Below are 275,915 nucleotides of genomic sequence, written 5' to 3' on the forward strand. Positions count from 1 at the left end.
AGTTGACTTGCATGCACCTGTAAAAAAGAGGTGCTTCAACTACCTTTGGCCACCATGAGAGGAAAAAAAGAGAAGAGGAAAAGATGTGTTTTTTTTCCTGGTGCAAGTCAAATTTCTTCTCTTTTTTTTTCTGCCCATCTTTAGATTCAATGGACCTTGTGGATTATATCTCGTTCTATGGATATTTAAATGGAAAGAAAACCTCCTTGCGTAGCTCCATGTTCAAGGTTCAACGAATGCTTCTTTAACAAAGAAAACGCTTCTTATTCATTTCATTTCTTTCTTTTTTTTTTAACATGGATAATTGGATCTCTTTGTATATATTTTAACTAATTTTATAAGTTTTGAAATTAATAATTATATAAACTTTAAGTAGTAATGAGAGAACTCAAATTTATAATCATTAAAAAGAAAATTTAAAACCTAATCAGTTTAAATACTCATATATTCTTCTTACTCGTTTCGTAAACATTGTTTTAATATTTTTTTAAATATTATTTTTAATAATTGTAATATGCTGATAATCAGAGTATTTCAGAATATTTATCACACGTACGCCTTCCTTGAATAATGAGTGCCAAAGCGATCGATTTCAAAATATTTCAAAGCTTCGAACAATCCAGTTAATTCGATTCCCTTATCTCAATTATTTGCACTTCGACACGTGCCGGGTAAATGCAGGTTTCGCGTGCTTCAGCTGGGATCATCCTTGTGCAATTTCATCATGATTGATACAAAAACTGCCATGTTGTGCATGTGCCCCAGTTCATGGAGTTCAGTTTTAGTTTACCTTTGAGTGAGAGTTAATTTATTTTTACCGTCTTGGGGTTTAATTTAACCCACTCCATGTATATTTCGAGAATCCAGATTGGAAGAGAAACCGAGTGAATTGTGATCCCAGATTTTGAAAATAATAGCTTTTGTTATTTTGGTTGGAACAAAAAGGCTTGCCATTTAAATGAAATGAAAATCATTTCGAGTGTTTATTGTTTAGAGTTGCCTATGCTGTGCCTTCTTAGAGTTCTTTTGTTTTTTTTTGATAATTATAATCCATTTGAATCAATAAGAATAATCTAGCTTGTTAACATATACAAATATAATTAAAAAAAATAAAAGTGGCTCGTGTGTGTTTCTCACGCACAAGCAAGTGAGAGGTTCTCAAACTTTTTAGATGGCACGTGTGGTATTTCATGGCAGTCAGATACCGACTTCCACAATAATCTTGAAAGCATTACTTTGTCTTTTTTTTGTGGTCATACACGTGTTAAACGAGTTCGGAGATCTGTTTTTCCTTTCCTCCCTCTTTCCTCTATTATTGCCTTGAATTTGACACTAGTCCTTTCAAAAATTAAATTTGTCATTAGAGTCTATATATGTATAGATTTTACTCCTTATTATTTTAATTGTTATTTGTTTTACTTTTAATGTTTTTTTAAGTTGATTTTTAAAAAAATTTATTTCCTCAACATTTTATTTTATTTTATTTTTGTATTTAGTTTGATCCTCGTTCTTTTTACTACTAATTTTTTATTATTTTCTTTATTTTTCTTAATTTCATCCATCAACATTTTATTTCATTTAATTCTTGTATCTAAGTTAACCCTCATTCTTTTGATTTATATTTTTTTTTGTTTATTATTTTCTTGATTTATTTTATTTTTCAATCTAGTCGCTTATTATTTTTTTTCATTTAGTTTTTATACCATATTCAATCTTATTGTTTTAATTGGTATTTTTTTTTAGTTTCAGATGATTATGAATTTTGCTTTGTGACTTTTTTGTATTTGCTTTTTATGAGATAATCTTTGTTTCAATACCAAGTCACAACTTTTGAATATCAGCGTAACCTATCTTTGGTCTTTTTTTCATGTCTCTTTTAAAAATAACTTTTTTTTTTATTTTATCTTTTAGTATTAGGTTATTGGGTCTTAAGCTCTGTGATCTTCTTTTCTTTCATTTATATGGGGTTATCTCGATCTCATATCTTAAGTCATGGATTAGTAGAGTTAACACAAATTGACTTAGTTTTTTTTTTACTTTTTTAAAATTAATTTTTTTGTTTTGTCTTTTATCATTTAGTTTATTTAAGAGTTGACTTTCATTGTTTTATTCAATTTCTTTTATGTAGGGTTATTTATGTCTTGTGACCAGGCCGAGAATTTGGTATGCTGACTCTAGTTAGATTTTTTTGTCTTTTTAAAAATTATTTTATTTTTTTTCCAACTCGTCCTTTAATGTTTGCTTTGACGATAATTGAACTTCAAATTTTTTTCTCTCTTTATGAGATTATGTCGTTCTCATTCAATTTTTTTATTATTATCAAATAAGATAGTTGATATATTTTAAGAATATTTAAATCGTATTTTTTATAATATTAAAAAATATTCATTTTTTGATTAGTTGTTGTTTTTATTAGTTTTTTTATTATTGACTTTTTTTAATTATAATATTAAATTAACCAATATTATTTCACTCCTTTAAAAACACTATCTTTATTTGATCATCTTTTCATGTTTTTTTTTTTTTGACCCGGTCCACAGTGTGGCATATACCACGAATCTAGTGTGCTGTGAAATTGAAAACTACAGGGCCGTTTTTATGCTATTTCATGAATATTCTACAGGTTTTACTGTCTGGCGAAGAAAGAAGTTGAAAGACGTTAATGTGGGCAAATTCATTGGAAATGGAAAAAAAGTCAAATCAAATGCCTTTTTTTCCGCATCCTGCCCTTTCGAGAAGGGAAGGGACGAAAAACTATTTATGGTTTTGTTTGTGTTTCTTTTTAAATAAAATTATTTAAAAATAATTAAAATAATATTTTTATTTTTTTAATATCAACACATTAAAATATCTGAAAATATATATAAAAAATAATTTAAAATTAAAAAATAAAATAAAAATTATTTTTTTAAAAAAATATTTTTAAAATACAAAAATAAACAGGTTGTATATTAGAACCGATGATATCTACTATATGTTGTGCTAATGCAATGAATTTTTAGAAGTTTGTTTTTTATTGAACTATATAAAAAAAAATAGCTATTACCACACAAGATAATTAAAAAAAATTTAGAGAAAAAAATTCTAAATGATTTTTTAACTCATGTAATTTTTTGTTTTGATAACAAAATGGTTTTTTATTAGAAGCATAATTCATTCAATAAAAAGAAATATTAACCAGAAAAAATATGTGAAAAATATAATAATTTGAATTAAAAAGAAAAAAAGTAAATTTCTAATAAAAAAACCTAATTTTCTCACCCTGTGCATTTTTTTATTTATATTTTTTTTTTTTTAGAAGCATTGCTTCCAGAGTAAAATCTTGTTACAATCCTGATAGCAAATTTTAAATTAAAAATTTATGAATCAATTATTTTTACACATTTATATTAAAAAACTCAAGAACAATGAATTTGAGAAAATCATATAAAAAATTACAATAAAAATAGATATTTTACTTTTATTCAGTATTAATAAGAAAATTACTTTTAACAATAATTAAAATAATAATGATATTAATAACAATAATATAATAGTAATAATGAAACCAATAATAATACTGGTAATACTGGTAATAATAATAATAATTGTAGTAATATTAGGAGTTTTTTTTTATGATAGTAATATTGATAATGATAATAATATTAATAATTGTGATAATAATAGTAATAATACTACTAATATTAATGACAATAGTAATAATAGTAGTAGTAATAATAATAATAATAGTGATATTAATAATAATAGTAGTAATAATATTAACATTGATAGCAGTAATAGTTTATTATAATAGTCGTAGTGGTTATGACATCAATAATTGTGATGATGGTAATAATAATATTAATATTAATTAGAATAATAATAATATTGATAATGATAATAATATTAATAATTGTGATAATAATAGTAATAATACTACTAATATTAATGACAATAGTAATAATAGCTAGTAATAATAGTAGTAGCAGTAATAATAATAATAGTGATATTAATAATAATAGTAGTAATAATATTAACATTGATAGCAGTAATAGTTTATTATAATGGTCGTAGTAGTCATGACATCAATAATTGTGATGATGATAATAATAATATTAATATTAATTAGAATAATAATAATATTGATAATGATAATAATATTAATAATTATGATAATAATAGTAATAATACTACTAATATTAATGACAATAATAATAATAGCTAGTAATAATAGTAGTAGTAATAATAATAATAATAATAGTGATAGTAGTAATAATATTAACATTGATAGCAGTAATAGTTTATTATAATGGTCGTAATAGTCATGACATCAATAATTGTGATGATGATAATAATAATATTAATAATAATTAAAATAATAATAATAATATTAGTGATAATATTTTAATTTTTTTTTTGAAATAATCCGATCAGCAGCACCAACCAATGAAATAGTTATAATTATAATGTGGAAGTAAGTGTATGGGTTTGAAAATAAAATGTCAAGACAAAGACCTCTCATAGTCATGCCTGTAAACCTACGTGATCAAATGTAAGAGGATGTTTGGGAGAGTGGTGGCTTCTGTAGCTCCTCCAAACACAGTGATTATGTTGTTTGGTAAGAAGTTTACATTTAGTTAAATTTATGGACCCCACGTAAAAATAGTGGTGTGATCACAGGTTAAGAAAAAATAAAAATTATCAGCTTTTCACTTGAAAAGCTGATAATTTTATATATCCAAACATTACAATTAAGATAGCTTAATACCATTGCATTTATTGGACAAAACTGTCCTCCCAAACAAATCAATTTTGATCTGTACCAGTTTCTCAAAGTTTTTGTTGGTTTCTTCACTATTAACCTCCTCATCTGCGAGCCTTCACCCTTCATTATTTCAGTTTCCTTCTTTACAGATTGAGAAACCCAGTTAATAGCTGATGTTGTATCACGTTTTCAAAGTCAAGGGAACCATGGGCCTTCTCAAATGAATCATGTTCGTGATGGCATCACGGATAGTTTAATGGGATGACTGGAGGACAACAATAATGTAACATTTGTTTTTTTTATGTATTCAAAGAATTTCCTAACAAATTTTACTCACAACTTCACAAAAATCACACATGTCCTTCTAAGTAATTTTACCAATAGAAACACTTACAAAAGTAACTTAACCAAACACATATCAAAATGCTTTTTAAACAATTTTAATTGTAATCACAATAATAACCAAATATATATTTACTTAACAAAATCATACAAAAAAGTGATTTTAAAAAAAATATTTTTTACCAACCACGGTTACAAAAGCTACCACTCTTCCAAACACACTCTAAATAGAGGCAGGGATCCCTGAGTTACACAATCAAGTGGGTTAGTCTGAAAATGATGGATTGGTTGATGCATGAATTTATTTTTTATTTTACACGTTTCATATTTAAATAATTTAAAATTATAAAAAAAAACTAATTTAAAGTAAAAGTATTTCAAAAATCTTCATAAATGCTCTTTAAATGAAAAAAAAACTCTGTTAACTTTATACAGTTAAAAAGGAGTTTTTTTTTTTAATAGAACAAGTAGGGGAAATTACAAGCTAGTAAAGTTGAAATTGTTTTTTAGAAATCAACAAAATTCGAGTAGCGTAACCAAAAAAAATAATTGGTTATGTTGCACTGGTGATTTTTTTTTTAATATAGATGTTCAGATTAATTTATGTGTATCTCAATTAATCTCATATAGTCTAAAGTTAACAGTTATTTAAGTTTTCAATGATGTTAAGATTTATGAAACTCGAACTGGTAATTTTTAGATAATTAACTTAGAATCTAAATTAGTTAAACTATCCTCTTATATCACTTAGATGAAATTTAAGTGGCTGTGTTATTAAAAAGTAACGCAATCCTTAAAAATATAATAAAAAAAAATAAAAAGTTGTGCTACTCTTATATTCTTTTCATTAATTTGGGCACAAATGAGGTGCTCAAAAGAATATAAAGGCTGCGCCATCTTTTTAATTTATTTTTTAAAGATTGTGTTGTTTTTAATAATGCAACCCTTTATCTATTTATTTTAAATTTATAACATCTTCACGAGCACGATTACCATTTCTCTTCTCTTTTTTCTTTTTCAAAAATACTCGCAGTACAGATTCTATCTGTATTCGTTCCCATTCCGATAGATCAAAGTTCATTCGGGCACGAGTTTCGTTTCTTGAAAATTACGAGCAAAACTGGACGAGGCTGGAAAGACTTCGATAATTGTTCATGCATTTCTTAGGATTTGAAGCATTAATTTATTTTAAAAAAAATCCTCACCCTCACTCTCTCCGGCCAGTATTTATTTTATACGCCCATTGGATAAATTTTTTTATAATAAATAAATAAATATACAAACTTTTTATTTTTTTAAATCTAATTATAAATCAAAAGGTCCATGTAGACATTTAATTAAATACATTAAAAACTATCTATGCTAATAAATGTAAAAAAACAAAGGGCTAACGTATCTATTCAACTCGCATCGCTGCATGTTGAATATTTTTTTTCAATACAAAAAAATTAATATGTAATTGTTATTAACAAGTTTTTTTATATCGAGTAATAAATATAACCATGAATCAAAAAATTGATGCTCACATATAATAAAACATAGTAGAGATCATATGCGTTAATAAAAACATATAAGATCTCAAGAAGCTAATTTTTAACGTAACAAAAGAATAAAAAAAATTGTAACCATTACGGTGAAATACCATTTTCTTGGTCTTTGCATGATAATTTTCTTTTAAAAAAAAGTGTAGAGAAAAAAATTAAAAAATTACAAAAGAATAAAGATAAGAATAAAAATAATGATATAAATAAATTAAGTGTAGAGTAATAAATATTTCTATATTCGATACATTTCTCCTTTTTTATATTTATTAATTTAAGTATTGAAGAGTCTCTCGTTCTGACATAAAATTTATCTTTAGAAAAGCTTATAAAATTACCTCATTAATATTTTGGCCTAATTTCAAACCCAACCACTTTACTAAACCATGATCGCAACTTTAAAAACTCAATCTATTCTAAAACCAGATAAATAGCTCACGTCATGTTGCAGGACAAATTAACTTTTTTTTTAATATAAAAAAGAATATTAATGTGATATCAACATTTTAAAACGAGTATGAAAAACCTAAGATTTTGATAACTAAAAGCGATCGCACATGTTATCGGGATAGTAATCTGAAAAGTAAAATATAAAAACATGAATCAAGCATAAAAGGGTCAAGGAAAAAAATCAGAAATTATAGGAATAATGATCAAAATCTAAAACATAAAAACATAATAAAAAAAATCAAACATGCAGAATTTTTCAACATGTATCTTTACATAAAAAAATCCCAGATGTGAATGGAAAAACTTATGCATGCTTCTAACTAAAAAAATGAATGGAAAAACTTATGCACGCTTCTAACTAAAAAAATCAATAATCATTATGTAGAAAAATGAAAAAAAAAACATCAACAATAAACAGAAAAGAAACTGAAAAAACTAAGAGATAAATGTAGATCAAAATATTTAATATCGCAACACGGATAATTTACCCGGTTGTTTTTAATGAATTGATTAATCAAAATAAATTTGTAATAGAAACTGACACACACATAAAATTTATTGAATACAGTAAAAGTAAAAAAAAAAATATACTATGCAATGCTGCACTTGTTAAAAATCTTATGAAAAAATCAAAAATTTTTAAAATTAATCTATATATATAATTTTTTTTAAATCACAGATGAATTATACTAGTCTTTTTAAAAATTAAACACACCCAATATCATTAAAAAATAATTATAGTATAAAAAAGGCTAAATAAGCAGGAAGAAAAACACAAATGGGGTATTAATTAAAACATAAAAAAATATTATTTTAAAAACTACATAGAAAATAAGGCATCATTTAAAAAAAAAAGAATTAGCAAAATTAAATCAGACGTTGTTGGGCCTGGCAAGTAAGGCCTAGTGCTTGGTTTATCAAGCAACGGGCCCTGCACAGATCTGTTGGGTCAAGCTCAAGGGCGCGAGCCTTTATTTTATTTTAAAATTTAATGGGGTGAACAACATGTCACCTATCCTGGTTATAAAAAAAATTGTGTCGCCTGCATCAGCAGGTAACACATCATTTGGAAATCCCTAAAATCCGACTATTATGGTTGCCGGAAAAACAGGGTCTCAGTTTTTTTTACAAACAAGTATATTTTCAATGAATTTTTGACATGAAATACTTAGAAAACACCGTAGAAACCTTGTTAAATAAACGCATGGCCTTACAAAATGCAAAAAACCCATAATCTTTCCAAGATCATGTGTTTTTTTTTACACTTCAAGGGTAAAAAAAATGTCTCATCCCAACTTCCTTTACCCTATGAAATAATTTGACACAAAAATTGATCGTTTTGGTGGTTGTAGTCACCACCAACGATCACTTTTTCTCTCTACGCTAGAATCTGACAACTTCCTCATTCTCCTTCCACTGAAAAAGAATTGTAAAATAAGGAAAATAAAGTTCAGTACCAAAATTAATTTTTTTAAAATTTTAAAAAGACTAGTTACTTAATAGCTAAAATCTATGGCGGAACTAAAATGAGTTTTTATAACAAATTTTAAATTCATCACCTATTTTATCCGTCTTTTCACTTTAATCATCTGTTTTTCAATTTAACCATCCATCTTGAAAAAGTATGTGATTGGATGATAATCTAAATTGAAAAAAAAGCTAAATCATGCAAAATAAAAATTAAAGTAACAAGGTAAGAATTAATTTTTTTTCTCCAATCCATAATGTTATGTTAGGAGGTGAACATCAACCCAAACTGATCTCTATTAATATATTTTATAATTTTTATGATTTCATCTAGCGTGGGAGTGGAAATTAACTTTGGTTCAAAGTACAAAGTTGTGCTTCTTGTTAAAAATTGTATTTTTATTTAAAAATATAACTTTTTTGAGATAAAGAATTCGGGTTGAGTATAACCTGGCATAATTAACTGAGATCGAGGCAATAGAGAGATATTGTGTGGTGTGGTAGTATTTATTTTTTAATATTTTTAGTAAGTTATGATGTTGAAAATAATATAACTTGTTGAAATTTTGTTTATTTTTAAAATTACACTATTGTGAATAATATAACTATAAAAAACTTAAGTGGTTATGCTGTTGAAAACAATGTAATTTATTAAACTTTTTTAGTAAATTATGTTGTTTTGAAAAATATAACCTTTATATTTTATTTTATTTTGTAAATAAAACTAGATTTAGCTATCTTTAACAACGCAGCATAGCAGCTTCGTTATTTCCTCGGATATTGTTTTTTGGCTATGCTAATTTGATAGAGACTAAAGATTTAACTTGTGTTTTATTAGAGGTTAAAATTGTTTTTTTAAAAAATATGGATAGATAGACTATTTTAATGTGTTTTTTTATATAAAAAAATTTAAAATATAAATTAAAAAACTTTATGGACTTGTAATTAAATAGATCAATAATTATAACAAAAAAAAGTATTAATAATAACTAAAAAAACTAAAAAACTAAAAAAATAAATATAAATTAAGATATTTAATCTTATAATAATAGATATTTACCTATTCATGTCTACTAAGTTTGTTTAATAAAATTATTAAAAAATAATAAAAATATAAATCCTTATAAAATTAAATAAATAAAATAAAGAGAAAAAATATTATGCAATGCTGAATATAAAAGGAATATAATTTTAAAATAAATATTTTTTTATAAAATAAAAAATATATAAAAAAGTAAAACATTTAAAAAAAATTATTTTTTTAAAAAGACAAAACCACGTTCTCTGTAGTATTTAGCCAACCGTTTTATTGTTTCTGATACGTGATAGTTTTTTTTATTTTTAAAATAGCTCTATAAAGACAAGTTGTCAAGTTGAGAAAGTACATTCTTGTTCTCAACGCTCGAGATCCTCCTTGTTTATATGTTTTTCCAGCACCTTTTGTAACCTACGACCCTCCCTTCTAGCCTATAGAGTTGGATTACTTATAGCATCATAATTTTTTTTTTATCATATATCTTTATGAATTACTGTGGATTTAAAAATATGATAATAATTATTTTTAAAAATATTTTTATTTAAAAATATATAATAATAATATTTTTTAATTGTTTTTAAATTTATATTTAATATCAACATATTAAAACAAATTCAAACATTAAAAAAATTTAATTTAAAAAAAAATAATTTAAATTTTAATAAAATTCAAGTTGAAACTCAATACTAAACACCTTTAAGTGTTTAAGCAAAACAATAACTTTTAATGATTTTTTATATATAATATATAAAAATAAATTTTATAATTACGGAGAGTACTAGTGATATTTTATAAATTTCTTTTTAAGTTTACTTTTTAAAAAATAAATATAAATAGAAAAAATATATATTAGGTGAATATATTCTTTATTACTTTTTTATGAGTTAGTGTTTTTATTATCTCAATTCTTTATATTTATTTATTTCTTTAAAGTAACAAAGCTTGCAGCTAATTACAACTAATAGGGAGTCTCTAATCACACTATGAGCATTATAATTCTTTTTTTATTTGTATTTATTTTTTTAAAATTATTTTATAATTAGATAAACTTAGAGTTTTTTTGGGTATTTTAAAGTATTTTTATTTGAAAATATATTAAAATAATATATATTTTAAATTTATTTTTTAATTAGAGTACATCAAAATAATTTTTTTTTAAATAATTAAATTTTAAACGATTAATGTTTTGCCGCGCTGCTAAACTCACCATTAATCCACTAATAAATATATCATCTGAAGAGATCATTGGTTGTCCGAAACAATAAAAGAAAAATGTGTGGTGGTGCAGGCTTGCAAGGTCATCCTAATTACAGTAAATTGCTAATTAATTAAAAAGACATCCAAAACCAAATCTATCACCTTATCAAATACAATCTTCTCATATTCCATCCTCAATTTAACACCCAAAAAGCAGAGACACTGACTCCTGCCATCCCCTCTCCTGTCATTGTTGCTCCGTATGACATGCTTCAGTGGGCACAGCATCTCCCTCCCTCCCTCTCTCTCTCTCTCTCTCTCTACGCCTGAAGAAGAAGAAGAAGAAGAAGAAGAAGAAGAAGAGTGGAGGTAAATAAAACCCACGAGAAGAAGAGAATCTATGCCGAGACCCAACGGTGAGTTTTCTTTTGTTCCATTGCTTAACTAACCGGACCCACACGCCCAGACTCGACTCCACCTCACCTCTCCCCACTCTCTTCATCAATAAATAATTCATAAAGCTGTCGAAGTAAACAACACCTTGTCCTATTTTTTATTACAACCTTAAAATCATAAAGATATTCAGACCTTATCTTCCTCAATCACATATACACGCACAGGTCTCTGTTGGCTAGCCGGCGATGCCGACGCCGGTAGGCGTAGCGAGGCAATGCTTGACAGATGAGGCGGCGCGTGCTTTAGACGAAGCCGTTGCGGTGGCGCGTCGAAGAAGCCACTCCCAGACGACCTCTCTGCACGCTGTCTCTGCTCTACTAGCTCTCCCGGCCTCAACTCTCAAGAACGCCTGCTCACGTACCACCACGAGCGCGTACTCCTCGCGCCGCCAGTTTCACGTCCTCGACCTCTGCGTTGGCGTCTCTCTAGACCGGTTACCATCTTCGAGGACGCTCGAGGAGGACCCGCCAATATCGAACTCCCTGATGGCAGCGATTAAACGGTCACAGGCGAATCAACGCAGACACCCTGATAATTTTCATATGCACCAAATACACTGTAACCAGCAAGCGGCGTCGGTTTTGAAAGTTGAAATGAAACATTTCATTTTATCGATTTTGGATGATCCGATTGTGAGTCGCGTATTTGGGGAAGCCGGGTTTAGGAGTTGTGATATAAAGATGGCAATAGTTCACCCGCCGGTTATTCAAAGTTCGAAATTCTCACGGGCTGGATGCGCCCCCGTATTTCTATGTAATTTACCAGGCTCGAATAGTACAGTTCCGGGGCGACCACCCGGGTTTAGTTTTCCCTTTAGTAGTGGGCTTGATGATGATGTCGGCGATGATGATGTTTGTAGGAGAATTGGGGAGGCTTTAGTGAGGAGAGAAGGGAAGGGAAGAAACTTATTACTTGTTGGGGTTTATGCAAGTAATGCTTTAAAGGGTTTTGTTGATAGTGTAAATAAAGATAACAAAGGAGGCGTTTTGCCTAGTGAGATTAGTGGGGTGAGTGTAATTAGCGTTGAAGATGAGGTTATTCATTTTGTTAGTGAAGGAGGGGGAGACAAAGAGAAGATGAGGTTGAAGTTTGACGAGTTGGGTCAGGAATTGGAGCGGTGTTCGGGTCCGGGGATTGTTGTGAATATTGGAGATCTCAAGGTTTTGGTTGGTGAAAATGTGTGTAGGGATGCCTTGAGTTATTTAGTTTCGAAATTGACGGGTTTATTGGAGGGTTTTAGGGAGAAAATCTGGTTGGTGGGAGCTGCAGATAGTTATGACACATATTTGAAGTCTGTAGGGCGGTTTTCCGGTGTGGAAAAGGATTGGGATCTTAGGATTCTGCCTATTACTTCTTATAAGAGTCCCGTTGGAGGTTTTGGCACGAAATCGAGGTGAGTTGTTTTATCCTGTGATAACTCTTCTTTTTTGTTGCGTCAAAAGCTGAAAATAATGTTATGCTTTCGTTGGATATTTTTTAAAATTTGGATGGAAGAATTTCTATGCAGGGTGGAGTCTAAGTTTGATGTATGCATTTCTGATGGTAGCATACTGTAGGAAGAAGATAGGTGAAGGATATGGCGGAAAAAGATTGGCCTGAATTTGATATTTTTATTTTTATTTTATTTGTTAATGATTGTTTCCATGAGCCAGAGTTTGCTGCTGTTTTAGACTTATTTACTCGTGTTTTAATTTGTTGTCTTGATTACATTAGTATATGCATTTTCTAAGCTTTTTCTTTACATAATTTTTTTTGGCTACTAGGTGGTTCTATTCCTTTGTGCTTGTTGTTAATTATATTGCTTGTGTGCCAAGTATTACCATGTTCAAATGGCACTTATTCTTGCTACCGAAGCATTATTCTTGTTCCATGAAGTCAAATTTAGTGTAGATCTTTTTACTTGTGGTTATATTTTTCATTTTTATCTTTTTGTTGAAAATGAGATATGACACCATGTTAATGGCTAGTGATATTCAAAAATCAATTATGCAAATATTTATGCTGTGCATACAGTTTAGCTTCTGACCATCTTTTACCCATTCAATCTCACAGTTACCTGCTCATGACACTTACAGCTTGTTGGGGTCTTTTGTTCCGTTTGGTGGGTTCTTTTCTACCCCGTCTGATTTCAAAATTCCATCAAACAGCATAAACCAATCAATCACTCGTTGTCATCTTTGCAATGCAAAGTATGAGCAAGATGTTGCTGCTATTCTGAAGATGGGACCAACAATATCAGTTGCTGAACAGTGCTCAGAGAACTTACCTTCTTCGCTACAAATGGCTGAACTTGACACGAGAAAGGCAGTGGACATGGTCAAGGTGTGTTACTCCGTGATTGCAAATCTTTGACTTAGCTCACCATGCACACACAGCACACTATTTATTTTCTGTTTTTCTTTGGTATTAGTGGCAATATTTATGGAAGCATGTGCTTCATCTTCAGTGCAGACCAAAGATGACGGTACTTCATTGAATGCTAAAATTTTGGGTCTGCAAAATAGATGGGATGATATTTGTCAACGTCTCCATCATGCTCAGCCATTCTCCAAATTTGATGTTTCCCAAGCCACATCCCAGGCCGCCATTGCTGAGGGTTTTCAGTACCTAACAGATAGGAAAGAGAGCAGAAGCAATAGTAGCAGCAGAGATTCATCACTAAATGAGAATCAATGTGCATATCTAAATCTTGGCGGTTGTTTGGACAAGCAAAAGATCTTTCCAGGGAAATACTGTGCGGTTTCTGAAGTTGAGAATGTTAATCACCAATCTAAGCTACTTGAAGAAGTTCCAAGATGTCAGCAAGAAGAGAAAGAGAGCCCTTGGTTTACCCCTAACCCCATGGCCATTGTGAGTCTGCCCACTGACAGGAGATCATCTTTTTCTGTCACTTCTGTAACCACAGATTTGGGGTTGGGAACACTTTATGCATCAAGCACTCGAGAGCTGATTACTACAAAATTAGGTGACCCTAGGGAGCATCAGGAGCACTTCTCAGGTTCCAGTTCTGTGGAGTATGATGACAATACTTCACTTCAAATTGCACAATCTTCTTCCTGCTCCGGCCCTTCTTCAGGAGGGCAATTCAATTTAAGAAATTTCAAATCAGTGATGAGAGCTCTTTCTGAACAAGTTGGCTGGCAAGATAGAGCCACGCTTGCTATTAGCGAAGCTGTATTCCGCTGCAAAGCTGGACATGGAAGACACCATGGTTCAAATTCCAAAGGAGATATATCGTTTGCTTTCCTTGGACCTGACAGTATTGGAAAGAAAAAAATCGCATCAGCACTTGCTGTGGTAATGTTTGGCAGTATCCAAAGCTTCATCTCCGTGGATTTGGGCTCCCATGGTAAGGTTAACTCATCAAACCCAATGCTTGAAAGCCAAGAATTACATGATGATGAATTAGGGAGGTCGACAACTTTTGTTGATTATATTGCCTCAAAGTTGAGCAAGAAACCCCATTCGTTAATCTTTCTTGAAAATGTTGACAAGGCTGATCCTTTGGTCCAAAATAGCTTGTCCCGCGCTTTGAGGACTGGTAAATTTCCAGATTCACGTGGAAGAGAAGTTAGCACCAACAGTACAATTTTTGTGGCAACCTCAACAATCACAGTGGGTAATACGAACTTACTCCCAGAGAAAGAAACCATTAGGTTTTCTGAGGAAATGATACTCGAAGCTAAAAGTTGGCAAATGCAAATATTAGTGGAACATGTTATAGAGGCTGCCACTAAAAGCAGTCAAATGAAGGTTAGGATTTCAAGAGAAGTAACCTCTGCAGTCTCATCTGGAAATAAAAGAAAACTAGATGTAACCAGTGACTCTATGGAGCAGGAAAGCACTTGCGAGTCTAGCAAACGGGCCCATAAGGCATTGCGATCCTATCTGGATTTGAATCTTCCTGTAGAAGATACAGGAGAGTGTGCCAACTGCAGTGACAATGAAAGTGACTCTATTTCTGAAAGCTCACAAGCTTGGTTGGAATATTTTTCTGATCAAGTGGATGAAAAGGTGGTATTCAAGCCGTTTGATTTTGATTCTCTTGCTGAGAAGACAATGAAGGAAATCAGCAAACAATGTCAGAGGGTATTCGGATCCGAGGTATTGCTGGAGATTGATCATGAAGTCATGGTGCAAATACTTGCAGCTTCTTGGTTGTCTGAGAAGAAGAGAGCAATGGAGGATTGGATTGAAGAGGTTGTTGGGAGAGGGTTCAGTGAAGCCAAGCAGAAATCCCAAGCTGGTGCCCAGTGTATTGTAAAGCTAGTTACTTGTAAAGGCCTTGTGGTGAAAGAGCAAGCTCCTGGAATATGCCTGCCTTCAAGAATAAATCCGTGAACTGATTTTTTACTGAGTAGTGTTTCTTGTAATTTATATGTATAGTAGCGTATAGCTCTAGTATCTGGAAAGCCCTTTTGGTCAATTGATCCCAGAATCCTTTTTGTGCAGCTATCATTGTGTAACTTTTTATAAAAACTTCCTTTTTTATATATATATATATTTTGTGGAAGAAAAGGGGATGCTTTTTATGAAAAATTATTTTTTAAATTTTTTTATGTTTGTTTATCATTAAAAAAATTGATTAATAAAAAATATTTTTCAGTCAAAAAAAATTTGGTTTGGTTTCTAGAAAGTGTTTTCCTGGAAAATTTAAGGGGGAAACACTTTCTGGAAGTTGTGAAAAATTTAGAAATGTTATATTATTTGCTGATTATATCAAATTTGGTCCTCAAACTTTTAATTGTTATATATATTTTGTTTTGAATATTTATTTTTCAATTTTATCTTTTAAAATTTAATTTTTATATTAACTTTGATTCTTCTTTTTATAATTGTTATTTGTTTTTTTTTTATCATTTTTTTATTAAAATTTTTTATCTATCAAATTTGATCTTTATTCTTTTGATTAGTACTTATTTTATTTAAAATAATTTATGAAATGTTAATTATTATTATTTTAATTTTTTAATTTTTAATTTTTAATTTTTAATTTTTTTAATTTTTTAGATTTGATTTTTATTATTTTGATTATTATTTATTTTATTTGAGATAATTTATGAAATTATATTTTTTTTCAATTTCATTCTTATTCAATTTTTTAATTTATAAGATTTGTTTCTTATTATTTTAATAAACTTGAAAAAAAATAAAACATTAATAAATTATTTTCCAGCTTATTTTCTATGACATAACTAAATAATAGAAAGTGTTTTACAATTTATTTTTCATTATACTACTAAATATCAGAAAATAATTTATTTTTCGCCCTTCACCTGACAAAGCAGTTTAACTATCAACCATGCCATACTTGAAATACAATTAGAAATGACAGAAGTATCTCCGAAAAACAAGTGTATGTCGAGAATTTCTGAACAACACAAGAGCAAGTTGATGGATTTTCCTGCATGTATCATGTAAGTATTTCAATTTGTCTCGTGCGCCAGGTAGTGACTCCATCATCAAGTAGAGAGGTTCAGGTGTGCAGCACCATTCCATGTGCTAATGATAGCTACAGTGATAACAGTGGTAGAGGTGGTTGATTTTGCTTCAGGTTTGCCCGGCAATAGGGCAAAGGCAAATATGGATGAAAAGATTCAAGACTTTGAACCATTCCATCTGTTAGGCCCAACCAAACTATCCATCTCCTTCAACACACACACACAAACATTGTATTTGCAGCTATGGTGAATGAACAGAAAAGGCTTGGCATCATTTATAAATTATCAGAAAAACTTTCCTCCCTTCCTCCTGGAGGATTGAAAGCTCGGAAGATTTATCCCCATTTGAAGATCGCAGGCTTGCAGCAGGGAGAGTTCAGACTCTCTCACCATCATGTAGAGTTGGCCTGTCTAGAACAAAGACAGGCAGGCCCAAACTAATTGAAAGTACTATATATGAAAGCTCCTGTTTGCCTTTTTTTCTCTACTAGATAGTTGAAAGCAATACAGCCTATAGCTCACTGTATCAACGTCCTATTTCTTTCAACATCCAAAACCCTATCGGTGTTAGGATAGTCCAGAGCGCACTGCCACCTTAATGGGGGCAGCATGACAAGCTCCCTTTGTCTGCATGTTTTTTTTTTGTTTCCACTCCTGAATTTTGTGCTATGTGATGGTCCTAAACTCAGTTTTGGGTTCTCAATGATCACTTCTTCTGTATTTCGTGAATATTTATTTATGCAGCAGTGCCCATTACCTTCAGCTATTAAAGTTGATTTATGCATCGTGACGTGTATTTTCCACTTTGAAATGCCCATTGCAGACAAAAAATAAACAATACAAAGAAGAAGAAGAAGAAGAAGAAGAAGAAGGCGAGGCACCTGGAATCACACTGTAAATTGATTGACAGGTTGAAAATGAAACGAGGTGGGATGAGCCATGGCCATTATTATGACGTGTACACTGATTTAAATATATTTTTTTATTAAATAAAATAAATAATGCTAATGACATGTATTTGTTCAATATACTATGAGAGATAATTTTTATATAATATTAGTTTATAGCTAATATTGCTCCTCCTTGTCATCTAGTTTTGAAATATGCAGTCGCTAATGAGCTCATAGTGTGTGTATGATAATAAAGTGTGTTTTTTAAAATTATATTTTTTTTTATATTTTATATTAACACATTAAATTATTATAAAAAATTAAAAAAACCATGAATTTAATATTTTTTTGGATAAAAAATAATTTAAAAAACACTTTAAAAACAAAAACAAACACTTTTCTAAGTCTTGTTTGTTTTTGCGTTTCAAAAACGTTTTTGAAAAACATTTGAAATTTTTTTATTTTAAATTAATAGTTTTTTGGTATTTTTAAATCATTTTGATGCGCTAATATCAAAAATAATTTTTAAAAAATAAAAAAATATTTCTTTAATATTTCTTTAAATGAAATTTTTTAAAAAAAATAACCACAACAACACTCTCAAATATAGCCTAACTTAATTAAACCATATTTTATATATATATATATATATATATATATATATATATATATATATTAAAATGATGTTATGGATCATTAAGTCAATGTGTCAACGTGCCTAGCTAGCTAGGCACAATTTAATAACTATAATTGTATATTTAGACTACATACACATAAATCTCACATGGTATGATGATACTTAATTTGAAAATTTTAAATTATGAATTCTAAATTAGACTACATTTATTCTTTAAAAAAACATTGATTTGAATTATTAATTTTACCAAACGTACTTCGAAGTCGTTTTAATAAATTATTGTAATGAAAAGTATCAAATCCTTGATTTTGTTCAGACAGAAGACTATCTATTGATGTTGCAACCACCAATGGAGAGGAGGGTATGGCAAGAAAATTCTAGCATGAGCATTCTCCGTCGTCATCCTGCCTGTGCTTGTGGCCCAGTGGACTGTGGGTTTTGGTAGAAGCTAGCTTCTTTGAGTTTTCCGTCCACGGGACCCCAGGAGAAAAAGTCCGAGGCGGCTGGCTAAAAAAGTGACCAAGGAGCAGTGAGGCAGAATAGCCATTTAAAATCTGCAGCGTGGCAAAGCCAAACTGATGTACTGTTCTGACTTTTCAGCTGCATGCCAGGGACCATACTGATTGGTGAACTAAGCAGTGATGTCATATTTAAATCAAAGCTCGCCTTTTTGGAAGTCCGTTCGACCCATCAATTCTCTGTTTCTTCATCCTCTTTTCTCGTGTTTATTTTTTTATTTTAAAAATATTTTAAAAAAAATTAAATTAAATTTTATTTTTTATTTTAAATTAATTTTTTTATTTTAAATTATTTTAATATATTGATATTAAAAATAATTTTTTAAAAATAAAAAATATATATTTTTAATATATTTTTTAATAAAAATTACTTTAAAAAATAATAAATCTCATAACGCCACTTTCTACACACATCGTACATCACATATTTCAAATATATAATGCTTTTATTATCATAATGAAAAACAAAATTATATATTGATGAAATATAATTCAACTAATACAAATGTTATTCAAACCTCTTATACACACACACACGTGTAAAACGATTTAATATTTATTGCCCGTATGTTTGGTATTAAAAAAAATAATTTTGTTTTAAATTGATATTTTTTAATATTTTCATATCATTTTGATGTACTGATATAAATAATAATTTAAAAATAATAAAAATATTATTTTAATATATTTATAAATAAAATATTCTTTAAAAAATAACTACTACCACATTTTTAAACACCTTCTTATTATATAACTATACAATTTTGCGTAACTTTTAATTTTAGTCTTTTTTTATACCTTTTAAACTTTAACTTGCTATTTTAACTTAGTCGTATATATTTGTCATAGTTGTTTAATTATGTTTTTTTATGTATAATAGTATTAATTTATATTTTTTTATGTTTTTTTTATTTTGATATGCTGATAATAAAAATAACCTTTTAAAAAATATTTTAATATATTTAAAAAAAAACTTTAAAAATATTTTTATTACACTACAGACATGTTTTGGCTACAAATACTACGCTATATTCATCGCTTAAAGCTAGCCATGCACGCTTTAAAAGCTAAAAGGAGCAACAATTAACAAAATAAATTAAGCACTGGTAATTTGAAATGTATACATGTAGAATTAGGCACCGACTGGGAGGAAGTTTCAAACGTGTTTCTTGTTAAAATTTGAAATTTATTTTGCTTTACATTAATTTTTTTTATTTTTTTAAATTATTTTGATGTGATGATATTAAAAAATAAATAAATAATATTTTTTTAATATTTTTATATAAAAAAAACTTTAAAAAACTTCAAAACATACATTATTATTGCTGTTCAAAGACCAAAAAAAGAGTCTCCCTGCTAGTCATTGCAGCCATGCTCCTATTCAATTGACCATCGTGTATAGCCGGATAGGGTGATGAATAAATACATGTTCTGACTAATACACTTAACATAAAAGCAACTTTTCCATTCCACAAGTGAAAACGACATGATCAGAGCTCTTTCTGGCCCCCTCGGGGTCCTGATCACCATATCTTTCATGCAATCTTCGATGTCGTTTCTGTTCTTGTGGGGTCGTTTTTTGAAGCACGCCATGGATTTTTCATCAACCTTGACATATTCAATTAATCATAGTCAAATTTGGGATTTCATGTCCACGCCTTTTTCTTTGTGGTTGTACATCTTGTTTTTAATTATTTTTAAATTATTTTGGTATATTAATATAAAAAATAAAAAATATTATTTTAAAAAATCCACTCAGCCGTTTCCTTACTTGAACATTCAAAGATGCCGTCGAATCGTACATGGATGAGGACGGGGCATTAAGAGAAAGGGAGGGCATCCTAGTTACTAGCTAGCATAGCATAGCATATATAGGAGGAGGCTACTATCTACGAGGAAATTCACAGGAAAAAAGGTGGCATTGAAGTAGAGACATTATCCAATTGTAAGGAAATATCCCGTCGGTTTTTGTCATGCGGCTAATGACCAGTCCCTTCTTTTTTGGGTTGAAATATAACAATCCATTTCTAACCAAATTTTTTTAATTAAAACTAAAGATGATAATGATATTTATGCTTTAATACCTCATTTATTTGTTGGAAAATAACTTTTTTAAAAAAATAAATTCTAAAAAAGTAAATTATTTTCTGATATTTGGTAATGTAGTGAAAAATAAGTTGGAAAACACTTCCAGTATTTGGTTATGTCATGGAAAATGAGCTGGAAAATAACTTATTAATGTTTTATTTTTCTCAAGTTTATTAAAATAATGAGGAACAAATCTTACAAATTAAAAAGTTGAATGAGAATGAAATTGAAAAAAAAAAAATTTCATAAATTATCTCAAATAAAATAAATAATAATTAAAATAATAGAGATCAAATCTAAAAGATAAAAAAATTAAAATAATAATAATTAACACTCCATAAATTATTTCAAAAAAAAATAAGTAACAATCAAAAGAATAAGAACCAAATTTTATAGATAAAAAATTTCAATAAAAAAATGATAAGAGAAAAGCAAATAACAATTATAAAAATAAAGACAAAAGTTAATATAAAAATTAAATTTTAAGAGATGAAATTGAAAAATAAATATTTAAAACAAAATATATATAGCAATCAAAAGTTTGATGATCAAATTTGATATAATCAGCAAATAATATGACATTTATATATTTTCACAACTTTTAGAAAGTGTTTTTCGCCCAAATTTTTCAGGAAAACACTTTCCTGGAAACCAAGCCAAATTTTCTTTTGACTGGAAAGTGTTTTCCGTTGACCAACTTTTCCAGTATCAAACAAACACATGAAAGTTTAGAAAGTGATTTTCTGAAAAGTGAATTCCGGGAAACAACACATAGCCTAAGAAACAGTTTATTATTTATTTCAATAGTATAGTTATTATATTATCCCTGATCATCCCTGATCACTTTTTTTTTTACTTTTGCTTCAACAGTAGGAAAATCTTTTCACACTATGTGAATTTTTTTTGGGAATTGAATAGGGTTATTTTAGTAATTTTACTTCTAAATGCACAGTAAAATAATAAATGCAACCATGAAATAAAATAATTCAAAGCTTTGTTGTAATTTCCTCATGGTTTGATTGTGATTGTTGATTGGTTTTGGAGTATTTTTGGTTTTGTGCAATTGAAAAAATCAAAAAAGTTGTTGGCGTGTTCAAAACACTTGCCAGCGTGTCAGTCGCGATGCGGACTTTTGGCAGTGCGTGCAGCTAATTTCGGTGGTTGTGCTGGCGTTTCCGCTGCATCATTGGATTCGTCTTGACATCCTTTATCTATCTGGATGGCACGTGTATAGTGATTCGGCGCGGTTTAGCTGAAAATGACTTTTCTTTTCTTGTTTCTTTCTTTTCCTTCTCTTTCTTCCCAGATCTGTATGAATGCCATACAAAAAATCAAATCAGCCCTTCAATTGAATTTTTCTTTCGATTCAATCCCTTTTCTCTTATTTGTATTTTTTTATTAACGTTGGTTGTTTCTAAATGGATTTTATTTTTGATTTCATCCAAAATCCTTTGATTTCATCCAAAATCCTTTGATTTTTGAGATTTGTTTTCAAATTTGGTGTTCATTCTTTGAATTGTTATTTATTTTGTTTTGAATTATTTTCTTGATTGATTTGATTTTTTACAATTTCATCCCCTAAAAATTATTGTGTCAAATTTAGTCATCTTTCTTTTAGTTGCTATTTTTAAATCATTTTCTTAATGGATTAGTTTTTTACAATTTCATTTCTAAATATTTAATTTCATTTGATTTTTATGTCGGATTTAGTCTTGATTCTTTTAATTGTAATTTTTTTTTGTTTCAATTTCATCCCTCAATGTCAAATTTAGTCCTGATCATTTTCTCAATTTTTTAGGGATAATTTTGGTTTTTTTTTCGAATCATAACCAATGACTTTGGACTTAATTTTTTTTATCTCGGTCATTTTTTTTACATAAAAAATTATTGTTCCACCTGCGAAAATGCACAGGCAACATGTAGCTACATAACTAAATATGGTATTTTTACATATCAATATTGTTTATTTTTGTATTTAAAATTGTATTGATATATATTATAAAATTACATTTAGTTTAAAAAATCATTAATTTAATATATTTTTTTTATAATTTTAATGCGCTAATATAAAAAAAATCTAAAAAAAATAATATATCTTTTTTTAAAAAAAACTTTTGAAAAACTTGTAATCACTATTCATTACATCACACCAGACATGTTATTAGTATAAAGTTGATAGTGAATTAATGGTACTTGTCATCTGTGTGTAATTTGTTGAGCTCGTTTAAAGATTTTAATTTTTTTTCTCTATATCTATGTGGTTAATATTGTTGTAATGATGCTGGTGAATCTCTTATCTTAACAGTGTTTGTGGATTCTTTGACTTGTTAATAAGATTAAGAGGAAAAGTTTGACAAATTTTGATTGCACAGTTGAATTATGTTCGGGGGTGATTGTTAATATGATAATAGTTACTTTTAAAATAACTTTATGTATTGAAATATATGTTAATAATATTTTTTTATTTTTAAAAATTATTTTTAATATCAGCACATCAAAATAATTCAAAATATATAAATTATATTAAATTTTAATAAAATAAATTTAAATTTTTAAAAAATATAATTTACACCACGTTTCCAAATAAATTCGAAGAAAGCAGTGTTCCATGTGTCTCAAACCAAGAGAAGCTAATTGCATGCTTTCAGATCGTAAAGATCATGTTGATGAATTTCTCAAATCACACGGGTATATGTGCATTGTTGGAATATATACTATATTTTAGCAAGAGTTTATAATAAAAATAAATATATGTGTGCTGATTAAGTAAAAGTAGCGATTGTTCACGGCCAAACATGAAAAAAATACTAAAATCGATCACATAATTATTTTGGGTTTGATATTGCAATGTTTGGAATAATAAATAAAAATAATTATTTTCACTTTAAATTTTAATAAAAATTATTTTTTTAACTAATTTAAAACAATAATATCTCCACTCATCAACATCAAAATTATGTTGAGAAAAGATTTGTAATTACTGCTAAAAAGATAATCCATTTTTAAGAAGATAATATATTAAATTATTCATCTAAATATTTAAAATAATAAAATGACTAATTAAACCAGTGTTATGTCAAATAAAATTTCTGAACCAATACAAAGTTAAAATCTAATATAGTTAAAAATAAGAGATGATAATTCATCATAAATGCATATTTTTTTGTTGTTATCTAGTCTTCACTTCTTTATTATTAAATATAATTTATCTCAGAACATGACCAATTTTTAATTCTCTATATTATATACATGTTTTAATTACAGTATTAAGTTTTCAAAATGATATTTTAATTTTCTTTCTCAATGTTAAAAAACTCACTTATTTAGTAAAACACTCTTTTATATTTTTTCAATAAAAATCACACTTTGCTTAATTAATTTTATTTAATTTATAAAAAAATAATTAACTCTGATTCATTCACTTTTTTAATTTTTACAAATTACTTAATTATATAAAATAAGTTATTATTTATTTTGAGCAATTTATTTTTTCACATTGATTTAATGAAATGAAACAAACAAGCTTTTAATATAATTACATTATTAAGAAATATTTTAAAAATATAAATATTGACACATAATTTCGTGCATGTGATAAAACTTATTTATAAATTTATAAAATAAAAAAATTAAATTATCAAATGTTTAAAGGGATATTTATAAAAATAAAATTCATCTTGTTTAGGCCTTCTATGCCACTCCTCTGAAAGATGAAAAATTATCTAAAAGCCCAATTATTTCCGTCTCTCTGCCACACGTCACCTCAAAGTTACATTTTGAAACAGACGACAGAGCTTTCTAGAAAACATTGAAGCGCTTTTTACATGTACCATAGGAGAGCGATTGGATTTTTTTAAAATTTTTATTTTTTTTAAAAAAACTTTAAATAAATATTTTTTATTTTAATATAATGATATTAATATTAATAATAAAATATTATTAAAAACACACTTTAAAAAATTATTTGCATCACATTCTAAAAAAACCACCGTACGTACGTCGATACCTTCAAGAATTCATTCCTCAGTGGCGCATTTGCCTTACACTTAAAAAAACAATATCCGGCTCAAATTAACAGCTCGTTCACTCTATAGAGAAAACAGCTGATCATCGCAGCTTTATGCACTCGCTTTCACCAATACAATTATCTTGTTTTATAACCTTACATCACAGGTAGTGAGTTTAGTATAATTAAGCAACGAATAGGATTAAAAATCATGTCGACGGTGTAGGTACGTCCACGTCATCCAAAAGAGGCCAAAAACGCGTAAAGCGTGACGATCCGGAATCTCGATACGGTCACCTTTGGGTGAGGGCAGTTTCTATCGGGTTCTCAACACGTGGCAACCTAACATTCGATACGGTTAGATATTAAGAACCTCGTGGCCCCTACCCTCCACTCACAAATAAAATTTCATTTGCATCTGCATCTGCATCTGCATCTGCATTTGCATGTGCATTTGCATCTGCATCTGCATTTCATTTTCCTTAGAGGGAAACATAAAAAATAAATGAAAAAAAGTAGAAGTAAAAAAGTATAGGAGGAGCCATAGAAGAAGCAGAGGGTGGTTTCAAAGACTCAGACCTTTTGACCTTAACAAAAGCCCCATTAAAAGAGAGAAGCCAAAAGGTCTCTCTTTCCTTCTTTATTGAGGTTTTTGGCTTTGTGAAGTTTAATAAAAGGGGGAGAGGTTAATTAACTTGAAAAAAAAACAACCCAGAACAAAGCAGCTCAGGGTTTAGTTCAGTTCTTACTTTCAAGCTCTCATATTCTTACATTTGAAGCTAAGGTATGTATTTTATCATGTTTGTTATGATTTGATTATGGGTTTTGTTTGCCTTGGTGGGTTTTTGACAATACTAGGTTTGTTAGAAAATGTAGGTAAAGAGTGGGATTAGAGTTGTGGGGGTGTTTAGTTTGATATTTATTGAAATTATGCTAGAAACAATTTTTGAATTGTTTTCTATTATTAGAAACCAGGAAGGAGGGTGTGTTAGATGGTGCTGTTGTTTTTGTTTGGATTTTAACTAATTTCTCTCTGTTTTTTTTTTCCGCTTCTTGAAATTTATCTTTTATGATTGTTACTGTTTTTATTTGATGGCTCAAAAATTTCAGAAATGTTTTTTAATGGATGTTTTGTTTATAATTTGGTGGAATTTATTCCTTACCGAAATTTTCTGTCACTTGTTGTCTGTCTCCCTCTCCTTGTGTGTAATGAAAAACAACCTAAAAACCTGTGCTTGTAAATGTTTTTGAAGGCTTTATTTGTTTACAATTCTGTAGAAAAGAGAGACTTTGTGGAGGCTCTAAAGAGAGAGACTTTTCGATGTGCAGTGGTTCAAAGAGGAAACCAACACATACTGGTTTCAACATGGAGAATGAATTTCAAAAGCAAGATGGGGTTTGCTATGATTTCTCTCTTTTGCTCGAGTTGTCTGCCTCGAATGATTTGACCGGGTTTAAGAGAGCAATTGAAGTGGAGGGACATGATATTGATGAGCCAGGTTTGTGGTATGGAAGGAGAATTGGCTCGAAAAAGATGGGGTTTGAGGAGAGGACACCCCTCATGATTGCTGCCTTGTACGGAAGCAAAGATGTGTTGAATTATATCTTGGAAACAGGTCATGTAGATGTCAACAGAGGTTATGGTTCTGATGGGGCCACAGCGCTTCACTGTGCTGCTGCCGGTGGCTCTTCTTCTGCACATGAGGTTGCCAGGCTCTTGCTTGATGCCTCTGCTGATCCTAATTCCGTTGATGCCAATGGAAATCACCCTGGTGACTTGATTGCCCCTGTTGTTGAGTCTGGTTCTAATTCAACGAGAAAGACCCTGGAGATCATGTTAAAGGGTGGCAGTAGTGGTGAAGAATCATGTGTTTTGGCTTATCAAATTGTAAACGAGATGGATGGGCTGGAACAGCAAGAAATTTCAACGCCAAGGGTTTCAAAAGATGGGCACGAGAAGAAAGAGTATCCTATTGATCTGACACTTCCTGATATTAAGAATGGGATATATGGGACTGACGAGTTTAGAATGTATACATTTAAGGTCAAGCCTTGCTCAAGGGCTTACTCTCATGACTGGACAGAGTGCCCATTTGTGCACCCTGGAGAGAATGCTAGGCGTCGTGACCCCAGGAAATACCACTATAGCTGTGTTCCATGTCCTGAGTTTCGAAAGGGGTCTTGCAGGCAGGGTGATGCCTGTGAATATGCACATGGTATATTTGAGTGCTGGCTTCATCCTGCCCAGTATAGAACTCGTCTCTGTAAAGATGAGACAGGTTGCGCTAGGAGGGTGTGTTTCTTTGCTCACAAGCCTGAAGAGCTTCGCCCCCTGTATGCCTCTACAGGTTCGGCAGTGCCTTCTCCTAGATCCTACTCAGCAAATTGTTCAAATTTAGACATGAGTTCTATAAGCCCACTTTCCCTTGGTTCTCCATCTGTCTTGATACCATCCACATCAAGCCCGCCAACTCCCTCCGGGTCCTCTTCACCTATCGGTGGGTGGACAAACCATTCTAATGTGGTGCCCCCTGCATTGCAGCTTCCTGGCAGCAGGTTGAAATCTGCATTGTGTGCTCGAGATATGGATTTAGACATGGAATTGCTTGGGCTTGAAAGTCACCGTCGAAGGCAGCAGTTTATGGATGAGATTTCTGGTCTTTCATCTCCCTCCAGCTGGAACAATGGTCTGTCCACTGCCTCAGCTTTTGCTGCCTCTGGTGATCGAACTGGGGAGTTGAATAGGCTTGGAGGAGTGAGGCCAACTAACCTTGAAGATGTTTTTGGATCCCTTGATCCTTCAATTTTGCCTCAGATGCAGGGACTCTCACTGGATGCTGCAGTAGCTCAATTGCAGCCTCCAACAGGGATGCAGATGCGCCAGAACATCAACCAGCAGCTTCGGTCCAGCTATCCCACCAGCTTCTCATCATCTCCTGCGAGAAGATCACCATCTTTTGGAGTTGATCATTCTGGAGGGGCAGCAGCAGCAGTTTTGAGTGCAAGATCTGCTGCCTTTGCAAAGCGTAGCCAGAGCTTTGTGGAACGAAGTGCTGTGAATCGTCATACTGGGTTTTCTTCACCATCTTCAGCAAACGTAATGCCTTCTAACCTTTCTGACTGGGGCTCCCCTGATGGAAAATTAGATTGGGGTATCCAGGGAGAAGAGCTCAATAAGCTTCGGAAGTCCGCTTCTTTTGGTTTTCGAAGCAATGGCAGCAGTTTTGCTACAGCTGGTGCCTCAGTGCCAGCAACTGTTGATGAGCCGGATGTTTCATGGGTACAGTCCCTGGTGAAGGATACTCCTGCAAAATCTGGGCCATTGGGTTTTGAGGAGCAGCAGCAATGTCATCTTAACATTGGAGGTTCAGAGACACTCCCAGCTTGGGTGGAGCAGCTGTACATGGAGCAGAAGCCATTGGTGGCTTAGAAGCAATTATCAGCCCCAATTTGGCCCATAATTCATCATTTAACTACTTATTTATTTTGCCATTTTTTGAATTTTTATTAGTTTTGATCACATCTAGGAGTAAGAAACTTGAGAAAGGACAAAAGGAAAAAAATAGAAATTAAAACCGAGGAAGAGAACAAAGATATCCGGGCATGACTAAATGTTTCTGCTCATGGATTTCTTGTATTCGTAAGAAACAATAGATTCTTTTTCACTCGCATATAGAAGTGGGAAGCATCATCTTGTGCTGGTGGGGAGTAGAGGCGGTGGCCTCGGGATTTCGTTTTACCCGTGGCCTGATTTCATTTTAGCTCTCGGTGGGCTGTATACATCATATGTACTAAAAACTGTTACAGTAATTACTTAATAAAACATGTATCAGAATTCAATGGATCCTTTATCTTTCTGCTTGTTGGATCCGCCTGCATCTCATATGTTAATGAGCTCTTCTTATCCTTGATGTGCCATGAATCAACCTCACTGTTCAGTAGACGAGAAGCCTTATTCTCCCAAGTTGTATTGGAGGTCTCTATCTATGGCCCTATTGCAGGAGAAGAAACTAGATGCTGGTAGCCAACGACTCTACATCAAACTAGAGGTTGAAAAGAACGAAAACGGACGTTAAAATCCAGGACTGTATCCACGGATGATGCTAGCTCCCAGTAGTGATGCCATTTCTTTCTTCATTCTTTCATCTTTTGTCAATGTTGTCCCACCTATCACTCTTTTTTGAGTACTGCATTTCACTTTCGGCATGGAAAAGATGGGATTCATTGATTCCATAATTCTCAAGTTGGGGAGATTGTTGAGCACTGATGAAAAGGCAGTCTAGTTATCATTACTCGCTTTGTATCTTCAAAACACTTTTTAAAGTAGTGGTGCACTAGAAGAGAAAAAAAAGAAGAGAGGATGCTTTGGTGCTCCAAGCCTACCTCTTCATTTCATATCCTGCTCGCGCAAGAAGCCAAAATCCTACTGCTGCACACTGAAACCTACATCTCCCTCTAGTGACGCTGCCTAAATTGCTCGCCTCGTGAGAATAATTTACTTGCTCAACTTATTTTATTGGGATTTGATATATTTTAATTCGAGAGACAAAACATTCTTCCTTGTTTGCTGCTGGGGTAAAGCATGACTTCACCATGCATTGTTTCTCAAGAGAAAAAAAATAAAAATAAATTGCTTGGAATGGACCGAGTCAAGTGGATTTAGCATTGATTGCAATTAAGATATTGCTCGGCTATAAACTAATAAAACAGGTGAAGACAGAGAGATAAGCTTCGGGGGGTGACAACGTGCATGCAAAGTCTTAAAACACACATCATTAGCTTGTAATCCAAGTCATCGTTTTGGATTCTTTTGAGCAAGGAAAAAAGAAAAGCCAAATCTCGGAATCTTATAATTAGGCAGTAGAAAGCATCAAATTAAATCGGGTAGCAACTGGGCATGCTGTGCCTCTACAACAGTACAACCTACCTAGGACCGGTGGTATTCGCACTCTGTCCAAAATTTGATTTATCCCTCAATTATCATCAAATTGTTATTTGGATCAGGTTGTAGATTTTATTTTGTTTCGTTTGAAATGGTTAAAACATTCTGTATTAATTTAAAAAACAGAATAAAATAGAATAAATTTTATTTTATTTTAAATCTTGATCCGTTCCAAATTTTTCGGCTAAATTTTGCTCGGAACGTTCCGGTTTCATTCCACATGTTCTGTTCCGCTCTTGAAAAGTCATTAAATCAAATTGAACCTTGTTCAATTTCATTAATTAAATCACTCAATTATAAAAAGTTTTTTTTCATTACTATTTTCAATAACAATGATATTAATAATAATATTGAAAATTATTATTACTATTTTCATTAACAATGATATTAATTTTTTTAAATTAGATTTATCACTAATATATATATAATTTATATTCATGTTGTTTTTTTCATATGTATACTTTGTAGGAATTTGAGCAAAACAAGGGATGCTTTAGATTACATTAGCCTTGATAACATTGACCTAACTTTATATTTAAAATATTTGTGTTAAAACATTTTACTTTCATAATATTTTAATATTTTGTTTAAGTTGAATTACTTTAAGTTAAAGATCTATTTAATCTTGACTATTTAGAAATATTTTAAATTTTGAAATTATATTTGTTTGTATTGCATAATTTATAATTAATTTATCTTGAATTTGAATTATGTTTGTTGAATATATATATATATATATATATATATATATATATATATATATATAAACAGTACAACCCCGAAACGGCATGCCGAAATATTCCGAAACTAAAACATTCCATTTCAATTGAAAAAACAAAATACCTACCAAAACGGAATTAATAACCTTGATTTGGATTCTATAAAAAAAAAATCTTGACTGGACCCTACATTAAACTGTGCCCACTTTACTCCCATGGTCTAAAATTAATCTATAACAAAAAAAAAAAGAAAAAGGGATTGAAATCTTCAACCAAATCAATACATGAATATTTTAAGGTGAGATTTACAAAAATAAATAAATAAATAAATTAAATATGAATTTTCATTTATAGTTTATATTTGATAGGTGTTTCGTCCTATATTGCGGGTTAGGTTAAAATTAAATGAGAATGAAATAGCCTAATAAAAATAAAAGAAATATAAAGTTTAATTAACAACAAAGCAAAGCAAATGTTCAAGGATAAATTAAAAAAATTAATTTTTTTTAAAAAAACAAATTGACTTGACTCAGCATGCCAAACCTGCAAAATGATCGTGAGACGGAGATAACCCTACACAAAAGAAATTGAATAAAATAATAGAGGTCAACTCTTAAGCAAACTAAATGATGAAACTAAAAAAATCAATTTAAAAAACAAACATAAAAAAAAAACATGATTTAACCCAGGTTAACTTAACTTACCTGATACTCGAGATTTGAGATCGAGATAACCCCATAAAAAAAATAGAAAAAAATCATGAAGCTCGAGGCCTAGTAACCCAATGTCGAATGATAAATTTAAAAAAAAATTAAAAAAAAAGATCTAAAAAGACCAAAGTTAAATTGAGTTAATCCTCAAAACGCGTGACTCGGGTTATGAGACCGGGATCATTCTATAGAAGGCAAACATAAAAAAATCACGAAGTAAAATTCATAATCATGAAAAAAAATAGTAATCAAAACAAAGATCAAATTTGGTATAAAAACTAAATGAAATAAAAATAACAAGGGATTACATTGAAAAAAAAAAATAAATCAAGAAAAGAATAAAAAGCATGAAAATAACAATAAAAATAATAAGAATCAAATTCGATATAAAAATTAAATGAAATAAAATGTTTAAGGATGAAATTGAAAAACAAAATAAATCAAGAAAATAAAAAAACAATAAAAAATAAAGATTAAATTTAATATAAAAATAAAATACTCAAGGATAAAATAAAAAAAATCTTTAAAAATCATAAAATATATAAATAGCAATAAAAATAATTATGAGCAAAATTAATACAAATACAATCTAGAGGACACACTTACTTTTTACAAGGATTATGATGAAATTCAATGCAAGCAGAAACAAAAAAGAAAGGAAAAGAAAACAAATTTACTGAGCCCAATCTCTTCACACACGCATTGATCATTGTGAAGAGAACGACGTGACACTTCAAACATTATTGTTCATAGTGGTGTTTGATTGAAGGGAGGTGTGGAACACGCCAATCATTTTTATTTTTTTTAATTATATTTATAATCGTTAATAGACTAAATTACCTTTATTCAAATTAATTATAACTAAAAAAAACTTGATGAAAAGTTGCCCTTAAATGTTAGTTTTAATTTTTTCGCTTTAAATAATAATATAGTTATTTCACTGTGCAACCTAATGATAAAAGATCGAAAAGCCCTTGAACTTAATTTTATGTTTTATTTTTTATTTTTTAAGAATATTTAAATTATTTTACTATACATCTAAAATATAAAAAAACTAATTTGTTCATGTTTAATTTTATAATGGCATATAGATCCTATGAAAAGAAAAATTGTTTTGCTTCCATTAACTAGTTAAATGACGCTGTTTGATAATTGACAAAACACTCATTTCATTGCTATAATTTACAATAACATATGTCTTGATGATGCACAGTTAAATATTGAGCTCTATTAGTATTTTTTTTTTAATTAAACACTAGTATTATATTTTAAAATTATTTTAATTATAATAATTGAAGAAATGACTTAATAGATGGAAATATATATATATATATATATATAAAGATCATGATCTGTACCATCCAAGTAATTGATGATTAAAGCCCATGTACCTACTTAAGTGTTAATTGAGTCAATGTAAGCTTTTTACTAGTGATTTTGTTGACCGAGTTAAGTAGATTTTACATAAGCAACTATATATGAACTTTGACCTCGTTGACCCTGTTTGTTATTTTTTTTCTTTTTAATTTTTATTACAGAAAGCATTTATTGAAATTACCAAAAAAAAACTGAGATTTTGTCGGGAGTATTTAACAAATTAATTTAGTATCGAGATCCAATTAACACTTGCTTGGAATACGAGGACAATATTTATCATTAACCCATAAAAGTTCTCTCTTTCGAAGGACTAACATCGTTCTAAAGTTCTTTAAAAAATGAAGAACAAATATTAATAATTTGTTTTCGAAAAAAATCAATTATTTTTTGAAACTATAATTTCATACCAATTAAAACTAAAAAATGAGTATTTTATAATGTTTAAACTGAAATTTGTGACAAAAACAACATGCTATGGTTTAAATGTTTTTCCTAAAGAGTATCAAACGTGAGGGGTAATTGAGTAACGTTTGATACTTGAGGGATCTAAATAAGAAAATGCTTAGTCCGGTGACCTAATATTCAAAATTGGATGATAGTTGGGGACAATTTGTCCGTTGTCCTTAATTTGCAGGAACATGATGCTTTATGCTTCGGCTGGCTGCCTACACATGAGCTCAAAGGGCATTTTGATATTTTAGTTTAGACTGTTTTTTAATGTAATTTTTATTTAAAAATATATTAAAATAATACTTTTTATTTTTTAATCTTATTTTTAACACAAAAAAATAATTAAAAACACTAAAAAAGTTTGATTTTAAACGTAAAAAAATTCAAATTTTAAAACATAAAAAATTGTGTTCAAACAAAGACCAAAGTGTTTAACAAGACAGCAGACAAAAAGAAAAAAAGACAACTCTTTTCCTGTAACAAATTATTTACTAGTATCAAAGTAGTCCAACATCTTTGGGGAGTTTGAATTTAAATTCTGCTGCTGAGAGACTCGAAAGGTAGAGATTAGATTCTGAGTTTCTTGTGATAATATAATTTACAAAAAGTATAATCTTACTAGTTGATTTTTTTTTCATGGCAAGAGTCAAGCAAGTTGATCTACAAGCTCCTGTAACAACTGATCCAAGATTTGCAACCCAAAATCTGCACTGATTTCTTCAAAATCTTCTTCGAATTTACACATATTTTTGTATGCATTCAAATTTGTCTCGACCACTTGAGTTTCTGTCAGCTTGCAAACTTCATCCCACATGTTTAAGTAGTCATGATTATGGCAAACTTTCTTCCTTGACCCTGGACAAGGTTCTTCAGTTTTATTGGAATTTCGGTTGTCGAAGATCAAGTTACCATCACTACGTTGTGACAAGTGTTTGTGATTTTGATTCTCAAGTTGGGGGGATAATTTCCTCCTCGAATTAGACTCCCCTGACTTTGTATCTTCCTCTGTTACTTAAACAAAAAGAAGCAACATTTTTAGAACACAATACACACAACTCTTGATATGAAAAGAAGAAAGGAAAATGAAACCAACTACTAATAGTGCCTAAAGGTGTTAAAATTTGAGCTGAACTGAGGAGAATGACACCTGATTTAGTAACGTCTGGATCAACGATGAATTGATCAAAATCAAGAACAGAAACAGGGCTGGAATCCTGTGAGCTGAACTCTGCTTCCTCATTTTTGAATGCACGTCCTTTTGTTTTCTTGTTTCTCCTCCTTAATTCTGCTCCAATGCCAGAGACTTCCTTATGATACAACCATTTATTTTCTAAGGAAACTATTTCACTGCCCTTTAGACTCATGTGAGCGGGTGAATCCTCAATTTTGCCACCATTGCCAACTTCTTGAGCAGGCTTATGATCTTCTAATAGTCTGTTACTCAACTCTGACTCCTTTAAAACTTTCAAAACCATCTTGTTGATTTTCTCTTCACTTTCTCTCTTCTCTGATTCCACTGCTTTCTCTCTTCTGTTTTCCTTCCTTTTAAATTTTTCTCTTCTTTTCTCCTTCAATTCTCCAGAACCCACATCACATTTCCTCTCTTTAGATCTAACTTTCTTGCTTTCACTTCCAATATTCTCAAAGCTAAGAACAAAGTATTCCTTATTTTCTACCTCAAGAAAAGTTGGCATCTCCCGAAACGACAATGTACTCTTAACCCTTCTATGCTGCCCTTGCATTTGATCGCTTTCACCTCTAAACTCCACAGAATTCATCGACCGACTTCTTGATATCGAGTTAGCACTGACTCTCATATCAACTGAACTAGTTTCTGGGAAAGACTCCAATCCCATTAGCCTTGCCACAACACCAGGAGTAGCAGCAGTGGTCTCAAGTTTCTCATTTGACTTGATGAGTTCTTGGTGTCTACCATCACAAAGTATTGAACTTGTTTCAGTGATTTGGTCAGATGGGTGTGTAGGGAGGCTGCGAGAGCATAGAATTCGACGTAGAAGACCTGTAAGGCAACTAGCAGTGGCACTTTTTGAAGTGCACATATTTGGATCAAAAGAAGAAGTGGAGGAAGATGAGATAGAAGGAGACGGTAACAGTTTCATCTTCCCCCCAAAAAAGGTAGTACTTAAAATTTTGAAGTAGTGTTTAAGAGTGAGAATTGGTTATGGGGTTTGTGGGATTTCAACTTTTCCAAAAGGAAAACTGGAGTTTAACAAAGAAAAAGGGAGGAGATGAAAAGAAAAGGAGAGGTTTGAATATATTTCTTTTTTAGATAGAGAAAAGAAAGAAACATGGAAACGAAGAGAAGGAAAGCAGGGACAGGGACAGGGACAGGGACAGGGACAGGAGGCGGGCTTTAGATTTGAACGTGAACAATTTGGGGTCTTTTGTAATTCTAAAACGGTTAAATAAAATTTGAAAAAATAACATAAATTAAAAAGATATTTAAAAAACAACCAAATTTAAACACTATCACAGTGGTAATAGCAATTAAAAACTACCGCTATTGTATATAACCTATCGATATTGAGAATAACAATTATTTTAAAAGTTATTTTTTATTTAAATTAATTAATAATTATAAAAATCAATCTAATTTCCTTTTTTATGAAGATTCAAAAGTGATAAATAAAATTCAAGATCTAATGACTAAAAAATAATAGGTCATTATGAACATATTGTTTGAACTTTATTTTTAATATATTTAATATAATTAAAAAAATCTTGATGAGATAATTATAAATATATTTTAAAAGACCATCAAATATATTCGTAATTTATTAAAAGGTTTTTTCATTTTAATTACTACCTTGTTTAGTGATTATACAATGTTTAATTAAAATCATCCTGTTAATATTTTTTTAATAATATTAAAAATGTCAAAAATATATCCATGGTATGTCCCTATTACCAATTTTTTCTTTGATTTCTTTTTTTTATCGTGTTATTTTATTTTTTTAGTCATTAAATCTTAAATTTTATATTTGAAGCATTAAATTTTCATGGAATTTTGAATTATTCTTTCCAAAAAAAAAATGTCATTTTTCAAAAAAATATGCAATAGTTGATGGATGGAGAATTGATTCAGAAACAGTCAGAAATTATGTTTCCACGCGCATTGACAAGTCAATTTGCTCATTTTGTTGGCTTTCGCTGCTGTTGCAGGTACTTGGTCTGAATCAGTACAGGGTAATAATACATACTACTACCACTTCGCATCTGATTGGTAATAATAACCAACTGACAGGTTTCAGTACGTGTTTTGTAAAACTACATATGTGTTTTTACAAAAAAAAAAAAAATGTTTTTAATATAAAATAAACTATATTTCTTGCCGTGCTATATACCTCATGTCAGCCTAATTTTATTTTAACAAAAAAATTAAAAGTCATGGGAGACTTTATAACATTGGAATTAAATCCTGTCAGGAAGGTAAACCTTAAATCTTTCTATCAACTCTCTCTGGTCTGGCTTCGAAGTGTTTGATCGCTTCTTTTTTTTCTTCCTGTAGCTGATAACATATGTTAGTATTTTAATGCATATAAATTAGATAGTTAAAACAACCACAACAAAAACTAGTGTTTTTGGTATTGCGATAATTTTTATAGTTGTAATTTGAAAAAAATTATTTTATAAAAATTACTTTTAGTTGAGATTAATTTGGTATTTATATATGTTTAGTTAAAACTATATTTAAATTTAAGGTTGAACAAAAAATAATTTATTGTATTTAGTTAAAAAATTATTTTTTAAATCGAGGTTATAAAATAATATATATATATATATATATTGATGGTTTTTAATTTAAATATTGTAGATTTAACTATTGCTATTGCATCATGAAATAAATAATACTTTATATAAAATATTTTTTATTGTTCAATTAAACTATCTACAATTCCATCGAGTATGATATACATCCAACAAGAACTACAGTTTTCTTGATTTTTTAAGCGCGCAACAACATCAGGTAAAACATAATTAATAATAAAATTAGGATTGCGATCAAATTCTACAAATGTTACGTCATCAATAAAACATAATTAAAAATAAAAAAATATTTTTTTTACTGAGTCAGACCCGGTTCAATATATTATATTTTAGATCAAACCTAGTCTGGCCAAAATAGTTAAAACATTCACTACTATTCACGTGAACAATGAAGCTCTCCACGTTAAAAGCAACATTATGCTGCTTTTAATGAAACGTAGAGATTGCTAGGATCCATGCATAATGAATTAAGTTTTCGGCCGTTACTAAACATATGCATATGAATTTTTATAGAGTTATATTTTTATCTAGTCACGAAGTAGATATAAGACTATAAACACATGCATATGAATTTTTTTAATTATCAAAATACACGACATTCTTAGAAATCTAGAGACACAGTAAAAATATTCAAAATAAAGATCAATCAAGAAAAAGAGGTATGGCTGTCATTCAAATTTAGCTTTTATTCAAACTATACTTTAATCCATAACAAAATTTAATGTATTGATACAAAGTGTTGTCAGATATAGATTTGAAATTAATATAAAATTCTAAAACACTCTTCCTGGTGAAATATTTTTTTTCATTTCTTTGAAAAATAATAACTGATAAAATTCTATAACTGTTAATCATTTCATGAGGAGGAAAATATAATTGATATGACATTTGAAAAATTATTTAGTTAGTTAATACACTAGCTTGCATTTTTTGTTATGGGTTAGATTCAGTTTTTTTTGAAATAAAAAAAATATCCTATTTGTAAAAAAATAATCAGTATTGTTATTATAATGATTCAAACTTGAAAGCTCATGAATTGACTATTTACTTAGTATGAGTTTTAAATTAAATTGTATGGGAATTGCTCCAACAGAATCCTATCGAGCATGTTCAAAGAAAAAAATCAACGAAAAAAAAAAGATAGATCAGGTTAACTCTGATCAACTCGTCAAATACATGACTTGAATTATAAACTTTATTAAATTGAATTATTTTTCTTTATTATATAATAAAAAAATTACAAAACATGATCTATCATCAATTCAATACTAAATGATAAAATTATATTAAAAAATTTCATATTAAATGATAGAATTAAAATGAAAAACCAAAAGATCTAAAAAGAGATAAAATTATTTAAAAAATAAAATTAAATAAAAATTTCATATTTAAAAGATAAAATTAAAATAATAATAAAAATATAAATATAAAAAAAACTTAAATGTCTGTTTTAATGAAGCCCAAACATATGGGCTTGGATACATCACCTGCCTATTTTTTTAATTTAAAAAAAAAAACATATACAGACAATGAGTTGTTTGTTAGGATGAAAAGATTCTATAGCTGCTAGCAAAAATCAAACCCCTCATCTAACTCAGCCTAAACACACGTGGTAATGTTATTTTTATGTTTTACAGATATTTTTTTAAAAAATTAATTTTTTAATTTTTATTTTTAGATTATTTTGACATGTTAATTTTAAAATAAAAAAATATATTTTTAATATATTTTTAAATAAAATATATTTTAAAAATAATAACATTTCCAAAATGAACCTATTACCACGGATATAAATTCAATTATAATTATAAGGGAGCTCACATTTCTTTCCTCTTTATTTCTGTCACATCACGTTTAGTTCCTTGTCACCTTCCAATGTCTCATTCTTCATCCTTATCTTAGCCACGTGTCAAAATCTTCAAGCTTCGGTCACTTCTCTCACTGCTTCACATGTCAAATACTCTCCCCACTCAATAAATTTCAATAAAATTTCTATAGATAAATTGGTGTAAAATATCATTAAAAAATGAAGTTTCTATAGATTCTGGGACTTTTAATTTTAAAAATAATAATAACCAAAAAAAAAATATTTTCTATAGCAACTTCTTTTCTTTCTAATCTTTTGTAAAATTATTTTTTTCCACGATATCAAACACATAACAAATATACTAAATAAAAAAGGAGTTTTACAAGTGTTTTCACTATAATTTTAAATACATTTCATCATCATGAACTATAACAATAAAATTATTAATTTATCTCTCAATCAAATAATAAATGGCCTTCCATGTAAGGATATTAGGGTTATTTTGTTTTACTTGAACATTAAAAATACTAAAATGCTATTAAAAACAAAAAAATTACGTGCCTTTGATCCAAGACTAGTGTTAATTTTTTATATTTTAGGTTATTGTTAAATTTCTAAAATATCTTTTAAGCTAAAACAATCAAAGCTTTTGAATAAGAGATATATATGTATTTTCACGTTGATTATTGTATTATTTATTTGTTTTATCAAGAGCATTGTTGTATTTTATCATAATAAAATAATATTAAAATTCAAAAAAAAATGACCCATGGGAGATATTTACACACTTTAGGCATCACAACACCTCTCGGTAGTTAAACCTGACCATCCATTGTGTAATTAAATGCATCGTCATGTCCTTTTTAACTAATAGGGTGTGTGTCATCAATGAGTGAGTGTTTTGTCATCGAAGGATATTTCTTAATTTTATCCTATTCTTTTATCTCTCCTACCAAAAAAAATATTGATTGGTCTTCTTTGTTTTTTGGTATTTATGATTATGTTATTCTTCTTTTGAATTTTTATTTTTTTCATTGACTTTTTTAATAAGAGTTATGTTCCTTTCAATTCAGTCATTTGATTCCATTTTGTAATATACTATACTTTTTAATTTGACTCTTATTTTTTTAATTCTTTTACTCGATCTTTTCATGTAAGTTTTTTTTTTTAATTTTACCCTTTAATCCAAGTTTATTTTATATTATTGTTTTCAATTTGATTCTTTATTTTTTTTTTGTCAAAGTTATTTTTATCTTCAATTTAACCTTCCATGCAAAACTTTGTGTCATTTTTTCTTTTAATTTTCTTTTCTCATCCTTTACCCCCTTTGTATAGGTGTTATTTTTTTTCGACTTAGTATTTTAATTTTTCACATGTTTTTTGTATTTGGTTCTTATTTTTGAAATTTTTTTATTTTTTTCTCCATCTTTTTTATAAAAGTTTTATTGGTTTTTAATTTTGTATTTTAAACCAAGTTTATGTTTGCGTTATATTTTTTAATTTTCCTTTTTTTTTAGTTTTTTTTTTCAATTTAACCCTCTTATCGAAAAAAATTAGCTGCTTTCTAATTTATTTTTTATTTTGATTTTCACCCTCATTATTTTAATTATCATTTTGTGCAATTATTTTTTTCTTGTTATATTCTTCAGTGTTTGTTGACTCAACCCAATTTTTTAATATATTTTTTTTTATCTAATTTCATGCCCTTATTGTTTTTCTTTAAAATATATCATGATTTTTTTATAAATTGTTTGGTTAATATCATTTTTTTATCGTTTCATTAAAATAATTCAGTGTTATAACTTAAATCACTAATTATTTTTATTTTTTTGAAAACATGTTTACTTCAACTAAATATTATCATTATTTAAAAAAAAAAATACATATTCGTAGCGGGGGCCGTGCCTAGTCCTTACTAGAATTGCACTCGAACCGAGTAAAAAAAATTACTTGGTTAATGCGCGTGATGAATGAAAAAGTGTCCGTATAAGCGCGTTCAGGTCTCTCTTGACTTGTGGTAGAGAAAAAAAGAGAGAGGCTTTGAGTTATATGGTATTATACCATTACTCTGTACGTGCGCCATGTCTGCGTAAGAGAGAGACGGATAAGATTGAATTATGAACGACATTGTCTGGTTGCTATGTCCAGGAAGCCAGGGAACGCACCCAGAGGGAATTCCTTTTGGGTCTTGCAGCCTTCATCAGTCAAAACTCGTTAAAGGAAACAGAGAGAGAGAGAGAGAGAGAGAGAGAGAGAGAGAGAGAGGGTCCTGCAAGCCTCCCTGCCGACCACCTCTGCCCCCTGTTTCCATCCACCTTTTGGTTTACAATTCAAAAGCAATCAATCGTCGCTGTACACTCACCTCACCTGTGTATACTATACTTTATCGATAACATGAGAAATCATTGAATTTGTGATTTGTAATGTAAGATTACTCGTAATTATTGATGTCGGTAGCTGGGCACCACCTCGAAAATTGCCTGCGACATCCGCACAATGTTATAGGGTGCCTGGCATGGCATGTCCCTGTTTTTTTTTCCCTGTTGTTGTTGCAAGGAAAAGGGAATGATGAGGGTGACAGGCTTATGAGATTATGTTACGCATCATGTGATTAAGATCTGATCAGAAGTTGTTAGAAATAAAATGACCTAATAACACAATAATCCTGCTAAACTCCACTGCTTTTACCATTACAGATCTCAAAAATAGCTCAGTCAGGCAAGCTGATAGGCATCCATGCATGCGTCCTTCACATGAGAAAAACCCATCTCCCATTCCCACCTTTAAAATTTGAAATTCATCAGCCAAATTGATGTGGGCACTTCCATGTTTCTTAGAGCTCAGGTAAGCAAAATTTTAAAACGTTAAACTGTAATAATGAAGATATTAATGAAGAAGGATAGAGTCCTTTTCCCACGAAAGTAGAAGAAGAAGAAGACAAAGACAGATACTTGATTTGAAATTATTTGGGCCTATTCATCTAGAAATTTCAAATCTCAGCCTCGAGATGTCTTGTGGCTACGGGAGACCTGGATTTTCATGAGCCCAACTTTCAAGTTTTTCAACGGGCCTCAGGCCTGCAAAACTGAGTAAAGCTTTTTACCTTTTTTTTTCTTTCAAATTTTGGGATATTTGAGAAAACCTGGCCCTGCAAAATAATATAATATTTATATATAAAAATATTAAAAAAATTTATTTATTTGGTTAAAACAGGAAAAATATTTATTTTAAGATAAATGCATCTATTTGAAATCATGTGATATTAATTAATTTGGTTAAAACAATAAATTTTTTAACTACATAGTAGTTTATTGTTGAATCAAAAATATATATTTTTTAAATCTCGATTACATGTCATATATTTGATTGGAACAAAGAAACGAACTTAAATGACTGTAAAGTTCAATAAATCATAAATTAAAAAAAGAAAACAATCATTTCGATTGATTTTTATATTTTTAACTAAATAACTAGATTTATCTTACTTTTAAAAATATCATTATTTATTTAATATTTTCCTCCAAAAATTACTAAGAATTAAAGTCTAAAATTTGAATTTAGTGGGTTAAAGTCAACGGACGTGTTAACAAAAAATTAAAAAAACTAAGAAAAAAATGTGGTAAATAATAATGCAAATAAAAATAAAGTACATATTAGCAGGCTACGTGGTTAGATATGCTTTTGTTAAAAAATTGTTTTGCTTTAAAATTTTTTTTTGTGTGTGTTTATGGATAGATTTAACGTGAGGATGTTAGAAAATAGTTTTAAAAAATAATAATAAAATATTATTATAATTATTTTCAAGTAAAAAATACTTCAAAAAATAACTACTGTCATATTATCAAACATTATTTTTATTAAAAAAAGTGAAAAATAAATGAAACAAGAATGCTTGCAAAATATCGACCTGGATTAAAGACAATGAAGCAAGAATTTTGGTGCACCATACTTTCAATAGAAATTTAATAGTACTTGAAATAAATAGGAATTTTTGATACTTGGATTCCTAGATGTCATTTTAAAATGCGATTGCTGAGAATATGATATTTGTATTTGTTTAATAAAATTAAATAATATATCTTTATTATATGTGATTTATGCATGGAATCCATAAAGAATTTAAACAATTCTACTAATATACTTTTACAACATAAAGTTTATAAGATCCAATCATCCATTAATAAATCTAACTTTATAAAAAATTTAAATTACTTGGTATGATAATAATCTACCAACAAATTACATAATATATATATATATATATATATATATATATATATATATATATGTCGAACTCAAAATGATGGCTCGTGATTTTTTATCCAAAGCACTCGGAGATGAAACATTAGAGAGAGAGAGAGAGAGAGAGAGAGAGAGAGAGAGAGCTGTCATAAATAACAGAAGAATATAAAAAATAAAAAATACGAAGATAAAAACTAAAAATAGTTTTTTCTTTTTTCCAAACTGAAAAAAAGATGGGACAAAGATCCACCATTGGATCAACTACAATGAGATCCAATGGCTGAAAAGGCACTTCCGCATCAGCGAACGTGCGTTTTCTAGTCGTTCCAAACTCTCTTCCTGGCTCTTGCTTACTTTTCAAACGCGCACACAGACTCTTCCCTCTGACAGCGTATTGCTATGGATCGAGCACAGATTTTGCTGGTAGGATTACCTCTATTTCTCTTATGCACTGACCTTATCCACCTCTTCACTCCCCCACCTCCTAAACCCCCTCCCCACCACCACCACCCCCCCCACCACCACCCCCACCCCCACCCCCATCACAAACAACCACCAGTGGGTGCCCATGAAACCCCAGGATCTCCAACGCAGGTGAAGTATCACGTTAACGTTTTTATCCTTAGTTAACTCTCAAAATAATTAAAATACTGATTAATTTTCCGAGGTGTGTGTCTCTATTGCAGAAGCCAGTTGTTGGAAATATTGGTCTTGGCAGCACTGTCAGAATTGACTTTTGCGCTTCCTGCTCTTACAGGTATCTTTGATTCCTTGATTCCCCCTCGTTGTCTAAAATTCTTACTGGTTTTTTTTAATGTTTACGTGATTACAAAATTCTATCTGTAATTTGATCAATTGATCAAGTAATATGACCAGCTGAATGGGTTTTTCCCTGTCACGTGAGAATCTGAAAAGAACCCTTGATTTTCATGGTTTTTGTTAGTGGTTATTGGTGATTCATGTCGAAATTTGGTGAACTCTGCATATGCTCTTGTAATCTCATTAGGTGTAATTTAGGTTTGGGTTTTGATGGGATTGATTTGGTTTGAGCTGCTATTGATGCTCGGATTACTATTCTATGTTGCTCTCTGCAGAGGGAATGCGGTAACAATGAAAAAGATGCTGGAAACGCAGTTTCCAGGAATTGATGTTGTACTTGTAAATTATCCCCCATCCCTGCCGAAGCGGGTGGCAGCCAAATTAGTACCGGTTTTTCAAATAGGAGTAATGGGAATTGTGTTGGGCGGTGAACAGATTTTTCCGATGCTGGGACTCATGACTCCACCTCCTTGGTATTATTCTCTACGTGCCAATAAATTTGGGACCATTGCATCCACTTGGCTTCTAGGCAATGCATTGCGGTCCTTCCTGCAATCCTCTGGGGCGTTTGAAGTTTATTGCAATGATGAATTGGTTAGTGGCCTATCACTTGAGCATGAATTGAATTTTTTGTTTGCTCAAATGCATTTATTTTTTGTCAGTGGAGTATCTGAAAGGATCTGCTAGTTCATTTTGAGGATCTGGTAATGTAAGAGAGATTGCATGCACTGGCTACTCTTCTCACTAATGGGATCGTGTGTGCTCTGCTAATCAATGTTTACAATTGAAACATGGGTTGGATGGTCTAGACTCTATACCATGTAACCAGATACATTTATACCATGTAACCAGATACATTTATAACCAAGTAGATCCCATTAATTTCCCAGAGCCACCGATGCCAGTTGGAGTCGGTATTTAAATTTACAGTTGTGCTGAGCATTTGAGAATCTTTGTTCAACTGTTTTATTTAGTTGCTTGATAAATTTGAACCTTGATTTCAATTTTGTTAAGAGAAATAGATTTAAGTTCCCCTTCTTAATCTTATTTTCTCTCTTGTGAATTGCAGGTTTTCTCCAAATTGAGGGAGGAGAGATTTCCAGGAGAGATTGAACTAAAAGATCTTGTTGGCAGAAGGCTGGCTAATTCTGGCATTTCTGATATGCTGCCCTAGTTCTCTGCCACCTATGTGGGGCGGCTGAATTTGAAACAAGTGGTTATGGTGGCTGTACGCCTGATGGTATACTGTTTGGAAGGCAGGCTATGATGCATGCAAATATGAACCTTATCTATCTTTCAAAGAATATAAACCATGTTAATGCCTTGAATTGCTATTGGCAGGCAAATCAGCTAACCCGGTTATGTTACTTTCAAAATGCATGAAACTAAAATTGAGAAGTTGAGGGTATTTTCCTTTTCTAGTAGAAAATTAAAAAACATGCTCATGGATTTTTTCATAAAAGTAAAAAACTTAAATGTATTAAGATTATAACTATTTTTTTATTAGAAAATAAAAAATTTATTTTATAATAGTTTGTGATGATTTAATTGTAAAATATCAACTTATTTTATTCAAATTAAAAATTATTGTAAAAAGTTATGTTGTTAATATTAAAAAGGTCTTTATAAAAGGTTTAAAATAAGAAAATCATGACAATAATTAAATATGAAAATAGAAAAAACTTAATTTTTTTCTTAGTGTTTGTATATATAAAGAATTTTATATTGTTGAAGATATATTTTTATTGAGAAAATAGTGGAAAAATTACATAGAAAAATGATAGAGAATATCGAAAAATATGTTTTTTAAATTTATAAAAATCGAAAAACCAAATTTTCAGTTTTCTAGATCTAGATGAAAAAAAATAAAAATACTGCATTTAAATTAAAAATTCCAGTTTTCTAGAAAAATAGAGAGCATTACTCGTGCTTACTCTGTTTTTCTCCAAACAGCAAGAACATGGTTTCAAGTAGAGCATGCTGTAGTAGGCTATTTGTAACAAGCTTGATTCTTTTTCCCTCCTCTCTTCGATATTCTGGAGCCAATTTATATCGCTTAAAGAAAAACTCATTAGCGTGATGCTGGTGGACAGGCCTCCACCAAAATTTGACAGACTTCTTCTAGACCTATCTACTTGTAGGGAGCAAGTTAATTTCAAATTCTTTAAAGCTGTGAAATGAATGTACAAAAAAACACTTCGACATATCCTTATAAAAGAACTATACAAATCCGATCCGGAGAGAGCAGCCCTCAAAGTTACTAGCAGATTCAGGGAGAAGGAATCAAGTATGAGGCTACTACGAGGATAAGAAAAAATCTGACGTGAACACATTTTATGCTGTGAGGCCTGACCATGGTATCCTTGAATTATTCAATCCCTCCCTTCCAAATGAATGGAGGTTTCTCAAGAACCTGAAAAACTGCAGTCTGATGGCATGCCTGCAACCTGGCATGCAATCTTCAGGATGTGAAAAAACAAAATTGATATAAAAATAATGCATAAAAACAAGCTCCAGAGATTAAAACCTGTGCCTCTCTTCAGCGCTATATTCTGCTTATATCACGGCCAAAGACAAATGTTGTAGCCCAGTTAATAGCCACATAGAACCTATTCCTCCAGCTTATAACACGTGTCAGATATGCAGAACGCCATATAAACCAACTCGCAAATCCTTTCAGAGCTAATCCTTTTGCCTCCTGCAGAAAACATCCCACATGTGAGTCAACCGACTCCATCTTATAATAGCTCAACCAAGGCGGCTTGAAAGTGAATGAATGCTCTCACTTTGCTCTGTCTAAGATCCACAAGCGCCTTGTAGCGACCGATAGTTGCCATGCTTCCCAGATGCCTGTAAACAAATGGATCCCCTAATTCTACTTCTTCACCACTGGTTCTGCGCCCTCCACCATCTTTACCAATTTTATTCAATAGATTTGCAAGATATTTTCCTTGACGCTCTGCCACCTGTTGAAGAAAACTCAACAGAGAAACATATCAAAGAAACAGAATCAGTTCTTCATAAATGAAGAAACACCAGCAAGGAGTCAGGAGAAGACTTGATAACACACACAATTGCACAAATGATAATGAAAAGAAAGCTGACACCTGGAAGCATACAAATACCTTAGTTACAGAGATCTAATTAATTTACTTCCTGCAATCATACAAGACCTATTTCTTGTCGAGAGGGGAGGCTTCAGAAATGAAGAGGGACAAAGATTTGAAAACTCAAATAATCTCATCGAGCTAAATTGACGGGAGTCTTTTAAAATTTTTCCTACTTATTCTGCGAATTTATTATAATACCCGCATTAGTAAATTTTAGCTTGAAATTCTTGACTTGGGTGCCTACACGAAATTAAAGGTAGCTTATGTTGTTCTTAGTTCTCACCTGAGCCAACGCGGGAAGAACTGGTTTGCCAGTACTTTCAAGAAACCCACTGCAGTCACCAATTGCAAACACATCTGGCACTGAAGGAACTCGCAGCCACTCATCAATACCAATCCTGTAAACGTATCAGAAGCATTAGACAAAAGCAAAACCCAGTTAAACATACTTGAAGAATAGAAGGGAAGGGAGACATGTTTGGAACCACATGGGATGTCCAAAAATAATATCAGTGCAGCTATGCAGCTTTTTGAAAGGAAGACCAAATCAGAAACATAGGGATAAAAATAGAAGGCAAAAGGAGAGCTATGGTTAGAACCACCATATAAATCATCGAACTGTCAACTTGAGGAGTCACAATCTTTCCCGTGCACTTCCAGAACAATGATACCAAAAAGTTGGCCTCTTTTACAAAGAGATTATACCAGCTATGCTTCTAAATTTATATCAACCAGAAACTTGTCATAGAGAACGAGTGAGTTACCGTCCACCAGGAGACTTGGAAAGTTCCAGAGATTTTACAAATGATGAGGGGCCAACACCTGTAGACCACACCAACAGACCATATGGAACCTCTGTGCCATCGGTTAGAATTAGCTTCTGCGGTTTAACATCCTTGACAATCCCACGGACAAGATGAACTCCTGACTGCGAAAAACAGGAAAAGAACAATTCCTAAATAATTGGAATGCCAACTGGTTCCAACAGTCAATTATAACACAGATAAAAGAGAAGTTCCAAATCCTTTATAAAAGCTGAAAATGATGCCTTTCATTAACATATAGCTAAGAAAGGTCAGCATCATGGGCAATCCTCTCACGTTAAGAGACTAAATGATGCAAATAAGATAGGGCAGCCTACATTTTTTATTTTGCAACAGTCAAAACATTTCTAACCTTTGTCAACTGCTTAGTAGCATAGCGACGGAGGCTATCATCAAAGGAAGACAAGATCTCATTTGCCTGAGAATAAGAAATAATTTGCTTAATCCCATCATAATCTTTGGCAACTCCGAGATGTAAATTAGCAAATGAAAATCCCAATAGCAATAATGAATTATTTTTAATGCACAGTTAAGCACTAATGACTTGAAAATGATAAAAATAAAATTCTACATTAACACAACTAACTGCTTAAAATTCATAACAAGCAGACCTCAATCAAAGTAACATGTATGTAATCTTTCACATGCGCGTATGTTTGACGAACATCTTTCAAGATAAAATCGCTGAGTTCACCACTGAATTCAACTCCCGTGGGACCACCTCCTACAACAACACAATGTAATAATCTGCTCTTCTCTTCTTCTGAAAGACCTGTCTCGGCACAAAAAAAAAATCATATTAAACAAACATACTTGACATATAAATTTATTTCCCAAAAAATGTTAAAACAAAAACAAAAAAGCAGTTGCATACCAGGCATATCAGACAGCATCAAGTTGAGTAGTAGCTTCCTGCGGATTTCCTGAGCATGGTGAACTTCTCTAAGAAATATTGCATGCTCTTTCACGCCACGAATTCCAAAGGTCGATGCTTCTGCTCCCAGTGCAATTACTAACTTATCATACGAAATTTTAAACCTCCATGGATCGACTGTGTCCAATCCATCCGTAACAGTCTCACAATGCACCTTCAATAAATACAAACCAAATTATGTACCATTTTAAATTCGAAAATCAAGTAACAAGGCACAATCAATTGAATTTACCAGTACTAAAAAGCATGCAAAGAAGTCACTTTGTATACCCTCTCCAAAAACAATTAGCTAAATAACTTTCTCTAAAAAGAAAAAGGTAACCCAAAAAGGTCCCCATTTTAGCAAACACAAAAAGTTCAAGTCACACCACATTACCATTTGTTTCTCTGTATCAAGGCTAGTACAATTCGCAAGAAAAAAGTAAGACCCAGGTGCTTTCGATATGGCAGGTTGGATCCGACCAATGGGTTCAGCCACGGACCTAAACTCCAAAGTCCCAACACACGTGGAAGCTAACAGAGGGGTGAAAACCATGTGGTTTCTCGGCGACACGCATACGACATCGTACAAATCAGTGTCAATTCCTTTCATTAGCCTACATCCCGCCCAACCCGAGCCCAGCACCACCACTCTGGGCTTCTCGTCCCCCTTGGTAGGCTCCAGGCCAGCAAACCTCGTCGGCGTGTCGGTGGTGAAGTGGGAGAGTGAAGTGAAGAGGAAATTTGGGTTTTGTAAGAGAGGTTTGGATTTGGAAGTAGAGAGTTGAATTAGATTTCTAAAGAGAGACATGGATTTGGATTGTTTAGTACTGTTTGATTGCTTTGCTTCAGAGAACAACTGAGTTTGTTTTGGTTCAGGTTTTCTGTGCCCAAAATTCAGGAGATCTGTGTGTCCGTCTGTTGTAGTTTGACTGGCTGCGCTGAAGAATGATGGAGGCATGCAAGTGCTCCGCCACAAACATGTGGATGTGGCTGGTTGGGTGCTTAATTTTATTACAAACTGTGAGAAATTAATTTCACTGAGCCTTTTATTACAGAGCCACTCACCTTTCAATTACAATTTCAATTATAAAATAAATTAAAAGGAGAATATGTTCCATTGTTTTTTTTTTTAACTGCAGAGCTACTCATATTTACACTATAAATTGCGGTGTCTCAAAATTATAAGATTTAAGTACTATTCCTTAATTTTATATTTTTTTCACAATATAATCCCTTACTTTTGCAATTTTTACATTTTGATCTATGTAATTTTTTATATTTACGTTTCAATCATAGTCACTTTCATTATGTTGAAACCACTGTTTGGGAACGCAATATAAACTACGTTTCATAAAAATTTATTTTTTTTGGTTAAAAATTAATTTTTTTATATGTTTTGAATCGTTTTGATATGTTGATCTCAAAAATAATTTTTTAAAATTAAAATATTATTTTAATATATTTTAACATGAAAAATATTTTAAAAAACAATTATAATTACACTACCAACAAACAACATGAAAAAGATACATGTAGAAAAATAAAAAAGGAGAGAAAAGTTTAAGTATGATCATAAAAGAATCATACTTGGTGGCATTAGGATCTTATTGGAATGAGAGTTCCTTTAATCATGGCAGAAAAAGTAGAGTGGATCTTATATTTATTGGATTTTGAGTTTTTTTTAATGAGTTAGAAGATGTTTTGAGATTTAAATGAATTATTTTGAGTTTCTATGATATTTTTAAGGTGTTTTAAAATTAAAAAAAATAAAAATTTGACTTTTTAGATTCAAATTACTTGAGTCCTGCCAAAATTTATTGTAGCGTGTGACACTTCATCTACCAGGTAATAATATGTTGTCTCGTCTATTTTAAAAAATTCTTCTAAGTTTAAAAAACACAAACATTGCTAAAATTAGAGTTCTTATGATTATATTAAAAATAATTATATATGAATATAATATATAGATTTTTTTAAAAACATTGCTAATAAATATTAAGTGAGAATAAATTCTATTTTTATTATTTTTTTATATTTTTTTCAAATTAATTATTCTTTTAATTTTTTATACAGTTGCATAAAAATAAGCAAAGCATTATTTTTTTTAATTGATTAATAAATTTTTATTTGAAAAATTGTGCTTGCTTTCATAAAAAAGAAAGAAATGAATGAATAACAAAGTGAGAGTTTTGACTAAAGAAACACATCTTTTCTATTGAATTTAAACCATTTAGATTTTTATGATTATTTATTGTTAACAAAAAAATAATTTTTCTTCAAGATAAAGAAAAATGCATGGATAAGGAAAAAAAATAGAATATATTTTTTTTGCTCCAGAAGTTTAATAGTTTAAATTTTTTAAAATATTTATTTTAATAACTACAAAATTAAATAAAAATAGGCTCGCGTCATTGAGCAGAAAAAACTACTTTATAGATAAAAATCATTAGATGTTCCTTTATTATGTGTATTTTATCAAATTAATTCATCTACAATAAATTTACTTAAATAAACCCCTACCCTTCCTATTTTTGGTCGAAAGAATCCTTTGTTAGTAGACTGATTTAAAAGTGTGTTTGGTAGTGTGGTTGTGGTTGCTTTTCAAATAACTTTTCGTGCCGAAATGCATATCAATGATGTTTTTTCATTTTTTAAAATTATTTTTGACATCAGCACATCAAAATGATCCAAAACATACAAAATATATTAAATTTTAATAAAAAAATTAAATTATTTAGGAATGCGGTTTACACAAATTAGCCTTATTAGTACAAGGTTCTTCTTAGCTCTTCTCATGAGTCATGACTGTTAGCTATAAATTAACCTTATAATTGAGAAAACAAAGATATTGTTTATGTTTAATGAAATAGATTAAATATATATATAAATTTATAAATTAAAGAAAAGTTAATGGTAATTACTATAAATACTAAAACGCAAATGATCAGTGATTACTGTTCATTTGAGCAATGACGTCAACCTGCTTTAAAATTTTTTTTAATTTATTTTCATTTTAATCCTTAATTTTTTTCAATTATAATTCCATCCTTTCAAATTATAGTATCATGGTTTTATAGGTTGAGATTTTCTGTTTTTTTGGATTTTTTCATGCACAAAAAAAAGGTTTAGAGATTTTTAGAGATTGAATTGAAGATCAATTTCATAAAATAAAATTTTATTGACAATCAATAATATAATTAAAATAATAAGGATAAAGTGAACAAACAAAATAAAACATATCTCATTTAAAGGCTTATATATATATACTGCAATATTTTTTGGTCAACAAAGGTCATTGAAACATTAGAGCTCTAGTTTTCGGACTCAAAAAACTTATTTTAAACTTGTTTTCATATGAAAAAACATCTTATAAGCCTTGAAAAACTCGTTTGCAATTCCAAAAACAACCACTAATCTCCCTAAAAAGCAAAAACAATTAATAACCTCCATCTATTTCTAGTAGTGTGAGAGGGAAAAACTACTTCCATTAAATTCCTTTAAAAAATTTCAACTTATTAACACCAAGATTATCCTTTTTGATGTTAGATTCTCAAAAATCAACAATTTTCATTCTCCTCAATGTTTTTTGATGACTTTATCTCTCCTATCACAACTTCTAGGTATTTAAATCTAAGAAAAATAAAGTTTTGAATTAAAATGTGAAATGCTAAAATTTCAGGGACCGAGTAAACAAATAAATTGAAAAGTATAGGGAGCAAATTGAATTTTTCCATACCAATTTTAAAAATGGGTATGTTTTATTTTATTTGTTAAATTTCGTTCTCTTTTTTCTAATTTTATTTTTAACTACCAATAAATTTTTATTTTATAAAATTGATTTTTAATCAACAATGAAAAAAATTCCAAAACACTTTGTGTATATAAAAAATACAAATCAAATGACATATCAACCTATAAAACCATTATATAATAACTTTGAATGATAATTTTGCAATTAAAAATGTTTTATGACCCAAAAAATGAAACAATTTCACTCTTTTTATAAAGAGTGAAACTGACCTCATGTCATTTGGTTTATTTAGTAACTAACTACCTGATCTGCACTACGTTACGGGTTAAAGCACAAGTTTTTTTTCTTTGCAAAAAAAAATGTATAAGCATCGTTAACGTGTCTTATATTAGCAAGAAAAATATTAATTTTCACTTTAAAATTTGATGCATATATTAAATATGGTTAAAAAATAAGCATAACAAGTTTGAATTATTTATTTCTTAGACAATATTCTATCATTATTTCAAAAAAAGAAAGTTTCAATTGAAAATATATCATGATAATTTTAATTTGATTGTATTAAAATCCATAAGAATAATACAATGCTCATTTTTTTATGCGGAGAACTCTTTGGTAATATCATTGGACCTGGCCTAGTAAATTAACCTTGAAACCTTTAAAGTTGACTCCTTGCCCAGTCATGTATCCAATTAAGTCATGTGGAAGTTTATCCGAGTGAGCTAGACTAAGGTAAATACCTAGTTTGATTTAAAAAAAAATCAAGATAAATTTTTTTTTAAAAAAATAAATGAAGAAGAAGATATTTTGTATTGATCCGTGTTAATATATCAAATCCATGATGATTCATAATCTAATTTAGTTTAATAAATTCTTTTATATATATATATATTTTTTATTTAACAATAGAACAAAAAAAAGGCTCTTGCAGGAAAGTGGCCAAATGAATTTTTTTTTTAAAGTGATCATGTTAGGCTGAAAATAAAAGCTTTCTAATATTATTAAAATACCATTATATTCTTATTAAAAAAAAAAGTAAAAATTGAAAAGTATTTTGTAAAACAATATCTAAATTTTTTTATTAATTAATTTATTAAAATAACATATGTAATATATTTTAATTTAATTAATTTTAAAGCAAAAGCAAAAGCAAAATATAAAAATAGGCTAGACATGGTTTGAGTGGCCTAGAACACCTAGCCCATTAAAAATAAGCCCTGACACACAAGTTTGCCAGTCTACGCCATATGCCCGAGATCTATTTTTTAAGAAAAAAAGAAGCAAATGTTGCATTATTTGTTGACATAATTCTCAGTCACGGGAGAAGTGATTGAACAAATAGGTTCAGTTTTTTAATCAAAAAACTCAATTTGTAACTTGTTTTTATCTAACAACATCTAAAAAAACACTTTTATAATCTTAATAGACTAATTTCTCAACTAAAAAAGCACCAAAATTAGTTTACAAATATAAAATTAAATTAAATAAAAAACTCTCTTAACTCTTATATACCTTTTCAATAACATTAAAGACCAAAATCACCTTAATGGCACACCCCTCGTCAAGAGAAACACTTTGACATTAAAATTTACTTTTTATTTTATTAATAAAATCTTGTTGATGAATTTTTTTTCCATCCTCTTGTTTTCCCGCTCATCTCTCTCAAACTCAAGAATTGATAGGTAAAGAAAATGAAGTTTTTGACCAAAATACGTAAATATTAAACTAGAAAAAAATATAAAAAATATTTAAGATATTTTTTTTTCAAAAAAGGGTTGCATATTTCTTTTATTATCAAATTTGATCCCCAAAAATATAATTTTTTTAATCAATAAAATTGAATTCTACCTTGCCAAATAAAATATTAATTTAAAGTCATATTTTTTTTTAACAACCTAATAACCTCATAGTAAGTTAATTAAAATAAATTATGCGATGAAAATTTTATTTAATTAGTTCAATTTTAAAAGATAAAATTAAAAAAAACTGAAAAACAAGATAAAATAAGCTTAAAGAATAAAAAAAGAAAAATCTCATCGCATTATTTTAGGGAGTCCATAGTAATTTTTCCATGGGATTTAAGTTTTTTTTTTTTATAAATTTAATTTAATTAAAATAGAGAAAGTATTTTCCCCCATATGAACTCAAGCCTTTCCTTGGTGCCGAGAGCTAGGCACCCTTTTGTTCCTAGCTAGCTTTCTTGCTTTATCATTTGTACAAAAAGAAAAAAATTAGCCACCCAAGCCATTAGTAATTGGTAAAATTTATTTATCTAAATTTGATATACGTGCGACTTCATTATCATACACAAGAGCAATGCTTATGCATGGAAATTGATACAACTAATAACCATCAAGGCATTCAAATTCAGTGACAATATTCTCAAATATTACCTATATATCCCTAGATCATCTATAATGGGAGAGAAGGTGGAGGTTGATCATGCGTCCTAGAGCCATCATAATCAAGGTTCCGAGCAAAGCAAATCGTAGAGAAGGTGAGCAGGCAAGAGACGATCGAGTCGAACCATTCTGTGTGTTTTCGGAACCATAATGGCAGTAATTTCTTGTTGAAAAAGAAGAGTGTTTAGGTTTGAGACTTGAGAGTTTGCTGACTAGGATGATAGCTGGATTAATTTGGAGGCCTCTCACGACAAGAGAATATGGACATTGACGGGTTATGTTTCAAAATATAATCACCAGTAAACTAGAGAGAGGAAACAAGGCAATATATTATAATTTAATTAATATTAGTGTTCTATCTTCTTCAAAAAAATCTCAAATTTAAACCTCTATTAAATACAACTAAAAACACGATTGCAGTGGGGCTGTGGGGTTCATGGGCAAGCAGCATTCTGGTTCCTTTCATGGCATTATGCAATGAATCAGCTTTTTTTTTTTTTCCAATTTGGAAATACAAAAACTTCTCAAAGAAAATGAGTTTTATTCATAATATTTTGATATCCAGCCATCAGCTCCATCACAAAGCAAAAAAAAGGGAAATTGTTTTTATTGATGATCTTGAGCTTTATCACCAAACTCGTCACCAGGGGGTGCAGGACGATGCTTAACGCTTGCCCCTGGCTCTTCATAATCATTGATTCCCACCTTTACTAGCCTTCTAGCCACAGCCAACTTATTTTCATTCCCACCTGCGAAACCACATATCAATCTTATGTATTCTCATTTCATCTTCAATGATTCAAAGGGCAATTGTTTTTATTGAATTACCTGAGAGTCGAATGGTGTTTGGAGAAATGCTCATCATCATCATTAGGGCAAAGAACACGTAAGCGAAGTGGCAAATTCCAAACCTCATGATCCCTGCTTCTGTCTGAAAGCTGAAACTATTGTTGACAAGATCTGTCGAAGACAAGAGAACACTATTTCTAGGAAAGTACTCGGTGCAAGAAGCCAAGAATCCCCTTCAATCCTACGTACGTTGTGTTGGCATGAGTTGTCCTCCGCGAGATTATAGGAGGAAAATCAGCAATATATTCATTAGCTAATTAAGCCCATAAATATATAGCCATAATTGGAAATTTACGTTATGGTTACAATATGTTATATATATCCTCTTATTCATGTAACTAATGTATTGAAGAAAAGAAAGATTTTTCTCCATTCTGTCATGGTATCAAAGCATACCGATCCTTCTGTCAAATTCTTAATCAACTTTGTCTCCCTCCATGGCTGATACTGAACCCCAAATTGAGGAATCTCTAACTTCCTCTATCCTAGCTGAATTGACTACAAGAATGACTGAAGTTTTGAGCCAGACTTTAGCCCCAACCCAGACTTCTGATGGTGCTACTGCACCAATTGACATCAAGTTGGATGGCACCAACTATGCACTTCGGTCCCAGGTGGTCGAGATGTATATCTCGGGCAAGGACAAACAGGGATATATAAATGGCGATCTATCTCAACCTTCTAAGACAGATTCTGCTTTTCGACGATGGCGTACTGACAACACAATTGTTAAAGGGTGGCTGATAAATTCTGTGCATCCCTCTCTTATCAGTAATTTCATCCGCTTCCCTACAACCAAATTGGTCTGGGATGCAATTGCTACTACATACTTTGATGGTAGTGACACCTCTCAGGTGTATGACCTCCAGCGACGTGTGACACGCCTTAAACAAGCCGGGGGTTCACTGGAAAAATTCTATAACGAAATCCAAGGTCTCTGGCGTGAAATCGAATTTCATCGTCCAAACTCGATGGAATGCCCAGCAGATATTCAACATTACAATTCTCTTATTTAAGAAGATCGAGTATATGCATTCTTGGATGGTCTTGATGACCTTTTAGACCATATCAGGTTTGATGTTCTGCAGATAAAGCCATTCCCAACAGTGGAGCAAGCTTATGCATATGTTAGGAGGGAAGCTCTTCGTCAAGCAGTGATGACTACATGCGTTGATGATCTACCCAGAGCAGGCCTGACGTCCAAGAGTCTCAAACACAGCTCACATTCTCTCTCTTTTCATGGTGGCAAATCTGGTTCCAACTCTAAATCCCGAGCCACCTCTGATGGCACTAAATGCTCTCATTGTGGGGGGTGGAGGGGGCAAAGCATACTCATGAGACCTGTTTCAAGCTTCATGGGTATCCCGATTGATGGCACGAACTCCAGGCTCGGAAGTGCCGTGATGGAAATGATGGTAACATAGGACAGGCTGCAGTGGCTACAGCAGAACCATATCTGTCCCTTATTCAAGCTGCTAAGACCAGTGGTGATAACACTGGACAAGCTGCAGTGGATGTAGCAGACCCACACTCAGGTAATGCTTTACTTGGTTCTAATTAGGAGGCTGACTGCAATGACTGGATACTTGATTCCGGAGCAACAAACCACATGACTTTTGATGTCACTGATTTCTCTCAACAGTCCCCTCTACGGCGAACTAGCATTGCAAATGCTAATGGAGACATTTCTTCGGTAATAGGGGCTGGAACAATAATGATATCACCAGCCCTATCATTGTCTCATACATTACTTATGCCTTCTTTATCTCACAAGCTATTGTTCGTGAGTCAGATTACTAAAGCCTTGAATTGTGTTGTGCTCATTTACCCTATGTTTTGTCTTATTTAGGGTATTTTCACCAAGGAGATCATTGAGCGTGTAACTGAGAGGGGGGGCTATATTATATGGAAGTGGCCAAGCATATCACATGCATCATTCAAGCGACCTCAAAGTGGAACAAATTTTGCTCTGGCACTATCGGTTAGGCCACCTGTCGTTTGGTTACTTGCAACATATGTTTCCTAATTTATTTTCGGGTTTGTCGAATTTGAATATTAAATGTGAGACATGCATTTTAGCTAAAAGTCATCGAGTTACTTATTTATTGAGTATGAATAAGAGTGATATTCCTTTTGCCTTGATTCATTCTGATGTAGGGGGTCCTTCCCCAAAATCTACTATGTCTGGTTTTCGCTGGTTTGTGATATTTGTTGATGATTGTACTCGGATGACTTGGATTTATCTATTGAAACATAAAAAGGAGGTTTTTCATGTATTTAAATCATTTCATACAATGATTCAGACTCAGTTCGCAGCTAAGCTCCAAACGCTTCGATCAGACAATGGTGGCGAGTATGTGAATCAACAGTTTCGTGATTATTTCCATCACTATGGACTAATTTATGAGACCTCATGCCCCTAGACTCCGTAAAAAAATGGTATTGCAGAGCGCAAGAATTGTCATATTCTTGAAATTGCTTGAGCTTTGTTACTTGGAGCTCACGTACCTAACCACTACTTGGGTGATGTTGTTGCCACGATTATCCATATCATTAATCGTATGCCTTTAAAAGTTCTTGGGTTCAAGACTCCACTAAAGGCCTTTTCAACCTATTTGTCATTACCCATAATATTGATGCTTCCGCCGCGCATCTTTTGTTGTGTTGCGTTTGTTCACCTCCACAAGAATCAACGCACGAAACTTGATCCTTGTGCCATTCGCTGTCTTTTTTCTGGGATACTTTACACATCAAAAAGGGTACCGATGTTACGACCCAGTTATTAGGCACACATATGTGACTATGGATGTCATGTTCCTTGAATCTGACACTTTCTACTCTCCTGCTGCATCCAATTCTTCTCTTCAAGGGGAGACACAAGTAGAAGAAATGAATTGGTTGACATTTGATTGGTTCAAAGACACTGATACGACACTGAATATGACTCAGCCTATTATCAACTAGGAATCTAATCCAGAGTTGACATCTCCGGAAGCTCAGCCTATTATCAATCAGGAATCAAATCCAGAGTTGACATCTTCGGAAGCTGAAGTAACAATATCGACATCTCTAGAAACAATAATAGTACCCCTCCACTCCCACTCTTCAGTATCCAATGACCCATCTTCTGAGAATATCATTGAGGTAAGCTCTCCTATCCCACCTCACATTCCTGATGATATGGATACCATTGTTGGCTATGAGTTACCTTTCAAGAAAAATCAAGGAAAACCACCAAATAGATATTCTCCAGAACTAGAGGATCAAAGATCAAGATATCTAATTGCCAATTATGTTTCGACAAAGAAACTGTCTGAACCTCTCAAGAACTTTGTAAATGAACTCTCCTCACATCATATGCCCATGAGTGTTGATGAAGCTTTGGATGACTTCAGGTGGATCCAAGCTATGAAGGAGAAAATGGAAGCTTTACTAAAAAATAAAACGTGGACTCTTGTTTCCCTACCAGAAGGTCAAAAAACTGTGGAGTGTAAATGGGTATTCTCCATCAAGTACAAAGCTGATGGGTCAGTTGAAAGGTACAAAGCAAGGCTAATGGCAAAGGGCTATACGCAAACCTATGACATAGACTATCAAGAAACATTCTCACATGTGGCCAAGTTGAGTACTGTTAGAGTTTTACTATCTCTTGCAGCAAATCTTGATTGGCCATTACACCAGTTTGATGTTAAAAATGCATTTTTACATGGAGATCTTGAAGAAGAAATCTACATGGATCTCCTTCTAGGATATATGGCAAACTTTGAAGCTAAGATCGTGTGCAAACTACAAAGAACTTTATACGGTCTGAAGCAGTCTCCTAGAGCATGGTTTAGGCGCTTGAACTCGGCAATGAGGAAATATGGCTTCCAACAAAGCAACTCGGATCATACTCTATTCTTAAAACATCACCGGGGTAAGGTAACAACTTTGATAGTTTATGTAGACGATATATCATTATAGGAGATGACTTAGAGGAAATAACAAGACTTCAAGAGCAATTGGCCACAGAATTTAAGATGAAAAATCTAGGAGGACTCAAATATTTTCTGGGAATTGAAGTTGCTAGGTCAAAACATGGCACATTCCTTTCCCAACAAAAATATATCCTGGATTTATTATCAGAAGTAGGATTACTGGATTGTAAGCCTGTAGATACCCCAATAATTCAAAATCACAAGCTAGGAGAATACCTAGATCAAGTGCCAACAGACAAAGGAAGGTATCAGAGAATAGTAGGAAAATTGATTTATCTCTCTCATACACGGCCTTACATCGTTTATGCAGTGAGTGTGGTAAGCCAATTTATGCATTGTCCAAATAAAGATCATATGAATGCAGTGATTCGGATTCTCAGATACCTGAAGTTCTCTCCTGGAAAAAAAACTTATGTATACAAGAAACAATCACTTACAAGTGGAAGGTTACATAGATGCTGACTGGGCAGGAAATATCTCTGATAGAAAATCGACTTAAAGCTATTTCACGTTGGTTGGAGGAAACCTAGTTATCTGGAGAAGTAAGAAACAAAAGGTGGTAGCATTATCAAGTGCTGAAGCTGAGTTTCGTGGAATGACTAAAGGCCTTTGTTAACTTCTCTGACTTCGAAGACTATTAACTGAAATTGGCCTTGCTTCTAAGGGAGAAATGAACCTATTTTGTGATAACAAAGCTGCAATTGATATTTCTCACAATCCAGTCCAGCATGATCAGACCAAACATGTGGAAGTATACTGACACTTCATCAAACAAAATCTTGAGGCCAAGATAATTTGATTTTCGTTTGTTAAATCCGAAGACCAGTTGGTAGACATACTTACAAAAGCTGTATGTAGCAGAAGTTTCTACAACTCACTTAGCAAGTTAGGCATCCGAGATATATATACACCAACTTGAGGGGAAGTGTTAGCATGAGTTGTTCTCCGTGAGATTATAGGAGGAAAATCAGCAATATATTTATTAGCTAATTAAGCCCATAAATGTATAGCCATAATTGGAAATTTTCGTTATGGTTACAATCTGTTATATATATCTTCTTATTCGTGTAAATAATGTACTGAAGAAAAGAAAGATTTTTCCCCTTCAATCCTACGTACGTTGTTCCAAGCTCATAAAGCTTTATGACGTGTTGGTTAAATACAAATTTCTAAGAACGAAATGGAGTCTGAGATGATACTGGATATAGACAGTACTTCTGGGCAGTGGTGAGAACAACGCAACTGTATATCTTTCACGATGGTTCGTGTCATTTTCTGGCTTCTGGAATGGTAACGTTAATAATAGAATTGCCACAAAAGTACAAATTAACGGGCAGTTCGCCTCCAGTGATGGTTACAGGTCCACAGATTCTACAGTCACTGCCTTAGTATATCCGTTTCCTGTGGGCATAGAACTCATCGAAAGAATTCCTGTCAGACAATGATACGTAACGTAAACGCCCTCTTTCCTGTTGTAGCATTTTTCTTGTGAGGTTTCACATGATAGATAGATCTAGGATGTGCTTATCTTTCATGACGTAAAATTCTCGTGTGGATAGTCTGTTTTAGTCAAACTTGAGAGTAGAATTGCTTTCGGTGTTCGGAAGGAGGCCTCAAGAATTTCCCTGGCCTTGAGACCATTAAAAAAGAACAAAAAATTACAAACATTAATTATTGAATTTGATGAAGCAATCAAGAGTTGTACTAATCGCGCAAAGACTGACAATCTGCCGACAGCTTAAAAAATGAGAGGGAAATTTCAGTTTTTTATTTTATTTTTGTTGTCTAGTAAATAATTTTTGGTAACCCAGCACGAACTCTGCTTCTCGAGGTTTTGACAATGCACAAATTGCTGTATTCAAGGGCTCGAGAAGACATGAACGGCTGCCCTGAGCTTGTTGCATTGTGACTGAGATTGGTAACGCCTGTAACATTACATACCCCACCTGCACGGCCTCTCCGACAGCAACTAGTCACCTTCATGCTTCTTTTGAATTAGGTTCCAGCATGCTGCTGCATTTCCAGGGCTGAAGGAGCTGACATTACCCTGGCAAAATGATCTTTGATAGCTACAGTTGAACTAGAAGCAGAATAAGGCTAGTTTGTTTTTCGATGGCTTTTGTGCTTGCAGTGAAACAAACACAGCAAGGTATTTAATAACAAATCAAACTGTATTTTATACTATAGAACTCACTAAAAAATTAAATTTGAAATGCAGCTTTTATACAATAATTTTTACATGCTTTTTTAATTGATTTTCATAAAAATTCCTAATCCTGTTTGTTTTTTAGTTTCAAAAGCTCTTTTGAAAAAAATTGAATTTTTTTTATTTTTTTCTTTATTTCAAATTATTTTTTTTTATGTTTTCAGATTATTTTGATACGCTGATATCAAAAATAATTTTTTTAAAATAAAAAAAATGTTATTTTAATTCTTTTTCAAGTAAAAAACACTTTAAAGAGCAACCGCAATCACAACCACACTCTCAAACACAACTACCAAATATTTTATACATGTTTTTTATTATACATAAACTTCAATCATAATTTTTATTAAACACGTATCTAAATCCAAATAACCACAACTAACCATATTTTTTTAAAACTTATTTTTTTCAAACCACAGACACAAAAGCTAACTCTAAATTAATGCTAGTTATGAACACGTCCATTTCTCTTGGAAAGAGTAGGACTGATGACCAAAGACAACCGTAAAAATGAAGAACGAGGGAGCAATTCTCAGATAAATCCGAAAGCATACACGTTAATGGTAACTATCTTACAAGAAAATTGTGTTATAAAAAAGACAACCTCTTAAGTTCTTTCATGTAACGAAAGGAACAAGTAAGCATGTATTAAACCACAATTTAGTTTTGGTTTCTGCACCAAGTACGTCATCAAGTGTATTCCTCGTGCATATCTGTGATTATCAAAGGTCGCATCAATTCCTACGTGCAAATGCTGCAGCAATCCCACCAGCAACCAGGCCAACAGCAGTAGCAGCAATTCCTATGCCTATCACACCATCTACAAACAAACCAAAAATAAAGGACAATAATTCAGAAGCTCCATCCATTCAGTTCACATGAATAATACAAGCAGTATCACCAACATTAACTGTTACCTTTCTTGATCCGGTCTTCAATTGCTTTCTTGAGGGATTGTGCCTGTCTCCATTCGGGCTCAATCTATAAAATGATCATGCCCTTGCGATTCAGTCACAAAGCATAAGAAACTAAGATAGAATAGCATACAACATATGACCTTAAATCACACATTTGGCTTCTCAATGACCATGCAGCTTCAGGGCAGAACATCATTTTAGATGAACCATATCTACAAAATGCACTATGACAAGGCAATACATTCATAATACTGGAATGAGGTTATGAATTATGAGGAAACAACATTACGTAGAAGGAAAAATCTTTCCACAATAATTCAAAAGAAACAAAGAATAAGAAATGTGGATACTAAACCTTCAAACAGTCTTCCACCAGCTCCCTACTTCTTGAATAGTCACCACTTCTATAATAACCCACAGCTAGAAGATAAAGCTTCTCTCTCAGTTTCAAAGGGCTGGTAGTGCTGCCCAGTGAAGCTGCAAAAGTGAGTATTAGTAACAAAGGGAAAACCATGGATGTGTGCGTGTTTAGAGAGAGAAAGAGAGATGGATTGTATTTTTGCTTACACTCAAGCATAGCTATGCCTCTATGTACATCTTCTGTCTGTCTTGAGTGAACAAGAGCCCACGACAAACGCATGATGCATTCATTCTTAAACTCATCAGAAGGACCTTTTTCAGCTTCACGAACCTCTTGCTCACATCCCTATGGATGCATCAGTGAAAAGAATAAGAAAAGAGAACAACAAACAATAATACAATCAAGAATAACATGTCATATGAATGTTACAAAAGTCCGGAGCAAAAAGAATACCATGCCCAAAGCCCTGATATATCATTAACTTTAGACACAAAAACTAAATAGCAGTTACAAAACAATCGCCTCCGGAATCCAAAGGCTAAAACCATGCAAGGAGTAGAAGCGGTTTCCATACATGACTGGCCATACATTGCTAGCAACACGCAGATGTTTGTGTTTGTAAATCTTTCTTATTTATCCCACATCAGTAGTTATCTTTTTTTTCCTCCTTTTTTCCTCATAAAGCCACGAAATGAAGAATGGATCAAGTTAAAACATTGAAAACTCCATGCATCTTTTAATCTTTTATAATTTTGAGATCATCTAGAAACTTGAGAGGTTGAAGGAAGAAAATCGACCTCGAAAAAAGGAAACCCAAAACAGTCACAGATAAAGTGTAAATAAGAAGAGAATCATTACTAGGTTTAAATGATTACTTTTCAAGACATTACAGTACTGCTACTTAATAAACCTCGACGGGTCAGCACTGGTAATAATCAACCAATCTATAGCTATTCTGCAACCATAGCTAAACTCTAATAAATCATGAAACTTAAAAATTCCCAAATCTAAGTAAGTAGCTGCTAAAAAGTGTTATTTTAAAAAAATATGAATTGCTACCCAAAAGATAAACCCAATATTGCGAAGATACTTATTGAGAGGAAAAGGAAAAGAAAAAAGAAAAAAGAGGAATGACATACAGCGACGATGTCGCGATCGCACCAGGGGATCTGGTCAGCGCCGGTGAAGAAGTTGGTGATGGACTCGAACACCTTCCCTAACTTTGCTTCCATTCTCTCTCTCTCTCTCTCTCTCTCTCTGCTACGCTTCTCCTAACTATGATAACGAGTTATAATACGAAAGTGAAAAGTGCAATGTGCTGTGCGCCTGTGCTGTGTCCTGAGGAAGAAAAGAGGGATATGCTTGGTTTTTAAAATATTTTTTAAAATTAAATTTTATTTATTTATTTAATTAATTTAAATTATTTTAAAAAAAATCATAAGTTTATGATATAAAAAAATATTTCATTATATTTTTAAATAAAAAATACTCTAAAAGCAACTACAATTATAATTTTATTTATAATATATAATATTAATTAAATAATAAAGAGGCAAATTATTTAATTTTTTACCACTTTAATGATTATAGATTTTTTTGTAATATATACAGAGAGAGAGAGATATTTAATTAGTTTAACTTTACGTACTCTATATTATTAAGTTATAAATTAATATATTGTTTGTCGTGTAAACAAATATATTGACATATTAACTTATTAATTGTGAGGTTGATTTATTGATCAAGCAGGCCACCTGACGTTGATATGCTAATATGTTATCTTTCCATATTATAGACCACGGTGATAATTATTAAAGAAATTGAGTTTTTTTAAAATAAATAAATAAAAGAGTAGCCATTTAGAAATTAAAAATCACAGAAACTATTCAAAAAGGATTTAACTCAGGATCGCTACCATATCTATGGATTGATGATGCTATGGATTTCCACATCTACTATTTTTTTTCTTTTATTGAGAGATAAGAAATTATTATAATCTATCATTAAATATATCCCGTATGAGATAAATAAAAAAATAGTAAAATATGGAGTTGAGAAATAAATACTCATTTTTAGATTTAGATTTTAAAAAAAATCCCAACTCAATTATTAAAGGTAGGTATTCAATTGTCGTCTTTTTTTTTTTAATTTATAGTTAACATATTAATAATAGATTCTTGGATTCCATAAGTAAATTAACTGTGATTTATTTCATAATTAATTTTACTTATCATTAAATTCAAAACCATTATAAATACAAAGTTGTATATATAAAATAATAGATCCCATATCAAAATAAAAAAATTTACCATGATATTTTTTGTGAATTGCTATCATTTTACTATTATATGTAGAAATAGATTCTTTATTTTTTAGGTTAAGATGGTTATTTAATACTATTAAATTATTTTTTTAATTAAACTAATGGTTAATTGCACACAAAAATGAAATCATTGGTTAGTGGAATAATTTATCAGGGAATTAGCTCAACCTATCCCTACATTTTCGACCAAGAGTCTTCAATCTATTCCTATAAGTCTAATTACTTTCAATATGTTCTTATTCTATCTTTTTAATAAATAATTTCATACAAACAGATGAAAATAGCCTCATTCAAGAAATTCAATCATCACCTAATTTATTAAAAATTAACCGATCTATCTTTTTAGTAGAAAATTTCATGCAAACCGATGAAAACACCCTCATTTAAGGAATTCAAACATCACCTAATTAAAAAAATAATAAATTTGAAAAAAATATATGAAATTTATTGTTTTATTATAATATTTTAAAATAAATTATGTTAGATTTGAGTTTGTCATGTAACGGTTTATATAACATAAGATAAATTAGAAAATGACCTCGTATTCAATCGATATTCAATAAAAAATTGAAAGTAATTAAACTTATAGGTTTATATCACAAAATATTATTCATTCAATAATTTTTTTATTATTTTTTAACATTTATTTTATTATAGATGAAGCTTCATAATTTATTATAGTTTACTTTCTAAGTAGCTATTTTAGTCTCATGACTTCATGTTGCGGGTAAAGCGGGTTAACCTTATTGACTCGAGTTTTTTTTTAATTAGTTTTTTTAAAAAAATATATGTATATACATACTTCAACATTAAATTGATTAAGAATCAAACTTCATGATTTGTTTTGTTTTACTTTCTATTAGGTTATCTTAGTCTCATGATTCGGATCATGAATTTTGCGAGTTCACCCAAGTTAACTTGAGTCGTTTTATTACGTCCTTTTGTTAGATTGTTTTTTTTTTTTTAATTTTATTCTTAAACAATGAGTTGATTGAGAGTGCTTCATAATTTATTTTAATTTGTTTTATATGAGATTATTTCAGTTTTATGATTTAAGTTGCAAATTTAACAAGATAACCACGGTTTATTCGAGTTGTTTTTTAAGTTTGATTTCAATGAGGTTATTTCAGCCTTATGACTCAAATTATGAGTTTGACGAGTTAATTTAGATTGACTTTGGTCATTTTTTTGTGTCTTTCTTTTTAATTTTATTTTCATACTTCAATATTGGATTGATTGATAATATAGTTTCATAACTTGTTTTGAATGACTTTTAAAGGAGTTATTCTAGTTTTATGACTCAAGTGGTGGAATTGACAAGTTAACTTCGGTTAATTTTGGGTAGCTTTTTTTTTGTTATTTTTTAATTTATTTTTTTCAATTTCATCATTTAATATTAGATTGATAGAATTGTGTTTCATAATTTATTTTGATTTGTTTTTTATAAAGTTAACATAGTGTAATTTCTCAGGTTATGAATTTGATAAGTTAATTTAATTTGATCCGATCGAGTTGATCCAATATATTACCATCTTAATATTAAAAAAATAATATCGCCTTGAATTTTTTTAAATCAAATTATATTCTTACTGGTTATCTAAGTTACATTTAAACTTAACAAAATCAATCGGATCACATCGAGTCAATCACCATTTAATTTAAATTTGTTTATATTAAAAAAAATTAATCACTCCCACAGCTGATCAAGTGTTAAACTAATTCCCTTAATCTTTGAAAACAATTTTTTTTTTCTCACATGAACGACAACATGAACTTAATTTGTTTTTTTTTTCTGAACAATTTAATTCACTTAGTTCCAAACGAAAGAAGAGAGAAGAAGAGAGATAGAAAAACTAGTTTACTAATAATAATTAGTAAGGATCCATTATCCAAAATGGAGCAAATTTTATCGATACAAGAATCAGATTAATTGATTATGTTTCCTTTTCTCTATGCGTATCTGCATCAGCACACTGGAATTGAAGTTAAAAATAAAAAACACCGCCGGCCAATGGAATCACGTTCAACATTTCGTTTTCACAAATTCTTGTCTTGCTGAAATGTGAAGGATACACATCTCACTCTTTGCTCAATTCTCTGAAAAAATCAATCGATCTACAAGCCTACAAGTAATTGATGAACAGATATTATACTACAAGAATATCTTATTCTGCCTGTTCTCAAAGAATGAAACCTATGGGACAAGGTAAAATAACAAAAGGAACTACCTCAGAGCTCAAGTTTCCAATAAATCAATTGCAGGGCATAGGTTTCTGGGTCTTCTGATCACTCTCTTTGCACTGCCTTTGACAACTAAAGAAGTTGAATGAACCACCCTTTACACCAGCAATCTCAAACACGCTGTGCAAGTATCAACAAATTACGCATCAACGACCATTCCATAACCCAACAAATGAATGTGTAGAACACTCCGATTCAGTGTTTCCTCATCTCACATCCACGTGTAATTCACTTGTAGATCACACATGAGAATGAAGACGTACTACTCCAAGGCTATCGAATGATTTCTTCCGTAACTTTGCAGGAAAAAAAATGATAAAGATGAATTCTCAAGGATTTCTGAGGACAAAACAACCTACTCAAAGTAAATTTGTTCGCTTTCTGTTTGGATGTAACCAGAAACTCCACGGTAACAAAACCATCTCACAGCAAGGCTGCCAAAGAACTGGAGATATGGATCATGCATCATAGGAAATAACATGAAGCATAAGAGATTTTTTCGTGGAGCAAATCTAGTGCATTTCTTGTCTCTGTAAGCAAACGGCTTCAGCGGGCAACTGGTTTTCCTCGTCATGCTTCATAAATTCTCCATTTCCACTGCAGAGTCGGGCAGATAATGCAGGGGATAAAGATGCATAGCTGCCTGATTTATTTGAACATCCATAGCCACATGAAATTAGTAAAATATACTAAAGAATATTACTCATAATTCAAGATTGATTACACTGATTTAGTGGAAATCAAAGAGAAAGAGTCTGAACAAAGCACCTCTAAAGGATGAACTTCTTTCGAAGTCTTTGGTTGTGTGTAGTAGGATGGTCCCTGAGAGAACAACAATGAAGCCACATATTTCTGATATAATGTTTCCCACACTCTGGCCATCCCAATCCTGTTGTAATGTATTTTTACCAATAGATAGTCAAATCAGGATCAGAAATGAAACACTTTACTGTTTGAAATAAGGGTATGGAGGAGGAAAATGGAATGGTTCTCAAACTAAACCTAGTGACAGCATCCTCATCCTGATGACTAGGCTTGCCATAGTGAGTGAGGCATAAAAAATCACATGTTAGAATGCAATCAAGACATTTTGTTTATCCTATCTTGCATCAACTTACAATCTATGCCTCAACAAGCTGAAGCTACAGTATTGTTCTTCCAGTGAAATCCAATTAAAATGACAAGAGCATCAAGCATAAAATGCACAACGTAATGAAATACATGCAATTACACAATGTATGCTTCTACAAGAGAGTAGCAGTACCTTGAACATGATTACACTGGCAAGAATCGTAAGTGACGTGAACATGACATAATAAATGGGGGATACAACTGCAGTATTGAATGTATCAAGCGCCTGAAACACCAAAGGTTGCAGTTTTTTAGCAAATAAGAATTATAGATACAAGATACATTTTAACCATCTTTAGGTTCTAAAGAACCAAAAAATATATGCAGCACATATGAACGTAAAATTAAAAAGAAAAGTTGCAGTTTTGGGAAAAAAAACAATTTGATAGTTTCTTTTTCTGGTTTCAGTAGCATCATTCCTTCCCAACCACCATACCTCTGAAAGAACTATACACAGAAGGTGCCTTAATAGCTATGGCCTAAGGCATTATCTAGTACTTCACCTAAGCAGTGTTTTCTAGGTCAATGGGATGTTGATAGCGACACCCTCTTGAGACAAAATTACTCAGTTTCCTACAAAACACTTGATCAATTTCGGAACTTTTTTATAACTTGATTACTTATTGCATTTAATATCAGGTCACCAAACATCATATTAAATGCATGGTTCGGCTTGACAACTCATTTTCTAGCAATCCTAAAACGCAAAATCTATTTTTGGAGTATTTGTCCCCCCCCATCTCATTTCTGTTTGTGAAATGTTAGTGAAACTATGACCACCAATCAGCTATATTTGACCTTATCATGTATCCTGGTTGCAAATAAAGGTAAAGGAGGTCGGATTAGCCCACAATCTTGTGCATTCCACTTGGAGATAAGGCTGAAATAGATTGGATTAGGATAACTTTGGAGAAAGACATAATAGAGTGAGAAAAAGGAGAGAAAAAATGGAATGTAACAAATGGGTTTGTAGTTCGATGGCACTCTCACAAGCAAGAGGAGTGAGACTCAGAGTTCAAGTCTCACCTTTGTCAATTCATCACCAATCACCAAAACAAGAGAAAATCATGATAGAACAGTGAAAGAATAGAATTGGTAGCATTTTTATAATAGACAGTATAGGGATTTGCATAAATTTTAATGGGCATGTTGATGGCAGAAATCTAAATTCCATTTTAACTTTTTAGAAGGAAAAGGTGTAAAAACGAAACTGCACTTGTGACAGAGAACTTTTCTCTAATTCACTAAATTATACGTGTAGAATTGGAAGAATGTCAAATATTCTAGACAGTAACTTGCTGCCAAGTAAAATGAAGTCAAAATGTGCACTGGGTCATGCCATATGTCCAACAGCAAGTCGAATTCATCGCACATGCCAGCTTAACCTTCTGGAGGGATTTAAGCACAATATCAGAAAAGCAAGCAATGCAGAACATGGAGAAAAGACACCAAAAAGTAAGCAATACAGAACATAGAAGATCAAGGAGAAAAGGAGAACAGCGCAAGAAAGAGGGAACATGATTTATGCAGACGCAAACTTTTGGAAATATAAGCACGATGGGATTATTCATATAAACAAAAAGCAATATTTCTACATTTCTAACCTTGTTTAGATAATTCATTTGCGTGATGACACATGTGGCCACAATAAACACAAAGAACCATGTCTCTGGGTAGAGCAATTGGTTGTTTCCTTCAAATGTTAATTTAAGTGCAGTTCCAAGGGCCTTAACACTCATCACCTGCACATGATGAAGACAAAACATATTATGAAAATAAAAAATGACAAAAGGAAGTGGGGTTTATTCATTTCTTCCATCCCAGTAGAAGAGGAGATATAGTAAAGCAATTGAATTGGCCCAAGCTCCATTACATAAACATGCAACATCACTAAGGGAAATACTTTCCACCTTATGTTGGCCAAGAAAAGCATAGATAACATTTTTATCAGTCACTTCTCTTGAGAGATCTGGTTAACAATTACCACAGGAAAGTTCACTGCACATAATTAAAATTTTAGTCATTGAAAAAGTGAATTTTCGCAACCATTGAAGGATTGTAGAACTTTTTAACTTCAAAATGCATGAAACTTCATCCCCATCAATACAGAATGGTTTTTTATTAAGTTATTTTATCTTTTAAAACTGATTGAATGAAAAAAAAATCGTATCCACATTCATAACTTTGGTCTTACAATTAAAAATCAAAGTAACATCGCTGGTTCAGATGATTTACCGAAAGTGAACCCATCAATGAACAGATGCCGGTGAACACTAACACATTCGAGTGCCCGCATTGTGGAGCAAAATGGAAGATCAGAATGAAAACCAACACAATCACTGAGGCCACGTAAAGCAAAAAAGCTGCAGCAGATGGTAAAATGGTATATAAAAAAGAACCATTTCAATAAAAGAAAGATGCGCATGTGAAGGTGCAAACTAACCTGGTTGAGTTGCCATACTACATATCTCGTGAACAGACGTTATAGGGTGCTCCTGTGGTGCATGGATTACGATTACAACAGAACCAGCAATGCACATCACACAACCCAAGATCCCTAGCTGGTGCAGCTTCTCATTCAAGATAAACTGAGCCAACACAGCGCTACACATCATGAAAAAAGAAATTAAAACACAAGAAATGTGGTTAAGAAGAGATTTAATATAAAAATTCCAAAAATTTAGCATGCAATACGAACTTAATAAGAGATATACCTGACAATGATACTCAATGCACCAAGAGGGGTAACGAGAACTGCTGGAGCAAATGCGTATGCAACAAAGTTTGCAACCTCTCCAATAATCACTATATGAGAAACCAGACAACAAGAGATATTCTACAAACAATCAGCGAATAATCAGATGGTCATTACTAATCATAATTCGCGTACTCTAACCAACTACCACTCCTCAATTTGACTAGAACAAGAAAACTTAATCAATTCCTTAAGTTACCAAACGAAAAAAGATATCAACTGAAAGCAAAAATCTTATTAACATTAAGCTGACTAATGTAAGAACCTTAATTCAAAGACAATATGAATCATTAAATTTCACAATTAAATCAAAAGAATCACAAGATACAACCAACTTATAAATAACAAAAGTAAAACATCCATTCATTTACATAGAATAGAGCAAATGGAAATTCCGACACAAGAAATATATCAAATTTTCCCAAAACCAAAAGAAGAATCATTGACATAGAAAAAGGACAACTTACTCGTGATCATTCCCAACCACCATAGTGGCTCTAAGAGATATGAGAACCCACCAGTACCTACAAAAATCCCACAATCCAAACCAGACCCATTTCACAAAACCAAAATCTCATTTCAAAAAACCGAAAAAAGAAAACGTTTTTTACCAGCTCTGACACCAGAAGCTGCTGCAGCTCTTCTAAGGCCTTTCTTTTTTATAATGAAACTGGCACCAATAAATAGACTTGACATCAAAGCCAGAATGAAGCCTTTTAGATTGTCTTCGGAGAAACCCATTTGAAGGCTGAATCTCTCTCTCTTCTTTGTTTTTTAAGCTGATGCTCGTTTTCTTCTCTTCATCCGCCAATCAATCATTGATTGCGTTGCCTTTCCTCGTATCGCTACCAGTTTTTGTTAATGGAATATGCTGCTCTGTTTTTTTTGTTTGCTACTAAACATGAAAAATGCTACGGTGTTGTTTTCTGTACAGATAATTTGTGTGTGAGTGACTGGACTTTGTCTAACGGACTCCGCATCTTACTTCGTTAGTTTTTGCCTTATCTCCACTCTTTCCTTTTTCGTTAAAATAAAAATAAAAAACAAATTTAGAAGTTGTCTTTATCTTTATTTATTTATTTATGTTTTTTTTTCCAATCTTTGCCGGTTCCTTAAATTTCTCTATACTATATTTGACAAGAAACCAAAAAAAAAAAGATATCTAATCAAGTTTGGATTCATGATTACATTTTAATTTATAATATTTTATAAATTACTAATTTAATTTATTTATTTATTAAAATTTAAAGTTAGATTTTTTTATAAATTTACATATATTTATGAGATGAGTTTATATTATTAAGTTTTATAAGTTAGTATTTAAAAATATATTTATAAATAGAAATAACACGACATCTCTAATATTAGATTTAAATTTAATTTTTTATATCACCATTAAATTCTAATTACATATCTTTTATTTTTAAAGAGACAAACCATTTAACCTTTATTATTACATCAAAGAAATCTAATGAAAAACTCACTAACAAAAAATTTTAAAATTGAAACATTCCTAAGTAATAATAAAAGCGAATGTTCAATCAACAAACTATTAAATATAAAAAATAAAAAAAATATAGAGAATAAGAGCCAGATCTCGACATGTGGACATGCCACATATGTAAGGGACTCGTTGTTTGTCAATCAAAACATGCCAGGTGTAAAGATTATATAAAATGAGATGGGTATCTCATGCCCTGTATTAATATTAAAATAAAAAAATAAATAAACATCGATGAAGCTTCGAGGAGAGAGAAAACAATAAAAACAAATAGCTAAAAACCTTGGAAAAAAATTCTTATAATATATTTGTTTTATTTTATTGTTTTTGTTTAGACTAATTAAAAGTCTATTGTAAGCTTTAATTATTTAAGAGGTATATTAAATATTTGTTGACGAGAAGTAAAACTAGAAAAAAAAAAGACAAGAAAATCATGTCCATGTCAAATCAATCCTTGTCAAAGCCGCTTAAATTATTTAAAAGTTTACTATAATACAATAATTGAATTATTCATCATTTACACCCTTATTTGTTTTTTCCAACCAAACCCTTCACTACTAAAATGATGAAATCATGTAATAAAAATTTACAATATTTTTTTAAAATTTAATATGCATTGAGAATGTAGAGTATTATTTTTTCTATAATGATAACTTGCTTTTTTCTTAATTATTTCAGCCAAATAAGCATTATTTACGGATTGGATAAGTGCAATATAAAATACATTTTGAGCTAATAATGAAATAATTTTAATTGTTAATATTTTAATGCACAGTCCTTAAAATTCGAATCAATAAGCATTATTTACGAATATCTGATTTCCCTGTTTAAATACAAATAAAACAACTTAAATCAATTAGCATAATTATTACCATATGATGAAATCAATATTTAAAAAAATAAAAAAATTATTTAAATTAATTTTTTTATGTTTTTAAATTAATTTTTAAAATTATTTTAATATGCTGTCAAAAATAATTATTTTTTAAAGAATATATTATTTTAATATATTTTCTAAAAAAAAACACTTTAAATCACTACCATTAAACACCCCCTCAATTACTAATAAGTTATATATATAAAGACGATAATCAAACAAGTGCACACAATAGGAGTGCCTTGAATTGATATAAATACCAATCCTGCAATTTGTGGTGGAAAACAAATTATCTTTGCATATAGGATGGGGGCGTCGGCTTGTCCTCAAGCCAGGAGTCTCATCTGCATGAAACAGCAGAGCATTTTCCCATGCATCGGTGCATGGAATTAAGAAAAATAACAGCAGTGACGTAAGAGATTATTAGCATGCAATGCATTTTGAAAAAGAATTAATCAATCACACGAGAAGAAAATGCGCATGGAAATGAAATGAAATGATAAATATATAGCAGTGAGACTTGCATAATCCTGATATCAGATTTTGAACCAGGCGGTTGAATAGATGCTTCGTTTCCTATTCTTGTGTTGCTTGAAACAAAGAACATGCCAACTCCACATAGAGTGATGATACTAACCAATCGACAGCAAAGACTTAACTGATCAAAAAAGCACACTTCTCTGAAGAGGAGAATTACAATTTGAATTCATTCCCTCTCACTAACTATATCCTCGAACATTGTAAGAAACAGCATATGGCATCAAAGCAAAGCACCACTGCCATGAAAATAGCATCTCTAAAAAGTTTAACGGGGGGGGGGGGGGGGGGGCAACTTTAAGCAGCACAAGCAAAGTGGGTGACAATACCCATGCAGCCAACACGTGTAAATCCATTAGCAAGAGACAATCATTAAGAGAGTTCAGAGTAGTCTCTTTCTGGTCTCCACTTCAGTATATCCTGGCCACTGCTGGTTCATTCTTGTCTTTCACTGTTGAATATGAAGTTGAATTTTCCAACACCAGTTACCCTTCATTGTAATAAAGGGGGACTTGAAGGAAGCATGTGTCAAAGATCTGAAAAGGATCGACAATCAGTACCATGAAAATTTCAAGGTGATAATCGACTTCATTAAATGACAGAATGGACCCAATTTGTCAGGAGAAACCTACACACGATATAGCACTGATATTCCACTCATTTGAGATGGTGTAAGAAAAGAAAGAGGGCAGGCCTCTCTCTATTTGAGTGTTATACAGGGCGGTGACATGGAGCTTCCATGACAAATGAAACTAAAAGGAGTTCATTAAAACGATAAGCAAATGGATCATTTTCCCAAAAGACTTCACTGGCATACCTGCAAGGTAGATGTTTTTCTGCTCAGAATTTCATCTAACTTCCTTTCATGCTGGGAGAAGCTCTCTTTCTCCTCTTGTTCTTGGGCTTCACAGCATCCTTCAATGTTTTCTCTCCATTTGTTTGCAGTGCAGTTCCAGATGTATCTGTAGCTAAAGTTGCTTGTTTAATATCTTCGGTCGGTTTCTCTGGATCAGTTTTGGGACTATTTTCCTCGCTTCCTTTTTGTTTCACATGCCGTGTTGATACTCCTGCATATTTCACACACGACACAAATCACTAATAAGCTATGTTGCATTGGCACAAAAAATACTTGAAAAAAGTCTATCAGGTTGCCCTTTCGAAGAAATATACACATTCAGAATGCATATATGGGTTCATTATCCATTAATTCACCAAAATGATGATTAAAGCACCTTGTATACAGACAGAAGGTCTGTGGCCACCATAAGATGTATTAAATCAATCTATGATAACTGCACCCTGTTTTATGGAATACTACTGCTACTCTACTCTCCCACAGCCAATGCCCAGGCATAATATATTATTAATTCACATAAAATGCTACCAGTCAGAATAAAGAAGGTTAACTTTCTTGCCATGGAACAACAGAATAGCAGGAGATCTGCAGCCTCTTTGTCAACTTACTCATGAAGCTCCAACTACCTATTCTGTACCTTTCGAAGAAAAAATAAGATTTGTTTCTCTGTGAAATTTATTTAAGAGTTGCCTCCCATAAAAAAAGAACAGTTTGAAGTCTGCGTTAATTCTCTTTGATGGGGGGAGTTTTGCTTCAGAGTTTATACAGTATTACTTATCGAGTGAACTAAGAACCTCGCAGGTGCAAAATGAGCGAAATCATTTACAAGCAGGAGAGAAGCAAAAGTAATTTCTTGTACTTTTAAGAAAAATGTACAAGTTGCTTACCACGTGAGGCTAGAGAGGCTTTCAGGGAATCAGGATCAACGACCTTCGAATAAGGATCCCTGAGGAGAGGAAAAAAGAAGATTTGCATCACTTTTTAAAAGTAATCACGCAAAAAGTAGGAAAAGAATCAAGTTGAAAATTTCTTAAACCAAATAGATTAGAGTTTCCAAAGCACAAGAACAAGAAGAAAGGCCTCTTATAATTCTATAGAATTTCTAATTACCGCAAATCCAGGTGAGTTAATAACTAATCAGCTTATGAGATATTTAATTAGATGCCAGTTCCACAGCTCTCACTCTCTCTTTGCATTAGTCATAATCATACAGACTTGAATCCATCACAAAGAGCAATAAACTAATATTAAAGTATATAGCAGAGAAAAGGTCTGGAAACTAATGTTATTAAATTGCTTTAGGGTCAAGAGATCATTCTCAGGTAATCAAATTCATGATTCAGAAAACATTCTTCTATGTTCAACAAACTAAGCTCATGATTATGATTTTAACGAAAGATGCAAAATCTTCTTTTGGAAGAGCAAGTTTGCACTTCAAAAAAACATTGGAGAGTGCTAGCACCATACCAGCTTGATGGACCCCCAAGAAAATTCATAGCATTGCCCTGTCCTCGACCTGTTCCACCTAGTTTAGATGGTTTGATATCACCATCATTGTCATTACCTCTACCGCTGCAGGTTTCATCAGGTACCAACTTTAATCTCTCCATATGATGCCTTGACAACTCACTACCTTCCACCAGCTCAATGGTTTTATTTTGCTCTGTTACATCAAGAGCAGCTACACTAACATTGCCAGCACCAGAAGTAGGGTGGCGCTTGATCTTGCGTAATGCTCTCTCTGTGTTGTATGCTTCAACCTAAATCAATTCGCACAATAAAATTAGTTTTGGAGCAAAAGACAATCCCATGGCCACATGTTTCTAGAAGCAGCAAACTGACAAAGGTAAAGGAAAAGAATAGATTGCATTAAAAGAGCATGCATATTTGGCATTGGAAAAGAAATGGCACCTCAACATTCAAAAAAATTTCTAGAGAAGAAACTCACTGCATTTTTTATCTTCTTTGTTATGGATTCAGCACTCAAAGAAGCAAGTTGCAAACAATGCATAATAGCACTCTGTGGCACACCCTCCCCTCCAGGTTTCTGAATTGCACAAATGTCACCATTCGCATTAACCGTTACAGTCATTCTCCCACCCATAACAGACTCCTCACTTTGGGTAGGATCAACAACCTACATAGCACAAGTTCAGATTAAAACAGCTGGGTGATGAGCTTTTCAAGCTCAACATCAATATGCATCGGGAGTGGACACAAAAAAAGAATTGTAGTATGAATCTGCCCACCATTTTGCCCTCACCACCGAAAAATGCAAAAGTTATTGCTATAGGGAGATGGTGGACCATCAAAGGAAGCGGCTCTCTTTCCTGTCACAATGCAATGGATAACAATCAGCTTAACAATATGAAAAATGCAATTGGCTAAAGTTGATAAAACATCAAAAAGTCTGACATGTAACTGCCACAACAATATCATCACAGCCTATAACATTTACTGGGAGAAGAAACAGGCAAGGTTTCTAACAAGGACCTCTGAATCTCCAGTTCAGAGTAACTGGTCCATTTTTTTTGTGGACAAGTTCAAGATGTAGATCATGGAAATATGGCTACTTCTGAAGTTATAAAGTTTTCCTCTGTCTGTGACTTTCCAGAGACCTTATTAAAGAGTGTTGTGTTAGGATCTTATTCTGAAGGTAAACAGTCTATGTAAAATACAATGCCTGGGCACAACTTCCACACAAACAATTGCTCTTAACACCAGTGATGAAAGCTTTCAACTACTTCTAATAAGCCGATGATATCGTTATTTCTATGAAGTAAATACACACAGCTGTAATGCACAATGATGGTGAAAACAGTTCTGGCAAGCACACCCTGTTTTACCCTTATTCTAAACAAGACACAATTCAATCTTCATTGCTACTTCCAAGTTCAAATTTTAGGAAACTTCATGGACATTAAGCAACTTTAAGAGAATAATTTTGGTCCAGCATGGCATCATGAACCACAGTTTCTAGGATTATCACTTTGTTAAGGCCTAATACCACATTACCTTGCATGGAACACAATGAGTTAAACAAGTTGAATTATTAGGTGTACAATTAGTCAAATGAACTTATATAAAGAGGCAAAAATTCTTTACAAACTCTATCCCATACATTATGATGAAACCATTCTCCACTCCCATACCACAGTTATCCAATTAATCTGATACATGAGTAATTTTCACCGCTACTGTCAGACTTATAGAATGCATATGAGATTGGAAAGCACTGATCATCTGAGTTGTGTATAACAGCAACCAGAATGATGGCTAGACAAAGAAGGATAGTCAACTTGAAAAGGTCTCAAGTGTGACATGATAAACAAAATAAGTTCAATACTTCTATTTTCTGATTGTTTGAGGTATCAATTGATATAAAGTAAGACTCCAATAAGGGTACATTTTACAAGCCAAGTTGGTTCTTAAAGGTAAAAACACAGAACTAAGAAAATGCTTCCTTGGTTGAAATCCAAGCTTCCATTACAAGTAAATAATTAAAAGCATTAATTAGCCAACCTCTGGTGGATGTACTATCACTTCTTGACCATCTTCACCTCCTAAAGTGCATTCTGGTCTTCTAAACGTTAAGAGAGAGGCTAAGGCAGCAATATTGGCAGCATCAACAAGATTTCTGTTCGCATAATAGATGAGTGAGTATTAGTCACATAATAACTATTTAGCATTAGTAAAAGAAGAAATAAAGAAAAAAAATATGCAGGAGATCTTAATGAGAGAAATTTCTACTTAAAATAATTAGCTTAAAGAACATACATAAAAGGCAGAAAACTAAACAACAAAATTAACATAGCTTACCCCCCATTGTCTAAGATATGAAGGTCAATACGAATGGCCCACACTAACTTCCCGGCAAGAACACAAAGCGATTCTGTATCCACAGCCCTGCTCTCCCTGAAAGATCACTTAAATATTTAATCAAAGTTGAACTATATTATAAATCTGTATTCTTTTGAAGGACTAGCATAAGTTTCATATGCAGTGCTGACACTTTCTAAGAAGGCCCTGACATGGTATCCCTCAAGGGAGAAAAAAAGTGTAAAAAAGAAAAACCAAATTTACTCCATCTAAAACAATTTGGCATCATTAATGTCATATTCACATATGATTGTGAACATTCATGTGAACACGCATATACACACATGTTTGTACAAATACAGTATTCTTAGGGAAACATTCCATGCTAAAACTGAACAGCAAAGAAAAACATCGAGCCAGTAAACATAAGAAATTATGCTAAAACAATACAAGTAAAGACACTAATCACCTTAGACCACGATCAACTATACGGCCCAACTCCACTGCAGATTCCCCAGGGCGGCCTGGTTCGAATGAAGGATCAGCCATCGGAGAGAACTCGGTAAAAATAGAAAGTGTCCCTTCATTCTGTCGGTCTTGATAGGGCTGAACTAATTGACCTGTCACAAAACCCATTACATGAGTCTGTCCTAGCTGCACCTCTGATGATCCATCTTCTCTGCAAATTTACCATGACCAAAATACCATTCAATCAACCCCAATCCCAATATACATTAACAATCAACCATAAACTCTCCAATCTTCAAAAACAAAACCAAACAATGGCAAGACACTAGCAATTATGACACAATAACAACTCATCAAAGGAACCCCGTTATTCTTTTCCTCTTGCAACTCCTATGCATCATTTAAACCAAAAGTACATCAACTTTTATATAGCAAAAAACAGGTATAACAATACGGTAAAATGTGTAAAACCAAAAAGGAGAGCTTGAAAGATCTGGAAAACAAAAGAAATACAAGAAAAGGTACTAAAAAACAACTCGCCTTCCAAACTTGATGGTAATGTTGCGATACTCAAGAGGATTACGACCATCAATTCTAAGGTTTGAAGCCAAGGCAGTCTCTATGAATTTCTTCTCGTTCAATGTTAATCTCCATGTATTCGCTAATCTTCCATCCATTGTATTCTATGATTTCTCAAATTCTACTCTCAAGTTAAACCCAAAAGGTGGAAAAAAAAGGGAAGAAAAAGATTTAGCTTCTCTCAAGCACTGGAACAAACAGTTTGCAGACAAGAAACTAACAAAGCTAAGGAAATGGGAGATCAAGAAATTATTATAGAGTTAAGAGAAATGGGTTTTGCAAATAAAGAACAAAAATTTGAAGCTAAAAAAAAAAATAAAGAGTAATTGCTACAGGTTACTTGGTGTTTGTTTTGTTACTTGAGAGAGCGAAGGGCTCCGTAGAGTTGGAGCTCGGAGTTTGCTGAATTTCGACCACCCTAAAACCCTAACGTTTTTTCGAGTCTGCTGTCCTCTCGAGTTACAAATAGGCGGGGCTGGGCTTATGGTCCATTGGGCCTTCTCTGTTTCGGTGCTCACACAAACTGACCCGATTATCAGCTCATACTGGTTCCATTCAATCGACGAATCACTTGTGATCATAAAAAAAAGTAAAAAAAAAAAAAGATAAAATTATTAGGCACATTAAATTAACTTCAAATGGTTGGATTAAAATGTAAGGATTTATTTTTTAGTTAAATTTTGGGGTTAATATTAAAATGATTTATTACTCCATTGGATTGATACGAGGATGTCGTTTTTAAGATTATTCCTTAAAATACTTAGTTTTAATTAATATCAAAAAGAATTAAAATATCTTGAGAGAGTACTCTAGCGCAATACTTATTGTAATCTTTCACTGGAACAATATGAGTGACTTTTTTTCCCTCCACCAAAAAAAAACTTAAAATAGGTTTATAAGAGGATTGACGTTTTTTAATGATATTCATTTATCATTATTAAATAAAACAAAGACAAATATATATTTTTCTCATCACAATCAAAATATCTTTATAATAATAATAATAATAAAAAAGGCATGGAGTCAAGGGATATTCTTTTATTTTTACAATAAATATTTGACTATTATAATTGAAGTGGGAGCACTTTGGTATTTATATAAATATAAAAAATGATGAATGATTAAAATGCATAGTAAAAATATAAAAATATCCATTAAAAATTAAGCTTAAAGCTAAAGGTTGTTTTCAACTTTTCACAGTGATTTTTTGTAATTACAAAACTAACTCATAAGCATTTCTGTATTTGGCTAGACAAAACAAAAAGGTAGGAGTTTGTGTATGACACCTAGGGGTGCGTGGAAGTCACTAACCCCCTGTCTCCCAACGTTCAAAATATCCTTCCACCATGTTATTGGAAGCATTGTCGTGTTTTATTCTTGTTGGTTCGATAAGTGTCTTTGTTAACAGTTCATGTTTGGCGCTAATGACCTTCTTCATCTTTTTCTCCTCTAAAAACAAATTATAGCTTGACATCTTAGTTGTTGGAATTTAAACTTTAATTCTTATTCTTTTAGTTTTTAGTTTTTGGCATCGATCATTTTATAAAGGCTTTATTTGTTTTCAATTTCATTATTTAATCTCAATTTACCAGATATTATATTCTCTAATATGGTCCTCGTTCTTACAATTTCTAATTTTTATCCTTGATTTTTTTGTAAAAATTTTTAGTAGTTTTTAATTTTACCATTCAATTTAAATTGACAGTATTATGTTTTTCAATTTAATTCTCGCAGTTTTGATTTCTATTTTTTTTCTTAATTTTTTTGTAAAAGTTATTATTTTTTTCAATTTCACCATTTAATTATAACATTATTTTTTTTCTTATGTCAATTTTGGTCATCATTCTTTTTAAATTGTCCTTTTACTAATTTGTTTTTATTTCACCCGCTAATAAAATATAAAATTAATTTTATATTTTAATTTTGATCTTTATTTTTTTTAATTTCTATTTTTAAAGTTATTTTTGTATAATTAAAATTATTTTCTTAATTTTATCTTTTAACATTTGATTAATAGAGAATTAAAATTTATGATTTTTTTCAGATAAAATATCTTATATTTAATGACCCGGGTCACTTTTTTTTTTTTTAAGAAAAGCAATTCTCTTTACTTTTATTTTTATATTGAGTTATTCAAATCTTATTATCTAGGTTACTAATTTGATACTTAGATTAACTTAACGAATTTTTTATATTATTTTTTTTATCTTATTTCACCCCATGACACATTATTATTTTTTTTTAAAAAAATAATAATTCAACTGCCAAAGTTGACTATAGGTGCTGATTCTGGCATCACCTTAAAAACAGTAAACGGGGAGGAAAAACATTACCTCAAATATCGTGTTTGGCTATGGCCTTAGAAATGAGGGTAGTTAAGGTATTTTAAAATCAGTGAAGGCTTTCATACAAAATAAAGGGTATTTTCTGTAATTGACTCAATAAAAAGGGATAGAATTGGGCATTACCAGCTCAAATTTTTAATTTAATATTGTCAAGATTTACGTGTTGTTTTATAGAACCACGTTCGCGTGTCTAATAATTAACTCGTCAAATCAAAGAAAATTGTGATCCAGACATTTCAAACACAAGAATCATGGCAAAATGTACAGAAAATTGTGTTTAACTTCACAAATCAAAAGGAATCCATTGTCATTAGATAGCTCTTCTTCATCTTCACCATCTCTCTCACAGCTTCATTAAATGCCTTCTTTTCACATGCTTCCCCATCAAAACCAAACAAATCAGACTTGCTGCCATTTCCAATCTGCCCATCATCATTCGGCCTAAGCACAGCTAGTGTGGCTCCTCTCATTATGTACCCATTTTCTGGCAACTCGAGCACGGGCACATACCACAACTTCATGCTCAAATCAGGCACTCGGGTCCTCTCCAAAGATGAATCTGTACTTGCCACCATTGATTTCATTGAATTTCTTATCTCGGCGACCTCATCTTTTCCCATACAAACCCTCCCTTGCCTGCATACATCACTTGCTATGATATTTTCAAGTGCGTGATGTTCTTCCAAAACCTGCTTCATCAAATAATGCCTTGCTGAAGCAGCAAGCAGGCAATAAATTGTCCGTACAATTTGTAACTTCATTTGACCATCAGTTAAGACTTCTCCGTTGTTTTCAGAAAAGTCGTCTGATGATAAAGGTTGCATTCTTTTCTGAAAAGATGTAGCACTAAGAATAACAAAATTCTTTATCTCGCTACCAAACCTGGCTTTCCATTTTATCAATGAATCATTTCCCTCCAATCCTGTCATGCCACCATCAGAAGGAAGCTCCATGTGCATAGTTTTAGCTTGTTGGAAGTGCTTCAAGACTTCTTTAGGTGAATAAAAAGAAACAGTTTTCCGGTCTGTATCTGACCTGTCAGCAATGAAACGATGAAAGAAATGGAGTGGTTTGGCTATCAACGTACTAATAAGAATCTTGAAAAGATTTCTTCTTAATGATCTGCTGTCTGCTTTTGGGTTGTGTTTGCGAGGAGGGATGGAAAGAAATACTGTGTCGGCTTCGAAGACAAGCGAAGCGAAGCGCTTGGAGACTGAGATGCATCGAGTGAGAGATTTAGCATCACCTACTTTGTTGAAGATAACGAGGAGAAGAGCATCAGGAAGGCGATCAAAGCAATCTTCCTCCATGGAACTCACGGGGTCGGTATTAGGGAACTTTTCCGAGGTGTTGAGGTGAGGAGAATGATAGGACATTTAAACAGATTGATTCGAGAAGTGGAAGTCCTTTTTTGACCAAAGGTTTGATGTTTCCGAGTAAGCCCCCAGCTTCTGACTTTTTAAAAGATAACGTTAAAAAACCAAGATGGTTTTGACTGGCCTTTCATTTTATAGCAGCTTACGCTACGAGAGTTGACCAAGAATAAGAATAACTGAATTGGGGTTTCAATTTGTTGTTTAGATCTAGAGCTTGATAAAAAAAATTCCCAATTCACAAATGGAACTTGGGCCACTGTCCAAAGGAGATATGACACATTTATTCCCGGCCACAGCCAGAGAAAAGAGGCAGAAATCATGTCATATGATTGCTTGGAACAGGAGTACCGTGTGTTCGTGTGCTAATTAGTGAAATAATATTTGGTTTCAAACATTATGTTATACGAAAACCTCTAAATTAAGAGAATTCTAAGCATGCTGTAACTGAATCTGATTCCAGTAAAATTCAGGTATTTACGGCTTAGATGGAGAAAGCCAATCAAAAAGTGGGCGTCACCTGTGAAATGCTATCCATTCCAAAAGCCAATGTTGGAAATCCGGGAACCAGAAAGTCTCTTGGAAACAAGATCTTACCAGAACTCTCATCAATCCAAATATCAGACGAAGATTTGGTCGATGAGGTATATCTGATGCCACGAGCATTGAGAGTTATACGAGGAGCACATACCAGAGCAAATACGAGTGGGACTGCGAAGAATGAAAACTGGCAGACCAGCCTCAATCAAGAAACTATAGACATGTGAGATAAGTTTTTGTCCAAGCAGCATCTTCAGCAATCAGCATCCATGAAACTTCAAGTAATGCTAGCATTACAAGGCCTAGCATTACATATGCTTTGGTATCCAGTGATAGCTCTTATAACCACAATACACGGAACAATTTAATTCCGACGAGTACTTATCTAATTCTTATCTGCATTAGAAATCACCTGTCTTGTTGATGACTTATCAGATAAGACATTGAATGTTAAATGTGCTACAAAAAAGAAAACTACACTGGATTTGAAGGTGTTTCAAATACATGATCTTGTAAAAGGCAAAGATTTACATAACGAGACCTCGGGAGCCTCAAAATAGTACGAGCACAGGAAGGAAAACATTATTTCAGTGTTTCTGGAAGCGAATGACAGAAAAAGACTAATTACACTGATGGTAATTCAATCAAACCCTGGAAGCGATCAGAGGGGTATTATTCTGCAGATAAGCACAAGCAGCTGCTACTCCACTTCCCAACTTTACTGGGTAACCCACATCCTTGAGTATCATCTCCACTCCAGCAAGGCAGCCCAGCAATTGCAGCTGAGAAAAGAAATTGCATGCAGAAAAAGAATGAGGCAGGGCTACAATTAAATATGACTGTTATGGTGAGTTATATTTTCCTAGTCATTAACTTGAAAGGAAATGACAAGGAGAGGAAATATTACAGAAAATGCTTATGTTTGACAGAAAATGAGGGTCTGATTAAGGAATCAGGACCCATTTGGCAGAGTTATGTCTGTCTTAGCACAAACAGGCTAGCATGACTGGTAATTAAGACTCAATTTCTCCATCACCTTGTCATAGTTATAAAAGCTTAAAGTTGCAGTAGTTGAACACTTTTGCTGGAAACTACAGCTAGTTAATCCATTATATTGTGATCAGAGTTTAAGAGTTATCCAAAGAAGCTTTGAAGTTTAGACAGTAGAAGGATTTTCAAATCCTCGGTTTGGGTCCTTAGACATTATGACTCAAGAATACGAGTCCTTAGACATTCCAAAGCAGTCTCTCTGCCCACAATTACCAGGTCAAAATGCTGATAGGTAACAAATTGTAATGACTTCTTACCATTAATTTTATTATTTTTCTCCTCGAAGCATGACTAACGAATACATTCACACAAGCAAATTGTTTCATGATTCTTTAATGCAATTTGAAGGATTGTTTTTAATTTAATATACACTCTTGTGGATTATTTGTGTGCTACTGTCAGCAGTGTCTTCATGTACTCAAGTATCCTTCTGAATGATGTTTAATGAATCACTACATGCACATGTTTAAGGATTTGAGAAATGAAGATTACCTCGTTCAGATTGCCGAGATGCCCTATTCTGAAAACCTTGCCAGCTACTTTGTTAAGGCCCAAACCTAAGCTTAAGTTGTATCTTTTCCATCCCCTCCTAACAATTTCTGCACTATCAATGTACGGGGGAACAACTACTGCAGTCACTGTGTCACTGAACCATTCCTCCTTTTGAGTACAGTTCTTCAAGCCCCATGCCTCCACAGCAAGCCTACATTTTAAAATTCAAGGAGTCATGAATTGTGCATCTGTCAGACAATTCAATGATTGAGATAACTTTCTGAAATAATTAGAAGGAAAACATAAAAGAAAAGGGAGTAACCTTGTTGCTTTTCCCAGACGAGCATGCCTTTCAAACACATTCTCAAGCCCTTCCTCAAAAAGGAGATCCAGTGCTGCTCTAAGTCCATACAACAATTGGATGGAAGGAGTGTATGGCCAAAATGTTCCAAGGTTGTAGAACTTCAAATAGTCCTTCCAGTCAAAGAAGACTCTAACCGACTTTGCAGTTTTAGATGCCTCGATAGCTTTAGGGCTTGCACACACAATACCCATCCCGGTAGGAAGAGAAAGAGCCTTTTGAGAGCCAGTTAAAGCCACATCTACTCCCCATTCATCCATACGGAAATCAAGGGCACAAATGGAGGACACTCCATCAACAAGGAAGAGAGCCGGATGGCTGTAGTCATCTGAGAATCATTGAAAAACACGAGATCCATCTTACGTGATCAAGATTAAAATTAAATGATGAAAGAACTGAATTATAATATCCAAAGTCACAGAATTAGAGAAAAGCTGAATGCTGAAGCAGCTCTATGTTGTTTGTCAAATAAAGCATATAAGCTAATCTAACAATCCAGAAAATTAGAAGCTTAGAACTGATCATTTCCAATAAATGGGTGAGGAACGCTATATTTTCCACGTAATTTGCACTGCATAAGTCCATAAGTCCCACTTCCACCCTAAAAAATCCACCACAAAGTACACTGCAGTATGCTTCACTCAAGCATTTTAAACTCAATTGATTTATAAATGCTACGAAAAGCTTCTATTAAGGCATTTATTAGGGATAGGTAAAAGAAGCAATACATCACTGGAGCAGATGTGCAAATAAGACTTAGAATCAACCCTCTGTAAGAGGTACTATTTTGCACAATGAATAACCTTCAGGGAACCAACATCAAGCTTGGAGATCAGCGAAAACCGCTATCGAGTTTCAACCCAAAACTCTCGAGTAGTTAGGGATCTTTCTCTATATATACGTGCCTCAGTCGGTCCCCAGGTAACTGACGCAGGCCTAGCTTTCATGTTCCAGAAGTTAGACAAACATAAAAGGTCAACGACTGTTATAGGATCATATGCTGAAGTCAATGCATATTTTAACTAGTTTATGCTGGAAAAGATCCTTGATTTTCTTTGGAGAAACATCTAAGCAAGTACTATAACCGATAAGGACTATTAGCATACATAGGGATTAATAAGAGGAGGCACTTTATTATTGCTTCTAAAGTTTGCCACTGACAAGCACTTAGCATATACACTTACCAAGTATTTTTCTAACTTTAGCCAAGTTGTTGGTAACTCCAGTTGCTGTCTCATTGTGAACAATGCAAACAGCCTTAATGGTGTGTGCAGTATCTTCCGCAAGTTTTGAGGCCAGGATGTCAAGGTTGGCACCTTGACCCCAGTCACTTTCTACAACATCAACGTTGAAACCAAGACGTTGTTGCTGATCAATCCAGAGCAAACTGAATTGGCCTATCAAGAAAGACACAGTTCGATCTCCAGGAGACAATGTGTTGGTAAGTGCACTCTCCCATGCACCAGTGCCTGAACCAAAATAGCAACGTCAACTAACACAAACTACTATTAACTGAAATATACAAAAATAAATGTCTCCAATAAGATGGCATAAGTTAGCAAACACTTCCAAAATTCTTACGACATAATGGCATTCAAGAAGTCTAAAGCATTTCACTGTATTTGGATTTGTGCTCCAGATGAATTCCAAACATTTTAGAATTTAAGACCTGGTCAGATGACTGCTGCAATAGTACCTGTGGTTGGGATGAGAAATGGAATTCCTGAGGTAGTCTTGAAAATCTTCTTCACATCCTCAAGAAGAGTTTTTGTCATGGCTGGAACTGCTGGTGAACGGTAATCCTCGTTGTTCCTATTCATTGCCCGAATGACTGGTTCCGGGATGTTAACCGGCCCTGGAACAAACAGATGATTCCTTCCTGGTCCATAAAAGTAGTCCATCTTCCCCCCTGCAGAATACCACAAACAAACTATATTCATCAAAACACCTTAGCTAGAAAATCACAGTGCAGAAATCAGTGTTCACAACCCTCTTCGGAACAATTCATGTAGGTTTATGTACTTTACTAAATTCTTAAATCAGGAAAACATTATACGTCCAACTACACTTCCTAGGAATTTTTGTGCCAGCACACAAAGTTAAGAAATCAAGCTGAATTTCATTTTACATAGTTTCATTTGGACAATTCATGCAGTGCTGTTGTATTCAAAATAGGCATAACCCAATACAAAATACCACATACAATTAGATTTTGGAATGAAAAAGAACCAAAAATTTAAATTGCAGTTGCGAGTGCTTTGGTATGAAAGAAAGAAAAATGTAGGAAGGCTGGAAGCTATATATAGCTTGTTGGAAGAATCTGTGTTAGTTTATTGAAAGCTGTAATTCTGCCATTCACTCTCAGGATTTACAACTCCTTTTCCTTTCCTTTATTTTTTGTTTTATCTTCCTTTCCTTTTCTTTTTTTAAAAAAACAACAAAACTCAAGCTTTTTCCAAGAATTATTGGACATCAATAGTCACCTCAGCCCTAGTCAACCTTGTTGTATAGGGTTCATTTGAAGGCATGTTAGGTCTTAATACAGGAACTGTCTTCTAGTTGCCAAAATCTCCACCATTCATCCTACGATTTAAACTTAAGACACCCGAGTAAAATCTTAAAGTTTAAACCACTCAGCTATCTCCTTGGGACATCATCGTGAATTTTTATCAGTTGCTTATTTTCTATCATTAATTAAAAACTGACACTACATAAAATCTAAAAGATAATATGGCCTTAATTATATGTTTTGTCTACCCTTAGTTTCTCTGCTTCAAATACAAAATTAAAAACTTCTTCAACTATAGTTCTATAAGGAGTGAATAATACATTTATAATAATGTATAGAAAGGATATCAACACCATGCCTTTTCTCCCTGGTAAAAAAGAAGCTTGTATATAGGAAAGTAAAGCATGCTGCGCACGTAATGATCAAGGAAACCAGAAACAGTTGATATCAATGTATTCATGCCATCACATCTTATAAGAAATTATGAAAACCATGCCAGTGTATTAATCCTGGTAAATCAACCCCTTTCAACTCCTTGAAGTAGAAGAACCAAAACAAGATTGAAAGCAGTAACAAGGTCGGTGTATTACAGTATTTGTGCGGTCGTGTCGGTGTCTAACAAACCATCAAAACAAGACCACACCTCTGATGAGGGCAGAAGATGAACTAAGATATATAGATAGATATACTACAAGTACACACACACACAAAAGAAAAGGAAAAAGATGAGAGTAACAGGAGAAAGAGTTGTCAGGTATAAATTACCTGTTGTGGTGAGTTTTGATCAAAAGTGTGTCTCTGCCTCTCCTTTTCTTTTTCCTGGTTCTTTGGCAGTGTTAGGGGATGAGTGCCTACAGGCTGTAGTGAAAAAGAAGCTAAAGAGGAGAATTCAGTTTAATAAGAGGGCGGGAGAGCCAATCAATGTCCCAAGTGGGGTCCTCCTTTCACTTGCGTGGCAGATAAGAGTGAACCTATTGGAATCCTGCGGCCAGGAATGACTGCCATGGCCAACATTTTTGGCCTGCATCTGATTTCCACTAACGACTGCTACCATGTTCTTGTTGAGGGTTTTTCTTTTTCTTTATTTGCATCTTTGTCCTTGTATTTTGCTATCTTTCAATTCTAGCTCTCAAGGTATTTGCTCAAGTGAAGTAAAAAGTTGGAATTAAACGTTCAGAAATAGGTGTAGTCTTTGTTGTGTTATTATGGCAAGGGCATGATGGAAACATGTTTCTTTAATTGGTGGGCACAAAACAAATTGTAAGACATCAGGGACCGAACAAAATTAATGGATTATCCATCTCTCTTCTTCTTCTTCTTTTCAAAAATAAAATAAGAGGAGAAGAAGAATACCTCCCTTGTTTTGGCACGACATGCATAGTTTTTGGAAGCAGGTAGTATGAGGTTGAGAAAGCAATGTGAGAGATAAAGTGATGAAGTGCTATCAACCACGCTTCACTTGTGGGAATCAAGGCCACACAGCACCTTTTAATCTTGTCTCTTTACTTCCTTCTCATAATTTTTTGTTTCTATCTCCTATTTTGCTTGATATTTTCATATGGGTATAAAAAATGTTTGAAATTGTAGATGTGATGGTTTTGTTATATATATATTATTTTTTAAAATTATTTTTAATATTTGTGGATCAAAATAATTTAAAAATACTAAACAAATATTAATATTAATTTGAAATTAAAAAAGTAAATTTAAATTTTTTTAAAATATTTTTAAAATGGAAAAACAAACAAAAGCATTGCTTACCTTTTTTTTATATAATTATTTCTTTAATTTTTTGACGTCTACCATGAGCGATGTAACATGTTGGGTATTATTTTGGCCTCTCGTCTTGTACAAATTTCAAACCACAAAAGGCAGGATTATGTTATTTGAAGTGCCAAAAAATAAAAAGACATGCCCAGAAATTTTATAGACTCTTCGTGATTATCAGTACTAACAACTACAATTGTCCTCCAAACATGAGGGCTCTTCTTTGACAAGCTACCGGGATTAATGTCAAATCGCAGCTTAAAAAAAAAACAAAAAACCGCCTGCTCTAGCAAGAATCATGTTATTAGCCTCCTACACTTCTCCCTTTTGATGGGAGATTCATGGAGCTTTGGGAAAAACATAGCATCCACACATTCAATTAAAAAGTCAATCGGCATAATATACGAGGCCATTGCACTGGACATACAACACGCATCCAAAAAATACAGGCCCGGGCTAGGGGATAATATACAGGGGCATGAGAAAACTCAAAACCTAAAGGCATCTGAAACCCTTTTGCACAAGTAGCATCAATGGCATGTAAGGACAGAGCGCTTCCTGTCACAATCCTCGTATACCTAAGCGTATATCTTTAGATGCACAATGTCAGCATTCCCGATTTCTAATTACAAAGCACTCCATCCTATTAAAATTAGCCAAGTTGATAGAAATGCATATACACAATAGCATCAATACACAGAACTTCACAAGCAAAACGTAAATGTGAGGTGAAAACAACAGCTTTCAGTTTGACAATTGATCCATAGCTAAACCAGATTCATTTTTCTGCATTACCAAAGTGAGGGCACATATACGTCCTTAGTAATTCATGCTGATTAAGAAATAGCTCACCACATCAAATAGCAGAAAGCAGATAAAACAATAAATCAGACCACTGTAACACCACCACCTTCAGTAACAATTAGAGTGGAGCTGAGTCAGTGTAGAAACAGGTAACTATAATACATGCCATGTCCAGAAGCTAAGCAGCTTATCATCGTGCACCAAGGACAGAACACAACTACTAATAACATATCGACAAGTTTTATTAGTGTCTCGACAGGAACAATAAGGTTCAGAATAATGAAAAACTGAAACTGTATTTGTAAAAGGGAATCAACATTATTCAAAACTGATAATGTACACTTCTCTCTAGGCATAATACATGTAATATGTTCCGCTCATTTATGTATATTTTAAATTGAATGAAATTCTAATATTTCTTTCACTAACTCCACTATATACGTAAAACCAATTACCCAACTCATTTCTTTGAACAAAAAAGTGCAACAAGACCACATCCATCCTTCTCATGTTAATTAATTTTGGCCATCCCCCAGGCACCTTTTGTACATTTATGCAAATTCCCCATCCAACGGATATTTCAGATCTGCCAGAAAGAAACTAAGTAGGAATTGGCACCTTATTACTCTGATGTTGAAAAGAATTCCACAGTATAGCTAATGACTGAAGCAGTGATGGACCGTGGGAAAGCCATGGGGCTTATGCCTTTAATCAGTTGCTCTCCTTCCCTCGAGCAAAATTTTGTAAAATTTATACCTTATGTAAAATTTTGTTTTGGAGTAAAACCAGTTTGCCGCACTCGGTAAGGTCTCTCAAAAAAAGGCTTATTATCAGGTGGTCCTGCCCCAAGAATCCCCAACGAGTTAGGGTTGGATAAGCGGGTGCCCGGTGGTCTTTGTAAGGGGGGTTGAATATCAGCTTCAGCTCTTCTGCGTCGTTTCCACGCTTCAAATTTCCCAGCATCATGACCTCTGTTTATTGGTTCTGACATTGCATAGGCACTTTCATTTTTATATCCAATTTGCCGCTCAAAATTCCTAGAAAGGGGAGGAAAATTGTTGGGATCGCTGTCTTTGTCAAGAGAAACATATGCAGCACCATTGGCATGAGAGGGTCCAGCACTGGCATCTTCCTCCTGCTCCTGTTTAAGTTTCGAATAAATCTGACGAAGTTTCTCGCCAGATAAATTTGAAAAAGTAGAAACATAATTCCATAATCGCATTGTCATCCCTGGGAAAACATTGATTTAAATGAAAAGAAGCGGCAGGGAACACCAAAAGTAAATAAAAAAGGGGAAACAACTTGAACATGTATAGGATGGAGAAACACATACTATCCTGTTTATATCGCTCTTCCTCGTATTCTAAGACAATCTGGTCTATTCTCCGTCCAATAAGCTGTAAATAGTTCCGAATTTTCAAAAGCACCTGCAAGAAAAGGTTGAACATAAACTTCTAGTATCCAAAAAATATCACTACACAATAGCCTATCAGAATAAAAGATGCTGTACCTTTTCCTTTGGAAGGTCAGCGCTGGTAGTCTGCAACTTGTTAAGACGTTTCAGGGTTTTAATTTCATCAAGCATGACTTCTTCACACCATTCCATCCATTTTACTTCCTTAAACTGCTCACATAATTCCTCATTGTCTGACATCTCACCCTCCTCTTTTACTAACTGTTCAACTCTCTGTGGTCTCTGAGGCCTATTCTTGCTCGTTTGTACACTAACAATTACAGACCCAGGCTTTGCTTTCTTGCCCCTGTCCCGCGAAACAGAGATGTTCAGAAGATTCTCTCTCCCCTTCATGGAGGCCTTCCGACCCCCTTTAGCATTTGCTTTCTTTCCACCAATAGCTGCAAGTTCCTGATTGAAAAGGTGCTAGTTATCATCACATAAAATCCACCTCACTTCAATGCAAATTATCAATACACCAAATTCACCACACGTCCAAATTAGATATGCGACAGAACTATAACGAACAATTAAAAAAAGGCAAGCATGCAAGTTCCTGATTGAAAAAAGAAGTGCTCATTACCAGTACATAAAACCCACCTCACTTCAATGCAAATTAGATATGCAACCGAACAGTAACGAACAATTAAAAACCACGCAAGCACTTACGGAATTACTGCCATCTGATACAAGAATATCATAGGCAACGGATGATGAAACTTTAAGTTTTAATCTCGCACAATTTTGACAGTCAAACTGGGAAGCTTGTTAAATTAATATACTTGTGTCTTCTGTGACAATTGTTTAAATGGTAACATGGAGTTTAACGATACACATAGCACACAACTAAAATGGGAAACAAAAATTTGCAGGGGAAGCTGAAAATATCAAGACTTAAGATTGCACAATTTTGGCTGTTAAACTAGGAAGCTAACTTAATTAATATACTCGTGTCTGTTGTGGCAATAGTTTAAATGGTAGCTGGAGTTTAACAATATAAACATAGCATACGTGCATAATGGAGACAAAGCTTTGCAAAGGTTACAGCAAGAGACTGGATGACAGCATAAAGAAAGCCCTGTTTTCCAGTTTTGGTATTTCCTGCTTTCCAAATGATAGCTTACCATCTCCAGAAGTGCATTAGCACGATCCTTCAAATTTGGAGCACGTGGTAAAAAGGTCTCATGATGCTGGAGTTCTGCTGGAGCAATCTTCTTCGAAAGGCCAAGCCTTTCATCTAACCGTATCTTCTCCCAATTGCCAAATCCATGGTAGTGTATTCCCAGAAGCAATCTTGCATCATCAACTAAGGAAAATACCATAATCAAACAGCTAAAGGAAACAAGTCAATTATTATCCTCTTAAGATAATAATACAAAAGATAGGAAATGCATACTCTGATTCCAGCCACAACCCTTGGACCAGTTTGAAGGCTTCAGGTACATCAACACTCGAAACTGTGCTATGGGATTTTCATAACGACTAATTCGCTTTGCTAGTAGCTGAAGTTCTTGCACACGGCTCAATAGATCATTTGCCTTCACAGGGACACCAAAAAAATCCAACAAAGGACCCTAAAGAAAATCCCATTTGCAATTGTTGAATCAGAAAAGGTAATTATGGTATTCGACCACAAACATATTTATGAGATGCAGCACCTACAAAAAGTAAGCATAGCAAGAATAACCAAACCTTTGGGTCCAGATTTCCAACTTCAACTGCTTCTCTACAACCATCAACCAAAGCATCAAAAAGCTCTATCTGTGCGTCAGGTGGAGCTGCTGCAACTGTTCCACCAACCTCCTCAGCTATCAAGTCTATTTGGTTCAAGTTCCCAAACTTAATCACCTAATTCAAAAAAAAAAAAAAGAGAAAATCCAAACTTTAGCCAAGCATGGCTAGTAGAAACAACTTCTAATTAAAATGAAAACAAAAAAAGGGAAGAAAAAAGGCTGTCTTATAAACTTCCACAATGCCAGAAGCACTCTAAGCTTGGCCAGTTCTCACATTTAACCAGTTTAATCAGCATGGCACTTCCACATATTGCACAAATTGGACAAGTTATCAAAGATCTTACAAGTAGTGAGAAAAGGGGAAGAAGTTAAGGGCTCATATTTCCTTCCAGGTACCAATATAAAAATTTCATTGAACTAATAATTGTTTATTAATAATTTTGTTCCCATTAAACTATCAATTAAAAACGAATTGTGGTGGAGTCTTATCAGGAATAAGAATATTTCCTGCTGTCATCAAGCAGCTGGAGTTGGATTCTCCAAAATTTGACGGAATTGAAAGAATCCACGTTTCTCAGATCCTATTTTCAGGTTAACGATATTGCTATTACATTAAATTAGATTACTCGCAGAAAAGTAAAAATTTGCAAAAGAGTGTATGACAATGGCAGAACAGATGCATAATAAAACTGATTTTGACTAGTTAAATTTGTCTTGCAGGTATAGAAAGAAAAATAGGAAAAAATAAACAATATCCAACCAACAAATTCACAGAATAGGAGCGAGGAGGAGGTTAAGAACCAATCCCCACATTAAGAAAAGATGAATGCACTGATTATATAATATGAATTAAATTAAAAAACTCGTGAAGTTAAGGAATCTGAAAACATGTGTTTTTTATCTCAACATTTCCAACAAGAGAAAAGATGTAGATATACAAAGTTCTAGACTGTCTAAAAAGGATTTGTTTTCACTTCTAACAATCTCGAAAATTGAAAGATAAATTTGAAGCATACCACACGAGAAAAGCGTAAAGCATCTCTCTTAGGCAGATTTCCATGAGACCATTCTCTCACTTGGGAGGATGCTCCCTCGATCATTGGTGCTAAGGGGGCAGAATAATCTGATTTTCGACGCTTCTGCACTCTCTCCTGTGGTTCTGGTTGCTCAGAACCTTTCTTTTTCCGTTTGTTACTTCTCCCAGGTTGATTATCCTCTGCATAACTCTTAGTATTTCTTGCAGCACGAGGAGCTAAAGCATCCTAAGGGAGAAAACAAATATCACACAAATAAAAATATGATAATTACAAAAGAAATGAAATGAACATCACTAGTCATTCAAAAAACATGTCAAGCTGTCATCTATAAAATCTTAAATCAAATTCAACAAAAGAGATGCATACCTCAGCTTCAGCTACAGCATCTGGTTTTATCCAACGACTCCAGAAACTCCCATCATTTTCAGCACAACAAAAATTTGCAACCTGGATATAATCCAAGAATAAAATAATCAGCAAACTTAATTGTGAAAGAATCAATAAGTATGACAACACATCCCCCCTATGCCAACCACAAGTGTGCGCCCTCCCCCCCTCCCAAAAAAAAAAAATAATAAGAAATAAGAAAAAAGTTTGTGCTTGATTTTACTCTCAGTTGGCAGGTAAAATGGGGTCAAGTTTTAGCATGGTGAGTGGGCAAAAAAAAATTAAGAGGGGAAATAGATTTGTCTTTTGTGCATTTTCTCTCTTCCTCAAACTTATAGCCATCATTTTCTTTTTCCCAAGCACCTGGTTATTAGACCCAATAATACACACTATTTACTTTAAGACAATTTAATTCAAAATTGATACGGTGTTGCAAACTTTAACACAATTTTATAAACTCATAAAATGGAGTAGTCATTTAAGATTTTAGACCTTCAAAACTACCCTGATGTAAATGTAGCAGCAGAACCTGGATATAATCAAAACAGAAAAGTACAGAAATAAGCAGTGGAATTCCAACATAGAAAATAATGAATTATTTACTTGCCTTAAAAGCACCTAACAATTCATTCCCTTGCTCTCCCCCAGCTTCCTTCTCCTCCACTTTCTCTGCTCTTTCAAGAATTTCATCAATATCCATACTTAAGAGTCTTTTCTTGCTTTCTTCATCGTTTCTGTCCTCTTTAAAGAGTTCCTCAGCCCCAAATCTTAAAATTGCTGAGAGCTCATTCTGCAATCAAGAAAGGTGAAAAAAAGTGTAAGTGCAATAGTTCTAAGGGACAATAGAACTGCTACTAACAGAATGTTAGAATGCCATGATAATCATACATACAAGAACTCAGCCTACAATTGAATACCCATATTTAGGATTAGAAACATAGAACAGTAGCAACAAAAAACATGAATTATGGTTTGATTATGTTCTTACTTTATCAAAATAACTCCCTTTTTTTGTTTCTTTCTTTTCCAATCTACCCTCTGCATTTAGTTTTTGGATCACCAAATGGTCGAGAACCTATAAAGAGCAAATTTGACAAAAAAAGATATGTTAACTAATAGGGTTAAATACTATTATACAACATAACAGAAAGTCGACATATTAGATGTGAGTATCATGTGTGGATACTATAATATGCAAATGAACATGACTGTTAGGATGAAAGTAATGAAGTGCACTGATAGAAATCGACTCCAAGAATCTACCATCTTCTTCTTAGCTCTCTCTAGGATATCTTCCTCAACGCTTTTGCTTGTCACAAATCTATAGATGTTAACAACTTCTTGCTGCCCAATTCTATGAGCTCTGCTCATTGCCTGATAAATCATCAAACAATTAAGCAACATCTGTTTCCTCTAAACTAAATAATTCAATTGATCGAAACGAAGATCCATGATGGTAGTAGAGAGACTAAAAAGACATGGAGTGAAACAAGTTTTCATTCTGCTTCTAACCTGTAGGTCATTTTGAGGATTCCAGTCTGAATCAAATATTATAACTGTGTCAGCAGTTGCAAGATTGATGCCTAAGCCGCCAGCCCGAGTTGAAAGAAGGAAGCAGAAATCATCACTACCAGGTGCATTGAAATGTTCCATTGCCTGCTGACGCAACTCAGCCTTTGTGCTACCATCAAGCCTTTGAAATTGGAACCCTCTGAGTGACATGTATTGAGCTATTATATCCAACATTCTGACCATCTGCAGCAGTTGACCAATGCCACAATTCATTTGTCATTTAATATGCTTGTATACCTTTTAAGGTAAAATAAGTCAATTCAAATAATATATCCAAGACCAAGTTTTTCAAATGGTCACAGCACCCTGCTAAAAAATCAGCAAGGTGTCAGTTGAGGCTAGTACTCAGTGTTTGATTCAATTGTGAGGTATAACGGAATTTTAGAAAGTGGAAATGAAAATGCATCAAGGAAGTTAAGCATCATCAGTTCCCAAGTAGACCGCCCTGGTACTTGGAAAATGCCTAATCAATTGGGTACATTCACTACACAAATGATGAGTTTCCATACCAATCCAAATTTGACTAAATAGGCAATAAATCATGAATAGCAAGAAAATGCACACTACAAACCATCGTTTACCCTCATTACAGTTAATCAGCTTATCCACATTTCACTACGAGGCTGACCCAGAATTGAAGAGATCATAATATCATTTATAGCTTCGAAGGGATACCTAAGTAAATTACAGTCAGCAAGCATATCGATGCAAGGAGAATAACAACAAAAAAGCTAATGAAACAAACCTGGGAGAAAATAAGGACACGATGTTTTGTCTCGTGCAATCTGACAAGTAGTTTGTCAAGAATAACCAGCTTTCCACTGCTTAAGATAATCCTCTCCAGTTTACTGCTATCATTGGTACTGATGTCCCCGCCATAACCATGATCCGCACTTTCAAATAGGAAGGGGTGGTTGCAGCATTTCTTCAACTCTACCACAATATTCAGAAGTGAAACCTGAAAACATAAAACAACTAATATTATCAGTTTTCAACACAGTAAAAAACAACATGCAGCTTCAGTCACTTCTAATCCATAAACGAAGTGCCTCTAATGTTTGACTCAAAATTCAGTGATGTCACCAATAGCTGTTAGAATTACTTTCCAAGCCTAAAGTTCTAATAATATTCATGATTTCATCGCAGACACTAACCTGATTGCCACGAACTCCTTTGTTCAGGTCATGGAAGTTACGTTCCAAAATCCATTTATAGTATCTAAACATATGCAAAAATCAAAAATTACAAAAGCTGTCAAGAAATAATCCAGAAGAACATCACTTTATCACAAATGGAAAACATCGCTCACTGTTTCTGGAGAGGAGACATTTCAACCCTCAGAATGCGCTCTATTTTGGGAGGCAAGGATTTCTCCACATCCTTGATAACTCTTCTGAGAATGTGAGGCCTCAATTCCATGTGAAGATTAGCGAGCTACAAAAAACCATAGAAACTTAAATTAACTAAGTGTAGAAAAATGTGTGTGTTTGTGTGTGCCAACTGTGAAGAAAAAGCAAATACAACAGTGTAATGTACCTCATTTTCATTAAACGAGCTAAGATTCTTATAATTGTGAACAAAATCATCCTTACTCCTGAACTTGTCAGGATCAAGAAAATGAAGCAGAGCCCTGTCACATTTTGAGAAAAAAAAAATCAATTAAACCAGGCAAACAAAGGAGGTCTGCAGCAACTGAGGGGGAAAACACTAGAGAGGAAAAATTAACCAAAAAAGGGAAAAAATCAACAATGTTCTTTGAACAAAACAGAGCAATGAAGACAGCTCTCATGTAATGCTGGCTTGCAAGCCATCATAAACAATCAGCAGAACCAACATGCCAATGACCTCCTAATGAATTCCATTTTCAAAATATGTGCAAATAATAGATTTGACCAACATAAAAATATCATGACTAGTATCAGCAGTTTCCCCAGACAAAGGGTGCTTATTTCACGCATGTTTAATTATGTGCCAAAACAAATAGTTAAATGAAAGAAAATACCAAAACAAGCGAAGAGAACATGTGATTGCACCAGCAGCTCTTATCTGAAGAGTTGGTAAGATAAGGACTGTATTTAAAAAACACAGTCTATGCTATAAACAGTTTCCTAAACTTTATAGGCCTTCATAGTTATCATATCTGGGGGGCAAATTTGGCACAGGATAATTCCTGAAGTTTGAATGCAAGAACAATAACAGTGAGTTAGAGGAAATGAATAAAAACCATAGCTCTTCCACGCTGTTCTGCAATGGAGTGCCAGTAATTAGCAATTTGTTCTTGGTGCTAAATTCCTGCAGGAAAAAGAGAATGAATTATCCAAATAACAACTAAATCAACCAATCACAGCATACATACAAAATACTGACACCAAAATTAATTGTAAAATGCCATTACCAAAAGAGTTGTGTACAACTGCGCTTCACTGTTCTTTAACCTATGAGCTTCATCAACCATTAAATAATTCCACTTAATCTTGGACAGAACAGCCTTGTCCTTCAGAACAACTTCATATGTGGTCAACAGAGCACTGAATTTTATAGGTTGGCCAACTCTCTTATCATTGTAAAATTCGTATTGCTGACAAACCTGAAACCAAGGCTCAAACATGAATAAACACAACAAAAAAAGCTATAATGAAACAAAAAAAAACGATAACCTACAATTGAAAGTAACACCTTGCAACATGAGTTAAAAGAACATAACAAATATTGACAGGGTGAAAACCAAAATCCTTTTCTATCTGAGCCTTTTTCCCTACCATCCCATTTGTTTAAAGACTCGGCTTATTTTAAGACAACAGGTTAGATTTTTAACCATGCCAGTGTAGCCAAAAAACCTTGTCTCAGAAGGCAACAAGGGAAAGGAATCCCAACTCCCTATCTCATCACAGTAAGAGTTTCACAGACAACTAAAACTAATCTACAATGGGTATTGGGTACTGGAGAATGCCACCACAATGCATGATTTTTCTAGGTCATGAAAGAAAATGTTTGATTAACCAGATCATGAAGCACAGCAGCCATCATTAATTACAGCGCTTTTATTCACAGACAACTTCAATAACCCCCCCTCTTTTCTGTCTTGCACTGAGGTAAGGCCTGCCTCCAAAGCTTCTTAAGGATAAGAAAAAGGTTACTGGCATGCATACACAGCTGTCACCAACTAAATCAGGGCTTTTGAGCTTTCCCACTCATTCCCCATATCAAGATTTTTTGGATGCCTGAGCTTTAATAACATGGAGTATGGACTGCTTGATAAGTAGCAATTTTTTTAAAAGAAGAAAGTATCTAGAGAAAAAAAAGTACAGTACAGAGCTGGAGAACAAGACATTCCTCTAAGAAAAAAGCATAGATAATCTAGATCAAAGTGATAAATATTCCAATCTCTTTTAGTATTCCCTAGAGAATTGACCCTAAAAGGACCTGCTGCTTGACATCGAAAAGAAGCCAAGAAATTAAACTAACTTTCAGGTTTTAAGACTTTGATGACTTCTGGAACTCTTTGGTCAAATTCTTCAAGTTTTTAATTTACCAGCACTGACAGCAATAAAACCAGTACTTTGTGCAATCTTTGCACCTTCCTGCAGTTATAATTGACAGCATCTCACATGATCGATAGTAATATAACTATAACTTAGACAAATATTATGATTTTAAGATCCAAGAATCTAATTTGAATTGCACAAAACAATTAAAGACCAGATGCCAGTATCAAGAAGGAATTAAATAAATAGATTAATCTCAAAGACATGAAAAAATGACTAACCTCTCGACTAGCACGAGTACCAACATATACAATAACATTCATATCAGGAAGCCACTTTCTAAATTCTTTAGCCCAGTTAGACAAAGTTGATAAGGGTACAACAACAAGAAATGGTCCGGAGATCTGCTGAGCATTCTGCAGAGTGAGAAAATTTGAAAGTTTCGTAACATGATCAGTTAACATGGTTTTAAAATATTTTTAAAAAAATTATTTAATGCAATTAGAAGGGATCCCAAGAATAAAACAATTAGAAAAGAAATACAGGAATAAAAAAATAATTAAACAAACTCCTTGGGTTGTTCAGGAAAAGAAAGGGTTTTACCTGCAAAAAACCAAGCATGGAAACTGACTGAACTGTTTTTCCGAGACCCATCTCATCAGCTAAAATGACATTTGTATCATTTCTCCAACTAAGAATGCAAGTGACTAATTAGGAAATGTACCAATGACATTAGGTTTCAAGTTAGTCAACAATTTTCCCTTCAAGCAAAAGATAACCATACCTGTTAACTAGAAAATTCAAACCCTCAAGCTGGTAATCACGAAGCTTTCCTCCTCTCAACCATTCAGGCTGTTCATCAAGTTTCCTTAAACTTGCTAAGAGAAAAGAAAATAAAAAACGCACATGCATTTAAATTTATTTGCACCATATCACACTAAACATCATGCAGAGAATTTCTGGCGCAGTAAAGACTATAGCTAGTTTTTTTCTTTTACAGAGAATTGCCCGCATAAGTTTTTTTTTATTTGAATGAAGAGTTATGCTAGCATAAATTGGAATTAGAAATTGAAAGAAAACAAAAGGATATTTGACTATTAGAACAAAAACAACTGCCTACAATTTGCTAGTAGGGCAGTAACATAAAGCAGCAAAGCGAAAACAATCCTCAGTTTTCAGAGCAGAACTTGATCTTTTTAAATTACAATGCCACTCATTTTGCAGGTCGTAATTATCCAACTTTTCAACTGACACACAGTCCCAAAAAACACTGGCTACACCAAGTCACAGACCTTTTCCTTTCTTGCGCTGTAGATCCACCATTTTCCCCTGTACAGCAATTGCAGCCTCACGTGCCTGCAAAAGAAATGGTAGCTACAAATGAGTGCTACTTCATTCATGTCAATTGCAAAATGCAAAGCCATAATTTTCTAAGAAAAATGTTGACCAAAAACACAAATTATTTGTGCCAGACCTTGTACTCGTCAATAGCATCTTGTGCAAAAGCAATATCTACATCCTTTTCCCTGCACCACACATCATTGACTATTAAGTATAAGAGCAACTCTCACAAACACCTATGCATGCATCACTACTTCATCAGTGGATATCTAGAGGCTAGGCTAATTTCACATGTATGTTGTTGAATCCCATAAGCCAGGAGATAAGACCACGTCTAGGATGTGATTATCAATAACAAAAGGTACATAAGAATTTCAGAAGTACCACCAAAAAATCACAAGACTGGTATAGTTTAGAATACCAGGTTGCTTCAGCATAAGATAGTCCTCGCCACTTGACAATATACTCCGGCACGACATTACCAGAGCTATCTTTAGTAATTCGATCAGCAATAATTCTCTCCACCTGCAAAAACATATGAGCAACTAGCAAGAATTGGAGAGTGACAAGAAGATTTGTGGAATAGTGTAAGAGAAAAAAAAAAGAAGAAGAACTGGTCAAAGACTTATAAAACAATGCTGCAAAACAAACCTGACTATTTTGCTTGATTAGATCCAAATCCATTTCCTTGCTCACGTCATTGACCTCAATCTGATAGATAAAAACCAAACATTTAAGGATAAATTAAACCATCCCAAATAACCAATTTGCCTAGCAGGTTTCTTTTGTATTGAAGTAAAATATGTAAAACCAGAAAAATAATTCTGATAAAAATATGGAAGGAACAGTTCCATGAATTAAAATGCAAGTACTGTTTTCCCAAAATTAAAAATTCAAGAATTTCTAGTTAAGAAACAGAAAATGCACCATCAGCAACGGCAAACCAATTCGAAAAACTTAGATCCAAAAATTAAAGGAAAGGGTAAATTCTTTCTGAATTTAAATGTATGAAAGACAAAATACAAAGGCACATAAATTACCATTCAGTATATTTTGGTTAGAATTCAGTATTTTTTTCATCCTGTAAGAACTAACCAGCTTATTCATAATGTAAGAAAAGTTAAAAAAGGATCAAATATTTCTTCCAGTTATAAGTGCCCCTCAAATATCATCACACCAGTGTTGGACTTGCTAAACCATCTTGACAAAATGATCACCTGATTTTCAGGAAACAAGGCAACTAAATGCCAACCGTATAACCTATTCAGTCTGGATCCTTATAAATAATGATCTAGAACAGCATGTGAAATTACTGAGCCACAGAAGCTATTTCATTGTTATAGAAAAAAAAAATCTGTGCATTTCTCATAATTACAGGTATCTCACATTCAGATCAGGCAACAGATGTAAATTATTATTGAGTGTTTTCATATCATATCAAAACATGCACATCCCAGCATCTCTCTTTCTCCTCTCTGATATTATTAAGAAAAGAAAACTTCAAAACCCTTTTAACTTGTAAAGCAAAAGGTATACCTCCTCACGTGTAAATGATCTCCTGTACCTCACATCTTCCATCACTTTTTTAGTGTAGTTCAGTACCTTCTTAAAACCACTTAGCTGGTGACACAACAGCAGACAATGTAAACAACAGATCCAGGGGGGGGGGGGGGGGGGAAGGAAAATTTTCAAAGCAGAATAAATTAAACTTAAACCAAAAAATGCATTTGATTATTAGAGCTTAAATTGCATGCATAAGAAACAGAAATAATAGCAATTATACATTTTGTAAGTCAGAAAATGATTTCCATTGGCAGTGCATATGTGACTGGCCTTTCCACTTTATCAAGAACTCCATTTCTTTCCAATCAGGCACAGAATCAAACAGGTAGCTTAACAGAACAGGCTCCGTTGATCTATTGTTCCTCATTGCATCTTCAGCCGTGCCCCTTGGCTGATGCCACAGTACCCTTTCAATGGAGTCACCATCTTCTTCTTCAACTTCATCCTATTTTGGAGAAGACAAACAAAAGAAAGAATAACAATAGCATACCAAAACTTGGTGATGTAATGAGAGAATCCATTAAAGCACTGAAGCCTGTGAAATATTTAATATTCAAATCCAAAGTGCAACCTCAATTGCCAAAACAATAAAAATAACATAAAGAAATATCCGAAGTAGAAACAAGTACATATAAAACTAGAGCTAGAAGATCAAGAGTTCTGGTTCAAATGATTCCCGATCATCATTCACCTTTCCCAAAAATAATTTTTGACAGGCCTATCTAGGGCCTGTTTGGGTGTGGTAGAGGTTGATTTTCAAAATGTTTTTCGCTTAGAATGCATCAAAATAATATTTTTTTTATTTTTTAAAATTCACTTTTGGCATCAGCACATCAAAACAATTTAAAAGCATCAATAAAAATAATTTGAAGCTAAAAAAAATTCATTTTTTTTCAAAAGCATGGTTGGACCGCAATGCTAAGCAGGGCCCTAGAATCCTCAAACTATAACACTAGGACCAATTTAACCTCATTGATAGGATTTTGGCCAAAACAATTAAATATAAAATATTTTGCTAAACATAGAAACATGGATTCTACAAGTATTTCCCAGTGCAAATGTCCCCTAGAGAGCATACATTATTTTAAGAGTTTGTCCAGCTTAAAAATCACAGAGACACAGCAAACCCAGCTTGCTGGCTAGGGCAGGAAAAAGAGAGGCCTAATAACAAACAAACACACGTGTAAAAACAAAGTTTTTTTGAGTTAAAAAAAATTACTTTCACTTTCTAGGGAGTTCCTGGAAAACTTGCAAGAACTCATGCAACTTCAATTAAGAACTTGATGAAAAGAAATATAAGAAGCAAACTTACAACATATATACATATGTATATATATGGATCAAAACAAGCAGAAAAACTCATATATGCAAGCCCTAATCTATAAGATGATATTTCTAACCAAAACAACTATATCATAAGATTTTTTCATCCACGTTAAAAAAAAAAAAAGCATTGTAACATCGTAAATTATAGTATGATAAACTGCACCTTTTGGGCATTCTTCTTTTTCCCTTCACCAATCTCTTCGCTTTCATCACTTTCAACATACGATACCTTACGAACTGACCTACTTGAAGTGCGAACCTCATTGTTTCTTCCACCAATGTTTGTTGACATAGTGGACCGAGCATTAGATTTGCGGAGATGATCACCTCTTTGAGTCATGTTCTTGAAATCTTTGTCGCTGTCAGAATCCTCTGCCGAATACTCATCCTCTTCAAATGATGTTTTCCCTCTCTTTTGTCGACCGGAAGCACGTAATGATGTGTGCTCTCTGGCAGATTTTGTATTACATCCACCTTTACCCTGTTGCCTACCCTTAGGTTTTTTTGTGTAATACGAATCATCATCATCTTCATCATCTGAGATAACCCAATCATCACTGTTAACTTCTTCATCTGAATCTTCACTCTCCCCATCTTTATCCTGGTTTTGGTGAAAAAGCACTTCATCAGGGTAAAAAGAATAGGTGTGCAATATTGGTATGAACTTTATTATCTGAATCCACACGCTCTTCTTGTCATGCCTTGCAGCATGCACAAAAATGTAAGTGTGCCACATTATAAAAATAAGGCAATAAACTAACAGAAGATTGTAAGGATAATACAAATCAAAGAACAATAAATTGGACTTAAGAACAGCAGACTGAAATTAAACATCATGAAAATTGCCCTCACAAGGCTAGTAATAAACCCACGTGCTGTACAAAATACAAAGGCAATGAACCATACTTCAAATAACAACTATGAAAGTGCAACGACAATAACCTTGCCCCCCATGTGACCACTCAAGGCGCCATAATCAGGGTCAAAATCTGCATCATCAGGATCATCTTCTGCTAGCAATATCACAAAAATTTCAGCTCCAACGTTAAACAGTAAAAGAAATTACCAACTACTAAATAATATCCAAGCATCTCATAACTTGTTTTAGTGAAAATGGTATTGAAACCTAACAGAAAATGCAACAATAACAAAGAAATTACCATCTTCGTCTTCTTCCTCATTATCACCATCACCATCATTATTGTCATCATCATAACCTTCACTATTGTGTAAACCTCTAGACCTCCTCCTGGACACATTATTCTTGATTGGTACAGGCTTTGATTGCAACCTAGAGCTCAAATCAACGGGTTGGCTAAACCCCCTATAACGCATCAAGTCACTTTGATCCTCCCCGTCCTGCTCATAGTATTCATCAGACAACATCTCATCTGCAGGGACATCAGAATGGCCTTTCCCACCCCTACCTACTTCTTTTTGTCCCTCTTCATCTTCCGATTCTAATCTACCATCCCTTCCATTTGATACATTATCTTCTGACCCTTCTGCATTTCTATCCTCTGACTTGGAATCCTGCCTGGAATCGGATGCCCCAGGAGTAGCCATGGGTTGACAGTCCTTCCAAAAACTGGAACCCCATTTTCCAGCCACATTTCTCCTTCCAGAAGGTTGCAATTCTGAATTACTCACACCAGCACAATTGTCAGCAGCCACATCACTCTGCAACCTACCTGCAGCATCTGGTTCGCTTTCATATTGCGCATCCATGTTCATATCCAGTTCTCTTTCACTAGAATTCACATCTACATCCTCATTGCCTAACATTCTACCTGTACCCTGACCTTGCACTTTTCCTTCTAGGACACTCTGTGAAACTGCTTCAGTTGTATAGTTCCTGCAAAAAGCCATCCTCTCACATGAAATTTCAAAGGTAATTATTTCCCGCCTTTCCCTATCTGCAATGCTTGCTGTGAATACAATGCTGCAGGTAACTTTTCTGTTCTCTTACAATCTCCCTCAAGGCCTGGAAACAATAGAAACCAATAATTAATTAAAATCAACATACAAATAATAAAAACTAAAATTGCGCTTCACAAAGGTGTTAGCAAAAAACACACTAGGAGAAAAAAAAAATTGTCTTCAAAAAGAAGAGTTTAACTTTTAACCCCATACTCTTCACTGTATTAACTAGTAAAAAACAAAACCCAAAATTGTAAAAGAAGAAATTTCTTTATGAAGTGAAGATTATCGGGTTCTTTTCAGATAGCAGATATCTGAGTAATCAAATCTTGATAACAAAACCTCGTTCATTCCACAATACATTCACTAACTAGGACTGAAGAAGATTCTGATCACAATTTAAACTGGCAACTGATGGTATTCAAAAACTATAACTAAAATCGGAAAAAAAAACACTTGACTTAAACCAAAACCAATGGAAAAAGACTAAAGACAATCAGAAACAAGTTCCTAAGAGTTCAGATGATACTAGAAATGAAAGAATTATCAGAGCAGGCTCAATACAATCAGAAACCGAAGCGAAGTAATCACTAAACCCACTAACAAACAAAACAAAAGATGAAAACAAGTCAAACAAAGCAAACTATAGATCCATGAGTGAAGCCGCAAAATCAAATGACTACACACTTAAACCTCCAATTTAGAAACCCTAAAACGATCAAGAAACCCTAAATTCGAAATCGGAAACGTTGAATTCACGTTAGTAAGCATCGAAAAGAGAAAATCGTGCCGAAAATTGCAGCCTGTTATTAAACAAGAAGCTAACCTCAGTAAATGAAGAACCAAACTGATTTATCTAGCTAATTAGGTCAAGATACTCTTAAGAAAAAAACAGGAGAGGGTGCGCAGTATAATATCGGGGCACCTTAGAAATCGCCGGCGACCAATGAGTTTGAAAAAAAAAACGGTGTCGTTAAGGATGTTTCGGTTTAAATGTTAACGGGTATGGATTTTTTAGTATAGGCGGCGGCTGTTGCTAAGATACGCGGAGGGTGAGGTTAAGAACGGTTCCCGATTGAAAGGAAGACGACGAATCGATTTTGGTATTGATCGTCGATTGGTGTCCGTGAGAAAAAGAAGAGAGAGACACCCACAATGTGTTCGTTTTTTTTTCTAGAGAGAGAAAGTTAAAGATTTGTTTCTTGTGTTTTTGTTTTTTTTTTTTGAGAGGGGGGAGAGCAGAAATAAAAAATAATAATAATTGATTTCGGTTTTGGAGCTGTTATTTATTTTGGAGAAAAAACGTGTTTATAGTTAAAAACAATAAATCTCTCTTAGTTTTGTGTATTTTGGAGCCAATGGCATGAGCCCACCTGGCGATTAATCGGACGGTAAGCGTGAGACGAGTTCCCAGGAGTGGTGTCCGCTGCTTTCAATTTCAAGGGTTGAAAAAATAAATGCAAAATGGGGGTTGAGCTGAGTGAAGGAACTTGATATTTAATATTATAGAAAATAATTTTTTATTAATAATATAAAGAATCCGTGATAAAAAGTGAGAACAAAATAAAAACTATAATACAGACGCTCCAGTACCTTAGCTATAACAATTCAATTCTCATAAAACTAAATACATTAACTTTACTATTTTATTTAACAAATTTCTAAAATACTAGATGAATTCATTGTAGCAATAAATACAATTTACTATGAATTACTAAATAAATTTATCTTTGTATCCCTCAATGAAAAGATTAGAAGGCTAAGATATAGTGATATTTTAATTTTTTTTATGTTGAGTCATTGATCATTAAAAAATTAAACATAGGTATTAACCGTATTATTTTTTTTTAGATTATTTTATAAGGTAAAAATATTATCCTACCTCTAAGGTCAACAAAATTTAAACCTGCTAACCAAAATGTTTTTTTAACTTTACTTAAATTTTAAAATAAGTAAAATACTTCTTTGCCTTAAGAAAATGCAAAATAGCTTCTTTGCATTTAGAGGAGTTTTGGTATTTTTTACATTGTTTTTTTGTTATTTTCAAGGTTATAGGAGGTATTTTACTAATTTAACATTTATTTTTAATATTAAATTCAAAAAAAGATGTTAGCGCGTATTTTTCACCGGTTGGTGGTGTCCGCACTCTTTCGACGACTCGTGTTACGCCACTATTTGTCCGAAAATGACCTTCTGTCATGTCACTAAAAGCATCGTCACGTGTTCTTCCTCCTAGTGTAGAGCATGCTAGCGATGAACCGACAGTTTGTCGTTAGTGGTCGTTTCTTCTTTTTTCTTCCTGCTTTTCTCTCTCTTATTAAAGTACATGTTTTTCCTCTTTTCCTTTTATTTTTCAATTTCAGTCCTTGTGTTTATTATTGTTCATTGACATCGTTCGCTCTTTTAGAAAAGTATTTTATTTTTTAGATTCAGTCATTAAATTACAATTTATCATACATTGTTTTCTCCAATTTGGTATTTATTTTTTTGATTTGTCAATTTCACCCCTGAATTTTTTTTGTTAAAGTTTTATTAGTATTCAATTTTATTATTCAAAACTACTTGAATACATAAGGGTCCTTTAAAAGTCTAGACTTAATCTCCCTTTTTTTTGCTTGATTTTCTTTGGACTTGATTTTTTGACTTGGATACCATATAAATTTTTTGCTTGATTTTCTATTTTTTTGTATGTAATTTGAAAATACTGAAGAATATTGTTGTGGTTTAGTAGGAATGTTAGGATATTTTTTTTTTTCATATGTTTCCAAGCCTAAACAAGAGATTTTATGGTTTGATTTTAAGATTAGGGATTAAGAATAACAAAACTTGTGGCACTTTTCAGTATCCTAATTTTTAATGCCAAAAAAAAAACTTGACCGAACCAGACCAGTTTGATCTGAACCAAGTTTTAGTTCAGTTCGAGTCATATTCTCAGGAAATATCATTTCCTAGCTTGATTGGATTTTTTTGCTTATAATGGACTGAACTAAACTATGAACACCCCCTACAACAATAATAAACAAGAAATAGAGATCTTGTTTATACCAATATCAATTCTTCAACCAGTCTATTAAAGCATTTTATGATATCACATTTTGCAAATGGCTACAACTCATGTTATTTCCATTTTAATATTGAAAAGAAAAAAAAACATTTCCCTCTTTTTATAAAAAAGCTAATGATATGACATTCTTTACAAACAAAATGTTAAGCATAAGTCTAAAAGGCAAGTGTTTTTTATTATGCAAGGCTTCATTGTTCATCCTCTTGCACATTGTTATGGATAGGTTGTGCAAAAAATTTTATTTTTTATTTTTTCAACATGGTCCTTGAACTTGTTTTTGTCGATTTAGTTCTAATTGAAGAATAATTGATTTTGATTAAATCATGGGGTTGGAAAAAAAAAGGATCGAAATGAAAAAGAAATCAAACATGGATGGCGTGCCATAAGTTTCACAAAAGTAGCATTTTGGTCCCTTGACTTTAAAAATCACGCAAATTATATAATTTCAGTACCTTAATATTTTTTTCAATTTAATTTTCGTACAAAAGTTTATTTTTTGTTATTTTTTAGTTCTTGGCTGAGAGAAGAGAGATAAAGGTCACTTGATTATAGCAACAGAGAGAGAAAAGTATTGTTAACATCGATTTAGACTACTAAAATAGATAATATTTATGTTAAAAGGTTTCATTTGATTAGGAAAGTTCATATTATGTGTTTTTTACCTTTGGGTTTTTGGGTAAAAAAAACTTAAGTCCCAATTCTTTAGCTACCACAGTGGCTGGAAATTGGGCAAATCAGAAGACGTGTCATCTATCTCAACATGCAACACATTGTTTGATTTTTTTTTCCAGTTAATTTAATACGTGTCTCTATTTCTATTATCGTTTTCTTAAATAAAAAATTACTTTAATAAACAAATTTAGCAAACACAGTTGGGTAAATGTCTCGTCTTTCAATATTAAATATCTTGATACATACATGTCTCTTGATTTTTCAAGTTTTATTTTTAGACATTGTTGATGACTTTTTATTTATTTATTCACACACATAGTTCTTGATTTATTTAATTATATATATGTTCAAAAAAATATTAGAATTTAAATTTTTTAAACTACAAAAATGCATTAAAAAACTTGTATATATAATTTTTTTTATAGAAAATAATAACACCTAGCCTGCCATAGAGTACGAGTCACATAATTAGTAAATACTGGACACTATCAAGTTACATTGCCCCAATTAAATTTCCTCTCAATTGTTGCAAGAATTAAAAGCATGCAAATAGCTTAAAGTGGAATCAAAGCGCCAAATACCCCTTGTAGGGTAAAATAAAAATGACAAGGTTGATTAAAATTAAAGAACCCATTTTATCAACGTCAAAAAAAAATTATTTAACCACTTTTACTTACACAAAATATATTGATTTCCTAATTTAAGGGACATTATTTTCATTAAAAATATAAACATGCTATTTGTGTACCATGCACGTAATACAATCATTTTAACTTTAATAACAACAAATGACGAAAGGGGGTATAACATAATATTTGGATATAATTTATTTATTTAAAGATTAAATCATAATTTTAAAGACTTGATTGAGAAAATAGGCTCAAATATAAGGACAACTTGACAACGGTTTTAATGTCAGTTTATATTATAAATATACTAGCAAGCAAGCTATAACAACAATAAAACATAAACCAATACCAGTTGATGGATGATTCAACATATAGAATGCTCCAATTTCAAGAAGATCTACATAAAAGTTGGCATTTATAAGAACATCTAGAAAGTACATCAACAGTTAAATAATTAACACAATTAAAAAAAACACAAACAAAAAAAATTGCACACCAAGTTACCAACAACAACCTATAGACTTGTCTTTTACTATATATATATATATATATATATATATATATATATATATATATATATATATATATATCATAGGAACAACAAAAAAATAGAGAGAGAGATTGATGTTGGGTGGTTGGAGAGAGATGAGAGACTTATAAGTGTTTTTTTTTTGTTTGATTTGGGTGAAAGAAAAGTTAATTGAAGTAGTATTTATACTCCATCAAAACTCTTAAAATCAATGCAAATTTGTGAGTTTGCATTATTTTTCCGAGTTTATTGGAATTGAGTTTGATATTATTAATTTTTGAGTTTTTAATTCAATTTTACACACTAAATACAAATAAACTTATAAAATCATATAATTTTACTAGTAAACTCATAATTTTGACAACCTTGACTGCAATAATTAATAATGTCAAGCATAGTCCTACGAAATGATCATATTCATGATCATTCAATCCAATTAAACCAGGTTATAATCACAAACACCTTACTTGATATTAAATGTAGTCGTGATGGTATAAATTATAAGAAACTAAACATACAACTCGTTGGATAAATATTTTTTAATATAAAAAATAAAATATATTGGTTTTCTTAATGTTGTTTTACATAAACAAATTATAAATGTAAATCATAAAGTTTATTCATTCATTTAATTTGATAAATTAAAAATTATTTATGCCAATAAATACAAGAAAATACTTGTTAATGATAATTAAATATTAAACTGAAAAATAGAGAGATAAATATGAGTTAAGATACTTAATATCGCAACACAAGTCATGTATCCGTTCGTGTTTGATAATTTTTTTAATTAAAATCAATTTTTTAGCTAGTCATACGATAATAAAAATAGATAAATACATAAAAGCGATTGAATAAAATCATTTAAAAAATATTATGCAAGGTTACACTTATTATAAAACAAATATTACTATTTTACATGAAAACCAATTAAAAACTATATTATATTTAACCAAATACTAAATTGAAAAGTTGATGAATAAATATGGATATAGTTGTATGATATCGAAACATAGGTCATAGATTTAAATTTATTCAATAACCTTATTTTTTGGAATCAATGTTTTATTTAAGAAAATGAAAATAAAAAAAACACGCATGGGAAAATGATTGAATAAAACTAAAACAAATAAGCACTGCTACACAAAAAATAATACCTCCTAATATAGGATGTTTTTTAAAATCTTATTCGTTAACCAATCAAGAATTAAATCATGTTTTATTAAAAAACATTAAAAGTTTTTGTTAAATTTTAAAAATATCTATAAAAACACCTTATACACCTTACTAAACCCATTAATGACCTTGAATAGCAAAAACAAAAGGCTCAATAACACAAAATTAACTTCAAAATAAATAGAAAAACTTCTAAGTTTAAATCTATCATCTCACGATAAGAAAAACAAATAACACTTAAATTTTTTTTTATTGAATTGAACTTGTTAATATTAAAATTGATATTTTTTTATGATTGTAACCATTGTCAACTTGGATTTTCTCAATCTTTAACAGAATTCCGCTCTTGAAAAAAATAAGTTTTTAGATCAATATTGGATTTTTTAAATATCAGGCACTGAAAATTAATCATTTAAAAAATACTTTTTGCTCCAATCCCAACCTATCCCAAAATTGCAACCTAGTTTTTATTATTTTCTCACCTTGATCTCCTTTCTTTTAATTTTTTCATCAGTTTACGAATCTGAAACAATTGACCTTTTTATCATCTAAATAAAAAAGTTGACAGTTAAATTAAAAAAAATAATCAACGTGCGAGTCTAATGTGAAATGCGAGAGGGGTTACACTGTACATGGTTAAAGTATTCTCCCCCCACACGTGTTTTCTATATCAAAAAGTGTGGCCTTTTCCTTTAGCTTTTTTCCTATAGCTGCATTATACAACCTCTCATAAATCTAGAGTAATTTTTTTTTTATCATAATTTTTTTTCAATCTTGTCTTTTATATTTTCTTTTCATTTGTATAAAAGGAATTATACAAAATAAATTACGTCTCCACATTTTTGCCCTCAGTTGTTATCATTTATGGATCCATCGACTCCTATATATTCATGTATTTAACAATAAAAAAATATTTAAATAAAAAATTGAAACTTAACCATATTCAAATAATAAAATATGAAAAGAAAACGAGGTACCGAAAAAAAACCCATACACCAAATAATAATATCCACCAGATATTTGACCCCTGTTTCATCAGGGGTTAAATATTTTTTTTCTTGACAGAAAAATTATATATAGACTTTTTCAATAATTTTTTGTATTTTAAAAAAATTCTAAGTGAAAAAAATATTTACATATAAATAATTAAATAAATTAAAAATTATAAATTGAGAACTATACGTGTTGTGTTAAAAAATAAAAAAATCCCATAAATAAAGATTAAAAATAAAAATTAAAAAAATCAAGAGACAAGTATATATCAAGATATTTAATAAATTAAGACGTGAAATTTATGCGATTGTATTTACTAAATTTGTTAATTAAAATAATTTTTTTATTCAATCAAATGATAAAAAAATAACACTAAATTAATTGAATAAAAGAAAAGAAAAAATAATAATATACAAGGCTGCATATATTAAAAATATTATTTGAAAATAATTTTTTTATTCTAATTTTTTTTTTATCTATACAAAAGATTAAAAAAATATAGATTAATAAGAAAAACCTCCTAAAAAATTAAATACATAATTAAAAAATAATTATTATTTCAAATAGGCTTTATATATAACGTAAAAGAGAGAAAAAATATTAATTTAAATATAAATATAAATAAAAATAATATTAATTTTAATTTTTAAATAAAAACAAAAAAAAGAAAATATTTTTTCCTACATTGTTGTCCATGGTAAAATTTATAAGATGAGCCTGGACCATAAACTCAATTAAATTTAATATTTTTTTCCTTTATATTTATAGCAAATTTAAAAGAAAGTAAATAATATTATTTAGAGTAAAATATGAAAGGGTAACAATGCGGCTGTACAATATTAATTTCATATATTTTTTTCTTAAATTTATAATAAAATTAAAAAAAAAATTGATCAATGTGGTCCATAATAAAATATAAAAAATAAATAATGTGTTTACTTTAGATGTTTTAATTTATTTAAAGTAAATTTTTACAATCAACTCAACTGATTTTAATATTTTTTTTCTTTTAAATTTATAATAAACCTAAAATAAGTGAATAATATAATTTGCAGTAAAACATAAACATAAGAGAGTAAACAGTATGATTGTATATTATTATTTTTATATATTTTTCTAAATTTATAATAAAAAAATAAACAATGAATCCACGAGTTATAAATAGTACAGCTCCACAATTTTCATCCCCCACTCACTTTTAATTATAAGTAATAAGTAGAAAAATAGAAAAACACTGTGGTGTACACGGTATAGATTATAGGTAATAGCTATACTGTTGTACAAATTTGTCTTTTAATAAAATAGAAACTCTTTTCACACCCTTTCGTTCTCTGAAATTCACCAAACACAAATCCTAATCCCAAGATCACTTAATCCCTCTCTCTCCCGATCAAAAATCAAATTGAATCCTTGGAACTCGAAAAAGAAAGCAAAAATGGTGTTGGCACAGTTAGGAGGAAGCATATCCCGAGCAATCCAGCAAATGAGCAATGCAACAATCATCGACGAAAAAGCATTAAACGATTGCTTAAACGAGATCACTCGCGCTCTTCTTCAATCTGATGTTCAATTCAAACTTGTTCGTGACATGCAAACTAATATCAATAAAATCGTTGGGTGGAAACCTGTTCTGGTTTGCGCTGATACGTTTAGAGCTGGTGCGTTTGATCAGTTAAAGCAGAATGCAACTAGAGCTAAAATTCCATTCTATGGAAGGTAGTGATTTTAAGCGGAGGAGAATAAATAATGGGTTTTCCATGAATCAATTATTTACTTGTTGTTGTTGATACAGTTATATGGAATCAGATCCAGTGAAAATTGCTGTGGAAGTTGTGGAAAGATTTAAGAAGGAAAATTGTGATCTTATAATTGTTGATACGAGTGGACAGCATAAACAGGAAGCTGCACTTTTTGAAGAAATCCGTCAAGTTTCTGAAGCAACGGTATGCTATTCTTTTATTATTGGTTTTGCATGCTTAGTTGTTTTTATTATTAATTGTTGATTGTTATTGCAGTAAAATCTGATTCTTTTTCGTTTTGTGTCTTCCAGAAACCCAAACTTGTTATATTTGTTACGGATAGCAGTGTCGGTCAAATTGCATTTGATCAAGCTCAAGCTTTTAAGCAAAGTGTTGCTGTTGGAGCTGTGATTGTTACCAAAATGGATGGTCATGCAAAGGGCGGTGGCACGCTTAGTGCGTGAGTATTCTAGAGGTTGCTCTACTGTACCAAAACTTCCTTTTTTTTAAGCATTTATATTGATTTGTGGTTTACATTCCATGTACAGTGTTGCAGCGACGAAAAATCCTGTCATTTTTTATTGGTACCGGAGAGCATATGAATGAGTTTGAAGTCTTTGATGTTAAACCTTTTGTTTGTCGCCTTCTAGGTATTCTCGCCTTTGTTTTGATGTTGTTCTGACCTCTGAAATTTATGTGGATGTTTTTGATTCTCATAGTGTTTGCATTGTTTTGATCTTCCAGCTAGGTATGGGTGACTGGTCTGGATTCATGGACAAAATTCAGGAGGTTGTTCCTATGGATCAACAGCCCGAGCTTCTGCAAAAGCTGTCTGTCAGATGGGAGCTTTACCTTAAGGATGATGTAAGAGCAATTCCAGAATCTACTAAAAATGGGTGCCATTGGCCAGGTTCTCTACTAACTATCCTGTTTTGTTGGATCTTCGTAAGAGAGTATAGGGAATTGCTTTTTATATCAGAACTCCCTTGTGACTGTGATAGTAAGTGTGCTAGTGTATGGACAGTTGAATAACTTTTGGTCACCGCACTTACTTAGAGAAAATCATCTTAGGAGAGTTTTTGTGATTTGCTGTTAATTCCTCACCCCAGTTTTTCTGTCTTCCTTTTTTAGCTTTTTCATGCTTCAGCATGCAGATAGTTGATAATTATTATGCAAGACTTTGTAGTCAGCTTATTAGTAGAGCAAAACTTTTTTTTCCTTTCATTTGAATTAGAAACTGAAGCTGTTGGCATTTGATACATAACAAAAGTATGAGCCGTTTTATTTGTTCATGTACATTGACACCTGCTGGTACTGTTACATATGGCTTTCAAGAGTATAGAAGTTGTACCCCAGCTAGATACGAGAATCTAACACAAGAAACCAGATTCAGCGACAATAGTGATTCTTATTAGTTTGCCTAGTTTAGATACAGGTCCAATTAATTTGTTCCCAGATTATTTTAGCATCTTGTTTAACAAGAATACCTCAACAAGTGAAATAGATGAAAAATGAGAGAAATTGCGAAGAGGACAATGATGCATACGAGAGTGAGAAGAAGATAATGAAAAAGTATGGTAGACAACGAGGAGATAAGTGGGAAAGTATGGTAGACAAGGAGAAGACAAGTGGGAAAGTATGGTAGACAAAGATAGCTCACAATACTTCCTAATTAACATTTTACAGTTTCGTGAATTCTTTATTTGGTGACCTGTTTAATTAAAAAAAGTGGGAAAGGTAGTAAACTGTTGCCCTGTCCTTGGTAATAAAACTTTGAGAGTATGATATTAGTCTTTCCATCTTGGCTGAATTTCTTTTATGTATATTCTCCCGTTACCATTCTTCTCCTTCCCTATTGAGTTGTGACTTTCAGTTTAATAGTGTTCAGGTCACCTTTTTGAGGTATTTTCAATGCTTCCTGGATTTAGTGCTGAATTAATGCCAAAAGGTCATGAAAAGGAAAGCCAGGTGAAGATTAAGCGATACATGACCAAGAAGGATTCAATGACCAATGACGGTGAGTAAGTGCTATTTGATATATTCACATTTCACATTTAGCTCATTGTTTTACATCTTGGATATGCATAACACATTTTCTTGAATGAATATATATTGGGTACTTTGGCTGATCACTATTTGTTGCTGATGTGTTGCAGAGTTGGATAGCTTGAATCCAAAGCTCATGAATGAATCACGAATGATGAGGATAGCACGGGGTGCTGGCCGTCCAATTAGAGATGTGATGGAAATGTTGGAAGAGTACACAAGCGACTTGCTAAGGTCTGGAGCAAAATGAAGGGGCTTAAGATTCCATAGAAGGGTGAGATGAGTTCCCTGTCTAGAAATATGAATGCACAGCACATGAACAAAGTCCACCCTCCACAGATGCTGAAGCAGCTTGGTGGCATGGGTGGCTTGCAAACCTTAATGAAACAGATGGGTTCGGCAAAAGACATGACGGGCATGTTTGGAGGCGGGGACAAGTAAATGCATGATTGCCAACTGCAAGTTGAAATGAATTCCCATGACTATAACCTTGGCCTGTCAGGAGGATGGCAAGGCAGAGTGTTACATATGCAAGCAATGCCTCTAGCAGTTTTGCAGGTACTTATTCTTGAAGGATAATGCATTTGACTTGGTTTTGTTTTTTCTCCTGCTGATATAGAGAGGCTGTTCTGTAGCAACTTCTTTTCCAGTTTAGTTTACCTGTTTTGTGTATTTATTCAAGGCGGCTACAAAAAAAAAAAAGTGAAAAATAGGTTGTCATGAAGCTGTGAAAAAATAGTTCTTACGTCATCAAGCTAAAAATTTTACATTGTTTGATCACCTTTCTAACAGATATGTGACCGAGAATTTTGCATTTGTCACTTCATCTCGAAATCTGCGTGGGATCTTTGCACGAATCTGCAGCTCATTAGGAGCGTGTTTGGCAGTGTGGTTGCGTTGCTTTTCAAATAGCTTTTCGTGCTGAAATGCATGCCAATGATGTTTTTTTATTTTTTAAAAATCATTTTTGACATCAGCATATCAAAAGGATCCAAAAAATACAAACCGCACTCAATTTTAGCAAAAAAAAAAAAAAATTTCAAATTTTAACAAAACACAGATACAAACACAGTACCAAACGTTCCCTAGATCTTAGTTAGTTTAATGACTAATGGGGTGACTAGTAATCTTTCATGGCCTATAAATAAGGGCCGAATGCTATCTTCCAATATATGTGAAACAGTGTCTAAAAGGCTGGAGAGTCGGTATTTAAAAAAAGAAAAAGATTTTTTTAAAAAATATTTTCTTTTCCAAGAAAAAAAACATTTTTAAAAGCAATTATTATTACAAAATCAAGATTGAATTTTTTTTGGTGGTCTTATGTTTTAGAAGAGACACCTTACTGCCTTATGTGAATATCCAAAAATGGCAGTTTAAAACACTATGCCTGCAAGTCATAATTCTTCAATGCTAGAGGTATTAGGTGTGGACGCTATCTACCTCCAGATTGCTTGAGACTTTTTCAGTGATTCTGCTAGCAGCCACCCAAAAATTGGTTAGATTGCGACCCTTTATTATTATTATTATTATTATTATTATTGTCAGGCAACGCTCAAAAAGTATAATTTGAGCTCGGAAAAGTTAAGCATCAATGTTTAAGATTTCTTACAAATGTTTCTAAGATGTTTATTTTCATGGAAATCCAATGACTTTCGGCCTCAATTAGTCAATGTACCATAACGATCGCATGAGCATCTAAACATTTAATGGCAGTGAAAACACCCTTTATGCAAGAACTGTTATTATTAAATAAAAAAAAATAAGATGCACTAATGTTTTACTGTTCATCAAGACTAATTATACTACGGATTACTAAAATGTAATGTTTTTGTTCTCCATGGAACAAAAACCAATGAACGGATTAATTACGGGGAAAAGTGGTTTTTTCACTGAGCTGCGTTTGGAATTATTAAAAGGGTTAAATTGATGTTTTTACTTTTTAACACATTAAAAAAATTTAATTATCTTTAAAAATAAAAAATTTTAAACTTGAGCCCAAAAATTCTTCAGTCTATTCACTTTTTTCAAAACAATAAAATTACTAAATTACCTTTAAAAATTACCAAACTTGCTTTCATGAGGTTTTTATATTTTCACTTCATTTTTTTTTATATTCAAGCAAATTGAGAGACAATTTGATGTTTTAAAAAATATAAATATTACTAAAAAAATAATTAACACATGCATTACACGCAATAACACGCGGGTTGTAACCCCTTACTTTTAATTGAGCGTGTGGTGTTGCTTGATTGCCAAACACCGACTTCCAGGATGACATTTGAATCTTCTTGGAAGCCCTCTATTCATGGGCGGCGCGTGTTGGGACAAACCTCTAATTTTGTGTTTATGACTTTTTCTTTCCCTTTTCTATTTTTTCTCCATTTTGATTCTCATACCCTCTACTATTTTCAAGTAGCTCTTCAAATTATTTTTTCTTCATATTAGATCAATGTTCTTTTTATTATTATTTATTTTATTTTAAATAATTTATAAAATTGAATTTTTTTTAATTTTATCCTCATTCAATTTTTTCATCTATCACATTTGGTCATTATTCTTTTAAATGCTATTTTTTATTTTTTTAATCTTAATCTTTTTCTTAATTTTTTTATTTTCAATTTTATCTCTTATTATTTGATTTCATCTAATTTTTATACTAAATTTGGTTCACATTATTTTGATTGCTATTTTTTTTATTTTCTTAATTTTTCAATTTTGTCCCTCATTGTTTCATTTCATTGATTTTTATATCATATTTGATCTCCATTATTTTAATTGCTATTTGTTTTGATTTTTAATTTTGGATGATTGAGAATTTTGTTTTTTGATTTTGTCAGGTTTACCTTTTATGGGGTAACCGGTCTCGTGAACAAGTCACGAGTTTTGAAAATTAGCTTGAATTAACTTTGGTTTTTTTTTCTAGATTTTTTTTTAATTTCATTCTTTGACATTAAGTTATTGGATCTTCAACTTTTTCATTTTAATTTTTTTTTCTATGTAGTTATCCTGATTTTATATCTTAGATCACAAGTTAGTCGAATTAACTCAGGTCAACTTAGGTTTTTTATGTTTTTTTTCTTTTCAGTTTGACTTTTTATTATTTAGTTTGCTTTGAGAGTTGACCTCCATTGTTTTATTCAGCTTTTTTTTGTGTAGGGTTATCATGACCTCACAAGCAGACCGCGAGTTTAGCATGCTAACCAGAATTAGATTTTTTTGTTCTTTTTTCAAATTGATTTTTTTTTCTAATTCATTGATTTGCCGGTAACTAAACTCCAAGTTTTTTTTTGGTAAATTTATCTTGTTTTCATTTAATTTTTGCTATGTTATCAAATAATGTTGTTGATACTTTTTAAGAATATTTTGAGAATATTAATAAACATTTATTTTTTTATTAGTCATTGTTTGTTCTATTTTTTTAGTATTATTTTTTTTATAATCATATTATTAAATTATCTAAATTATCTAAGTTTATTAAATGTATTTAAATTAATGATCCAGCCCAATTTTTTATTTTTTATTTTGCTTTTCTACAAACATTATAGTCACTTGGAGTGTAAAAAATCTGACCTTGTCTTGACCACGTGCAATCAGTTTTCAAAAAGTGTTGGCCCTTGTTTATGGCTCAAAGTGAGACACCTGAACATGCCGGCATAGTCTCGCGGATGACTAGAGGGCAAGTAGCAACAACATGGCACATTTTTGCTGTTAGAAATGATCAAATACACAAACATAGCACCTTGAGTACAAATTATGATGATATCAAGCGATGTTTCTATTTTTCTTAGGAAGATTACAGACATCATGCAAAATTTCTGACAAAACAGCAAACTTCGTAAATACACAAATACAGTATCTTGAGTACAAAACATGATAACAGGGGAGGTTTCTATTCTTCTCAGGAAACAAAATTTCCAAAATTTAGAGAACTGGTGAATCATAAAGACACGGGATGAGAAAAACCAGAGAAGGATAATTGTTAAGACAGTATAACACCATTACCACCGATGAATTCTCCTCTTGCATCCCAGGGACGATTTTCAAAAGACTTTCCAATGATGCTGCGCTTCTCGTTTATAGACCCATCCTCGCGGCGATATTCTGGAAAGTAATCCAAAAATCCTTTACTGCCTAGTTCATCAAGTCCATTGAAGAGGAAGTTTCTAACCAAGTCCTACGGATTAGATGTGAAGTGAGAATTACACCAGTACTTGGTGGCAAACAATGCATAAGAAGATTTGCTGAGAGTGATTATACCTTAGCAAGCCTTTCTCCAATCAACCTTTTAAGAATTCCATGGCCAGGATCCTGCTTCCAGAATTTGCATTAGCCAAACATGTTGGACCAGAAAAGAGAGAAGTTTGAAACGGTGCCAAGAATCTATCTGCTTAAATACTGTAATTATGGAGTTACAGTACTACATAAATGATATATCTATCTGAAGGTACCAGTATGCCTAGTCAGTTCTGAGAGTTTGAGAAAGAGCATGGGTTTGGACTTTGGATAGGGCCTTAATGCTAACAAGTCTAGGTACAAAGTTGATTCTTTCCAGGCGTTTTCTTTCCTAAAACTGGGTAACCAATTGGAGTTCATCCTGCCTTGAAGCTAAAATCCCTCTTCAAGATGTTAGTTGCTCGAACAACTTTTTGCGGCAGAAAGCATCTGTTTCTTTTTTTATTCATTCTATTCCAAATGAATTGCGAACTTAATTAAAATAATATAGAAACAAGCATTTTTCTGTCTTTCTTTTACTTCAAGGAACCAAATTTCTTATACAGTTAATCTAGAGATGGCAATTTGGCTCAATTACGACCCTTTTATTTTTTAGTATTCAAATGACCATTTCTAATCTATAAAGCTAAAATGCATGAGCTTAAAAAAGCTTATCACTGCCCAGCTGTTTGGCACTCAAATTACAGTCACAGATCTTACTTGAAACATTTTCAAATGAAGAAGAGTAGAAAACTGAAGACATGCCATGATTACTTCCAAGCATCTAAGCTTTTTTAAGTCCTACAGCCATTGAGAAGAGACTGGCAGATATGATGGGCCACATGAAGATGAGATCAAAAGGGGAAAAAGACATTAAATAATCACCTTTTCTTCTCTCCACGTTAGATACTTATGTTGCGCTTCACGATTGAATGTAACATGAGATGCATCTATCTCCTCTGCTGCTTGGTCAATCAGTTCAAGCCATGCCTAAAAGAGAGGAGGACAATGATAATTGAGCAGCTAAAATTGGAATTCTACATTTTATTTGACATATGAACTGCTAAATCCATGTGGATTCTCATCCCGTTTCCAGTTTATAATTTATATCTCATCATTAGCATATTAGCTTAAATGTAATTTAAAGCAGAAGCTAAAGCCGTTAAGCAACCTTGTAGTACTCTGTGAAAGCAGAATATAAAGCATCATAACTATCCTGACTTGGAGGAAACTTGGTCCATATCACGATCGGTGAGAAAAACTTCAAGGACTCGCTCGTGAGCTTTCCTCCCCAAGGAAAAAGCTGCATGAAATCTGTGTTCAGTCACCATACCATTAATTTTAGACTGGATCAAGAAACAAATAACAAATACCATTGTGTGTAATGTTCCACGAGAGGCCTTGAAGTTACCTTGCTATACTTGAGGCCTAAAGGAATTAATCTCTTATAGTACTTTTCCTTGTAGTCTCTTTGGTCGATGACATTGTGCAAGGGGTTGAGGTCCCTACAATGGGTTAAAAGTTCCAGAAACCTTAGCACGTCAGTAATTAATTCCAGCTTACAGGAATAAAATCTTAAGTTCGATGCCACAAGAAAAAGGACAAAAGATGGCTCCTGGTTGAAACAAACCAACAAAAGGCATGCATGCAAATCAAACCAGAAAGCAACAATTAATATTTTTTACGTTTCAAAAGCGTTTTTGAAAAAAATTAATTTTTTTAATTTTTTTCTTTGCTTTAAATTAATATTTTTTAGTGTTTTCAGATCATTTTGATGTGTTGATGTCAAAAATAATTCTTAAAAAATAAAAAAATTATTATTTTGATGTATTTTCAAGTGAAAAACACTTTAGAAAGCAACCGCTACCACACTCCCAAACATCCATTGACGAGCTTCATTTCTTTTTCTTATTCCACATCAGATTTGCGCATATAAATTTTCAAGAGAAATTCTAAGCAATAGAATGAAAAAAGGAAGCTGAACAGGAAAACAAAAATCCAAACAGAAGCTAAACAATTTTCCATATAAAGAATAAAACAGGGTTTAGAAAAGCACAGAGAAAGGAAGAGAAGGGAGCTTACAACACAATGATGTTTATGGTGGCAGTGGAGAAAAAGTTGGCACAAAATATGGGTACATCAAATTCAGGTCTGGCAAAAACAGCAAAATCTAAAATCTGCATAAATTTTCAGAGGTCAGTTATTACAGAGGGAGGGAAACAAAAACGTTCTACGCCTCCATCAAGCCAAAGAATTTTTGTAGTGCTAGATAACGTGCACATAACCGTGCTGGATACCTTTTGCACAGGAGGATAAGAATTTAACATGAATAGGATAAGAGCATATTGCACTCATGCTGCCATGAGCCTTGTGAAGAATAAATTAAGCTAAATGAATATGAGTAGCATTCCAAAAAATCTCAATAATTTTCTTAAGCTATAATAACAACACACATGCCAAGGATAATTAATGCCAAGTACAGGAGATACTTGTTATGCTGGAAGACAAATGAACATAAACAAAGTCCAAATAATGGCAGTCAGTAACTTAGCTGTAAAATGTATAATCGCAACGAAGAGCTCAAATTAACATGATGCACTCATGAGTTTTTCCCTCTAACACTTGAGGGTGCAAAAGTACATAAAAGCAACAAGCTTGCTAGAGAATGGTACCTGCATCGCTTCATTTTCAATGCTCAAACTACGTAGGAGTCGGATTTTGGGAGCTTGGAATGAAAGCATTTGAAGCTCTGTTGTTCCGTCCATCGCAGTCATGGAACTATATTTTTCCTAGACTCGAAAAAAGTTGTTCTTGTGATACATGTATGTAATCATGAAATAACATTTAAAATAATTGATTGTTTTTCAGCTGCCAAAGAGTTCGTTTCATAGAAGCACAAAGAATTTATTTTATTTTATTTTGTTGAAATTCAGTTTGCAATGAGCAATCAATAACAGAACAACCACATGTTTTTCCTTCTGCAGAAGCAAGAAGGCACAGTCATCTGAAACATAGTACTGAAATAACAAAGGGTTCTTGACTCTAGGGTAATCGAGTCTCTACTGGTGTCCTGATGCTGTATAAACCTTGATAGCAAATTGGAGAGCGAATGAGAAGCTATTTTCAACTTTGTAACCATCAAAGTCCATATTTGCACAACGGCCAACATCGAGTACAATAGCCAAAATATGCAAGCAAATCAAAACGGAATCTTTTGGCTTAGATATTAAGCATTCACTCTGCTATAAGTTGCTGAAGAAAGACGCTCCATCCCTTGCTCAAGTTTAACTCACGTTTTTGAAACAAAATTCGACGATGCATAAAATAAAAGAGGAATTAAGTTTAAAAGTTAAAAAAAAAGAAAAAGAAGAGTGTCTAAGCCCTTGGAAACCGAACAAACGAAACGACGAAAACGCACATCTGGCGTAAGAACGATAAGAAGATTATACATACAAAAAAGGATCAAATGGCCCAAAATATGACAAATCACAGAAACATTTCTATGGATCAGTCACCTCAATTCCCAAGTTACAGGCCAAAAAAGTTGCGAAAAGCTCCTATATAATTCAAAAGCCAAAACCCAGCTTCATTTTTCAACCCTCTGAAACCCAAAACTGAGGATTTTTAAAAAAAAAACCCGAGGAGAAGGGCTCAATTCAAAAGGCAACCCATTTCTGCTTCCAGGCAATGGAATCCATAAACACAGCATGCAAGAAAGTGAAGTAATACCTGGAGAGGAGAAGGGACCAAAAGGGCGTGTCGTTTGGTTTCGTCGAGAGCAAAATGAATGAACTTGTGGTAAGAAAAAGAACCTGCAGAGACTTTCAAGACACGATGAGGTTTACACTTCTTGCTTGCGAAATTAGTGGTGATGCTACTAGATATTAAGCTGCTGGTTAATAATTGAGGTTTTATTAGTGAAGAAGATAAGCGCGCAGTTAGCAAAGAAGAACAGAAGTCCATTGAAGTGAAGCTTTCACTGAAACTCTTCACACATGAGCTCACCATTTTCTTCGACAAAAGTGCTTCGTTTCTGTTGTTTACTGTATTCTAACATCACATTTATTTATTCTGCTGGTTGTCCTTGGCAAGTACTTTTTACTCCATTTATTTATTCTGCACCTTTTTTTAAGCATCGAAATCGATGTTTTTTTTTTCCTCCTAGACTCCATTTATTTATATAAAAGTAATTTTTTTTTAAAAAATAAATTCTAAAATTTTAAATTAATATAAGTTAAAAAATAATTTTTAATGTTTGGTTATGTTATAAAAAATAAGCTGAAAAATAGTTTATTAATATATTTTTTTAAAATTTATTAAAATAATGAGAAACAAATCTTACCAATTAAAAAGTTAAATAAGAATGAAATTAAAAAAATTTAATATTATAAATTATCTCAAATAAAATAAATAATAATTAAAATAATAGATATCAAATCTAACATATAAAAAAATTGATAAATAATTAAATTAAAATAATAATAATAATAATTTCATAAATTATTTTTTAAAGTATTTTTTATTTTAAAAATATTAAATTAATATTTTTATAATTTTAATATATTAAATCTAAAAAATATTATTTTAATTAAAAAAATACTTTCATCATGTTACCAAATAAAAAAAAATCAAAGCAACAACCAATAAAAAAAAAAAAAAAAACCCACGATTAATGCCAAACAGCGCAATTAATATACCCAAAGGAAAAATTCCAAGGTAGGACCTCATTTATTGCAAAATAAAAAATAAAAAATAAAAAATCACATGATCAATTAAAATATAAATAGAAAGGAAAAAAAAATGAGGAGAAACAATGTAAAAGGCATAGCGCGAGGACACTACATGTTTTGTCAACAAAAAAAAGAAAAGTATTTTTCTTAAATACTTTCCTTGTATAAAGTGAATTTTTTTCATTGACTGAAATTTAATTTTCTTGACTAACTTTTCTTATGTTTACCGAATATAGAAAAGTAAGGAAAATAATTTTAAAAAAAATAAATTCCTAGAAATAAATAGGCATTACTTGTTGTCATTTTTTTTTTACTCGAAATTGATAAATAGATATGATTTTAGCATGTATGTTTTATATATATATATATATATATATATATATATATATATATATATATTAAATTTAGATCATTGAATTTATTGATTGTTTATAATTTACTAGGCCTGGCGCTACACACAAGTTAGAGCAAAAAAAAATTAGAGCATTAAAAAAAATATATTAGTGACATGTCTTCTAAAAAAAATATAAATTTTAACTCTAAATTATATAATATTTTTATTTAATAACAAGAAGGAAAAACATTTAATCTATCTAGGATAACATAGATTGACCTTTGAAATTTACAAGGATAATATTGAAAAAAATAAAATGAAAAACTCAATACCAAATTAATTTAATATTAAAGAACAAAATCGATAAAAAAATGACATTTAATTAAAAAAATAAGTAAACTCATGATGCAAGTCGTGCACACCATTAGATTCAGTAAATTTTTATCCTAAATATTATTTTTTATTTAATAATATAATAATAAAACACATGATATTTTTTTAGTATGAAACAACATATTTTCTAAAAGTAAAAAAATAGAAGGTAATAGGAACCTGGAGCCGAAATAATAAAAATAGATTATTGATAGTAAATAGTGAAATTGTATTTTTTTAGGTTTCAGTTAAATAAAAAAAATAAACCATCAATAATAAAAGAAGAAATTGAATTTTTTTAAAAAAATAATAAAAAATAAGATATTAAACAAAAAAAATATAATATCCTATATATTAAATTAACCCATTAAACTCGTTACCAAATAATGAAATCAATCAGTTCAATGATTTGTTTTTCTTTAAAACAAAACATAAAATAGAAAAAAAGAGCCTAGATTGCTTGCCCGAGCATCAAAACAAAACAGCTCAGGCACGTGGACAATAGCTATACCATAGTTAATTAATTCAGACTAATTTGAAGTGTCAACGCGAGACATGGCGACTGAACTAGAATGGATGAGGTAAAAGTCTAGGATCGGTAAAAGTTGGTAGATGCGGTTGTTTTTTTTTATATAAATATTTTTTTTAGTTGAAGATTTTTTTTTATATTATTTTAGTTGATTATTAATATTATTTAAAGTTTATTATATAAATACTAGAAGAATATTTTATTTTTTTATTGTGAGATTTGAAACCTTTAATATATATACTTCCTGTTCACAAAAAAAAAGTTATTTATTCAATGTGGAATTTGAAGCCATTTAATATATATATATATTCTATATTTATAAGAAAAAAAAGTTATATTTTTTCAGTATGAAATAAAAAAACCTTTTTGATTTAAATACTTTAACTTAAAGATTCAACTTAAAAGTATAACATACTAAAATAATATATTTTCAATTGCAATAAAAATATTTTAAAATAATTTTTTAAACTTCATTATTTATAACATGTATAGCTTATATTCACATGGATTGTTTCTTAATTTTTTTCATATGAAATATTAAAACCTCAAATATTTTTTTTAATTTTTTTTTGGGTTGACCCGGGTCAACCCGAGACCCAGATCCTTGGCCGGTTCAATTCCCTATTCGGGTTTGATAACTATGAGCTATACTGGAGTTTGTATAACCTTGTTTGTTTTTGTATTTTAAAATTATTTTTAAAAAAATTAAATTTTTTTATTTGTTTTAAATTAATATTTTTTTATGTTTTCATATTATTTTGAAGCGTTGATGTTAAAAATAATTTTTTAAAAATAAAAAATATTATTTTGAAGTATTTCCGAGTTAAAAATACTTTAAAAAACAACCACAACATCACTCCCAATCACTCATCATCAAATTTCTTCATCTGTCTTTTTTCTTGCCTTGCCAGGGAGAATGGGGAGCAGTGTTTGAGGTGTATCCTTGAAATCTTCCTCGGCATGAATTGATTTTGACATCCACACTGCAGGCTTGTGTTTGGTGTGGTCTGCTTGCAAACTTTCTACGCAGTTAAATCTCTTGATGGACTGTTCATCTATTTTGTGAGGGAAGGCAGCTTTCCTTCGGAACATCTCAACACCGAAGGCTCTTTTCCTTTTCAGGATTAATGTGCTCGTACAGTCGCCGTGGATATTTCAGATTAGTGCCACTGTCAGTAACTCACTGATACTGTTCATGTACAGTATCAGGAGCCAAAAAGAGTATATCCTTTTCGCACTTGTAGAACACATCCCCTCAGCCTCAGGTGGAAAAGGCATTGATGGAAAAAGTTGCTCTGAAGTGCGTTGCTCACTGCTATTTATAGATATGTACCCTGAGAATGCAAGTTGGCATTTTAGACAAGAGCACAGGCTGAGGAAAAAGCCAGAAGAAAATAATCCAGAAGAGGAAGGGCTGTGGGAGAAGGATCAAATTGTAGCTAAGGATTCACAGTGCCCCTGACATTAGAAAATAATCCTTATTCTGTTTTTGTTTAATATTTGTCACTTATTCTTTTATATTGTTATTTTTATTTTGAAACCTTTTGTTAAATTGAGTTTTGTTTTCAATTTTCCCCTTTATTTTGGATTTATGAGGAATCCAGAGTTATAATTTTTTCTAATTAGGTTGCATCAAGTTTATGATAAATATCATGAGTTTAAAAAATTAACTCATATAATATTGATTTTTTATTGTTTATATTGATTTTTTTATTTTACCATTTGAATTTTATTTTTATGAGGTTATCTTAATCTTTTTATCTTAATCGTGAAACGATTTGTTTGTTTAACTAGTGTTCACTCTAGAATTTTTTTTGGGTTTGTTTTTCGTCATTTATTTATTTTTTGTGTATTTTGCTTCATAATTATTTTCACTTGTCTTTTATTTTTCTGATTATTGTTTTGATTGAGGTAAGTTAACCTGAGTTTATTAATTATTTTTTAAAAAAATTAATTAATTCATATTAAATTTATTAAAATTTAAAACTAATATATATATTTTTAATTTGATTTCTAATTTGTTATCTAACCTCGTGAATAGATTACAGGTTTTATAGATGCACCCAGGCTTACTTAGTCATATCCCCTCCTTTTTGACGATTTTCTTCCTACCATGCTTAATTATATTGGAATGTATCTTTCTTATTCTGTTTTTTTTTTTTTTTATCATGATTACCTTTTTTTTTTTGTCATTTTATTCTATTCCGTCGAGTCAATGATTTTTGTTACTATTTTTTTGAAGCACTTATAATATCTTTACATTCTTATTTAATGCTAAGATTTGTTTTTCCTAACTTGCAGAATAGCTATTATAGCATGTTTATAAATATTTTAAAGTATTTTTTATTCATAAATATATTAAAATAATATATTTTTTTATTTTTAAAAAATTATTTTTAACATCAGTATATCAAAATAATTTAAAAACATTAAAAAAATATTAATTTAAAATAAAAAATAAAAAAATTTCAAACTTTTTCAAAAATATTTTTAAAACGTAAAATTAAACAAGATAACAAAATTAAAAATAAAATTTATTTTAAAATATGAAAACAAACAGAATTATATTATTCTAGAACTAGACTATCTAGAACAAGAGGGCCTAGGATTCATGTATTTTTTGTTCTTCACCTTCTTCTCTCCCATATCTTAAGTTTTTTTGTTTTACATTTACGTACCTATTCATTGAAGGATCCCCACATAATCAAGAGTACTTATTTTGCAGGTATACAACTACCTTCTTCACCTTCGATCAATTTCTATCCAGCCTCAGAGTTTCACAACTTCATCGTGTTTCACCATGGCTTGGCTGAGCAACGGCAGCACCAAGATCAATATAAATACTATAATATTCCAACAAAGTTCCAGTAGCCAAAGGGAAAATTACATTCTTTGATTTAATATTAAAGTTCAAATAAATCTTACATTTTATAAAATGTATCAAAACGAAATAAAAATGAAAGGAGATTAAATCTGAAATAAAAACAAAATAACAAAACATTTAAATGAAAATGAAAATAAAAAATAAATTTAAAGTTTTCAAAAGAAATCAAGACGAGAAACATGCAATGATAAAAAACAAGAGAACTAAATTAGAAACTTGGCCACACCATTTCATTTGAAAGGATGCTCTAGGAATTCTAATGCCGTTATGGGTTGTCAATTTCGGACACTGTACAACTCTGCACGCGCCATTAGAAGTGTACAGAATCACCTGACAAACACACGCGTTAGATATTTTTTTAAAACATTTTTATACTTATTAAAATATCAAATTATTCATAACTTGACCTGGTCTGGTTATAACTAAAAATAGCACACTGTAGAAATCCTGATAAGGATGCACTGTCCTCGAAGCATGCAGCAATCAATAAACACCCATAATCCCACGGATAAAGGATGTTCCAAGAACTGATCATAAGAACCGACAAACAGGCATCGAGGAGAAGACGAACGTATAAGGAGATCAGAGCACCAAAAGATCAGACAAACAGGAACAGCAAACCAGAAGGAGAGCAGTTCGTCAGTACTGACACAGCATGAAGACCACACAAACCTACATATATATCCAATGAGATCCATTTAAATTAAACCAGCAAGATGGTCTCAAAGAAACCAGCATAAAAGAGCAAGGAAACAAAAGATAACGAATTAAAGAAAGCAACAAATTAAAAATGGACAAAAAGAAGCACCAGCAGGAACAATGACAGAGAAACAGAATGAACAGAAAAACCAATGAGCCAGACCTAAGAGGGAGGCATGAAAGAGAGTAAAAAGGAGAAGCAAATGAAGCTACCTACGCGACCCAAGCCAAAAAAAAACAGAGAGGATATGAAAGCATGGGAAGCCCTAGGACAACAGTAGCGTGATATAACAAAAAAACAATGAAACAGAACCTGAAATGATAAAACTTAAAAGGGCAAGTAAAGTCCATCTAAAATGAACAATAAAACTAACCAAACCAGAAGAGTGCTGAAAATCACCAACTTGTCAACTACCGCACAGCTTGTGAGCGAAAAAAAAACAAAGAGACCTGGAACTGTAATTCCCCAGTCAACAGTCTAGATCATGCAGACGTCCAATCAAACCCAATAATGAGCAGCTCTTCCAATGTTAAAGAGCGAAGGGCCCAGCCAAGTGGGCATTGCATTTAATGCATAATCATGATCCCGGGTCGTTTACTCTAAGGTAACAGACACGACCGAATAAAATAACCCCACCCACAACCATTTTCAGTTGTGTTTTTTTTTTTGTTTTATATTAACGTTGTTGTTGGTAAACATGCTTATAATTCTTAATTTTACAGGTTTTAAAGTTAATATTTATATAAATTTTTAGTAGTTTTAAGATTTATAATATTCAAATTAATAATTTTTGAAAAGTAAATTTAAAATTTAATTTACCTTTCTCAAAATTATTTTAAAGTTTATTTAGTTGATGGTTTGATGATTTTTTTAAAAGTTATGTATTTAAAGTATAAATTATATTTTATGAAAATAAAAAAATATATGTATTTTATATGAGTTCCATACAAAAATCAATCATATATCCAAACGAAACACCTCCACAAAGCCTGCCCTGCAACCTCAAGCCGCTGCCAAATCCCATCACAGCCAGTGCACAAGAAGCTGAACACACAACACCCAAAAAAACCCAGCCCTCCAAGGCTCAAAAGGAAGCGCCAACAACCCAAGGCGCGATGAGAGCAATGGAAAGCCGCACCAGTAAGAAAAGCAAAACCAGCCGAGAAAAAGATAAAGTCGCCACCATAACTGAACCACACTGCACGGTGAATGGTTTGGAATTATAATATCGACAATGATTTAAAGTATTTTTTATTTAAAAATATATTAAAATAATATTTTTTTAAAAAAAGTTATTTTTAATATTGATCAATTAAAATAATCTAAAAATAAAAAATAAAAAAAAACTTTAATAAAAAAATTTCAAAATTTAAGGGCTAGAATCATCCCACAACCTTGGAAAGATGAGGCAACTGGATGTATATTGTGCAATTCCACAGTTAACTGAGTTACGGCCCTATGGGAGCAGTTTTTGTCTTTGCGGAATAAATCGTGATTTTTCAAATTATGATTTTTTTTAATATAAAATTATGATTTTTTTATTTTTTTATTTTTTGAATTGTTTTGATATATTAATATTAAAAATAATTTTTTAAAAATAAAAAATATTACCTTAATATATTTTAAAAAAAAAAACAATTTATTTAAACACTCTAAAACACCCCTTATCTACAGTATCCACGTAGTATTTTTCCATACTGTTTAGAGTTTTTTTTGTTAATTGTTCACTGGACAGGATGTGCGTTTGATACAAAAAGAAAAGGAGAAGATGCGCCGTGGTGCCCAGAAAGCAATAAATGGTTCAACAACTGGATTAAAATTCATAAGTTGATATTGTTGAATAATTAACGACTGATCAATATCACCATGTTTTTTGTTCACCCAATATCAAGATTTGTCCCTCCTGTAAAATGAAAAGTTGACACAAGCAAAGAAGCTTGTTTACACATGGTACGTACATATGTAATCTCAATTTCCCTTACTATCTCCCCCCTTTCAGACATGGAACGGCAGCGGCCCAACATGTTCTACAAGATAAATAAACTGACTCGGCTTCAATATATCTCTCTCTCCCTGCTTCTGGCTTGCCTGTTTGGTAATTACATGATGGAGCAAGAAGGGTCCTGATGGGGGTGAATCGGATAGATATAGGTCTGAGGCATGCCTCCAACATACCCGGGCCAAGCAACCGGCTGCACTGCTGGCTCTTCTTTCTTCTCTTCTTTCTTTTCTCCCACGGCTTCTACACTTGCTAACTCTGCGTAGCCTACTTTCTTTCTCAGCAAATTTGTAAGTTGTACTGCATCAACTCCATCGCCTACCACCTCTATCTGGCTCTTATCTTCCCCACCTAAACCAGCAGATTCAACACCTACAGAATCACAAAAAGATATATAAACCCGTCAACAAATTGATCATCTGAATTTACCCACAAATGCATGGTTTCTATTAGGTATTTCGATTCTAAAACTTGTGTGCATGGAAGGTTTTGTTCACCTGAAAGCCCAACTGCAATCTGCAAGGCTTTGGAGCGGGACTTCGGTCCCTTCCCCGTCACCTTGATCACTATCTTTTGCTGCAATGATTTAGCATGATTAATCATTAACAAGAAAGTAATATACATAATATTTTTACGAACAAGCTAGTAATATACTTGTGTTCTGATCGCAAATTCATACCTTCATGGTCTTGGTTGTTGGAAAGATGGTGATATGTAGGGAATGAGGAGCTGTTTACAGTCCAGGAGACACCAAAAGTGATGGTTTTGGTCTTTTGGGGAGGTTTTGAAGAAACAGAGGAGGGAGTAAATTAATGCTCTAGTTGTTTGAAGATGGAAATCTGGGAGGCAGTTCTTGCTATTTATATAGGAGTGCATGGGCTAGAGAGTCTGCTTGAGGAGATTTCTGTGCAAGTTCTCAAGGAAGCTCTGATTCCGATTCGCTCTTCTTTCAGTTGACAAAGTAAACACACGGCATTTCGTTAATTTGGGGTCCTGCTTATCAATGACCTAGCTCAGATCAAGACCTAATTAATTTTAATCACCAAATAAATAAATAAAAAAAAACAAGACAAGTTGGCTAGATTTGTGTGGGATCTTAGAAAAGACCGCTAAAGTGTTTTTATTTAAAAATAAATTAAAATAATATTATTTTTTTATTTTGAATATTTATTTTTACACCAACATATAAAATTACTAAAAAATCCAATTTAAAATAAATAAAATTAATTAAACTTTTTTTTAAAATATTTTTTTAAACGCAAAAATAAGCAATCCCTTCTAATCTCCATACAAGGCTTGTGTTTGCAATGAGAGAGTAAAAACAAGTAGATGGTTTTTTTTTTTTAATTTGTAAAACACACGAATCCTGCTTATAATTAATCTCGGCAGTAAATATTTTCAAAACCAAGTTGTGGCATGTCATAGTTCGCGTTGCTCTCGGCCGAATTATTTTAGTCGATTAAAGAAAAGGAAGAAACGGATCCACAGTTCATCTTGCAAGCAGCACCGAGGAAGGAGTCTGCAAACCAAATCGATTTTTAGTCTTTAATAACACTAAATTACTCCTAAAAGGGGCCAGGGAAAACGAGAACGCTGAAAAATCAACAGCAAAGTTCAGAAAAATGGAGTGCAGCAATAGCAGAGCAGAGCTACATCGAGATTAGGTGGCTATCATCATCAACCTCTCTCTTTCCCGATGTGCGTGATAAAAGAACATAGGAGTAACTAAACTGCATTTGATAAAAAGCTGTGTACGTGTGACTTTTTCTGGAGAGAAACAGGAGCGGGTAAGGGGCAAATTAGCCAATTTAATACATCGAACCCCTCTTCTTGTAAAGACGACTTATTAGTCTTTGTATTCTATATCATCGTCATGCATGCATTACGGGTCAAATGAATTATTATTTTTAATATATAAAAAAATTATCTAGTTATTGTTGACGTTTTTCTATTATAAGAAAATTAAAACTGCGTGAAGGCTCATTCAATGCTATATAATTAATTTAATAAGTTTAAAGATAACAAGCTTGAATAAAAATATTATTTGATTTATAAATATTCAAGATATTTTTTTAAAAAATTATTAAAACGACAACATATTAAATTGATATAAGAAACCTGAGTTCATCTGCTAAATCCGTAACCTGAATTGTGAGACCATGATAACCCTGTATAAAACAAATTAAAACAAATTATGAAGCTCAATTGTCAGAAAATTTAATGTTAAAAAATAAAATTGAAAAAAAATTAAAAGTAAAAAAATAATGATTTGAGTTATCCTGTCAAATCTGTTACCCGGGTCATGAGATCAGGATAATCTCATGGAACGTTAATAAAAAAAAACTTGAGTCAGCCTGAGTTAACCAGCTACATGACCAAGATCATGAGACCGTGACAACCTCATTGAAAGCAAATAAAAAATAAATTATAAAACCTAATTCTCAATAAACTCATTGTTAAAGGTTAAAATAAATAAATAAATTCAATCTAAAAACAAGATATAATAAAACGACCCGAGTCATAAAATCATGATAACCTTATAAAAGATAAATCAAAATAAATCATGAAGCATAATTCATAATCAACTTCATGTTGAATGATTAAATTAAAAAAAGTAAAAAAAAAAACTAAAGTTAACATGTCAAACCCGCAACATGAGTCATAATACCGAAATAACTTCATAGAAAACAAACCAAAATAAATCATGAAGTCTAATTCTCAATCAACTCAATATTGAAGGTTTTAAGTAAAAAAAACTTGAATCAATCGAGTTAACCCGACAAACTCATGGTATAGGTTATGAGACAGAGTTAACCATTAATAAAGCAAATCATAATAGATTATGAAATCTAATCTCTAATAAACTAAATGTTAAAGTATAAAATTAGAAAAATAAATATAGATTCAGAAAAGAAAAGAGAAAACAAAGTTAAAGAAAGAAAACACTATTGAAATGAATAAAACTTTGTGAGGGAGTGCATAGTAAAAACACTTTCTCTTTTAGTTTATACTACTAACTATTTGACCCATGTTCCTCCGTGATTTGAATTTTTTATATATAAAATAATGAATATGAAAGCTTTTCCAATGTGTTTTTTATATAAAAAATTAAAAGTGGAAATAAAAAATAATATATATACATCTAATAAAATAAATTAAGAATGTGTGTTAATAAATAAATAAAAAGTCTTTAACAATAAATAAAGATGAAAATTAAAAAAATTAAGAGTCGGATATAGACAAAGAAATTCAACTTCGCAACTTGAATCTTTGGCACGGTTGGGTTTAACAACTTTATTCACAAAAAAACAATTTTTTATTTAACTAAATGATAATAAAAATGGAGACACATGCAATTGATTAAATAAAATAAAAAGCAAAACAATGTTATGCAAGGTTACACATCTTAAAAATATTATCTGAAAATAAATATTTTTTATTTTTTGAAATAAATTTCATTTATACAAAACATAAGAAAATAAATGAATTAGAATAATCTCTCAGAAAATTAAATGCATATAAAATAATTAAAAAATAATCATTGTTTAAAAAATGATAGATAAAAAAAATTAAAAGAGAGGAGTATTAATTTAAATATAAATTTTAAAATTAATTTTGAAAAATACATATAAAAAGACATTAATTGTTTTTTTTTAAAAAGAAAAGGCCAGGCACTGCAGGGTTTGACAAGCCAGGACAATGCGCTTGACCCATCCAATAAGGGCCCGCGCCTATACGAGGAGGCCTGTTTTCTCATTGTCTACCCAAGACACCTGGAAAACATCTTAGACAACTTGATAAATCCATTCATGCCTTTAAAAAAACCAAAAAACCATCCCGAAACTCGAAATCAACCCAAAATAAAAAATCTTAACAAGCTCATATATGTTTTTAGGCAATTTCAAGGTAAAAAAACACCTACTATGAACTCCCTTCATCAAATGGAACAATTTAATACTAATATCAAATGTTTTTGCTGCCAAATTCAGTGCAATAGAAACTCTCTCTCTAGTGTTGAATTCTAGCGTTTTTCTCTTACCTATCTCAAACCATGAATGAAAAAATAACAAAAATAAAGTTAGAGATCAAAATTGATTTTGCCCTTAAATTTTGAAAACTAAAGAGATCCAATATTTATAATTTAAAAAGTATGAGTACTATAATAAATATTTTACCCAAACTTTATTAAAGCTACCCATTCCCTTCTGTTTCTCAATTTGATTCCTGATCTTTTGATACCACTCTTCCCTAATAGATTGACCAGTAATTTGGTTCAATAAAGGTCAAATTATATATATAAAAAAAATTGTGTTAATAGTCTATCAACAATACCAAGTGAGGGGATCCACAATACATTTTGCACAATGTATTTCCCGTGCATTTTTTATTTATGGTTAATAATAATAATTTTCCTTCGAAATGATTGGATATATTTGTGAGAAAAGATTCCCTTCTCTTGGGTTGAGTATCTATCTAGTCAAACTTGGGCCATGCTGTTCCGATCCTGCTCGAGCTATTATAGCTACCTAGAAGGAAGGCACGATGTAATCATTTAAAGGTGATGGATCCACTAGGGTACACATATAATCGGGTATATTAGAATATATCTCTGTTTATAGTGTCTAATGTGAGGGAGTAAGTCCATAACTTGAACTTAAATTACAATATTTTCATAATAGATACATCATTAATGCATTAAATCATGAACCCATGGTAATGATCTCTCAAAAAATTAGGAGTAAAGATTATGTATTGAATAATCAATTAATTTTTTAATTTTAATAATTTGATTTATTCTTTATTAACTAAGGTGATTGATAAATTGTACCTGATAGATTAAAGTGATTGGTAACTGATACTTGTAAAAAATCTTCTCTAGTAGATGTAGGGACTCTCATACATTTAGATAAATATCTTTTTAAATAAAAAAAATAAAATGATATTTAAAAGAGATAAACTCTGAAAATATATATACTATAAAAGTTAAAAATTAATACACATACTATTTGAATACCCCGCTAGTTGCATGCGGGTTAACACCCAATAAAAAAATAACTTATACATAATAAAATAAATATTATTACATAATTAGTATCATCCTTTTCTAAGGTAGAAACCGTATCCAACTATTAAATAAATTCTATCATTTGTAATAAAAAATAACTTAATGTAATAAAAAATGACATTATCTGCAGGATAATTTTCTAGGAGGCAAAACTAGAATAATCTCAAATCATAGAAAAACATTAAAAAAAAGCTCACATTTACGTTATTCTAGATTTCAAAATTAATTCCAACGTAATCGAATCAGTTGCATGAGCATGAAGAGTACTGGTGGTAAAGATGATTATCCTAACAAAACATAAACCAACTGTTATGCAATTTCTTCTGTTTACGCTTTTTGGAAATTAATCTAATTAGGAAGCCACTAGCTATTTGTTTTCTCGTCAGGACTCCACCGGATTTTGGCATCTCAACTCCTTATTAGATTCTTGAATGACTATTTATAATAGTGCAGGTTCTTGTTTATTTGTCTGATTTCAGAAATCCCCTCTCTTTCAGCACTACAGTGTTAATTCACCCGAAGCAAGGAACGGCGAGCCTTTATGCCCTGGCTTGACGTCCTGCTTTCTGAGGGCTTAATTATTTCTTGCTGCCATTCGTATGAGATCAAGGCTTAATTAGCTGTTATTTGAGCCCTTTTACAGCTATTTGTTCTTCAATTAGGAATCCCTTATCTAAAGAGGAAAATCTGTTCATCAAGTCGGGAAGATTCGGTCAAACGGTTTAAAGTTCGTATTTTGGTGACCAGATCTTATTCCAACTCACTCTCACTCATCTCATCTTTAACGTTTTGCTATAATCTAGGAGTAATTTTATCATATCTGTTCCAAAGTCGTATAAAAATCTCCTCGTTGATATATTTAATTAATTACATCATTAGGTGTTTATATCAATGAAAAATAAATAAATAAAAAAAGTTGTCAACTCTCAACAGTTCATGGAAGTTTTTGTCCTTGTTTTATACACGTAAAAATCAGAAGAAAACTTTGGGGCCCTTGTTTTCACGTTTTTAGCATCCTTCACGACCAGAAGTAAAGGCCGGAGTGGAAGCATACTTTGTGGATCAATAAGCTTCTTCTCTGGAGCTGTTATCAATGCATGTGCAGTGAATATTGCAATGCTGATCATAGGACGGTTACTTCTAGGTGTAGGCATTGGATTCAACAACCAGGTATGCTCAATGATCCCTAAGCCAAAAGTATTTTGTTTACAGCATTTTTTTCCTACAGGCAGTTTCCTTGTATTTGTCAGTGTTAGAGAATAATATAAATCATATCCTGGACCTCACCTAACAGCTTAAACTTTTAGGTTGAGATGGTTCCTTGACATGGTATCAGAGCCTTGATGACCAAGTGATCACGAGTTCGAATATCACCATCCCCATTTATTTGATAAAAATTAAGCACAAAGTAAAGTGGGCCTGTGCAAGTTTCAAGCCCAAAGGGCTTTCACTTGAGGGGGTGTGTTAGAGAATAATATAAATCATATCCTGGACCTTACCTAACAGAATGTCAAGAAACCAGGTCCAGGATATGATTTATATTATTCTCTAACAGTCAGAAATGTCTCCTGCAAAAACCCGTGGGCGATATAACCAGCTGTTTCAACTAAAACCTGCTTAGGGATCCTAGTAGAAAATCTTGTAAATTACGGAACTGAAAAAATCCATCCATGGGGTTGGAGGTTATCTCTTGGTTCAGCTGTAATCCCTGCAGTTTTAATGATTGTAGGTGCTATTCTCCTTCCTCTGAGACCCCCAACAGACTTGTAGAACAAGGAAAGTTAGAAGAAGGAAGAAAAATATTAGAGGAAGTTAGAGGTACAACGAATGTTGATGCTGAGTTTGCTGATCTTATTGATGCAAGTAACGAAGCAAAAGCCATAATGAACCCTTTCAGGAATCTCTTAAGACGGAAGAATCTTACCCAATTGATAATTGGGGCCCTGGGAATCCCAATGTTTCAACAGCTCACTGGAATGAATTCTATATACTCTTCTATGGTCCTGTCTTCTTCCAAAGCTTGGGTTTTGGGGCAGGAACCTCTCTTTATTCATCAACCATTACTAGTGGGACACTTGTTGTTGGCGCGCTCACGTCAATGGGATTAATCGACAAATTTGGCAGAAGAACTTTTTTTATTGAAGCTAGTATTGAAATGTTCAGCTACATGGTAAGTCAGGCTCGTTTAAATCTTTAGCATATCTCTAGGGCTTGAATACTAACTCAATTGTTTAATCTGCAGGTGGCTTTGGCAGTAACTCTGGCCCTGAAGTTCGGACAAGAAGAAACTCTCTCGAAAGCAATCAGCGTGCTCCTAGTCGTTATCATTTGCTTGTTTTGCTTTGCTTATGCAAGGTCTTGGGGTCCTCTATGGTGGTTAGTTCCAAGCGAGCTCTTTCCATTGGAGGCAAGGTCAGCTGGACAAAGTATTGTGGTCTGTGTCAACATGATCTTCACAGCATTGATAACACAATGCTTTCTCGTGTCTCTCTGCCATCTTCGTTATGGGATTTTCTTGTTATTTGTTGCCATGGTTGCCTTAATGGGCAGCTTCATCTTCTTTCTCCTGCCAGAAACAAAGCAAGTCCCAATAGAGGAGGTATACCTTCTCTTTCAAAACCATTGGTACTGGAAGAAAATAGTAGGAGATGGCACCAATGATGATGAATTGGATGGAAAGAAGCGACAAGCAACTTAGAATACATCTCCAAAATCGGGGAAAACATCTCCTTGTCAAGTTCGTTGTTTAAATTTTTTCCTCTAGAGTCCAAGACTACCATTCTGTAGATAATCTCGTCTTTGGTTAGGCATTTCTATGGATAAATATAAAATAAGTCCTAATAATAATTTTTAGCCAAGCATTTCTGGGAAAGGTTTTCCACTCATTTTCTTTTCTTGAATTAAGTTATTTTAAGAATGAAATTTTCGTATAATCAAATTCACATATAAACCGGAATCTGTGGGGATCTTACAACACACCTTAAATTAGATAGAAAAATATAAGAATGAAAGAGAAACGAATTTGAGAAAGGAAGAAGAGATCTCTAAAAGTTCTGTTGTGTCCATAAGGGATTCCTATTTCTAAGACCATAACCGTTGTAAAGACACTATACATTTCCCCAGTTGTAAAAAAGTATTCACCAGCTTTTCATCAACATATGTAACAAGGTCGATGCAATCTTTGTTTATAAGGGATTTGTGCAGATGCCTGTCTTTGATGGTTAAAAAGAAATAAAAAAATGCTATGCCAAGTTCTTTGGGCATCTAAAAGGGAAAATAATTTGGACTGAAATTTTTGCCAAGCTAATTTTCTATAGTTCCATAGAAATCAGGGGAGCAAGACATCAATTTCTCAACGAGTCTTTCCTTTACAATAGGTACTCCGATGAGAAAACATTGGCGCACTAGTGGTTTTATAGTAAAGATAAAGTGCTATTCAATTTTCAATACAAACATATCTCAACTGAGTTGATTTCATAAATTTGACCCTTGGTAAACTCAATGTCCAATGCCTGAATGCAATCTTCGTCTGCTACAATTCTGCTAACCTCTCCAACAAGCTTATCTCCTGTGAATCCAAATAGCAATTCAATAAAAAGAAGAGACACGTGAAAGAGAAGGAAATATCAGAAAGGTTGGATGCAATTATGCAAACAAGGGCATACAGAACATTAGAATTTCTTTCAACGTGTTATGGAAAGATTGAAAGAATTGGGTCCAAAAGATCAATTAGGAAATAGTTCTGATGTTATCTATTTCATGATCAGCTTGAGAAAACTAAAGCGCCAGACTTTTTCCAAAAATGGATATCAGAGGGCAATGGTCAAGAAAAAACACCAGAGAAATAAGCCAACAAGATAGTGTTGATGCGTATTATAAGCCAATAGCAGCATTATCCTTAAGCTCGTATAAAAGCATTGCTGTATCATGTTTGTTTAAACCAAGGAATGTAGTTTTATGACAAAAGCATTGTTGGAAAAAGATGTACTAAATTCCAAGCTGCACTCTTCACATCTCAAATGAACACTAAGAAGACATCCATTGCCCATTCTGCCGATCGTTTAGCTATAACACTAGACACCACAGTCTCCTTTCCTGATAGTATCTTATTCACCAGAGTGTAAAGCATGTGCCTCAATGGCCAGTGGGTGATAGTTCAATAGTGATTCTGCAAATTATTTCAATAGCGCCTCAAAGGCAGGTCTCATGACTTGGTAATCCTGTTTGCCTGTACTCTGTCACTCCTGATATGCTTGACATGTGTAATCCTTAAACAAGCACTGTAATATTTGATTGCTCGTGAAGTGATGCACCTGACTTCACATGCTTGTTTTTGCTTTTCTTTTAGGTGGCTAGCAGGGGGGATGGTGCTCCTACTGTTTCTGCCTGACTTCACATGTTTCTGCCCAGTGATGTGGTCAGCCAAGCATTGATAGCAGAATCATTTAGTGGGAATACCCAAAGCTTTTGACTTGTTCATCACTTGTGATCATATGATGTCAGGAACACACATCCACCACCAACCCATTCCAGATCATATGAATGAACTTTTTTCTGGTCTGAAACGAGGAATAAATCCCATGAACCTTTCCGTATTTGATTGCTAGAATTGATATAATTTTTCTCATGTTTTCCTGGCAGCAATGGATATATCTTCCGACCTTACAAATTTGGCAGGACTCCAGTAGCAGTGATATCTGCTGGAGTAAAATCCGTATTAGATATTCCCAGAACCCTATAATATTTGGTAGATATCATCTTTTTTTACCCCATTTATCATCAGAAGCAATTCAACTTCAGCTGTTCATATCAGTTTTAAATAAACAGGAAACTCAGGGCATTTGTGTTGCCGCTTATAAGATCAATGAGTCTCCTGCATTTTTCACGGAGAGAAGTGGTTGCAAGGTACACCCTTTCTCATGGCTCACATTCTCTTTTCAAGCTCCATCTGATTTCAATTTGCAAAATGTGAAAATAGCTAAATCTGTTTGGTTCGTTGCAATGTATACCCATTTTCTAGGATTGCATCACTTGACAACTTTCTGCCTGAGAAAAGAAAAAGAAAAAAGAAAGAGTGTTTAAAATATATATATATATATATATATATATATATATATATATATATATATATATATATATTTTAATTTACTTTCTAATTTATTATCTAATCTCGTGAATAGATTACAGGTTTTGTAGATGCACTCAGGCTTACTTAGACTTTGTTTGGTTAGGCGGTTGCGTCCACGTTTAGCTGCATCAATAAATTGCAATGTGTTTGGTTAACAGAGACCACAGTTTTTTATACATGGGTTCCACACAAATATGCGTTCGAAACGCTGGTGTAGCAAAAGCAAGTCTGACTTGCTTTTCGTCGTGGCTGCTGTTCTGAAAACGTTGCTTACAATTCATGTTCATTATCCAAAAAATAATTAGCTCAATCTGTCCTCCTCCACTGTCTCCTCCTCCACTGTGGCTTCCATCGTCTGTCCTCCTCCACTGCTTCGCCTCCTCCACTGTGCTCCATCGTATGTCCTCCTCCACAGCTTCGACCTCCACTGTGCTTCCCTCATCTCATGGATTTGTCCTCCTTAACGCAGCTTCCGTCTCTCAACCTCACACAGAACCATCTCCTTTCTGCTGCATTTTTCTCTCTGCAATCTTCCCCTGCTCTCTCCACTCTGCTTCCCTTTGTCATGCCAAGCTCAACTGAGCAAGGTAAGAAAAAAACCAGCAATGTCAGCAGTGGAAACTTCAATCTGGACCAGCCAGAGAATGGAGCATACAAGAAAGCTAAAGGCACAAGCTCCTTTAACTTAAATAAGAAAGAAAGGAACGACACCCAGACATGTTTGATGATACTCCCAGACACCACCGAGGAGCTTGAAGTGGACCCAGCGATAGAGCCAGAGGAGGAGCCCGAGTTGTATTCAGAACACCACTGTTCACTGAACAGTTTTTTGTTTTTTTTTTTGAAACACCAGCACAGTTAATTGATTTTACTTACACTGTTCACGTGAACGTGAACAACAATTGTTTTTTGTTTTTTTTTTAAATTAGTTTAAGGTGAATTAAATTTACTCGTATTGTAATCTTAATTTTATTCTTGATAATATTTTATCTAATTTTGTAGTTCTTGTCGGATGAATTTTGTACGTAATAGAATTGTAGATAGTTTTTTGTTAAAGTAATTTTTTTTATATAAAGTGTGATTTATTTCATGATGTAATAGCAATAGTTAAATCCACAATATTTAAATTAAAAATCACCAATATTAATATATATTTTTTAAAATTATTTTATAACCTTAATTTCAAAAGCATTCTTAATCAAATACATTAAAACTACTTTTTCTTCAACCTTAATTTCAACCACAGTTTTAACCAAACACCTATTTTTTCAAACCAACCTCAACTAAAAGTACTTTTTATAAAACAACTTTTTTCAAACCACAATTACAACAGCTACCGCAATACCAAACACACTCTTAGACTTTGTTTGGTTAGGCGGTTGCGTCCACGTTTAGCTGCGTCAATAAATTGCAATGTGTTTGGTTAACAGAGACCACAGTTTTTTATACATGGGTCCCACACAAATATGCGTTCGAAACGCTGGTGTAGCAAAAGCAAGTCTGACTTGCTTTTCGTCGTGGCTGCTGTTCTGAAAACGTTGCTTACAATTCATGTTCATTATCCAAAAAATAATTAGCTCAATCTGTCCTCCTCCACTGTCTCCTCCTCCACTGTGGCTTCCATCGTCTGTCCTCCTCCACTGCTTCGCCTCCTCCACTGTGCTCCATCGTATGTCCTCCTCCACAGCTTCGACCTCCACTGTGCTTCCCTCATCTCATGGATTTGTCCTCCTTAACGCAGCTTCCGTCTCTCAACCTCACACAGAACCATCTCCTTTCTGCTGCATTTTTCTCTCTGCAATCTTCCCCTGCTCTCTCCACTCTGCTTCCCTTTGTCATGCCAAGCTCAACTGAGCAAGGTAAGAAAAAAACCAGCAATGTCAGCAGTGGAAACTTCAATCTGGACCAGCCAGAGAATGGAGCATACAAGAAAGCTAAAGGCACAAGCTCCTTTAACTTAAGTAAGAAAGAAAGGAACGACACCCAGACATGTTTGATGATACTCCCAGACACCACCGAGGAGCTTGAAGTGGACCCAGCGATAGAGCCAGAGGAGGAGCCCGAGTTGTATTCAGAACACCACTGTTCACTGAACAGTTTTTTGTTTTTTTTTTTTGAAACACCAGCACAGTTAATTGATTTTACTTACACTGTTCACGTGAACGTGAACAACAATTGTTTTTTGTTTTTTTTTTAAATTAGTTTAAGGTGAATTAAATTTACTCGTATTGTAATCTTAATTTTATTCTTGATAATATTTTATCTAATTTTGTAGTTCTTGTCGGATGAATTTTGTACGTAATAGAATTGTAGATAGTTTTTTGTTAAAGTAATTTTTTTTATATAAAGTGTGATTTATTTCATGATGTAATAGCAATAGTTAAATCCACAATATTTAAATTAAAAATCACCAATATTAATATATATTTTTTAAAATTATTTTATAACCTTAATTTCAAAAGCATTCTTAATCAAACACATTAAAACTACTTTTTCTTCAACCTTAATTTCAACCACAGTTTTAACCAAACACCTATTTTTTCAAACCAACCTCAACTAAAAGTACTTTTTATAAAACAACTTTTTTCAAACCATAATTACAACAGCTACCGCAATACCAAACACACTCTTAGAGTCCGTTTGTTTACGCGGTAGAGATTACGTTTCAATCAAAACGCAGGAGCCAAGCGTTTGGTAATATCACACACGCTAAAAATAACTGGTGGGACCCATGCCAATTCACGTTTTGAACGCGAAATTGGCGAAGCAGCCCCAGGCTGCTTTTTTAAATTTTGCATTCGCGTGCACAGTGCAATTCACTTGCACTGTGCACGCAAACAGTGCAAATTCACTTGCACTGTCGCGAACAGTGCAAGTGAATTGCACTGTTCACTCGAACAGTGCAAGTAAATTGCACTGTTCGGGTGATTTATTTTTTTTTTATTATTTTTTTTTAGTGTGTATAGTTTTTGTATATTTTTTTTTAAAAAAAACTAGTTTTACATTGTCATGTAAACAATATTTTTTTTCTTGAAAAAATAGTATAGAGTGAATTAAATTCACTCGCACTGTAATATCAAATTAATTTTATTCCTGATAATATTTTATCTAATTAATATCAAATTAATTTTATTCCTGATAATATTTTATCTAATTTTATTGCACGCTCAAAAAATTATAGAAACTGTAGTTCTTGTCAAATGAATTTTGTACGTAATGGAATTGTAGATGGTTTAATGGCATAATAAAAAATATTTTATATAAAGTATTATTTATTTCATGAAGTAATAGTAATAGTTAAATCTACAATATTTAAATTAAAAATTATCAATTTTAATATATATTTTTTAAAATTATTTTATAACTTTAATTTCAAAAACATTCTTAACCAAACACATTAAACTATTTTTTATTCAACCTCAATTTTAACCATAGTTTTAACCAAACACCTATTTTTTCAAACCAACCTCAATTAAAAGTACTTTTTATAAAACAACTTTTTTCAAACCACAACTACAACAGCTACAGCAATACCAAACACACTCTTAATGCATAATCGTGATCCCGGGTCCTTTTCTCTGGGGTAACAGAAACGACCGAAATAAAATAACCCCACCCACAACCATTGTCAGGTGTATTTAGTTGGATGGTGTGGTGATTTTTTTTTAAGTTATGTATTTAAAGTATAAATTATATTTTATGAAAATAAAAAATATATGTATTTTATGTGAGTTCCATACAAAAATCAACCATATATCCAAACGAAACACCTCCACAAAGCCTGCCCTGCAACCTCAAGCCGCTGCCAAATCCCATCACAGCCAGTGCACAAGAAGCTGAACACGCAACTCCCAAAAAAACCCAGCCCTCCACGGCTCAGAAGGAAGCGCCAACAACCCAAGGCGCGATGAGAGCAATGGAAAGCCGCACCATTAAGAAAAGCAAAACCAGCCGGAAAAAAGAGGAAGTCGCCCCCATGACTGAACCACATTGCACGGTGAATGGTTTGTAATTATAATAGGGATAATGATTTAAAGTATTTTTTATTTAAATATATATTAAAATAATATTTTTTTATTTTTAAAAAATTATTTTTGATATTAATTTATTAAAACAATCTAAAAATAAAAAGTAAAAAAAAATAGTAAAAAAATACAAAATTTAAGGGCTAGAATCATCCCACAACCCTGGAAAGATGAGGCAACTAGATGTACTGTGCACTTCCACAGTTAACTGAGTTATGGGAGCAGTTTTTGTCTTTGCGGAATCAACCGTGATATCTCAAATTATGATTTTTTTTTAATCTGAAATTATTTTTTGAATTGTTTTGATATATTGATATTAAAAATAATTTTTTAAAAATAAAAATATTATCTTAATATATTTTTTTTTAAAAAACAATTTATTTAAACACTCTAAAACACCCCTTTATCTACAATATTTTTCCATACTGTTTAGAGTTTTTTTTTGTTAATTGTTCACAGGACAGGATGTGCGTTTGATACAAAAAGAAAAGGAGAAGATGCGCCGTGGTGCCCAGAAAGCAATAAATGGTTCAACAACTGGATTAAAATTCATAAGTTGATATTGTTGTGTTGAATAATTAACGACTGATCAATATCACCATGTTTTTTGTTCACCCAATATCAAGATTTGTCCCTCCTGTAACATGAAAAGTTGATACAAGCAAAGAAGCTTGTTTACACATGGTACGTATATATGTAATCTGAATTTCCCTTTACTATCTCCCCCCTTCCAGACATGGAACGGCAGCGGCCCGACATGTTCTACAAGATAAATAAACTGACTCGGCTTCAATATATCTCTCTCTCTCCCTGCTTCTGGCTTGCCTGTTTGGTAATTACATGATGGAGCAAGAAGGGTCCTGATGGGGGTGAATCGGATGGATATAGGTCTGAGGCATGCCTCCACCATACACGGACCAAGCAACCGGCTGCACTGCTGGCTCTTCTTTCTTTTCTCCGACAGCTTCTACACTTGCTAACTCTGCGTGGCCTACTTTCTTTCTCAGCAGATTTGTAAGTTGTACTGCATCAACTCCATCGCCTACCACCTCTATCTGGCTCTTATCTTGCCCTCCTAAACCGGCAGATTCAACACCTACAGAATCACAAAAAAGATATATAAACCCGTCAACAAATTGATCATCTAAAACTTGTGTGCATGGAAGGTTCTATTAGGTATTCCGATTCTAAAACTTGTGTGCATGGAAGGTTTTGTTCACCTGAAAGCCCAACTGCAATCTGCAAGGCTTTGGAGCGGGATTTCGGTCCCTTCCCCGTCACCTTGATCACTATCTTTTGCTGCAATGATTTAGCATGATTAATCATTAACAAGAAAGTAATATACATAATATTTTTACGAACAAGCTAGTAATATACTTGTGTTCTGATCGCAAATTCATACCTTCATGGTCTTGGTTGTTGGAAAGATGGTGATATGTAGGGCAGGAGCTGTTTACAGTCCAGGAGACACCAAAAGTGATGGTTTTGGTCTTTTGGGGAGGTTTTGAAGAAACAGAGGAGGGAGTAAATTAATGCTCTAGTTGTTTGAAGATGGAAATCTGGGAGGCCGTTCTTGCTATTTATATAGGAGTATGCTTGAGGAGATTTCTGTGCAAGTTCTCAAGGAATCTCTGATTCCGATTCGCTATTCTCTCAGTTGACAGGTAAACACACGGCATTTCCTTTGGTCCTACTTATCATTGACCTAGCTAGAAGACCTAATTAATTTTAATCACCAAATAAAAAAGAAAGAAAGAAACAAGACAAGGTGGCTAGATTTGTGTGGGATATTTGAAAAGACATCTGAGATGGTAATTTTTTCATGTGTTTTTATTTAAAAATAAATTAAAATTAAAATTAAAATATATTTTTATTTTTAACACCCACAACCACAAAAATAAACAATCCCTTCTAGTCTCCTTACAAGGCTTGTGTTTGCAATCAGAGAGTAAAAACAAGTTGATGGTTTTTATTTTCTAATCTGTAAAACACACGAATCCTGCTTATAATTGGTCTCGGCAGGAAATATTTTCAAAATCAAGTCGTGGCATGTCCTAGTCCGCGTTGCTATCGATCCAATTCTTTTAGTTGATTAAAAGATAAGGAAAAAATGGGATCCACAGTTCATCTTGCATGCAATACCGAGGAAAGAGTCTTTGCAGACCAAATCGATTTTTAGTCTTTAAGAACACTTTAATTACTCCTAGAAGGGGCCTGGGAAAATGTGAACGCCGAAAAATCAACAGCAGAGTTCGAAAATGAAGTGCAGCAATAGGAGAGCAGAGTTACATTGATTGTGTGGCTATCAACCTTTCTCTTTCCTGTTGTGTGTGATAATATATATATATATATATATATATATATATATATATATATATATATATATGAAAAAGAATGGAGGACTTAGAACATGTTTGGTAACGTGGGAGCGTCCACGTTTCCTACGGTTCCATTGAAATAAGCTGTTTGGTTAACAGCTACCTACGTTTTCAAACTCTATGGGACCCACACGAATTGCGTTCCAAACGCAGGACAAGCAAAAGCAACTAGTTGTTGCTTTTGCCGTGGCTGCTGTTCAGAAAACGCTGCAACCTTTACCAAAAAATTAATTTCAGCCCTATCTGTCCGTTGCATCACGGTCGTCTCCCCTCCTCCACATTCGCCTCCCAGAGCTCTCCTTCTCCACGGCTGCCCTCTTCTCAAAAAATCAGTACTCCTCATCACATTTTCAGTACACACACTCTTCGTCCATTATCTCACGCAGGCTGTCACCAGTGTTTGTAGCCGAGTGTAGATCAAGCCCATCTGCCACAGATCCGCTGCCATGATGAACTCCTCTCGCGGTTGAAGAAGACACGCACTGAACCAGGTAATTTTATTCGCACTTGACCTAACAAAAATGTATAGATCTTGCCTTATAAGCTAAAACAAACTGTTTTCTCTAACCAATATGTTCTCTTGCTGTGTGTTTTCTTTGCCGGAACCAAAGAGAGCATCGAAATCAGCCTCCTGGAAAGCTCAAGCATAAGCATCTTACCAATCTCTGTCTCTGTTGCACAAGAAAATTCACGGTCAGTTGGTCTGTTTCGGTTGCACAGTTACTTTATATCTCTGATTCTCTTTTTACATGTGCTTTTGGCTGTGCGTGGTGTGAAACCATCAAAATGTTAACATTTCCTTACACTGTTATGCATAGCTAGGCACAAATACATGTGCTTTCGTGTTAAAGACTTTGGTTTTGATGTGGGTTTTTTATTTAAATGGGAGCTAGTTAGTCATTACCTGCTTTGTCTCTGCTAAATTTGGTTTAGCATTAGTAGAATGATGTTTTGTTTTTGTTTTAAATTAGTAAATTTAATCAAGAAAAGGTTAATCATTGCTGTCAAGGGAAGGTTTCAAGAGAGTGGAGTAATACCTTTTATGTTAGCTAGAATTGCTGCAAAAAAATTTTTTGATCAACTGGGACAGGATAAAAATTATAACATAAAGGATGCGATTGCGGAGTGTGGAATGTGAAAAAAGGATGGTCTTTTTTTTGCAGGAAAGAAGAGAGCATATGATTTTGCAATATGTGGATATTGGTGTTGTGGAAATTAAGAGTTTCTTTTGCACCGGTTTATTAGTTTAGAGTGGCAATTTAAGTTTCCAGGACTGGATTTTTTTGGTTGCAATTGTATAACATGAAGGGAAGTTTCAAAGTATTAAGAGGGGATGACAAAAGTTCTGGTTTATAATATATATATGAAGGGCTAAGATTGTGTGGGGATTTTGTTGTTGCAAGGAAAGGGAGATGGTGAGTTAAATCTGTTGGTTTTTTCTTGTGTTTGTACTTGATATGCTTGTAAATAGTCTTCGTTCACAAGTCTCATAGTGACATATAAGCTTTCTTTTTTAGAATATAAACTGAAGGTTTTCTTTGTCTAAACTTCTACCAACTGTAATACTTTATAGAGCACATATTAATATATTATCATTATATTCTTTGGCATTAAATTTGAATAAATATTAGTAATACTAGGCAATGCAAACATTGGCTTGTTGAAACATTAATGGAAATAAACCTAGCAATTACAGTGTTAAGTTGATTATGTTAAGTCTATGTTCTCAATTTGCATTTTAGGTTGCGATTTATTAATTAAGATAGATTGTGCATTCCATGTCCTTTACATCGCCTCCAAGAAATTAACCTGTTAATTATATATTAGGCAAAACATTTTAACCGATAACATGGACGATTCTCAATCACAAGATAAGGCTTGTTGGACTAGAGAGATGTTGCATGCTTTTTGTGACATATGTATTAAAGCAATTGAGCAAGGTATGCGACCCAACACACATTTCGACAAAGCTGGGTGGAAATATGTTATGAATTGCTTTAAGAATCAAACTGGCCATGCATTAACGAAAGCACAATTAAAGAATAAGTGGGACGGAATTAAAAAAGATTGGAGAATATGGAAAAAGTTGATTTCCGAAACAGGAGTAGGCTGGAGTGCTGAACTGGGAACAATTGCGGCTCCTGATGAATGGTGGAAAGCTAAAAACCAGGTCTGTTTTGTTCAGTATGTTTAGAGCTGTAATAAACTGTTTGATTGCATGCTTTTACATCATTTTTTATGCATTTTTTTCTTCATTGTCCCTTTATTGTAGGAGATACGCGGAGCAAGAAAGTTTAGGCATGTTGGCATCGATCCAACATTGTGTTGTAAATATGATATCATGTTTACAAACACTGTTGCTACCGGTCAGTATGCTTGGGCTCCATCACAGGGTCTGAATTCTGATGAAGATGGTGTCGGTCAAAGGCAAACTAACGCAGTAAATGAGGACCCTCATCTTCAGGAAGGTAGTGGAGATTCTGAGGAGGATAGCCTACCAAATTTTGTTGCCGATGTCAATAATATGGTGGCTGGTGTCAATTTTTCCAACAGCACAAGCAATCCCACTAGTAGTAGTGGGAAGAGAAAAGGTGTGCAACAAAGTTCCCAACAAAATTTGAAAAAAAAAAGGGCTGCCGGAAGGGGATCACATTTGTTATCGCGATTAGATAAGTTAGTTGATAGTGTGTCTACCAAGAGTGAATGCACGTCAACTGTTTTGGATAAAAAAGGATGTAGCATAGAAGAGGTGATGAAGGAGTTTCACTCCATTGAGGAAGTGGTGTTCGACAGTGAGCTGTATTGTTTTGCAACTGAGTTTTTCATGGTTAGAAGTAGGAGGGAAATGTGGGCAGCAATGGGTGATGTGGACCGAAAATTTCAGTGGCTGAAATTAATGTTCGATCGAAGGGCAACCTACAGACCTTGAAGTAAGTTTACATTTGATTTAGGGAAAAATAACAGTTATGTATGTTATTTTGTGTTATATGTTGCAGCAATTAAATTTTGTTGTGTGTCATATGTTTCGGTAATTATTGCATGCATTTCATATCTCAAGTGTTTTTGAATGTTTAGCACACTTCTAATGCTTGATTTGTATTCCAAAGAGCCGTTAACATGTTGTATGGTTATGTGTTTTCTCACAGTTAAAAGTCCACAAAAAGGTTGGGTGCATGAGGTGTTGTTGCAGCTGTAGAATTGCCAAATGGTTGATGCAAACGGTTATGCCTTTGCTGTTTTTTTCCAGGTTTCTTAACTTGTAACGTATCATATGTTGAGCACTTCATTTGTATTTGTAGTTGTCGGCTCATTGGTTATGTTTGAGATGTTTTTAACAGCTATTATTGTACCTTTTACAAGCTGTAATTGTAGGTTTCATGTTGACTTCTATAGACTAGTTTGAATAGCTGGAACACTTTGTGTTCAGTTTGCTTTTTCAGCCTTGAATTTCATATTGTAACTTGACAGATTTCATGGTTTTTTATGAGTTGAATGGCAACTGATTGGTTGAATGTTAGTTGACTTGAATTGCTGCTACAGCCTTGAATTATTGTTCCTTACTTGAATGTTTGATTGTGGGTTGAATGAGAGTTGCTGGGTTGAATGGTTGGTCATGGTACAAATACTGGTTTGCTGATGGGTATGGCAGTAAATATATGTTCGTTTGTGCTGTGTGTGTGTGTTTCTATTTAAGATGCATTATCATTCCAAAGCATTTTCATTGGCTGGCCATAAAATTTGCAAGCATTCCCACGTGTATTGAGGGCTGTTTTCAGAAGGTTTTGTTGTTGTTTTTACACTGCAACGTCAACTTCATTGACTTTAGAAGGTTAGTTGTTGATTTTAAGGCTATTTTTTAGTTAATACAGCTTTATCTTTATGTTTTGTTATCAAATTTAGATGGTAAATCCGATAGGGCTGCTATTATTGTCAATAAAGCAAGTTTATTTTTTGTTTTTTCCCTATTTATACAGCAGTCCCTTATCTTTAGTTTTTTTTCCTCATGAAACCTTAATGGCCTGCCACCACATATTTCAAGCATGCCAACATGTATAAACACTGTTTTGAAGGTTTAATTTAAGTTTGTGCTGTAAAATATTGAATGCGTTACTTATAAGTAAAATGTGTGTGATTCGTTGGGGTTGCTTCAATTTAAATGTTTTTTGCTTAAATTAATTTCGCCGTAAATAAGTTCGATTATTAGGGATTGATGCAATGAAGATGTTTTAGGATAAGTTAATGTCGTCATTAATGTTTAAAATAATGTAAACAAATTACGCAGTGAAAACTGTCATGTTACCGTTACGTTGCTAGTTGAAAATTACAATTATTGTTTTGTTGAAAAATATTGAATGAGTTACGTATAAGTTAAAGATGTTCGATATTTAGCGCTTCATCAAGCATAAATGTTTTGTGTTAAGATCGTTGTTAACGACACAACAAATCAAAAAATATTATTCAATGAACATGTATTATTTACTGATACTCTGCAGGTTGGAAATTGATATTAAGTTGTGTTTTTAGATATGGATCCGAATTGGTTTACTGCGCTTTTTGATGACCATTATGAAAATGTTATGAATAATGCTGGTCGATATGTGTCGGATGGGTTTGCCGGTACAAGTTCAATAAGTGGTTTTGGAGGTAGTGTCGGTGATGGTTATGGGAACTATAACAGTGAGGTTCAGGACGACGACCTAAATCAACAGGATGACAATGACGGTGGCGATTTATTCTGGCATAGAGAGTGTGATCGAACTAAATTAGTCATATGCACTGCTGGAGCACTGACGATGTATTACAATACGTATGTTTACAAAGAGCCATGTATGAATTCATACAACACTGGCATGCGATGGTTGACGGAAATTTTAAATGGGCATTGGATGCGTTGTGTGAACATGTTTCGGATGGATGCGGACACATTGAAGAGTTTGGCTTTAGAGTTGGAAACGATGTATAGGTTGAAACCGTCTAGACGGATGAGTGTTATTGAGAAAGTAGGCATGTTTCTCTACACTTTAGCTCTAGGTGCTTCAAATAGGGAGGTGCAGGAGCGTTTTCAGCATTCAGGTGAAACAGTTTCCAGAAATTTCAAAGAGGTTCTTCGTTCTGTGTGCTTGCTAGCAGCTGATTTCATTAAACCAGTAGATCCGGAATTCACAACAACACCATTGGAAATTGAAATGAATCCGAGATACATGCCCTATTTCAAGGTAAGCAATACTCTGTACAAGTAGTTAAATATTTCAAAAGGTTACAATCAAATATTTAAGTGTAATTAAATTGTCTTCGACAACAAATTTTTTGTTTTTGTAGAATTGCATTGGAGCGATTGATGGAACACATGTACGTGCATGTGTTTCACAAGAAATTCAAATACCATTTATTGGTAGAAAAGGTATACCGACGCAAAATATAATGGCAGCATGTAGCTTTGACATGCAATTTACATTTGTTTGGGCTGGGTGGGAAGGCAGTGCTCACGATACACGAATATTTTATGAGGCGATTGGAAATACAAACATACAATTTCCGCGGCCACCGGAAGGTATTAACCCGAAAAAAAATATGGTTGTTGTTCAGCTGATCTAATTTCTTTTTTTATAAAGTATTTTGTAAGCATTAAACAATTAGTACATTTATGCAGGGAAGTATTATCTCGTTGATTCGGGATATCCGAATGAATACGGTTACTTGGGTCCATATAGAGGGGAGAGATATCATCTTCCAGAATTTCATCGACGAGGACAACCGCGAAGTCGGGAGGAACTATTCAACCGAGTCCATTCATCATTACGATGTGTTATCGAACGTACATTTGGAGTTTGGAAGAAAAGATGGCGAATCTTGCAAACCATGCCTGAGTTTCCTTACAAATCACAAGTTAAAATTGTTGTCGCATCAATGGCGCTGCACAACTATATTCGACGGAAGTCAGACCAAGATGTTGCATTCAACAAGTTTGATAGCCATCCTGATTTCGTTCCTCCAGATACTTTTCCCGATGTCGTTCCACAATCACAAACAACTGGACACCAGAGTGCGTCGCGTATGGATTATATTCGTGATGCCATTGCAAATAGTTTGATGGGGCAATAATGTTTAATTGTAATAACAAATCAAGCTTTTATTATTTTGCTGGTATATATGTGGACAAAATATTTTATTTTCTCTTAACACAAAGAATTATTTTATTTATGTCATTTTTCGTCATTTTGTGTACCAAAGCAACCGCAACCACAGGTTTAACCAAACATGTTTTTAACAACAATAAAGTCAAACCACACTTTTAACCAAACACTCAAATTATATACACAAACCACAGAAAAAGTGCTTTTTGAAAAAATCACTTTTTTCCAACCGCAACCACAACAGCAACAGCAATACCAAACATACCCTTAGTGTATTTGATAAAAAGCTGTGTGTACGAGTGACTTTTTCTGAAAAGAAACAGGAGCGGGTAAGGGACAAATCAGCTAACTTCATATATCGAACCCCTCCTCTGGTACAGACGACTTATTAGTCTTTTTATTATATCATCGTAATGCGATACATTACGGGTCAAATGTTTTTTTTTTTAACATATAAACAAAATTATCAAGGTATTGTTGACGTTTTTCTAGAGTAAAAAAATTTAAAACTGTGTGGGAAGTTTCATTCAATATAATATAATTAACTTATAATTGATAAAAGTATTGTTTGATTCACAAACATTGAAGGCAATTTTTTTAAAAAAGAATTAATATTAAAACAATAATATATTTAATTGATTTTGGTCAACTTAGAATAATTTGTCAAATCTTTAACCTGGATTAAGAGATCATGATAACCTTGTCTAAAACAAATCAAAACAAATTATGAATAAAAAAAATTGATTTGAACTAACTTGTTTAATCTGTGGCCAGCGTCATGAAATTATGATAACCTCATGAAAAGTAAACAAAAAAATTCAACACGGGTTAACTTGCTAAACTCATGACCAAAGTTATAAAACCGTGAAAACTTCATTAAAAACAAATCAAAAACAAATTTTAAAACTTAATTTTCAATAAATTCATTGTTAAATGTTAAATAATAATAAAAAATTCAATCTTAAAATATGATACAATAAAATAAATTATAAAATCGAGTTTTTAATCAATTCAATATTAAAAATTTTAAATAAAATAAATATCAATTAACAAAAAACAAAAAAAATTCAAGTCAATCAAGTTACATAAACTTATAATTCAGGTTTTAAGTTTTCAATAGAATGAAATCTATATACTCTTCTATGCTACTGTCTTCTTCCAAAGCATGGGTTTTGGGGCAGGAACATCTCTTTATTCATCAACCATTACTAGTGGGGCACTTGTTGTTGGCGCGCTCACGTCAATGGGATTAGTCGAAAAATTTGGCAGAAGAACTTTTTTTATTGAAGCTAGTATTGAAATGTTCAGCTACATGGTAAGCCAGGCTCGTTTAAATCTTTAGCATATCTCTAGGGCTTGAATACTAACTCAATTGTTTAATCTGCAGGTGGCTTTGGCAGTAACTCTGGCCCTGAAGTTCGGACAAGAAGAAACTCTCTCGAAAGCAATCAGCGTGTTCCTAGTCGTTATCATTTGCTTGTTTTGCTTTGCTTATGGAAGTTCTTGGGGTCCTCTAGGGTGGTTAGTTCCAAGCGAGCTCTTTCCATTGGAGACAAGGTCAGCTGGACAAAGTATTGTGGTCTGTGTCAACATGATCTTCACAGCATTGATAGCACAATGCTTTCTCGAGTCTCTCTGCCATCTTCGTTATGGGATTTTCTTGTTATTTGCTGCCTTGGTTGCCTTCATGGGCAGCTTCATCTTCTTTCTCCTGCCAGAAACAAAGCAAGTCCCAATAGAGGAGGTATACCTTCTCTTTCGAAACCATTGATACTGGAAGAAAATAGTAGGAGATGGCACCAATGATGATGAATTGGATGGAAAGAAGGGACAAGCAACTTAGAATACATCTCCAAAATCGGGGAAAACATCTCCTTTTCAAGTTCAGTGTTTAATTTTTTCCCTCTAGACTACAATTCTGTAGATAATCTCGTCTCTGGTTAGGCATTTCTATGGATAAATATACATTAAATCCTAATAATATTTTTTAGCCAAGCATTTCTTGGAAAGGTTTTCCACTCATTTTCTTTTCTTGAATTAAGTTATTTTAAGAATGAAATTACCGTACGATCAAATTCACATATAAACCTGAATCTGTGGGGATCTTACAACACACCTTAAATTCGATAGAAAATATAAGGCAGGCTTGTATTCAATATTTTTGAACCGAAATCCATCACACATAAAGAATGAAAGAGAAACGAATTTGAGAAAGGAAGAAGAGTTCTCTAAAAGTTCTATTGTGTCCATAAGGGATTCCTATTTCTAAGACCATAACCGTTCTAAAGACACTATACCTTTCCCCAGTTGTAAAAAAGTATTCCCCAGCTTTTCATCAACACATGTAACTAGGTTGATGCAATCTTTTATGCTCACAAGATTTGTGCAGATGCCTGTCTTTGATGGTTAAAATGAAATAAAAAAATGCTATGCCAAGTTCTTTGGGCATCTAAAAGGGAAAATAATTTGGACTGAAATTTTTGCCAAGCTAATTTTCTATAGTTCCATAGAAATCAGGGGAGCAAGACATCAATTTCTCAACAAGTCTTTCCTTTACAATAGGTACTCCGATGAGAAAACATTGGCGCACTAGTAGTTTTATAGTAAAGATAAAGTGTTATTCAATTTTCAATACAAACTTATCTCAACTGAGTTGATTTCATAAATTTGACCCTTGGTAAACTCAATGTCCAATGCCTGAATGCAAGCTTCGGCTGCTACAATTTTGCTAACCTCTCCAACAAGCTTATCTCCTGTGAATCCAAATAGCAATTCAATAAAAAGAAAGATTGGATGCAATTATGCAAACAAGGGCATACAGAACATAAGAATTAGCCACTTTCAACGTGTTATGGAAAGATTGACAGAATTGGGTCCAAAAGATCAATTAGGAAAATAGTTCTGATGTTATCTATTTCATGGTCAGCTTGAGAAAACTAAAGCGCCAGACTTTTTCCAAAAATCCATTTTGGCTTGATGAAAAAAGAATGGATATCAGAGGGCAATGGTCAAGAAAAAACACCAGAGAAATAAGCCAACAAGATAGTGTTGATGCGTATTATAAGCCAATAGCATTATCCTTAAGCTCGTATAAAAAAATTGCTGTGTCATGTTTGTTTGAACCAAGGAATGTAGTTTTATGACAAAATCATTGTTGGAAAAGGATGTATTAAATTCCAAGCTGCACTCTTCACATCTCAAATGAACACTAAGAAGACATTCGTTGCCCATTCTGCCGATCGTTTAGCTATAACACTGGACACCACAGTCTCCTTTCCTGATAGTATCTTATTCACCAGAATGTAAAGCATGTGCCTCAATGGCCAGTGGGTGATAGTTCAATAGTGATTCTGCAAATTATTTCAATAGCGCCTCCAAGGCAGGTCTCATGACTTGGTAATCCTGTTTGCGTGTACTCTGTCACTCCTGATATGGTTGACATATGTAATCCTTAAACAAGCACTGTAATATTTGATTGCTCGTGAAGTGTTGCACCTGACTTCACATGCTTGTTTTTGCTTTTCTTTTAGGTGGCTACCAGGGGGGATGGTGCTCCTACTGTTTCTGCCTGACTTCACATGTTTCTGCCCAGTGATGTGGTCAGCCAAGCATTGATGCAGAATCATTTAGTGGGAATACCCAAAGCTTTTGACTTGTTCATCACTTGTGATCATATGATGTCAGGAACACACATCCACCACCAACCCATTCCTGATCATATGAGTGAACTTTTTCTGGTCTGAAACGAGGAATAAATCTCATAAACTTTTCCGTATTTGATTGCTAGAATTGATATAATTTTTCTCATGTTTTCCTGGCAGCAATGGATATATCTTCCGACCTAACAAATTTGGCAGGACTCCAGTAGCAGTGATATCTGCTGGAGTAAAATCCATATTAGACATTCCCAGAACCCTAGAATATTTGGTAGATATCATCTTTTTTTACCCCATTAATCATCAGAAGCAATTCAAACATATCAGCTTTAAATATACAGGAAACTCAGGGCATTTGTGTTGCCGCTTATAAGACCAATGAGTCTCCTGCATTTTTCACGGAGAGAAGTGGTTGCGAGGGACACCCTTTCTCATGGCTCACATTCTCTTTTCAAGCTCCATCTGATTTCAATTTGCAAACTGTGAAAATGGTTAAATCTGTTGGGTTCGTTACAATGTATACGCATTTTCTAGGATTGCTTCACTTGACAACTTTCTGCCTGAGAAAAAAAAAAGAAAAAAGAAAATGTATTTTCAAAGGTACATTGACTGGTTTATGTGGACTGAGGTGTCTCGGTTCTCCTCCTAGAATCCGGAACCTGGACCAAATCGACCATATCGGTTAGGCTCACTGCACCTACCAGCTACAATAGCAGAGTCCACTCTACCAATAGTCCAGGCTAATTTAGTCCTACATAGAGCTAAATTTATCAAAAATCTTCAAGGAGTAGAATCTAGGACATAGGTTGTATACAAGATGAACCCAAACAAGACTGATCAATCTTAGCATGGGTTCCATACAAGAGAAACCCAAAAAAGATTCATTCATGAAAAAGCCCCGTGACCTTAAAAATAACTGGTAGAATATTGATTTTACACTGCACTAATGCTTGTATGCAAGGCTTCAAATCAACATGTAATTTCATCGAATCTAATGAATATTTCTGTTCTATTTATGATAAATAACATAGGTACATTGTCGTGTAGACACCCCAGAGAACTGTGTTCATCTTACCTTTATTCCACCCCCAACCCCACCCCTATGAGAATGAGAAGAATTGTGAGTGATTATGTTTTCCTTTCTTTCTTAATTGCAGAAACTAACTTGAAACTTAAGCTTGGCTCTGGAATCCTGATTACTGTTCCAATCCCTAAAGAACACACAGCTTCTGGAGGCTTGATTGAGTCTGCTATACAAAGTGCCCTTAGAGAAGCCAGGTTGGAACTTTTTGGCTTTAAGTTTTACATAAATGGAAATGGATCCTTTGGGACAAGAATAAAACCGGCATTGCTGAAACTCCATTCTTGCTTGCAGAAGTGAACGAACTCACTGGAGGAGCCCCACCGGCATCTAGTATCCTTTCTCTTGCTCTTAACGCCTGATTTTCAAATCTGGGAAGTTTTATTTTGTGGCCATGAACTTGACATAGGTAATCTTGCTCTGCAATCCATTTTCATAATTTTGCTGTTATCATGGTTTTGTGAAGTTGATCTTAACTCAAGCTTAGACATTGCACTTGTGAAAAACAATGCTCTCGCTGGTGATGAGATTGCAGTAGCCTTGCTCAGCTCAAGTAACATCCTAATAGAGGTAATCCTTGTGTTTTGTTGATTTCTAAGTAACAAGCACAAGAAAAATAACACCCAAGAACTTTTCTGGGTCACTATCACCTTGTTAGGGTTGCTCTAGATCAGCTTGACTGCCATTTAATTCATCAAGTAGCAAGATTTATAGAGCTTTGTTCACAAATCATTTTCTGACTCTGATTATTAGCTACGATGGTCTCTTAACAGCAGGTATCCGCAACAGTACCTGTATCATTTTGAAATCAATGAAGTGGAAAAAGAAAATGGAATGCTGAAAAGTCTTGGTGACAAGGACTCGGGCATATGAAAGAAGATTGTAACTTACCAAAATCCCAGATTCCTCTAGATAGATCATTTTATGCTCCATTTCCTTCCCCATCTCCCTTGGTGGCCCTTAATCATGCATTCCAGACCCTAGTTAGGCTGTCATTTCTGATTAAATTGATGTCTAATTTTTGGCAGTTGATGCTGAGTGAGCGTCATGCTCTCAAAACTGGCTTCACGTGGCAACCAATAATCTTGCGAGTTGGAAACTTATTGGACTCTTCCTCTCTAATACATGTGCATGCTCTCTCATCAGGTGACCAGAGTTGAAAGCTGATTGAAACCATAGTTAGAAATTCTTCGGTCAGTGACTATTCAATAAGTTGAAGTTCTGTTATATTTCCCTTGACTTCTTTAAGGTACTGTCTCGTAAGAAATGCCCTCTAAATCCATCTAAGAAATCAAATCAGGGCCCTTTGTTGGGGTTGTTTGTATTACATTGGATCAACTTTTCACCATTAATTTATTTTATCTGATTTAATTTTTGATATTTTTATAAAATATAAACTCAATTCATTCAATTTTGTTTGGAACTGAACGGATTAGATATATCAAATTAAACTAAAATTTTTGTGAATATTATTGATATATGAGGGTGGGATATATTAATTATCTTATTTTTTGACAATTCTAAAAAAATATTGGGTTAGCACTAGATAGGACCCTTAAAATGCACATATTAGGAACAACATAAAAACTATCATAATTTCTACATAAAAACAAAACAAAACAAAAATTACAATTAAATATTTTATCAAATAATTAGAGTGCAATATAGTACAAGATAAATAAGCATGAATAAACTATAAAGTATTTATAGTTTTGTAATTTGACTAGGAAAATAAAAGTTCAACATAGATTCTTGAAATTTTATTTGTAAAATGATTATAATCATAAAATTCACTCACTTTATCAACTCAAACTTCAAAAGAAATAACTATAATTTTTATAAAAATAAAAAATAAAAAGAAAAGAAAAAGATTAAGAGTGAGATGAGGCTATGAGCGTGAAGACAAGAAAGGAAAAAAATTAAAAAGAAAAGTGAAAATATTATTTATATTAGGAACTTGAGTTATTTACATTAGGCTATACAAGTTGGGTCGGGTTAAGCTGATTTTAAAAATCTCAATCCGTACCCAACTCATGATATTTATTTATTAGATTTTTTAACTTATTATTATCTATAATATCTATATTATCTAACGGATTATCTATAATATCTATATAGATGGGCTGGTTTTTTTTTAATACCCCTACCCTTGCCATGTAACCTGAACCACATTAAATAATAGTCTTCACCATGGAAGAGCTTCAATGGTCATCATAGATTGATCGGTTAAAGATTATGTTTTTTGGATTCGGATTGAGCGCATTCCCATAAAGAAAGGCCAGTCAAGAAATGTATGCCCATCTTGTGATGTTGTCGGAGACTGTAATGCCCCACTGTGAACGGACTAGAGCCCATTCTCTGAACTTTAATAAGCCATCTGGGAGTGATTATTTTTTCTTTTGATTTGATTTTTATTTTTTTTAAAAAAATAATTAAATTAAAATTAAAAAAAATAATTGAAACCGGTTCAGATCGATCGGTTTCAGTTTAGTTTGATTAAAAAAACAGTTCAAACCGGTTTAACTTGGTTTTTTCAATTTTGGCTCAGTTTTTTTTGTTTGGCTTGGTTTTTTCTAGTTTGGGATCGGTTCGGTTTTTTCAGTCTCAGACTTATAAAATTCTAATCGGTTCTTTTCTACAGTTCGATTGTTATAGTAATTTTTTTCCAGTTTTCTCGGTTTAATAGATTTTTTAGTTTTTTTTTCTCACCCCTAAAACAATCTACCATTCACGTTACTCAGTTTAATACACTGGTTCATAGTTTAAGAGGATCTCTCTTCTCCGTCTCCTTTGTCCTTTACAATGTTCTTAGAGATGATCTTGAGGGATAGAAAACTCAAAATAAAAAAAATAAAGAACATTTTAACCTAAGTTTTTATCATTATCAATAACCTTACACTGTTATTTAAAAATATTTAGATAATCAACGCATCCCATAATTTTATATAGATTCTACAAAAACATCATCGGTCTCCCTATGTTTTCCAAAATCTTTGAATCTTTTTACTAATGCGTCCAAAGTGGAATTCTCTACTTTCAAACTAGATTAAAAGGGGAATCTGCCCAAGTGGTGAAGATTTTTATCTCTGAAATGTGGTCGACAAGAAAGTTAATCACCTCCCGTAGGGCTGAGGAGGTGAAGGACTCACCAAAGTCTAAAGACAGACAAAAGAGTTTACTTAATGGGTCCTCTTCTTCATTACGTATAGGGCACTCAATGCGGGGATATTTTTAATGTATTGATCTTCCTTACACCAGACAAAAACAGCTAAGAAAGCAATACAAATGTCCAGAAAACTTTCTTCCTTTGTGAACAACTCCAGCAAGCTCTGTTTGGACCAGTCTCTTCAACCTTTTATTCATTTTTTGTTCCCATTCAACCACTCACTCTTACCTTGACCATCAGAGCTGTGGAATACGACTCCAGTCTTGTTTATTCTTTAAAGTTGAAAGGGAGATTGGATTGGGTCTCTCTGGTAGTTCTTTTCCTTGCAGCTCTCAACAACAAAGCTGGCTGTGAGTCAGGATCAGGCATGATTAAAGTAGACTATGAAGAGCGGTTCTGTGCTGCACATGATGTCGCGTCCTAACTCCTAAGCCCTGGCATCTAAATCTCTCCCTGAGGCGATCTATAGTGGGGTGCAGGCTTCATTATGCAAAAGGCGTATCCATTGTTTAATAATGTAAACAACGGTCCATTTGGAAAAATCAATCACTAGCTAGTAACGTGTTGTTCAGGGCAACAAATGCATTTACCCTAAGTTTGTCGTGATCCATGTGCCCTACCTAGCTTACTGCACTTGGATTTTATTATCACAGTGGGTATCCATCTTATTCTTCTACTTCCACTTAGGGTCACTTTTTCTTTTTCCTTTTTTACCATAAAGATCAAATTAAGGTATCTGGCTGCTAATTATAAAAGCCTTATAATCAAAGGCTCGTTTATTTTTACGTTCTAAAGTTTCTTTCCACATTGGGTTGCTTGTTTTTTTTAATGTGCGTTTTATATATATATATTTCAAATTATTTATTTTTGGTGTTTCAAACCATTTTCAATATCAAAGGTGATTTTTTTAAAAAAAAATTATATATTTTAATGCATTTCCGAACTAATAGTATTTTAAAAAACAATCATTACCACACTCTCAAACACCTGCTAGTTAAAACAGCATTGAACTTATTTGTGAAGGTTCAATCATTTTGTGATATATTAAAATAATTTTTTTATATAATTTTTTTTTAATTTTTCATATCAATATATCATCATTATAAAAAAAAAACCTAAAAAAATATTAATTTAATATTTTTTAAAACAAAAAAAACAATTTTAAAAAACACTTGAAAATAAAAGAATAAGCTATGCCAAGCACCCCCGAATGTCTCACTAGCTTTTCAGACGAAAGCAATATATTTTAATCATGGGAATTAATTAAGGCTGATCAGAAACATTTCAATATTACGATCTTTTCTAATGGCATTTTAATATTAATGATATCTGTTTCTTGATTTCTCCAACTTTTGAGCTCAGAGGTATAAAATTGAGAGAGATATTGCAAGGTAGGGGAGACACTAGCTAGAAGAAACAGTGTGCTGTGTTTTGGAAGCAACAAACTCTGTACAACGTCGCAATCCAATCACTCAAATTCAATGCAATTAATTTTCAAGGTTGTCTGTCGGGTTTCTAGCATGAGAGAGGGAGAGAGGGAGGGAGAGGGAGATGTTTTCTATACATTTCTTTTGTTTTCGTTCGTTCTTTCATGGAACATTGATATATTCCATTCAATCCAAATAATTCACACAAGAGATGGCGTGCAAACTTTGATCATGTGGCACCTTCTTGCTGATAACGAGGCTTGAAACCATTGATCTAGTGGCATTTTTTTTTTTTTTTTGAAAAGCAATGTAGTTTGCTAAAAGTTTTGGTACAATTATACAAGTTGAAAAGGTATTTCAAAAATAATATAGTTTGAAAACATTAATGTGATATTGTGTTTGTATACAATTACTATTTGGAATAGTAGTATAGTTTAAAAACATGTTTTTATATACAACCGTTATTCGATCATTTAATCATGTTTTAGACATGTTTATTTTATAAATTAATTAACCTAAATAAAAGACAATCCAAAATTTCATAAAAATTCAATTCTTAAAAGATGGGATTCAGGATCCAAAAGCAAATAAAAAACAAAGAAGATAAGATGATGTGTGAGAAGAGAGAAATGAGGGAAAGAAAAAAAAAAGAATAGGTTACCGGGGACACAATTAGACTTCGTTTTCAACATATTTGATATTAATAGAAAGATCTCGATGAGACGATTCTAACTACACTTTCAAAAAAACATTAAATGAGGTTGTAATTAATCCTAAATTAACAAAAAAAAACCTAACAAATTATGATCATGTTCAGTAGTTTTTCATGATGTGGTTAGAATCGTCTCATCGAGATCTTTCTAAAGGTATTAAACATGTCAAAAATGAAGCTCCGGTGTATCCCCTGGTGGCTCATTTTTTTCTTAACCATTAGATCTTGAATCTCATTTCTTGACTATTGGATCTTCATACAATTTTGGGTTGACTCTTTATATATGTTAATTAAGGTTGCGTTTGTTTTCTGCAAGCTTTTGCGTTTGTGGTGAAACAAATGCAGCAAGATGTTTGGTAACACACCAAACTGTGTTTAATGTTGCCGGGCCCACTAAAAAATTAAGTTCGAAATGTAGTTTTTGCAAAGCAGTTTTTACATGTTTTTTTAACCGAGTTTCCTAAAACCCTGTTTGTTTTTGCGTTTCAAAAGAGCTTTTGAAAAAAATTGAATTTTTTTATTTTTTCTCTGCTTCAAATTAATATATTTTTAGTGTTTTTAAATTATTTTGATGCGCTGATATTAAAAATAATTTTTTTAAAATAAAAAATATTATTTTAATGCATTTTCAACTAAAAAACAATTTGAAAAGCAACCACTCCAAAACACAACAACCAAACATTTCATACATGTTTTTTGCTACACATAAACTTCAACCACAATTTTTACCAAACACATATCTAAATCCAACTAACCATAGCTAACTGAAATTTTTTAAAACTTATTTTTTTCAAATCACAACTATAAAAGTTATCTAAAGAAACAAATGCACTCTAAATCGAGAATGATATTATTTTTTAAATAACTATTATTTCCATGTGTTCAACTACTATTTTCAACAACAATTTTGTTCAAACTATTATTCTCACCAATAATGGTTATGTTCTCTGTAATTTTTCTAGCCGTGTTACTTTCATATAACTTTTATCAAATTACATTAAAATTCTAAAATACCTTATCTAGTGACAACCAAACCTTGCATCTAGACCATTTCTAGCACACACATTTTAGTTTGAAGAAGATCCTTTTTTTTTTTAAATAGATTTTTAAATGGCATGAAACCAGATAAGACCATGAGGGCGGGCAGGGCAGGGCAGGGGAAGGACCGGTCAAAAATGATAATAATTGTGAGAAATAGGGATGGGAAATTTTGAATTGTAGTTAGGTTAGGGTTAGCTCTTGAGATTGCACAAACGCCAACCACCTAGAAGTGGAGGAGGAGGAGGAGAAGAGATAAATGTAGTATCTAGTCTACTTTTGGATGTTTCCTTAACCCCCTTGTCTCTTTGTCTTTTAATGCAACAAAGATAATAGTATCAAATTGTATGGTCATTGGCGTTGAACAAGACAACAAAACCAGGTTTTGGATGCATCCATTGTTTCTTGCTTGCAATTACCACACTTACCCTACTAGGAAACAAAATCGATAGCATGCATTGTTTGTCTTTGTTAGGGTGTGTTTGGACTTTCATGACCTTTAGGAATATTATATAGACTTACAGTCCTTTAGGTGACCCAGGATTTCCTATCCACCTAACGTTAAGACAAAAAGCCATAAAAGTGGAGGTTTTTAGAAAGAGAGAAAGACAGGCGAGCTTGTAGAGAGAGAACCTAACAGGAGGGGGGGAGGAGAGAGAAAGTAACCGACTACCAAGTAAGAGAGAAAGAAAGAAAGGCTCACCTTCTCAGATATTCCATGCTCCACTGTGGATAGAACGACAACAAATCATAAAACGACAAAAAGAAGCCCTCACGCATTGTCGACAACGTAGCCGTGTACTAGTCTATGATCTCTTTATTGGAACCAATTGACTCTCTTTGTCACAAATTAAAACCACAGAAAAACAGAGAAAGCGAGGTCTTTTATTTCATAGAGAGGTTTTGAGGAGGGAACCTTGGAGTTTTCATGTGGGTTTTTGATCAATTGCAAAACCCAGTAAGGATTTTCATGCTCTTTGTTTTCTTGGCTAGTTTTTTTAAGTAGTTCTTTTTCTATGTTTTTTTTACTGTTTTAATTTGGTTCGTTCTTTGTGGAATTTAGCTTAATTGGTCTTTGTTTCTTAATCCCAGTTTAGCTTTCTTATGAGATTTCTGTACACCTGTTCAATCTCCCTTAGCCGACTACAAATTGATAGTAGTTACTTTCATCAAAATCCTCTGTTTGATTGATCCATTGGATCTGTTCTTATCTTCACTTCTCTTGGTTCAATCGGTGAATTCATTTTTTGAAGTTCTATCCGAGGGTAAACAATCATTTCTCATAGTTTGTAATCATGCAAATTTGATTCTTTGCATGAAATCATGTGTCGTATGCTTGCGAATCCTTGATTTCGCTTTTTCTTTCTTTGTGAAGTGAATTTCTTAAACCCATCTTTTGTTGTCAATTGTATTCCTCCTTGGCTCCCTAATTCCATAGCTGTTATCATTGAGTATTTTAGTGGCTCCGTCAATGTATCAAGATGATGGATCATCTTCTGTAACATCATCACCTCTCCAAGTTTTCTCCACGATGCCAGTTTCACCTAGCATGGGATCGCCATATCCCTGGGTTAGAGAGCTAAAATCCGAGGAGAGGGGTTTGTATTTGATCCATTTATTGCTCACTTGTGCAAACCACGTTGCCTCTGGTAGCCTTGAAAATGCAGAGATTGCCCTTAGTCAAATCTCCCATCTAGCCTCTCCTGATGGGGATACCATGCAGCGCATCGCTGCATACTTTGCTGAGGCGCTTGCTCGTAGGATCGTCAAAGCCTGGCCTGGTATTGACAAGGCCCTCAACGCTACTCAAATAACTTTGGTTTCTGAGCAAATCTTAGTTCGCAAACTGTTTTATGATATGTTTCCATTCATGAAAGTTGCTTTTGTGCTGACGAATCAAGCTATAATTGAAGCCATGGAAGGGGAGAAAATGGTTCATGTAATTGATCTTCACGCAGCTGAACCTGCTCAGTGGATTGCGCTCCTTCAAGCTTTTAGCGTGAGGCCTGAGGGACCACCCCATCTGAGAATCACAGGGATTCATCCGCAGAAAGGGGTATTAGATCAAATGGCTCACAAGCTAATTGAAGAAGCAGAAAAGTTGGATATCCCATTTCAGTTTAATCCCATTGTTAGCAAATTAGAAAATCTTGATATTGAAAAATTGCGTGTTAAAACTGGGGAGGCTCTAGCTATCAGTTCAATTCTTCAATTGCATTCTTTTTTGGCCTCTGATGATGAATTGAGGAAGAAATCTCCATCGACATTGAAGAATTCAAATGGAATTAACATGCAAAGAGTCCTTCAAATGAATCAAAACACATTGGGAGAGCTGCTCGAGAAAGACACGGCTAATGGATATAGCCCAAGTCCTGACTCCGCCTCGTCATCACCACTATCTTCAACTGCTTCATTGAAGATGGATTGCTTCCTTAACTCCCTGTGGGGTTTGTCACCGAAACTCATGGTGGTAACTGAACAGGATTCTAACCACAATGGATCAACTCTTATGGAGAGGCTACTGGAGGCACTATACACTTATGCCGCATTATTTGATTGTTTGGAATCTACTGTATCTAGAACATCGATGGAAAGGTTGAAGGTGGAGAAGATGCTTTTCGGAGATGAAATAAAGAACATTATAGCATGTGAGGGAGCTGCTAGGAAGGAAAGACATGAAAAACTCGAGAAGTGGATCCAAAGGCTTGATTTGGCTGGGTTTGGAAACGTGTCTTTGAGCTACTACGGTATGCTGCAGGCAAGAAGGTTGTTGCAAGGTTATGGTTGCGATGGGTATAGAATGAAAGAAGAAAATGGAAGTGTAGTAATTTGCTGGCAAGATCGGCCTCTTTTTTCTGTTTCAGCTTGGAGGTGTAGGAAGTAAGAACCCAAGGTTGATCCGTTGGTAGTGAGAGTTTTTCTTGTTATCCCCTTTTTGTATGGAAGAATTTTGTTCTTCTGCAAATGTATACTGACTGGAATGATTTGAAAGCTCTTTCCATGCTCTCAATATTCTCTCTGTTTTTTCCCTTCTAGTTTGCATCAGTCAAACACAAAATCAAGGCTCAAACTTGTATACTCGATCCATTCCTTGTGTATCTTACCTTCCCTATCAAAATACGAAAGACTTCCATGATTCCTAGGCATAAAATGTAACCTATCTCTTCATACTTCACTAACATTTGACGATTAATCTATATATCTGCATTGGAAGATAGAAAAATGACTTCAATTGAGAGTGCAATTTTCACCCTATTTTTCCAGTTTTTGTTTTGTGTTTTTAATTTATTATGAAAGTAACGATGCTTGCAAGAAATGTACTGTTGCTGTATGAGCAAACTGACGCCACACGCTAATTTTCGATTATTGGTGTATGAGCACAAAAAAAAACCTCCCCCTTTTCTTTTAAGAAACTGGAGAACTGGTGTACTGAAATCCTCTCGCAAAGACAGACAGAAAGAATAGTGAGGGGAGTCTCCTCGAAAGAAGACAGGTGCTGTCTTACATTCATTGCTTTGTTGATTTGTCAAATGGAAAGTTGGCATGCACTCTTACCAATATACTTCACATCGATGGGATGACAGATGATTATGAGCCGATGAAAGCAGAGAAATTAATACAGCTTTGGAAGTCACTATGGTGGCACTAGCAAGTAGTAATCGATATCATTTCATGTGTGAGGTCAGAGGCGAGGTGTGCGTCCACTTGTTGGGTTAGGAATCGTGCCTTTTGGTTTCTTGACAGTCACTGCTGCGCTGGTTGCACGTTATCACAGGTGTCTTCGAACCATTCCAACTGGGCGTTCATGAACTGATGAAGAAGAGCTGCAACCGAGTAATGAAGCAGATATTAAGCTGTCAAATGGGGGCATGAATGTTGTCTTAGAATTGGGAGGCATGTCATGAGAAATCCCGCATTGTAATAGTTACTATATAGAAACAAAAATAGATATAAAGAGAGAAGAAAATTAAAATTTTTTTTTTTTTTTAACAGGAGGAGGAATTTTTTTAGTTTTTTTGAAACAGAATATTGTTTTCATTCTTATTTTTGTATTTATCTCTAAAAAATATCCAGTAATTTTAAGTGGGTGGTGATTACTTAACTATATGTTGGGTGTGCTAATGAGATCCTTATTCTTGACATCTGCAATAATCATTCAATAAGAAATATTAAAATTAGTTATAATAAGATAAAATTAGTAATTTATATAGTAGAATTGACGTATATTTTGTATTGTGATATACAAGAAACTTTAAAAATAATCCTTTTTTGGAAGTCTTTTTAATTTTGATATGTAGATTTTTTAAAAAGTTTGGTATTTGTTAATAAAATCTTTTAGTGCATCTGATGATTCTTCAAAATTAAAGGTTATTTTTGTGGAATCAGATGTTTTGACTAATTAAAATTCATGATTTTATATATAGTTATGAATTTTTATTATTAATATTGAGTGCATTTCTTAATTAGACATGGAGTTGAGTTTACATATTATTAATATTAAAATACATATTGTACTGAGATATAAAAAAAATAGTAGATATTTTTTTTCTTAAATATAGCATAAATCCTTTCAATTTTGGCATGTAGAATTATCTTTTTAAGGTGAGATGATATATTTGGTATTTACCAATAATTTTTTCTTAAATAGTAAAAGTTTTTTTCTTTTATATATAATAAGATTATTTTTAATTTTGGCATGTAGAGTTTTTTAAGATAAGATAATATATTTGATATTTATTGATAAAGTACTCTTAATATATATATATATATATATATATATTTATTTATTTGATATTTATTGATATATGTAATTTTATCCTTAGTTTTTTTGTAGTTTTTTATTTAATTTTTTTTTCAATCGCACCCTTCAATTTAGGTTTTTTTTATTTTTCAAATTTGATCATGGGTTATTCTTTATTTATTTTTCTTGCCTTTTTTTTTGTAAACTTTCTATTATTTTGAACTTCATTCTTTAATCAAAATCTTTTATTATTTTTGCTTCTTTTTTTCTCATTACACGATGCTAATTTATTTTTTTAGAATATGTTTCATGGTTTTCTTTGTTTTTTTATTAGAGTTATCTCAATCTCATAATTTAACATATAGATTTGGCAGGTTAACCCTAGTGAGCTCGTATTTGTTTGAACTTTTCACTTTCAAATATAATTTGTTAGGAATTGACCTTCATGATTTTTTTATATTCAATGTTTCTAATTAAAAGACCTATGACACGGGTTTTATGGGTTTACATTGGTCGGTATTGTTTTATTATTTATTCAATTTTTCTTATTAGGAACAAGTCATGATAAAATGCTTTTTTTTTTTAATTCCGACGAAGTGGTGAAATGCCTGCATAATGCCAAATTTTGATGACATTCAAATTTCAACATATTATTACTATCACCTCTTTGCATTATCGGCATGAGGAGCTATTTTGCAAAATCGGTGGAGTTGTTTTTAGCATAATTTCCAACCTTTCCATAAACAGTTGAAGAATGTTGTTGGGAGGTTGAGTTTTTGACAAGGCAGGGAAGGGAATATTATATTTTATTTAAAAAAGGAGTGCTCGGTCGATTGCCTCACATCATGCTTACTCAAACCAGCGAGTTAATGCTTTGTAATTGTATTTATTTATTTATTTACTGGGGCTCCAAGTTATGGTTTATCACTCAAGGTACCACTCATGTTGGGTGGTAGAAATTGGAGCGAAAGTAAAATTAGTAGTTTGGAATGCTAAGCATCTGTCTATGATTGCTGTACAAACATAAATTTGCAAAAATATTTATTTATTTAAGATTTTTTATATATTCGTATCATTTTTATGTGTTAATATGAAAAATAATTTTTTTTAAAATAATATATTAACTCTATGACTATATAAGAACAATGAATAACGGGGAGAAAAAATTATGTAAAATTAATTAGAACTGTGAAATATTCTAGACAGTAATAGATAGACTTACTTCCACATACAGTTCCAGGAGGGACAGGAAGGCCACAAGTTCGTGCAACATAGACAGCCTTCCGCATGCTAATCACCTTTTGCACAGCTGGGGTAAGAAGCTTGCACAAACAAGGAAGGTCTCCTACTGTGACTTCTTTCACCGCTCGACAACAAGCGTAAGATGGTGGAACTTTTGGGCCTGGAATTCGAACGAATCGGGAGCATCTGGATTTGAGAGAAGGAGCAGTACTTTCTTTGCATGAGGCTGCCACCTTTTGGTTGCCCAGAATATGAATTCCAACAATCAACAACACTGCCAGGGCCAATATATACATGACGACGATGAGTATTGGTCGTTGCCATTTCTTTCACAAGGTACGTATATATGTCACTCACTGCTGGAAGCTAGGGTTGATCTTGATATTGCTTGTGAGTTGTGACATGTCTGATCACCCGAAAGATGGTGTTATATAGATGGAGAGAGTCATTTTATTTTACAAACTATTATATTTATCGGCGCATGTGTATCAAAGTTTCTTTTATGTAATTAAAGATATTAAATTTCATTATAAAAACTTAATAAAATACCATGTAGGGATAAAATTTGAAAAAAAATATTAAATTTAACATGTGTGAGATAAATATTAAAAATATAGATATGAATAAAAAAATTTAATCTACTTTTTGACCAAGGAGTTTTTTTTCATATTAGTAAAGTTTGCCAAAAAGTATAATTTTTCTTTTATTGAAGTAAGAGATAATATAAGAAAATAATTAAGGATCTTCTATAAAAACAAAAAAAAAGTTTGAATTTAATTATTTATTGAATCTTGATGAATTATTTTTATTATTTTTTTATTTTAATTACTCGTGGAATGCATAAAAGCTAAAAATGTAAATATGAACACAACTTTTTTGTATTATTTTGTATAAACGAGTCTCCTTTTAATATTAGTAGTGGTTGTAAAAATATATAACTAAAAAATTATGGATTTTTTCATGTAAAAGAATAAACGAAAACGCAAAATAATAACAAACAATCTCTTTCATACATACATACATACAAACACATATAAATTCAAGGTTCTAATTCAATAATTTGATAAATTTTTATTATTTTATATATCTAAATTATTGGTTTTTGTTGATTTATTTTAAAGCATTTTTAGAGTTTTAATACTTAAAACAAAATGATAATAAGGTGCTATATAGGTTAGAATTTATTTAACAAGCTTATTTTATATTATTTAAGATTTTATGTAATGTATGAAGAAGAATATAAAGAGAAAACATGATTGTTTTAATTTTTGTTATAGAATAATATAAATCATACCTTGGAACCTTATTTAACAGCTTAAACTATTGAGTTAAGATGGTTGTTTGACATGGTATTAAACCCTTGATGACCAAGTGGTCATAAAATTGAATCTTATCATTCCTATTTATTTGATAAAAATTAAGCAGAAGGTAGTATAAGTCTGTGTAAGTTTCAAGCTCAAAAAGTTTTCACTTCAGGGAGTGTGTTAGAGAATAATATAAATCATATCTTGGAACTTCATCTAACAGGTTAATTTATTGGGCTGAGATGGTTTTTTGATGATTTTTAGCAATTATATTAATATTGAGTACATTTCTTAATTAGAGATGGAGTTGTATTTGCATATTAATATTGACATTTATATATTTTGTATTGAGATGTAAAAAAAAAATAGTAAATATTTTTGTTTTTAAATATAGCAGAAGTCTTCAATTTTGGTATGAATTTTTTTTTTAAGGTAATATGATATATTTGGTATTTATCAATAAAGTTTTTTTAAATACTAAATATTCCTTTTATTTTATATATAATAAATTATTTTTAATTTTGCCATATAGAGTTTTTTAAGATGATATAATATATTTGATATTTATCGATAAAGTGCTTTTAATACACACACACATATATGATAATTCTTAAAATTTAAAAGTATTTTTATTAAATCAAATATATATACGTACCAACACAGAGTTCATGCTTCTTAATTTCTATTAATTTAATTATTAGATACAATCACTAAATTAAAAAAACAGCATGTTAATGCTTTGCAATTGTATTTATTTATTGGGACTCCAAGTTATGTTTCATCACTCAAGGTAACACTCATGTGGGGTGATAGAAATTAATTGGAAAGAAAATAAAATTAGTAGTTTGCAATGCTAAGAATATTGAAATCCCAATCTTTCATGTGAAATTATTATTATTATTATTATTATTATTTTCTGTAATAATCAGATAAAGCAAACCCTTTTGACATACATGAAAAACGATTATACTGCCATACATATATCCGATGTGTGTATATTCATATACCACAGTACAGTGCTATCCTCTCTTTTACTCAATTGTCTCAAACAAACTTAGGAGGAATGGTGTAACCTGCAACAACAAAAAAATGTATTAACTCGATGACAATATAAGAACAATGAATAACGGGGAAAAAATTATGTAAAATTAATTAAAACTGTGAAATCTAGACAGTACTGATAGACTTACTTCCGCATACAGTTAATCCTGACGGGATAGGAAGGCCACAAGTTCGGGCAACATAGACCGCCTTCTCCATGCTAATCACCTTTTCCACAGCTGGGGTAACAAGCTTGCACAAACAAGGAAGGTCTCCTAACGGGACTTGTTTCACCGCTTGACAACAAGCGTCAGATGGTGGGACTTTTGGGCCTGGAATTCGAACGAATTGGTTGCATTTGGATATGAGAGGAGGAAGAGTTTCTTGGCATGAGGCTGCCACCTTTTGGTTGCCCAGAATATGGATTCCAACGATCAACAACATTGCCAAGGCCAAAACATGACGATGAGTAGTAGTGGTTGCCATTTCTTTCACAAGGTATATATGCCAGTACTGACTGCTCGAAGCAAGGGTTGATCTTGAATATTGCTTGTGAGTTGTGAGATATCTGATCCAAAAGATGGTGTTATATAGATGAAGGGGTTGTGCTCGCTTTAATTACCTCTGTTTTGCAGTTCAAGGTATTAATGCAAGAATCGAAGAAAAAAAGGAAGTAAATCTGGGGTAGCTGGGTAGTTTTCCACTTAATATTTAACTATAGATTTTGAAATTAACAAGATAAATTTTTTTTATATATAAATTAGTGTAGATGTCCGGGTCAGTTTACGCATACCTCGATTATTTTTACTGGTTCTAAGATTTGGAAGACTCGAACTGATAATCTCCATAATAGAATTTTCTTTCTTAAAAAGACTGTATCTTGCGTAAAATCTTTCAAGATTATTTTCCAAAATATGGTTGTTTGAGATCTTTATTTCCATAATAGGGTATTTTAAGCCACACGGACTATACCACTTGTGCGTACATGTCATTTGAATATATGTTTTCTTAAGATAAATTTCAATTTGTCCTCGGAGTGAATAAAAAATATAATCTACTTTTTGACCAAGGAGTTTTTTTTTAATATTAGTAAAGTTTGCCAAAAAGTATAATTTTTCTTTTATAGAAGCAAGAGATAATATAAGAAAATAATTAAGGATCTTCCATAAAAACAACAAAGTTTGAATTTAATAATTTATTGAATCTTGATGAATTGTTTTTATTATTTTTGGATTTTAATTACTCGTGGAATGCATAAAAGTTAAAAAATGTAAACATGAACAAAACGTTTTTGAATTATTTTGTTTAAACGAGTCTTCTTTTAATATTAGTAGCGGTTGTAAAAATATATAACTAAAAGTTTATGGATTTTTTCATCTAAAAGAATAAATGAAAACGCATATATATAAATTCAAGGTTATAATTCAATAATTTGATAAAAAAAAATTATTTTTTATATCTAAATTATTGGTTTTTTTTACTTATTTTAAAGCATTTTTAGAGTTTTAATAGTTAAAACAAAGTGATAATAAGGTGCTATATAGGTTAGAATTTATTTAACAAGCTTGTTTTATATTATTTAAGATTTTATGTAATGTAGGAAGAAGAATATAAAGAGAAAACGGGATTGTTTTAATTTTTAGCAATTATATTAATGTTGAGTCCATTTCTTTTTTTTTTTAGTTTAACATGGGTGTCTGGACCAGCTTTCGCACATCTCGACTAATCTTACGGGTCCTGAAGTTAACGACCATGTAAGCCTCCAGTGGCCATCATATGAGCAACCACAGGGCTTGAACCTAAGACTACAGAGGGAGCAAACCTCTTAGTTCCAAACTCTTATCACTGGGTCATCACCTAAATGGTTTGTTGAGTCCATTTCTTAATCAGAGATAGAGTTGAATTGCACATTAATGTTGACATATATTTTTGTATTGAGATGTAAAAAAAAACTAGTAAATGTTTTTCTTTTTAAATACAGTAGAATTCTTCAATTTTGGCATGTAGAATTTGTTTAAGGTAATATGATATATTTGGTATTTATCAATAAAGTTTTTTAAAATACTAAATATTCCTTTTATTTTATATATAATAAAATTGTTTTTAATTTTGGCAAGTAGAATATGTTTTAAGGTAACATGATATATTGGTATTTATCAATAAATTTTTTTTAAATACTAAATATTCCTTTTATTTTATATATAATTAAATTATTTCTAATTTTGGCTAAAATATATTTGATATTTATCGATAAAGTGCTTATATATATGGGGTCTTTATTTATGAAATTAAATCTCATTAATTTATAGGCGATGAACACCTTTTCTCGTTAGGAACAAGTTATGATAAAATGCATTTTTTTATATTCCAAGATACGGTGGAATGCCTGCCTATTGCCAAAATTTTGACGATATTTAAGATTTTATCACTAGCACCTCCTGCATTATCGGCTTTATTAGTTGCTCTGAAAAATCGGTAGTATTTTTTCAGTATAATTACCAACCTATCCACAAACAGATGAAGAGCCACGTTCTAAGCCCTCAGGAGGACAGGTGTCCTTTTTGTGAGCAGCATTCAGAAACTGTATCCCACATCCTCTTGCATTGCCAAGTGGTTTGGAAACTATGGAACAAAATTGTAGCTTGGAGAGGTTTGAGCTGGGTAATGTCATATGGCCTTGACGACCTTCAATGTCAATGGTTGGGTCTTTTGCAAGGTAACCACTGTAAGTTTGAAAGATCTGTTTGGGGGGGCTTTATGTTTAGCATTATCTGGACTATATGGAATGCTAGGAACAACTTGATATTCGAGGATCAAAAGCCAATATGGAAAGATATCCTATGACTTTTGCCTTACTTTGCTGCAGGATGGATCAGGAATCTCAACTCTTCCTTTTGGTATACTGGTGCTAATCTATACAGGAATCATGAATGTATTTCGGCATGGTCTGCTTAATTTCTGATTTAGTGTGGGTTTGTTTTTGCTTGGCCAAATAGTAGGGTTCTAGGTTTTCTTGTATTTATTTATTGTAATTAGGCTGATGCCCTGGCTACAATCTATGTAGCTAAAGCTAAAGCTCTGCTCACACTGTTCATGCTTTCTCTTTTTTAAATATATCTATTCTCGACTTCAACAAAAAAACAAAAAAAAGAACGTTGGGAGGCTGGGTTTTTTACAAGGTAGTGAATTGCCGAAAGCTAATTCACCCTGGAATAACACTGTTCATTGCAAGAGAAATTAGAATAATATAATGATGATTTTGGCGTTCCTTTAAAAATTTATTCGTTGGGGCAGTGTGGTTTTTTCACAAGTTTCATTTGTTATTATTAAATTAATTAAAAATAACTTAGTATTTTCATATTTAAAAAAATTAAACTAGTATTCACTATTTAGAGGCTTTTCATATTTTTCAACCTATTTGTTTTTAATTATAATCAAGTTGATGAAGAGTAATTTAGTATTTTAATAAATACAAACTATAATTAAAAATTACAAAAGTGGCTAGCGCGTGCACTATACGCGCCAGCGTGTGGGACGTGCCCCCAATCTTTTGGTAGCTCGTGTGGTGTCTCCTGGCAATCAAAAATTTCCTTCCATTAAAGTGTTCGGATTTTCACACCGTCTTCTTCTTGATGGGGCAATGCATGATGTCAATGTTTGGGCGGTTTGTCGCTGATAGTGTTTTTTTTTATTTCTTTCTTTCCTCTTCTCTCTCTCCTCCCCTCAAAATTCATGTTGACCTCCATTTCAAAGTTGTTCTCTTATTTATTAAGATTTCAACTTTGGTCTTTATTCTTTTGATTTCTAATTTTTGTTCTTGATCCCTTTGTAAAATCTTGATTTTTTTTCAATTTCATTCCTCAATCTCAATTTATGATATGCTGTTTTTTTCAACTTGGTCCCCGTTTTTTTCTTTTGTTAAATTGATTTTTCTTTTCAATTTCACTATTTAATTAATTTTTTTTGTTATTTTCTATTTTAATTTTGAATCCTTTTGCATAATAGATTGTTTTTTTCAATTTCATCCTTCGATATTTGATTGGTTGGGAATTGAACTTCATGGTTTTTTTAGATAAGGTGCTTCCGGTATAATGGCTTGGGTCACGAGTTTAAGAAATTAACGCAAGTTGACATTTATTTTTTTTGCTTATTTTCCTTTCCGATTTAGTCATTTGACATTGTTTTTTATATAAAAAAAAACTTTGTAATTTTCTTCATTTTTTTATATCAGGTTATCCCAATTTGATGATCAGGACCGCAGTTTTGAAAAGTTAACCCGAGTTGACTCAACTTTTTAATGGACTTTTTTTTAAAAACATTTTAATCTTTTTCAGTTCTGTCCTTTAAAATTTGGTTCTTTTTGAAATTAATCTTCATCATTTTTATCGTTTTGACTTTTATTGAATTATCTCATTAGCATGATTTGGGTTGTAGGGTTTGGTCATCTTACTTAGTTTTGATTTTCTTTTAAGTCTTTTTATTTTTTTAATTTTTTTTTGATTTCATCCTTCAACATTTGAATTGATAAGAATTAGGCTTTGTGAATTTTTTCATGTTTGCTTTTTGTTGAGTTATTATTCTATTTAATTTTGTTCTTCTGTATTTAATTGGTTGAGAATTGAGATATATTATTTTTTTCTTTTTAAAAAAAGGATTTTTTTCTAAGTTATCATGAATACTTTGTTTTATTTGCTCTATTTGTTTTGTTGTCATTTTTTTTAATTTAATTTAAATAAAATCAACTTATTTATCTCAAGTTTATGATAGTCACAAATTTTCTATTCTTTTTTAAAATATACTTAGTGTCTAAATATTATTTTTTACATACAACAATCAATCTGGATAACGGTGTTACCCGGGTCCACAAAACTAGTGATTTGGTAAATGATATTTTATTTTTTTAAAAAAAAAAAGGTGCTCGATCGGTTGGCTCACATCATGGTTAATCAAACCATCCCATCTGGATTTCTATTATTTTAATTATTAGATACAATCACTCAATTAAAAAAACAGCATGTTAATGCTTTGCAATTGTATTTATTGCCACTCATGTGGGGTGGTAGAAATTGGAACGAAAATAAAATTAGTAGTTTGGAATGCTAAGAATTTTGAAATCCCAATATTTCATGTGAAATTATTATTATTATTATTATTTCTTTTTATAATAATCAGATAAAGCAAACCCTTTTGACATACATGAAAAACGATTACACTGCCATGCATATATATGCAGTTGTGTGTATATTAATTCGATTTCACATACCACACAGAGCTATCCTCTCTTATACTCAATTGTCTCAAACAAAATTAGGAGGAACGGTGTAACCTGCAAAAAAAAAGGTATTAGCTCTATGACAATACAAGAACAATGAATAATGGGGAAATTAAACAATTATGTAAAATTAATTAAAACTGTGAAATCTAGACAGTAATAGATAGACGTACTTCCACATACAGTTCCTGGTGGGATAGTAAGGCCACAAGTTCGTGCAACAAAGACCGCCTTCTCCATGCTAAACACCTTTTGCGTAGCTGGGGTAACAAGCTTGCACACACAAGGAAGGTCTCCTACTGTGACTTGTTTCACCGCTTGACAACAAGCGTCAGAGGGTAGGACTCTTGGGCCTGGAATTCGAACGAATGGGGAGCATTTGGATACGAGAGAAGTAACAGTTTCGTTGCATGAGGCTGCCACCTTTTGGTTGCCCAGAATATGGATTCCGACGACCAACAACATTGCCAAGGCCAATACATGACGATGAGTATTGGTGGTTGCCATTTCTTTCACAAGGTATATATGCCACTGACTGCTCGGAGCAAGGGTTGATCTTGAATATTGCTTGTGAGTTGTGAGATATCTGATCCAAAAGATGGTGTTATATAGATGAAGGGGTTGTGCTTGCTTTAATTACCTCTGTTTTGCAGTTTAAGGTATTAATGCAGGAATCGGAAAGAAAAAAAAGGAATTAAATCTGGGGTAGCTGGGTAGTTTTCCACTTAATATTTAACTATAGATTTTGAAATTAACAAGATAGAATTTTCTTTCTTAAAAAGAATGGATCTTGCGTAAAATCTTCCAAGATTATTTTCCAAAACATGGTAGTTTGAGATCTTTATTTCCAAGTATAATTTTTCTTTTATAGAAGCAAGAGATAATATAAGAAAATAATTAAGGATCTTCTATATATATTGGCCTTGGCAAAAGGCCGTTCAAGATTAATGTTGAGTCCATTTCCTAATCAGAGATAGAGTTGAATTTGCACATTAACGTTGACATATATTTTTGTATTGAGATGTAAAAAAAATAGTTAATATTTTTCTTTTTAAATATAGTAGAAGTCTTCAATTTTGGCATGTAGAATTGTTTTTAAGGTAATATGATATATTTGGTATTTATCAATTAAGTTTTTTAAAATACTAAATATTCCTTTTATTTTATATATAATTAAATTATTTCTAATTTTGGTGTGTGAGTGTGTGATACCTTAATGATTTGTGACTTTTTACACCATACAATGTCAAACAAGAAAATATCTCATTAGCTTTTTATATAATTTTCTTTTGATGTAACAATAGATTACTAATTATTAATATAATTTAGTTATAAGTAATTATTATTGATGCTTGGTTTAAACATAGTTTTTAAACCTAATGTGAGATAAGTTTATAAATTCAGTAAATTAACCTGAATTAATTTATTTTTTTATTTTATAAAATAAAAATTTTAAATAAAAAAAATTTAATGAAATTTAATAAGGTTTTTCTTGAACAGACCAGGTTTCAAGTCAACTTGAATTTTTAACCAGGTCCAACTAGATTAATTTTATATATATATATTAGTTGAAACTCAACTCAACTAGGCTTCTACTCAGTTCACCAGGTCAGATCAGGTTTTGAAATAGTAGGTTTGAGTCAACCTGGATTTTTAACCGGGTCTAGTAGATTAATTTTTCTCTTATATTTGTTGAAGCTCAACCCAATCAATCTAGGCTCCTACTCAGTTGACCAGGTCAGATCGGTTTTGAAATAGTAGGTTTGAGCTATTGATTTCTCGATTCTTCTGTTTCCAGAGAGAAAAGTTGGCTTGTCCCTTCGAGTTAAAGAGTGGAGGATGCAAGTTATGTGGATAGACAGAACGATTGTGCATGACACACACACAAGCATCATGTTCCACTTGTCTTGTCTTGTAACAGTAGAGAATGGAGAAATCTCTTAGAGAGGAGAAACACTTAGCCTTGCCTATAGAGGGAGCCAACAAGAGAGAACCTTAATCAACCATAGATAAAAAGGCAAAGAGATTGACACAAGGAGAAAAGAGTAATACAGGGGAGGAATTCTCATCTTTTTCGTTTTTCTTTCTTCTTTTTTATATATGGACAGAATGTGATCCTCTCTACTCCTTGCATCTTTCTCTCTTAATGTCACCTTGCTGAAAATGGTCAGCAACCTAAGGACTATGTAAAGACCAGAAAGAACCGTTCAATTCCACTGCGTGACATGCTTAAAAAAGTTGGTATTCTCCTACAATTTTGCTCCACTCGTAGTACGTATCTACATGAAATTTACTTGTGCGCTTTGTTAACAAGCAACACACACACACACACAGAGCTATGCACGCACATTAGCATTCTACCATATCTAATGCGTTCCATATAAACAGGTGTGTGCATATCCCACGTAAATACATGCAAGTTTGTGTTCCTATGTTTCATACGAAATCAATTCTACTAGTTGATACGAATTCAAGGTGGTTGAAATAAACATACACATATGAATTCCATTTGATTATATTGATGTTAGTTATATTTACACGAGTTTACATAGTTAACAGCTACTTTTCAATAGAAAATCAATCTGAAAAAAATGAAGTTAAAAATCCAAATACAGAACTGCTACCACAACTCAGTTATAGAACAATGTGCTACTCTTCATAAACCCTCACGAAACCTATTGCTACCAATTCCAAGCCTCAAGCTCTCCCAATTAACCTAATCCTACTTGCTAGCTATCGGGAAAGAAAAATTTATATAATATATATATAAAAGGAAAATGCCATCAGACCTGGTAAAAGATGCTCCTACACATGCTTCCCAAGCACGAACTGAGTAAATTCCATCCTTTAAGACAGCAATGACATGGAGCAATCTTCATTGAGATTGAAAGCTGTTAGAGAAACTACCTCCTCAAATAAACTCCTTGTTTTTAGTTTTCAAAGAATCTTCCCAGTGTATTTTATAAGCTTCTGCCATGAATATCAAGAACATTAGAAGATTTACAGTTAACTCTGAACTTGAAAATAACTCTAGCCTCTACTGTTCCTGTCTCACCAGTTAAATGACAGACGGTGGACCTAATCTACAATTGTTTCACTCTCATCTTACAATTCAGTCGATGCCATGAATGATTGTGGTTGCATCTTGATGGTTTCTATAAAGGATCCATCAATTGGTGATTTCAGGGAGGGTGTTGTTAAGCTATCCTTTGCACCATCTGGTCCTAATGAAGCCAATCCAGTTTCTATCAAATCCACACCAACCTTGCAGGAAGAGAGCTGTGCGGCATCATCTGATGTTACAATACCATCATCTCCTGATTTAATTGTGTTCTCTTCGACCAAATGACTTTCATTAGGTGATGTTAGTAAATCTGGTTTCAAATTCTCGTACAAAGTTTGAATTGCATCAGTATTCTCAATCACATTTGCAAGTGCATGCCCATTTTCTGCTTCCAATTTAGACTCGGACACAAAACTCTGATTTGAATCCAGAGCAGTACCTAATTGCCCCTCTACATGAACAGACTCAGACACAAGAAGTGAACCTGGATGATCCTCCTCTTGATGAAGGGTACCATCAGTCTCTTCCTTGGGTAATTCAGTCCCAACATCATTTTGTACCTCAGCTATTTCAACCTCATGGCTTGTGGTTGCTGCATGCGGGCAGATAGGAGGAGTCTTCTTAAGGCACATATGGCACCTAAAACCAATGAGCTTATTTATGTTCTCCGCATCAAGTCCAAATGCATCTCCATGAAACCACTCTGCATAAAGCATGTTAGAGTGAAAACATTACTATGAAAAACAAAAAAAAGGGGTGGGGGGGGGGGGTGGTGGTGAATGGGTAGGGGGAGGAAACCTAATGTATCAACAGATAATATATTTTTCATTAGTTTCCAATAATTCAATTAACTAAATGGAAAAGGACATAAAGAATAATAACATAGTTACCTCCACAAATCTCACAAGAAATATAATTTGAAATAGATGTATATCCTGCTACACAGCAAAGATGGCATTTAGGTTGATCATCAATGGCACTCTCTGATGGGGCAATAAGGCTTTTCTCCCTAAAATGTGTCACCCGTTCATCATCTGAATTTCTAGACAACAGAAGACCATTGCGCCAGTAACTATGACAAGTATCTGTTCTCTTCTTATGCAACAAAGTACCTCTCTTTGGTTTCTTATTTGCCCCCTTTTTGGATTTGGCTGGTCTTCCTCTCTTGCGTCCTACAACATTCTTGTTTTGCAATGCTTTCTGTTTAGCTCTCCTAGCTGAACAACGTAGTGGTACAACAGTAACCTTCTTGTTTCGTGATTGTAGTGGTTGTGAACCCCTCAATGCTTTTTTACTGTTCTTCAGTCGCACCGAATTTCTAACTACAGTGGCCTTTTTTGATTTTTGCTCCTGAACTTTTGTGCTCTTGATGCTATTTTTTCTTCTTTTAGTGTCAGTCTTCACCCTTTTTGCATTTGTCTTCACCGTTTTTGCATTTTTCCCATAGTGACATCGGTGGCATGTATATATACATTTGGCTGTGATGGCACCAGCAGATTTCCTCACATGCCTTTTGTGAAAAAATCCTGAAAAATTGTATCATATTTGTAAGATACAAAACTTAAATGAAAAAGGAGAGTGAGTGCCAAATTTCAGATTTAATCCTGTGATTATTGTGGCATTTATAAGGAAGAACTGCTTACCCTTGCAATTCTGACAGCAGACAGCTTCCCTGGTTAGTTATCATAAGAAAGGAAATTAATATTTGCAATGAAATAAATATTAAAAGGAACAAAAAAGACCAACACAAATGACTTTAAACAAAAAGGTGCATATAATAAGTAATCATGCTGTCAAATTTTAACAGTGTACGAGAAATGAAAAAAAAATCAACATTTTAAAATTAAATTACCTGATTGGAACATCTTTGTGACAATGCCCGCACTGATGGTACTCAGATCTTTCTGCTCTTGCAAAAAGATAAGAAAACCCTCTTTGCTTCAAGGGCTTCTTCACTAACACACTAGCCTCAGAGAGTTTCCCAGAATTAATCTTACTAGATCTGCGAGCAATTTTTCTCTCTTCAAAACTTTTCAAGAGATAAAAGGGAACATAAGATTCATTTAGCCAATACTTCTTCCTTTCACTGGAGGATTCTTCAATCATAGACCCATTTTTTAAAACAATTTCAGGAATACTTCTCCTCTTGCCAAAATCAAGAAGATACTTTGTCCCTTCTTCTTCTACACACTTCCTGCGAATAATTACCTTCTTGAACAACCTGAAAGATTTTCTAAGCTCCTTGTCCAACACAGACAAAGGATGAGTGTTCTGAATTTCATCCCACCTAATGCTCGAATCAAACTCTCTAACCTGGAAAGGTCATACAATTAAAATAGATAGATGGAACCAGCAGAAAGGAAGCTGAAAACAGACATTGTTATCATACAGCCGACATTTGCAATTAGATGTAGTACCCACATAGATGAGGTTGAGAAAACAAACCATGAAGGTGATTACCATGATCAAGAAAAATTGAAAGGGAAAAGAAAAACGAGTACCGTACCTGCAAAGCAAGCTGTTCTACAGTCACTGATGACTCAACAGCAGCTTGCCAGGTAACATGTTTACTTCTCTTTGCAAAATCTGAATTCTCAGGATATAATATGCCCGCTATCTTCATGCAACCAGCTGCAGAATTTCAAACTTTAAACATATTCAGAATAATACTTGGTTGCCTGAAAAGCAAAAACTACCACCCCAAAGTAAAAAAGAAGAAAGAGAAGAAGAATTGCAGACCTTGTCTGGCAGCCTTGGATGTCAAGGAGCAAGGTAAAACCTTCCAACTGAACAGCCGGCGAGAAAGCCTACCACCTCTCCACCAAAACATACCCAATCCGCTGGCAGGATTTGCACAAGGATTTGACTGACATTCTGTGGACCTAACCCTTTTCCTGCCAATCCCATTCTTTAATGATGCACGTGAGGAAGCAGTCACAAAATGAGAAGATGATCCCATCGTGACACCAGAGTCCACATGTTTCACCCAGTCTGCTGAAAGTGCAAGACGCCGCACATTTGCCTCTAACTGCATAATTAGCCATTTGAATTTAAGATAATGCATCAAGGAATAACTGTGGTAAAGATTGTTACAGCTTGGACCAACTTGGTCTGTTCTGGACCAAGGAGTCCAGGACTACCATCCCAACTTGTTATGCTAACAATGAGACTAGATAAGTTCAATAAACAAATATAAGAAATCCTGGTTCGAAGACAACATTGGCTGTCCTAAATCAACTTATTGCTGAAACCCAGATTAAGGCAAGATAGAAGTTTGAATAATATTTTAAAATCAAGTGAGCAGGGTATAAGAGCTTTCAAACGAGATAGGCTCTGCATGTCAGTTTGAAGTTTGAACCTTGAATAAAAAAATCTTGAAGAAATGAAATGCAATATCAATTCTGCTCAGTGCTGACCATCAAGGTAAAAGAGAAGTCCTTACTTTGAGCAGTAAATGTTTAACCGTTGCAATATCAGATGCCTTAAGAATGCTTTTACGCCAAAGCTTGGTATAATGTGGATTCAGCCATGGACCCAGTAGCAGCCCCTGAAGCTGATCTTCAATCAAGAGAATATGACATATTAAATCTACAAGATAGCCTTCCCTGTTTCTTTTGGTTTTGAGACTGATCACCTCACTCTCAGACCCTTCCTGAACAGGACCCAGACTCATATTAAACAAGCAATCTGGCTCATCGGTGGTAGCTCTGCAAGAGAAGCACCATCCACATTTTTCTTTCTGGACTTCAGCATTTAGACTAGGAATACTTGACCAACGGAACCTGTTGGATTTATTTAAAATGACCTTCATCTGAGCTAAAGCCATTTCCTCGTCTGATTTTATGGAGTTTTCAGTGGTCTTGTCTGATGATTTAGACAATAACACTTCCGCAATTGAAGCAGATGTATAACCAAAACTGTAATAGTTCATGTAGTCAGTTCTGGGCTGCACCTGTAATGTGACCTCATCTGTTGCCTTTACAGCAGATGAAGGACATCTGGTGGGAGGAGAACATCGATTCTTTTCTTGTTTAACATCCAAAATGTTGGAAGTCATAGAAAAGTCTCCCACGAGAGGGGACTTTTCTGGAACCTCAGTTTCATTTGAGACGCCAGCAGATCTGTTAGAACAGTCAGGCCCTTTCTGAAAGTTCTGGTCCCCCAAATTGATTTGGGTGGTTTCAGCTGATCCTTCAGAACTCATGCATGTCGGGCTCACAACAGACTTTGAAAACTCAAAATCAAGATGACCACAACATCTATTAGCAAACTTTTCCAGGTTTTGTCCATCAGCAGTCTCAATTTTAGTTGCACATGTTTCTAAAGATGCCGAGGTACATGCAGGTATGCTCATGTCTAAGCTTGTTGTATGCTTTACTGAACTCAAATTGCTTGATCCGTACAAAGTAACAGGAATATCCCAGTGCTTGTGGATAGCCTCCAAAATGCTACCATAAATCATCTCTGAAGACTTTAGCACTTCAATAACAGCACTAAGATCATCCCTTTGGTAATAATTGAATGAGAGTCCGAAGTCACATGCATCTGACCTGCAAGGTCAACAATACATGAAAAGATATGCATTTGATGAAGCGAGCTCACATGCAGATGGATCATAAAATAACTGTAGTTCAAATACTATGACCACGCAAGTTTAATATTAAAGGGATATCATCACAATCACAAACTTGTCTCCCTAGATAAAGGAAGGAAACTCTACCAAATCAATAGTGTAAAGTTATTGTTAATGGCATGCTAGACAATGCCATCGACTAGTGAAAAGAAATCTTATGGCTACTACCAATTAATTAGTCATATAAATTTGTTGCCTTGAGATATTGATGATCTTAAATTTTTAAACCAATATAAGAATATACGAACTTCAACACTTCTTCAAATATTACAGTTTCAGAAAACTACCAACTAAACGGACCTTCATTACATTGCTTTCATTGTTTTGTTAAATACTTTGGAGCCTGTATTCTACATGCCAGCTACTCAAACAATAAAGAGCAAAAATAGCAACACAAATGATCACCGATACCAATTCATGATCAATAGGAAAAACTTACACCAACAAGAAACCACAGCTGCTAAAATATAGCCGGTTGTGATGATCAACTCCCAATAGCTCTGCTCCACGAAGCAACTTTCGAGATTTCATCCACGGTTTCTGCCTGTCAATTGCACACTCAGGACAATACCAGTCACCCTCTGGCAAAGAGTTATTGGCAACACCTACACACTTTGCATGATATGCAGCAGGACAACCATCACAGCATATTAAATTCCCATCCATCTTACAAAGGCAGCATTCATCACTATTCCAGTCATCATCAGCATCCTCCGTTAGGCATGAGTTACCTGAGACATCCATCGCAATCTTCCTTTTCTTGCAAGCCCCAGGACTCATATTTCGATCAAAATCCATGTCCGGTTCAGCTCCTGAAGATCTCCTATTAAGCTCCGACCTAATGGCCTCCACCTCAATCATGTCATCACAAAGACACTGTAGCATCTCCAACTTCACAGATACAGGTTGTTTGTGGTAGTCACTTCTGAACAGATTCAATCTACTAAGATCAAATCCAGGTTTCAACCCTGAACCATGGATCAGGAGGTACTCAACCATGAAAACAGGCCATGTAATCAAGTCCAACAAGCCCCAATCAAGGCTCCTACATTGATAATCAATTTAGACAATAAATACTAATAAACCCAAGTTTCAAATGTAAACCAAATCAACTTCAACAAAAATAAAAGGTAGGAAGAACCAAAAAGAATACCTCAGGCAATTAGAAGCAGATTCAGAACCTTCATTTGAAAGGTGCTCCAAATGCTTTCTTAGAATTTCCAAAATTGAAACATGAATAAAATCAAATAAAGAACTTGGAGAGTTACCCTTCAGTGCTGCCACAAATTCCTCCAACCCAAATGGACTTAAGAACAACAAAGTGCTAAATGACCTCAAACAGGCATAAACTGAGAATAGGTCAAGTACTGGAATTCCACTCAAATTTAAATTCTGTGAAGAAGGAGGTAATTGCAACTTTGGAGGAAGAACCACGGGCTCTTCAGGCCATTCATGATGTGATTTAACAAGTTTGTCCTCTGTCAATGCACTAACTACAGGAGACATTGATAAATCTTTTAGCAAGTTGTTTTTAGCTGACCCTCTACGAGCACTTCTTCTCAAGACTGTTGTTTCTTGCATAGAATTCCCATTATCCAAAAATTTTCTCCTCTTTCTAGCACTAGCACTGACCTCTCTATATGAACTTCCAATATCACCAAGGTTCCCATCAACTCTGACCGCACAATCTTCCCTAACAACATTAGCATCTAAGAGAATTATTTTTTCTGGAATCGAATTCAAATTATCTGCAAGTTTTCTCCTCCTCCCACGCCTCTGACTACCACTCCCCACCATACAATCATCCCCAACAGCATTAGCATCTGAGAGAACAGTCACTTCTGGAGTAGAATTCAAATTATCTGCAAGCTTTCTCCTCCTCCCGCGCCTCCGACTACCACTCCCCACCATAGAATCATCCCCAACAGCATTAGCATCTGGGAGAACAGTCACTTCTGGAGTAGAATTCAAATTATCAGGAAGCTTTCTCCTCCTCCTCCCCCTCTTCCGACTCCCGCTCTCTTCTTTATACACACTTGCTGAATCAATCACCTCTGGATAATCCTCCTTGACATCCTTAACATCCACCACTCCAACAGAATCAAAAGCCCTAAAATCTACGCAGGAAACAATATTCACCTCCTCTATTCTCTCAACCAACCCCGAACACGAATCATTAGAGACATGAACTCCTTGCAATTTCCCATTAGGAATGGCACTTTCGAAATGACTTTTCTCATCCTCCTCCATCCTTTGAATCTCAGAATTTGTAGTCTCTTCCATCTGCCCTTCAAAACCAACACCCATCTCATCCTTAATTTCATCATCAATCCCCAAATTCAAATCAAACCCACATTCCCTCTTTTGGGTCTCTACAACTTTACACTCCAAATCAACCTCCTTAAAATTCTCATCCACATCACCACTCACATCCAAATTCAAGTCAATACACCCTCTCTTCTTCCCTTCAAAATCAACGCTTAAATTGTTATTATTGTTACTATTATTGTTATGATTATAATTAGGATTGGGATTGGGATTACCCTCCTCTTCCTCCTCATTTAAATCAAAATTGAACCCAGCATTTAAATCAAAAACCCCCTCTCTCAAATCCTCCACAGCCCCACTTCCTTTCTCCAGGATTTCATTCAAATCAACATTAATATCAACATTTCCCCTCAAATCCCCGACAAACCCATCATTCAAATCAACATTTCTATTCATATCCAAATACCCGTTAGCCTCAACAACCCCAGAATTACCTGACTCTCCGCTATCAGGCTTCTTAGGCTCAGCACGCCGACGCTTCTTGAGCTTCCGTCCCAAACGAGGCTTGGGGTCAACAGGCCCGGCAGCAGAAACACCACCGGCTTCTTTCTCCTCTTCTAACAGAGAAGCAACTTTAGAGAAATCAAGCTCTTCGAAATCACCGTCCTCGTATTTGATCTCGAAGAATCCAGACGACTCGTCGTAGGATTTGACATATCCTTTGAAGACACCAAACCCATTAAACTTCTTATTGACTGATTTACCTACAAACTCCATAATATTTTTTCTCCTACTTCGATCTCTGTTTGGGAAAAAAACATTGAGGAGTTCGAATATGGAGAGAATGAGAAATGCTGGGTTTTTGGCTATTACTTTTGTTGGGGCTTTCTCTCTTTAAAAAAACATGAGCTTGGATGCTTCTTTCTTTTTCTTTTTTTTAAGAGAGTTGGAGAGAAAGAGGGTGGTTTGCTTTGATTTTCTCTCTCTAAAAGGTGGTTCAAACGTGCACAGAGAGAGAGAGAGAGAAGCAGTGACTTTTCTTCCCTTGTTGGAGAGATGGGTGTCTTATAGTGGGTAGTTTAGACAAAATATATATATATATATATATATAACTAACTACCTAGGACTTTATTACACAAAAAGAAATAAATCCAAAACAATCAAAATGTTAACTCTAAGTGTTTGTTCACAGGTAAAATAAGATTGATTTGTAACTGTCATGTATAGAAAGAAAAAAACCAATGAACTAGGATTATTCTCTTATATAAAAAACAAAATAAATAACCAAAATCTTAAAAATCCTAAATAAATGATATATTAGGTAATTAGATACATGTAATGGTTTATTTAGATTACGTTCAAAATATGAATCTTTAGATGATGCTCGTGTACCCTTTTATTTCTAACCATGGTTTTTTTACCTATTTTTTAAGAATATATTTTCCTTAAAAAATATCAAGTTACTAATTAGTATTTTTTTAATATAAATAATTTAAAATAAAAATTATTTTAATATAATTTTAAATAAAAAATACTTTTAAAAAGCCCTACAGCACCCAACCAAACGCACAAAATCTTAGACATTCAATGTCATATTTGGAAATCAATTCTAAAAAATAATTAAAGAAAATCTTGAATTGAAGCACCTTATCACTCAAATCCAAGCCTGCTCTAATCAAGGACAGGAGGGAGTTGTTGATTTTGTTAAGAGGCTGGAAAGCATGCATTGCATGTTTTGAGTGAGGTTGATTGTGTAATTGGGGTTATTTTTTAAATATTTTTTATTATTAAAATATTATTTTTGATATTAGTGCATTAAAATATCATAAAAACCTGGAGGAAAGGGGATTTGAAGGGGCAGCCACCTGATTTTCTGATTATTAAAGCTTATTTTCTGATTTTACTATTAAAGCTTATTATTAAAGCTTATTTTCTGATTTTACAGCCAAGTTCGAGTCTTCTTTGTGAAGTGACGGAGTTGAAGGGGCAGCCACCTGTCTTCACCCAATATTTCAGAATATGAAAGGGAAGAACTTGGAGGAAAGGGGATTAGGAGTGGATGGATAGCCGCCTTCAACCTCCGCTTCACTTTGATTGTGTCACGATTTTGTAAGATAGTGGTCAACTTCGGTGTTCTACTCCATCAATCACGAAAAATAAAAAAAAGAACACGAAAATCTTGGGATTTCATGTGGTGACAAACGATGCTTCGTTCAGAGTGTATGCAGCTTTTAATGCTTCTATTCCATTTTTTTAAAAAAAAAAAAGAATTAATTGAAATTGTATTAAATAATTTATTTATTTATTTATATAATTCTATAATAAAAACAATTTGCAGCGTCAAAGAAGCACTAGGTTAGACTCGGGTCATATAAAATATTTCTGTGTTTGCTTAGTATTTGCTTTGTGTTTTATCTACTTGTCTACAAATAAATTTGATCTTGAAAGCAAATAACATGCTTTGAAATCGAATCAAGAAACCCTGTTTATGCTCTGGTTAAACCTCTTTTCTTGTTACCCTTTCCCTTTCCCTTTGAGGGAAGCTACTGGTTGAGCTGTAGAAACCAAACCAATTCTGTTTATTATCAATGCTCTCTCACTCGTGAGTATCTCATTTTTGTGCCCCCACGAAGATTGTGAATCCTTGCCACGCTTTAATTACAGCTGCATGCCATGAGCAAACCCTGTTTTTATAGGTGATAAATCAAAACTATATTGTTTAGCTGAGATTGCGAGTTTTGATTCTGGTTGTGCTATTGACCAACCACATTTCAGAGTGTTTAGAAATATAATTATGGTTAGTTTTTTTAAAGTGCTGGTTTTCAGACGGAAATATATTAAAATAATAGTTTTTATTTTTATTTTAAATATTATTTTTAAAATCAGAATATTAAAATAATTTAAAAACATTAAAAAAATTAATTTAAAAAAAACACACTTTTGAAATAGAAAAAAAAAGAATTTTCAATAGAAACTTTCTTCCCCTTCTTCCTTCTCCACAAGCACAACTCCCTTGCGATTTCGAGAGGCACCACCTTCACGTTTGATCTCAACTACAAGTCTACAATCCTTGAATCAAGTGCACAACTGAAGCGGACAGCGAGCTTTTGACCCGAGCGCGTATATAGCCACCATGGACACCCAACCACACGCGTTGAGAGGCCAATTCTTTTCATGGAGGATCTCGTTGTGCTTCGACTATAGCATGCGTACAGGCACAACCCTCCTACTTTCCCAAATGATATTATAACATCGTGACCTGATATCGTACATCTCAAGACCAGACAACGTGATCGATTGTTTCGCATCATTTGACAACTTATCATGCTTTCACTCATTTGCAAGGCACTTCAGGGCGAAAAAAAATAAAAATAAATAAAAATAAAACCAAGGTTTATGCTTTCTCATACTACAACATAACACGGGACACGTTAGACAGGTCCCAAAAACTTATTGTCACGTCAACTGATGATAAAATGGTCCATGATGAATCTTTTAATGAGGAGACACCAATAACATATCAACAAGCACAAAAACTGGCCTAAATCACGACCCGATTGACAGCAATAAAATGCGTGTAATAATGGCGAAGAAGAGGCAGACAGAAAAGCATCAGCCCAAAGTGGGCATTTATTTGTCTACCGTTTCAACAGAGTAACAATGACCGTGCCTAAAATTAACACCTGCCTTGTGATTGCTAAGCAAAAAGGAAAACATGAGATCATGAATTACCGATTCAACTGATGATTAATGACCAAAACCAAAAGCAAGACGGCTGTTACCAGTGGAGGTAGCATTTAACGTATAAACGAGCTCAATGCAACCGTGTCAAAGCTGTACCAAAAACACCATGGAAGAAAACAAACAATATCAAAGATGTTACATAGTTATTATACAGAATACTCATAACCAAGGTTCCCAGATATGCGTCTTTGGTTAGCTTCTCCCTAATCTACCTGACTCGCCGGGAAAAAAAAACATAGTTAAAACAACTTAGTTTGCCCTGGATATTGAAGCTAAACTCAATTTTCTTTCAATAGCCTTAGTCATCTACACTAATCAATTTTGGATGGCAGGATAAAATTCTGAGATAAATTTTAGACGGATGACACATCATTGATTGGCCGACTTAAACCAGAATAAACTGCTTTCTTGAAAAGAGGATGCACATTTTCTGTGAATACATCTGCATCTAGCTTCTCGATGTGAGCCCATATCTGCAAACAAAGTAGTGCATAGACGTCAGATACAGACATCCATTGCGTTCTTTATCATCTTTAACAATACATTTAAACTGAAAAAATATGAATGGCAGTTATGGCCATCATGAATTCATAATATGCACATAAAGAGCAGTGGCTAGTGCACCCAAACAATGAAATAGTATGAGATAGAGAAGTTTCGTAGAAATACTCCGCTGGTATCAAACATGCTGCAAGTAACATCAGCAATAGATATCAATGTTCCCAGGCTTCTGTTGCCAAGAAGATCCAAATTTTCAGAAGTTAAATAGTTTATGGCAATGCTTCACAACAGGAAGTGCAGATGAAACAGAAGGGATGGAACATCAATGAATCAAGTAAAGTGTAGAGTGCAAAAAAAAGATATATCTCTGTTCGACTTCTATAATGTTGTGACCACATCCAGCTATATTGCTTGTCCATATCACGTTCCCTCTGTAGGTGTGTGTGTGTGTTCCTTTTCATTTTATGGAGTTACTGATCTGCATTTCTTACAAGTATTGCCAGTTAATTTTCTGTTCAACAGGGCCTACAAGAAAGTAGAGACTGCCTTGGCTACCATCTAACGATCTACCAAGTGCCAATTTCTAAAATAAGTTTAGGCAAATAAGCCTTAAGCTCCTCTGCAGACCATTTGGCAGTGCTCTACCACAGACTGCTGCTGCATCAGTTGTCATGACATTCTCTTAGTAGGACTGAACAAAAGACGAATCGTTCCAGTTGAGGACCCATTTCAGCGAAAAGAACAGCTTTTGCTGAGCTAGATTTCTTACATCAGGGTAAACAAATTTAAATATAAAAGAGCACAGGATCTCTAAAACTAAGACCAGCATCAACGAGTTTGTCAAATTGAATACAAAATGTATGCTGCTTAGCAGCCAAAGGGGCATGGCTAAATTCTGAGTTGTTTCCCACCCATTACAGTAAAAATGTTCTGCAACAGCTGTACAAGATCTATCAAAGAGGGGAAAGAGAGTATCTGAACATAAAACTCAGACAAATGCCAAAAAACTATGTCAGAAAAAGAATAGAAGCTCATTACACCAAATTTACCTCAGAAGCATACTGTCTTGCAAAGGCCTTGACATAGCCGAGAGTTGATAAACACCATTGCTCTTTCTCTCCCACATTATAGATGTTGCTTTCCTTTCCTCCATTCGACTGGCTGCCAGAGTCGAGGGAAACAAAATAGCTCTTGAAATGAAAAGTAAATGCAGAGAAAAAAAAAACAAAGAAAAGAATAAGGGAGGAGAAGAAAAAGGGCAAGAGGGGGAAGTAACCTTTTGTTGGGTCTCCCACTCTCATTATCCACTTCCATTACTGATGATTCATCGAGATCAACGGTCATTTCATCTGCTTGAATTGACTTTAATTCCCGTAATGTTCGAGCTCTAGATGGATCAGGTAGACGTTCCATCAACACATTTGAGAAGTTTTTGTACAAAGAGAGGAACAATGCCTGCACATGCAAATCATTGTTGCATAAGAGAGCTTCCTATATTTTCTTTTTTCACACAAAAACTTTAACCAAGATTCCATTCCGAGGTGACAAGCCATGTTCAGGAAACCAAACTAGTTTGGCATAAATGAATCAGATATTTTATGCAACATGAGAAAACTAATAAGAATTAAAAGCAGCCAAACAGAGGAAAATTACAGTTAATCTCACGCTGATTACCTCATTTTCATCAAGGGCACGAGCAAGAAGAGCCTCCTTGGCCTCCAAAGACTCATGCACAGACACCTCTTCTTCTTTTGCCTTTTCAGCATTTGCTTTCAAGCGCTTCAACCTCGCAGGGTTATCACCAAGAACAGGCTCACCATCCACAAGAGAGAGCTTTGACTCAGCAGCATCTAACTCTGTTTTTGCCTTTGTCGCTGCTTCTTCAACTGATACAACACTCTTCTTAAGAGATGATATCTCATTTCTTAGATCAGATATACGGTTATAAGTCTTGCTGATAGCATTTCTAAGAACCTGTGAATGAACAATTGGGGATTAAAAGAGAAAAATCTAAAGAGATTGTTAATAAAAAAACACATGAAATCTTCTCAGTTCCAAAAATATCTAGCAAGAAAAAGCAAATCCAGAAGCGAGGAAAATGTTCTACTTAGAAAAGGAAATAGCAGGGAAATGATAATGAAGCGCGGTGAAATCTTATATATGTCTGTTGAATTCCCACCATGAAACCTCAGAGATAAAAAGATCTTAAAGGAAATGAAAGAATTACTAAAGGACTACAAGAAGCAGAGTTTTGGTCACCATTAAGCTTATCAATGAAAACATAACAAAGCTGAACAACAAGTGTGATTCTATCATAAAAATAACGAATACACAAACATGTGAACACAAGCAGCGAGAGCTAGTTTTCAGTGACAAATAAAAATTGCCAATAAATAATTTTCACTTTGAATATAAGATACAGGCTTTCCCTAGGGAAACATTAACAGCCATACAGCTTCAAAAGAATAGCAAGACAGTTTGCAGATTTATGAATATGCAGATGCCTTCAACTTTCAAGAGCTCTTGAAATGTTGCTTATAAGATAAGAGATTGTTGCAACAGCTGCAAGAAATATAAGTATAGAAGTTAACATCAACCCAGCAAATATATATTGTCGATACCCTCCTTTAGTTTTGAATCTTTTATAATCAAAACAATACATTCCAATAAGAAATCCACTCCTATAAGTCAAGAAAGCTTCATCATGAGTATTTGGAGATCACTTCTCCTCCATCCTTTCCATACAAGGGAGCTTACTTGGAGAGATTATCTTTCCTTCGAAAACCATCAAAAACTTTCCCAAAATGGTTGGCAATGGAAGGGAGGACAATGAGTAAAGTTCCCCTTTTCACTTCCCCTCAACTTCCTTTCTCTCGACCAAATAGGTTTGAGATAAAAAGGGCTCACCTTTTTCCTTGTGTTCTACCACTCCTTTAACTCTCTTCCTTCTTCCTCATACCAGAGGGTGAAACCTTGCTTAAGGTATAAAGACAAGTTCTGGTACCTCCTTCATGCATTAATATTTCAAGCAGAAAGTATATCTTACAATCACTGATATAAGTCTTTCATCTTTACTTTCCATTTGCCTGAAGAATTCAGTTCTACAGTTTTCAAATTGGCACACCTAGTTTTCTAACGATTCAATGGAAGATCATCCCTTGCTAATTTTTAGCTTAAAATCAATCATCACATGGAAGATACAATGGCTCAAAGTTGGTACAGAACATAAATTATGGAGCATCTCAGCAGGAAAAAAAAAAAGCAAGAAAGAAAGAAACCAGCAAAAAGAACTGTTAACATACCTCCCATGGACGATCAGATGTATGAAATTGCTCAATGTTTGCTGGAGAAAATACCCATCTCACAATTGCCAAATTAGAAATTAGTCGATAACCCATCATTCTGTCAATTGCTATGGCAGTCATTTGAGCATTGTTCTTCCAATATGAACTAACTTCAGCTATCAGCATGACCTGCTTATCATGATCAGGACAAATTCGTGCAAATACTTGGCCATATCTCTCCAAAACAGTGATCAAATGAGTGAAACTTTTAGAACCGATATCAAGAAGGGTATGTACAACCACTTTAAGGGCGACGTCCCAACCATGATTAGGAAATACACTTTCTTCTACCCATGACATTATTTCTCGAGCAGTTTGCCTTGCCTTCACCTTGTTGTTGAGCTCTGCAGACAGAGCATGCTGCTCAGTTTTTTCTCTACCATCTTCGATGCTGTATATAAAGTTTGGACTACCCTTTGGTGGAAGCAACTCTTCTAAAGCAGGTGCATTCTCAATGCTCTATTCAGACAGATAATATGAAGGAAAAGTGTTAATCAACAGTAGCATCATGCCAACCAGAGGAAGAAATCTCAACCATTAAAACTATGAGAAAGGCAACATGGGAACGTGAGCGCGAGAGATTTAACTTTGTACCATTTATTGTAGGTTTTCCATTTCACCCACATGAAGAACATGATTTGAAGGGGAAAAAACTGATGACATCTGTAACGAACCAAGCTTTTTATCCAGAACATCTGTTGGCTTTTCAACAGTATGTCTGATAAGCCAAAAGAAAGTGTAACAGCATAATTGCTTTCTAAATGTTAATTTCTTACTCAGGACATAAGAAAAATGAAACCCTGTCAAAAGTTTAAGGTAAGGGTAGGAGCACATCATGATGCGCAAACATTGCAGAGGTGACAGCTTCTAGCTGGTTGAAAATTATAGATGCTATAGTCTATACAAAAGATGCCACTGGAACAGGTAATTTTAAAGTAGTAAGAAATTGACAGTACACAGTCTTGTGCTATAGTCTCAACCATGGCATGCACCTATTGTCCAAATTTTAACCTTTAGAGTGAAATACAAAGACCTTTGGGAAACTTGTGGTGAAAGAAATAACAGTCTTGAGAATAGCCTAATACCTGCTTAACTTTGTCCCAGTATGACAGACGGACTTCTCTTTCCAAGACCTCTTGAACAAACACACGCTGTGGGGCCCACTTAGGTAGGTCTAAAACAAAAGCCCACTCTTCCCATGGCCAGATGAATTGAAAGTTTGACCTGTGAAGTCAGGAAACCATCATAAAACACACTCAGACCGAGAAAAATCCAACTGGCATGGCAGAATTTATCTATGATGCAAGCCATTTCCAGATGCATCTAGGGGATTCAACTATATATTTAAGCAAGGGAAGATATGTAATTTCAGTGCATTTCCTGCAAAGGAGAATTTTCTAGCTATATGGAAATATATAAAGCATCTTCCAAATGGAAAAGGTTTAGATTTGTTATTTAGGTTTCCCTTTCCTGGTATTTATGTTTCTTATTTAGGAGTCCAAGTCTAATTCAGATTAAGAATATTCCAAGCCAATAAATATGTTTCTAGACTTTATGTTGCAGAATTTAGGAATAAAAGTGCAGCCAGTTGGTTTGGTTTCTTGAAAGTGTGATGCTATTATCAAGGAATGACTCCTTAACCCCTAAAGTGTGATGGGTAAGTTTTAGCTGAAAATAATCCCTGCCATGTTTTTCTTTTACTTCATATACTATTCAAATCTGTGTTCAATTTTTATGTCCTAATTCTCTAAATCCTACCAGCTTAACCCTAATAACAATCAACTGAAACTTTCACTACATTGTCCTTGCAAGATATCCAAAACGTGATTGAAATATCAAAATCTTAGTCATGTCAAAATAGCTACAAATTACTATTTGAGACTTTCTATAACCAAGGTCTCCCTCTTAGTAAGCATTAACTTATATAATGATACAATGCAAATCCAATAAAGAATCAAAAGCTGGCTTTCATTTGAAACCAATATTTCCCTTCCACCCTCCCCGCCCTCCAATAGAGAGTGCAAGAATACCTAACTCTCTTTCGCTAACTTTTCAAAGAGTAGACTTACAGATGGTGTGAAAACCAAAGGATGAGCCTTGTCTGACACTCCGTATCTAAATCAGCTATTTTCTCAAAAAGTGCACGAACTGCACCAGCGACAACTCCAGGGAAGGCTCCAGGAAGAGCCTAACAAGCATAATTCATTGTCAGAAAGAATGAAGAATGAAATAAAATTTTACTGTCTAGAGAGCTTTCTCATAGAATCAACGTTGCATTCAAATGCAAATGAAGAAAAAAGTGGAACTTAATAGAAACTGCCTTACCTTACAAAGGTCCATTATCACAAGTGTGTAATATATTGGCTTGAAAGGTGGTAATGGTAGCAAAAGTAACTGTAAGAACAATATAGAGATGGTGTTTCATGAGAGAATTTACCAAACAAAATCGATGATAACAAACACAAAGGTTCATGTTGTATTAATTAGCCATTGGTAAAAGTAAATTTGACTGCACAACATTATAAGACCCCACAGTTAAACATCAGAACCATTGTTTCCCCTCATTCCAAAAGAGAGAATCTTTATAAAAAAATTTAAAGCAGGAGAAGCATCCAGTGTTTCAAATTCAGAAAAGTACATCATGATAATAGCACTTCTTATATTTCATTTCAACTTATTTCCAAATAACAGAATCTAATATAGTCAAATTAATTGGATGGCCAAGTTGGGTAGATTTAGATGTTTGGATTTTGTGGAAATTATTTTAGTTGGTTTCAAATTAGGGAAATGATATAAAGCATGCAGTGGACAACTAAAAGAAGGAAAGGTAAGATTGGGAAGTGAACATCTAAACTGGTGAATTCACCCTGTGGCACTCAGCTACTTTGGCATTGATGACTAAAGAGGGCTTTGAGGATCAGAAAACCATTTCTAGATTTCTGGGACTTCATATTCTTAACAATTAGCATTACCAACTAGACAGTACAGTAACTGATCTGCAAACACAGGTGCTTCACAGTTTCATTACACGCACAGGACTTGTGACAAGATCGTTGGGATTTCCATGTGACGAAAAGGAGATAAAAGAAGATATAGCATAAAATTGTCAATGAACTTCATCAAAAACACAAACCAGAATTATCTTACCTGTGAGAAAATTGTCTCTGCCATGAGATAGTCGTAACGAAATGGTACAGGCAGGCCAACCATGAACGAAGCACATTCCTTTCGACTAGCTTTGCAAGAACCAAGAAAAAAAAATAACTAACACCGAACATACAAGAGATTCAAATAAAAAATCTGAGACTAGTCCAAATACAAGAGATAAGGAGTAAGGAACATGAAGATGACATCAAGCTGATCAACACCAGCACAAATGAAAAAAAAAAGACAGATGCCCATGTCCTGAAAAAATGGTTAAGGGAGAACCCCAGACCCAATTTTACCCCTGGAAAATGAATTAATTACTTTATGACTTCATATAGGCACATGATGCACCAAGGATGTACGCTAGCAATCAAGGATAAGAGACCAGAAAAAAATTCTGCAGCAACAAAATTCCATATACAAACATGAAACATCCATGGCATGGTGATGGGCTAGCACATAGCTGGTTAGAGACTTTCATGCTACATATGAACTCATCTACGTAACATCAAAAATCAGATGATATCAATCTCCACAAGTTGAAAGAATTAGTCATTGGATTAGCCATATTTTATTACACCTTTTATTTTGTATAGATATTCAAATGAATCCAATAGATCCAGGAACAGCAGCCTACTCATTATAATATTAACGAAAAGTTTAAAACAGTGAGCTATAAATAATGTAGAAGGATGGGTGGATGGTATTATACAAACCATCCATTGAGGAACAAAAGTACATCCAGCAAGTACTCTTCCACAATGAAGCGATCTATGGGTTGCATATCCTGTTATTCAAATAAAGAAGGAAATGAATGTGAAAATGCAGTTTAAAAAAAAATTACTAAAACAAGGAAAACTAAATGTAGCACAAAATGAAAAATCTAATTTCAAGTGCTTTTTTCTGTTGAAATAGCATCAGTCAAACACTTTGGCATAGTACACACTGTAGCTGTGAAGCAGCAAACATATTACAAAGTAAAAAAAGAAAGAAAAAACAAGTTCCAACACTAAACAAACAGTTCACTCTCTTCAGTTACAGAGAGGAACAAAAAAGCCATCCGATTTCCAAAAGTAGATTACAATATTCTGGTTTCAATACTTGCAGTCCCATTGTCATTTTTTTATGCTATAATGGGAAACCTCAGCATACCAAACTCACGTGAAATATAGACAGGTTAAAAAAGAAACTCATACTGTTTCCTTCCACTACAATGTCCAAAGACAGGTTTGAGGGAAAAGATCATGTGCAAAGTGAGGTACCAACATAAAGAAGAGATGTGGTGCTAGAGGGACACGTTCAATTACCATTGGATGGTCATCTGTATAATTGAATGTCTACAAATGACCTTCTTATGTTTCAAAAGAAATCACTGAGTTATGAAAAAATCATGACAGCTATCTCCTTCCTGCTGTTTGATATATGCTTCTATATGCATCCTAACATGTATGAGCATCCACAATATGAAAAGTAAGGTACCTCAATTTTACTCGCAGGAAATATATTAAGCCTGCGTATCCTTTGAGGATACTTTAACTCTGCATCATGCTTCTGTTTACCATAAAGTACCCCAGAGACTTCTGAAAGTGGCTCAGGTTGCTCAGGAGTGTTGATGGGCCCGAACTCATGAGACTTCCCAGCAACCAGCTGAGCTTCAAACGAGAGATGAGGTCTGGGTACTAGAAAGTGTAATGTGCCATAAATCAAACACAGAATTATAAGTGAGGAAGAAAAATAAGGGAAAGTATTGATACCCTATGACTACAGAATTCAAAAAATTGTGTTAAATGCAAGAAAATAACAGAATAATAAAGTCTCAAAATTTCACACTACATCAAGAAGATAATAATCATAAATGAAATACAGCATTTAAATGTTATCAAGATTTCAAAGAGGGTAATCAGATGGGAACACTGCATACATTAATTTGTGTGAGAACATGAACCCAATAGTTACTCGTTGTGAATAAGGTTCTGTCCACAAGTAAATTTGGTATGAATAAAAAATTCTCATTTATAAGCAAAATTTGTAAGGATTGGGTAAGCTAATTTCATCCTCATGGATTTTTTCTGCAATTCTCAGGAGTTATGAAGCACCCTTTTTTCACATATTCCTCATGGCATAGCAAATGAGTAGAATGCAACCTCAACCTCCCCTCCCCTGGTTCCAATAAAAAAGAACATGATTGTTCAATGTTTTCTAGATAAAGGTAAACACTAATATAATTTTATTACACTAAGATTGTTCAATGTTCTCTAAATTTGTCTTCCAAGGAATTCATATTTTCCTTATTATCCTTTACAGTGTTAAATATTCACCATTATCTTGATCTGACCAACAATAACCTGAGGACAACTATATCCTTACTACCACAATGAAATAGATAATACAGTTGATGATATCAAAAAAGACAAATTGCAAGAAAAGTATTGAGATGAGAAATAGATACAAATAATACTGGGAGCTTACCACTGTCTACTTTCCATCCATTGCTAGATAGTACTTGAATCCGACCCCATAAATCTTCCAAGAAATCCTGAACAAAACATACAGAATGAATGTTGAGATAGAAAAGAAACAAGCACAACTCAGAAAATTAAAAAGATATTGCATTAATACATTGTGGAACATAAACTTTAATTCATAGTTTCAATAAAAACAGGATCTCTAGAAAGGAGCCAAACTTTTCCATAAATTCATTTATTATTTCTGATTGGTTAAGATGCACCTGTTTGTACTTTTGCATATATGTGATAACAGCATAAAGTAACTACAAAAGAGAATGATACCTTCTCAACAACACCCCTCCCAGATTCATCATCATCCTCAAAAAAAGACAATCCGGTATCAGAATTATGCCTTCTAATGCTCAAATAAGCTTCTATACCAACCATGACGCTCTCAATCTCCTCAGGAACTTGCTGCACAGAGATGTGGTTGTTAGCAATGGGGAGGGAGAGGCAGGTATCACATATAATATTGAGTTTCCTTAACCCAAGACTGGATGAGTATATGCAAAATAAGGCAGGAAAAAAAAAGATTACAACAGAGTAAAGGGAAATTCATTTTCTTTGTAACTTTAAAAGAAATAGAACTTAGATTAAGAAGAAGAAAAGAGGTACCAAAGACATGTCAACAAGTCCCTGCTGAACAAAAAAGGTCACTTTGGTATTCTAAAGACCAAATTTTCTTAGAACTTTTATATAATACTGGCTTACATGATTCAGATTCAACAAACATAAGTCTAATTAACGATTTATCTAAGAATCATAAGTCTGGATAAAAACATATGAAAGTTTCATGCATTCATTACCACATGCACAAACATCTTCCACATGATATGCTACAGTTAAATACAGCTTGATGAATCAAATGCTTGCATTCAAAACTTTGCATTTTTATTTCATAGTTAACCTAACATAAAATAACAGTCTGACATTTCTAACTTGTGTACATTCTGTGTAAGGATCCCAACAACCATAATAGTTTCCAATACACCAAGAAGTCAGCATCTTTCGAGCAGTGCCTGATATTCATTTTGACAAAAATATATGATGACCTTGAATACAAGTACTTGGTCTGAGAACTTAATTTGACACAAATCAAATTAACAAAGATGCATGACAAAATAGAATTTATAACTTGAGTTAATTGAGTAAGGATCCCAATAACCATATTAGTTTTGAATACAACAACAATTAAGCATCTTCCAATGAGCCCTTTATATTCATTTCAACGCAAATAAATAGTTATGGATTCAAGTACTTTTTATGAGAACTTAAGATGATGGAATGTGAAATCTACTTGACACATGCTTGATGAAATAGACTTTATGGCATGAGAGATGCCTAAGCTAACCACCAACGATGTAACCAAGAGATGCATTACCTCAACGAGCTCTGATCCTCCCCATGGAAGACAGGATAAAATGCAGCTTACATAAAAGTCCCCACGGGCTTGCCAGGAAGGATTTCCTTTCTCTTCATCCAATGTTGTGGCAGCAGATGATAAGAGTGTTTCAAAGACAACTACCAGAGAAGAAGGTTGGAGAACTTTACTGCACATCTACAACAAAGAATACAATCATTTTGCCAAGTTTCTAATCAGACTTGAAAAAGAAAATAAAAACACGAGATGCCATGAACGCCATAACACATTTAGCTAAATCTACTTCACAGCCTAATTATTTTCTATCACCCAGTGTTACCAATAACCTGAAAGGCAGAGAAGAAATTCTCTGACTGCTTGATTTAAATGAACCCTAGCAAAACATTATGAACACTCCTGATCTTCTTTGCAAAAGCAATCACCTATACATGTGCATTGAATGATTGAATAGGAAAAGTTATTTCGGCGTACCATAACAGTAAGAAAGCGCATCAAAATGCGAATCATGTCACAGTTTCCAAAATCTAGGGCATCCTGAAACGTTCACAGACATGGAGAGAAGAAAGGTCATTTACAAGAATAGCACATCAGTGAGAACAGTGCAGGATAGAATTAAACAAGAACAAAATATGATGCAGCATAGCTTTTATGATTCCAACATAGCCTCTTGCAACATAATTGATGCATCAACAAGGTTTTGCTATAAATCCCACACTTGAGTCTCTCCTCACCTCTCATACACATGGACATAACCCATTAAATTAGTGCTAATAAGCAGCGACACCAGATAAAGGCCCTCTTCATAATTTTTTACAAAAATATCTGACAATTGAAGCTTTTATTTGAAGAAAGCACTACACGTGATGACTTTTACAGGCACAATTACAATATGCACGATGATAGGCATGTATGAACCCTAAAGAATATATAAGCATTTAGATCTCATCAGGCTACCAGGGGCATTTCAAACTGAACTGGTATAATCACAGCCTATTCAGGCCAGGTATGCTCACCTGAAAATTAGCTTGAGTTGCCTCCACCATTTGCTTCACGAAGTCCTCATTCTCCAAGTTCAATAGGCCAACCTGTGTGTGTTTGTATGTGTGTGAGGAGGAGAGAGAGAGAGAGAACCAAGAGAATAAGCAGGTCATTCACTGTATTTGCGGTAAAGCTTCATCTTAAGAAGCATGTAAACGACAAGGGTATCCAATTCAACAAAGCACAAAACCAGTCAAAATCAAAAGGAAATATGCAAAACAGAGAACGATGAGATGATTGGTATTCTATGCAGGTAACATTGCATGTTGTGCATGTTTTTGAGATTTATTTGGGTGTTTAATGACCAGAGAGGCATCTCTACCACCAGGAAGAAAAAGAACTTAGCATTGAAAAAGACTCAGTAATCTTCTTCAGTACTGATGTTCTTCTTCGTCTACTTTTGGTCGGTTGTAATAAGCTCATCAGTATCATGCTAAACATAATCATAATGTACTAAAATATCATCGTGATACAAGGATGATAAGTTTTATTCCCTCAAAGTGTATGCCCTGTTAAAGTGGGAGTTTTGTAGTCTTTTCTTATCATTTTTTTATTTTATATCATGTTAGATTAATGAGGAAAATATAGGACATGCCACCGAGCTTATAGGAGCCGAAATAGATCTGTAAATGTTCTAACTATGAATAGACTTCGTGGTAGAAAAGGCAATGGGGTAATCTTTCATAAAATCGAATGGATTTGGCAACCATGAGGTCCTCACTTTTCTATTCAAATTCCTTTCTTCAGTACTTTGTAGCTAACAAGGTCCACACTTAATTCTTCTAACTTGCTAGGTAGCCCATTAAAAATCACCATGATCATCATGACACTTGCAGGTTACATCCTTGGCACGCTAACCTAACTCAATATAAGGCAAATAGAAAAAGAGTTTGCCCTCCTCGGATTGAGAGATGAAGGATGAGCGACCCGCCTCACCTGGAAGAGTAACTTACCAGGGGGTTACTAGCGGTCTTTAGAACCATATCTGTCTGATAATTTTCATGGAGGGGTTCCATTCATCTAGTCCCAGCATAAGACTAGCTAATAGAGCCCGTGTCCATAAAAAGCAGACTCCAGAAACTACAAAAGGAATATACCACAGGAAGGTGATAGACACTAGTCTTAATGCATTTTTGAAAAAAAAAACGAGACCAAAAAAAAAAACACAGCCCCTTTTCTAGATAATCAAGAATACATGCCACGATTTGACAAACATGAAATATTCTTACATCCAAGTAAATTAAACGAGAACATGATAGAGTACAATACCAAAGTTCCATATAAAGGAATCTTGTGAGGCAACTGTTCAGCACACTGGAGAAGGAACTGTCATTTGGAAAGAAATCACAGTAAATAAAACAGCATGCGCATGAAAGCAAAACAATCTTATTAATCAGCGTTTCCTTGTTCAAAATCAAACAAAAAAAAAACATAAGCTAATTTGTAGTAGAATCAAAAGGAAAAAAAAAAGGAATTGAACTTTACAGATAAAATATCGTTAGAAGAGTGCTCCAACTCTCGCCGAATAACACCAAAGCAAGTTTCCTGCAAGGTTAAAAAATCATGAAGAGAAAGAATGGTTTTAAAAAAAATTCTTGGAAACCTAGGGTTTTTTCAATAAATCGAAAAATTAGAATGAGTGTTTTAGTACTGACAATGTGTTCTTTGACGTCGGAGCTGGTGCCATAGTCGGGGCAGTTGTCGCCGATTCGAAGAAGGAGACTTCTCCAGCTGCTCATTTTTTCGCTTTCTTTACCTCTCCTGAACTAAAAGCTTATTTTCTTTTCGGAGAGGAGGAAAGGAGTTTTTGAACGACAGGAGGGGATTGCAGGGTTTAATGGTCTGGGTCGATGAACCAACCCTAAACGAGTCTATGTACACCGTTTTGGGCCTTCTGCGTTTCCTCTTGGAGTCTTGGTGCTTTTGGGCATTTTCAATATAGCCCATTACTTTTTTTGTTTTTGTTTTGGGTTTTTTACCTCCAAGTTTGTCCGAAAGGGAATTTCAAATTCAAAATATTCATTCGTTCACAATGAGATTTATCATAATAATTGTATACATGAAAGATCTCCCTTTCATGGAATATAACACGCGCGCACGTGTTTAAAAATATGTTTGTTTTTAAAGTATTTTTAATAATATCTATAAAAAAACAAAAATCATGATTATATCTAAAAATACTCAAACTCACCTTATCGTACCTAAAAAAATAAACGCTTGTTCCAAACTAAAGCATTGAGATTTGAGAATAATTCTAGATTTGGCCTATGACCAATAAATTATAGTTAACAAAAATCTAAAGAGAAAGGGAATTTATTATCGAGGAAGACATGAAAAAAATTTATTCATTGTAATAGGCATGATGATAAAATTATCCTTGAGTCATAAAACTTTTAAACTATATAATAGAGGTAAGGTAGTTTTTCATTATGATATAATTGTCTATAATAATTTATATAGGGATAAGTTTGTAAATTTATTTTTGGTATATTTATTCTCTCTTGATAGACAAGGATTAAAAAAAAGAAGAAAATAAAGTTTAATATCAAAATTTAAATCTCCAAGACTAGAACCACGTGATAGAAAATCTAAATCAAATTGAAGATTTTTATATCAAAATCCAAACAAAACATAAGTTTTTGTTCTTGGTCAAATATAATTCTCGTTATTTTATTTGAAAAAAAACAATTAACAATTCACCACACAAAATCAAAATCAAATTCTTCTTTGAACATCCCTCAGGGCTCAATACACTAGAGATAGTGCAAATTAAAAAAACACGAGCAAAAGAAACCATTATATTGTAACATTGGAGGGTGAAACCTCAAATTAAAGTTCAATTATCAAAAAAAATTGCAATATTCATATGAATATACATTTAAATCCATGGTAATTGTGTTTGTGTGAACAATAATTAGTGCTACTTTGAAGAGGATGAAGTATCAAATTAGAGTTTAATGGCCAAATTAAAAAAACACACAATTCATATGAATAATTAAATCCACAGTATCTGTGTTTGTAAATCTGTTTATTTACGTGGTTGTTTATGCGTTTGAAGCAACTACAGCCAAACAATTATTTGGTAACATTCAGAACCCAATTTATTCCTGATGGAGCCACTGAGTTTTGTGTTTAAAACATAATTAAATTCCAAGTAGCTCTCGGTTGTTTTTCTTCCTCTGCACTATTCATAATTCAAAGTAGCTCTCCCTGCATTTAAAACTCACCTTAACATACCTCAAAAACAAACACTTGTTCCAAACCAAAATATTGAGATTTGAGAATAATTCTAGATTTGGCCTATGACCAATAAATTATAGTTAACAAAAATCTATAGGGAAGGGGAATTTATTGTCGAGCAAGACATGAAAAAAATTATTCATTATAATAGGCGTGATGATAAAATTACTCCTGAGTCATAAAACTTTTGGATTGGATATTGGAAGTAAGGTGGTATTTCATCGTGATATAATTGTTTATAACAATTTGTACGGGAATAAATTTATAATTTTATTTTTTTTTAGTATATTTATCCTCTCTTGATAAACAAGGATTGAAAAAGCCAAGAAAATAAAGTTTGTTTTTGAAACTTGAATCTTCAAAACTAGAACCAGGTAATAGAAAATTTAAAATTTTAGAGATCAAATTGGAGATTTCCGCATCAAAATCCAAAGGAAACATATGTTTCTGTTTTTTTATCAAATATAATCCCTGTCATTTTATTTACCAAGACAATTAAATTTTGACTACACAAACTCAAAACCAAATTCTTCTCCGAACATCCCTCAGAACTCAATACACCCGAGATAGTGCAAATTAAAGAAACATGAGCAAAAGAAATCATTGTATTGTAACATTGGAGGATGAAACCTCAAATTAAAGTCCAATGACCAAAAAAATTGCACTATTCATATGAATATACATTCAAATTCATTGTATTGGCATGGTTGCTGGCTGTTGGAGCCCGATTTTTGGGTGACCACAAGGTCTCAGCCCAGTGTGGAGGTAGCATTGTTGACATTGAAGCCCAGTGCTCTCAATTCGTTCATAAAACAGGGCCGAAAACACCTCCCTCTCTGGGGTGTTGTCAAGTGGTCAAGACTTTGAACGTCGATTGTGTTTGCCGATTTGTGACACCACAAGTGGAAGCGATGATTAGCATGGAGAAAGTTGTCTATGTTGCTCGAACTTGTGGAGTTACGGTCCGAGCTGGAACGCAATGTGGAAGTAAGTCTACTATTATTTGTCAAGACTAAACAGTTTAAATATACAGTACAATTCTCCCATTACTTTTCTTTCTTGTTTTTCAGAGTTAAGTTTCTTGCAATGCCAATATTCCAAGGTTAAGATTGATGCTTGTTTTTTATTCTCTTTCGTTTTTCAGGTTACGTCGTTCCTCCTCTTGTTTGAGATGAAGAATATATAGGAGATGCCATGCCTGAAATCTAATAACTAAAACCCCCTCAATAAAAGCCCAGATGTATGGCAGAAACATTTCCTATCTTTAATATTATACAGTTTCACATTAAAAACATCGAGTTTTCTGTTCCTCTTACCTGTAAGAAAGATCGCATAAATCTAGCTCACAATTAGTCTCATTGAGTAAATTATGTGAAATTCGTTACGAGATGATTGTGGGATTTATCGCTTTATGACTGAAAGGAAATAGCTGGTTGAGTTGGCTTAAAAGTTTCGCCATCGATGGTGCCTCCAACTAGGCAATACAAACAGGAGCACACCGCTCTCTACGACGGGAAGAAAATAGGGAGTTGAGATAATTTAACAATTGCCTCATCAATGTTGCCTTCAATGACGCCTTAGATTAAAAAAAAATTGATTATCTCCCAGCAAATCCAATTAAGACTTATATATTAGATAATACAGTAATTTCTTAATTATAATAATTCAATTCATTCTTTGTGGCCAAGATAACTGATAATCAATAATCGGTGTCTAGTAGACTAAAGCAACTAGTGACAATTGCCTACAAAATGTCTCATTTAATAGATTTGAGTATTAGATGCTTAAATAAGTATATTTTTTTAAAAAAAATGTAATAATATTTTAAAGATATATACTCAATATGTTTGCAGTGAATAATAAAGATTGTGAACTTGAAAGTTGAAAGATTTATGAGGTATTTATAACTCATGAGTCTTATTCTTTTATGGAGAGAAAATGTTAAAAAGTAATCTTGCCCTAATAATTTTAATGAAAGATAAATATCTCATGTATAAATATTAATGAGGAAAAACATCCCTTACATATACATTAATGAAGGATAAATATCTTTCACGCAATTATTAATACGATGAAAATATAGTAAATCCGTTGAGAGATTTTTTATATACCCATGAATGTAGAGAGAGAAAGATCTAAAATTTAGTTGAGTCCACAGGGGATGAGCTCTTTCCCTACTATTCTTCTTATTAAGCCCATATAAAGTTAAGTTCTTCCTCAAGTTTGAGTCCATGAGTGGTTTTGCCTAGATATCTGTTATTTGAGACTAGGGGTGTTCATGGTCCTGTTTGGTCTGATTTTAACTTAAAAATTCAACCAAACTGGAAAATAGTATTTCTTATTAACATAACCCAGACTGAACCGAGAATCGGTTCAAACCGAACCAGTTTTGTTTGTTCCTAGTCAATTTTTTAGCATAAAAAATTAGACAAACCGGACCGTGGTATTTAGATAAGCTAATCTTCATCACTGAGCTAAATCAAAGAAAAAATTGACGTCAAATATCAATCTGAGCTATTAATCACAACAACCATTTAGAAAGTTAGAAATTCAAGAAAAGCAACCAGAAAAAGTAACCAGCAATTAAAGTCTTCCGCATAAGGCCGAGAAGGAGAAGGGGAATGGGGAAAGGGTAAGGGCTGAAGGGGAAAAAGAAGGCCGGGAAGGAGAAAAGGGGAAGGGCCGAAGGGGAAGGGGAAGGGGAAGGGAAGGCTGGAAAGGGAGAAAGTGATTTAGGGTTAGGGATGATTCTTTTTATATCTTTTTTTAAACCGGTTTGGTTTCCGGTTAATCAATTTAAGCTTTTTTAAACTGGAACCGAGCTGGACCGGGTAATTTTTTTATTTTTTAATCGGTTTTTTCAATTGATTTGATTTTTTCGGTTATTTTTTTTTTATTTTTTCAGTTTAATCATTTGGTCGGTTTTTTTGAACACTCCTATTTAAGACTATGAATCTTAAACTTTTGGAATTTTTAAACATATTAAATTTAAGTTTATCAAAAATAAATTAAAGAAAGTGACGTATGCCTTTTTTTTTTTTTTAACAAGGAAAAGGCTTAAAGATTATCACAAAATGAAAAGACGCCTCGCCATTCAACTCTAAATTCTAGCCATCTTTTAAAGAAAAAAGCCTAGAATTTGACTAACATTATAAATTAAAAAAAAAACTAAAGGAGGAGTTGTTTTTATTATAACTCTCCTCGTGTAACATTATTCACTCACTAAATATTTTTTTTAATTTTTAATTTTATCATTTAGTGTTAGATTTACTAAAAATTAAAATTTATATATTTTTTATTTTTTTCAATGAGATTATCCTGAATTCATGACCTAAATCGCAGGTTAACTCAATCGACTTGATTTCCTTCTTTTTTCTAATTAGTTTTTTTTTCTCTTTTTAATTTCATGCTTTAATTAAGATTTGACATGTTAACTTGAGTTGACTCGAATTATTTTTTGGGTCATTTTTAATTGATTTTTTCCAGATTTATCATTCAACATTGAGTTTATTGAAAATTAAGTTTTGTAAATTGTTTTGATTTTTTTTATAGGAATTAATATAATCTCATGACTTGATATGTAGAGTGACAAGTTAATTTAGATTAACCATAATTTATTCAAAATGTTTATTTTTTAATGTTTATTAATAAAATTTTATTTTAAATATTTATATTGAGTTAAAATATAGTTGAACGAGAGTTACTCATCACTCGTTTTCCTGTCAACTTTTTTCATGTGTGCTAAAAATCAACCTTATTTGCTTTCCATGTTGATTATCAAAGAGACGTAATCCATTACATCATTGAACGTAAGAGAAGCCGATTTCATGAAGATGGGACTCTACAAACTCTCCATTCGATGCTTTCGTTTATATCTTTAGTGGGTGTTTGGTTATGTGGTTGTTTCTGTGTTTGAAGTAATCAGAGTAACTCATCTATTTGGTAATGTTTATTATAATTCATATGTTTGGTAATGTTTATTATAATAGATTTTTATTGATGGGGCCTACCATTAATTGTGTTACGTCCACAAGTTTGCAAGAAGCAGCAATTTGCTGCTTCCTGAGCTCGAAAACTTATGAACAGTGGAGCATGCTTCACTGTTCATGGGTTTTTTCCTTAGAAAGTGGAGCATGCTTCACTGTTCCGGCCGGACCGATCCGGTTCAACGCTAAAAATACATTGAACCGGGTCTGATCTTACAAAATAAAAAAAATATTTTTTATTTTTAATTGTGTTTTATTTGAAAAAATAGTGTTAAACATTATTCAATGACACCACATAAATTAGATGGAGATCACTTGATGATGTAATACTTGCAGAAGTTAATCGCAATTCCAATTTTATTTCTGATTATATTTTACCTATGTTGTTGCGCTCTTAAAAAATTTAATGGAATAATAAAAAATATTTTATATAAAGTATTATTCATTTCATGATATAGTAGTAATAGTTAAATCTACAATATTTAAATTAAAAATTATCAATATTAATATATATTTTTTAAAATTATTTTATAACTTCAATTTCAAAAATATTTTTAACCAAACACATTAAACTATTTTTTTTTCAATCTCAATTTCAACCGCAGTTTTAACCAAACACCTATTTTCTCAAACTAACATCAATTAAAAGTACTTTTTATAAAACAATTTTTTTCAAATCACAAAAGTTATCGTAATACCAAACACACTCTTAAAAAGAAGCAGCCAATGGCTGGCTTTAATGGTTGGCTTTCAAGAAATAAAAAGAATAAATTACACTAACCGCTTAAAATTACGAAGACTATCCAAAAATTTTATAATTAGACACCAAACTCCCCACATTTTATGCAAAATCCATCACAAGCAGCCAAAAGACTAGGGATATCTCTCACGGGCTGACGTATATATTGCACATATTAGTTATTTTTGTAATTTTTAATTATAATTTATATTTATTAAAATATCAAATTACTCCTTAATAACATGAGTATAACTAAAAAAAAGCAGGTTGAAAAATATAAAAAACTTCTTAATAGAGTTTAAATTTATTTATTTTTGTTGTTTTTGTGCTTTGGAAATAAGAAAATACTAAGTTATTTTAAATTAATTTAATAATAATTAATAAATCTTGTGAAAAAACTACACTGCCCCCCACAATTTAAAGGAACGGAAAAATCATCATTATATTATTTTAATTTCTCTTACAATGAACAGTGTTATTCGAGGGTGAATTAGCTTTCGGTAATTCACTACATTATAAAAAATCCAACCTCCCAACATTCTTCATCTGTTTATGGACAGGTTGGTAATTATACTAAAAAAACACCACCGATTTTGCAGAGCAACTAATAATGCCGACAATGCAAGAGGTGCCAGTGATAAAATCTTGAATATCGTCAAAAGTTTGGCAATAGGCAGGCAATCCATGTCGGAATATAAAAAAATATTTTTTAAATTAGGGTTATAAAATAACTAATATATATATATATTAAACATATTTATTAAATAAATAAATAAAATGAAATGAAAAATACAGGACTTCCAAACACGAATTTTATTTTTATAGCAAAGAATTTTTTAGAAAAAACTATTTTAGTGCTCTTGAATTTTTTTAAAAAAAATTAAGATTTGAAAAAATAATTTCCATTCCCAATTAATAAACATGTTTTTTTTAACTTTATATTTCATAGATTTTTTTAAAAAATGAAAAACCTTTTACAAACAATCATAACCCAATAATGCAGTATATAATTTATCCATGATCACCGCCTCAATTTCCGAGAAGTTTTTTTTTCTTAAATAACATGGTTAATAAAAATATTTAAGAAATTAAAAAAAAAGAAAAATTATTCATTACCAATGTCAGCAACACCTTACTTTGCATTGTTCACTCCACAAAAGTGAATAGTGCAGAGTTTAATTCACTCTATCAACCATATATCTATCAACCATATAAAAAAATTCAACATGTGGTTGAACTTGCAAAAAACAGTAAAAAATTACTTTTTCATACTCGAGGTCCTGCCTTAAATAAATAATGGGGCCTATAATTTATATATTACTTTTAATCTATAACCAAACATCAATATTAGTATCTTTAGAAGAAACGCGTATGTATCTTTAGAGACAAATAGGTTCAAAGAGAAGTAGATATTCAACTGTACATTGATGCAAACCCTAATTGCAGACCTCTTCACTTTTGCATGTCCAAATGCTATTCTAGTAAATCTAATAATAGTAGGCTTCTTAGAACTAAGTATTTTTCTCCTTGATGACGGTGATGGTGTTCATGGGACTAATATAGTAACTTGATTGTGGTACAATTGCTAGGAAAGAAATCATGAGTGCAACTAATATGTGTAATGTTGGTTTTGAGGTGGATGAAAATAATGACAATGATGGTTAAGAGTGTAAGGTTGAAGAAAATAAGTATGATTGCGACAATGAAAATTTGAATAATGATTATATTCCATGATGTTATTTGAGGGTGATGATGTTATTTGAGGGACAATAATGATGAATATAATAAAGGTATATATATATATATATATATATATATATATATATATATATATATATATATATATATATAGAATAACTTATTCTTACTTAGATTCAGTTTCTGAAATCTTAACAGTATTTTTTTATTGTATTTGTTATAATTTTTTAAAAAAGCTCGAGTCAATCCAGTTGTTTTATTATATAATATTGACAATTGATGTGGATGGAGACAGATATTGATAACGTTAGGATAAGGATATAGATGTTTAATTACAGGTGACTCTTGCTTGTTATAATAAAGAAGAAAAAACTATAATGGTGGTAGATGATTCATTTGATTTCACGGTGTTTATATTGAGACTAGTTACATGACCAGCGCGATGCCACGGGTCATTTTTTGGCATAAAAAATATATAAAAAAACAAAGATTAAAAAATCTTGGGGTTTCCTGCAAAGTTATACCCAATAATCTCGAGTTTGGCTGCAACGGCCGACCTAAGAGTAATATTTATAATATTAATAATAACATTAAACTTGCATGACCCAACTTTAAGCGAGTCTGACTACAACACCGGATCCAAGAATATTGGATGTGGGTTTGGCTATAAGGTCATGTCATAAAAGCGTGATAATTAAATAGATTAATTAAAAAAACAAAGAAAAAAAATCAACAGGAAAAAAATTAATGAAGAAAAAAAAATTAAAATTAATCGGGTTAACCCTTTAAACCAGGTTATCCCATAAAATTTAGGATTCGCGTCATGAAAGTTTGATAACTAAATAGAAAAAATATGAAGGGTTTACCCATCAAATCAGGTTAACTCATCAAACCGAGTTAACCCGTCAAGCCCAGGATACATGTCATGAAAGTTTGATAATTAAATAGAAAGAAAATTAACTTTAACAAACTAAACTAAATTAAAAAAATCCGGATTAACTCGTCAAATCAGATTAACTCATCAAACTCGGGATCCGTATCATGAAAATCTGATAACTAAATAAAAAAAATTTAACATTAACAAAATAAATCAAACAAAAAAATTCATTAAAAAAACAAAAAAACAAAAAAAAACAGTTATATAATATAATATAATAATTATAATAATATAATATATTAATAAGTAAATATATTAATAAAAGGTGTGAGAAAGCTATAGTAGTTTTCCCACGCCTTTTAGAGTATTACTTGATGATGTGATGGTTGGTTGGTATCGAGAGATGATAGTAAAGAAATTGCAAAAATGACGAGGAAATTGGGTTCATAGCAAGAGCGAAGAAGATGATAGATAAAATGGATGTATATATAAGAAACTGTTTGGGAATGTGATGTAAATTTTATTTTAAAAGAATTTTTTTTTAAAAAAAATTTAATATGATTTGTATATTTTAGATTGTTTTGATGTATTGATGTTAAAAATAATTTTTTAAAAATAAAAAAATATAATTAACATATATTTTAATATAAAAAATTATTTAAAAAATAACTACTGTGAAACTGCCAAATAATCTCTTGTTATTTGAAAAGTTACTCGAAAAGTCAATGGCGCGCAGGGGGGAGAAAGGTGATAAAAATTTGCAAAAATTGTGGCTGCAGATGCATACAAGTGGTAGGTGGAAGAAGATAATTAACGACATGAGAAAGTAATATTTTACTTGTAAAAGCAATTAAAATATTAAATCAATTATAATGATAAATTAGTAATATTTCAAAACTTTTTCATTATTGATTTCGCTTGCTACTAACTCACCACGTCAAATATTATAAACTAGCTATTTAATTTATGTTTTGCCGTGGGTTGAAATTTTTTAAAACATACCGGTATGTAGGGTATTTTAATATATTTTGTTTAAAAAAAAAAAAATTCAAAGTATAAATTAAAAGATATATATCACACAGAAAAATTCAAAAAAAATTAAAAAATGAATATAAATTAAGATATTCAATCACATAAATGAAACTTTTACCCGATTGTTTTTACTGAATTTATTTATTTAAATTAATAAAAGATAAACCACAAAAAAAAAATATGATCTAAAAGATAAACACAAATGAAATCGATTGAATAAACTCATACCCTAACAAATATATTACTCAAGGCTGAACTTATATTAGAATAATATCTTGAAAAATCAAACACAAATAAAACAATTTTAAATAAACTTATATTAGAAAAAGACATGTAAAACTCGCGATCTTGATCATGAGACCGAGATAAACTCATAAAAAATAAATTAAAGATAATCACAAACTAATATTTAAAAGAAAAAAAACTAATGCAAAACGATAAGATTGTACGGAGCTAGATCCCCAACAAATCAAATGTCGAAAGACAAAACTATAAAAAAAAATCTATCACACAAAAAGATAAATGAAAATGAGGGTGAAAATAAAAAATAATTAGAGGGCAAACATAAATTCTCAATTGGAAGGTTTGATTGAATTGAAAAATAGTTTCAACAAAAGGAAGAATAAATCAAAAGAATGAGAGTTAAATTGAAAAAAATAAAACAACAAAAACTTTGATTGAAAGATGAAATTGAAAGCAAAAAAAAAATTAACAAAATAACCAAGAAAAAAATAAAAATTAAAAGAATAAGCACCAAAATGAAAAAACAAAACATATAAGAAATTGTAATTGAAGGATTAAATTGAAAAAAAACTTCTATAAAAAGAATAAAAACGAAATAAGAAATCAAAAGAATGAGAATTGAAATTTAAAAACAAAAAACAAAGAGGACAATCATGCACTTTATCTGACAGGAGAGGGGAAAAAAAAAGACTATTAGCAACAATCCATCTACCAAAAGCCATCATGCGCCATATCATGTTAAAAAAGACACAATGGCGCCAAAAAGACAGAGAAAGATCAAGTTTGGCTATCCAGTGACATCAAATATGCTGCCTAAATAATATAAACACTACTCATTCATTAATGCATGCTTGACATCTTTTTCAATTAAAAAAATTAAAAAGTTATTACGAAAATATCAAAACGCCTCCATGATCCTAATAATTACCCTAAAAAACTTGTGTGAAAATATAAAAATACCCTTAAATGCAAACTTTATTTTTTTTTATCTTTTATAAGATTTATTTTAACAATATATAAAGAAAATAAAACCAAAAAACCCTTATCCAATAGTCCAATATTTTTTTTATTATAAGAGTAAAAAATTATTTTTATTGTTTAAAAGTTTATACAAAGTAAAAAAAACTTTTGGTTAATACTTCTGAATTTTATTGACTATGAAAAAAAAGTAATTTATTAATAACTAATAAGCCGATGGAAAACATCAAAGCACCCCCAAAACCCCCACTATTTTTTCCACTCAAGAGCAAAATAATAATTTTGCTTTAGCAATTTATAATAATACATGTCATTTGCTACACTGAAACAACTATGCTATGTATATTTTGTTAAATTATATTAATATTAGTAAATAAAATATAATATTTTCAAATAAAAGAGGAAAACATGATCAAATATAATGGTAGTTTTCCCATAAATAAATGCATGTCATCCATCACCCCCACAAAAAGAAAGAGAGAGAGAGTGCAGTAGAGTATAAAACATGACCATCAAAAGCAAGGGACCAAAACCTATCTATAACAGATCATGTAACAGATAAGAAACCAAAAGGCAAAGCATAGCACTTGTGATTTTCAAGTTGAACACAACAAAACAATGCCATTCTCTCCCACATCTCCTTCTTCTTCTTCACTCTCTACCCTTCAATCTTCTACTCCTGCTCTTTTTTCTTCACTCAAACCACACTCCCATCTTTTTCCTACCTCTTCCTTTTCTTATGCTTTCAACCCCAAGAAAAGACTCTCCCACACTCGTCGTTTTCGCGTTGCTGCTGCAAATGTAACTCTCCAGTCTGGCAATGGTGCTGTTGCTGTTGATGCTACTCCTAATACTGCCACTGAGAAGCTGGACTCATCTTACTATGGAAGACAGTACTTCCCTTTAGCTGCTGTTGTTGGCCAGGTCTATACTATACATCTCTCTCTCTCTCTCTCTCTCTCTCTCTCTCTTCAATTTTGGTAATAAAAAAGATATATTCTTTTTTAGTACCAAATTTGCCTTTGCTAATAGAAGGTCAATTGGTTTTTAATTATTTTGTTTGCTTGCTGTTTTTTGGTGGATATACTGAAATGGGTTGGTTCTTATAGGGTTATATTCGATATATTGTTATGGATAAAAATGAATGAATTAATGCTGAAAGATTATTGAAGGAACTTTGTCATTAAGTTGAGAGACTTTGGCTTTTTGAAATTTCGATACTAAATTATTTAAGCGAGTGATTGTTCTCCATAGCTGCAGCAGAATGCCATTGGATGTGTCACCGCATATGATTATGACAACTAAGTGTGCAGTGCGGTATTGGTTGTGTTTAATTTGGAAATACATTTGATAATTGTAATGTTTGGCTTATAAATCTTTCATTAAAATGTACCTAATGATGTCAATTGTATCATAGGATGCTATCAAAACTGCTCTTTTGCTTGGGGCTATTGACCGTGAGATTGGTGGGATTGCTATATCTGGAAAGCGAGGAACAGCCAAGACAGTTATGGCACGTGGGCTTCATGAAGTTTTGCCACCCATTGATGTAGTCATGGGTTCAATAGCAAATGCAGATCCAGTATGCCCTGAAGAGTAAGCTCAATGAGTGCTTGAAAGATTTGTGTGCATGTTTGTGTGTGTTCTTCCTTTTCCACATACAAAAAAAGAAGACAGTATTTGTTCACACAGACAACTTAAATCGCCTTAAAATGGAAGATTTTTTGCTCTGAAGTCATATTGTCACTTTAAACACAAAATGATATGCTATCATTTGTTCAAAGTTTTTTATTTGTCCACCCCCCACTCAGAACAACTTTTCCTTGATTTATGTGATGTTTATTAACACAATGCTAGCAGTGTGGGAAATCTTCATAAAAAAGTGGTTATTTTATCTGTTTGTTCACGCTCAGAAAATAATCCTTAACCATAAATAGTTGTGTTTGTCTGCTCAAGATCAGCTAGAGGTATTGCCTCCTGTCCAGTTTTCTATGTTGTGGTTAATTTAAGGTTATTTATTATTAGGTTCTGGCTTTAATTCTTGGTCTGGTGACTTACTTGATAGGAGCAAAGCTCAAGGCTGGGCCTAGATCATAGCCTCATGTATCATTTTTCCCTTTTAGAACTAGTGATGCAAAACTCCATAATTTTTGTTTTTAAACGATAAAGCTGGAGATGCCATGTGATTAAGAAGTCCATGTTGGCATTTAAAATTTTAGCATTGCCCTTCAATAAGTCTAAGCATATGGATTTGGAAGCTGAAGCCTTATTTACTTCCATTCCATGCAGAACAAATATCACGTAATAGAAAAAAAAAGGATTATATAAATTGACAGATCTAATTTCTGTCAGCAATCATATGGAGCTGCCAAATTTATATTGTCATGAATCATAATGTTAACCCCCTAGTTCAAGGGATTTTTTTTGTTTTGACCTGTTAATTTTTTCTCTCTCAAAATGACCCATCTGGCCATCCTTTCTGAAGGTGGGAGGATGGTTTGGCTGAACGAGTGGAATATGATTCCGATGGTAATATCAAGACCCAAGTTGTGAGATCTCCTTTCGTTCAGGTCCGTGTCTTGAAAAAAGCCTTAGTAGTTTAGATGGTTTTCATTACCTAGCAACAACTCTGGTCTCTTCATGCACAGATTCCTCTGGGAGTTACCGAGGATAGGCTCATTGGATCTGTTGATGTTGAGGAGTCCGTGAAAACAGGAACAACTGTCTTCCAACCTGGTCTTCTTGCTGAAGCTCATAGAGGTGTTTTATATGTTGACGAAATTAATCTCTTGGATGAGGGTATAAGTAATTTGCTTCTTAATGTGTTGACCGAAGGAGTTAATATCGTGGAAAGAGAGGGAATCAGCTTTAGGCATCCTTGCAAGCCACTTTTGATTGCTACTTATAACCCAGAAGAAGGTGTTGTTCGTGAACACTTATTAGATCGCATTGCTATTAATTTGAGGTATGTGCCTTCATTTAAGCAATGGAGTAATTTCCTCGTCCTTAATTTTCTTCTCACCATTTCAATAATGACACAATTCTTCTGCAGCGCAGATCTTCCAATGAATTTTGAAGATCGTGTTGCAGCTGTTGGAATTGCAACACAATTTCAGGAACATATTAATGAAGTATTTAAAATGGTTGAGGAAGAGACCGAATATGCGAAGACCCAGGTACTGTCCAGCAATGACTTGTCCTGTGAGTTGGCCCTCCAATAGAAAATTTTGAGTTTAGCAAAACAAAAACCTAGGGAATGGATGGGTGTAACCCAATGGCAATTCCCCTCTGTCAGTTGAGAGGAGGTGCCAGGTTGTTGTCTATGATTTAATGCACTCCAGTTCAAGTGGAGGTTATTATTTCCCATATTCCTATAACAACTGATATCGCTTGGCTAAACCAAAGACAGGAAAACCTACCTGGAATGACTTCCTTGTATACTTAAGGGCAGAAGATTATTCTTTGAAGGAACAAATAGATACTTCTGTTTAAAGACATGCTTATATGATTATCTGAAGTAATTTTTTTATATACTAGAAAAAGGAGAGATCATTTTTTTGAATCTACCATTGTGTTTGGGATGGTTAACATGCTCCATTTAGTACTAGCCCCCAAATCACAATCAGTTATGACTTTGTATATAACTTTTCTTCCATGATACTGTATTTTGTGGTGCTACTGCTAAATGGTTCTTTGTAGTTATTGTTAATAGTTAATACAATAATATACATAATTAGCAAGCCTGACTTTCTAGAAGGCCTCTCTGTCAAGGTTTCTAGGAGATGAGTTAATTTCTTAAACATATTAGATGTGCTCACGTAATTTATTTCCTATGGTAATTGAATTACCTAGAACACCATACAGAATGATGACAGCATATCCAAATTTTGCAGGTCATACATTTTGCTTCATTAAAATGCAAATGCCCATTGTTATTCTGACGAATATGATACTTGGTCCTTGTTGCATTTTGTGATGCTGCAGTATGTTTTTTTGTCCACATAGATAAATTACACAATGTTTCTAAATTATTTTTCCTGCAGATCATTTTGGCAAGGGAGTATTTGAAGGATGTTACTATTGGCAGGGAGCAATTGAAGTACCTTGTTTTGGAAGCCATTCGAGGTGGTTGCCAGGTACTGGGATTAAGGCTCTTGCTCAATATTTAGAGTCTTCTTTTGATTTTATTTTCCTTCCTCCCTTTCGCCCACCTCCTAAACCCTCTGTTGGAAAGGAAAATCAAGGAAGTCCGCAGATCATCCCCCTTGACATCCTTTATACTTGGACTACTTAACAAAAACCTTTATGTTGGTGTGTTGTGCCATTATGGAATCATGAGGATGTTTTGTGATGTTCATGAATTCTCAATTGGCTGCAGATTTTTTTCTTCTCTTTTCTTTCTGAAGTTGTTCTTCTTACTTTTGAGCTGCTATTAAGATTTTCTAAATGTATATTATGAATGGCAGGGACACAGAGCTGAGCTCTATGCTGCCCGTGTTGCAAAATGCCTGACTGCTCTAGAAGGACGTGAAAAAGTGACAGTGGATGACCTTAAAAAAGCTGTAAAGTATTTTTCCTGAAACTTAGTGCTCATAAGTAATGAGAGAAAAATGAAAAGAATTGTGCTCATTGCTTGCGATGAAGATTCACTGATATAACCACTTCTATACGAAGTTTTTGAGACAGATTTTAACCCTTTTATATGAATATTATAAAATTTTTAGCTCTTGTTATCACCATCCCTTTGTATCTACTTACTGAAATGATCTCTTTATAAGATTTGCATAAAGTTTACTATCTTCCTATTCTGATATACCATCTTATGCAGGTAGAACTGGTTATTCTTCCTCGTTCAATAATAAATGAGAAACCACCTGAGCAGCAAGACCAACAGCCTCCACCTCCACCACCTCCTCAAAATCAAGATTCTGGGGATGAGCAGAATGAGCAGAACGAGGAGGAAGATCAAAAGGTTCTTTAACATTGATGAACTATTTATTTGATGCAGAAAATTATTCTGGTCTTTCCAATATTATATTTTAAAAATGAAAAAGGAAAGACAAGAAAACAGATTGTTGTTTGGTGTCGTCTGACTTATCATTCATCTCTTCTTTATTTACCTGGAACATACTTGTTTGAAATGTGAGTGTTCTTTTCTGTAACTAGGATGACGATAAAGAGAATGAACAACAGCAGGAACAAATACCTGAAGAATTCATCTTTGATGCGGAAGGAGGGTTAGTTGATGAGAAACTTCTCTTCTTTGCACAACAAGCACAGAGACGCCGAGGGAAGGCTGGGAGAGCAAAGAATGTGATATTTTCGGAGGACAGAGGACGGTATATTAAACCCATGCTCCCAAAGGTTTGTCCCCTGAATCTCTTCTACCTCCCCTGTCCTCCTTTTCTTTTTAAACGACAATTAAATTCCACTTCGGGCCAGTGTTTTTTTTTTCTCTGTAGAATTTTACATGACTAGACATAACAGTACAAGGAATTCTGATCACTTTGTATCCAATACATCGATTTTATCTTTGGTTCTTCTTTAGATTATGAATTAACAGTCCTTTTCTAAAATCATAATAATCTGTTTGTCCTTGTCCTACTGAATGGTTTGCTTCATCCATTTTCCTGAATTCCTCATTCAAGGGTCCTGTAAAGAGATTAGCGGTGGATGCAACCCTCAGGGCAGCTGCTCCATATCAAAAATTGCGTAAAGAGAAGGACACTCAAAAGAGTAGGAAGGTTTATGTTGAGAAAACTGACATGAGGGCAAAGAGAATGGCAAGAAAAGCCGGAGCACTGGTAACAATGGATTCTTGTATTATTTGCATTTATCCTCGACTTCCTTTAGAGAAAAAATGATTCTGCTTCAAAACAAAATTCTGTTGCAGTTCAATATATTTATCTTTGATTGTGTTTCAAGGTTATGATTAGTGTGGTATACCATTCTGTGGAAGTTCTAGATTCAATTTTTAAATTTTAGTTGCCATCATTTTGCCGTAAAGAGATGAAAGTAAACTTCAAAACATAATGACTTTTCTTAGTAGTATAATGGAATTTGAATCTTAGAGACTTCAACCACACTATCAGATTTTTTGTCTGGTAATAATAATATATAGATTTCAACCACTGTGAGCTTAATAGGATTGGTATGTTGGGCTAATTTCTGTTCCATTGCTGTGAAAGGGTGCATTTGGTTTAAGTTCTGTTCCATTATTGAGGGAGGGAATTTTGGTGCTGTTTTGATTTCCCTGACATTGAGAGAGAAAGAGGGTAAAAGAGCTCCCTTGAAGTGTTGAAACTTCTAATATGTCTGGATTCTCATAGACATACTTAATGACAGGTAATATTTGTGGTTGATGCTAGTGGGAGCATGGCATTGAATCGAATGCAAAATGCAAAAGGTGCAGCACTAAAGTTGCTTGCTGAGAGTTACACAAGCAGGGATCAGGTATATATAATTAGCACATCTGTCATGTACTTCAATTGTTGTGAAACCTTATACTTCAAATTTCTACTGATTCTTCTATCTTAAAAGAAGTTAGCTCCGGATGGCATCTAGCACTTTTAACTATCGAATACTATTAACACTGTAAACAACTGATTCTTTCTAACTCCTTTTCTGGTCAATGTGAATTAGGTTGCTATCATTCCTTTCCGTGGAGATGCTGCTGAAGTTCTTTTGCCTCCTTCCAGATCAATTTCAATGGCAAGAAAGCGCCTTGAAAGGCTTCCATGTGGTGGTGGTTCTCCCTTAGCTCATGGCCTAACAACTGTAAGCAGATCTAGTTTATCCCCCCAGTTCACATCTCAACAAATGAATTCCCATAAAATGGAAATTTTTATGTTACTGAATATTTCAATTTGTGCTCGTGTTTTCTTTGTGTGTTTTATATTGTGAATGACATCCCATGTATATACTTGCTGAAAACTGATGCCATTATCTTTACTTTTTTAACTTCTGAGCTGCTATTCCTTTCTGATTTATTCATGAAATTGTTAAATTCAACACGCAGCACTTGTTTTTGTTGCAATCAGCTTTCTGGAATTGCATACACACATCCCTAATTTTGTTTTCATGATTCTAACTTTTATGAGTTTGATTTTTTTGTAGGCTGTCAGGGTTGGGTTAAATGCAGAGAAGAGTGGTGATGTTGGACGCATAATGATTGTTGCAATAACTGACGGCAGAGCCAATATATCACTAAAAAGGTCTACTGATCCCGAAGCTGCTGGTCCTGATGCTCCAAGACCTTCGACACAAGAATTGAAGGTAAATTTTGAGCTCTGAATAGACATGTAGCATATCGCCAACTGCAACACAAAAACTTCACTTCTAAATGGCACTAGACGGACAGACCCCACACAGGAGATTGCCTAATTTGCTCACTCTGAAATGATCAAGACCTATCAGATTTTAGACCTTTTTTTATCTGATTTTAGACTATACAAAACTTATTCGAGTATACGCAACCATCCAAATAAGCTTGTTATAAAGAGATGCATAATTTTCTTGTCACCACTTTTGCTAAAACATACCTTATGTTGGACTTAAATTCTAGATCCCAAATCTTGATTTGCAATTTATCTGTGTGAAGAGGTGCATAGAGAAGCAAATCTGCAATCCTAAAATTTTGCTACAGTTTTTCTTTTCTATGATTGTAATGCATTTTCTGTTTGTCTGATGAAGGATGAGATTCTTGAAGTGGCTGGGAAAATATACAAGGCAGGGATGTCACTCCTCGTCATTGACACAGAAAACAAGTTCGTTTCAACTGGTTTTGCTAAAGAAATCGCAAGAGTTGCTCAAGGTTTGTCTACTTGAAAACTCTTTAATTCTTCATTTTCAAGAGGGCCATAACAAATTAATTGTGCTAACAAATCTTTCTCTACAGGAAAATACTATTACTTGCCGAATGCATCAGACGCAGTTATTTCAGCCACAACGAAAGAAGCTTTATCAGCCTTGAAGAGTTCATGATTTTAACATTCTTGATCACCCAAATCTCGAGGATTGTATCATGTATCCCACCTGATCGAGCATGAAACTGACAAGCATGGTTAACCATGTAGAGAGTTAACTTTTAGGTCTTTTTTTTCTGTTAAATTCTGCATGTATTCTCAGTTGTGGAATAAATTCATTTTTATCTTTTAGAAATTAGAACACCTCCTTTTGATAGAGTTTGCTATACCTGCATCATGCATGACCATATATTAATAAGGAAATCACGAGTTTTTTTTATAGCTACATCAAGCGGTGCCGGACATGTTGGTTCTGGAGCAGCGTTCTTTCTTTCCAAGGACAAAATTTGTGAAGATCAGCGAAAGAAATATGAGGCACACAAATTAGTCTTCAACACCTAAAGAAGTTGACATGGAAAATCACATTGTTCCAAGACCTGACAAATTTTACCTTTTTCTTGAGAAGTCGTGTGTCAATCACTGCAGGTTTTGGCTATTGGAGACTATAGTCTATTGGAATTGGGAACCTGTGATGAAAAATTATGAGATTTCATAATCTTGAAAATCTTTTAATTTATCAAAAAGAAAGAGAGAGGTGATGAGCTACTATATAATTTTTATTTAAATTTCCTTGAGTTTCATCTTCCCTGCAGGCTGTCAATCCGGCCGTGTGGAAAGACTTGAATTGCATTTATAAAAGTGTGATTAACACTAAATGGTGAATTACTAGATCATACTTGTATTAGTGACTTTCCACAATAATAATATTTTTAATAAAACTAACATATATTAAAATTCCTTGACATTTTGGCAATGAACGTTAGAATGCTAAGGTGTTTTTCACTTTAGTCCTCAAAATATTTTTAGAATTTTTTTTATTTTAAACTTGGTTTTTTTTTAATTTCATCCTCTAATATTGAACTTACTAATATTGAACTTTATAATTTATTTTGATTTGCTTTCTATAGAGATAGAGTTGTCCATGTCTCATGATCAGGTAACGAGTTTTGCGGGTTAATCATGCTGACTCATGTTATTTTTTTGTCATTTTTTTAATTAATTTTTTCTCAATTTTATCCTTCAACATTAGGTTGATTGAGAAGAGTTTTATAATTGTTTTTTATTTGCTTTTTATGATCATGGTCATGAGTTTGGTTTGTTGACTCAAGTAGTTTTTTGTATCTTTTTTAAATTTTATCTTTCAACACTAAGTTAATTAAGAATTGAGTTTCATAATTTATTTTTATTTGCCTTCTATGGAGTCATTTCAGTCTCATAAATCATATTTGTTAGGTTAACCCAGGTTGATTTAGTTCATTTTTTTAGTTGAATTTTGTTTTTTAATTTTACCATTCAACATTAAGTTGATTGAAAATTGAGTTTAATATTTATTTATTTATTTGCTTTCTATAGGGTTATTAAGATTTCATAATTTAGATGATGAATTTAATAAGTCAACCCAAATTGACCCAAATCAATCTAATATATTTTCATTTAAATATTTTAAAAAGATATTTTGGTTTTCTTTAGTCAAATTATATTTTTATCGGTTGTATGAATTGTATTTGAACTTACTAAGTCAATTAGATCACATCAGATCAATTCCTATATATTTTTTTTTTTGCTAATAAACACATTAATAATACCTTAATATTTTTTTTACATCCATAAAAAAAATTGATTTTACCTTTATTACAGGCAATAATATAGTATATTACTCATTTGTTTCATAACCATGTTCATGAAAAAAAAAAAACTCATATTGAATTTGAAGTGCTTGGACAGGAAAGACCCATAATTTTAATAATGTTTCTTTCTTTAGGCTGCAAGGCCAAAACCAACTATAGTTAAACAACAACAACAATAATAAAAAATATATATATCAATTACTCCGACAAAACAAATCTCAGGGAGTGCGAGTGACGGAGTTTCCTCTCCTCTCCTGTCCTTTAAATTTTCAATCTTCAATCTTCCCGCCTCACCTCAGTTCCCGAAACGCCCAATCACACAATAATCCTTTTGATTTCCGAGAGAGCAATTGATTAAGGTAAAACTACTTACTTTGCTTTCTTATTTTTATGATTTATTGACTAGTTGTTTATGGTAATAAAATTTGCTAATTTTTGTTTCAGGGTTTGGATTTTTTTTTTGATGGAGGATTTGTATAAAAAACTCTACGCTAAGTACGATAAGCTTAAGGTGTGCTGCTTTTCTTTTCTTTTGCAAGACAAGACGAGAGATCTTCTAATTATGAACACCCATTTGGTTTAATTATGTAATTCATCGATGATTCCATGTTTGTTTGCAGAAGAAACAATTGTCAGAGTTTGATGAGCTCAACAAAGATCAAGAAGTCAAGTTCTTGAATTATGCCTCTGGTATGCTTTTCTTTTCAATTTAAGGTTTAATTAGTGAAGAAGAAGCCCAATGTAACCGCAAAAATCTTTTATTTTTTTGTTTCTCTTGGTTCTCTAGTGCTATTCTTTGTAAATTAATGCCAAAAAAAAATAAAAATGGTCCCTGCAGTTGCTGAAGAGATGATACAATACTTGAAAGATGAAAATGACAGGTTGCGCAAACAAGCCAGTGATTTGAGAAGTGAAGCTGCTTCAATCAGGCAACCAACATTCCCCCTTGTCCTTTCCTAAGTTTTGTGGTGGTTCTACATGTTTTTCCTTCACTATAATTTTCACTCATTCATTTTATTTTTCTTGCAGGTCCACCATGGATGAACAATGTGCCGAGTACCAGAAGCTGTTAATGGAAGAGAACCAGAAAAGTAAGGAACACAATATTGCTTGACGAATGCCAAATTTCCTTCCTTCTTCTTCTTCTTCTTGGTTTTTTTTTTTTGAGTGTTTTTAATCAATTTACAAGGCAATCGTCTAGGAAGGCTTCTACTTAATGGAGAACTCGTATGTGATATATGTTATAAATATTAATTTCATATGGTTACACCATAAAAAAATATCCACTTTCTTTTTTCTTTTCTTTTCTTTTCTTTTCTTTCCACTTATAACACCCGTTCAATATTTGTAAGCAACAAATAACAATTTTGAAATTTGACACAATGCAGTGCAACTCCGTAATGTGTTGATGGGTTATCGTCACTTTATAGTGCCAACTTGAAAATCCTATTGCATTACTATCATCTGTAGTAAGATAATATCTGATATGAAATTACTATGAGAGTGATAATAATCTTTACATATGAAGCTTGGAATGGAAACGGATGGTTTGGATCCATGGCCGATGGGATTGCATATGAAGCTTGTTAATTTTTCAATAGCAGCCAATTTTAATGGCATCTCTATATTTTCTAGCTGTCAGTAGTTACATTATCAGGTGGCATACATATTGAAACTGCAGAAGTATCCTTGACCCAAGCCATAGCAAGTGCCTACTATCTAATGAAAATAAAGTTCGTGTAACACATAATTTGACATTTTAAGAAATGAAAGCGGAAGCTCAACCTCAAGTGCTGATGATAAAAATGGCTGATCAAACCATCTACCTAACTCAATATTATACCCCTTGCTCCATTGCATGTGAAGAAAAGACTTGTAGCTAAATATGTTACTGGAAGTATCTTTACTGACCTTTTTGATTTAGAAGCAAAGCTCTAGTTGCTCTGACCAAAACTTGTGGCTAAATAATTTTACATCTATTTCATTACTGAGAGGTTTATTTATGGCAGATAAAATTCTTAATGAAGAAGTTGAGAAGCTTCAAAACCAGCTTCAATATGGACTTCCTTGCAATTCTAAGGATGGAAACAATGATAATGTCCAGTTGAATATGCTTGAAACCGCACAAGTTACACCAGAAGAGAGATCCATTGCCTCAACTAGAAGAATGGTGAGAAAACGTAACCGAGAAGCTAGGGAGAAAATGGAAGAAGAAATTACCCATGGTGGCAATGATATAGTTGGATACAATGATATGGAAGAAAAATCTGCCAAGCGCTCATCCAAGGGAACTGTTTCCTGTGGGGATCTTCCAAATGATCAGCAGGTATTGTCCGTAACCTACATTTGTAGAGTGAAAGCTGTTACTCTCCTTTTTCCCCCCCTCTAACTGTTCTGGTGTGGCTGTCCAGCTAGAATCCTGTGAAAGAATTTTATACAGATCAGGTTTGTTTCAAATGCTAAATTTTCTCCCATTTTCTTTTTCAATTTTTCATGTTGTATCCATCTATTTATTGTTTTCTTTTTTTCCTGATGGTGGCATCGTAGCTGAAAGTGGCCGTGCTAACTTCCAGTTTCAAGCTCTTCTAGAATACCTAGTAGGCATGAAATTGTCTGCTGTTAATCAAAATGATGAAGTTTGCATTTCAGCTCTGCATCAATCAAGTGGTAATTTCAGTAATATATATGCAAATATTTTCAATCCTTGTTTAATTTTGATTTTTCTGTTAATAGTGTGGACTTGGTTTTATTTCAATACTGATTCAAGCATAGGTGAATCTACGCAATTTTTTATTAAACATGTAGATATGCAAATAGGCTGTAAAGAAATCTGTTTATAGTTTAGCAATCAGTGATTGAAAATCCAGCTAAGTCTGATGATGAGTTATTTAGTCCTGTCATAGTATATGCTTGAAATTGCAAGTCCTGTTTTAGTTTCTGATCTTCTCTGAAGAGTTATCATTCACCAATTTGAGTTTCCTTCCAGTATTTTATATGATCTGTCCATTGGATATTTACCTGTGCTAAACTAAGTACATGTTGTAGTTAGATTCTAAGCATTACCTAATGGATATTTGAGTTATTTTCAGTTTTAATTGGATAAACGATTGCTCTGTTGGGTTGCATTAAATCAGCACAGACAATTTTATGAAAGTTTTTATGCTTTTTGACACATGCGGGACTCACATTGAGTTTCCAAACACTTTGGTACTTATGCCCAATTTGGAAGCATGATGGATACGCACAATACTTTTTTTTTCTTGGAAAAAAAATTGTAGAGTATGCTCTAGAAAGCAATGTGCTTTGTTTTGTAAGAAAAAAACATGGCTGGTTTTGTGAAAGTGGAGGAGCCTGGCCAAGTAGGTAGACGCCAATGGCCACAATGATATGGGGATTGTGGAGTGAATTAATTACTGGCGTCTCTCTTTTCCTCGTTCTAACATGATAGATCAGTAGGTATCCAATTCGAGAGATGTAAACTACACGGTTTCAGCTTGAAAGTAGTCCAAATTTTGGAGACCAAAGCAGGGAGTGGTAATTGGTTGATTTTCTTGGGTGTCTTTGGGAGATAATCTGCTGCCTGGATAGAGATGGCAGAGAGAAGTGAGAGCTTCAGATAAAACAAATGTTTCTTTAGATAGTCACTTGAGCTCGAGTAGCTAGTCTCCATGGGATGCACTGATTTTTCGTACTTTATGCTTTCACAGTGCATGTGTCCCTGTTTTGGGTAACCCGGGAGATGGTGCCCACTGTGAACGTCATGAATTTGTGTTACTGCTTTATATTTTGTTTGCATTAGTTCCCAATTAAATTTTTGAATAGATCTGATGACTTCGGCCTGAAGAAATGTGTACCATGTTCAACCTAATCTGGCATCTCGCTGTGTATCTTCTCGTTGTTCACTCAACATCTGACTAGCAACTTGTGTTTCTGTTCTCATTTCATTTTCTAAACATTTCTAGCATCTGTTATTCTGATGGCTGCAGCTTTGATTTTTGTTTATCTAACAGGTTTTGCATTTACTCTAACATGGATGAAGAACGAAGCTGTAGAGGAACCAGAGCTGTTATATCGTGTGTTAACATTAGGTACATTTGAGAGGGTAGCGCCAGAGTGGATGCGATCGGTCCTGATGTTCAGCATGAGAATGTGGCCAATCTTCTTTGAAAGATTAGCCTGTGTGATCAAGCTCCATCGCTGATTGTGCCCTCGTATTCTTTTCTTGTGGTGCAATTTGCTGCTGTATATGACTTGGGAAACTGATGACAAGGTAAAATGTCACCAATGACATAATTCTAAAGAAAAAAGGAAAAGAAAAGAAGTTTTGTACTTAAAAAATGTCAATTGTCTATTAGAATTGTGGAATTAGACTAGGCAGGCAGCTTGAGACCTTTCATTCCAAATCATCAAGGCGATGTTGTATTGGCAGGGCAAACATTTCTCTCTCTTTGTGATGGATACTTGTCATTGTTTTATGATGGTTTTGAATTGATTTAAGATTTGAAACTAAAGTATTGCTATGCTAGGCTCTATCTTTCTCATAGAGATTTGTGAACTTAGTTTTGGTGCAAAATCTAGGCCAAGAATATGATATTACTGTAAAACCAAGAAAAAGAATTGTGGTGGCACATTATACTCGAAACATTGTTTGCACACTTATATGATCATAGATGATAGAGAGTAACTTAACTCGTTCTTTGATCGGGAGAGTGGGTTCATCTAAGCTCAAGTTATTATATTTTATTTTATTAAATTTTTATTAGTTAGTTGGGTTTAAACTGGAATTTAATTTTAATTAGGATTTTATTATTTATATGTAATTTTCAAAACATTACAAGTTAGTTGGTGATAAATTAAATAAAAATTGGTAAAGTTTTTTCTTCTTTTTTTTTCTCTTTTTTTTTTAGCTTTAAATCTCTTGTTTCACATCAAATTGGATATGAAAGCTTAAAAGTAGTCTCAAAAGTAGATATGAGCTTGTTTGGCAACACAGCTGGAAAGAATATTTTTTTAAAAAGTAATTTTTATATTTTTTTAAAAAGTAATTTTTAGTGTTATTAATTACTTTAATGATTGATATTAAAAATAAAAATTTTAAAATAAAAATACTATTATTTTAATATATTTACAAACAAAACAATAGTAACTATAATATCAAATACTATCATAATATGAGCACTATATTTCTGATCTAGCTTGAGACTTGGATTAGAACTAGTAGATTCGAGGCCATGAACACACCATGTTTGTGTATTTTTCATAAATATTCTCAAGCAAAACCAGTCTTGTACTTGTAAATAAAAGGAATCTCTAGGAGTTTCAGTAACACTGTCGGAACTCTGGACTCTAATTAATTGACAGATCATAGTTAAAAGACCAAACAAAAGGTGATAACCCACTGGAAGGACTATGCACAGTACTACCACACCATGACCAGACTTCCTTTTTGATCCATCAAGGAAACGAAGATGCCCTCATTGATTTGCAAGTGTTCACTTGGAATTTATTAGCTGTTGTAGGATTCGGCATTCTTTTGGCCTTGCAGGGATGATTGGGTTTGCGATGATAGTTGTTTTTTAAAGTGTTTTTTATTTTAAAATATATTAAAATAATGTTTTTTATTTTTTAAAAAATTATTTTTAATATCAGCATATCAAAATAATCTGAAATATAAAAAACATGTTAATTTAAAACAAAAATAAAATAAAATAAATTGATTTTTTTTCAAAAATACTTCGACAAACAATGCCTAAGGCATCAATTAAAACATTCTCTCTTTTTTTCATGTGTTATACCATGGTTGAATTTTTTTTTTATCAACTTATAAAAATATAAAAATATTAGAAAGTTGAAAACATAATTCATACAATCGAAACACTTTTTAAATAATTAAATGATACCACATCACATGTTATATTAAAAAACAATTATAAAATTATGATATATTAGATTGACTCGGACCAACTATGGTTACTTTGCGAAACCCACAACATGGGTATGAGATGATGATAAAATCATGGAACTCACAACGAAACAAAATAAAAAGCTCAATTACAACAATCCAAATATTGAAGGAAAAAGATGGAAAAAAAAATTTTAAAAGAAAAAAAATAACTTGAGCTAACCTATATCAATGGTCAGCGCAATGCCTTGGGACGAGACAAATTTTTCAACTTAAAAAGGAAAAAAATTAAGGCGCGATGCTAGGATTTTCAAAAGAAATTCAAGACTTACTGGGTCGATTGAGTTTCATAAGTTTGGTTAATCTAATAATATATATAAGAAAACAACCCCAATTTAATAACATGAAAAACCAAGCAAATCTGGAAAAATCCTCTAAACCAAAGTTAATCTTTAAAAATCACAACTCATGAAATCTCAAACTTGAACTATTAATTGTAAAACTCAACTAAAATTAAATCTCAAGTCAATTGGATTCTAAATCGACCCTTATAGAATCTTATAGAATGTCAGTGTTTCATAACCTAGTTGGGAGTAAAGAATTATCCACACAACTAAATATACTTCTAGTAATTTACCTAATTTCTATTTCTTAAATTTTTGAAAATGATTTTCTTTATAAAAAAAAGTGAGAGTCTAGCTAATATTAAGTAAAATAACAAACCGCATGGGTTTTTCACTGTAGCTCATTCACAATAAATGTGTCTAGGGCTACAATGAAATTATTTTTTTACCCTTCATCCTTTAATTTTTGAAGCTTTACTTGAGGGGTAAAATGGTTTTTGCACATGATCAATTTGTCATTCTTAATTTGTTTGGGGGCAATGCCATCTTTTTATTTTTTTAATAACAATGCAATTGCTATATTGTCTTTAAAGAATAAATAATCAGAATCTTTAGTCTAGGGGTTGTATGGTAATTTCAATTTTATCATGAACAACTGAATTACATAGATACCCTTACTATGCAAATTTGTTAGCTTTGGTTTCAGGGGCTTTATTGTCATTTCCTAAAGGTTTTTTTTTTGTTTTTGTTATTTAGTACTAGGAGCATTTTCATTTCTTATAATTTTATGAACAATTGAATTACTTTATTACCTTTACCATTCAAAATTTTTAGTATTGGCTTCAAGGACTTGGTTGTAATTTCATAAGAGCTTTTTTGTTATTGCTATTTAGTCATAATAGCAGTTTTTATTTTGTGCACATAAAAAAAAAGCTGCTGACGCGTGCGGTTGACGACGGTGGTTGAAATCAAGCTTCCTCCACATCATTTGATGCTTCTCAAAGTCTTCTTCCTCCCTAGGTAACGTGTGTATAGTAGTGAGATCTAGTTTGACGCTGATTGATTTTTCTTTTTTTTTCCTTTTCTTTCTTCCTCAGATTGCATGTTGGTCGTGCAAAAAATTATATCAGCCTTTCAATTTCTTTTTTCTTTTGATTCATTCATTCTTTTTTTTTTAATTTTAATTGTTTTATTTACATTGATTGTTTCTAATTGGATTTTACTTTTTATTTCATCTCCGGTTGTTTGATTTTGTTAGTTTTTATTTATTAAATTTGGTCTTTATTCTTTAAATTGCTATTTTTTTTCAATCATTTTCTTGATTTATTTGTTTTTCTTCAATTCCATCCTTGAACATTTCTTTTCATTGAATTTTTATGTCATGTTCAGTACCAATTCTTTTAATTGTTATTTTTTAATCATGTTCTTAATTGATTTGTTTTTTTTTCAATTACCCCTCTAAACATTTAATTTCATTTAAATTTTCCCTTATCATTTAATTTTAGTTGATTTTTATGTTGAATTTAGTCCTAATTCTTTTAATTGCTATTTGTTTTGTTTTGTTTTGTATTTTTTGTATTGACTTTTTTTTTCTCAATTTCATCCCTTAATATTTGTTTCGTTAAGAATCTTGTTTTTTTATTTTTTAGTTTTGCTTTTAATAGGGTCACCCTAGTCTTATGACTCGAGTCATAGATCTGAAAGATTAACCCAGGTCGACTTTAATCTTTTTTTAAAACATTTTTTTCAAATATATTTTTTTGCTGGTATTTTTTTTGCTTTGTTATTTAGAGGGTTATCTCAATTTCATATTCTAGGTTGTGTGTTTGATTTGTCCACCTGTGTTGGCTGCCGGATTCACTCAAGGCTTTTTTTTATCTAATTTTTTATATGTTTTCATTATATCGGTAGGTATCCATTCCTTTTTTTTTTATATGTGTGTTTGGCTTTTCATAGTATTTTTTTATGGTGTGTTTTTATTCAATCATTTTTGTTTGTATTTATCGTTTAAATCATGGGTTTTTTAGGGTGGATTTGTATTTTATTTATTTAAATAAAAAATTTAGTAAATATAATCAGGTAAATATCTCATCTTTACAATTTCTTTTTTGTTTCTTATTAATGACTTTTTTTTATTTACATAAATGGTTATCGGTTTATTTAGTTAAATGATCTTTTCAAATAACACTTTTAATTTTTCATGTAAAAATGCACATTGAAGCAGTCTGGATGCCTAGTATTTTCTTAAAAAAAATTATAAGTTGCATACCAAATTCATGATATTAAAGTTTTTTTGGTTTTTTCTCTTTTTTTTCTTTACACTTTTTTTTGAAAAAAACATTATTTTTTATTCTTTACACTTAACCTATTTATTTTATTTTTTTGTTCATTTTTTTATTCCTTTGTAATTCTTTTTTGGAAATTTATTCTACACATATTAAGAAAATGATATTTCATTGCAGCAATTATAACATTGTTTTATTTTTTAGCTACTTTGAAAATTAACTTGAGATTTCAAATATTTCTATTAATATATATAATCTTTATTATATTTTATTATATGTAAGCATCAACTTTATAATTCGTTATTATATTTTTTATTTAATGTAAAAAAACACGTTAAAAACATTTACACATTAATTATTTATGCATTGAAAAAGAAAATATTTAACCTATAGTTAGATTAATTAGTTGAATAAACATGTTAATATTTTATTTTTTATGTTATTAACACAAATAATTCTCATATGCGTTTTGATTTATAACTAGAATTAAAAAAAAATTAAAATACTTGCATATTTATTTTTTATTTTTCCCAAAAAAATTCGTCAGGGGGCTTTTGTTTCCGATATATATTTTTTTAAAATGAAAAGGATAATTGACGAGGCCATGCGTATTTTATTTGCAGACAGCACTTTCCAAACCAGGAAACTAGCCGTTGGAGATCGATGAGAAAAACGACAATTCAAATCCCTACCACCGTCATTCTAACGTTCGAAAATACACCAAACCCTACCCAAAACTCTCCTAAACGGTACCGTAATTGGCAATCTCAACTTCTTATAAACCACAAATGCATGGCCTCTATCATCTCTCTCTCTCTCTAAACGCTCTCTCTCTCTATAAAAAAACACGAAGAAGAAGAAGAGACAAAGGAAGAAGAAACTCAAAAACTCTCGAGTATCTTCTTCTTCTTCTTCTTCTTGTTTTCTAAACATACTTCACCGATCAGTTTCTTTATTTGGGTTTTCTTTCTTTTGGATTCTAAACTAAAAAAAGAAAGAAAGAAGAGAAACAATGGCAGCTATTAATGGGTATACTCCGGTGGCTGCTCCGGCAGGGACTACCCCATCAAAACAGACTGTCCCATCGGCAAAGACTGTTGATACACAATCCGTGCTTAAACGGTATTATTTTTTTTCTTGTTTTTGCTCTTAATCTGCTCTTCTTATTTGTCAAATGATGTAACATATCACGAATTTTATCTGGATTTATTTCTTTGGTTTTCTTTTCTTGTTTATGAATGTGGTTTGTGATCTAAGATCAGATGATGTTTGTATTTATAATGAATATGGTAGCATTTAAGCTATTGATTTTTATGTAATTGGTTCTTTATCTAAGAGTGATTTTGAATGAATCAATTGGGTTTCTTTAAGTCTGATTATTTGTCTTAATTGGTTATCTGCTTTTCATTAGCTAATTGATTGTGTGATAAGCTTGATTTGAAAACTCGTCTTTTTTGCTATAATTTGCTTGAGGTATTTCACGGTTAAATTTGACTGAACTTTTTTTCAGAATTGGTTGCTCTGTAACCTGATCTGGTTGCTCATTGTCTATTAATCGGCTTGAGAATTTTAAGGGTTTTTTTACTGATTGTTACCTTTTTTTGTTATGAAATCAGGTTGCAATCTGAACTGATGGCGTTGATGGTAAGAACATCGAAACCTGTCTTGTTGTTGTATCTCTAATGTTTTCAGCAACAAATCAATGATTAAACTTGTTGATCTGAGAGGTTTCCGATAAATTTTATTTTGTAGATGAGTGGAGAATCTGGGATATCTGCCTTCCCTGAAGGGGACAACATATTTTGCTGGAAAGGAACAATCACAGGAAGCAAAGACACTGTTTTTGAAGGAACAGATTACAAACTATCCCTTTCCTTCCCTAATGACTATCCTTTCAAGCCACCAAAGGTCAAGTTTGAAACCAGCTGCTTCCATCCCAATGTGGATGTCTATGGCAACATTTGCTTGGATATTCTTCAGGTAAAATTATTAATTATTTTAGTTAAAGCTTTTAACTAATTAAGAATGTTTTCTAAGATGCAAATTGGCTGATCAATGATGTTTGATTGTGTGTTCTAGGATAAATGGTCATCTGCCTATGATGTGAGGACAATATTGCTATCAATCCAAAGTCTGCTTGGAGGTGAATCTTGTTTTCCGTTTTCCCCTTCTCTGGTTAATGAAAGTTGGTGATTTAATTGACTATTAACATTGTTTCTCTTTTCATGTTATGTTCAGAGCCAAACATAAGTTCACCTCTAAACACTCAAGCAGCACAACTTTGGAGCAATCAAGAAGGTTTGTTTGTTGTTACTTTGGATGTTTTCCTCTATGATTACTTTGAAGTCTGGATGTGTTGCTTGGAGTCTGGATAACACGTTTACTATGATGGTGTATGTATTGCTTGGAGCATGGATAAACATATTTACATACTTTTGGTACCTTGTGTCTGTTGCAGAATACAGGAAAATGGTGGAGAAGGTGTACAAGCCTCCTAGTGCTGCATAGAAGGAAGAGAAGGGGTCCAAAATGAGTTGGTTACTTTATTGTTTGACGGGTGTGGTGTGGTGTGGTGTGACTGACTTCAATGGATTAATGAATTAATGAATTCTCAAATTTGTTTTTCCTTTCCTCTTTGCAAAGTGTGTAATCCGTGGGACATACATGGGTTCAGCATCAGCATCCCAGCTCTCCTGCATTTTGAGAAATTAGATAAGTGCTGTGACGGGGTGGTTTTGAGACAATCTTACTGGATTTTTTTTTCTATAAGCAATGAAAATCCATAATGTTTCCCCCTTCAATAATTTTTTTTTTCCTTATTTTACAACAAAAAATCAAAGAAACTACGCATTTTTAATCTGAAATATAGACGGAAAAAAAGGAAAGAGAATCCATAATGCTTCCCTTCAATATAAAAAAAAAATAGTTTTTTTTTCTTATTTTACAACAAAAAATTAAAGAAACTAACTAATAGCTGTCGCTTCCATTATCAAGATGATATTGGTAATGGTCATTGCTATGATAGGTGAAAAAAAAAAACATGACAAAAACAAGAGTCTTGCACCAGGGCAGTGCGCAGAAATGAGGAAAGACCAGAAACAAAAGGAGGAAGTGAAGATGTCTTCTGGTAATATTATGCTTTTGCAACAATGTCATGAACATTCTTACCACAAGGAGCTCGAGAAAGAAAGGAAAAAAAGTTCTTTTTGAACCAAAATTTTAGTTAGCGTACCACTATTTAAATACAAACTAAAAATAACAGATCCAAAGTTGCGCTTTCCTCTCCATTTACGTTGTGACAGGCTATTACTGCTTCGATGATGTGAGCTGCCTCAAGTTGTACTTGGACAACTCTTTGTACTTTTCAATAACCCCGATCAAGCACACAGTCTGAGAAAATTACAAACCATAGTAATCAAGTTAATCGGACAAAAAATAAATTAGCACCATAGTGCGAACATCTCATCAAGGCAGTCAAACTCTGATTTTTTTTCCCCATGGGTACTGATTAAACAAATAATAGATTATACACGAAACAAGTAATTCTAGTGCTTTGCGGTAAAGAATACATCACGAGTGTAAGAGGCTGAACAAACTTGAAACATGTAGAGTCTTAAGAAATAAACAGACTGGCCAATTAATTTGACCAGATGCATGATCACTCATAGGCATCAGGAGATGTAATGAGATGTAATGGTTATAAAAGTTCTTCAATATTGTTGCTCATAGAGAGCCTAATAGCATCTTCTAAAACATATAACCAACAAACACGATTCTAACTTCAAAATGTCGCAAAACTTGGTTTTGTAACAAATGAGCAGTTTCTGCAAAAGATAAGTCATGGCAGGGAAGAGAACAGATTCTTACCTTGACAATTTCAACTACAATTGTCTTGTCGGGATTGCCAAGATCAACTTTATGAGGTCCAGGAACAGATTTTGCGACTGAATTTATAATTTTCATCCTGTCAATGCCAGAATTTGCACGGGCTTCATACATTACTGCAAACTGCACAGAAGGAGTAAGTGGTCAAATTGTAGTTTGTGTTGCAAGTATGAGACGCAACTCTGTTAGTCCTTGTTGACTCAGTTCAATCAGTGAAACTCAGATTTCTTATCTCCTATGATTTCCTATATTCCATCACAATTACGATGTCAGACTACAGGGGTGATTTTAGCAGTGTAGTGGTTGCTCAGCTGCCATATGATAAATGAGAATGGCAAGCTATTAAAAGTATTATTCATGTCTGATTAATTGAAGAAACAAAATTTCGTTTTGGATCATTATTTAATTAAATTTGATGGTGTTCAATGCCATCTATTTCCCCATTGCCAATTTCCCTTGGATCCCAGCTTATGTAATGCTTGGTCCTTGTCGAAGGGAGCTACCTCAACAGCAACTCCTGAACTAACCGTGTCCTGCAGGTCTGAGAATTTCACAGAATAGATGGAATTTTATTTAAGGTCACTTCAAAAGTGGTGCTAGAGCTAGCTTATTAACACAAAAGTGACGCATGAAATCAATGTATTCAACATGGAATTCTAAGAACTTTGATGAAGCAAGGAACAAATTCTTGAATATACAGATTTAGTTTTACCCCTTAATCCAAATGAGCATTGTTTCCCTTTTCACGGTACATCTAACATGATTTTTCAGTGCAGAAAGCAGTTCTTTCTGTTGGGAAATTAAGCAGGATTATCATCAGCAAGTCCTATTCAAAGGGTTCTAAAGGTCAAACAGTGTTTTTTGTAGGACTTAGTTTTATATTTTAGGTTTTAGAACTATTAGTTTAGGAAGAGGAAAAAAAAGAATCACAAAATACTATATCTAGGCTACCTCTTGGCTTGATTTAGACTATGAATCAAACCTCCACTAAAAATCAAACCATACAATGAAGTTGGACCAAGACTAATGCTACATTGTTAGCATATTTGAAGACTCAACTCTTCCCAAGAGTGTGCCCTCTGTATTCCAAGTTGTCAAGCATTGCTGAATTGGATGGTGAATTTTATTCATCACAAAGAAATTAGTTGAAATTGTGAATATGCTACTCAAACACTTCTTCTACTATTTGTTTTATAATTCTCACTTATGGAGCACCAGAGAAGTAGTGCCAGTTTATTTTTGAGGTAAGTATTAATGAATAGATAATTCTAGGTACCTTCAGTGGATCCTGAGTATCCACAGGAAAATATTTTTCAACAACTGGTGCAATCGCTCTTGAGATTTCCTCTTCTGAAGCATAGCATGCAACTTCAATTGGTAGCATTCTTATGATAAACCTATATATGAACAGATAGTACAACTTAGCATTCTGAAATGACATGTCATTTTTTTAAGATGTAAAAGTTCTTGCTTTTTGCAGTACATAAAGCCAATTTGGTACATATGCACCAAATGTCACAAACAGGTTGATGCCAAGCATTTTGGATGGGGAAATCCATAAGCAGTGGCCTGAGGCTGAAGTACGGCTCAAAAGGGGAGAATAGTGAGCACTGGTTGGAAGCTATGCCTTTATAAAATTTAACCTAAGAGGTCAGCAATTCATAAACCTGGACATGTGTTTCCTTGTTGACGCAGCAGATGTCATTATATGTTGGACAATATCTTTGGGACAAAGGTCTCCATCTATCTTGCGCATTTGAATAAAGGCAACACCATTACAACCAGAATCAAGGCTGAGAAAGCGCCTCTGTTCAAGCAGAAGAAAAATTCATAATAAGTGTAAGAATATGATGATATAACCAAAAATAGTAGCGACATAGCGGACAGAGACCACCCTTTTTAAGCATGCTCACCATAACAACAGGAATTAGTGAATTCAACAGATAGCAAACTCAACAAGATAGGAGATCAGTTATCAAAAATGAAAAATGTGGCATATCTGAATAAAATACTCTCAGAATTGCAAGGAGTAAAACTACAGTATCTGCTACAAACATAAGAGCACCCAAGTTCACCATGCCCGATTGCAAGATAAACAGCAATTTATACTGCTGTAAAGTTTGTTCATGGAGTTGCATTTCATTCTACGATAGGCTACGGGGAAGCAAAATGTGTTTCCTGCTATTTCCTACAATTTCCATTTTCCCCATCTGGGCCTAGAAGAAACAAAACAGGTAAGCTGAGAGGACAAATAAGACAAATAAAAGAAAACAAAAGGAACAAATCATACGAATGTGTCACCCAGTATACTTTCTGAAAGTAAAATCAGGATACAGATTATGTGTTTCCATTCTAGGGTGAAGGGGAGGTAATTTCATTAGATGGTACAGTGCACTGCTTGTATGTCTTTTATCTTCATTTCAAGCCAAATCATTGTACTTTCAGTACAAGAAAAACATCCCTATCGAGTACCTCCCAGCACATCTTAACAGCATTGCAATGTGGTGGCCCTGGTGGGTGTGAAGCTAGTGACCAAAATGAGAAGGTAAATAATCTATAGAGATACCAAATAGAGGAGAGGGAGATAGAGAGCTAAGTACAAATACAGGGAAGAACAGGAAAATTGAGCTCAACAAAAGAACACAGGCAAAAGCTATAGAAATTAGGCCACCAGTTCAATTTCTCTGATCATCTCATTTAAAAAATTGTTTATTTTTCAATGGAACATCAGTAAATGGAACACGGGCAAAACATTGCTCACCTTGTTCTTATCTCCAAGTTCTTTGAGTTCATCCTCAATAAGCCTATCAATGGATTTCTCCTCCACTTTTTCTTGGACAACAGTCTTTGGGGCACATGTTTCTGTGCATTTCTTCTTTGCTGGTGGCCCCTCTGCTTCATTTGCTTGTTTTTCATCATTTTTACAACCCTCTTCTTGATTAGTCTTCTCTTCTGTTTGATTTTCACTGTTTTCATTTTCTACACTAGGTGATCCTACCTTTTTGTCTGTAGGATTATCATTCATGGCATCATTGCCTTCAGGGGCTTCTGATTTGTTCTCATCTTCCCCATCTTCTTCATCATCATCCTCTTCGCCATCTCCTTCATCGTCAGAATATGAGAACTTGATCTTTTTATTTGTAGGTTTATCAGGCAAATCTGCAAGCTTCACACTAGTATCCTTCCCATAAGCTAGCTCTTCATAAAACTGCAAGAAAAAAGTGCAAATACCAGCAGCTCAATGAAAGAGTACATAATTTGACCTCGTAAATCAAGGGAAAGGTGCATTCACCACATCTAAAAGCACTCTAAATTATCGAATCTAGTGAATGCATTTCTCAGACATTATGATAACAGAAAGAGCAAACCAAAAAACAAAAATCACACCCATGACAAGCAGAATTCTTGTAGGAGGAATTTTTTAAGATACTATAAATTTTTTCTTCGGTCCAAAGTTGTTAGAGTAGTCCTCCCTGTCCGTAAGGACTAGCCATTATGAATTTTACTTGGCATAAGAACTCAAAGCCATGATTTAAAAGGGTAGCCATTAATGAATTCTACTTAGAGCATAAAAACAAATCTTTCTCCCATAGCCACCCATTTCACCGCACCTATATTTTCACAGCTATATGACTCGATTTTCCATATCTCCTGCTTGAATTTTGCAACAAAAAATGAAAAGAAGGAAATAAGAGAAAGGAGCATACAGAATCAATAACGTTAATAGCCTCACGAGACGCTTGGCGCTCCCTACCCCCATCACAAGTGATAAAGAAGCCTTGAACTCCTGGGTGTAACGGGTAGGAACCTTTCTTCCTCACTGGTTTCTGCAGTACAGAAACACATACAAAATACAATCAAAAGAAAGAAAAACAAATTACATATATATGAACAAGTACATAGAGAGGAAGTAAAAGAAGGATACATTGTGAGGGAGATAGTGTTGCTTTCTCTTCTTGCTGTTGGTAGTAGCACTAGCTCTGGACTTCGGCTTGTTCTCCGTTGCCATTATTTGCTTATGCTGTGCTCGATGAGGGTTTCTACTTTCTAGTTCTATTTCGTCAGATGACAAACACTTGGAGTTGGGCTTAGATAGATTTCTTTGACTTCGGAGTTAGGCCCATACCCACCTTGCCGCTTTGTGGCCCAAAATTGGGTCAGGATTACATTATTGTTTCAGAACTGCAATTTAACACCTTAACAAGCACACCATCTAAATTCATAGCAAGAAATGGTGAGAATGTCTCGCAACAAAACAGAAACGTCTCTGTGATATAATAAAATCTGCTACTGGTTCCAAGCTGAGTTCAAGAAGAAGACATTTAAAAGTATGAAACTGAAAGTCTGAAACTAAAATAAGAGCGAGCAAAGGTGTCAACTGACCTGTTGATTGCGAATCCCTAACGCGTACAGGGAAGGAGGAGGAGAAACCAGAGGGGCAGGGAAAACGTGGAAGGAAGATGAAGAAAAAACCCCAGAGGGGAAAGAGGAAAAATTTTTTGGACCATTTCTCGATTTGTGCGTGTCATCCTTGCGCAGGGGCCATGCTAATCTTCTCTGTATTGTTCCAATTTTATCGGATGTCTCCTAAGAGACAACAAGTTCTTGCTTGCCTACGTTGATAAAAGCCTTTCGTCCATGTAACTAGTCGCTGTGGGATGTTGTTCGATCCCAACTAATGAACGTCACTCTCTTGGTTTATACACGTCATCCTCCTCACTTGTGATCCAAGAAATAAGGCTATGCCGCAAGGAAGGACCCCAGAAAGAGACCCAATCGAACAAAAACAGAAGGGAGGAAAACTCAGAACAGATATGTGCCCTTCAAGCAGGACAACATGATACATTAGGAAACATGAAGTTCCAATCATCAGACATAGAAGCTCTAGAAATCCTATTCATTTCCTCGATTCCACCTTCACATATTGAATTATCAGGAGAGGTTCCATCCCTACCTAATCGATCCTTTGAACCCCACTCTCCCTTTCCACCCCTTCTTTTTATTTTTTTCTCTCTTGGAGCTCTGGTTTTGGAAGTTTTAGGGTTCATAAATTGTGTTAGAATTGGAGGGTTGTTAACCGATTATAATCCAGGTTATTCTGCTTTGGTATTATAATGTTTGTACCATTTCCAGTCCTTTCTTCTAACTTAACGAGATCAATTAATTTCCCTCATGTATTTCTGTGTTTTATGTTCCGAGTGTGGATAAATGTTTGAACTTAATAAAAAAAAAAATATTAACAACTCATCCATTAAAGTCCTTTCTTCTTCTTCTTCTTCTTCTATAAGTTCCCGATCCTGCTTCTTTGTTCTTGCCGTGCGCCAACACATCCATTTTAGCTATGTCCTAAAGTCATTTATATGTTTGTCTTTCTCATTTATAAAAAGATGGCGTGAATCAGCGATTTTGATGGAGAAGCTCTGCCCTTGGACTGAATGGTGCACGTGTCTCTTTACTTCCTTCATGGCGTGCAAGTTTCTGGGTTTCCTTCAGATACTGGCTCTGCAATTCTTGCAGAATGGATAACTACATGATAATTAGAGATAATTCTCTTAAGAACACAAAGAGGGCATTTAGACACATCACACCATATTGTAAGCTTTGCTGAGTAATGTAGAAGAATTTGCAGGGCCTGGGCTCGATTGACGAACCAGTCATCAATAGAGATTTGTATGTATTTTTTCCCTCCTATTAACGCTGTCTTATTCCATTCTGTGCCCACGACAGACTACAGGAATATTGACAGCTATCCGCTTCTTTAGCATTATTTTTCCAACGTATCTAGCCATAATGTCCTATAAGCATCAAGAACAAGGTGAAAAAAGAAAAAGGAACAGAAGCTAGAAATCACCGGTTGGATGGTTATAGAAAGCCAAAATTACACTTTATTTACCATTGAACACTTCGATATAAACAGGGACGACACCAAGATTTTCAGCTATTAACATAAGAAGACACGGAATTCTTGATTACAAATAGATAGATGCTAGCCAACCAAGATAAACATACAGGCATCGTATTCAACCAGATATTTCAATAGCTTTCTTGACATCAGGTTTCTTGACTTCCTCCTTCGGCACAGTAACAGTAAGCACCCCATTCTCCAAACCAGCCTTGACTTGATCTATCTTGGCATTCTCAGGCAGCTTGAACCTTCTCAAGAACTTGCCACTGCTACGTTCAACACGATGCCATCTATCATTCTTGTCTTCCTTCTCCACGTTCCTCTCCCCGCTAATTTGAAGCACCCTGTCATCTTCAATCTCGACTTTCACTTCCTCCTTTTTAAGCCCCGGGAGATCAGCTTTGAAGACATGGGCTTCTGGGGTCTCTTTCCAGTCAATGCGAGTGTTAACGAAAGCTGAATTCTCACGAGAGATGAGGGAAGAAGAAGGGAAAGGGAAGTCCTTGAATGGATCGAAAGAAGAGAAAGGGTCGAAGATGATGTCTCGTGATCGGTTGTTGAAGAAGCTTGGAATCATTGCCATGATCGATATGTGTTATTTGCTTTGCTGGTTGGTCGTTTGCTGAAGAATAATCGTTGTGAATTGCTGTTGATCGGTCTTGATGGGGAGGGAGAATTTATAGGAAGCAGGAAGCAGGAGACAAATCCAGGGCAATCGCGATGGTGCGATTCACGAACTTTCTGGCACGCTCCAGAATAGTTGAGGCCTAGAATTTTTTGAAGGCCCAAGTTGGGCAACAACTTTACAGGTTAATAAGGCCCATGAATCTTGGGCTTCAACTCTTTGCAAGCATCGAGGGCTGTTTATACTCTTTTTTAGAGCTTTTAGTAGACTTATTAAGAGTTATTTAATGCATTTATAGTTGATTAAATGTCAATTACAATCAATCTTTATTTTTATTCAAAATTTAACATAAATACTTATAAAATATCACAATAAAAAATACCATTTATTTAATTAAATATCCTTAAAAAATATTTTATTTTTATTTTTTTAACACAAATCAACAATAAATAAAGTTTAATAAATATACAAACGGGTAAATTATAAAAAAAACTTATTAACGTCAATCAAATACTAGAGTGAAAAGTTGATATTTCTTGTAAGAAGTAAAAAATAAATATAAATACAAATATTTTAAGTATATATCCTTTTTCATTTTACATGTGTATATTTAATTTTCATCTTTACTAGATTTTACACTTGCACAATGACGGGGGATAATTGTCAAAGTTGATTTTTTATTTAATTCTGCAATAATTAAAATAAATATCCACAAAAATCTGAAGGATTTAAATTCTACATGAGCAAATAAGTGTTTTTCAAGTCACTATCGTTTTGTCCTTATTTATGCATAAATTGTTTTCTCTGAGTGAAATTTTTTTTTTTTAACTAACAACGTGGTTGTTTAATAAAAAAAATCAAATGAGTTTAAATAAATATTTTCAAGAATCCCCATAATTTAAATTAAGGAGTAAAAAATCTATTTCTCGAGGTAGAAGTCCCAATTCCTTATTAATTTATTTTGACGAAAACATGCTTTTTATTAGTAGTATGTTGTTTTAAAATAAGACTTATCATAGGTTGTATGAAAAAATCAAAAGAATAATTAATTTGTAATAAATAAAAATATCAATATATATGTGTTATTCTCATTGAATATTCATGTGCAATCTTTTTATATTTTTTAACATATTAGGCTCATAAATAATTATTAACGAAGTTATTGCATATAGATAATCATAAAAGGCTCAAAATTTATTTAAAAAGTATAGTATAATCAGACAATTTATTAAATAGCATTGTAATTATAAATTCAAAGAGGATTTTATTTTAAGTCAAGAAACAGTGTTGTTGGACCAAAGAGGCTAAGCTCGCGCGCCTAGCCCTTAAAAATAAAACCTAGATCCACTTGTTTGGCCTTTAAAAATGAAATCTCATGCGAGTTTAGTTACGTAAGGTTAAGGGTGTGTTTGGTTTAGTTTTTGTGGTTGAGATTGTGGTAGGGTACAACCTATTTATGCATAAAATTCAACCACAAAAGCTAATTTTTCTTGCTTTTTGTGGTTTTTTTAGTGGGTCCCACATCCAACCTCAACCTCCACCTCAAATACAAACACATATCAAGGGTGTGTTTGGGTGGGAGGTGTGGTAGCTTTTTTTATAAGGTACCACCCTCTTAAAGCACACACTACACTTTCTAAAAGCAAAAAATACATGCTTTTTAGTAAGAAATGTGGTAGCTTTTTGAAAAAAAACAACCACACCTCTCACCCAAACACCCTCTAAGCCTATGTGCCTGCATTTATTTATTTTTTAATTGAATAGAACACTCATCGTCTGTTTAATTTTAAAAAATTATAATAGACAACGTCTTGTTTACTTTAATATTTTTTCCGCCACCATCAATTATCAGAAAATAGGGTTTGATTTTTGAACCCAAAAAACCCCAATTTTTACCTGTTTTTATTTTTAAAAAATACTAGAAAAAACATACTATAAACTTAAATAATCTCATTCCCAACCACGAAATAAACTTAGTATTTCCTCTCACATGTTTTAGAGAAAGCCTAATACCTTTTAGTTTTTTCTTAATTGAACAGTTAATTATTTATTTTTATAGCTGAAAGTTTAAACAATCTTACATTGTAATTTTTATTAAATTCAACTAGATTTTATTTAAGTCGTGTTTGAACCTGTTATGTTAACTAAATTACATTATATTAGCTATTAGCTCTCACCTGATTTTATTTTCAACCTAAGTAAAAAATCAAATTAGAGAATTTCTAGATTAACTTGCCACGTCAGGTTGATTTTATTGATACTATTAAAAAGTTTCTCTTAAATTTTAAATTTTTTATTAAAAATTATTTTTTATATTTTTTTAATATGTTAATTTTAAAAATAATTTTTTAAAAATAAAAAAAATATTATTTTAATATATTTATAAAATAAAAACACCTTAAAAACTGCAACTGCTAGGAGAATCTCAAACTTGCACCGAGTCCTAAGGATGGCTTCAAGAAAGAAGGTTCGTTTGATGCTCTCCCTATGTAGCAGGCAGAGTAGATAACTAATGTCAAATTATTACTTTAAATAAGACTGAATCTTATACATCAAGTATTTGTGTACAAGGAACATGATGAGAAATCGGCCGCTAGTTGATTCTTTAGCATTTAAAGGATTAAAGCTCTACTAAACACGTACGTTGGAAGAAAAAAATGTAATGTTGTTGTTTTTTAACCGGAGATTTCAATAGTTTTCTTGGCATCTGGTTTCTTGACTTCCTTCTTAGGCACAGTGACAGTAAGCACCCCGTTTTCCATACCAGCCTTGACTTGATCTGTCTTGACATTCTCAGGCAGTTTGAACCTTCTCAAGAACTTGCCACTGCTACGTTCAACACAATGCCATGTATCATTCATGTCTTCCTTCTCCACGTTCCTCTCCCCGCTAATTTGAAGCACCCTGTCATCTTCAATCTCGACTTTCACTTCCTCCTTTTTAAGCCCCGGGAGATCTGCTTTGAATTCATGGGCCTCTGGGGTCTCTGTCCAGTCAATGCGAGTGTTAACGAAAGCTGAATTCTCGCGAGGGATGAGGGGAGATGAAGGGAAAGGGAAGTCCTTGAATGGATCGAAAGAAGAGAACGGGTCGAAGATGATGTCTCGTGATTGGTTGTTGAAGAAGCTTGGGATCATTGCCATCTTCTCGTCTTTGTTCTTCTTTATGCCTTCGAAGCAGGAATTGTTTGTAATTGAGAGATGAATTGCTGTTGTCGAGTTGACGATGACGACGAAGGTGGGATAGGCTGAGTGTTTATAAATTACAAGGGAGGAGAAGAGCATTCTGGTAGTTTCATCTTGGGCTTCTCTAGATCTTTCTAGTAATTTCTCGAATCTTTCAAGGCTTTATTGAAAGATCCAGAACCTGGTTTTCAAGAGAACATGATTTTGAAACTTAAATATAGAATTCAGGCCCATCACACATACGGGCTTTTATCAGAATTTATTTGGCCCATGTCAAGAGCTGTGTGTCTCAAGCTTGCTGAAATGATATATTACATCATTATTTTGTTGTACACGCACATAAACAATAATATATTAATAAAATACTTTGAAATATAATATTTTTTTATAAAATAACAAATTACTAGTATATTTATATAAGAAATAATATATTAGGATATAGTAATATACAACATAAAAGTATATTAATTTGATATATTAATGGATATAATAATTGTTAGAAAATACATTCGAATACAAAACATGTTGTATTATACAGTAATAATATATTTTAAATCATATAAATTGTAATATAAAATCAGAATAACAAAGAAGATAAATTCATTTTCAATGTTCTCCAAAAACCAGAAAATATTTGATAAAAATAAAAAAAATCTTAAATTTTAAAAAAATTAATAACTCAAAATGTATTATTTGTCAACTTATTTTCTTCTATACGTAAATTAATTTACAGCCCAACATTCATTATACAACTAAACATATAATTAAATTTTTCTTAAAAAATATTCAACAAGATTATATATCTATAATATTATATTTTAAATAATTATATTATATGTACAGACACACTTTATAACATAAACTATACATAATATGATAGATTAAAAAAATTAAAATATTAATAAGTGATTTTTCTAGTTTCTTGTCATGGTGTATCTAAAAATTGAAAAATATTTTACAATTCTCATAATACTATAAAACATAAAAAGAAAATTATTTTTAAAAATATTCCTTCCACATGTGTCTGTGGGCATTGATAGAGGGAGCTGTGAGGGTAGAAAAGGATGGAAGGATTCGATGGATGCATGCAGCTTGTGAAAAAGGGGATTAATAAGTAAGTTGCCGTGGCGAGATATTATGTGTTTTGAAATTATTTTAAGTTATTTTTTTAAATGTTTTTTATTTTAAAATATATTAAAAAAATATTTTTATTTTAATATTAACATGTCAAAATAATTTAAAAACATTAAAAAAACATCAATTTAAAATAAAAAAAATTAAAACTAAAAAAAACAATCTCAAAACACAATCTCAAACACAGTTTTAAAAATAGAATAAAATGCTTTTGGTGTTTGATGACGTAATGGATGACTCTACGTGGCTATGAAAACTGGCGACGCTTGCTGACGAGGGAAACATGACCCTCAAATAAATCTACCCAAAGATTACGATGCCATCACCACCACCACCTTGGTCACATCATCTTCATGCTCTGAAAGGAATTGATACCCCTTCGGCCCTTCCCTTTCCCACGCTCGCTTAATAAGAGTTAATTTTATTTCTTTATTGATCCATTATCTACTGTATAAGATTAGGATAAGAAAATTATTAAAAATAAATAAATAAAATTATTAAAGTTAAATAAATAAATATATTAGAAAAAATCAAGTGAATCTGAATTGACTTGGATTAACCTTATAAAAAAAACATTAAAAATAAGAAATTTCAAAACTCAATATCCCAACTTCAAATGATAAAAATAAAAAATATTTAAAAAAATACAAAGCAACTTGAGTTAATTTGACTAATTGACGGTTGAGGATAACCTTAATAAAAAAAAAAAAAAAACTCAAATCCTAATAAAGGATGAAATTAAAAAGAAAATCAAGAATCAAAATTAAATTAAGTTAATTTTCAAAATCAACCATCTTAATCATAAGATCAGATGATCATGAAAAAGTTGAAAAAAAAGTCATGAACAAAATCATCTATATCTAGCATGGTGATGGCGATGGCATGTGGGGGTGGTGGCGGTGGTGGTGAAGTCAATAAGTGATGACAGTCGGAGGAGATGAATGGCAGGGCTGCCGACCAATGATAATGGATGGAGGAGCGGAACTTGATGGTCATTCAAACTCGCCATAACCACGAGATTGTTGGCCCCAACAACTGCCAAGAAATTCAACACTCCTAACGTCTTCCAGAGCGTAAAAATTCCTGAATCATGTGAAAGGGGGATAATTTGTAAAGACAACTCTCTCATTGCGCGATAAATGAAGAACACTTTTCACATAGCCAGCAAAAATATTCAGAAGACCTGATTGAAAAGGAAGGTGTTCAAAAACAAAAATGAAGAAAATTAAAATACTGTTTGTTTCGTATGTTTCATAGGAAATAATCTTTTAAAAATTACATTTCAATTTCTTTTTATTTTTATTTATCATTAAAAAAATTAATTAATAAAAAATACTTTTCAGCTAAAAATAGTTGACTTAGTTTACATCAAACACTTTCTTAAAAATATCTTGTTACTTATTAATTATATCAACTTTTATTTTTATTTTTTTATTATTTATTTCTCTTATCATGTTTTATATTAAAAAATTTTATTTATCAAATTTAATCTTTATTTTTTATTACTATTTATTTTATTTAAAATAATTTATATTTTTATTTCAATTTTATCCTTCTAATTTTTTTATTACTATTTATTTTATTTAAAATAATTTATAAAATTATTTTTTTATTTTTTATTAATCAAATTAAACCCTCATCATTTTAATAAGCTTAAAAAAATTAAAAAATTATTTTCCAACTTGGTTTTTATTACACTAACAAACATTAAAAAAATAATTTACTTCTCAAAGATTTAGTTTATAAAAAAATCTTCCCTAAAATAAATAAATTAAAAAGCTTAAGATACAATGAGAATCATTAGAAAGATGACATTTTTTCTTTTTGACAAACCCTTTTATATATATAAAGATATTGAAAGAATTCTACATTTACAGGGGAGCTATATGTATATAAATAATATATATTTATAGCGACTGTACGTTCTCCACACTGCCGGATGAATATGCGGCAGCAAGGAGAGCTCCGCCGATGCCTGATCCATCTTCTGTAACTTTAAGAATGACATGTGGGGCCACATCTTCTCCCAATATTTCATTCAGGGCTTCATGCAAGTACTCTCTGAACATCGTATAACTTGTGTATAAACCCCCTTCAATCGCAACAACTGTTCTTCTCATTTTTACATCACTTCTACTTCTTCCACCAGTGATGCCTCCACTTCCATCCCGTCCGATCTTCTTCAAGATTCCCACTATGCCAGCAGCTGCCAATCGAGCAGCCCTACGGGTCACAACATCACATACTCTTACAACAAGCTTTCGGACCTTCAAAGAGACCTCTGAAATCTGAGATTGACAGGTGCACAGGAAAATAAAACCGATATAGTCAATCCATAGCAGCATTCAATAAACACAAGGAAGGAAAACATGAGTGATCCATCTACCTCCAGGGTTTCTCTCAAGATCTTATCTACTTCTTTCAGTTCAGGAGAGTCGTCCTCATGCATTGCAGCCAGCAAGGGTGTTCTGATTAACAATAGAGGAAAATGAGTAAGAAATTAAAGAGAAACAAAGCTTCAAATGACAATAAGCATAGAATATCAAGAGAGATGACACATTTATACAACAATAAAATCAACTCCTAGTCCACCCAAGATTTCTGTGTAAATATGTAACATACTGCAAAATAAAGGGGATTGATAATCTGGAGGAAACAGGTCCAAATATTTCCGAGTCTTGCGACATTCTAATAATAACTCTCCGAACAATGTCACCTAGATACATTCCTGATATCATTTTCTCAAAACCCTGCAACAAAATCCAACAAAAAACATTGAGCAGGTCCTTTATAGTAACAAATAATAAAAACATAAGAAACTGCTCCTTACCTGATCATTTGGGTTAGGGCTTTCCAAATCCAAATCAATATCATAAGAAGTTCTTGGCAAATGGGATGACCAAAAATTTCCCCATTCCATGTTAACAACCTAGTTAAACAAGAGAAAGCATAATGTGAGTAAGCAAATATAATAATGGATCGTTTTTCAAGTTAATCACAGTAAAATGCTTGAACGAGACAAGAACAGTACCATGCATCCTGAAGTTGTAAGAAGACCTTGACACTTTATGATGGCATCTGCCCGCTCTAGATAACAGGCATTAGTACCCGTTCCAATTATCACAGCAGCAACAGTGTCAGCATCATCATAATGTCCAAGTGCTAAGGTTCCCACAGTATCATTTACCTGTTCAAAACAAAGTGCACCTCTTCATTAAAACATTAAAAAAAAAACTATAGGAAAAGTAAAGTACTGTTTTTTTTTTTGTGGGGGGGGGGGGGTGTTAAAACAGAAAGGCTGTCCAATGAACCACCCTCCACAACAATAGTTAAAGAGATGAAGGTCCAGAAAAGACATCCAGGTAAATTTTTTTATATATAAAAAAAAAACTATTGAGAAAAGGAAAATTTGAAATCAACAAAAGGATCATCCACAGGCTCAAACATACTGGTGTCTGTGCATTTATACATGCATGACTTGGTAATTTTTAAGTTCTAGATCAATCCATTAAAGATGTAAGATCAACTTTATTTTGCATACAGTACAACATCAACTACGAGCTACTCAAGATCCTGGTATGAGTAAAACTCCACCAGTCACTGTAAAGTAGGTGTTTTTCTTATGATAAAGTACCAAAGATTTTCAATCAAGGAAACTTCATGCGAGTAAAACAGATGGGGAAAATCTTCACAAGCAGTCTGCGATAATGGTCTCGATCTTCTTTAGGTCTGACCATGAATGAAATTATGGTTAACTTTGCAATGCTGGTCCAGCTATTCAATTCAGAAAGTACATGACCTAAGGAAAAAACTTAAACTGATTTGGAATAGTATACATGTTTGACCACTTAACAGTTACTATTCAAAAATACTAAAGCATGCTTTTGACTGATAACAATAATGCCAATTGAAGTACAACCCCAAAAGCATCGACTTTTTATTTATTAAAATACCTTCAAATAGCAATAACTGTATAGTTGAATTGTTATATTGGTTAAAGGGAAATCAAATATCAACGTTGCTTCCATAAGAGAAGAAAGTGCTTACCAATACTGCAACGCGCATATCTAAACCACTCCTGACTAATGCTGCTTCTAAAAGTCCAACCACCTCTTTTCCAACCTACAATCATTTGTGCAATAAATCAGTCCGTAAAAAAAGGAGATGAAACAGAAGTTCACTTATAATAGTCACTTGAATAAAATGTATAAAAACTTCCAGATTGGCTAATAGAAGCATTATCACTTAAATTATAATATATTTATGATAAGTGATTTAATTATCAGGCCAAGTATATTTAAGATTTTTCCTCATCCTAAAATTACATGCAATGAAAAAACACATCCTAGGTGCTCCAATACTTCACTTACTGCTCCTTAAGAACAACACAAAACATGTGTAGACATATTGAGAACAGCAAAAAGGCACCGGAAATCCAACTAACAATTACGCAGTCAACATTTACAAAGTTTCCTTGGCAGACATCATCTAGCTTACCATATCTTCAATGGCAAATCCTTTTGTCCATTTCATAAGGATACCCGAACGAATAGACAATTGTTTCACTGGAAAAGAAAATGTAAGCCCAAGCTCCCTTGCTCTAACTGAAGAAGGCTCAGAACCACTTTCTTCTTTTTCAACGAATTGCTTTAAGGTTGAAGCAATAAAATCAAAGAGATCCTGTAGCCAAAAAATGCACAATAATTTCCATACTTATCAGGAGGTGATCTCTTATCTTTTTCTTTTCTTTTCCAAAAGCATGCCCTAAGATAGTGAAATATTTGCAGTTAAAACTCAGTCACCTCACTTGTGCTTGTCATCAAGTGCCGGGGAATGGGTCGTCGCTCCACATCTTGAGACAAGATTGAAGATCTTCTACCTCCTAGCTGAACCCGCAAGACCCTAAAATTAGTACCCCCAAGATCTAGAGCATAATAAGTTCCTATCTCACTCCTGACAACAACATCAGAAATCAATTTACCAATGCAACCTAAGCAAACAATACAAATATAGACCGCATAGTTGAAAATTGATCCAACTCTAATAATTGATATAAAAAAAAAGAAATTTAAAAACAGAAGCACATAGTCACTGCTTATTTGGTATGATATCCCCAAGCAAGCTAGTAATTATACATTTACATTACAAATACCATACATGCCAAATGTGAAATTAATTGGATGTCCATATCTATCTAATTTATATATCACAAATGGGGATAAACTTTCTTCTTCTTATTCGCTTCAGGAACTTAAAATTGATATACATGGCATGCATGGGTAAAGGATAAAAAACAACCGTAGCTAAGAAGGATGAGCCTCAAATGATTTAGGAAGGATAATAGAAGAAATGGCCACATCTGGTGTAACTTGATCCTAACTCTTCCAGCAAATATATGATTCAAAGACAGGTACAGGAACCAGGCTAAAGACTATTAGCAACTGTAAACACACCCTCTCCATCCAATATCTAATCTCTATCATTGCGCATGTTTTCAACAGCCAGAACACCTCAAAAAGAAAAAGGGGATGGCGCTAAATGGAAAGTCTGCCAGTGTAAGCAATAGACACTATGAACTCCCTTTGAAGGCATGTAATGCATCAATACTATGTTTCTAAATAAATCTGCGCTTTTAACATAAAAATTGCAATTATGTATTTGCATCGACAAACTATTAAAACAATTGTTAAATAAAGAGTCGGGTATGAAAATTCTGTTCATTGAATAAAACGCAGATTCTGTCCTTCATTGAGCAACCAATCTCGTCCACTTGGAAAAGAAGACTAAATGAGAACCTAAACACGTAGTATTTCTCAAACAGTTCTATAGCATTTTAAATCAGAATAGAAGGGAATAGAAAGAGAACATTTAGATTCTATAAACTCATGTTTTTGTTTGAGAAAAAAATATATTAAAGTAGCGAGAAGATCGATTCATTACAATCAAGTTTTGCAAAACAACAGAGAGCAGGACATGAATATATAATTTAAAAGCGCGTGCGTTTACAAATAAATCCAATTCCAAAACCACTGTACCAGAATCATCTAACCGAATGAACCCACAAAACACTTTAAAAACAAACTTATACAACACAAAGGAGAAAACAGCAAATTGACTGAACATCACATCAAAACAAAAATAAAACTGGAATAACCAAACACTTTTGCAGTGAAAAAATTGGCAGAAAGCGTGAAGAAACAAGAAAAAGAAATAACACAAAGAAAGACTGTCCAAGTTGCAAGAAAACAAGGGGAAAAAAAGTTCAAAAAGCACTCCAAAACAGCAATGGGAAACAAATGGCCAAACTGTATCAAATTTTAATTAAAGATAAAAACAGCTAAGAGTAAAAGCAACAAGAACACCCCAGAAAACGATCACGAGATCGTAATAAAATAGGAAAAAAAATATCAAACCACCATAAAAATGAAATTTTAAACCCAAACTATCAAATTCAAGATTACTAGGCATACGAATATCACTAAAAGAAACTAAACAAGTACCATTCAATCAATCATTCCCCTTTAATTCCTAAACCAACCAGCGATGATGGATCAATCAAGAATCAAACAAAACACAGAAACACGCGCAAAAGGAGGACCACATAGTATCTCTCACAAGTCACAACCAGTAACAAAAACAACAAGAGAGAGGTAGATTAGATTATGGATTATTATACCCCGTAGGCAAATGGTCAACAAAAGTGAGTAACATTTTAAGCTTCGAGCCACCTTCAGACGCCAAACCAGCGTGCATCTCCACAGCCATAGCATCCACTACTTGCCTTAACCTCCCAACTGGTGTCTCGCATGCTTCTTCTAACTCTCTCAACACTCCTGCCACTCTCTTCCACTTCCTCCTACTCCGTACCCTCCTCCCCACCACCACTCCTGCCACCGCACAAGCCGCCGCCGCCGCAGCCGCCGCCAATACCGCCGCCAACCTCCCCATCACGCACCAATTATCCAACTATACCGCTACTATACGCTCACCAGTCCAAAGAAACAGAAAACCGACGCCGTTTCATTGTGAAACATTGCAACTTTGCTATGTAAATGAACTATCTGAATGAAACCCAGATAGGAAAAGTTAAATACTTTATGCGGATTCAGCGGCGAGAGACAATCGCCGGTGAAGGTGCCTATTTGTAGATGAACAGTTCGAGGAAAGGCTTAAAAGACTCTTTTTTTATAATAAGATTTTACAGGTAAGTGTTAGGAGGAGTTTTTTTTTTTTTTTGTGGGGAAGGGAGAGATAGAGAGAGAGAATGGAATGGTTTTTTTTCTTTTTTTTCTTGACTAAAGAAGCGTTGGAAAGCGAACTGGACGGTACTTATAGAGGTAATAAAATGACAAATTCGCCCTTGTTAATGCTCGAAATTGACAGATTTTTGCCGAGGATCTTTTTGTTGATTTCATTACCGTTTGTGAATAGTTTTTGAGGTTAATGAGAATTTTGACTTCTGGGCGTGGCTGCTTTTTTTGTGGGGTTGGTGCATGCAATTGCCATTCGAGTTTAAGGATATTACAAGTTAAAAAACAAACACACCAAAACCTTTCATTGGTTTTTTTGAAAGCAGAAAGATGGTCGGTGTTGATTGCGTTTGACTCGTTTGATTAGGACCCTTTTCCGATCTGGAGACAGGCACGGAGGGCAGGGCTGGGCTGGGCTGGCTAGGTGGATAGCTAGAAAATGCCCGTGTTCTTTTAAATTGCAATTTACTTGTGTGAACCAAGTTCGTGCTCGTTCGTTAATTTTAGTATGTGATTGTGACTCGTGATCCAAAATTACCAAGTTCTCTGCTCGTATAACTAGTGGATAAGGCATGCCGATCCTGTGTTCATCCACAACATAATTATTGTTTTGAAGATAGTCATGATATTGATGACAATTGGGTTCGTGCCACATGGTTTTTGCAATTTATTTATAGCATGTAATATATCAATACATTAAAAAAATTAATTTTATATTTTTTCTAGTCAAATGCATCTGGACATAGTTTTAAATGTAAAAATAATTTTATAAGATATTAAAGAGTATAGTAGCGGTTGCGGTTTAAACTGTTTTTTTCTCGAAAATACATTAAAATCATGTTTTTTATTTTTAAAAAATTATTTTTCATATCAATACATTAAAAAAATTAATTTCAAACAAAAAAAATCAAAATTTTAAAAATACATTATAGATGCATTTCTTATCCGAATTAAAGAGGAGATTATAGTTGAAGTCCCTCTTCCTTACAAAATCACGTGTGCAGACAAAGAAAGATATTGAATTGAAGGGGGAAAAAAATGAAACATGATGAGTGTGTTCCTGTTTTTGGTCTCGGATTACAATGAATACAAAAGTTTCTGCCGAGTTAACTCGAGAGTGCTTCCTCCTTGGCTCGACTCGCCATCCTTCACTTGCGACCTAGTTGGGACCGATTCAATGAACCAAACAAATTAATGAATTAATTATCACACGAGACGACAACGTTCGAGGCACACAGCAACAAAGCAACATTAATTTTATTTATCCTGCAATAATATTAATTAATTATTATTAGTTTTTTTCAAGCCGAAGAGACCAGAACATAAGAATCGACAACTTCATCAATGCTACCAGACAGCAGCAAGTAGCAGCTGGTGTTTACAGTAGTATGTGCATTCCAGGTTGGTTTTGAAACTTGTATCGTCTGTCACAGCTAATCGTCTCCTTTTCTTCACACATACTGACATTCATGCGGGGAAAAGGAGAGAGCATGTAGCTTTCAAATTTTTAACCATGGCCACGTTCATCTCTCTTGAAGGCATGCTTCTTCACTGCCTTGCTCAGATCTCTCGTTCCCAGCTCAGATGGCAACAGCAAACATTCACAAGTCTCTCTTTCCTTTCCTAGGCTTTTCACCTCCCAGTTGTGTTTCATCGCGTGCTTGGCATCGTGACGTCTAGTGTTTTTAAAAATATTCTTTTATTTTAAAACATATTAAAAAAAATTTATTTTTAATTTTAATTTATCAAACGCATCAAAAACACTTAAAAAACTGAATTTTTCTCTAGTGAAGCACATTTTGAAAACAAAATCAAACTAGAAAACAGATGCTGTTGAATTTCTAAACACTACATTAGTTATAGTTTGTGGCGCGGTTTCTTTGATCTTGGGATGTGTTAGGAATTGTAATAGCGGTAGCGATTTAAAATTAATTTTTATATCAGTATATCAAAATAATCTGAAAATATAAAAAAATATTTTATTTTAAATAAAAGAAATCAAAATTTAAGCAACGAACATTCTTAAAATATCTCTCTAAAGTTGCAGGTTTAAAATTGACATGGAAAAATAATTGTAGCTTGAAAACTTGTCTGGAAACATTATTGCATTAACTTTTATCCTGATGAAATACTTTCTTTTAAAAAGACTCGGGGGCAAGGCCATTTTCGTAATTTTAACAGAATATCCAACAACAAGTCCCAAAACACCAGGCCAGCATGTGTAAAAGGGAAGGGAGTGAATAATAAATAATATTTTATAAAAATAAATACTTGAAATAGATTTACAAGAATATGAAAATTTATTTTCTATTTAATAAATAATAATAAAACCTGAACGCGTAACAAAAACTCCATTCTTATTGTCATTCCAGTACTTGATTCTCAGAGCAGAAAACAAAAATAAAAAGAGATCAGACTGCGACGGTACTAGTCACGTATCCTTCGTACATGCCAGCTGTGTCCCGCTAATTCCAGCTGTGCTTACAGCACGACCAAAAGCTACCATCCTCTGCGTGCGTTCACGTTTTTATTTCGATGACAATTAAACGAGATTTAAGAAAATTATTACTTACAGTACAGTTGGAAAAAAACAAGACAACATCTCGGCACTCTTGTTTGAGGGCATCTCCAAGAATATGCTAAATGAAAAGTCAAGAATTGAAAAAAATATTAATTTGACTTCTTAAAGCTCGTTTAGGAAAACAATGCCGATCAAATTACTAAAATATCATTTTTTTAAAAAAATATTACTCCTGAATGTACGGTAAAAATGTCAAGAATCTTTTAAGAAAAAACACACAATTAATTCAATTGTGGTTTTTTTTTCTTTGATTTTTTTAAACTGTTTTTCTAATTTATTTTCTATAAAATTATTATTATTTTATGACTCTTATTATAAATTTTACGAGTTTATGTGGATTGATACAAGTTGTTTTTTTATTTTTTTTATTAATTTTTTTATTTTATCATTTAATATTAAAATTGATTGAAAATTATTCTAGTTATTTTTAGATTTACCGGATAAATCAAATCATATCAAGTTATTAAAATTTTTATGTTTTAAATATATTAAAATAAAATTGATTTTTCTAAATAACATTTTACATTTGGAATGCATGTAAAAAAATTATATCTATACTGTTTAAAAAATCATAGGGCCATTCTCTCTAATGTATGTTAAGATCAACAATATGAAAGTTCCTCGTAGGCCATGGCCTTGAAGAACAGTGAAGGGCAGCTCTACATGGATGATACTTGAGCATGTTTGGAAATACGGTGTAAGTTATGTTTTTAAAAGTTTTTAATTTTTTTATTTAAAATATTTTTTTATGTTTTTAGATTATTTTAATGTATTGATATTAAAAATAGTTTTTAAAAAATAAAAAAATTATTTTAATATATTTTTAAATAAAAAATATTTTAAATATATTCCAAAAAAACCGAAACCTATTCATCTCCCGGCCGCCTAAAATACAGCCGTGACCGCGAGGTTTAAAATAGAACCTATCGCGACTTGCGAGAGTTTAAAAGAAACAGAAACGATAATCTTTTTATTTATTTATATATTTCGAGTGGCGAGTGATGACTGCCGTCGAGACTAATTTGACCGCGCGTGCATATTTAAAAAGTCAAAATCAATGAATGATCCACTAACTGTACAAATTACCCTGACCTGGCAAAGCAGACAGCTAAGCTGGAATTTCCGTTTGATTTTAAGCACGTGATTTATGCTAAACAGTCCCAAATGTCTGTTATCGCGGGCCCACAATAAATCAGACGCTGCTTTCGTAATTATATACATAATACTTTATATAAATCTTATAATTATTAAGTAAGCGATTAAAAAAACACCAATCATATGATGCCAAACCACTTAGGTAGATACATTTTATTAAAAATAATCAAGCATATGTAACGCTATGAATAATTAATCAATATTAGCTATTTTAAAAAATAAGCTACAGTACTGTTTAAATAGTGATTAAATTGGTGACTAATTGTAAGAGACTGGGACCGAGGGATTTGCTTTCCCTATGATCTTATATTCAAACTTTGTGGTTGCTAATATGACAGTCATTGAGTTTTACATGATTGTTAATTTTAGGGCCTGTAGAATCAGTTGAGGTATACACAAACTGATTCGGATACCCATGTTAATTAAAAAAAAAAGATTAAACCACCTAACTAATTAAGATAAAAATCAAATTAAAATCATGAAACATAACTAGAAAGAAACCCAAAAGGAAAGAAAAAAAATTCTTGAAGAATAATTTCTGGGCCTAATTTGCACATCATCTCCATCTCGGTCTCGACTAATTACAACAAGTGGACACACAGTAGAACCAAGCCTGTAGAAAATGTTGGTCAAGTCTTGGCTCAATTCAATTATTAGACGAAGTTGTGTCAATTTTCATCTAAAATATCGTTTATTATGTTCAAAATTTCTTAAACTTGAACTTGTACAAACACATTCCTTAATTATATATTTTTTACTAAAATATTACAAATAATTAAAATAGTATTCATTTTTACCGGTTTTTTTTTTTGACAATGAAGCTGCATAGCATAAAAAACTAGGAAAAAAAAAACAAGAATAAGCATCTAATTTTAAGTTGCATTGTTGAAAAATAAATTATTTAATTAAAATTTATTAAAAATTACATGTGTACACTGTCTTTGAAGTGATTATTTCTTTAAGTTTCTTTCATGGTATATAAAAATGTATGTTTGTTTTTCGTGGTAAAGTCTTTGACTAAAAATAAAAAACACGACAACAAAAATATAAATTTATTGTTCTTGTTATTTTTTTTTATTGTGAATAATTATATTTCATAACAAAAATAAAAACAAAAACAAATGCACAGTTAATATCTTCTTACATGGGAGCGTGGAGAAGTACCATTGATCACTAAAATACATGTATGAGATTATGTAGTGTCTCTATTTTAACTTGGCAGTGACGACTAAGTATTTTTGTTGACGTTTAAAATCTCTGATTCCCTTTTTGACAATATAATTAAATTAAGAAAAGGCTGGAAAAAAATATTAAATTAAACGACTTGGAAAACAAATATATTTGCAACTCTATCATGGGCCTCCTTGTGTTTTCTTGTCGTCTGTTCCTCCTTCATGACAACTCTGTATTACTGTAAGCCGTCGATTATATATGTTTTAGAAGGTGGCGATTGGCCAAGCCATTCAGAAGACATGATCATTTTCTTGAAAAGTATCAATTGCATGTTCGTATATAATCAATAACACGTGTAATTAGCCAGGCCAAGCAATTTTTTCATAAAATGGGTACGTGTATCAAGTGCGACTTTCATGTTTTTTTATTAATATTAATTTAGGTATTTTAAAAAAATGGAAATAACTTCAGTACTACGGCAGCGAGCACCTAACATTCCATGCTCCATGCATTTAAATTAACCCACGCGTATTAATTAATTGACAACTATATATTCCTGATCGGGAGCCTGAGAAAAACGACCAGTAGCCTAGGAAAATATAATATTTTATGATCTCCTATTTCAGCACTCTTTCATTCCTTTCCAGGCACCGCCAAGAAATTAAGGGAAAAAAAAACAATATAATAATTTGTCAGTGTCAAAAAAATAAAAACTTTTACCAGTAATTACTATATTGATAGAATTGTCAAAGGAAACGTGCTGGTGGCCATATGCTTCCAGGGAATTTACATTCCATTGATTTCGCTGGCAACTTCTTTTTCGGTGACATCATTATCGAATACTCAGCAATAAAAAATCAAATTTTACTCACACACACTATTAACTATGTAGCTGACTAACGATAATAGCTTGAAATTAAAAAGTTTGGTTTTTATGTAATTTCAAGTTTGAATCTTATAGTTGTTAATATGATTGTCACTAAAGTTTATATGGTTGTTAATTTCAAGATCCGTAAAATTAGTTGAGATTACACGCAAATTAACTCAAACACCCACATTAATAAATAAATAAATAAATAATAAACAAATAGTATAACAAAATTCTATATATATAAAAACAAACTATAAAACACTTAAATATATTAGTAAACTACAAATAATAATTTTTTTAAATAAATTAACCTAAAACATAAATGAATGATCAAAGAATAGATAAATTTGCTTATTTTTGTATTTATCTTTCTAAAATATTCAGTAATTTTAAGTGAGCAGTGATTAGATTAATAAATGACATGATCATCAACGATCGATGGTGTCTTCTTTTTCTCCTAAAAAGTGGGTTATGTTCCTAGCCTCGAACATGTGAGCTGAAGGTACACACATGATTTTAGAAAACACACATCGCATTAAACGGCGTGGTTTTGGTTTTCTATGACGTTGCAAATGGTTTTATAACGTGATAGAGCATTCTACATGCATGATACCCATAAGAATCATCGTGAAGCAACAACTATCACTATGTAAAGTTCATAATTAAATTTGCAAATTTAATATATATTTTTAATTTTTTTACATAAACAAATCAATAAAATTTAAAAATAAAAAATAAAAACTAAAAAACAAAACAATAATTCAACTACTACGCCAATCAGTGCCTTGAACCCATAGAAACGGAGCCAGTAGGCCAGCAAGCAATAACCTAACAGCAGGCAATATTAACACCATATATATTTTTATATTTGTCGTCTTCCTCCAGGAGCCTTCACCTTTCATGATCATAATTGGCTTGCTTGACCAAATCTGAACCTGCACAATCCAAGTATTTATAAAGTGATCGATCCAGCCATTAAGCAATCGATTTTCAACCTTTCTTCTATCCTCTGTCCCTCAACGAAATATCTTCCCTCAAACCCTGAATATTTGTGCTTCTTTTGGCCAATCTCAACCCATTTTGTAATTTTGTTTTTATTTTTATAGATGAGTTTTTTCTTATTTTTTTTATTATTAGAGAATAATATAAATCACATCTTGGAACTTCACCTAACAGCTTAAATTATTAGGTTGAAATAGTTCTTTGATATGATATTAGAGTCTTGATAACCAAGCGATCACGAGTTCAAATCTTACCAACTCTATTTATTTGATAAATATTAAACACACGGTAATATGAGTATGTGCAAGTTTTAAGTTCAAAGGATTTTTACTTGAGATGATGTGTTAAAAAATAATATAAATTATATCTTGCTAGAATAACAATGATTCACCGAAATTATGAAGGTTTCTATCGTATCTTTTCCTTATAATTGTTAGGATATTTTATTTTTATCAACTGAATATTAATAAAACTACTATTTTTTTTTCTCTAAAAATATAGTTCTACAACCATTCAAATGTGTGCAATGGCATGTCCAATCGTGGTCACGACTTTTGCAGCGTGCTTATGGGCAGGACATCTTTTAGGGCGACATGCTTTTTGAATACCTTTGCCATTTCTTTATCAAGGATGAGATGATCATACATGCTCAATCCAGGGAATTAATGCCTAAGAAGGCAAGAAGATGGTATCCTTTGCAGTAGTATATTTGTTTCTATAGTTAAGTGGGGTTGCATGATATATTGCTCTCCTCGACAATCCCATGTTTGTTTCCCTCAATCAGTGCGTTTTTTTTTATAAAAAAAAACAAGGATAAAAGAAGCATTGTATCAAGGAAAAGATAACACCCCCGTGTATCAAGTGGACTCATAAAAGTATTCCATGTCCAAGAATTATAACTTAAATGGTCACCATCCGAACTGAATGAATTAATAATTTTAAATAATTATTTTATTTGATGGATAATTAATAAGATATAATATTATCAAACCGACTCAAAACTCACTTTAACCTTACTTGAAATATATATATATATATATATAAACCGTTGATACCAATTTCCATCCCTATCCATGTCTTTATGTGTCTCCCCAAAGTACTATAATATAGCTCTATACGTGCAGAACCAACAACACAAAAATGGTGGAATTACAAAATAATCAAGTTTAGAAAAAGAAGAAGGAGAAGCTGGGGCTAATTTAAGGACGTAATTGCAAAAAAAAAAAAACCGATTAATCACTCTCTTAATTAAGGTGGTATTCTCGCACTTGATGATTTCCTGCTAGGAACCTACAGTGGAGCATGGACCCGCGCGGCTGTCCCCGTGCTTATTAGTTTTCCGCCGCCCCCTGAAAACTGAAAAAAAAAATAAATTAAAATCATACCATAGAAAATAGGAACCATCATTTCATTAATAGGTCGAATTGACCATGGCGGCTGCTGCTGCAGCATTATTAAAAAATCATGTTTGTTATTTAACAAATATTATAAAATTAGTAATAATAATAATCGAGACAAGTCATAGGATGAAAGTGAAGTTTAATGATAATATAATAGACTTGCACAGGGCCATGGAAATTAAAGAAAAGTCACGTCCTCGATCTTGGTCATTTCTGGAGATCTGGATTTATTTATTTTCTTGCCGTTCCTTGTGTTTCAATGATTCGTCCCATGGCCAACGAATCCCATTGGCTGGATGTGGGGTTTCGAGTGGAGCATGCTTTTGTTTTTTAATAATGAGTTAGTGACAAATATTGCTGATGATAATCCTCTGTGACATATGCTGTATTGAATCACTCTTGGAGATTAATTAATTAACAGCAGGCTGTCTAGGCTAATCCAAGAACAGCTAGAAGCCTTTCCTGTCATTATTTTATTACTATACTATATTCTATACTCCTGGTCAAGAAATTAACATTAAGCTAGTACGTGCTTTCATTAACCTCTAATCACCTTCTTGATTAATTGATTAGTTAACTAATTTTAATATGTCCGGGGAGGGTTTAATGTACAAAATTCGAATTCGTGGAGAAGTCCCGCGACTAGATCCAATTAATGATTCGAAGTTGCAAGTGTCCACGCATTAAAGCAGGATTTGTGTGTCGTTTTTATCTTTTTGTAAAGAATTGAAACCTGTCCCTCAATGAATACAGTTCGAGGAGTTGCCTTACTGCCGATAGAAAATAATATGATATGATTACGCTTTTTGACAGGATCTAACCTCTCTGATCTTCTCAACTACCACCCAATTATTCTACATTGCTTTCAAGTTAATTGATATTGGTGAAAGTTGGTGAAAAATATTCATTTTCTCAGCATTCATGGTTAAACTAAGCTAATTGGACTATAATCACACCACAAAAAGAGGGTGAACAATTCTAAACTACAAAGGTGGTGTTTGGAATGCTATTCAAATATTATTTGGTGAAAAATTGATTTTTTTTCTTTATTTAAAATTAATTTTTTATTTTTTTTATTATTTTAATATGCTGATGTCAAAAATAATTTGTTTTTAAAATAATACATTAATTTTAATATATTTTCAAATAAAAAATATTTTAAAAAATAACCATTATCATAATATCATATCAGACGCAACATAAAATATGGGCAGGGTTATAAATTTGAGACTGGGGAACCAAAATATATTTTTGTTGTTGCGTCGCAATTACAAACATTCACTTAAAAAATAACATGTTAGTTGAGAGTTGACACATTTATGGTAGAAACGAAATGTCAAGACTCAAGATATTAAATATTCAAATTGATTCCTTTTTTATTATTATTTTATTATAAGTTTGAAAGTGAGGTTGAATATTTTTTTTAATTTGGTTATTTTTTATTTAAATTAATTTTTAAATATTTTTAGATTGATTTGATGTGCTAATATCAAAAATAAATTATTAAAAATAATAAAAATATTATTTAATATTTTTTTCAAGAAAAAAACACTTAAAAAAAACAACTATTACTACACTCTCAACTACCCGTTTAGCTTCTATTTAATATTAATCATTAAAATTTTAAAAATTTTAATACATTTTCAACCAAAATATCACAAAAATTACAACCTCAATGGCTACTGTGCAGTAGTAAAAAATCACCACGATTCACACGCATGTATAAGCAATACTCCGTTGACCTGGCTCGAACCCTCACTCCATCTCCCTCTGTATAGAACGAGTGAAAGAAAACTTACAACAACCTGCCGACCAAAAGTGCACTTTTAATAGCCTGATATATCTGGTGAAGTTAGTATATATCCAGGTGTTTTCCAGCTATTTCCAATCATTCTGGTTTCGCACAGTCAAGAATGTGAAAACACAAAATTAAATAATGGCAGGAGGGCGCAGGTCACTTTCAGGCCATCTGTGTGGTGACCGACCGAAAAATAAGTCCAGATAAAAGAGAACCCCGGCCCCAACTTGAAGTTGAATATTATTCTATTCCACTCGTGACTTCAATTCGATTCTGACCACTGCTACCTATCAATAATCGTTTTTCTCTAGCTTTTGCTCCTCCTCTTTCTTCTTTCAAGAACAAATCATCAACGAGTCTTCACGCATTTCCACTACACAGGGCGGCTTGCAATTGTTTGGTGAACAAGAAGCTCGCTTCCAGGGGAAGCTCGCATCGAGGGAAAGTTTATTAACCTAGCTAGGTTTTCTTTTCTTGGTTCACATATATGATATCTATTTTACGCGTGCACCCTTTTAATTTGGATGAAGAACCTAATGGTGTGGCACTGTGGAGAAATTAATCTTTTAACTTTCAAGTGATCAAAGCAATGGGTGTGCGAGAGCAACTGTCACATCTGACTAGCTAGGAGTAGCTTTAGGGTTCTTACAAGGCATCGATACCAGAATTTACAAACTTGCCCCAACAAGACATCAACAAATTAGTTAAAGTAGATATGATCTCTCCAATATACTGGTTAACTTCGAGTTAGCATAAATTGTCATCGCATCCGTCAGCTTTTGTGTCTCATTGATCAACAGTACTCATCAAATAATACATGCAAGAAAACAAAACTTCACAATTTTCATATAATTAATTACCCCGCAAAGAGATTGCTCACTAATGGTCGGTACCTCATCACAAGCTTTGCCCTTAAACATGGCCACCACACACCGAACACTTTTTTCCTGGTCAAAGCCATTTCCTACCTCATTTCATGCAGTTTTTCATGGTGGGTTTGGACAAAAGTTTTGAACTGGTGGGGTAGCTAGTGAGTGGGTCGTCCCTGAAACTGTTGATGGTTTAATTATACAGAGGGTTTTTTTTCAATTCTTGCTCGTGGATCTATGCAAGAGAAGGACTGGTATATGCTTGTGTGCGTATGTTGTGCTTTGGTCAGTTTGGCTTACTAGAAATGAGGTAATCTACAATGATGGAAGGCTGGACCAGTGTGGTTTGTGGTCTCTGATTTACAACAGTCAACAGGGTTGCTCATTGGGTACTGAGGTTTTTGGACGAGCTCTCTTCTGCTACACTGGGGATGCTTTATTGAGGAGCCCTGACTGTGTTAAGTCAGTGTCTGCTTTGAAGTGGAACACAGACGGTATCAGGTATAAGTGGAGTACTATTAAGGATCATGAGTTGATATATTCTTCCTCAATTCTTACTGGCACTAATCATTCTAATGAGACTGAAATACTAGCAATCAAAAAAGCAGTTGAGATCAGTGCAGATCATTCATCTTTAGCTCAAACGAGCTGGGTGAACAAACGCAGCATGCTCTCGATAGTATTTTCAACTCAGTTAAAGCTTTAAAGGCAGCAGCTTTTATCCATACGCTTAGAGAAGCAAGTGCTTTTGCAGATAATTTAGCCAGGGAAGCAATAAGCCGTGGTGATGATCTTACTATCTGGTTGTAAATGATCGCTTCATTTCCATGTCTAACCGTGCTCTTAATGACTGCGTGCTTATCTTAATAAAATCCCGACTTGCATAAGAAAAAGTCTGATTAAAGCGATAGGGCCTTTTAGCATCTGACATCCCATAATTAGTCTTACATGATATAATTGATTGCACGGAAGAAGAAAAAAACATGTTATACTATATTATATAAAGTTTGCGTAGACAAAAGATTTAATGGACCGATGTTCTGTAATGATTATAGCTGTTCAAATTCATTGACATCCTGGACTCTGCTACCTAGCTCCAAACTAGCTCGACTTGAGTCGTTTCAAGGGACAAGAGAATTCAAATCCCTTGTCCTCGTTTAAACACTACGAACCAGCTCTATTGTTATGCTGAAATTAAATTTCATCAACCTCCCAAATAAATAAAAAATAAAAGACAATTAATTAATAAATGTAAGCTATATATATATGCTGTTCATAGTTCTTTTCTTCGTTCGTTCCCTGTTTAAGTTTTGAGATATCACTTGGATTAATTGTTTCAAGGGATTTGAGATTATATCTCTTCGTATTTAACGAGAATATTATTATTTAAATTAAATTACATCCAAATACATGAATTAACCTGCTAGTCAATAAAAAAAAACCCAGCAAATTACAGCATATATATATATATATAAACTATATTTGGTACCATTAATTTTCCATTTCTGATCGCTTTTGCCCGTTGAGCTCGTCAAAAAAGCATCTACAATTCTCCTCTTTCGATACTATATGTGAGGGACCATTTCCAATAGATCTGCTCAAGTATCACGAGATAACATGCATGGACCATTTCCATATAAAAATCTTTAAACTTTTATTTCATTATCATCAGCACGCATGTACCTTTTCTACAACTTTTTTTTTTTTTTTTTATCCTCCATGAACTTGTCCGGTAGCATGTTACTAACCTAACCGTATTTATAACATGATTCAAGATTTGAATCTCATAAATTAATTTGGTTAATTTAAATTAATATAAAATACCTTTGTTTTAAGATTTTTTAAAAAATAAAATAATATCATTTTAGAATTAATAAAATATATATCAATCAAGTCTTACTTAATTTTATTTTGATTGAATTACAATTTTAATTATTAGATCTTTTTAGTTTAATTAAATTAACTTCTATCTGATTTTATATAAAACTTAAATTGAATTAGATTTTTATAGTATGTTAGTTATTGTTTTTGAAAATATTTTTTGTTGAAAATAAATTAAAATAATATATTTTTTTATTTTTTTAAAATAATTTTTTATATAGAAACATAAAAAAATAAATTTTAAATAAAAAATATATAAAACACCGTTTCAAAAACATTCTCATTTAACCTCTTAGCCGAGAAATTAATAAAATATCTTCCTGGCTAGGTGGCAGAGGAGAGCCAAAGCCGCAGGGAGAAGCCGAGCTATGGTTGGTTATAAAGCGGCTTATCAAAGGCAGCTGTGCGTACGATCCCAGTCCCATCTAGGAGTCGCTGTCTACGCACGTTGCTAAAATAACAGTACGTGTCAGAATAAGCTGTCCAGCTAAATGGGACCACCCGAGTTGTGGATGCGACACGTGTTTGTATCCCCATTTTGACAGCTTACCATCTATGATTGAGGGACCACATTAACCCCGCCTCTCCCTAATAATGGTTTCCTATTTTGCCCTCTCGTACGCCGTGCATTTTTTCACTCGTTTTGCCGCGTGCCAGATCGGATTGGAATTTCAGGTGGTCACGTGAACATATCACCAAACGTTTTGCCTCTCTTTAAGCATTTGCTCATTTATGTTTCAATTTAACTTTCCCGTGAGCCTCCACGTGATCAAATTGTACTCTCTCCTCTGGCCTTTTATTAATTACCTCCTAGATTAATTTTAATTTAAATTTACTTTTTATATAAAACGAGTGTGTATATATATATATATATATATTCAAATATATTTAAAAATATTATATCGCAACTGTCTTGTTCTGGTTAGATTTCAAGCAAATTTAAATTAAGATGGAGTAATGAAGCTTACTTTAAACTTATCTAGATTAAGTGTGTATTTTGATGTAGGGTATTTTTAAAAAAAATATTTTTTTAATTCAAATTATATTAAAATAATATTTTTTATTTTTTTTATTGATACATCAAAACCATATAAAAACACTTAAAAAAACTAATTAACATGAATCTACGACATTAATCTAGATATCAGCAAACAACAATAGATAATGAGAACATATTTGAGAACGCAGTTAACTGTATATTTTTAAAAATTTTGAATTTATTTTGTTTAAAATTTTTATATATATTTTTAATCATTTTAATATATTAATATAAAAAAACAAGTTAAAAAAAATATTATTTAAATATATTACCTAGTAAAAAAACACTTGTTATGAAATAACACAAGCAACTAAATTAGCAGCAGCACCATAACGTATGGAAAGCTATCACCGAGTGTATTTAAGATTAATTACTATTCAGTATCATAAATACTAGCATTTTTGCTTTGTTTTATTTGTTAAAAAAATATTATAGAAATGGTTAATAAACATATTTAAAATCAATTAAAATTAGGAGTCCCTCGTTTTTATAATTAAAAAATTATTGGAAATTATTCTCTAATTAAAATAAATTGAAAATGAATGATAAATTAATATAAAACACTCTTAGTTAACATGTTTGTAAACCCAATAAAATTTAATCTCATGTTGAAAGATTACAACATTTTCTTGTTGTTCATAGGTTAAGAAATTAAAGATTTAAAAATAGGTCCATGGATTACCAATGTTTTTAAAGAGAAAAGGCCCATACAAAATAAGCTTTAAGCTTTGAGTTTAAACTGCACGCGCACATGTTTTGAGGTCTCGAGTTTGGGTTTCATCGAGCTGAATTTAGAATTTAACTAGATCTTAAATATGTGTTCGAGGTAAAATATTTTTTGTTAAATAAATAATTATTTTTTACTAGTCTATTTTGAAATTATGTATGCTTTAGAATAACTATTTGCCAGTGAAGAATTAATTTTTTGCTAGCCTATTTTATCTGCCTCATTTATGAATAAAAGAATCCAAACAATTTTTTTTTTAACTTGAATAGTTTCTATTTATATAGAAGAAAAAAATATTTTAAAGCAAAAAACTATCATGGTTTTGTTTCAAGGTGGGTAATTAAAACTCTAAGAACAAATAATTAATTATTGATGATAATAGATTTTTATCTTAATCTAATTTTAAATGTTTCAATAGCTAAATATTTTATATTTGCATTTTAATTTGAGTTTAATAATTGTGTTGATATGCATGTTAAGATCTTCTGTATATTTAAATGCTACTTTAAATATTTAATTATATGCTAAGCATGCATCCTATAATTTTATTTTAATCTTTATTGCAAGTTCATGTTCATTATTTATCTTGTTATATAAAATTGCATGTAATCCAAACTGAACAATTATAATCTCTACCGTTGAACAATAATCTCAAGGCTTTAACTAACTAGTCTTTTGTTTAGTTTATACATCTAGATTTTTGCAAACTAGATTAATAATTTAGAAGGTTGTCATCAACTTTAAACTTAAGTTAAAGTTTAACTGCTATTCCAGTTTGTTATGTCCATGCATTTTGTTTATATATATATTTTTAAAAAATAATATTAAATCGATGTTTATTGAATATATATTATATTTTTTTTTCTTACTCGAGTATCCTCACATCCTTTTAAAAGATAAGATTAGTCCCGTTTGGAGTTCGAGGTTCGTGACTGCCCCTCCTAATAAGTGTGCTTTTTGAAAATCAAACTTGTATTTTTACTTTTATAAGGATATAGCAGTGCCTTAACCGCTAGACCAATATTTTATTGGTTAAATATATACCATATGGAACTAAACAATTAAAACATGATTAAATCGACTATATTAGCTATAGAACTTTTATCTATTAAATTGTTTACTTTTTTTTTTGGTTCTTCTACAAATTTAAATTAGTTGTTTTATACTTGCATTTGAGAAGCTAAAAATTTAATTATAAGTATCTGACTAATGCTTATATGGAGAATTTGTTTTTTTCAAGAAAAAAAATTGATGAAAAAATCACTGTTCTCTCAAAACAAAATAAAAATCATAAATGATGAAAATGCATTTTTATAGGAGAAAACATTTTTGCCTCATAATTTAGATGGTTATAGTTCTTATATATATATATTTATTTTTATCATCACAGAAATATATATTTTTTTAATTTTAAATACATAAATTATATTTGTATGATATATTTATAAAATCACCGGTACCTAGCAAGCAGGATCTGCTTCCAAGATAAATAAGAGTGCCTTCTTCCGCCTTGGATGGGCCAATTACCAGGCTCAACAAATTACAGCCCATAGAGGGTAGCTTTTCCTTCTCCAGGAGAAGGATGGTCCCCGGAGAAGACCGACGGGGATGAACTCAATCGGCACCTACATTGTCGAGCCCGACTCAAGAGGCCATAGAGAAAGCGAACATGACACGAGGGCTGGCTC

General features: G+C 32.7%; 30 protein-coding genes, 2 long non-coding RNA genes, 1 other non-coding gene and 3 pseudogenes across 47 annotated transcripts; 14 read left to right on the forward strand and 22 right to left on the reverse strand.

Moving 5' to 3' along the window:
* Nucleotides 1-10,970: 10,970 nt before the first annotated feature.
* LOC133679793 (protein SMAX1-LIKE 6-like) lies at nucleotides 10,971-15,730 on the forward strand. Of its 2 annotated transcripts, XM_062102490.1 has the most exons (4): nucleotides 10,971-11,193; nucleotides 11,398-12,626; nucleotides 13,309-13,555; nucleotides 13,685-15,730. In XM_062102490.1, exons 2-4 carry the CDS (start codon nucleotides 11,419-11,421, stop codon nucleotides 15,572-15,574), a joined length of 3,345 nt encoding a protein of 1,114 aa, XP_061958474.1. In that variant the 5' UTR covers nucleotides 10,971-11,193; nucleotides 11,398-11,418; the 3' UTR covers nucleotides 15,575-15,730. The 2 variants fall into 2 exon arrangements, with proteins under 2 accessions (XP_061958474.1, XP_061958473.1); XM_062102489.1 differs by having other exon boundaries at nucleotides 10,971-12,626.
* Nucleotides 15,731-25,314: 9,584 nt separating this feature from the next.
* On the forward strand, nucleotides 25,315-28,657 carry LOC133679954 (zinc finger CCCH domain-containing protein 66). 2 transcript variants are annotated; one of them, XM_062102697.1, is made up of 2 exons: nucleotides 25,315-25,597; nucleotides 26,143-28,657. In XM_062102697.1, the coding sequence occupies exon 2, from the start codon at nucleotides 26,180-26,182 to the stop codon at nucleotides 28,241-28,243; it is 2,064 nt and encodes a 687-aa protein (XP_061958681.1). In that variant the 5' UTR covers nucleotides 25,315-25,597; nucleotides 26,143-26,179; the 3' UTR covers nucleotides 28,244-28,657. The 2 variants fall into 2 exon arrangements, with proteins under 2 accessions (XP_061958681.1, XP_061958680.1); XM_062102696.1 differs by having other exon boundaries at nucleotides 25,316-25,597; nucleotides 26,092-28,657.
* Nucleotides 28,658-33,480: 4,823 nt separating this feature from the next.
* Nucleotides 33,481-35,346, reverse strand: LOC133679832 (uncharacterized). Of its 2 annotated transcripts, none has more exons than XM_062102538.1 (2): nucleotides 34,159-35,346; nucleotides 33,481-34,022 (listed from the first exon to the last, which is right to left on the reverse strand). In XM_062102538.1, the coding sequence occupies exons 1-2, from the start codon at nucleotides 35,129-35,131 to the stop codon at nucleotides 33,658-33,660; spliced, it is 1,338 nt and encodes a 445-aa protein (XP_061958522.1). In that variant the 5' UTR covers nucleotides 35,132-35,346; the 3' UTR covers nucleotides 33,481-33,657. The 2 variants fall into 2 exon arrangements, with proteins under 2 accessions (XP_061958522.1, XP_061958523.1); XM_062102539.1 differs by having other exon boundaries at nucleotides 33,481-34,016; nucleotides 34,159-35,344.
* Nucleotides 35,347-43,189: 7,843 nt separating this feature from the next.
* LOC133679785 (selT-like protein) lies at nucleotides 43,190-45,076 on the forward strand. The gene is made up of 4 exons (XM_062102479.1): nucleotides 43,190-43,443; nucleotides 43,536-43,606; nucleotides 43,944-44,262; nucleotides 44,738-45,076. Exons 1-4 carry the CDS (start codon nucleotides 43,249-43,251, stop codon nucleotides 44,840-44,842), a joined length of 690 nt encoding a protein of 229 aa, XP_061958463.1. The 5' UTR covers nucleotides 43,190-43,248; the 3' UTR covers nucleotides 44,843-45,076.
* Nucleotides 45,077-45,817: 741 nt separating this feature from the next.
* Nucleotides 45,818-49,495, reverse strand: LOC133679100 (internal alternative NAD(P)H-ubiquinone oxidoreductase A2, mitochondrial-like). Of its 2 annotated transcripts, none has more exons than XM_062101611.1 (9): nucleotides 48,913-49,495; nucleotides 48,477-48,690; nucleotides 48,214-48,374; nucleotides 47,955-48,020; nucleotides 47,543-47,706; nucleotides 47,062-47,176; nucleotides 46,455-46,634; nucleotides 46,196-46,366; nucleotides 45,818-46,127 (listed from the first exon to the last, which is right to left on the reverse strand). In XM_062101611.1, exons 1-8 carry the CDS (start codon nucleotides 49,474-49,476, stop codon nucleotides 46,214-46,216), a joined length of 1,617 nt encoding a protein of 538 aa, XP_061957595.1. In that variant the 5' UTR covers nucleotides 49,477-49,495; the 3' UTR covers nucleotides 45,818-46,127; nucleotides 46,196-46,213. The 2 variants fall into 2 exon arrangements, with proteins under 2 accessions (XP_061957595.1, XP_061957594.1); XM_062101610.1 differs by having other exon boundaries at nucleotides 45,818-46,115; nucleotides 48,913-49,494.
* A 12,719-nt stretch (nucleotides 49,496-62,214) lies between these two features.
* LOC133679671 (mitochondrial fission 1 protein A-like) lies at nucleotides 62,215-64,315 on the reverse strand. 2 transcript variants are annotated; one of them, XM_062102339.1, is made up of 5 exons: nucleotides 64,121-64,315; nucleotides 63,188-63,326; nucleotides 62,976-63,097; nucleotides 62,621-62,684; nucleotides 62,215-62,523 (listed from the first exon to the last, which is right to left on the reverse strand). In XM_062102339.1, exons 1-5 carry the CDS (start codon nucleotides 64,211-64,213, stop codon nucleotides 62,438-62,440), a joined length of 504 nt encoding a protein of 167 aa, XP_061958323.1. In that variant the 5' UTR covers nucleotides 64,214-64,315; the 3' UTR covers nucleotides 62,215-62,437. The 2 variants fall into 2 exon arrangements, with proteins under 2 accessions (XP_061958323.1, XP_061958324.1); XM_062102340.1 differs by lacking the exon at nucleotides 64,121-64,315 and adding an exon at nucleotides 63,504-63,998.
* A 2,832-nt stretch (nucleotides 64,316-67,147) lies between these two features.
* LOC133679316 (probable magnesium transporter NIPA3) lies at nucleotides 67,148-72,391 on the reverse strand. Of its 2 annotated transcripts, XR_009836151.1 has the most exons (10): nucleotides 72,043-72,391; nucleotides 71,899-71,955; nucleotides 71,391-71,481; nucleotides 71,120-71,280; nucleotides 70,912-71,039; nucleotides 70,281-70,418; nucleotides 68,810-68,902; nucleotides 68,314-68,434; nucleotides 67,533-68,188; nucleotides 67,148-67,427 (listed from the first exon to the last, which is right to left on the reverse strand). XR_009836151.1 is itself a non-coding variant. In XM_062101866.1 (9 exons), the coding sequence occupies exons 1-9, from the start codon at nucleotides 72,170-72,172 to the stop codon at nucleotides 68,058-68,060; spliced, it is 1,050 nt and encodes a 349-aa protein (XP_061957850.1). In that variant the 5' UTR covers nucleotides 72,173-72,391; the 3' UTR covers nucleotides 67,148-68,057. The 2 variants fall into 2 exon arrangements, 1 of the variants encoding a protein (XP_061957850.1); XM_062101866.1 differs by having other exon boundaries at nucleotides 67,148-68,188.
* Nucleotides 72,392-74,292: 1,901 nt separating this feature from the next.
* On the reverse strand, nucleotides 74,293-80,517 carry LOC133679373 (exosome complex component RRP45A-like). Of its 2 annotated transcripts, XR_009836157.1 has the most exons (11): nucleotides 80,030-80,517; nucleotides 79,491-79,700; nucleotides 79,022-79,117; nucleotides 78,725-78,839; nucleotides 77,452-77,532; nucleotides 77,151-77,339; nucleotides 76,670-76,962; nucleotides 76,090-76,148; nucleotides 75,164-75,413; nucleotides 74,979-75,080; nucleotides 74,293-74,882 (listed from the first exon to the last, which is right to left on the reverse strand). XR_009836157.1 is itself a non-coding variant. In XM_062101952.1 (10 exons), the coding sequence occupies exons 1-9, from the start codon at nucleotides 80,164-80,166 to the stop codon at nucleotides 75,199-75,201; spliced, it is 1,395 nt and encodes a 464-aa protein (XP_061957936.1). In that variant the 5' UTR covers nucleotides 80,167-80,517; the 3' UTR covers nucleotides 74,293-74,882; nucleotides 75,164-75,198. The 2 variants fall into 2 exon arrangements, 1 of the variants encoding a protein (XP_061957936.1); XM_062101952.1 differs by lacking the exon at nucleotides 74,979-75,080.
* Nucleotides 80,518-82,703: 2,186 nt separating this feature from the next.
* LOC133680133 (F-box protein At4g18380-like) lies at nucleotides 82,704-83,789 on the reverse strand. The gene has a single exon (XM_062102954.1). It carries the CDS (start codon nucleotides 83,787-83,789, stop codon nucleotides 82,704-82,706), a length of 1,086 nt encoding a protein of 361 aa, XP_061958938.1.
* A 994-nt stretch (nucleotides 83,790-84,783) lies between these two features.
* Nucleotides 84,784-89,662, reverse strand: LOC133679869 (serine--glyoxylate aminotransferase-like). 3 transcript variants are annotated; one of them, XM_062102587.1, is made up of 6 exons: nucleotides 89,504-89,662; nucleotides 87,926-88,138; nucleotides 87,414-87,698; nucleotides 86,191-86,557; nucleotides 85,869-86,079; nucleotides 84,784-85,108 (listed from the first exon to the last, which is right to left on the reverse strand). In XM_062102587.1, exons 2-6 carry the CDS (start codon nucleotides 88,128-88,130, stop codon nucleotides 84,971-84,973), a joined length of 1,206 nt encoding a protein of 401 aa, XP_061958571.1. In that variant the 5' UTR covers nucleotides 88,131-88,138; nucleotides 89,504-89,662; the 3' UTR covers nucleotides 84,784-84,970. The 3 variants fall into 3 exon arrangements, with proteins under 3 accessions (XP_061958571.1, XP_061958572.1, XP_061958573.1); XM_062102588.1 differs by lacking the exon at nucleotides 89,504-89,662 and adding an exon at nucleotides 89,329-89,460; XM_062102589.1 differs by lacking the exon at nucleotides 89,504-89,662 and adding an exon at nucleotides 89,097-89,246.
* A 1,924-nt stretch (nucleotides 89,663-91,586) lies between these two features.
* On the reverse strand, nucleotides 91,587-108,375 carry LOC133680326 (protein CHROMATIN REMODELING 5-like). 4 transcript variants are annotated; one of them, XM_062103191.1, is made up of 31 exons: nucleotides 108,052-108,372; nucleotides 106,367-107,190; nucleotides 106,149-106,219; nucleotides 105,370-105,807; nucleotides 104,101-104,325; nucleotides 103,854-103,937; nucleotides 102,969-103,028; nucleotides 102,739-102,842; nucleotides 102,451-102,502; nucleotides 102,269-102,332; nucleotides 101,761-101,854; nucleotides 101,580-101,667; nucleotides 101,258-101,392; nucleotides 99,887-100,078; nucleotides 99,716-99,783; nucleotides 99,028-99,121; nucleotides 98,801-98,925; nucleotides 98,646-98,709; nucleotides 98,237-98,449; nucleotides 97,432-97,674; nucleotides 97,183-97,293; nucleotides 96,908-96,994; nucleotides 96,527-96,709; nucleotides 95,899-95,979; nucleotides 95,512-95,757; nucleotides 94,455-94,610; nucleotides 94,159-94,336; nucleotides 93,887-94,068; nucleotides 92,820-93,173; nucleotides 92,643-92,736; nucleotides 91,587-92,539 (listed from the first exon to the last, which is right to left on the reverse strand). In XM_062103191.1, exons 2-31 carry the CDS (start codon nucleotides 107,073-107,075, stop codon nucleotides 92,067-92,069), a joined length of 5,268 nt encoding a protein of 1,755 aa, XP_061959175.1. In that variant the 5' UTR covers nucleotides 107,076-107,190; nucleotides 108,052-108,372; the 3' UTR covers nucleotides 91,587-92,066. The 4 variants fall into 4 exon arrangements, with proteins under 4 accessions (XP_061959175.1, XP_061959176.1, XP_061959174.1 ...); XM_062103192.1 differs by having other exon boundaries at nucleotides 106,149-106,216; nucleotides 107,953-108,372; XM_062103190.1 differs by having other exon boundaries at nucleotides 107,953-108,372.
* Nucleotides 108,376-115,466: 7,091 nt separating this feature from the next.
* On the forward strand, nucleotides 115,467-116,610 carry LOC133680134 (signal recognition particle subunit SRP54 1-like; annotated as a pseudogene).
* LOC133679453 (signal recognition particle subunit SRP54 3-like) lies at nucleotides 116,383-118,754 on the forward strand (annotated as a pseudogene).
* Nucleotides 118,755-121,714: 2,960 nt separating this feature from the next.
* Nucleotides 121,715-126,255, reverse strand: LOC133679754 (phytochromobilin:ferredoxin oxidoreductase, chloroplastic-like). 2 transcript variants are annotated; one of them, XM_062102440.1, is made up of 8 exons: nucleotides 125,916-126,255; nucleotides 124,859-124,975; nucleotides 124,269-124,363; nucleotides 123,598-123,691; nucleotides 123,358-123,489; nucleotides 123,072-123,176; nucleotides 122,232-122,282; nucleotides 121,715-122,075 (listed from the first exon to the last, which is right to left on the reverse strand). In XM_062102440.1, exons 1-8 carry the CDS (start codon nucleotides 126,192-126,194, stop codon nucleotides 122,049-122,051), a joined length of 900 nt encoding a protein of 299 aa, XP_061958424.1. In that variant the 5' UTR covers nucleotides 126,195-126,255; the 3' UTR covers nucleotides 121,715-122,048. The 2 variants fall into 2 exon arrangements, with proteins under 2 accessions (XP_061958424.1, XP_061958423.1); XM_062102439.1 differs by having other exon boundaries at nucleotides 121,715-122,148; nucleotides 125,916-126,254.
* Nucleotides 126,256-133,544: 7,289 nt separating this feature from the next.
* On the reverse strand, nucleotides 133,545-134,691 carry LOC133680632 (heavy metal-associated isoprenylated plant protein 16-like). Its single transcript, XM_062103663.1, has 3 exons — nucleotides 134,414-134,691; nucleotides 134,232-134,310; nucleotides 133,545-134,106 (listed from the first exon to the last, which is right to left on the reverse strand). Exons 1-3 carry the CDS (start codon nucleotides 134,417-134,419, stop codon nucleotides 133,835-133,837), a joined length of 357 nt encoding a protein of 118 aa, XP_061959647.1. The 5' UTR covers nucleotides 134,420-134,691; the 3' UTR covers nucleotides 133,545-133,834.
* LOC133680137 (sugar transport protein 14-like) lies at nucleotides 134,566-141,657 on the forward strand (annotated as a pseudogene).
* Nucleotides 141,658-148,490: 6,833 nt separating this feature from the next.
* Nucleotides 148,491-149,514, reverse strand: LOC133680576 (disease resistance protein Pik-1-like). Its single transcript, XM_062103592.1, has 3 exons — nucleotides 149,355-149,514; nucleotides 149,173-149,251; nucleotides 148,491-149,048 (listed from the first exon to the last, which is right to left on the reverse strand). Exons 1-3 carry the CDS (start codon nucleotides 149,358-149,360, stop codon nucleotides 148,789-148,791), a joined length of 345 nt encoding a protein of 114 aa, XP_061959576.1. The 5' UTR covers nucleotides 149,361-149,514; the 3' UTR covers nucleotides 148,491-148,788.
* Nucleotides 149,515-152,179: 2,665 nt separating this feature from the next.
* On the forward strand, nucleotides 152,180-153,259 carry LOC133680138 (L10-interacting MYB domain-containing protein-like). The gene is made up of 2 exons (XM_062102959.1): nucleotides 152,180-152,500; nucleotides 152,603-153,259. The coding sequence occupies exons 1-2, from the start codon at nucleotides 152,180-152,182 to the stop codon at nucleotides 153,257-153,259; spliced, it is 978 nt and encodes a 325-aa protein (XP_061958943.1).
* A 1,597-nt stretch (nucleotides 153,260-154,856) lies between these two features.
* On the forward strand, nucleotides 154,857-156,432 carry LOC133680139 (uncharacterized). The gene is made up of 3 exons (XM_062102960.1): nucleotides 154,857-155,546; nucleotides 155,650-155,881; nucleotides 155,981-156,432. The coding sequence occupies exons 1-3, from the start codon at nucleotides 154,857-154,859 to the stop codon at nucleotides 156,430-156,432; spliced, it is 1,374 nt and encodes a 457-aa protein (XP_061958944.1).
* Nucleotides 156,433-157,639: 1,207 nt separating this feature from the next.
* On the forward strand, nucleotides 157,640-158,462 carry LOC133679329 (sugar transport protein 14-like). The gene is made up of 2 exons (XM_062101883.1): nucleotides 157,640-157,779; nucleotides 157,852-158,462. Exons 1-2 carry the CDS (start codon nucleotides 157,708-157,710, stop codon nucleotides 158,233-158,235), a joined length of 456 nt encoding a protein of 151 aa, XP_061957867.1. The 5' UTR covers nucleotides 157,640-157,707; the 3' UTR covers nucleotides 158,236-158,462.
* A 2,501-nt stretch (nucleotides 158,463-160,963) lies between these two features.
* On the reverse strand, nucleotides 160,964-162,430 carry LOC133680667 (uncharacterized). The gene is made up of 2 exons (XR_009836363.1): nucleotides 162,093-162,430; nucleotides 160,964-161,993 (listed from the first exon to the last, which is right to left on the reverse strand). It is a non-coding gene; the product is annotated as an uncharacterized LOC133680667 (long non-coding RNA).
* On the forward strand, nucleotides 161,281-162,581 carry LOC133680668 (uncharacterized). The gene is made up of 2 exons (XR_009836364.1): nucleotides 161,281-161,534; nucleotides 161,689-162,581. It is a non-coding gene; the product is annotated as an uncharacterized LOC133680668 (long non-coding RNA).
* Nucleotides 162,582-168,099: 5,518 nt separating this feature from the next.
* On the forward strand, nucleotides 168,100-170,554 carry LOC133680384 (scarecrow-like protein 3). Its single transcript, XM_062103299.1, has one exon. It carries the CDS (start codon nucleotides 169,016-169,018, stop codon nucleotides 170,426-170,428), a length of 1,413 nt encoding a protein of 470 aa, XP_061959283.1. The 5' UTR covers nucleotides 168,100-169,015; the 3' UTR covers nucleotides 170,429-170,554.
* Nucleotides 170,555-171,288: 734 nt separating this feature from the next.
* LOC133680140 (non-specific lipid transfer protein GPI-anchored 20-like) lies at nucleotides 171,289-173,823 on the reverse strand. Its single transcript, XM_062102961.1, has 2 exons — nucleotides 173,508-173,823; nucleotides 171,289-171,368 (listed from the first exon to the last, which is right to left on the reverse strand). Exons 1-2 carry the CDS (start codon nucleotides 173,821-173,823, stop codon nucleotides 171,289-171,291), a joined length of 396 nt encoding a protein of 131 aa, XP_061958945.1.
* Nucleotides 173,824-175,875: 2,052 nt separating this feature from the next.
* LOC133680141 (non-specific lipid transfer protein GPI-anchored 20-like) lies at nucleotides 175,876-176,358 on the reverse strand. Its single transcript, XM_062102962.1, has 2 exons — nucleotides 176,022-176,358; nucleotides 175,876-175,904 (listed from the first exon to the last, which is right to left on the reverse strand). Exons 1-2 carry the CDS (start codon nucleotides 176,356-176,358, stop codon nucleotides 175,876-175,878), a joined length of 366 nt encoding a protein of 121 aa, XP_061958946.1.
* A 4,811-nt stretch (nucleotides 176,359-181,169) lies between these two features.
* LOC133680142 (non-specific lipid transfer protein GPI-anchored 20-like) lies at nucleotides 181,170-181,651 on the reverse strand. Its single transcript, XM_062102964.1, has 2 exons — nucleotides 181,318-181,651; nucleotides 181,170-181,198 (listed from the first exon to the last, which is right to left on the reverse strand). The coding sequence occupies exons 1-2, from the start codon at nucleotides 181,649-181,651 to the stop codon at nucleotides 181,170-181,172; spliced, it is 363 nt and encodes a 120-aa protein (XP_061958948.1).
* A 1,972-nt stretch (nucleotides 181,652-183,623) lies between these two features.
* On the reverse strand, nucleotides 183,624-192,165 carry LOC133680331 (DDT domain-containing protein PTM-like). Of its 2 annotated transcripts, XR_009836294.1 has the most exons (10): nucleotides 189,995-192,165; nucleotides 189,281-189,886; nucleotides 187,651-188,758; nucleotides 186,948-187,236; nucleotides 186,715-186,839; nucleotides 186,061-186,521; nucleotides 185,852-185,880; nucleotides 185,099-185,734; nucleotides 184,200-184,911; nucleotides 183,624-184,114 (listed from the first exon to the last, which is right to left on the reverse strand). XR_009836294.1 is itself a non-coding variant. In XM_062103199.1 (9 exons), exons 1-9 carry the CDS (start codon nucleotides 191,884-191,886, stop codon nucleotides 184,250-184,252), a joined length of 5,808 nt encoding a protein of 1,935 aa, XP_061959183.1. In that variant the 5' UTR covers nucleotides 191,887-192,165; the 3' UTR covers nucleotides 183,624-184,249. The 2 variants fall into 2 exon arrangements, 1 of the variants encoding a protein (XP_061959183.1); XM_062103199.1 differs by having other exon boundaries at nucleotides 183,624-184,911.
* Nucleotides 192,166-194,960: 2,795 nt separating this feature from the next.
* LOC133680151 (nuclear cap-binding protein subunit 1) lies at nucleotides 194,961-208,611 on the reverse strand. Its single transcript, XM_062102969.1, has 19 exons — nucleotides 208,427-208,611; nucleotides 208,257-208,316; nucleotides 208,041-208,097; nucleotides 206,747-206,818; nucleotides 206,205-206,267; nucleotides 205,734-205,910; nucleotides 204,635-204,766; nucleotides 204,315-204,381; nucleotides 203,325-203,524; nucleotides 202,562-202,632; nucleotides 201,846-201,930; nucleotides 201,024-201,092; nucleotides 200,768-200,886; nucleotides 199,784-199,922; nucleotides 198,657-199,157; nucleotides 197,029-197,328; nucleotides 196,631-196,809; nucleotides 196,404-196,515; nucleotides 194,961-195,326 (listed from the first exon to the last, which is right to left on the reverse strand). Exons 1-19 carry the CDS (start codon nucleotides 208,508-208,510, stop codon nucleotides 195,207-195,209), a joined length of 2,607 nt encoding a protein of 868 aa, XP_061958953.1. The 5' UTR covers nucleotides 208,511-208,611; the 3' UTR covers nucleotides 194,961-195,206.
* An 11,424-nt stretch (nucleotides 208,612-220,035) lies between these two features.
* LOC133680327 (magnesium-chelatase subunit ChlD, chloroplastic) lies at nucleotides 220,036-227,745 on the forward strand. Its single transcript, XM_062103194.1, has 15 exons — nucleotides 220,036-220,488; nucleotides 220,982-221,160; nucleotides 222,050-222,134; nucleotides 222,213-222,529; nucleotides 222,617-222,740; nucleotides 223,608-223,700; nucleotides 224,031-224,126; nucleotides 224,393-224,536; nucleotides 224,731-224,928; nucleotides 225,213-225,368; nucleotides 225,910-226,017; nucleotides 226,207-226,341; nucleotides 226,681-226,839; nucleotides 227,257-227,377; nucleotides 227,462-227,745. Exons 1-15 carry the CDS (start codon nucleotides 220,183-220,185, stop codon nucleotides 227,545-227,547), a joined length of 2,307 nt encoding a protein of 768 aa, XP_061959178.1. The 5' UTR covers nucleotides 220,036-220,182; the 3' UTR covers nucleotides 227,548-227,745.
* A 1,656-nt stretch (nucleotides 227,746-229,401) lies between these two features.
* LOC133679645 (uncharacterized) lies at nucleotides 229,402-233,727 on the forward strand. Its single transcript, XM_062102305.1, has 9 exons — nucleotides 229,402-229,575; nucleotides 229,661-229,727; nucleotides 229,837-229,906; nucleotides 230,055-230,145; nucleotides 230,246-230,307; nucleotides 231,226-231,542; nucleotides 231,628-231,661; nucleotides 231,764-231,883; nucleotides 233,227-233,727. The coding sequence occupies exons 2-9, from the start codon at nucleotides 229,680-229,682 to the stop codon at nucleotides 233,415-233,417; spliced, it is 933 nt and encodes a 310-aa protein (XP_061958289.1). The 5' UTR covers nucleotides 229,402-229,575; nucleotides 229,661-229,679; the 3' UTR covers nucleotides 233,418-233,727.
* A 4,819-nt stretch (nucleotides 233,728-238,546) lies between these two features.
* On the forward strand, nucleotides 238,547-240,374 carry LOC133680452 (ubiquitin-conjugating enzyme E2 20-like). The gene is made up of 6 exons (XM_062103411.1): nucleotides 238,547-238,869; nucleotides 239,364-239,391; nucleotides 239,500-239,727; nucleotides 239,827-239,890; nucleotides 239,986-240,045; nucleotides 240,206-240,374. The coding sequence occupies exons 1-6, from the start codon at nucleotides 238,760-238,762 to the stop codon at nucleotides 240,253-240,255; spliced, it is 540 nt and encodes a 179-aa protein (XP_061959395.1). The 5' UTR covers nucleotides 238,547-238,759; the 3' UTR covers nucleotides 240,256-240,374.
* A 480-nt stretch (nucleotides 240,375-240,854) lies between these two features.
* Nucleotides 240,855-245,708, reverse strand: LOC133680451 (uncharacterized). The gene is made up of 7 exons (XM_062103410.1): nucleotides 245,558-245,708; nucleotides 245,340-245,459; nucleotides 244,394-244,840; nucleotides 243,300-243,439; nucleotides 242,909-243,029; nucleotides 241,615-241,755; nucleotides 240,855-241,137 (listed from the first exon to the last, which is right to left on the reverse strand). The coding sequence occupies exons 1-7, from the start codon at nucleotides 245,639-245,641 to the stop codon at nucleotides 241,054-241,056; spliced, it is 1,137 nt and encodes a 378-aa protein (XP_061959394.1). The 5' UTR covers nucleotides 245,642-245,708; the 3' UTR covers nucleotides 240,855-241,053.
* Nucleotides 245,709-246,122: 414 nt separating this feature from the next.
* Nucleotides 246,123-246,228, reverse strand: LOC133680686 (U6 spliceosomal RNA). The gene has a single exon (XR_009836367.1). It is a non-coding gene; the product is annotated as a U6 spliceosomal RNA (small nuclear RNA).
* Nucleotides 246,229-247,494: 1,266 nt separating this feature from the next.
* LOC133679815 (17.3 kDa class I heat shock protein-like) lies at nucleotides 247,495-248,205 on the reverse strand. The gene has a single exon (XM_062102518.1). The coding sequence runs from the start codon at nucleotides 248,118-248,120 to the stop codon at nucleotides 247,653-247,655; it is 468 nt and encodes a 155-aa protein (XP_061958502.1). The 5' UTR covers nucleotides 248,121-248,205; the 3' UTR covers nucleotides 247,495-247,652.
* A 2,459-nt stretch (nucleotides 248,206-250,664) lies between these two features.
* On the reverse strand, nucleotides 250,665-251,446 carry LOC133679116 (18.1 kDa class I heat shock protein-like). The gene has a single exon (XM_062101626.1). It carries the CDS (start codon nucleotides 251,444-251,446, stop codon nucleotides 250,838-250,840), a length of 609 nt encoding a protein of 202 aa, XP_061957610.1. The 3' UTR covers nucleotides 250,665-250,837.
* A 2,742-nt stretch (nucleotides 251,447-254,188) lies between these two features.
* On the reverse strand, nucleotides 254,189-259,781 carry LOC133679176 (hexokinase-3-like). The gene is made up of 9 exons (XM_062101690.1): nucleotides 259,158-259,781; nucleotides 257,284-257,434; nucleotides 256,979-257,161; nucleotides 256,529-256,603; nucleotides 255,513-255,668; nucleotides 255,312-255,410; nucleotides 255,104-255,231; nucleotides 254,868-254,949; nucleotides 254,189-254,769 (listed from the first exon to the last, which is right to left on the reverse strand). The coding sequence occupies exons 1-9, from the start codon at nucleotides 259,427-259,429 to the stop codon at nucleotides 254,389-254,391; spliced, it is 1,527 nt and encodes a 508-aa protein (XP_061957674.1). The 5' UTR covers nucleotides 259,430-259,781; the 3' UTR covers nucleotides 254,189-254,388.
* Between the last annotated feature and the right edge of the window lie 16,134 nt (nucleotides 259,782-275,915).

This window comes from Populus nigra, chromosome 19 (assembly GCF_951802175.1).
Source record: "Populus nigra chromosome 19, ddPopNigr1.1, whole genome shotgun sequence".
NCBI lineage: Eukaryota > Viridiplantae > Streptophyta > Magnoliopsida > Malpighiales > Salicaceae > Populus > Populus nigra.

Bases quoted from the DNA above. Each gene is read 5' to 3' on its own strand.
- LOC133679793 (XM_062102489.1), top strand. From the start codon at position 11,419: ATGCCGACGCCGGTAGGCGTAGCGAGGCAATGCTTGACAGATGAGGCG. The intron at 12,627-13,308 runs GTGAGTTGTTTT...TGACACTTACAG, and splicing joins GGTTTTGGCACGAAATCGAG to CTTGTTGGGGTCTTTTGTTC. The intron at 13,556-13,684 runs GTGTGTTACTCC...TCTTCAGTGCAG, and splicing joins AGGCAGTGGACATGGTCAAG to ACCAAAGATGACGGTACTTC.
- LOC133679954 (XM_062102696.1), top strand. From the start codon at position 26,135: ATGTGCAGTGGTTCAAAGAGGAAACCAACACATACTGGTTTCAACATG.
- LOC133679832 (XM_062102538.1), bottom strand. From the start codon at position 35,131: ATGAAACTGTTACCGTCTCCTTCTATCTCATCTTCCTCCACTTCTTCT. The intron at 34,023-34,158 runs GTGTCATTCTCC...TTTTTGTTTAAG, and splicing joins TCCAGACGTTACTAAATCAG to TAACAGAGGAAGATACAAAG.
- LOC133679785 (XM_062102479.1), top strand. From the start codon at position 43,249: ATGGATCGAGCACAGATTTTGCTGGTAGGATTACCTCTATTTCTCTTA. The intron at 43,607-43,943 runs GTATCTTTGATT...TGCTCTCTGCAG, and splicing joins TGCGCTTCCTGCTCTTACAG to AGGGAATGCGGTAACAATGA. The intron at 44,263-44,737 runs GTTAGTGGCCTA...TGTGAATTGCAG, and splicing joins TTTATTGCAATGATGAATTG to GTTTTCTCCAAATTGAGGGA.
- LOC133679100 (XM_062101611.1), bottom strand. From the start codon at position 49,476: ATGCCTCCATCATTCTTCAGCGCAGCCAGTCAAACTACAACAGACGGA. The intron at 48,375-48,476 runs GTATGCAACTGC...GTGCCGAGACAG, and splicing joins GATGCTGTCTGATATGCCTG to GTCTTTCAGAAGAAGAGAAG. The intron at 48,021-48,213 runs GTCTGCTTGTTA...TCTTATTCTCAG, and splicing joins TACATGTTACTTTGATTGAG to GCAAATGAGATCTTGTCTTC.
- LOC133679671 (XM_062102339.1), bottom strand. From the start codon at position 64,213: ATGGAAGCAAAGTTAGGGAAGGTGTTCGAGTCCATCACCAACTTCTTC. The intron at 63,327-64,120 runs GTATGTCATTCC...ATGCATCCATAG, and splicing joins GCGATCGCGACATCGTCGCT to GGATGTGAGCAAGAGGTTCG. The intron at 62,524-62,620 runs GTAACAGTTAAT...GTTTGTTTGTAG, and splicing joins TGAAGACCGGATCAAGAAAG to ATGGTGTGATAGGCATAGGA.
- LOC133679316 (XM_062101866.1), bottom strand. From the start codon at position 72,172: ATGGGTTTCTCCGAAGACAATCTAAAAGGCTTCATTCTGGCTTTGATG. The intron at 71,956-72,042 runs GTAAAAAACGTT...GGATTTTTGTAG, and splicing joins AGCTTCTGGTGTCAGAGCTG to GTACTGGTGGGTTCTCATAT. The intron at 71,040-71,119 runs GTTAGTTTGCAC...CATCTGCTGCAG, and splicing joins TAGTATGGCAACTCAACCAG to CTTTTTTGCTTTACGTGGCC.
- LOC133679373 (XM_062101952.1), bottom strand. From the start codon at position 80,166: ATGGATGGAAGATTAGCGAATACATGGAGATTAACATTGAACGAGAAG. The intron at 79,701-80,029 runs GCGAGTTGTTTT...GTAAATTTGCAG, and splicing joins ATTACCATCAAGTTTGGAAG to AGAAGATGGATCATCAGAGG. The intron at 79,118-79,490 runs GTGATTAGTGTC...GTGATCTTTCAG, and splicing joins ATAGTTGATCGTGGTCTAAG to GGAGAGCAGGGCTGTGGATA.
- LOC133680133 (XM_062102954.1), bottom strand. From the start codon at position 83,789: ATGTCCTATCATTCTCCTCACCTCAACACCTCGGAAAAGTTCCCTAAT.
- LOC133679869 (XM_062102587.1), bottom strand. From the start codon at position 88,130: ATGGACTACTTTTATGGACCAGGAAGGAATCATCTGTTTGTTCCAGGG. The intron at 86,558-87,413 runs GTAAGTGTATAT...AATGATTCTCAG, and splicing joins TAAAGTTAGAAAAATACTTG to ATGACTACAGCCATCCGGCT. The intron at 86,080-86,190 runs GTTACTCCCTTT...TTTAAAATGTAG, and splicing joins CGTCTGGGAAAAGCAACAAG to GCTTGCTGTGGAGGCATGGG.
- LOC133680326 (XM_062103191.1), bottom strand. From the start codon at position 107,075: ATGGCTTTTTGCAGGAACTATACAACTGAAGCAGTTTCACAGAGTGTC. The intron at 104,326-105,369 runs GTGCAGTTTATC...TCTCCAAAATAG, and splicing joins AAAAGAAGAATGCCCAAAAG to GATGAAGTTGAAGAAGAAGA. The intron at 99,122-99,715 runs GTTTTTATTCAT...AAAATGTGACAG, and splicing joins AACAGCGTGGAAGAGCTATG to GGCTCTGCTTCATTTTCTTG.
- LOC133679754 (XM_062102439.1), bottom strand. From the start codon at position 126,194: ATGGTGAGCTCATGTGTGAAGAGTTTCAGTGAAAGCTTCACTTCAATG. The intron at 124,364-124,858 runs GTACCATTCTCT...AAATTTATGCAG, and splicing joins TTGAAAATGAAGCGATGCAG to ATTTTAGATTTTGCTGTTTT. The intron at 123,490-123,597 runs GTAACTTCAAGG...GATTTCATGCAG, and splicing joins TAGGCCTCAAGTATAGCAAG to CTTTTTCCTTGGGGAGGAAA.
- LOC133680632 (XM_062103663.1), bottom strand. The intron at 134,107-134,231 runs GTGAACAAAACC...GTGATTCTGTAG, and splicing joins GATTGCAGTTGGGCTTTCAG to GTGTTGAATCTGCTGGTTTA.
- LOC133680576 (XM_062103592.1), bottom strand. The intron at 149,049-149,172 runs GTGAACAAAACC...GTGATTCTGTAG, and splicing joins GATTGCAGTTGGGCTTTCAG to GTGTTGAATCTGCCGGTTTA.
- LOC133680138 (XM_062102959.1), top strand. From the start codon at position 152,180: ATGGACGATTCTCAATCACAAGATAAGGCTTGTTGGACTAGAGAGATG. The intron at 152,501-152,602 runs GTCTGTTTTGTT...CCTTTATTGTAG, and splicing joins GGTGGAAAGCTAAAAACCAG to GAGATACGCGGAGCAAGAAA.
- LOC133680139 (XM_062102960.1), top strand. From the start codon at position 154,857: ATGGATCCGAATTGGTTTACTGCGCTTTTTGATGACCATTATGAAAAT. The intron at 155,547-155,649 runs GTAAGCAATACT...TTGTTTTTGTAG, and splicing joins GATACATGCCCTATTTCAAG to AATTGCATTGGAGCGATTGA. The intron at 155,882-155,980 runs GTATTAACCCGA...ACATTTATGCAG, and splicing joins ATTTCCGCGGCCACCGGAAG to GGAAGTATTATCTCGTTGAT.
- LOC133679329 (XM_062101883.1), top strand. From the start codon at position 157,708: ATGGGATTAGTCGAAAAATTTGGCAGAAGAACTTTTTTTATTGAAGCT. The intron at 157,780-157,851 runs GTAAGCCAGGCT...TTTAATCTGCAG, and splicing joins TTGAAATGTTCAGCTACATG to GTGGCTTTGGCAGTAACTCT.
- LOC133680384 (XM_062103299.1), top strand. From the start codon at position 169,016: ATGTATCAAGATGATGGATCATCTTCTGTAACATCATCACCTCTCCAA.
- LOC133680140 (XM_062102961.1), bottom strand. From the start codon at position 173,823: ATGTATATATTGGCCCTGGCAGTGTTGTTGATTGTTGGAATTCATATT. The intron at 171,369-173,507 runs GTAAGTCTATCT...ACTCGGTTGCAG, and splicing joins TCCTGGAACTGTATGTGGAA to CTCTTCTTCATCAGTTCATG.
- LOC133680141 (XM_062102962.1), bottom strand. From the start codon at position 176,358: ATGGCAACCACTACTACTCATCGTCATGTTTTGGCCTTGGCAATGTTG. The intron at 175,905-176,021 runs GTAAGTCTATCA...TTGTTGTTGCAG, and splicing joins AGGATTAACTGTATGCGGAA to GTTACACCATTCCTCCTAAG.
- LOC133680142 (XM_062102964.1), bottom strand. From the start codon at position 181,651: ATGGCAACCACCAATACTCATCGTCATGTATTGGCCTTGGCAATGTTG. The intron at 181,199-181,317 runs GTACGTCTATCT...TTTTTTTTGCAG, and splicing joins ACCAGGAACTGTATGTGGAA to GTTACACCGTTCCTCCTAAT.
- LOC133680331 (XM_062103199.1), bottom strand. From the start codon at position 191,886: ATGGAGTTTGTAGGTAAATCAGTCAATAAGAAGTTTAATGGGTTTGGT. The intron at 185,881-186,060 runs GTAATTTAATTT...ATAACTAACCAG, and splicing joins CACAAAGATGTTCCAATCAG to GGAAGCTGTCTGCTGTCAGA. The intron at 185,735-185,851 runs GTAAGCAGTTCT...ACAATTTTTCAG, and splicing joins CTGCTGTCAGAATTGCAAGG to GATTTTTTCACAAAAGGCAT.
- LOC133680151 (XM_062102969.1), bottom strand. From the start codon at position 208,510: ATGAGCAGCTGGAGAAGTCTCCTTCTTCGAATCGGCGACAACTGCCCC. The intron at 204,767-205,733 runs GTAATGCATCTC...ATCTCTGTGCAG, and splicing joins GAGGATCAGAGCTCGTTGAG to CAAGTTCCTGAGGAGATTGA. The intron at 200,887-201,023 runs GTAAGGCAGTTT...TATGCTTGTTAG, and splicing joins TGATAATGGACCTTTGTAAG to GCTCTTCCTGGAGCCTTCCC.
- LOC133680327 (XM_062103194.1), top strand. From the start codon at position 220,183: ATGCCATTCTCTCCCACATCTCCTTCTTCTTCTTCACTCTCTACCCTT. The intron at 220,489-220,981 runs GTCTATACTATA...ATTGTATCATAG, and splicing joins TAGCTGCTGTTGTTGGCCAG to GATGCTATCAAAACTGCTCT. The intron at 224,537-224,730 runs GTTCTTTAACAT...TTCTGTAACTAG, and splicing joins ACGAGGAGGAAGATCAAAAG to GATGACGATAAAGAGAATGA.
- LOC133679645 (XM_062102305.1), top strand. From the start codon at position 229,680: ATGGAGGATTTGTATAAAAAACTCTACGCTAAGTACGATAAGCTTAAG. The intron at 230,308-231,225 runs GTAAGGAACACA...TATTTATGGCAG, and splicing joins AATGGAAGAGAACCAGAAAA to ATAAAATTCTTAATGAAGAA. The intron at 231,884-233,226 runs GTAATTTCAGTA...TTTATCTAACAG, and splicing joins AGCTCTGCATCAATCAAGTG to GTTTTGCATTTACTCTAACA.
- LOC133680452 (XM_062103411.1), top strand. From the start codon at position 238,760: ATGGCAGCTATTAATGGGTATACTCCGGTGGCTGCTCCGGCAGGGACT. The intron at 239,392-239,499 runs GTAAGAACATCG...TTTATTTTGTAG, and splicing joins CTGAACTGATGGCGTTGATG to ATGAGTGGAGAATCTGGGAT. The intron at 239,728-239,826 runs GTAAAATTATTA...TGTGTGTTCTAG, and splicing joins TTTGCTTGGATATTCTTCAG to GATAAATGGTCATCTGCCTA.
- LOC133680451 (XM_062103410.1), bottom strand. From the start codon at position 245,641: ATGGCAACGGAGAACAAGCCGAAGTCCAGAGCTAGTGCTACTACCAAC. The intron at 243,030-243,299 runs GTTTATGAATTG...GTTCATATATAG, and splicing joins ACAAGGAAACACATGTCCAG to GTTTATCATAAGAATGCTAC. The intron at 241,138-241,614 runs GTAAGAATCTGT...TAATTTTCTCAG, and splicing joins TTGTAGTTGAAATTGTCAAG to ACTGTGTGCTTGATCGGGGT.
- LOC133679815 (XM_062102518.1), bottom strand. From the start codon at position 248,120: ATGGCAATGATTCCAAGCTTCTTCAACAACCGATCACGAGACATCATC.
- LOC133679116 (XM_062101626.1), bottom strand. From the start codon at position 251,446: ATGCTCTTCTCCTCCCTTGTAATTTATAAACACTCAGCCTATCCCACC.
- LOC133679176 (XM_062101690.1), bottom strand. From the start codon at position 259,429: ATGGGGAGGTTGGCGGCGGTATTGGCGGCGGCTGCGGCGGCGGCGGCT. The intron at 257,435-259,157 runs GTATAATAATCC...TGTTGTTGTCAG, and splicing joins GTTGACCATTTGCCTACGGG to GAGTGAGATAGGAACTTATT. The intron at 256,604-256,978 runs GTAAGCTAGATG...AAATGATTGTAG, and splicing joins GATTTGCCATTGAAGATATG to GTTGGAAAAGAGGTGGTTGG.